The following is a 282,713-nucleotide window of genomic DNA, read 5'->3' as shown; positions in this document are numbered from 1 at the left end:
TTTGCTTTGTTTCTCTTTGGTTGGTCTTTGCCTTTCATGTTGGAAGCTTCTCTCAAATGTATTTTGTTGTCCATCTATAAGTGGAGGGCTCTAGAAAGCCATTGGAAGCTGTGCCTGACAGGGTGTGACGTGTTGATTAACTGGCGTTTCGGTTTGAGGCTTCTATCAGTTTCTATAAGTTTCCCCACAGAAGCTTATTCAGTCTTCTGGTGGGAGGAAAATGGGGCAAAGACATACACTCGTTGCTGCTGGTCTTAGAGCCTAGCAGTGTGGGGGCTATGAGCTTTCACCTAATCCTTTCTTATCCCCGTTCTTCACCTCTTCCCCCGACCTTCACCACATCTGGACTTCACTTGTCTGGAGTCTTTTTGATTCAACTCTTCCACAGAATCAACCCCCAGTCTCCTGCTGGGTGGGGGGAGGGGGGCACCTAGCTGCTTGGGAAGGGAAAGTATGTATTGGGATCCACTGCGGACTCAGCCAATGGTGACAGTCGCTGCCTTCCACAGTACATGGCATCTTCATTTCCTGAGCTTTCCCAGGACTCTGCGGTATGACTCAGCTAGCTTCTCATTGACCGCCCCTCCCCCATCACATTTAGGTTTGCTTTTTTAATTAGCTCTGCTCACTCTTCCAGCCAATTTCCAGCTTCCAAAACTTCTTTACACTCATCTGCTGTGCTCTGCTCACCGTTTTTTTTGCCCTTTGGGTATATTTGATATTCACTTGTTCTAATGTTGGTGGGAGGGAGTAGAGATAAAGTCAAGTGTTCAGCTCTGCGAGTCAAAAGGAGGTACTTCTATAAGCACCACGTAAAGTCTTTGTTCAAACCTCTGCTTAGAGAAGATGGATAAGAAAAGTCTATTGCAAATTGTAATCCGTTTATGACCCACAAAGAACTTTCTACATGTTCTCTATTTGATGGCTTCCTTTAACTTCTCCCTCTCATCCTTGTACAGTCAGTTTGAGGTAAGAAAAGTAGAAGTATTTCTAAGGCAGGCGAACATCCAATATTTGGACTGCAAACCATATTTAACATTAAAAAGTACCTCATTAGGTAGTATAAACTAACAGGGCCAAACTACTTGCCAATAAGTAATCTGAAGTTTTGTAAAATGGGGATAATAATAGTACCTATAGCATAGGTTTGTTGTGAGGATTCAATGAGTTAATATATGCAAAGAGCTTAAAACAGTGTCTAGCAAATAGAGCCTCACTAATTGTTGCTTCTATTATTACCATAAGTACGGTGTTCTGAAGCTGTGTGGTCCAATATAGCAGTCACGAGCTAGCTACATGTGGCTACTGAGCATTTAAAATGTAGCTAATCAAAACCGAGATGAGCTGTGAATGCAAAATACACACCAGATCTCAAAGACTTCGTATGAAAACAAAGAAATGTAAACTATCTCCTTTACTTAAATTGATTATATGTTGAAGTGATAATATTCTGATATATTGGATCTATTCTGATATATCAGATCTATTAAATATATATATATATATATTTAATATATATTAAAATCTATTTTACCTGCTTCTTTTTGCTTTTTTAACGTGGCTATTAGATAATTTACAACTACATACATGGCTTATATTTCCATTGGACAGCACAACAGTCCTCCTCATATGATTTCACTCTAAACTCCACCCTGATATTGCCCCCCACCCCATGGTGGCGCTCATAACACTTCTAAAGTATACACGTTCCATATTTATTACTTAATCTGATACTTTCCTCTTCTCCTATGCAAGAGCTTTCTCCTTTGAATAGTGATTCTCCAATGTACTTTTTTCCCAGTATTGAGCTGCCCAAGCATGGTGAATCACAGTTCTCCCTGGTGCAAACAGTCACAATTTGAGGAGCGAGACACAGATGGGGATATATGTGAAACACCCTGTGATTTCCTGCAGCTGCCTTCGGAGTGCAGTTCTTGGGGGCTGTCTGATCACCAGCCCTGTCCAAGTCAAAGAAACTGATAGGACATAGGACTCTGCCCGCTAGGATGACCCTGGACCTAGTTCTGCCAAAGTTCTTCTTCTTTCACAAGACTATATGCACAAAGCTACTACCATGTACAGACATGTGTGGTGTCAGGATTGGGGAATGCCTTGACTCGATAGGTCCTGAGAGTAATTTAAGTATTCTCATTATGATTTCATCAAGTCAGATCAAAATTAGCTAACAGGTAGCACTAAGCTATATACTTTTGAATGGACTCCTTTTGTATTACTGCTAAAGACTCGTATTGCTAAAATAATTAATAGATTTAAATTCCCCTCAATAGTAATTGTTCAAAAGTCATGTGACCTGCATGCACATGAATAGCAGAACAAGTGGCCATAGATAAACCTGAAATCACATGGCTTGCAAGGTGCTGTTTTGGTCTCTGGACAGATGGTGCTCTGAACAAGTAGTTAAATTAGTGTGAGAATACGTGAGCTTTCCTTCTCCATTTAGAAACACACACTTAAACTGTCAGGGTTGTTTAGAGCCCTTGGACCAGGCCATCTTGCTTTGTATATGAAGATCTTGACCGAGAACGGGCCAATGTCAGCGACAACTGTTAACTGTATGTGTTTATGTGTGTATATCCATACATACACATACAGAGAGAGAAGTCCACACCATAAAATGCACCATTTTAAAGTGTACAATTTAGTGATGTTTAGCGTAACTCACAAGGTTGTTCTAATTCTGGAACAGTTCCATCATCTCAAAAGAAACTTCATACCAGTTACTCACTCCTGATCCTCCTCCTCCCAGCCCCTGACAACCACCAACTTGCTTTCTAGCTCTATGGATTTGCCTATTCTGGACATTTCATATAAATAGAATCATACAATATGGGGTATTTTTGTGTGGTTTCTTCCACTTATCATGTTTTCAAGGTTCATCCATGTTATAGCAGCCTGTATCAGTACTTCATTCTTTTTTTTTTTTTTTAAAGATTTTATTGGGGAAGGGGGACAGGACTTTTTTGGGGAACAGTGTGTACTTCCAGGACTTTTTCCAAGTCAAGTTGTTGTTCTTTCAGTCTTAGTTGTGGAGGGCACAGCTCAGCTTTATGTCCAGTTGCCATTGCTAGTTGCAGGGGGCACAGCCCAACATCCCTTGCGGGACTTGAGGAATTGAACCGGCAACCTTGTGGTTGAGAGGAGGTGCTCCAACCAACTGAGCCATCTGGGAGCTCAGCGGCAGCTCAGCTCAAGGTGCCGTGTTCAATCTTAGTTGCAGGGGGCGGAGCCCACCATCCCTTGAGGGACTTGATGAGTTGAACCGGCAACCTTGTGGTTGAGAGCCCACTGGCCCATGTGGGAATCGAACCAGCAGCCTTTGGAGTTAGGAGCACGGAGCTCCAACTGCCTGAACCACCCGGCAGGCCCCAGTACTTTTTATGACTGAATAATATTCCATAGTATGAAAATGTGACATTTTGTTTATCCATTCATCTGTGGCCATTTGGGTTGTTTCCACTTTTTGGCTATTATGAATAAAGCTGCTATAAGCATTCACATACAAGTTTTGTATGAACATATGTTTTCAGTTCTCTTGGTTATGTATTAGGTTGGTGCAAAAGTGATTGAGATTTTGCAATTATTTTTAACCTTTTAAACCGCAATTACTTTTGCACCAACCTGTTACCTAAGAGTAGAATCACTAGGTCATATGGTTTAATTGTTTAATTGTTTGATGAACTGACAAACTGTTTCCAAAGCAGCTGCACCATTTACATTCCCCTCCAGTGGTGCGTGAAGATTTTGATTTCTCCACATCCTTGCCAACACTTAATGTCTGTCTTTTTAATTACAGACATTCCAGTAGGTATGAAGTGGTAGCTCATTGTGGGTTTGATTTGCATTTGATGTTGAGCATCTTTTCATGTGCTTAATTGGCTATTTTTATATCTTCTTGGGAGAAAAGTCTATTCAAATACTTTGCACATTTAAAAAAAATTGGATCATTTGTCTTTTTATTGTTGATTTGTAAGCTGTTAAGTGTTTTAAGGTGAATCTAATTTAGATAAAGCACTCACTGCTCTAGAAAGACCAGTTTGCAGTTTGACTTTATTTTTAATTCTTTTCAGGTCCTTATAAAGTTTTTGAAAAGAACCCATGTTCACAGACTATCTGTGAACAAGGACCTATTGCCATCACTAATAAGCGTGATCAATCTAATCCTAAGAACCAATGCAGAAAATTTAGAAACCCAAATGAACTCTCTTGGAAATCCTTGCTTCATCCGTGGCAGCAGCTCCACAGACCTCTCTTTGCTGTGCCCGAGTGAGTGACCAAAGCAATCGACTCTGAAAAGAAAGTCGCCCCTTCTAGCATGGTAAGTTATATCCTTTTGTTACAACCACCCAAAGGAGAAAGTGAGACCAGAATTGTAGAGACCTGAAGGAAATGACCAGCCCAGGGTCTAATGTTGCTTTAAAGCTTAGCTTGCTTCCCCCAGTGAAGGCTGCTGACGAGTCAGCCACCAGGACTCCAAGGGGTGGCTGATGCCAGGGGAGAGAGGGCTTGCCAGCAAGACCAGGAAGGAAGGATGCTGCTGATTTCCCTTCTGGCTCTTGGCCTCTGGGATATGTGTTCTGTCTCTCACCTTAAGCTTTGGGCCAGTTGGGACATGGACACTTGATAATTGCTTGCTGATTAAATAATTCCTTTTACACAATCACTTCCATAGGAGGGCCACTTGGTGCCTAGAATGCTGTTTGTATAGACTCTCCCTCATACCTTCCCCATCATGTGCGCAGGGGCATGCGTGCTACTCACTGGGTCCAAGAGACCAAGGGTCCAAGAGGCCATCCTTGGGATGTTACTACCACCCGTGAACGCACAGAACGGAGGAATGACACAGCTGTTCCCCTGAGGTCAGGTCTGCAAAGGCACCCATTCAACAAGCTTCAATATTAGTTTTAAGCCTGGGACTGCTAAGCCTGGTCCTTTCCTCCAAGAGCTCACAATCTGTTCAGTGGGGCATACAGACAAGTAAATGACATTTTACAGTGTAGTAGTAGGTAGAACAGGGAACAATGAACTCTGCCTAGGGATATCAAGGAAGGCTTCACTGAGGAGGTGATACTTGGCTCAGGGATTGCATAACTCAGTATCATGATGGATCCTTTACCAGGGGCATTTACTAATGGGAGAGGGGAGAAAAGAGGAAAACTCAGCATATGCCCAACCATCTATGGGGGTGGGGGGCAACTATGGGATGGGAGCCTGTGCTTCTGGGTCTCCAGGCAGACACCAGCCTGTGCTCCTGGGTCTTGGCCTGACATCAGCTTAGTCTTTGGGCCCATGCTGGTGTGAAAAATCAGGTAGAATCAGGTCAACCCTCTTTATGCAAGAATAGGCAAAAGCCACCAGTCTCCAAATTTTCTTGCCTTGGATTTTGTGTTTGTGAAGGGAGATTTTGCTTTTGTTTTTATAGCAAATGTTTATGACTCTGACCAGGAACTCGCCTGCCTTGTGTTTCTCCTGTACTGCTTTATCCTGTTTCCTGAGTCACTAGTTTTGAGACCGTGTGAGACTTGTTAGGGGGTATCCAGCCACATCAAAGGGCAGGGACTGCATTCCCTCAGCCCCAGGCAGCTGTGGGAGAGCTCCCTTGCCCTCTTGCCTGGTAGTTGCTTCTTCCAAGGAAGGAGTAGCTCTGAACACCCAAATCTGGCTAGACTGTCCTCCTGCCTATCACTGGTGTCCCAATAGTAATCGGTGTCTTGGCTCGCCATGTGAAACTTATTCATTTCAAGCAACAGCAACCAGCTGTGCCTGACTCACTCAAAAAAAGGGAAGGTACTGGAAGGAGGGCTGGTGGCTCATGGAACTGACTAGAAGGCAGGACCAGCCTATGAAAATAGGCAGGAACCAAAGGAGGCTGAGCAGCAAGAGCAGGAGACACGTTCGGACCACCATTGTCACACACTTCTGGACTTGACAGTTTCTCACCTGTCCCTGCATCTCTGTGTCATTCCCATGAGCGTCCCAGGCCCTGATAGGGGCATCAAGCCCAGGTCTCAGGCCTGCACTGTGGCTCAGCTGTCTTTCAAAGTGAGAGGAGGGGTCTGACTCCCCGAGACCTACGCAGTTTGGGAGTCCCCCCGAGAAGGAAGGGCTCAGATGTCCACTGCAGTCCTGTTTGGGGGTGTAGTGAGCTAAGTTTAGGAGAGGAGCTACCAAGAGCATGAGCAACACCCATGGGAGACCCCTGGCGTATGAGGCAATCCTTCGAGATAAAATTGGGCCTGGGACTCGGTTAAGATTGCATTCCTCATGGGGGAAGCTGAAGTGAGGAATAGTAATAACTGATGCCACTTACTGATGGCCTACTGTAAGCCTGTGCTGAATAGATGGCATGAAATCTCATTTCGTCTTTATCTGGCGAATATGTAGTAGTTGCATTCCCCTGCTTTCCTGATGAGGAGATGGGGGTTCAGGAAGGCGGGGCTCTCTCCAGGGCCTCCCAGTTCCCAGCACTCACTCTTAGCCTGCCAGGCATTAGATTCACACTCTCTTTCTCCGTATGCTGGTTTCCCTCTACGCAGCATACACTGTTCCACGGGGAGAAATCAGACATTGGCCAATGAGCCTGTGTGAATGCATCTCTGCCCCTTCCAGGCAATTGCTGCTAGTTACTATTTACCCCAGAATTCCTTCAGTGACACGCAATTAATAGACACACCCCCCACCTCATCTTGTTATGTGATTTGCTAGAGAAGTCAAAAGTAACTTTCTACTTTTTTTGTTTTAACTTCTCTTGATGCTGTCTCTGAAGTACACAGAGCTGCCAACTAGACTTTGTGTCCGTGTGTGTGGTCACGTTCACCGCTGGTAGGGTCCTAAAAGCACACAGACAATGATGGATGCCAGACACGTACACCCACAAGTTGTAGAACGAAGTGTCCTCCATGTGAGTACCTGACCAGATATGTCAGTTAAAAATAACCAAGATTTTCTAAGTGAATGCTAAGGACATGTGTTCTCCATTTCCAGAGCCAACAGCCAAAGTTCAGCCCACATGCATGTGGTATGCTGTCAGCCAACCCTGCCCAAGTCCCGCACACAGCTTCCGTGTGCAGCCCTGGGCCCAGAGCTCTAGAACTGAATTGTACTCATTAAAAATGCTGACCAGAGACCTGGGAGGTTTAGCTCAAACAGAAGGGTACTTTTAGGAGTGGGGCTTTTTACAGACTGTCTCCCCCTTTGTAAGGGCCTGAACACAGAAGGGTAGTCTGATGATTCCTGCACTTGAGCCAGCTGTTGCCCTCTCTGGGCCATGCTGTTGGAGGTCTACTTCAGAACATGAGTTAATTTCTATGCTTGAGAACCAAAATGAAGCATAGTGGATACTTTTCATGTGGGCCCCAGGAGACTAGCCTAGCAAAGCAGTAAAGCTCACCTGGCGTCATCTGTCCTGATTCCACTGGAGTAGGCAGGAGAGAACCTGTATGCATCTATCTCGTTTATCCTCTCTTGTCCAAAGATGTGTGGGTAACATCTGAATGAGGGCAGACCAGGAGGATGGACTAGTCCCAAGGCCTAGGGCTTGGGGCCCGGCTAGAGGAGAAAAGCTGAGTTATTATTAGCAAATCAAACAGAGGCTGGAGAGTTACCCAGTGTCTGTAGGGAAAAGGTGACATATGTGTACTCAGTAGAAATGTGACAACCCAGCATTCCTTTCCAAGAACTGCTAATCTAAAAGGGAACTTTGGTTCAATCCCTGAGACAACCAGTCCCTACCCAGGCTCACCCAGAGGCCCTGCTTGTCAGAAGCCCCCACAGGAAAGAACATGTTCCCTCCTCCCTGCATTATCTTCTTGAGGCTGCCTTCCCATAAAGCCCTGTCTTTGGACGAGTGTGGTAAATTCAGTGCATAATTTAAAAGCAAACAAACTTGCCCCAAGGGAACATTTACAAATTAAATAGACATTTGTGTATAAGCAATGATTCATGTTTTGTTGTATTTCCAAAAATAGACACAATTTTGTTGAAAGATTTCTTGCCTGTAATGTACTTTAACCAATACATAACCGTCTCTGAATAATTAAGACAGCTAAGCAGCTGCTGTCTAGAAGAAAGATACATGTGCTTCAACCTTGGGTTATAGACTCACTGCTACCACAAACAAAGTCAAAAAACATAAATTTGGGAAAATATTTCCCACACAGGAAAAACATATTAATTGGCTTAATATATAAAGAGATCTTACAAACCAATAAGAAAAAGACTAATAATCCATTAGAAAAATGTGCAGAGGAAATGGACAGATCACAGATGTTAATACAAATGGCTTTAAAGTGTACAAAATGATGTGCAATTTCATTTGTTTAAACAAATGTAACTTAAAACAGTGAGACATAATTTTCACCTTTCAAATTTCAGAGATCAAAAGTTTTATAATGTGCTGTGTTAGTGAGGACATAGGAAAATGGGCGTGCTCATATATTGATGGGAATAAATTGTATGACCTATGTGTAACAAATTTGATGGTGTCAACCAAAATGAAAAATGTACATACGCTGCTACAGTTATCTATTACTATATAACAAACTACTTCAAAATTTAGTGTCTTGCATGTTTATAATTATTTTGCTCATGATTTTGAGGGCCAGAACTTTTTTGAGAAAAGGCTAGTTTGGGTGGTTCTTCTCTGATCAATTTGGTGTCAGCTGGTGTGGATGACACTGAAGAATCCACTTTCAATTCATATTTTAGGAATTTATCCTACAAGTAGACTTGAAAATGTGAGCAAATATGTGCCAAGGATATTCATTACAGAATTAGTAATAGCAAAAGACTGGATTAACCTACATGTCCCTCAATAGGGGATTGGGTTAAATAAACCAATTTGTTTATGCCCATGCAATGGATGACTAAACACCTGTTGTAAAGACTGATACAGCTCTATGTGCTGATATTAAATGAGCTTACAAAACTTGAATAGCTTCAAATAACTTAAATAATATATTTTTAAAAACCTTGAATAACTTCAAAAACAAACTCAAGGTGCAGAACACCTTGAAAAGGTACCTATGGAAGGAAATGTTTTTACAAACCCTTTACAACAAACCCCTGGAGACCACATATGACACAGCCCAGGCATATGTCAGCCTGTTGAGGACACACAGGGGTTCCTGATTGGGGTCTTGCACACCTCTCCTCTTGCCCACTCACTTTCTTGTCCTGCTCAGTCTGCAGTACAAATCCTGCTCTCCGACAAAGGCTGCGTGACACCCACATCTTGCAATTCTTTTCACTGGTCATGTGAAAACAGCCTTTGGAACTAGCCATCAAGGGGTTAAATTTTGCCTCTACTGATTATGAGCTACTGGACCTTGACAAGGTATTTAATCTAAGTCTCAGGAATAACAGGGTTAAAAAGGTAAGTAGAGCATTTAACACAGTGCCTGGCAGCAAAGATGTGGTCTTTGGTATTCAAGCCATTGTCACATCATGTCTTCTAAATCCAACAGAGAGAGAGTGGGCACCAAAGCCAGAAACCAGAGACTTGTGAGGTGGGCAGGTGCTTTGGTGTGGTGTCATCAGCTCAGGTTACAAGGGCCAAACCACCTGCAATGGAGACCCACCACCTTCCCACCCATTACATAGGGCCCGGATGGCAACATGGAGGTCTGTGGCTCTCACCCTGGCTAAGCACTGTCACCTACAGAGCTCTTTAAAAGAACTCTCCCAGGCTTGGGAAAGTACTGAGATACAGGGGAGCACAGGTACCTGTCCTTTTATGCAGTGGAAAAATGTGATAAATATGTGCATGCCTCTATCCTCTCCGTGGCCACTAAAGGAGACTCCAGCTTTGCAGCAGTTTCTTCCCCTTTCCTCTCCCCCCAAGATTCTTTGGGGTTTTGTAATAAAGAGCTATGAAATGCCAATGCCCTCCAGGCAAAGACCACCAAGTTGGGTTTATTGCTTGTTGCAATGCAGGTGAACGCACAGCATGGGGAACCAGGGGCCTCTCGGTAAGAAGGTGTTAGAAAGGAGTTACAGGATTTGGGCTTATGTTAGTGGTTTTGGAGAGAATTAAAGGAGCAGGACTTTTCCTGGTGTTGGATGCTGTGAGGAAGCAAGAACGAGTCTATGAATGGGTATATTAATAAATCTTACCTAGAAAGAGGAAAGACTTTAGCGAAGCTAAACGCTGCAATTGGTGAAGAAACAGCATTTACAATGAAACAGGACAGAAAGATGTTTGCTCATTTTGTGACATGGGCAATGTTCATGTTTGTGTGTGTTCAGATCTGAATACAGAATGGTCTTGCTGTTGTCTTGATCCAGCCTGGTCACAGAGGGTCTTGGCTGAGGTTCATGTCCTGTGAAATTGTTTAGATGCAACAGGACAACAGCAAATCCTTGGTTATGCATGTCAGATCAGCTCTTAGTAACACCAAGGTCTAGCTGACAGTACAAGGCCAACTTCCAGACGTCAGGGGCTGCTTTTCTCTTCCTCAGAAGAGACCAGGAGTACGTGGGCAGGATTTCTGTTTTCTGGGAGGTAGGCAGGGAGTTTCTGCAGCATTTGCAAGAGAAGTTAAGGGGGCAGGAAGGTGGTGTGGGGTAATAAAAATTTCGGTGGACACTGTGTCCGCTTCATGGTTGTCAACACATATGTTTTTTAAATATAAATTAAAAACTTGAGCAATTTTGAATTGCCTTTTTGTTTGCTTTTGGTTGTGTTCCCTCTATTGTGAAATTGCTCTGAGACCAACCACATGGATCCGGGTCTTAAAAGGTCTTTCAAAGCCAAGAGCTTCTGAGCCATTGTCTTAGAGCCCAGAGCTCCAGCTCCAGCTGAAGCTGATGGCTGGCTCAGGATGGTGTTTGAAAAAGAAACAGGGCCAGAAGGGCACCAATCAGAATCCAGGCTCGGGTACCTGCTGCCTCCACCTAGAAGACCCAAGAAGACAGAGTTCCCCAGGCTCCCAGTGCCTCCAGAAATCCATAGCCTTGACCCCTGGCATGAGGTCTGGGTCCCAGTTATTCCCACCAATAAACCTTATCAGCTACGGATGCCCTCCCTGCCCCCCAGGCATGCTGATTCCGTGGAAGTGAGGGCAGCCCACACCAATAGCAGAGAGACCCCAGAGCTGAAGGGGCTCAGCAAAAAGCTCACAGTCCCTTCCACGGATGGAGCGTTTCTTGGCAGAAGCAGTCTTCATAGGACAGAGGTGTGGAAAGTAGGGGACGGAGAGGCTGAGGACACAGCAGGGGGGTGGAGCACAGTGGCAAATGAATGCAGAGCATTCTTTGAAGACAGCGATCCCCAAAGGGGAGGACCTTGATAGCCAGACTCCAGCCTGTGAACCCTATCCAGGCCGTAGGGGATCTGCATATGCCCAGCACCTGAGGGGCACACTGAGAGCAATGTTCCCACTGCTGACCACTCAAGTCAGCAGTACCCGGTTTGGTCCAGGTAGCTGGCAAGGAGGGCCTAGCCGATGCGGGGTAGTGGGAGAAATGGAAAGAAAGGGGGGCAAAAATGGGACAAAAGAGCTCACGGTGGGAGTCTAAGAACTGGAAGAGTTTTGGAAATGGGAGTTCTGGAAAGTTGGTCAAGAGGTCTGTTACTATCCGAACTGCACCGTACTCAGAGGGACAGGGACAGAGGCATGAGCCCCGGGCGAGCTTGTTTTCTCAGCCAAGCTTTAAAGGAAAGGGGTGGCCGTCTTGGGCCTTGGGGCCCTTCCTGGGCATCCCCACCGAGGGGCCTGCCCCCCCGGGCCCGAGCAATATGCGCGCTGAGGAGGCTGGCGGGTGGGCAAGCGCCGTAGTCTCCCTTCCTGTCCCTATCCTCCGGCTTCTCCCGCCCGGAGCAAGAGGTCTGTGCCCGGCGGGGAACGAGTGTCCACTCTCTGGGCCCGGGGCTAGACCGGCGAGCGGACACTACCAAGGGGCGGGCGGCCCCCGGAGCAGCGCCGCCGCTCCGCGCTCCCGCCCCCGGTGGCCGGACGTGGCGCCTCCCCCGCGGCAGCCGGAGCCTGGAGGTGGGGTCCGGAGTCGGAGCCCGGGGATCTGATGTCACCGCGCGGCCGCGGGCGCCCATGAGCGCGTCTCGGGCTGGAGCTCAGGTACGCGGCGAGGCCCGGGGCCAGGAGGCAGGGGCCAAGCAGAGGGATTGCGCGGCAAGGGGGTCCGCGGCCGGTTTCCCGGGAGGAGGAAGGGCGAGCCCCACGGAGAGAAGGGGGCGGGGGCGGGGGTGGCGGCAGGGCCGCGCAGCAGCCGACGCGCTGTTGGGTCCGGAGGTGTGGACTCCGCGCCGAGGCTGGGCTGCGCGAGTCTAGGCGAGCCCCTGCGCGCCCCGGCTCTTTGCAGAAGGTTGGGGAGGACGCAGACCCGCTGAGGGGCCGGAGTTGCCGAGGGAGTGCTCGGGTGGCGCAAACTCGCAGGAAGTCTCACTCCACGACCCCCCACCCCCATCCCACTCTCACCCTTCGGCCTCGAAGCCGCTGGAGAATCGGGTCCCTCCCGCTCAAAATCACGCTGCCCCTTCCCCTCCCCCAGCTTGCGTTCTGAGTCCTCCCTCCCCGACGGCGAACCCAACAGGAAAAGTCGAGAAATGCGCGGGCCGGCGGCCATCCGCTCTCCCAGCGTCCCCGAGATCCCGCTCACCCGCCGCACCGCGTGACTCTGCCGCCCCCTGCGGTCGCCAGTCCTGCGCCTCTCTCCTCTAGCTCCTGAACTCGCAGAGCTTGAAGCCCAGGTACGTGCGTGGTCCGACAGCACCGAGATCTCCTACCCCAAGTGCCATCAGCATCCCTCATTTCCTGAGTGGCATAGAGCGAGAGTTTCCGGGAGAATGGGATACCGCTGGGGACTGGGAAAGTCTTGGGACTTCCCCAAATGACTGCCCGGCCAGAGCTGGTCTGGGTTTCAAGACACAGCCCAGGTTCCAGAAACTCAATCTGGCAAGGAGATTGCCACGCAGGAGCGCCCCACAGTGAGCCTAGTACTGAGGGAAGACCATCCGGGAGGGGTGGCCTGGACAACCTCTCCACAGAAAGGTCAGAGGTGAGGTGGCTTTGGAGAGAGGTACCACTTCATTCCCAATAGTTTTTGGTGGTGTGAGGTTGTGCGCCTTTCTGGTCCCCTTAACTGCATGTGCTCCCATTGCCTTGGTGTGGTTTTACCCACTGGAAGCTGTCTTCATCTATTCCCCCAACAACCTCTTAACTAAAAACCTGGGTTTGCCTGCTGGCCTGGTCCAACCTCTCTGCTGAAGTCCAGACCCACGTGCTCACTTCCCAGCAGCCAGCCTTGCCACAAACAGTGCAAAGCCCACAGGCCCCAGACTGAAGGAGCACTGGACCACTTGGCTACTCCCCGTTTCAGCTTCCTCCTTCCTGAGCCTGGCACCTCCACCTCCCAGGCCCCAGCTCTGCATGTGGAAGTCATCTTTCTCTCTTTTTCCTCTTTGGCTCTTTCATTCGGGTAACAAGTATATTGCAAACGTGTATACGCATTTGTATTATCCATTCAAGCTGTTTTTATTTAGTGAACTTAGAGTCTTCTGTCAACACAGTAACTCACAAATAAGATCAAATTTTCAAGGCCTTTTTCGGGGAAACAGCTTTGTATTTGAACAGTCACCAGTGCCTAGACGTGCAGCAGGCCAACATGGGCAGGTATGGGTGGCATGAGCCAGGGTGAACAGTGCTCCCAAGTGGGGCCAGAGGATAGAAAGAGAGGGGCTGGTGTCTGGGCAGTTAGGGTAGGTTTCCTAGAGGAGGTGACTTCTGCCCAGGGACAGGGCTACTGTTCAGTGCAGCTTCTTACCTTCCTGAAGTCCAGAGGGTAGAAACACTTGCAAAGAGGTCCCTAAGCTGGAGTGAGACCCAATCTGCAGTGCTGGCCGTAGTGGGCATAAAGATGCCTCTAGGTGGGTGATGTCAAGATGGTCTGGTCCCAGGTCAGCGGAAAGCCCTTCCTGGGAATGTTGCAGGTACTGCCTCTCCCTTTTAGGAAACACCATAGCCTCCCACTAACCTCCCTACCTGCCCTGACCAGCAATCCGTAGCATCTGTTGCCTCAGGGAAGGAGTGAAGGGTGACCCCTTAGTGTCTAGGAGGCTCAAATGAGCCTGCTTTTCAGTTTCTACCCTAGCTGCAGGCCACCCTCCTCTGCACTCCCCACCAAGCAGCTCAGGGAAGGCCACCCTACCCCAAACGCCCCACAGCCCATAGGATGCCCCAGCTTCCCAAGACTCAAAGCTGCTCTCACCTCGGACCCAGGCACTCCCACCCACCCAACTCCTCGCCTCTCGCTCCCTCTCTATGCTGGGGAGGAATAGATGTCTGCCCCGTCCTGCTCTAAGCTGTGCTTCCCTGCTCTTTTGGTTCCTAATAATGCATGAATAGCCTCGTCAGTGCCCATGGGGGCAACTGCCTCACCCAGTCTGTCCCCTTCCCCGGAAAAGATTACTAGGGAGGGGAGAAGGAGGGGCATTAACAAAGAAGCCCGCTTCTTTCGCCCCTATCTACTCCTTGCAAGTCGACTTCTTTCCTTGCCATTCAACAAATATTTCTTTAACGTCAGCTACATGCTATGCACTAAGGGTCCAGAGATGAGTACGTGCAGGGCCTGTCGTCAGGAAGCTCAGGGTGGGAATGGGAAGAGGGTCACAGGCAAGCCAACAATGACAACGCAGGGTGATGAGCGCTGTGATCAGGGGGCAGCTCAGGACACTGCAGGGATCCCAAAAGGTCAGGAGACCTCTGAGCTGAGCCCTACCAGCAGGCAAGAGTAGCGGGACAAAAGGGGGTGAGCATGTCACTCCTGGACAAAAGGCAGTCTCTGAAGCAGGGACTGTGTTATTCTGGAATCTGCCAGTAATTTGAGGGAAGGTGGGGGTGACTGTTTCCCACAGTAGAGTCTGGGCTGTGTTGGAAGTTTCAGGCATCTAGGGGGTGGGGCAGGGTGGGGAGGACTGGCTTTCAGCAGGGTTTGCTTCTAGGAAATTGACTCTGGCTGCAGTGAGCTTGGAGGCAGGCCCAGATTCCAGGCAGGGCTCTGCCTCTTACCAGCTGTGTGCTCCTGGGCAAATCATTTCCCCCTCAGAACCACGGTGTCCTCATCTATCAAATGCAGATAGCAGTTGGGAGGAGCAAGATAAATATTTATATAAAGCACCTGGAACATACTGGCACAGAGGGAGGGAGTAAGGCTGTGAAGCTGCCCCTGCCACCTGACCTGGGTCTTTCCCCCTCTTTTCTTGGCTCCCTTGTGATCTCAGAACGTTCTTGACCATTGTTTATCAGGGAAAGATCACAAGGAGAAGCTAACAAAACATCAGGAAGTAGCCTGGGTGTGACAGCGTTGGGGAGGGAAGGAGCATGGGTACATTCTCAGCGCTCCAGGAGGTACCAGGATAGTGAGTGTGTGTGTGTGTGGGGGGGGGGGGGGGACTGCCAGCCAGGAGAGCCCCAGTGGAGCATGGGCCAGTCGCCAGTTCCTTTCCCTGAGTTGCTCTCTGGAGCTGGTCCTACTGCCCATGACATCCTTGACCTGGGGGGTAATGCCAGCGCTTGCGACTGGGGACAGGGAGATGTGTAAGTACCTGGCTGTCCGTGATGGTGGGGCCAGCAGGCTGTCCTAACCCTTACCCTGAGCTTCTCACCCACCACCCCATCTTTGTTCTTCCAGGCCCCAACAGAGCTAGCCAGCCCAGCGCTCCTCCAGGCAGCCATGGAGGCCCTGGGTCCTGGGGGCGACCGCGCCTCCCCAGCCTCGTCCACGCGCAGCCTGGACCTGCGGCGGCTGTCCGCGCGCGCCGACTCGGCCTATAGCTCCTTCTCCACGGCCTCGGGCGGTGCTGAGCCGCGCACGCCGTCGCCGGGGAGCGACCTCCTTCCGTACCTAGACTGGGACTATGTGCGTGTGGTGTGGGGCGGTCCGGCCCCCGCCCCGCCCGCCGCGGCCCTTCGCAGCTCCCCGCAGCCGGGGTCGGCGGCCGCCGCACGCAGTGGGCCGCGTCCCCCACAGGTCCAGGGGGCCCCGGGGCCGCTCAGCCGTCAGGCCACCCCGCTGCTGTACGCGCTGGCCGCCGAGGCGGAGGCTGCGGCGCGAGCCACCGAACCGCCCAGCCCACCGGCCTCGCGGGCCGCCTACCGCCAGCGGCTGCAGGGCGCGCAGCGGCGAGTGCTCCGGGAGACGTCCTTCCAGCGCAAGGAGCTCCGCATGAGCCTGCCTGCCCGCCTGCGGCCCGCGGTCCCCGCGCGGCCCCCCGCGGTGCACCCGCGCTCCGCCTCGCTCGGCCACCCGGGCGGGGAAGGGGAGCCAGCGCGCTCCGGGGCCCCCGCGCCGGGAACCGCCGGCCGCGGCCGCCTCGCCAACCAGCAGCAGAAGTGGTGCTTCTCGGAGCCAGGGGAGCTGGATCGCGTGGGTCGGGGCGGTGGGTTGGCCGGCGAATGCTCCGGTCGGGCCTGCTCCAGCTCTGGCCTCCCCAGGCTGGAGCCCAAGGAATTGCAGCATCAGGCGATGTCAGAGTTCGAAGGTCACCAGATCAGATGGCTGCCCCGAGGCACAGAGGACCCAGGACCCTGGTCCTTGAAGCTCAGCACCTACAGGCCTGCTCGCAGGAGTGCTTCAGGAAAAGGCTTGGGTCCCTGGGGAGGTGCAGGAGGGGCCGTGCCCATTGTCCAGGTATGAAAGAGAAGGGCTACAGGCTTGAGGTGGGGGCATCTGGGAGACTGAAAACTGGAGCCACATCTCATCCAACTGTTTGCCTTTCCAGGCTGTTCCCCAAGGAGTAGAACCCCCCAGATCGTTTCAGACCAAAAATTCCAGGTGAGAGACATGGATTACTCTTAGGAGGAGGCAGCATTCATCGCTCTTGCCCAAGAACCAAGAGGGCCTCCCACTTACCCTCATTCTGAGCCTTCTGACTCTGTCTTTTACAGACCACATCCCCTAGCACCCGACCCCCCAACACCTTACTGTTTGTCTGGTGCAGCACTAAGAGCTTCCCTCCTGGTCACTGTGGTTAGTTCGGAGTCTCTGCCCCCAGGTTCCTAACTCAGAAGGAAGCCGCAGTGGTATGTCCTACAGATGGCCCCCAGAGCAGTGCCACTGACTGTGACCAGAGGGTCCCAGAGACCTGCATTGTGTCTTCCCGGCTCCCCTCCCTTCCTGATGATGAAGTTTTCCTGGAAGAAGCCATGCTGGTCAGAATGAGATCACCTCCAGACTCCCATGACCCCCTGGGGCTCCCAACCAGGTGAATTCCCTTTTGCTTCCAAACAGAGTGAGACACCTCTTTGCCACATACAGCTACAAAATTCGGGGGGGGGGGGGTCAGGGAACCCTCTCCTAGCTGGAGCCTGGGAGCCCAGGTGATGGGGTAAGGGTGGGGGCAGGTGGCCCTGAGAGACCAACACTGGTCTTTGGCCAGAGCTTTTTCTGACTCAGTGTCTCTTCCACTTCTAGTGTCCATGCCTCTGACCAGCAGTATGGAGCTGGCTTGGGACAAAGGCCTGACCAGCCTACAGTCCCTCCAGAGCAACCCCTCCATGAGTGCCCAGAGACTACAGGGGCAGATGACTACTGGCAGGGGGTAAACGGTTCTGTGGGTGTCTCTAGGCCCACATGCTGTAGCCCCACTGGGACTGCAAATGGTGACATCCCAACCATTGACTCCACTGGACTGCTGATGACTGACACCCCCGCAGCTGCAGAGAGTGACGCCCTCAAACCTCTCTCAGTTGATGCCCTGGGACCTCAAAGCAGTGATACCCTAGGGCCTCCTGACAACACTGCCCTGGCTTGGGGCTCTGGCCAGCCTGATTCCAGGCCCGCTTGGCCTAGTCCGCGTCTTGAGGAGCTGGTTCAGGAGCTGGCCAGACTGGATCCCTCTCTGAGTGACACTCTCACCTCCTATCCCAGCCCAGAGCCACCCCTTGACCTGCTGGATGGGCTGATTCCTTTAGCTGAGGTTTGGGCTGCAATGAGGCCAGCCTGTGGGGAGGCTGGAGAGCAGGCAGCTGGTACTTCTGAGCCAGGGTGAGTGAGGGGCACCAGGGACTCAGAATTCTAAGCCCCTGCATTCTGGGGCAGAACAACCCAGGGAGCTCTGGCTTTGTCTCCAGGTCCTGTCTAATTAGCTCTACCCAGCTCCTGCCAACTTCTCAGGAGGAAAGAACGCCTGAAAACCTTACCACCCACCCTGTGCCTGACCAGCCATGTGGCCAGGGTCTCCCTGAGCCAAATAGCAGCATGAAAGCTAAGAAAGTGAGTGTGGTGGGGCTGGTGGAGGCTGGATGGAACATGAACTCAGAGTCTTAGCTAAGTCAGCGGCCCCAGACTTAAATACCCACCTCCCTGCAGGTGGAGCTAGCGGACCTCCTCCAAAAGATGCTGCAGGACCTTCAGGCAGAGCAGGAACAGCTACAGGAGGCAGCCCAAGCTTGGGCCAGGCGCGGGGCTGCGCTGGAGGCTGTGGTAGGCCAGGCCTGTGCACCCCGTGAACTAGAGCGGTTCAGCCGGTTCATGGCCGACCTAGAGCGCGTACTTGGCCTCCTGTTGCTGCTGGGCAGTCGCCTGGCCCGCGTGCGCCGCGCCCTGGCCCGGACGACCGCAGACGGCGACCCTGACGAGCAGGTAAAGGGGTTCAGACTGCGGGAGAGCCGGTCGGTGAGGCGTCCTCACCCCGCTTACGGCGCCCTGTCCCTGCGGCTCCAGGCCTCTCTGCTGCAGCGACTCGGGCTCCTGAAGAGGCAGCAGGAGGACGCCAGGGAGCTGAAGGAACACGTAGCTCGGCGCGAGCGGGCCCTGCGGGAGGTGCTGGTGCGGGCACTTCCCGCCCAGGAGCTGCGCACCTACTGTGCCCTGCTGGCCGGCAAGGCCGCCGTCCTGGCCCAGCAGCGCAGCCTGGACGAGCGGGTCCGGCTCCTTCAGGACCAACTGGACATCATCAGGAGTGACCTTGGTCATCGTCCCCCATCTCCCAGTCCTGCCTGGTCCCCAGGCACCCATCCTCCTAATAAACCGACCTTCCCTCCTTCTCTCATTTAATTACAGGCGGTGAAGTTAGGGAGCATTGCCCCTACTTCTCACCCATGCAACTGGGGGTGACCCTGGTTTACCCGGTGCTTTTCCCTTGGGGTGGGGATGACCCGGGCCGGGCCTTCCCAGGATACTTCTCCCAAGTGTTGTCATGTGGTGTCACCCAAGTCTTGTGTATTATTTGGAAATTAATTTATGGATTTTTAAAACTGCAGTATTCCCTCTTTTTGTGATCGGAGAGGGGCTCAGTCAGGATTGGTTGGAGGGAGAGAAGACCAATCAGAGGAGCACGTCAACTTAGCAAAACAGTCTTTTTTCCTCTCAATAAAAATTGATGCAAGAAGTGTGTGTGTCACCTGGAACATAGTTTAGGGGAGGGATCTTGTTTACAGACTGCAGATGCCAACCCTGCCTGACCACCAGAAGAGGCATTTGCTGAACGAGTCACTAAGGAAGACTGGAGAACCAGACTTGAAAACAGGAGGGACCAGGAGGGTGCTGGGCCCTCAACTCCACTGCCACCAGTAATCCCTAGCTGTGCTGGGGACTGCATCAGTACAAACGCTGAGGCCTGATTGGCTAAGTCCAGGTCTCCTTTGCTGATTTTACCCAAGTCCCCAATGTCAGTAGTGGAAGTGGGGGACTGCCTCCCTTCAAGACTCAAGAGGTAGGGAAATTCCCCAAATGGACAATGGGTTCAGTACACTTGGACATTTGGGGACATTCATTCCATGGCCCAGAAAGAACTTTCTTCCTCTTCCAATTGTTATCAAAACATTTTATCCCACTCCCCTTTGGAGACCCCAGTAGGTGGTGAGGCACGGGGGACCTGGGCACCTATCAGGTAGGGGCTGAGGACCTGGAAAGGCTTCTCCCCTGTGTGCTGGAGACACCGATCTGGGGGAGGGCTGGGGTTGGGAGTGGGGAGTTAGGTACTGGAGTCGTATGAAACATAGAGCCTGCAGTACCCTCTGCTCTGCACGGGCCCTGTGTACACAGAATCAATGCTAAATTCTCAAGTACATGTGTGAAAATCTGCTTTGGTCTTTGTAGCTGCAAACGCCAGGGACAAGAACAATTGTCCATGCAAACATTCAGTGTATTTTTGGAAGCTGGGCATATTAAAAGGGCTGTGTATGTGTATTTAAAGCCAACTGACCCCAAAGTGAGAAATCTCTGCTTCTGGGCTTGTTTTCTGATGTGTATTGTCACTAAGTGCAACTGGTTGGGAATTTTAAATAGTCGTATTCATAGCAAAAGCATTAGTTATAACAGTCGTGCTATTGAGCACTGAACAATGTGGACATTGTGCCTTTTTATGAAAAACATATGGGGTTCCTGCTGAGCCAGTTACAGGTTCTAACATTATGCTTGGAGCAGGGCCTCCACTCCGAGGTCCTCAGCCTAGTAGGGCAGCTTTGCTTTCATACGCATTCTGGATGGAATCTACTTATTTCTGCCTTTTGCCCTGCACAGTTCTCATCACATTCTCCCATTGTGATATTCTTAGAAACACACTTCACGGCGTCCATTAGGCAAGTGGAAATTGTGTATTTCAGACAAAGCATTTCTAGGCATGGGCCTAGGGAGCAGCGTCGGCCAATGGCCCGTTAAACTGCACTTTGGTTCTGTGCTGGGATCTTCCACGGGAAAATATGAGGCTTCTGTGCTTGTCCCTACCAGATCGGGGGAGCCACCAAAGTAGGGCCACACCTCCTGCGCCGGCCCTTACATCTTGCCTCTGTCTCCTTCCTGCCTCAGTTTATCTCCCTTCCACATCATTATTCCTTCAGAGGGCAAGAATAGGTGGTTCGGTATTGGCACCACAAACTAAGACCTTTGGAGGGCCCAGAAGCGGGGTCAATTCCACCCTCTACGATGCTGCCAGCAGAGGGCACTGTTCTCCTTATGAACGGTGCTACTTACACTTGACCACCCCGAACCTCTCCAGCTACCAGGCCCTTGGGGTGAGCCACAGGGACTTTCCTGGCCCTGCTGGACCTGAAGACTGTCTGGGTCTTTTTTTTTTTTTTTTTTTTTTTTTGCCGGAAAGCAATCCTATCCAGGCAGCCCTGGGAAGGCTGGCTCGCTTTCCTTTGTTGTTGGTTAATGAGAAGTGGAGGAGGGAAGCGGGGGCCGTTGATCTCGAGTATCAGTAGCAAAACAAGCCTTAAGTTCCCCAGGGTGGATCAGAGACTTTCATGGGTTTCTGTTGGGATTTCTGCCCCCCACCTCCTGAAACAGCCTGCGCCTCCGCCTGTTCGACCCGCCCCCCAGCCCCGCTGCGCGCGGCGGTGCCCACTGGCTCTGCGGACCGCGGGCTGCTGCTGGGGTTGTTGCTGGGCAACGGGCAGGCCCACGGCGGCCTCCCCCGCTCGCTTCATCTCGCTCCCGCTGCTGCTCCTAATATGGATGTAATTAGTGTACTTTTTACCTTCAGACAGCAAATTGAAAACGGAATAGGGAAGCAATGTTCCGCATGCCCCAAACCCGCGCGCCATCTGCCTTGGACAGCCTGCTCCGCACAGCACGTACCTCCGCGAGCGGCTGGCGACCACCTCGGAGACGCTCACAGCGACAAATCGCTAGCTGTTCATTCACATGTAAATCAGAAGCTTAAGAAGGAATTTAGGTCAACAGTGGTTGACGACCGCAGAGCGGAGAGGTGAAAGGGGAGTCTAGGGGGTGGAGACGGCAATTGCTATACAGCACTCCTCCCTTGCAAAGACCCTGTGGTTTTAGTGTCACAGCCGACCTGCACGTCACGTCGAGGTACCTGTTGTCTTTGGAATTCCCATCAGCATCGACTTCCTACGAGGAGGACTTTTTCTTTTTTCTGCTTTTCCTCTGAAGGATAGATCTGCACCTCCCTACCCTTCTCTCTTCCTTCTTTCAATTTCCCTGCAGTCACACCTGAGGCTACCTCTGCTTCAGGGTTCAAGTCCAGAGGTGTGGCAATGCCTGAAGGGTGAGGCCAGGACAGAGGTTCGAGGCCAAAAACTACCTGGGAAGCAATAGAGTCTATGTATGCAAACATTTAACAAGGTCAAGTAATTTCTTCTAGGAAAAGGCCAAACAAAAATGGGGGAGAATTCCTGTCCTGGGTGGGCCTAGCTTTGTAACTGTCTGGTGAGGGGTGAATGACCATTGTTTAGGTCTAGCAGGTCAGAGTAGGGATTCTTGAAGAACGTGAATTAAGAAAGACATTGTTATATCTATTTGAACTAAAGTGATATTACATACAGAATATGGAATAATTTTCCTTTTGTGGGAATATGTTTTCCCTAGCAGAGTCGATTGTTATTTATGTATACAATTATTAACATGGTAAAAGAATGTGATCTTTCTTGTAAAGCAAAGCCGCAAATCAGAGCTATTTGGTTTTGGAATGCAGCCAGATACGCCTACGGGACCAACTTGGCACCTCTGCTAATATTTCAGGTTGGTACTGTGGTCCCTAAAGTGCTCTACCTTCTCATCCCCTGTGCTCCTCTCCCCACAGCCTGTAGGACAGGTCCTGTCAGTCGTGTCCCATAGAAAAGGGAGATGGTGCTTGGAGAATTGGGTGACTTGTCTAAGGTCACTAAATGAGCAAAGGGCTGAGATTGAGACCACCTTGCTTTTCTGCAACAGGACATTGTAATGGGAAGAGCACAGGATGCCATCCAGACTCTGATACTTAGTAGCTGAGAGGCCTGAACAACTTACAACTCCTCCAGGCTCAGTTTAAAAATCAAGATATTAACAGTATATACCTTACAAGTTTATGCTTTATACCTGTGAAGTGTTTAGAATCGTGCCTGGCACTTAATAAACACAGCTCATGTATGCATTACCCACACCCTGGTCTCCATTAGGTGAGATATGTTCAAGAACTACCTCCAACCTCCTCTGAAGGAAATGTAAAACTTTATCTAAAAGCTTGCTCTGCCTATGACTCACACGAATCTACGCCAACAATTAACTTCTCCCCCATTAAAAGGAGTGATTCTCTTCCCTGTGACGATTCTAACCAGCTAAATTGCCTTAACTTATAAACAATTATTTTTTGCGTCAGTTGTTGGAAATACCCTTCCACAGGTGTACCTCCTGCTAGGTGATATATGGCTCTTGAAAACTTCCCATATGCACATCAAACCATAATTTCCTACTAACTTACCTTATAGTTTCAGAAAGTCTTGGCCTGCAAGAAAAAAAACAACAATGGTTTCTAACACCTGAGTTTTAGGCTTATTGATCCTAAACTCTTGCTAAATGTCTTATCTCACTTGGAAGGCATACACACACCCTTTTGAAACACCAAGATTCTCTTCTGACAGTTCAAATAACCCTCCTCTAAGTATGCAATAAACATTAGTTACTGTTATTACTTCCTTGCTGGTTTAGATTTTGATCTTTCTCAAGGTAGGTCATACCTGTTTATGACCTTTGTTACCGTGTCTCAGTCAAGCCTCTCTTTTACCATGGGAAATCTCTAATATTTTATTTGTCTTCTAGATCTTCAGCTACTCAGATTGCTATAATTATTGCCTCCCACAATTTTTCTGCAGAGGCAGAAGATTTAATTTGCATTTAAAAATAATTTATGCAGCTTAACTAGAGTTCCAGGCAAGGAAGGTGGGAAAGGTCAGCTCAGGGCTTAATTGTCTATAGTTTTTGGCTACCTTATCTGTGTCTGGTTGACTCCTGAGTTTGGTTGACTCTTTCAATAATAGAATGCTTGAAAGTGGCAGAAGAAGGATGAGGAGAAAAGAAGAAGTTAAGTAGATAAAAAGAGAAGAAAAGAAAAACACAGTAGCAAGAGCTGTAGAGGGTTTCATGGAAGGACATCCTCATGTAACCAGGAACAAAATGGGAGACTTTATTTCATTGCTTGAATCAAAACATTCCATTAAGGACTGCCTTAAATAATTTCAGAGGCTTCACTGATACCTATATGGGAAGGGAGCCCATATGTTATTTGATATAACTAATGACATGCAAACACAATTTGCAAAAGCAGAGCATTACCACCATATGATATAGAAAAGGTTGTTTGAGCAAATAGATTCCACATCTTTAAAACAGAAAAAGAGTCACTGTAATTACACTGTGTTGAACCTGGGAAATCTTGGCAATACCTACAAACCTTCTCAATTACAGATAGGAGCAAAGGTCTAGAGACGTTAAGTCACCCCTCTAAAGTCAATGAGCAAAGAGATTCTGCATTTGCTGTTTTGGAATAAGTTGTTTGCTTTCCAATAGTTTTTAAAAATGGATATCAGTACTTTCTGTTTGTACAGAACTTCCATATAAAATAGTTGGTCCTTAATTATATTCATTACAATTTAACCAATTATTTTTCTGGTGTAATGTTATGACATTTTTTTGGAATGGCGGCCCAACTTTGCATATTCACCTACTGCACTGAAAGGCTCAGCCAGATTTGAAAACCACAAATTCAGAAACATGGCACAACAATGCAATTCACAAATAAATCACATTTTAAAAAGTTAAATATTCACGCCAAATCAAAATGGCCACCCACCAGTGCCAGAGACACATGTTTACATTTCACCAAAAAGACAACCACGAATTAAAAGTATTTGCCCAAATGTCTCTTCTCTTATTGTTATATCATCTTTACTCCCAAGACGCACTTGTTTCCTAATATCTAGCATTCACAGTACAACTGAAATTACATTCACAACGGTTATATTCTGCCTTCAAGACTCTAGAATCTTGATTGCCTAAAATGAGGTAGATAGACATTTAAGGGTTTTGTTGGTTGGGATTAACTTCCTTTAGATCTTGATCATATTATTTTTTAAAAATAGAATTCCAAAATATTTAGCAAAAGATTGAAAATGTCTGAACATTTTCCCTAAAAATTGAAAAATATAATTTCAAAAGGTTATTATGAACGTTGTTTTACCTCATTTCAATTTAAAAACAGGATAAAAGCATCAAATTATAAAACCACCACTGGTATCTTAAAGCTGACAACCACCCAACATCACACAATTAAAGAGATCCTTGCAACTAGTTCTGGCTTGGGAGTGTATAGACGCAGAGGCACTGGGTTAATTCATTCAGGGACCAGACCAGCTGCCGCCCCTTAACCTTTGATCCTAAATTTCAAGTTTTCTCCAAAGTTCAAGCCTGACTTCTGGAGTTCTTCATAGAAGGCTCTCAGTGAGATCTTGATTCCCATCTCTGGAGACAAGTCAAGCTTCAAAGAGAAGCTGAAGGCCTAGGCCCACCTGGTAAAACAGGCCGCAATGGACAAAGTTGGAAATTGGATGGAGCTGAAGGTGTTGGGCCGCTATCTTGGGTAGGCTTAGACTGTGAGGGGCAGGCCCGGTAGCCTCAACCAAGCCATAGCCTCAGGGACTGTCAGTTTGTAAGGGCAGACTGAGCATTAGACCAGCGAAAGGCCCCAAAGTGGATCGATGAGAGATTTCTGAAAAGGCTGGCAGGCCACTTCGAATCTTCGTCTTTTTACGAGGAACAATGGGCGACACACCCAAGAACCTGCTGAAGGAGCCTGACTTCTTGAAGCCTCGTGCCAGGTCATGGGGCAGCAGGTCGTCGGCCGGAACACCCAGGAACGCGCTGGTGGTGGAACTGAGTATGGTGGCGGCAACCTGCACTGGGCTCCGGGCCGCGTGACTGCCAATACCACCACCAATCGCATCCAGTTCCGTAGAGCTTTGCAGGCGGGGGTCGCCCAGTACACGGCGCATTGCATACGAGGCGCCGGGCGACAGGTACTGGTAGGCGCGCCGCCCACTGTGGTCGCGCACGTGTACATGTGCACCCAGGCCTACCAGCAGCACGGCGACATCCTCGCGGCGGTGCAGAGCGGCCAGGTGCAGTGGCGTATAGCCGCCATGTGAGCGCGCGTTCACGTCGACTGGCGCGCCCCCACGCCGCGCGACTTCCACCAGCTGCACCACCATCTCGCGGTCGCCGCTCTTGGCGGCCCAATGCAGGGCCGTGAAACCAGACATGAAGTCGCACTTGGCCGCCAGGCCGCAGTCGCGCAGCAGCAGCCCGTGCAGCTGGTGGGTCCAGCGGCCACAGGCCGCCCGCACTAGCCACTCGTGCTCGGCCGGCTCCAGGGGCACCGGGGACGGCGGCGGCGCGGGGGGCACCTCCTCGTTGTCGGGGGTCAGCAGGCGCGGGCCGGCGCGCGACAGGCGCCTCAGGTGCGGGGAGGGGCCCAGGCTGAGGCCCAAGGCAGACTCCTCTACCGAGATCAGCCGCGGCAGCAGCGGGGAGACCCGCGGGCTCGGCTCCTCTGACAGCTGCCGGCGCAGGCCCTGCTCCTCGGCCCGGATCCGAAACGCCGGGGGGCCAGGGACGCAGCGCACCGGCAGCATGCAGGGCTTCTGCGGAGGCGCGCGCCTAGGGGGTGGTGGCGGCCCTGTCGTCGCCCCAGGCCCGGATTCCGGGTTTGGCGGCCCTGCGCCGGTCAAGGTGGCCTTCGACGGCGCCCCAGGTGGGGCCACGTCTGCAGAGGGGCCCTCGGTGGGCTGGGCTAGCTCAAAGGCTGGAAGCCTGGAATCGGAGGCGCCCCCTGACTTCTGGGCCGCGCCTATCAACGGCTCCCCAGTCGGCTGAGTGGGCTCAGAGGCCGGAGCCCTGGGGGTGTTCTGTGGCTCTGACGGCTGGGCCGGGTCCTCAGGTGCTTCCACTGCCCACTGCACCGAGGCCAAGGACGGAGCCCCCGAAGCAGCGTTTTCCCCGTGTGAGACTGAAGTGATCTTCGATGGTGAGGATGGTGCCTCAGGGGTGCTGGGGACGCAGGAGGGTAGGGGCTCTGCTCCTTCTTGGGGCCGCGGCTTCTTCCTCAGCACCACGAACTTGACGCCGTCGAGCTCCTTCACCACCGCCACGCTGTTGACGAACTGCTTGAAGCGGTCCCTGCGGGCGGCGCGGCCGCGCGGGTCGCCCGCCTCCAGCAGCGGCTGGAAGCGGCTCACCAGCTCCGACTTGCGCACCTTTCCGCCGTGCTCCTGCAGGAAGCCCAGCACCGCCGCCTGGGTCGCCGCAGCGGCGGCCGCAGCGAGCGCCATGGTCCGTCCCTGCCCGGAGGGGAGCCGGCCGCCCCCTCCCACCCGCCCTCGGTTCCCAGCTGCTGGGGCAGGTGGACGTCGCGGCGCCCGCTGGGACCCACCGGGGCGGAGGTTCCGGGAATCACGTCAGCCTCGGCCAGGCTCACCTGGTAGTTTTCACCGAGGTCGGACGGGCGTATCCCTGAAGCTGGACTTCGGTCGCGCCCGCGCCGCAGGGCCGGGGTGTTTCCCGGAGGAAAGCGCTGGGGGCCGCGGCGCGCGCCCACCGCCGCCGCGCTGCCCGGCCCCCTTTTTTCGGGGTAGGATTCTGTCTTTATATTCTGTCCAATGGGCGCTGGGCTCCATCCCCCGCGTTCGGTGCTCGCCTTACAGGTGACAGCTGCCACCAGGGCCGTTGGGGGGCGGAAATTCACCACCACCACCCCCAACCAGGGAATTAAAGGCGCAGTGCTGCGCTTCAGCTCGGCTCCGGTTGCTAGGTGGATGTGTTCCCCGGGTATGCCGTGGCCGACCCGCGATTTTTATTCCTTTAAGAAATATTTCACCGCCACAAAAATACTGGGCGATTACTTAAAAGCAATTTTCTTTTTTTTAAAGACCATCAATACCTCTCCAACAGTCGATTGCCTTTCATACTGGCTTCATGACATTCGCAGCAAAGACAATTAATTCGCTGTGCGTGGCAATGTATGTTACCCGAGGTTTAGGAGAGACTTTTAAAAAGCAATTTTCTCATGATAAAATAATACATTTTAACTTCGGATTTTGGGAATAAAACCACAGGGAAACAAAGAAGAAAAAATATCACTTGAAATCACCATTAACGTTTTGAAATATTTTTCTTCTACGCCCTCCATACACATGTGTATACATGTTTATGCTTTAACATAAGAACGCGAAATGGGAATCATGCTATGTTTTAAAAACTTAATTTAATTCACAAATATTTGTTGAGCACCTAGTTTGTGCCAGTACCTTTTTAGGTCGTGACACATCAGTTCGTAAGACAGACAAAAACCTCTGACCTAGTGGAGTTCACAATGGTGGATGGGTGGGCAGAAGTAATATGGTGAATCTGAAAATGATATAATATGCTAGATAAATACTATGGAAACCATAAAGGAGAGTAAAACAGAGGAGGGGCAGGTTGCCATTTTCAACCTGGTGCTCAGGGTAGGTAGGATTCATTGTGAATGTCACAAGTAAGGACTTAAAGTGATCAGGGAGTTATGTAGTTAGGTGGGAGAATAAAGGACTGCCAGGGCAAGGTGGGATCAATTTCTTAATTTACAAACACAATGCTACAAATATATGACCACAGGCCCCACGTCGTAAGTAGTGCTGTAGTCAGAGAGAGCAAGACTCTGGAGTCAAAATTCCACACTTGAATCCTAGCTCTACCTTGGGCTAATTGCTTGACCTCTCTCTGTGCCTCAGTTTTCCTATCTGTAAATTGTGTGTGTGGGGGGGTGATATTAATAGTACTTACCTCTTCAGGCTCTTGTGAAGATTAAGTGAGAACATAAGCATAAAACACATAGAACAATGCCTGTCCCACAGTAAACATTCACATTATTTTTAGTTGTACGGATACTACTGTTATTATTACTCATTGAAAAGAGAAAGAGAACAGTAAAATGTGAAAGTTCCTCTTTTTCCCAATTTCATTCACCAGAAGCCAGATCTGTCTTCAGCCCTGTTTCCAGAATGCATATGCTATAATCTTTTTTCCATCACTTTATATTATATTGTGAGCCTTCACTTTATATTATATTGTGAGCCTTTCCTCCAGTGACGATAACTATTCTTTAAAAATATATGATTTTAATGATAGCATCACATAAATGTAGTATCACACTTTGTTTTCTTATAGTTAATAGTCTATAATGTTTCTAGTTTTTCATTCTTATAAATGGTGCTTCTTATATATAAAACTTTGTGTACATTTAAAAATTAATTCCTCAGGATAGAATCCTACAAGTAGAATTACTGGGTCAAAGGGAATTAATTATTTGTAAGACTCTTGAAATTTATTGCAAAGTTGTTTTCCAGAAAAGTTACAGCCCCATGAAAGTACTTTGTTTTTCGTCACTTGCATTGAATAGTGTCATTTGTCGATTTGAAAGGCAAGAAAAATTGTATCTCTAATCTCCATTTATTTTATTACTAATGAAGTTAAGCATTTTTCATTTTATTTATTGTCTATTTGGATTTGTTCTTTTGTGAATTGCCTTTTCCCCCTTTATTAATTTTTTTTGTTGACATGTAGTTATTATCCCTTTATTACATATATTGTAAATATTTCCCCAGTTCGTCATTTGTCTTTTTTTTTAAGGAGGGTGCAGATCACAGTGGCCCATGCAGGGATCGAACTGGCAACCTTGGTGTTTTTAGCACTACTCTCTACCAACTGAGCTAACCGGTCACCCCATTTGTCTTTTAATTTTGTTTTCTGGTGACACTTTTCATTTTTAGGCAACTAGTTTTTGTCAATATTGTATCCTTTTAGCTGAAGAGTGTAAGTGCAAGATGAGAAGGTACATCTCCCATTTAAATGAGAACTTTTAGGATCAATTTACCCTATAGTGCTAAGCAATCTACATTAGAATGGTGGGAAGTCCCTGAAAGTCCTTGTGGTTTTAACATACAATGAAAGCTGTAATCACAAGGAGCACTTGGTTCCCGAATCACTGCCAGACTGTTCTTATTGGACTGACTTTGACTGTACACTAGATGCTGCTGCAGAAATCACCAAGACGTGAAATAGACATCTTGATAAATGCAAACTGCCTTAATGTTTCTGTTAGACGACCTAGTAGTATGGAATTGTTATTAGTGCAGCCATTTGCTGGATATTGCAAAACAAATATTCCAGTACAAATGAAATTTAAAGAAGTATTTCCATTGTTTTTCCAAAGAAGTTAACCCCTCTCCTAACGATATTCAGGAAATATGATTTTTATTCAGTTGAAATGTATTAAAACACCTTCCACTACAAAACAAAACAAAACTTTAATCAGCTATCATTTCTGTCTAATTATTACCCCTTCTTTAAGCCCAGCTCAGTTCCTACCCCTGTACAGTGTTCTGCACCTGCCTCAGGTGTGTCATCCTCTTTACTTCTGTAACTTATTTCAGCAAACATCTATTGATTATCTTTGGGTGAACGACAGTGAGCCAGGTACCCTGGAAAGAAGACACCTGTCTTTGGAGAGCTTACCATTTAGTGAAGGAAGGAAAAACACAATTATGTTATACGTCCAGATGAAATGAATGCTCCCTGCACTTACCAGCAGGTCGATTCTAAGAGAGGACCGTGGGGAAGCCTTCCAGGGACAGGCTGTGAAAACAGGATAGGCAAGGAAGTTGAACTGTGAAGGCTTGAATTCAGGGTAAACGGTGTCTAGTGTGTTTTTGGCTTAGTAGGGTATGTGTTAGAGATACAGAAGATGATGATGGAAAAGTAATCTGGGGTCATGGATGATGAACCTTAAATGCTAGCTTGGACTTTTTTCTGTTTGCTGTATGATGCCATTGAAAGCTTTTTTTCTTCTTTTTAAAAAGTAGCTTTAATTATTTTCTAATTATTAAATTAATAATGATGTTTTCCCAGTTCTCAATAGTTTTTAAACTATGAAAGAATGGATCACATGTTAGAGAACCACTCTTAATGTTTTTGGTTTCTTCTGTGAGGAGCTTTCTATGTATACATAGATATATATACACAGCCATGCATACCTTTCTATACAGACAGAATGAGACCACACATTGTTTCATAAGCCATGCTTTACTTCCTGCTGTAACCAGTGCTGGTGTGGTGAGTGGATGGAGGAGGGGGTTCGGGGAGATGGCAAGGGTCATCAAGTCAGGGCAGTCGGGGCATTAAGACAGGGATGGATGCCAAAGACGGTTCAGAAACAGAACTTGCGTTTTATTACCTGTTTTAATTTTTAAAGTCACATTTCCTTCGTTGCGATTTTCATTTCAATAGCCACTTTTTATATTTGATTTTCTTAGCTTTTTCAGGACAAATTGCTGGGTTCCTTGGAAAAATCTGTGATCTCATGGGCAGTGGAGCCTCAATCAAGTTGCCATTTTGTTACTGCCCGCTCACTCCAAGGGAAGCTGGAGAAGATTTCCCTGTTCAAGATCATTATTGATTTATGTGGTTTCAACTCATTCTGACTGAGATCACTAATTATAGACAAGGGATTAAATACTGATTGAAAAGGAATTGCTGGTACAAGCAAAGTTCATTGACAGTGTGTAACAGGCTCCAGGCTCTGAGCTATATACAAAGATACGTGCCCAAGGTCAGCCCAAAGCTGAGCCCAAACTCAAACCCCAGGCTGTTGCCACAGCTAGTGCTCATTTACCATGTGAAATTAGATCACCAGTTACTTAAAATTGATGTTCTGATGTTTAATACATAAAGGAAATAATAGACAAAGGGAAAAACTCCTCAAATCAAAATGTAGCTTAAACCTTTATACTTGTGCAGCTGAACATACTCAGCTTTAGTATTTTAAGTGATTAGGTTATAGTTTGAGCAAAATTAGGGTGACAATGCCAATGACATTCAGTTCCCCAGGCTGTTTTTAAATTTTGGTGCCCTGCTACCAGTGAGGCCATTGAATCAATTCTTCCAGTGACCAGCAGTTTGCCTGGAAACATTAGGAAAAGAAAATATAAAAGGTATACTTATAGCAAGGGTAAAGTCTATGATGTGTCTTGAACATGGGAGAAAGCAGCTGGAAGGCCATTTGTTCCTAGCTCAGTATCTTAAATTTGGAGGTGGGCAGGGTAGAAGGCACTTTGTATTTTTTTTAAAGCCCCATTATTAAATAAATATGAAAGTAAAATCCCTCCATAATCTGTATTCTCTTACAAGTCTGTTATGTTGCATTATGTTGCATCGCTTGTTCCATTCCACACTACCCTGTGAACCCCACAGAGGGCCATAGTGGATGATTTATGTTGGTGATTGTCTTGTCCCTGTCAGGGCAGTGTGAATAGACTTCTTTCATTAGTCTTAGTTCTCCATAATCGGCCTCCTCTGCCCCCTGTTGTGTTCACCAATGCATTGTCATCAGGAAAGAAGAGTGTCTGGGGTCCCAGTAGACGGAACCGGCGGGGATGGACTGCCCAAAGTGGCTGTAAAGGGACTTTGCCCACATATTAAGTTTTGCAGTCATGACTTCCGGAACGAATTATGTTTTGTTCCTGCTTACCAGGGGAAAAAGAAGGGGAAAAGTCATGCCTGTGACTTTTTAAGCCCAGTTCTTTCCGAGGTCAAAGGCACTTTATTTCTAAATCTTAGCAACATTTGTCAGATCCCGTGCCTCTGTTGTAAACTGAGTTTTTGTATCGGTGATTGACTTTGCAGGCCACTTATCTGCTTCCCCAGACTTGCTGGTTGCTAGGCAGGGAACCATTAGGCCTGGTCCACGGAGACTAGGAGAGCTGTGTCCTGGCTAGGAGCGAATCAGGAGAAGACGTTGCCCTGTGCTACCTACCGTCGGTCATCCCGTACTTGCCTGTTTTATTCTTATAGATAAGTTTTGACTTAAAAGATTCTCCTCTGCACCCCAGGAGGGACATGTTGGGGCTTTATTCTCCTTTCACATGGGTCGGTGTCTAAATTAGGAGAGCTCAGTTTGAGAGGCGTGCAAAGTGCTATTTTAACTGGTTCCTTCATTGTATACTGGAGTCCTTGCTTGGGTCAAGGTGGCTGAATCAGCAACCCAAAGGCCAGACTTCCATTCCGTTATGGAATACCCATTCAGATGGGCTTGGAGATGACTGCACCAAATGTCTGGAAATATGAGATCCACCAGTAGCATCTGGCTTTAAAATAGATAGGTAGAAATAGCGCCACTCTTCCCTAAACTCTTGCTGTGCTAGTCTACCATGTTTAACTTGCCTTCCCGTTAGCAACATGGGTAAAGGTAGAAAGAATCCTTAGACATCAACTTCTCCAGTTTCCTATTCAATAGTTCTAAGAGCTCATTGCCAGAGAGCTCAGAGTAAAATCATTTGAAGTACGTTTTACTAAAAGACTGAAAATTTATGTGTTGATTGAGACCCTCCCTTCTAAAGGGAACGTGTTGGGGGAGGAGTCAAACTGAGGTCTGTGTGGTTGGGGGAATGGCATGAGGTGGGCAGTGAGGTGGGTGTGGTGAGTTCTGGGTTAGTTCCGGGTCATCAGAAGGTCTGTTTGCTTGTTGCTTTGAGACCATCAGCTAAGTAAATATTGAATAGTTTTATTAACGGCCCTCAGAGTAATAATATGTGACATTGAACAATGAGCAAGAAACAGGAAGATGAACTGCCTCTGAGGCTATGGGGTCTGGGGAAGAAGTCCTTAACAGTGCTGGTTTAACGTATCTGACTAAGCACCAGTGAAACACTAACCGGACGAAATGAAAACAAGGATGATATAAGTCTCCGTTCAGCTACCTATCCCCAAGGTGGCTCAAGCTCCCAGGAGCAAGAGGCTGTGTCCTCATTAGTTGAGACATAGTTATAAATGTTCAATAAATATTGATAATGATGAAATAGCAACAATTGCTCACATAATAGTGACTTTCATTGTTTTGATTTTTCATTTTCAGAATGGGGCCACGGGGGGTAACCATCACTGGCGGTTCCTATCCTCTATATTATAAAACAATTCCAGATAGAATGGCTGGAGCCAGAGCAAGGAGCAAAAATACAGAGGTGCTTGGGGCCCTTGGCAGGAGGAAAGGCTCTGCTTCCCCACTAGTCTCTAAAACACAAACTACTGAGGGCTTCTGTCTTAGTGGGAAGAGGCTGGAAGCAGCTGCTTGGCTCTGTATGTGCGGCGCCATGTTCCTTCCTCTCTTCTTCCCTCTGCAGTCTTTCTCTTCTTTGACAATGATGATAGAATTTCCTGGGCAAAATAATCCTTTCTTTTTGAACTGGAAAATTTTGTCAAAATGTCACGATGTTCTAATGTCCTCTGAGCTCAACATAACTGGGCCTTAGAAACTTTCCAGGGAAGAGACAATAAGACCACAGTCTGCACAGAGCTTTCTGTGTGGCTGTGACAGTGAAGACAAAAACAAGCATGCTAATGTTGTTGCTCAGGGTCAGGCTTTTTTGCTGCTGCTGCTGCTTTGTGGTAGTTTTTCACTATCCAGTCTACGTTTTTAAGGAACATTGTTTATGTCTCCATTCAGAGAAATTGTTTATGTCTCAAAATGAGCAAATCCTGTGTCATTTTCCATCCAGAAGGTGTAGTGGTTTGAACGGTGTGCCCCCCCCCGCCCGAAAAGATATGTCATGTCCCAGAACTTGTGAATGTGACTGTATTTGACAAAAGGATCTTTGCAGATGTAATTAAATTAAGGGTCTCAAGATGAACACAGCTTCGGCGCTAAATCCAATGACAAGTGTTCTTAGAAGAGACAGAAGGGGATAAGACACGGAAAAGGAGAAGGCTGTGTAAAGATGGAGTCATAGCTTGGAGTGATGCCACCGAGGAAACCGTGGAACACCTGGAGCCACCAGAAGCTGGATGACGCAGGAAGGATCCTCCCCTAGAGTCTTTGGAGGGAGTGCGGTCTGCTGACACCTTGATCTTTGGCCTTCTGGCCTCCAGAACTGTGAGAGAACACACTTCTGTTGTTTTAAGCCACCCAGTTTGTGGTAACTGGTTAAGACAGCTACAGGAAACTAATACAGAGGATTTGAAGGAACTGGGGGATTTAGCCAAATCTTGCTGGACAAGCAGATTCCATCCTCAGGTCCCTAGGACTCAGATGACCCAGGGCTGTGAAAAGATCTGGTCCAGGCAGGTCTCGACTAAAATCCATGGCACGGCTCCATGGTGGAGAACCCTGACATGTAGACCAAAATTTGGGAGCAAAAATCCCCTGACCACATAAACGAGGCAGGCTCCTCATTCTAGGAGGTATTTTATGTGATGAGATAGCAGGCCAGCAGAGCATTTTTACTCTGCTTGGGAGGGGTGTTTCTTGTTAGTTCAATCACTGAAATGCTAGCCCCTGACTCCTCCTCTACCCAGGACGGACTTTCACTTTCACAGAACTCCACCACCGCCCTACGCTGCCTACATCCCTCTGGAGTCCACAGCAGGGCCTGCTGGGTAGTCATCACCAAGCTGAGAAAGTTGACAGACAAGATGAAACACCTTCGTACTTCTAGTATAAAGAACAACAGGTGACGCTTCCTATCCTCTATGTTATAAAACAATCACCTGGTGAGGAAGACAGACATATCAACAAAGGACTATGGGAGGATTTACTCAGGGCTGGGCAGAGATATGTTGGTGTGCTGTAGGCAGAGGAGGGAGCACGTCTCCTCGGGAGAATCTGGAAACTTTCTGAGAAGACAACCTATCTGAGCTAAGTAATGACCAGGAACTCTGCAGACTGAAGAGGGAGAGGAAAGCCTTCTTGGCAGAAGCATCAGCGTGAGCAAAGACATGTAATATGCTTGTGAGACAACAAGAAGCTCGGGCATAAGAGAACAGGGGTGAGGATTGGGAGGTGAGTGAGTACAGAAACAGGTTGGAGAGGGTGGCTGGTGCCAGGCTATTAAGGGCCTCGCGCATCCTCGATGACTCAAACTGAACGTGTCCAAACTGAACTGGTTATCTTCTTCCCGAACCCTCTTCTTCCTCCCCCAAGGTTTTCCAGCTCATGAAAGGGGTCATCACCCACCCACCCACCCAGGCATGGGTGTGATTCTTTCTCACCTTCTTTAGTACCTCTTGAATCCATCTAGCTCTCTCCATTCCTGTGCCAGGCCATTGTCTGTCATCTCCAGCGTGGATATCTGCAGTGGTCCACCCATCCCACACTGCCCCCTTGCACCCAATCTCCGTGCTCTCAGCGCGTCTTGCCTCTACTCCATTCTTAACTGCAGCCAGAGTGATCCATTTAGAACACAGATCTAATTATATCACTTGTCTGTTTGTGTAAAACTCTATTTTAAATGACTCACAGGACCCTCTATGATACAGTTTCTGATAAAAAAAATATAAGCCCAGAGGAGCTTATAATGGAAAGCAGTAGTGCCCTGACATAGCGTTCCTCATCCCCAGGCTTTCTCCCTATAGAATGGCTATTGGCCAGTTCTGGGTGTTGGTACTTCTGGTGATTGCCTCCATATCCCCAAATATTATGCTTATACTGAAGCTTCTTGATTTATCAATCTTGAATATCCTAGGACAATAAATGAGGGTTTTGTTGATTCCTGTTACCTTTTGTCTCTCTTCTCTATCCCCCAACTGTTCCCAGTTCCTCCTCTGCAGCTTCTACATAGCTATCTGGTGGCCGTGTGGTTGATGAGTGCAGACAGCCATGTCAGGAAGACCGGTTAGGAAGTTACTGCTAGAGTCCACAGGAAATGAAAAAGCTCTGGACTAGGGCAGTTGCAGGAAGGTGGAGAAGAGAGTCCAGTTAAGGAGATGTTTCTGAGGACACAATCAGAATTTGGTGACTCTTAATACAGAGATGAGAGGAAGTAAGTATTCAAAGATGATTCTACAGTTTCTGTCTTGTGAGAAGGGGAAACCAGTGTTGCTGTTTGTCGAGATAGGAAGATTGAAGAAAAGGAACAAGTTGAGTTTGGACAAGTTAAGTTTTCTTTTTGTTTGTTTTTTTGTGTCTTTTTTTTTTTTTTTTTGACAAGTTTTTAAGTTAAGGGGTGGGTCACCCGGGAGGTAGCTACAAATGAGGATCTGGAGCTCAAGAAAAACATCTGAGCTGGAGCTCTGGGAGTCATGAACTTCTAAGTGGTGGATGACATGAGGGTGTGGGTGAGCCCATCTAGAGAGAAGGCATAGAAGAGCAGGAAGGAGCAGGTAGAACCCTGAAGGGGCAGGTGGAGGAATAACTCACGAAGGAGAAGAGGAAGGAATGGACTGAGAAATAAGGCCGTAGGGAAATGGCTAAATGGTGATACGGCCATCCCCTTGAAACATGAATGAAGAAGAGCCATATGTACTGACAAGGAACAAAGTGCATGCATGGTATTTGCTTAATGAACCCAGCAACTTTATTCATTCAATCAGTATTTATTGAGGACCTACTACGTGCCCAGGCACTGGAGATTCATTAGTGAGCAAAACAGCCCCAAATCCCTGTCCTCGTGGGGCTCACAATATAGTGGGGAACTCAAGTGACAAGTAAAGAAAATGAAATGCAGTCTGTGAGAAGGTGGCAAGTGCTAAAGAGAAAACAAAGCCGGGAAGAGAGATAGGAAATGTAGAGAGAGTTGCCATTACACATAGGGTGGCCAGGTGACTTTTGAGAAAAGACTCAAAGAGTGAGGAAGCTAGCCACGTGGATATCTGGGGGAGGACATACCAGGTGGGAAAGGAATGGGCTGGGGGTGCTCAAGGGTAGGCAAGGAGTTCAGAGTGGCCAGAGCAGACAGAGCCAGAGAAGAGGTCAGAGGGCTTAAATTATGAAGAGCCCAGCAGGCTGTGGTGAGGAGGAGGCTTTTACTCTGTGGGAGGTGGGAGCCATTGCAGGCATGTGAACCTGATAAAGACAGGATCTGACTTGTGCTTCAATAGAATCACTGATTGAGCAAGAGAACTGACATCGAAAGTTCGTGCTTTGAAGGCCCAAGGCAATGATAGATAAAGCGTAGAAGGAGAAAATGCAAAAGTCAGAGGTGCACTCGCACAAGATAAATATCTCTGTGGACCAGAAGCAGAACATAAATCCCAAGACTCAAGCCACAGGCCTGATGGGTCCACAGTGGACATATGCAGGAGTTTGGCTCTTGTGAAGTGCCAAGGGCTAAAAATACTCCTCACAAGGTGGTGGGTGGGGGTGGGGGCTAGAGCCAGACCTACTGTGGGAAATCAAGTCCTGGGATGGAGCCTGTAGGATGAGATGTATTTTTTTCATTTTTAAAAAAATCCATACTCTGTGCATGAATTCTACTTTTGTTTGTGACTGGACAAATATTTGGAAATATGTGTCCACTCATGGAATGGGCTGGGAGGCTGGGGCAGGGGTCTCCCACTCTCCTTTTTACATACTTCTGAGGTACGTGGCTCTTTCTCTCAATGACTATATATAATATTACAGAGAAAGTAACAGGAGCCTAGTGCAGTGAGGACAGAGTAGGATCAGAATGGAAAAGAAGCCACCGGGTTGAGCCATTAAGAGGTCATTGGTGGCGTCAACAAAACAGTTTCCTTGGAGTTGTGGAGCGAAGACAGATTGACAGACACAAGACAAACGAGTGACTTAAAAAGCAGTCTGCTCCTTCCAGAGGCTGGGCAGGAAAGGGAAGGGGAGCGAGAAGCAGGGGGCATGAGGGGAAAGGGGGTCAAGACAGGCTTTTTTAGATGGAGGAGACTCAAGGGTGTTGGTCAGTTAAGAGGGTAGGAGAAGGAGGGAGGGAGAGATTTAAGACGTGAGGAAAGGAATGCCTGGGGAAGGGTTGGGGCACTACTTTCTTGGAGCCCAGAGGGATGGTGGTCCAGGTAGCACTGCTGGACACAGGTGTTGGGCTGGGGGAGTGGTGGACGGTGGGGTTGGTGGTGAGGGTTTTAGAAGCTGCTTCAGTGACAGTGGCCTGTTTGTCCCCCATCTGGACTGCCCGTACTTTTCTGACGCTGCATTACACTGTGAGGGCCGGCACCACGCCTGCCCTCCCCAAGGCTCTAGCACACAGTAGAACTTTAGTTCATGTTGGTTGACTGAATGAGTGGATTTCCTTTGTGAAGAAGAGGTGTTGGCATCAGCTGAGAGTGAAGGGGATAGAGTGGGGGAGAGTGACTAATATTTGGAGCAGCTGCCCTAGGGATGGAACAGGATGGTGATGAGGAAAAAGTGCAGGACTTCCAGCGATTCCGGGAGGTCTGCTGAGCAAGGAACCACCAGGAGGTAGTGCTGTCAGGCAGCAGGGCTTGTGATCCCTTTTCCCCTCTGCTGCAAGCCAGGCAGTGCAGGAGCTTGCCGAGAAAGCAGATGGGCTTTTTGTAATGTGAGCTGACCTGCTGTCATTCTCTCAGTGGAGGCCTGGAAGAGTTCATGGAGCTCCCCAAGGCCCTGGCTTCATTCCTAGAGAGTGTTCTTGCCTTGGGTGGGCCTGTCCTTTGTGTTTGTAGCTGCTGTGACCAGAGTAAATTAGTATGGAAGCGTCAGCCCAAATGTCATCATCCCCAGGGAAACCTTCTTCTGGCCTCTCCCTCCTCTGGATCCCGGGCAGGGGGTGCTGTGAGTGCCACTAGGAAGCCTGGGCTGGGGGTACAGTAGCTGCCAGGACAGAGCACACCCTGAGGACGAGAGCCCGCCTGAGCCATCAGCTGTCCACCAGCAGGCCTTCGGGAGGATGGCTGAGCCAAGGCGAGCAGGAACGATGGTGTTAGCCAGGACACAGGGTGCCGCAGGCCTGTGGAAAACCAAAGTACACGCCATACTGGGCAGGCTAGATGAGTTAGATGATATAAGGGGGAGCGGGTGGAGGCTGGCAGCGAGAGGCGGGAACAGGTTGGCTCAGGATTTGGGCTTAATGGCACTGGGGCGTGTGCCCTTTCATTTGACTCCCAACAGATTTTGTTTTGCTGAGGGCAGATTCTTAAAGGGGTGGGTGACCAAGTGCAGCTGTAAGTGATAATAATTCATAATTTTTATGTTTTCCCGTTGAACTCTGACAGGCAGACAGTAAACCATGCCTTATTATCCTCAGGCCCACGGCAGTCAGTGCTCTGCAAACCTTTGTGGCGTAAATGAATAAATGACCTCAGTGTTTAGTCAGTTCAGGAACTTGTATAATCATAATAGCCTGGGCATCGAGACCCTGAGAAGTGAGCTAATCCTTCCCCTCCCCTCCAAGAGGGACTTCACAGATGAGGACACATTCTAAAGGCCCTGTATCCACAAGTTGTCAGAAAAATGGACTCTTTTTATGTCAAATGAACTCAGTGTAGCTGACCTGGAGTCCGAACACCAGACTAAGGGAACTGGTGTGACTTCAGGCATCAACTCATCTCCCTGCCATTCTCCCCCTCTTTCTAACAAGACTCCAATGTTGTTCAGCTAGCAATGCGCCCAGCCCTAGGGAATGAATCATTGTCTGTCGTGTGGGAAATTATCTTGATATTTCCAAGTACTCCATCGGGCAAGCTGTCCGGAAGTCATGAACAGAAGGATTCACTGACCAATTTAAGATGGTCGAATCACCCAGCTTAAGGATTTAATTTAAAGATGCAGTGAGGGGCCGGCCCGGTGGCTCAGGCGGTTGGAGCTCCATGCTCCTGGCTCCAGGGGCTGCCGGTTCGATTCCTACATGGGCCAGTGGGCTCTCAACCACAAGGTTGCCAGTTCGATTCCTCGAGTCCCGCAAGGGATGGTGGGCAGCGCCCCCTGCAACTAAGATTGAACACGGCACCTTGAGCTGAGCTGCCGCTGAGCTCCTGGATGGCTCAGTTGGTTGGAGCGCATCCTCTCAGCCACAGGGTTGCTGGTTCGACTCCTGCAGGGGATGGTGGGCTGTGCCCCCTGTAGTGGCGGCAACTGGACCTGGAGCTGAGCTACGCCCTCCACAACTAAGACTGAAAGGACAACAACTTGAATCTGGGCCGCGCCCTCCACAACTAAGATTGAAAGGACAAAACAACTTGACTTGGGAAAAAAAAGCCCTGGAAGTATACACTGTTCCCCAATAAAGTCCTGTTAAAAAAAAAAAATAGTACTAAAAAAAAAAGCTGCAGTGAGAAACAAGGGGAAAGAACTGGGTTTGGTGAACCCATTAGGGTAACTTGGGAGGAGCACACTGGCTGAATCCTGTGTTCCACAGTGGTCGCATTCTCTCTCCCTCTCTCCCTCCCTTCCTCTACCCCATCATCCTGACAGTGTGGTTATGAGAACCAGAGATGAGACTGAACAAAGGGGCTCAGCAAACAGGAAGTGCCTGGAACCAACACACACTCTATGAAAGAAACATGGGGCAAGTACCCCTGGCTACAGCCATAGCACAAGGATGACCCTGTGGGAAGAGCTAGGGAAGAGCACAGGAGAGGCCAGAAAGGGATCATAATGGGGTCACCAAGGGGGCTGATTTGGGGATGACAGCTGCCAATCTGGAATTAGCATGATCCTTAACTTAACACTTGGTTTTTCCATCGCTTTCTATCTACCAGTAATACTTTATCTTCTTGTATCCTTTTTTATCTATGTTCAACATCCATATGTTTCCTTTATTCTATGTCTAGCACATCTTGCAAGTTACCAATTTACTATCTATACTTAACACATCTTAGGAATTTTGCCCGGTTTTTGTTTTTCTTGCCTTCTATGGTAGATTTAAATATTCTCAATAATACCGCCAACACACATTATATTCGTACGAGCCAACCTTTGGCGATCCTGAAACTTCTGTGGGGTCATGTGACTCATTTCTGGTCAGCAAGACCCCAGGGGGAGTTTTTAGGGGTCATTTAGGAAAGATTTTCTTCCTTGACAAAAGACAAGAAAGAAGTCCCTTGTCCTATATCTTCCCTTTCTACGTTTCCAGCACTGAACTAATGGTTGGCACATAATAGACACTCAGCAAACGGTTGGTTGAATAAGTGAGTGGATGGTGCTGGTGCCAGCCTTAGTAGTATCTGGGACTCTGAAATCATGCTTTGTCTTCTGCTTAAGCTTCATTTGTAAGTCCAGAGTTGGGAGGATGAAAGCCACATGGTGAAAACAAATCTTGCGATGATGGTTTAATAATAGCTACACTACTAACAGCAGCTAACGTTTATTGAAAGTTCACTCTGTGTCAGAAATGGTTCCGAGCATTTTACTTTTAATCTTCACAACAGCCATAGAAGATGGAAGTGATTATTATCCTCATTTTGCACATGAGAAAACTGAGGCACAGACTATAAGGAAACTTACTTGAGGTCCCTCAGCGGGCAAGTGGTATCCCTGGAATTTGAATCTGAACAACTTGAATTCAGCGTGCACACACTTAGACAGAGTGCCATCAGTTAGTTTCCTGCTGGAACAACTTACCGCATACTTTGTAGCTTTAAACGACACAAATGTGTCATCTCACAGTTCTGGACACCAGCAGTCCAACACAGCACTAATGTGAAGGCGTGCTGGGCTATGGGCCTTGTGCGAGCTGTGGGGTAGAACACCCCCTTGCCTTTGCCACTTCGAGAAGCTGTCTGAATCCCTTGCCGTGTACCTGCATCACTCTGATCTCTGCATCCATTGTCACATCTTCTCTCACACTCCTGACTCCCTCTTATGAGGTCTTATGTGATTACTTTGGGCCCATCTGATACTACAGGATAATTTCTCCACCTCAAGATCCTTAACTTGGGCGGAGGGGTGGCTCAGTTGGATAGAGCACGAGCTGTGGGCAATGGGGGCTGCTGGTTTGATTCCCACATGGGCCAGTGAGATGCACCCTCCGCAACTAGAATGAAGTTAATGAGCTGCCACTGAGCTCCCGGATGGCTCAGTTGGTTGGAGCGCATGCTCTCAACCACAAGGTTGCCAGTTCAACTCCCACAGGGGATGGTGGGCTGTGCCCCTGCAACTAACAACGGCGACAGGACCTGGAGCTGAGTTGTGCCCTCCACAACTAAGATTAAAGGACAACAACTTGACTTGGATGGAGCTGATGAGTCCTGAAAAAAAACACGCTACTGTTCTCTAACAAAAAGTCCTGGAAATATACACTGTTCCCCAATAAAATCTTAAAAAAAAAAAAAAAAAAAAAAAAAAAAAAAAAGATCCTTAACTTAATCACATCTGCAAAATCCCCTTAGTTGTGTGAGGAAACCATTCACAGATTCCGGGGATTGGGGCCATGACATCTTGGAGGTCATTATTCTGACTACCACACCGTCCTGCCCATGTAGGCCCAATATCCTGTATGACCCAGGTCCTGGACCAGCAGGGCCCAAGTCCTACAGTAGAAGTTCTGTCACACACCAAGGAACGGAGGAGTGGCGCCTCCAACCTTTGCCTGCTTTTCTAAAAGCTTCTGGCTTGTTCTCCCCTCCCCCAAGTGCAACCACCACCACCACCAAATAGGGAAGAAATACCTAGTAAACCAGTAGTATGGACCAAACATATGAGTTATGGGACGTTGGCTCTTATTCCTCAGTTCATCTAGATTGGGTTCTGTACATTGATCAGGTCCTTAGTTCTATTTTCATTCCTCAGTCAGCTGGCCCCATCCTTGTGTGTGTTTTCTTTATTGCTAATTTACTTTTATTTCTACTTTTAATTTAAGTTAGAGTAATTTTTCTCAGCTCCCTTGAATTTCTCCTTCCAATCTCTCTGGCCCACCCCTTGGTTCCAGGTAAAACTCTACCTCTCTGCTAGCTCTACTCAAACTCAATGATTTCCCTGGATTTCTTCCAGCAGCGGTCTGTTCCAGACCTGTTTTGTCTGTCTGAATACATTTCCCCCAGAGATGTTGCTTTCAGACTTATTTTTAGCTGCAGAAGAACCCTTTGTGGAAACGAAAGCCCAATATATAAAGCAGATGGGATGGAGCTGTCTGGGGAGGAGTGGAGCCCCACCAGCTGAGCTCCTTCTCTGCCCCATTCTTCCCATGGCCCCAGTTTGAAAACTATTGCTCTGCAGTCCCCTCTCACTATAAGTCTGGCCCTGTCGATTTGCTTCTCCTTAGTTAACTGTCTCCTTTCCTGTTGACTTCCTTTAGCACCTTGGCTAACATGAAACATTCTCTCTCCACTTCCCTCTTGCTCTTTGAAGGTCACATTTCCCCCAAAAAGCAAACCATTTTAAGTTCTTTATCTCTGTCTAGGGTGTCACCACGTGGGGCTTTTTTTTTACCTGCTTATATCCCACCTGTTCATGGCTGCGGGGATGGAAGCCATGCTGAAATGGGCTGGCCAGCCAGCTGCATGTCACCTGGCCTCTCCACTTTATATAGATTGTCAATCTCTGATTACTGGATAGTTGGCCTATATTTTCCAGAGAGTTCTTTTTGCTCACAACTACTTTGGAGGAGCAGAAATGCTTCTATCTCAGGGAGCACCAGGTTTTAATGTACCTGTTTCGGGGGTGTGGGCAGGGGCAAATTACATGGGGTGCCTTATAAAGTTGATATCAACCCCTGTCCTCGGGCCCTCCAGGTCAGGTTTAGAATGGGGGTTCTTGCCCCGCAGGCAGCTCTGGACCATGGGGGTTGCTTCAAGAGTCCCTGTAGACTCAGGCACCAAGACCTGTGGGTGTCTCTGTTACCCATTTACACTGAAGGCAACATGGACCTCCTAAAACACATGAAGCTTAAATTTTCAGGCCTCTCACTTTGCATGGGTCCCTTCTAAGTCCTGCTCTCTTCTCATTCTAAATAAATAATGACTTCCATACCTAATCTTGTGTATTCTTTTCTCAAAGAAGGGCTTCCACATTCTATAAGCTCAGGCCCTAGAAAACCTGGATGTGTCCCTGAGAACTTTGGTCTCAGGGCTCTCCCAAGGGACCCAGGGACCCAGGAATCTCTTCTGTGAAAAAAGGCAGAGATTCTCATTTCCAGGGCTTTCCAAAGCATTCCTCGTGCTTTGTGTACAGGGCGTCGATGCCACATGCTCTGGCGGAAGGTAGGGAGGACTGTTCTGACACGCTTCCTGTCCCACCTGCAGCAGGTAGTTTCCACTGTGGGACTCTGAGGCAGGGGACAGCCAGAGACCCATGAGGCCAGAGAATGACTGCTTTCTGCCAGTGGTTCCCCCTGTGCCACAGTTCCTGCATCCAGCCTTGGTGCAGACTCTGCCCAGTCTTCCTGGAAAAAGGAGGCAGAAAATGGTTCCTTCTCTCTGGACAGCTTTTTCCATCAGGCCAGGACTTGTGGTCTAGGCCTCAACCTGACAGTACTGCCATTTGACTGTAATTCCTAAATCTCGCTGTTAAGAGTCATGTTCACAAAATGGGAGAGATGGCCCGCCTGGCTGGGGCATCCTGGGACTTGTGAACTCCATACCTGGGACCCAATAGCCTCCTCGGATCTGCTCTTGCCTTGTATTATTTCACAGGCATTGATATAAGTCAGACCTGAAAGCCAGAGATAGCAAATGCTGCTTTCAAAATGTGTAGGGGCACTTCAGGATATTCAGGATACAGATAGCAGATGACAGCTTCCCCACAGAGGTTCTTTCTCAGTGCCTAACAAAATAAAGTAGATAAGATCCCATGGGAAACTTACTATCAGCAACCAGTACAATAAACTTCAAGTTTGGCTTCCAAGGAAAGATACAGAAGGTTTTGGAGTGGCGAGGAGTGGCACAGCACATCTCTGCTCCCTACCCTGTCCTCACTACCAGAAATTGACAAAATCCTCAACATTCTTCCTGGTAACTCCTGAATCTGAAAGGAAACAGATGTGAGTCGTGCCCTTATATTCTTCCTCTTCTGAATGAGCCGGATTGAAAAATGCGTGGGGAGACATAGGGGAAGCAGGGAACGTGATCCACTGAGCTGACTCAGCTGATGGAAATAAAGGCTCCAGGACAACACTCAACTTGAGAAATTGATCTAAAGCCTGGGTTATCCCCCTTCCTTGGAAAAGCTGCATAGGACTCTCCTCTCCAGCCCCAATCAGGTGACATGAGCCTTGTGTAAGACATTCATTAGAACCTCAGGGCAGGAGCATGCACAGGTCTTCCAGCCACAACTGTACTCTGCCTCTGCTGAGCTCTCCTCTTTCCCTTCTCCCCTCCAGCCTGCCAAAGAGGACTCGGAATCCAAGCACCCAGCCACTTTGCTCAGAGGGAAAAACAGACTGGTCTCAAACAATGGGGAGATGCTAAGTAAGTCACCCTCTCCCGCCATCATGTTACAGCAGCATGAAGAAGGCCTGGACAGAGCCACCAAACCAAGATAATAACACATGGATGCAAACACATGGCAGCAAATTATTAATGATAAGTAGAGGGACAACACTGGGCAAAAGACAAGGGCTTCTCCCCTTTCTCCCAAAGGAAATTCCTTACAACTGCTTCACATATAAAATGACTTAATGAGAACATGAATTTAATAAATTGGAGGCTCAAAGATGGGACGATAAAACAAGGGAACTGATGGAAAGGAAACAAATTGAGAACAAAAATATTATTATAGAAGAAATAAATAAAGTAGAACTAATAAGAAAGAGAACTGACCCCACTGAAACTCAAATTACTGAACTGGGGTATCTAAACAAGGTAAAGAGATTCAGGAAGTCAGAATTAATAGAAATGGAATATAGATGAAGATGAGCCAATACAAAGATTGATAGACCTGAAAAAAGAAACCAAAAATAGAGACAAAAGGGAATGTCTAATGCAGAAAAAACAAGATTAAAACTGCAGATTGAAAGACACATTATGTTCCAGAAAAGCTTAATTCAGAATGTTTAATACTAAGATATGTCTTAGTTGTCATCGAACTAAGAAAAAAAATAGTGACTTCTTTACGAATACAAGCAGGAAAAGAAAGTCACCTATAAGGGGGAAATTCAGGCTGGTCTTAGAGTTCTTCCTAGAAGAAAAAGGAGCAAAACCTGCTACATTCTATGGCAAAGAAGGTGAGACCCAAGAATATTATACCCAGTCAAGACGAGGTTCTAGTGTAATGGCTACAGAGAGACATTCTTACACATTCAAAACGCTTCTTGAAAAAACAGTTTAACAATGAAATTCAGTCTATTAAGAGATGATGAATTGAAATAAAGAACTTACGAATAGAGAAGTCTTGAAAACAGGAACAGTGAGTATTGAATTCATTTAAATCTAGACTGTATACCAGGTGTTAATCAAAAAATTTAGGTTGTAATACAGAATAAAAAACACTTATTTGAGCAAAAAGAATTGTAACCCTGTGTGGACACAGATTCAGGTAGCAACCCAAACTGCTCTGGGAACAGAACAAAGAAGGGCAGGGTTTATAAAAGCAAAAACCACAAAATGGAATTCTTTCATGCAAATGAGTCTTGCTGGCTAGGTGAACAGGGATTGGTTAGTTCTAATATGCAAACAAGGGAGGCAAAAAATACAAGGAGGAGGTCAAGTCCGTATGTGTCCCTGCAGCAGGCGCCATCCCAGGATGTTTGTGACTCAGCCTTGAGCTGAATTTAGCAATGGTTTTAGCAACTGAGGCACAAGCTATGCGTAGGCCCGTAGGCCGAATAGGCCCCACCACCCTAACAGCTTCCTGCCTCTACTTTAAGTGACTCTCTTAGCAATGCTTATTCCATTTATTTTCGTTATCACAAGTACCTATGTAATTATGTTTTTACAGAACATAATATGATTATCATAAACCTCGATAATGTAACAATAATAATATAAGTAACAAAAGTCAGGAGGCAGGGTCAACGGAGATGGAAAGATGGAAAGAATCATGACAGCTGATACACACACATAATTGAAATGTGTACTTTAAAAAAAAAAATGACTTGAACCTCTTAAGGTTTTTCACAATTTTTTGTTTAACCTCAGAGGTGTTTTTTTCAGGAAGTAATATCTCCTGTGGTCAAGAAACATTTGAAGTACAACTCTTCCTTCAGTTTCACTTCAACTTCTTTTAAATTCAAGTAAAATTAAATGTAATACTTTTTATTAAAATACCATGTGTATTACAGTCCAATTCTTATAAAATATCTCTATGATCTTTCCTCTGATCTGTAAATATGCATAGAAAACTTTCTGGAATGATGGAATGGAATGGTCATTTCTATAGCTGATTCTGAAAAGTGGTATATAGCTGATTATTTTCTTGCTTGTCATTTTTTAATAGTTTAATTTTCCAATTTAAACAAAGAAAAGTGTTAAAATATTAGAAAAAGTTTTTTTCAGGCATCTCATTGGAACAGGATACATAGTCCAGAAACAGACTTGGCAGAGATTGCTGCTATTTCCCCATGTCTACTCTCCTAACATTTTATGGAATGTTTAGCTGTACACATGATGGTCAGAATAAAGACCGCATTTCCCAGCTCTGGCCAATAGGATGTAGCAGACATGCCATGTGGCAACTTCTGGAACCATTTGAGACTGTTTGTTTATTTTTTCTTTATCACCTTCATTCCCTCCTGCTGCCTGGGATGCTAAAGTCACCATATGGGACCATGGGGTCAAGACCTTTCAAAGCAAAACAACATAGAAGGTGTGTGGAGAATATCACGTCACCCAGACTGCCTATCTGGATAACATGAGAATGACTTTTATCTTGTTGAAGCAACTGAACATAATCTTAATTGATCCACAGACTGACACGCACACAGAAATTTACTCTGTGATACTCTTTGTATTGTACATTGTTGGGTAAGATGAAACAATCGGTTTGGCACACACATAAACAAATCACTGACGGACATAAATGTGACAAAAATTTTAAAACATTTTGTAAAAAATACAAAGAGAATATCTTTATGAATTTGAGATAGGGAAAGCTTTTTTAAAAGCGGTTTTTTGGTGAAAACCATGAAGGAAATAACAGGTAAACCTCACAACAGCAACATTTTAAACTTTTGTATGACAAAAGAAACTACAAACAAAAGTAAAAGATAAGCAACAGGGAGGTCTACCATGCTCAAGTGCAGTGCGGTGCTGGGTGTGTATGTGGGGTGGGGGCAGAGGGGTGGTCAGCTAACTCTGAGGAGAGCTGCATAGTCCTTTTACCTCTCAGACAGCGACAGCGCACATTCGCTTATCAAAAGCTCTGAGGACTTCTAGAGAAACCTTTTCCCACATGGGACCCAGCATTCCATACATATAGTTATTTAACTGTGGGACCACTCTCTCTGTGTGTGTATCACATCTGTGAACTTCTCCTGAGAGGTACTTGGAAACACTGCCATAAGAAATAACACTTTGCCTCATGTGAGAAATGATTGTTGCATTCACCTTTGTGTCGCCACAGGTCCCCACAGGTAACTCTCACTCCTTCAATAGTTCTGACCAGCAGTAGCACTGGAGAAGGAGACGAGGAAGAAGAAAGGAAATAAAAGGAAGTTTGAGGTTTGGGGAGTAGGTGAAAATTCTCCTAGTAGAGTGAACATATCCCAAGAGAAGCAAGTCAGCTATAATCTGGGCTTTTCCTTCTCTCAGCCACCACCTGGGGCTGCAAGAAGTAGATATTTTGAAATATACCGAACTGGGGGCAGAGGAGACCATTCTAAAGATTGTTTAGGGCAGAACCTAGGGCAGAAAATGGCAGGTAGAACAGATTTCTTGCTAGTTGTAGGAAAAGAAAAGGAAACAGCAGCTATGGCCTAGGATGAGCAATTCAACATCTCTCTCCCTCTCCTCTCTCTCTTCCCCCCACCCCCTGCTTTTGTAGTCTAAAGAGGGAGATTTTATTAAACATTTTATTTCAAGTATAGTTTAAAGCCCTTTACTTATTTCATCTCATTTCATCCTGTGACACAGGTACTATAACTACTCTCATTTTGGGGAGGAGGAAATCGAGGCAGAGTTAAGTAAACTGCCTAAGGTTAAAAAGCCAGCAAGGGATGGAGGCTGGATGGATACCAACCTAGGTGGTTTGCCATAGGTCCAGCTTCCTCACCCACTGCTCTGAGCATTTCTTGTAGATAACTACAATGCAACATGTGAAACATCATGATAGAGAGGAACAGAGTGAAAACACTGAGTCAGAAAGGTCCAGCGTGATGTCAGTTTACCTTCGTGACAAGCTGCGGGTTTGCCTGGGAGGGGAAGGAGGGGAAAGCCAATTCAGGGTAAGATATGACTGAAAGCCAGTGGAAGGCCAGGGAAGAGGGTCCTCTTAAAGCCAGGAGCCAAGTTCAGATACGGTCTTGGGCACAAGTCTCTGAGTAGGAGGGACAGAGCCGTTGTTTCTCAGGAAGATATTGGGGGGCTTGTGGGTGGGAGGGGGGACGGTGTGGAGGGTGGGTCAAGGGCGGATGAGGCCAGCGGAGAAACAAGAGGCAAACTTTGCCGTATTCCTAAAGACAATGCCAGAGGAAGGCAGAGGGAAGGGAAAGAAAAGGAGGATTTCAGTGAATTGGGAGCTGGGTTTTGCATGATAGTCAGTGAAAAGGACCAGAGCCCCCTGATAACTTCGGCTTAAGCAGAAGGGTTAGTTTTCTGAGTTGTATGCACGTTCTGGGTAGTGAGATCAGCAGAGAGAATGTGCCTGCATTAGGAGCAGTGGCCCTCTTTGCACAACGCCCAGACTCCATCAAGACGTTGCCCCAAGCCCTTGGGGCAGGTGGGGTGATGGTCCCTTGCAGTCTGATGCCTTGATTGTCCAGCTCGGCTTTTCTCTTGCACAAATCCCGGCCCTGAACTGCGCATCCTGCGCATTCGTTGCGCAAGGAGCCGAAGGCTGGTCCCTTGCGCAGGAAGGCCGCCTGGCCGGATGCGCGGGTTCCGCCCCGGTCCCTCCTTAGCACCGACCCGAGCATCAGGTGGGGCCCAGGACACCGGCATACGAGGCTGAGGCGGCCTCTCCTGGACCCGACGGGCCGCAGGCCGCCGCCCATCGACATTCTGGCGGGTGTTTCCAGTGCATTTGCAGGCTCCGACGTGGTGGAGGCAGCTTGGTGGCGGAGACCCCTGGGGCACACGCAGTACCCCACTCTCCTACCCCACGGAACGGGCTTCCTAGCGCGCGGGCCCTGACACTCCCACCCGGACTCGGCCCTGGCCTCCCGGGGACACGCGGCAGGCCGGCAGGCACCGGCCCCCGGTCCCCCAGGCACTGCCCTCCCGGGCCCCCCAACTCGCAGACTACAAGTCCCAGCAGCCTCAGCAGCTGGCACCTCCCGCCTCGCCGCGAAGACCCCCGGCCGTCCCAGCGGCGGGGCTCCGGCTGCGCTCGTGGCCGGGCCGGGCGGGGAGGCCGGTCCCGCGGGCGGGGGCGGGGGCGGCTCCGCGGCTTCTCCCGCCGCCGCCGCCAAGGGGAGTTTCCAGGAAGTGGCCATATTGGATCCATTCAGCCGCAGCCGCCCGGGCGGAGCGCGTCCCGCAGCCGGCTTGTCCCCGTCGCGGCCCCGGGTGCTCGCCCCGGCCCGCCCGCCCGGTGCGGAGCTCGCCATGGCGGCCACGGACCTGGAACGCTTCTCGGTGAGGGCCCTGCTGGGCCGCGGCGCGCGCAGGAGGCGCGGGGCGCGGGGAGGGAGGGGGCCGCCCTGCAGCTGGCCGGGGGCGCGAGCCGGGCTGTCAGCGCCGCGCGGCCGGGCCTCGACGCCGGGCCGGCTCGGGGACACCGGGTCGGGCTCTTCGCAGCGCTCGCCGGGGTCCCGGGGCGTCGGGCGTGGGAGCTTTGCCGGGTGGCTGGCGGGGTTGCCCCCCGGGGCGCAGGAGAGGCAGGCCCCCTTCGCGGGAAGGAGCAAATAAATACCCGCCTGGCTCGGGCCAGGTGCGAGGACAGACTGGGGTCCCGGTGGGCGGGAGGGGAGGATCCGACATAATTGGAACCCCCACGTCTCCGGGTATTGCTTTCTGCACTGCTGGGGAGATTCCTGGCCGCGCAGGTGCTGTTGGATGGACACCACCGGTGAGGCTGAAGCTCTAGGGTTCCGGGGGAGTCCCCCGAATGAGTTCAGGGCAGTGGCAGACTGGGCCCTAAGACCCTGGGCCTGCTTTTCCTTCCCCCTCCAGTCCCCACCGCCCACCCAAGCGGCGGGATCCTGGGTGCAATTCCAAGTAGGTCCGGCCTCAGTGGTCGGGTTGGATCTGAGGCAACCATTCCCAAGGAACAGGAGCGATTCCAGATTCAGCCCAGTGGGTGTCTGTCTGGGCCCGTTAGGGTATGCCTTCTGCAGGGCCGAGGGCTCGGTGGTCACTGCAGGGGTCTCTGGGCCTGATCCGGCCGATGGCCAACTTCCTAAGGGTTTTTCTAATTTACCCGGGGGAGAGGGGCCTTTTGGGAGTTGTGTATACTTGTCCTCTGGTGTCTAAGGCTGGATCTGGGTGTGTCTGGGAGGCTGGGCTGTGACAGTGAAGGAAGCTGTGTCCTCCTGCCAGCATGTGAGGCCCTGGTCGGCAGGGAAGGGGGAGGGACAGCCCGGGGCTGTTGGGGGGGAGGGGGGAAAGCTGGATATGTGACCGATAAGGAATTGGTGTGGGGCTAAATAAGGGAGCCAGGGCTTATGTAATTAATGCTATAAATACAGTCATCTGAATTTATGTATGTAAATGTTCCCTTTAATCTGAAAATACATTTGTTGGTCTATTTTGGAAATATGCATAACTAAAGCAGGAGCTCTTGGTTTCATAATTTCTAGCCTGACGTGTTTTGTTTTCATTGGGGAGGGGGCTGTGTGTCAGTTAAGTAAGTTTAGATACAGGAGGAGCAGATTCAGAAGTTGGAGGAATCAGAGATTCACCTCACCCCTGCACTGTAAACCAGAATTTATGTACCCCAGTATGGCAGCGCCAGGATCCTAACAGACCTGCCGATTAGCTGGAGGCCAAGAGACCTGTGAGTGTGTGTGTCTGTGTGCATTTTTCCTGCCCAGCTGACCAGAAAGTTATGTCTGGGGCTTGTCTGTGGTGAGAGGTTGCTCTAACCGTTGGTCTTGCAGGTGGGAGCGGTATGTAGAGCACCCAGATTCAGACCGCCTGACATGAATCCTAGCTGGCCATGTGATTTTGGACAAGTTATTTAACCCCTCGGTGTTGTCGTCTGTAGTGCCCATGTGGGTGTGAAGACTGGCCTGTGTGAGAAGGCAGAGGAGAATGTGTTTGTTCCATTATGCGGCACCCTCCCATCACGGACTGTCCAGAGCTTGTCCTCAGAGACCAAGCTGAGAGGCCCAGCTGCGCTGCCAGGAGGTGGACTGGAAAGGCCCTTCCCCTCAGATTCCCATGCTTGCTCTTTGACCATTTCTGGGAGGATTTTAGGTGTTATCCTCATGGTGAGCTGAGACACAAAGAGGGGACGGACTCAGGTACGGGTGTACAGCCCGAGCTCAGGGGCCTGGATTACTGTGCTAGGTTAAGCTGGATGGATGGATGTGCTCCACACCCTCTAGGCTCTGGGCTGTCAGACTCCTTGGAGGACTTGGACAGAGTTGAATTTGGGTGGAGACTTTGGGTGGGGTTTGGCCTGAATTTAGGAGTCTGGACTCCCTTCTCCTCCCCTGGCTCGTCATCCTGGGAAAATAATTTCTTCCTTTATCTTGCTATAAAATGGACACTACCACACTGATATTCTTCAAAGGGTTCATGGAAGGTTAATTGTAGTCTATGGCATGTTCAGAGATATGCTTAGGTGTCTGGCCAGCCCCAGGCTTGACTTTGGTGTTAAGCCGTGGCCATGAGGCTCTGATCTAATTGAGCTGTGGCAGGTCTACACTGCCTTTCAGGCTGGTTCAGGGGTCGGACCAGCCCTGGAGGGCTGGGAACTGTCCCAACCTGGAGCTCAGATGAACATACAGAGTTGTACTTTGAGGTCGGTGTGTGCAGGGTTCCTGTTCCACATAGTGTGATGTAAACACCACAGGCTCAGCAGCCTTTACATCTTGGCTGGGCTCTGCTCACCCCTAGACCAGCCATGGGATTAGGGTTGACATCTCCTCGGTGAGCCCCCTGGGGAGTTTTCTGTTACCTCTTGACCTCTTTGGGCAGCCAGACTCCTGTCTGTCTACTCTTGCTGCCCCTCTTCCTTACTGGGTCCCAGACTCACGGGCTTACCTTCTGTTGCCCCCAGGACCATCTCCTGTGTTTCTCCGGTCAGGGTCTCATGGGGCAGGGTTCAGACTCCGTGGGCAGGGTTCAGACTCCGTGGTCAGGGAGGCTTCTGGGCCAGGGGAAAGTGACGATATGAGGGGGAGACAGAAGAAGTGTGCAGTGTGGCAGCATGGCAACCTCACGCCTGGCATTCCTCCCAGCCAGTCACTCCCCCCACCCATCTCTGCTTTATCCCCAGCACCATCTGTCACTTCCGTTGTCACCCCTGTAATCTTGACACTTCCCCAAGAAGCAGGCTATACAGGGAGTGCCTGTTCCCTCCCTGAAGCTGGAGATGGTGGGAAGGGATGGTAAGAGGCAGCCCTCTGGCCCACATGGGGCTCTGTCACAGAGTAGCATCTCCCTGTCCTGTAAAAATGGCCAGGAATCTCCTTGCTGAGCTGTCCCAAAGGAGAAATGAGAGCTGAGCAAGAGATGTCTGTGCAGCTCTCAGTGCCTGGTAGTGTTGAGGGTTCAAAGTGAGCCCCATGTTCCCCTGGGAGATGGGTCTGCCCTGCCCTCCTTCTCTCGTGGGCATTGTACCATGTTGTGGGTACTCACCTTAGGAAGGTCTGCCTGGGATCTCGATGGGTCTGAGTAGGGAGACTGGTAGGAGACATTGGTGATCCAAGGGAGCACACGATAAGGGACTAACCAGGGTAGGAACAGTGATCACGCGGTCACTGGATGCGAGAATGGATGGAGGCCGGGACCCAGGGCCTGACTCTTGTCAAAAGCTTTGGGTGGCAGGGAGGGCGCTGGATGCTTTCTGTCCATCACCTTGTTGATGCCCGCAGCCCATGGTTGGGTGAGGTTCACACTCTGGTTATTGGCAAGTTGGGGACTGAGACCCAACCCCAGCGCTCGAGTACCACTTGAAATGGCAGAGAGGGTGGAGCCCTCTGAGTTTTGAGCCCTAAGTTGGGCTCTATGGAGGTGCATATTTGGGCCAGTAACTACTACGAATTTCCCTGTGGCTTGGGTCCAGGTCCCGGACTAAGCAGCTGCAGAATGACAGAGCAAAGGGCCTGAGGGCCGGCTGATCTCTGTGTCCCTTGCAGCCTCTTTAGCCTTCCTGCCTCTACGCTGCCAGTTAGGGTCTCGGGATCCCCAGGCATGGCCCCCAAGACACAAGCTTTGCCAGACAACCAGATGTGCAGCTGTGCAGGCAGGAGGGAGACACATCTGCCTGGGAAAAGGATACCTCCCAAGGTCAGCATGCCTTCATGATAGAGCTGGGGTGTTTTCTGCTAGAGCCATCTGCCTCCTCAGGGTTCATGTGAGGAACCATGGCTGGGAGGGGTGGTGGAAGATGGCAAGGGGCATTTTGGCTGTGACATCAGTTGTCCTAGGTAGTCTTGGGGCAAATTAGATATTCTCCTCCTCAGGTCACATGGCTTCCAGGTGGGTCTCGGCCCCTACCGTAGAGGCCACATCATTGGAACAGACCCAGGGGAGGAGGGAATAAGGGCCTATTTCAGATTGCAGGTGTGGGTTACTCTCTGAGGGGCCTCCTGGGCTTGAGGCACCTGGGGCCTAGGGGTCAGTAGGGGCTGTGGGCATGGATCCAAGTCCACTCATCAGGTCTGGCTGAGGTGCCTGGGTGTGAGTCTGATACTCTGGCAGGTACTGGGGCGAATGGGGCAAACAACAGAGAAGTATAGCAGTGCTGCCCTGAGCCGCCATTGGCCCAAATTGGTGCCCGTGCATTCCTCTGCCCCTTCCCAGCACCAGCATCTATCCTGGGGTTGGAGGGGTCAGGGTCACCTTTGCTGCCCACATTCCCCTTTCCAAGGGTAGGGTCTCATTCACTGTGGAACACAGGCTGACTCCTTCCAGGGATGTCCAGACCACTTACGACTTTCCCTGCTGGGGTGGGGGTGGGGACTGCCACTGGAGTCCCAGAGCTAGGTGGGAAAGTGTGGACGCCTGGAGTTCCAGTACCTTCCGAGGCCCAGAGCGCCTCCCCCATCTGCTCCCTGGTGGGATGGACCACTCCCTTTAGGCTGCACAGCAAAGCCCAAGAATGTGTCTGTGACCTTGGCCTGGGGCTGAGTGGGGGGGGCCCAGAGACCAGTAACCAAGCCCTTGGTTTCTTGGAAACCTGATTTTGACATGAGTGAGCAGCAAGCCATCCCACATTAGTAAGTGCAGCCCTGGTTGTCTGTGTGCAGAAAGGGCAGCGCCCCTTAATGAGAGTGGAAAGCAGAGAGGATGGAGTATTGGGGTCAGGGCTTCAGATGGCTTCAGGCTCTGGGGGTCGTTTTGCTTCCAAAGTTTGGCTTCGGTTCCCAGGATGGGGAGGGGATGACTGGTCTTGTGAGGTGACTGGTGGCCCCCTCCTGGGGCCCAGCTGCCATCTTGCCATCGTTATCTCATCTGCCACCGTGTTGTGGTCATGAAGGTCTATCCTTCTCGTGCCTTCTCCCCAGGTCTCTGTTGCTGTCTTAGAGAGACACTTTGCTTCCCAGGTGTCCTCTTGATTCGGCACAGGTAGATCCTGCCTCTGTTCTTTCCTCCTGGCCCCAGGTAGCAGCATCCCCCCACCAGCTCCCATATGCATCCCTTTGGTTATTTCCCGTAACCTTTGACCTGGGCTTAGAGGCTTACTGTGGAATCCTGGGCCCAGAGCCTAAGCCTTTCCTGGGAAAATTCCTGGGATTCCTATCAGACTCAAGGACAGTTGCACTATGACCACGGGTTCTGGCCAGAGGCCTCTGCTCTGGTTATTTAAGGCCCAGGCTGCTTAGAGTAGCTAGAGTGGGGGTGGGGTGGTTAGTGCCAGAAGCATGGGTGGAGAAGGCTCCCAGTGAGGCAGTGACTCCTGGGTCCACTGCACAACTTTATAGCCCACACCTACCCCCAGGGCTGGAGCTCCCCTGTGGAGTGGGCTTCCTGTATGCCTGGCAGGGTGCTCAGGCCAGTGGGTGCCAGGCATGTGAACCTGGGGTGTGGGGATGGGGAGAAAAGTGCTGGGAGTCCAAGGCACCAGAGAACTCTGAGGAAAGCCTGGGTAGGGGGCTGCTCTTTGTCCAGAATTCAGGCATCAAATGCACTTGTGGTGGGGTCTCACCTCTGCTCCCACCCCAATAACCAACCTAGTTTGGGAGGTTTGATCTCAAGGGTCTTTATTCACCTACAGCTTCCTTGGCTCTGTCGGTTCAGACATTCAGCAGATTTCTAATTCCTTCTGCATAAAAGCCCGTTTTTGTGTGGGCACGCCGTGAGACACGGTTTCTCCCCAAATCCTACCTCTCTTCTTGGTAAAAAGGGCCGCTTCTCTTGGCTGGTGACTAGGCTGCTCCACAAGGCTCAGACAGAGCATTTCCTGGTCAGGAAAAGGACGTCCTCGTTAGTTATCCACTGGGCTGCATAACAAAATGCCATTCTCCACTTTGTTCTGGACGGCCGGGCATGGAGGAATGCAGCTGGCCTGAGCAGTTATTATTTTGGTTGTTGTCTTTGATGTGCCAAAGAAATGATGACATAGAAGCCTGGAGCCCAGCTCAGGAGCCAAAAGCTTGTTAGTGATTAGGGGGGGATAATGGCCCTGTGGCGGTTCCCACTGTGTGTGGAGAGCTCAGAGCTGCCAACTCTGTCCTGGAGCTCTGAGGACAGTAAGCGCCCCCAAGCCAGTGCCCCGGGGGCTGGCTATGTGAAAGGGCCAGAAACAGCTGGATCTGCCTCTTCCCGGGGTCCCGACTCAAGTTGTCCAGCCCTAAGGCTCCTCCCGGCAGAGCGGCTCCTGTGGGTCTCCGTGCCCCAAGGATGGGAGCGGGTATACAGTTCTTCTGGGGCACTCTCCTGCCAGCCCTGCGAGGTGGTAGACGGTCGGGTCATGGGCCGGGTCCAACCCCCAGACGTGTTTGTTGGGTCCTCATGGTAGTTTCAGTCTGTATTAGTCTCCAACCTTTAAAAATTAAGGGGTTTCTTCAAAATCTAGCTGTCTAGATTCTCTTGAAAAATTGGAAGATTTGGCAATACAAGGTCTGTATTCCCACAGTTGGCAGGAGTCGCAGAACCATGGCCATTGTGGACTCAGCACAGGCTCTGCAGTTCCCCACTGCTCCCATTCTCCCCAGGGACCCCACACTCAGTGGCTCTTTCATCTAGCAGGGAGCGGAGGGATGTGGCTGGAAGCATTTGTGTTGCAGTCTTACCGTCTCTGTTCAGATCCTGGCTTCACCCTCCCGAGCAGTGTGGTCTCGGGCAAATTGCTTAGTCTCTTGGGCCTCATTTGTACGGTGGAGATAACGTTCCAGCCTACCTCGTGGGGCTGATGGGTGGACTAAAGAGATTAAACTCGAGTTGTGCACAGTGAAGTGCTTAGTAACTGTGAGCCCTGCTTGTTGTGACTATACTGTTCCCCTTCACCCATCCTCATTACCTGCCTGGCCTCTGCAGGTTTTTGAATTTAGACTGAGTGAGATTGAGCTCCCGAGGCCCAGGATCCGGTTTCCTCATCTTTCCATTGGCAGCCGTCCCAGTGTCTGGCACAGCAGATGTGCCCAGGGAGCACGTGTTGAGTGGCTGAATGAATGAGTGGGGAGCCTTGTAAGAGCAGCAGAGGCAGAATAGCAGAGTGGTTTGGGCAAGGGCTTTGCTGCTCTCGAGTCCCTGCTCGGCCCTCATTAGTTCTCCAGGTGGTGGGCACCTGTTTTCTTACCTGTGCAATGGGGACAATAGTGGTGTCTGCCACACAGGGTGGGGAAGGGACAGCGGAGAAGACTGTCGGTCACTGGGCTCAGACGGCACAGGTGGTCCTCAGCGAGGTGATGGTGTCGTCATTTGACATCTGCTCCTTTGGTTGTAAGCACTGAGGCATTTTCCTTTCCATGCTTTTCCCTTCCCTGTCCTTTTCCTCCCTGATTTCTCCCGGTTTTTCTGCATTCAAAGAGTTTCACTTTGGAGACTAGAGCAGTCAAGATGCTTTCCGTGGCAAGAAATACTAGATAGCCCCGCTCAACTAGCTTAAGCAGGAAAGGGGAGCTATGGCCAGGGGTCAAGGGAAAGGCCCAGAACTAGGGCAGACACTGGCTCTCTCTCCTCTGTGCTTTTCTTGTCTCTGCCATCCTCTGGCCTTCAGCCTTAGGCTAGCTCCCCTAATGGTCACAAGATGGTCACGAAGGCTCATCCTGGGTCATGTGCTTGTATCGGAACCAATTGTGGGATCGTGCCCAGGACTATTAGGACCCACCCCCAGAGCTGAGCTGTGGTCTTACCTGCCAAATTGCAGGGCTGGTAGCCAGGTCGCCAGTGGGAGACAGGAAGGTTCTTTCTGTGTTGTGGTAGCTGATAGGTGTCAGTGATCCTTTGGAGGCTGCGGGCTCCTCCTCGACGGGGACCCGACGCAGGTCAGCAGCAACACCAGGGGTGGGTAACTGGGAGCAGATGTTGTCGATGCCACATGTAGGATCAGGGAGGTTGGCATGAGTGACTCAGGAGAGCGGGGAGGTCAGCTCGGTCTTCTGAGACCAGGGAACAACACTGTCCCCGTGAGGGCCAGTGGCCATTCTTCTGTGTGTGTACGTGGATGTGTGCACGCATACGTGTATGGAGGTGATGGGCACTCCCAGGGTCCCTGAGCCTCCTGAGCAGGCATTGACCCGGCGCTATGGCCCCTGGAGTGACAGTGCAGCCTGGGCAGAAACCTGGGGATAAAGATCTCCCTGTGCTCCACCTACGTCCCCAGAGAGCCACGCTGTGTGAGCGAAGGCAGGCAGGGAGAGGTGGCTCATGTGAGACCCCCCTGCTTTTAGCTTCTGGAGCCTGGTACTGTAAGAAAGTGGGGGGACCTGGGAGCAGGATGGCCCTGAGTCTGCACAGGTCTTCTGCAGCAGAGCGCGCCTGTGGTCCAGACGCAGCTGACGGGGTGGCTTTTGGCGGCAGACTACAGGATGTTGGATTGTATCCTGATTGTGTCACCCTTGGAAGAGGCGGATGAATAAACATATTGCCTTCTCTGCAAGCACAGCACGCCTTCAATTTTGGAGATTTTCAGTCTCGCCTGAAAAGCAAAAAGCTCTAGACTAGCTGTTCTGTCCTCCATTTGATCCTCAGGCTGCCATGAGCAGGTGGAGAGACACTAAATAGTGAAGCTCTGTGTAAGGTGGGCAGATGGCCCTGACGCGGTAGCAGTTAAGGATGGGGTTTGGTAGTTTGTAAATGGCAGTGTTGTCGAGCACGGTGGACATGGTGGTGGGAGGGTGGGAAGAACGGGAAACCTGACCTCCCCCCCTGCAGCCAACTTCGAGGAGCTTGTGGAAGAGATAGAGAACCAGGATACATTAAAAAAGGACAACCAATAGTACAAGGAAGTGGGGTCACTGCCAAGGGAGGGGTCTGGAATGTAAATACTTAGGGGCCAGGTCAAAGCAGGTACCAGGAAAAAGGGAGAGTGAGCGCTGGAGCCCAGGGAAGGGGCTGAGTTTGAAAAGTGAATTCAGACGTAACCAGCGGGGTGGGAATTGAGCGTGTAAGGAAGGCCTCAGACCATGAAGGTCCCAGAATGCCACGCTAGGGGCTTCGCACCCGACTCAGCACATCCTATGAGCCATTTACTGTTTGATGTGGGCACCAGTGAGAGGAAGCTGCCTTTGGGACCTCTTTGTTATGTTTGCAGCCCTGGGGGTACCTGGGCTTGACTGGGGAGGTTGTGACATGATCTCTTGAGTACGGGATAGGGAGAAAGGGCCAGCTACAAGAACAGAGGCTCAACTGAGAGGGTCGTTGGAGAGAGCAGGTTTAGGGGTAACCCTTATTTGTTTGAGGGACAGTACAACTGCCCAGAGGGGCCACATGGGGTCCTGGCTGCCAACACACACCCTTGGGAGTCAGTGATGCAGGGCACAGTGATTGAGCTGGGGGTGGCGTTGGGTGGGGTGGGCATAGTTAATGGAGAAGATTGAGTATGAATGCTGGGGGCTCTGGTTGGAACAAAAGAATGGTTAGGGGGGTTCAGGCTGAGGCAAGAGGCTGTGGCTGCAGAGAGGTCACAGAGCGCTTCGAGCTGTGGAGACCCCTCTGGGAAGGGCAGGGAGCCAGCGCCCTCGTGTCCGCTCCTGAGCCCCTCTACCACTGTGCCTGTACCCACACTGGCATAAGGGCTGCCACTGTCCTAATCAGTAGCTCCTGGGGCTGGCTTCATTGGGCCTGTTTCCTCCCCTCTGGCACTGTGGGCAGGAAGGCAGGATGAGACTCAGACCCACTGCCCTTTCCCGTCTTTGCTCTTTCTAGCTGGCGGTCAGGGCGAGGGGGCTGGGAATGGAGGAGGCGTGTTTCTGCCCAACATGGAGCTGCCCGGGGCCTGTCCTCAAGTGGGGCCAAACCCAGGAAGGCTGAGCCTGGGAACTGTCCCTCAGAGGACATCATTTTACCCCCGTTCCCAGGCAGGCCACATAAATTGGAGTCTGACCGTGACCCTCTGCTTTGGGTGCTGCTGGATTCTTTTTATAAAGCTGTGGGCCAGCTCCAGTGACCCCAGCTCACTTGGGTCCAGCTGCCTGCTTCTCTGCCAAGGCCAGGTCTCCACATTCTCATCCAGAATCCTCCGTCTAAAGAACCAGGGTTGGGATGGGGTTGAGAGGGTGACATGAACCAATGCCTGGGGATCCCCAGGGAAGCCCACTGAGGCAGGAGGGAGGAGGCCTCAGAGTCATGATGCCTCAGAGACTGTCCCTGAGCCCCAGTGCTGGGTCCACGTGAGCTCTGGCTTCTTTAGCAGGGCCCCTGTGTGCATTCCACACGGGGTGCGTGAGGAGCAGGGGGGCACCTGGAGGACTGTGAGCCCGGCCTGATGGGGGAGGTTCCTCGACCGAGCTCAAGTGAGGGGCCAGACCTGACTCTGCTTGAATCCTGCTTCAAAAGGAGGGTCTATGAGGTCTGTGTGTTTGGGGGGACCGGGGGGGGGGAGGGCAGAAACATACATATTCTCTAGCCTTGGCCTCTTGAAATCTTACTTAAGATCCAGGGACCATCTGGGGGCTCCTGGGCTGGAGGATAGGGGAGCCCTCGGGAGTAACAGCCAGGAGATGCCCCCGGCCCTGGCACCCCTCGCCAGCCCAGATGGAGTAGACCACAGGTGACAGGGCCTGTTCCCAGATGGATTCAGGGGCCTTGAGGCCCATTGGGCTCCCTCTGTGGAGACTTGGCCTGGAATTGAAACTCTGGTGTCCTCATGTTGTGTCCTGAGATGTGCCGAGAATTCAGATGGTGGGGGGGAGGTGTTGACTCAGGTATGGCCTCCCCCCAGGTTAGCCCCTCTTCCCAGTGGACTCACCGCCTCGCTCTGTTTCTCTCTCAGCAGAATGCAGAGCCAGAGCCCCGGAGCCTCTCCCTGGGCGGCCACGTGGGCTTCGACAGCCTCCCTGACCAGCTGGTCAGCAAGTCGGTCACTCAGGGCTTCAGCTTCAATATCCTTTGTGTGGGTGAGTGTCACGGCCTGGCCGGGGACAGTCTCAGACAGAGGAAGGACGAGGGCCTTCTGGGAGGTGGGGTGCTGGCCACCTGTCGAGCTGCAAGGGGACCTCCCAGGCACAGTGACACCTTGGGAGGTCAGGATTAAGGTTTGGGTGGTGTCTTTGCCAGGGTGGAGGACAGAGGTGGAGCGCGGGCCTGCCTCCGAGCTGCTGTGAAGAATAAACAGCAACGTGAAAGTGCTTTTTAAACTGACACTGTTTACCACAGAGGTTTAGGTGATTTGTTGATTTAAAACACATTGACTGTTGTTCCTACTACGTGTCTAGGACACTGTGGCAATCACAGTGTCATGTAGTAAGAGCTTCCGCACCCATCTGAACAAATACAGCCGCAAACAGGGGGCTCTGAGAGCTGCCGTGTGCTTCAGGGCGTGGGCTCCTGAGGCACAGAGAATTCGGCCAGACTTTGCACAGATACCCTCGCCTTAGTATGTGCTAGACTGTGGGTCGCCCTCAAGAAGCAGCCTAGCCTAAACCCCGAGTTAAAGCTGTATAGAGCTGGGGCCACCCAGGGCAGCTGGGCCAAGCTACTATGGGGTGCTTGCCCTGCTGGCTCCATGACCACCCTGGGCCCGGGAGGGATGGCATGCAGAGCAGGAGACTAGGTCCCGTGGAGACCAGCAGAGGCCAGTGTCCAGTGGTGTCTCACAGCTGCCTCTTGCCCCCTCACTGAGGAAACATCTTGCATATCCTGCATAGCCACGCTTCATGTCCAAGGCAACCCTTTGTCTCTTTCTTCCACATGTTATTTCTGAGGTCACTGAGAAGGCATGGCTCCTAGGGATAGGGACAGTGAGGGATGAATTGGGAGGCATGTCCCTCTCTCTTCTGTGGAGGCTGAGTATGCCTCAGCCCCATCCAACCCAGCCAACAGCCAGGGACAGCCCCAGTTCCAGCCTCTGATATCCCCTCCTCTCTGTTCCCTGGTCCCCAGGAGAGACTGGCATTGGCAAGTCCACATTGATGAACACGCTCTTCAACACGACCTTCGAGACCGAGGAAGCCAGTCACCACGAGGAGTGTGTGCGCCTGCGGCCCCAGACCTATGACCTCCAAGAGAGCAACGTGCAGCTCAAGCTGACCATCGTGGACGCTGTGGGCTTCGGGGACCAGATCAATAAGGATGAGAGGCAAGAGGCGGGAAAGGCGGCCCCTCCCAGTCTCATCCCCACCCCACCCCACCCGTTGACCTTGGTTTGAACCCTCTGCCTAGCACTCTTCACTCTGAACCGTCCCCATACAAATAACCAAGCCCCACACCCCATGGGGGCCTGCGGAGTCCTGAGGTGCAGCCACCTGGCCCCAGGCAGGCACCGCAGCCTGCTTGTTCCTCCGGGAGCCGAGCCAGGCTGCCCGGCTCCTAGGTGACGGAGCTGTCTGTAGTTACAGGCCCATAGTCGACTACATTGATGCGCAGTTTGAAAGCTATCTGCAGGAGGAGCTGAAGATTCGCCGCTCGCTCTTCGACTACCATGACACTAGGGTCCACGTGTGCCTCTACTTCATCACGCCCACTGGGCACTCCCTCAAGTCCCTGGACCTGGTGACCATGAAGAAACTGGACAGCAAGGTGTGCCCCTCAGCTGGTTCCGTGGGCTCCACAGTCCTCCGCTGGGGTGGGGTGTGTTGGCTGCAGTGTGACTGTCCACTACGGTCCCCAGGGGCTCCGCTGGGTGGGGGCTTGCAGAAAACCCCCTTGGCGTGGTCTTCTCTGTATTCTCTTTGTCCCTGCTGCTCCAGTGGGGCTCCACTGCTCTGGGCTTTTTCTCCAGAGTTCTGTCCCCTGGATCTGGCCCTGAACCCCTTTCTTCCAACTGAAATCTTATTCTCACTTTGCTGGCTCCAGGCCCTCTGACCCTCTCCCCAGTGTCCCAGTTCTCTGCTCATTTTCTCTCTTTCAATTCATAGTTCCTCTGCTCCCTTCACTTTCCCTGTCTTTCCTGCCATGGATTTCCCTTGGGTCCTCCCACACCCACTAGGGAGAGGACAGTTAAAGCCCAGAATTGGGAACGCGAATGAGGCGTAGGGATTGAGAGGGCAGCTTCTTGGGGATGACAGGAAGTGTGTGTGGCCCACAGTCACCTGTCAGCTCTCATATGACTACCCTTCCCATCCCAGGAGTTAATTTTCATTGTGAAAAATGGGGTAACTTTAGCCTGGGAGATTTTGAGGTCTTCCTGCAGCTACTGCTGATGGGTCATCTTACCTGCTTATGTGGGAGCTCAGCCCCCTGCTGCCGCTTATGTTGGCCCCGGATTGCTTAAAACCTTCAGAGTACTCTCAAAGCTGGGTAGGCCCATGGGACTAATTTTGGGGCTGGATGGTGGTTTGGGGGAACCGGGGCTGTAAGACACCCTAAAGCCAATTGTTAACAGCGCATCCTCATAATGGCCCTAGATGGCTGGGTTCAGGCCGGGACACCCCATGGGAGCAGCTCCATCTCACTGGTTTCTTGCCCCTCTGCCCAGGGATGTGGCCTGGGCAGGGCTGTCCACAGTCAGGGAGCCACTAACCTGCTGCCCCCTCTCCTCTGATCCTGGCAGGTGAACATTATTCCCATCATTGCCAAGGCTGACACCATCTCCAAGAGTGAGCTCCACAAGTTCAAGATCAAGATCATGGGCGAACTGGTCAGCAATGGGGTCCAGATCTACCAGTTCCCCACTGATGATGAGGCTGTTGCAGAGATTAACGCAGTCATGAATGTGAGCATGGGACAAGCGCCTTGGGGTCCTGGGGCCAATTGGCATGGAGCCAGCACGGATCTCTGACACAGCCCCGGGAGACTCTTGTTCCCTAGGATTCCAGCCTTAGTTTCTCCAGAAAAGATGGGTGGGCATCTGGGAGCCAGCCAGTCCTGTGTCCTGTGGACAAGGAATGGGAGGAATAGGGTACTGGGCTGGTACTGGGGCTTCCCCAGGTTTGCATTTCGTAAAGTATGGAGTCAGGGCAGGGATCTGAAACGTGTAGAAGGGAGCAGGCAGGATGCCAGGGCTGGGAACTTGGAGGAGAGCCAGGCCCACAGGTTCTTTGAGGGAACTTCCAATGGCCCCTGGGGAGCACAAGGGCTGAAAGAACACAGAGTGTGAGGAAGGAGGTTTGTGGGTTTAGCCCACTCCCTGTTTGGAGGTCCCAGGACACTTCTCCAAAAGAGAGCTGGGAAGTGAGCATCTGACCTGGCCTTGTTCAGCCCTGCGCTCACGCCTCCTTGGTCCCCTTTCCAGGCACACCTGCCCTTTGCCGTGGTGGGCAGCACCGAGGAGGTGAAGGTGGGGAACAAGCTGGTGCGAGCACGGCAGTACCCGTGGGGAGTGGTGCAGGGTGAGTGCGCTGGGGAGGGCACACCCCCAGCAGGCAGCCCGAGCTTAGCCCCCTGTCCTGCCTTGCTGCCTGTGACCCCTGCCCTGTCCTCCCTCTGACCTCTGACCTTTTGTGGCTTGTCCTGCCTCTGGAGTCTGCTGCTAACCCTCTGACCGCTGTCCTGTGCCCTGTCCTCCCGGGCCCCTCTGTGTGCCTGCCTGAAACCCCCCCCCCCCCCCCCGGGTGCCCTGTGCTTGCAGTGGAGAATGAGAATCACTGCGATTTCGTAAAACTCCGGGAGATGCTGATCCGAGTGAACATGGAGGACCTCCGCGAGCAGACCCACAGTCGGCACTATGAGCTCTACCGGCGCTGCAAGTTGGAGGAGATGGGCTTCCAGGACAGCGACGGGGACAGCCAGCCCTTCAGGTGACGGCCTGCGCGTGGAACAGGCCGAGTTGGCATCTGCGTCGGGGGTCTTGTGAGCCAGGGAGCGAGGCTCTCAGGGCCCCGACAGCCTCTTGCCCCCAGTACCCATGTGATTCCTCTTCTCTGCCTACCCCTCGCCCCCACCCCCACCCCACCATAATCCCAGCCTGGGCCTCTCTTCTCTGGGTCTCTACAGCCTGCAGGAGACCTACGAGGCCAAGAGGAAGGAGTTCCTGAGTGAGCTGCAGAGGAAGGAGGAAGAGATGAGGCAGATGTTTGTCAACAAAGTGAAGGAGACAGAACTGGAGCTGAAGGAGAAGGAAAGGGAGGTGAGCGTGAGCTATGGGAGTTGGGGGGGCTGTGGCGCGGCCAGGCCTGGCTGGGTGGCGGGAGGGCCTGGTACCTCCCCGGCCCACACAGAAGCCCGGTGCCGCCTTCTGCTCCCAGCTCCACGAGAAGTTTGAGCACCTCAAGCGGGTCCACCAGGAGGAAAAGCGGAAGGTGGAGGAGAAGCGCCGGGAGCTGGAGGAGGAGACCAACGCCTTCAACCGCAGGAAGGCCGCGGTGGAGGCCCTGCAGTCTCAGGCCTTGCACGCCACCTTGCAGCAGCCTCTGAGGAAGGACAAGGACAAGAAGAAGTAGGTGGTGGGCTCCCCGCCCTGCATTGGCTCTGCTCTCTCCTGGGCACTCTGTCCCTCTCTCGGCTCCTGCAGGTGGACTTTTATTCTCGCTCCCCCTCACTTGTCTACCATTTCTCTCATCTTCACTGGCCCTGTCACCTCATTCTTGCTCACCTTTCTTTTTCTTTCACTAGTGATCTTGAGATTTCAAGATATCAAATCTTCATACATTCTCTCTCTTGCGCAAGTGACACCCCTCTCTCCCTCCTTTTCTCTCTCCCTCCCTTTCTCTCTGTATGTCTCTGTCACTCTCATTCTTCTGCAGCTTCCTCACAGCTGTGGTGGTGAAGGCTGGATCACACAGGCAGGGAGTGGAGCCCGAGGGGTGTAGGGGGTCTCAGGGAAGGTCCTTCAGGCCAGACGAGGGACAGGGTCTGGGAAGGTCAGCATTTTCTGACAGGTTCCAAGGTTCCTGTGGTTTCTGCTTGGACAGCTGTGGTGCATTCCCCCGCTACCCCCACCCCGTCCCAGTCCCTGAAGCAGTGGATGTGGGACCGCTGTTGACTGGCAGGTGGTGACTGAGAACAACTGAACCCAGCCAGCACTCACCCCCGGGACCCTATAATCACCACCTGGCTAAAGGAAGGACAACAGCTCCTGGTTGGGGCTCTGTGAGTCCTGCTAGGGAGAGGGGCTGCTCCTCAGGTAGAGGTTGGAGTTGATCAGAGGAGAGAGAATGGTGGGGGATGGCAAGGAGGCTTTTCTCAGCCTCCAGGAGTCAGTCAACATTTTGGCCAGGTGGGGGCAACGCTGAGTCACTTCTCCCTGGCCGGTTTTTCATAGCCTGGTTCCACGCTCCCAGCCAGATGCTCTGGCTCCTGGGGCTCTCCCTCTCCTATCCCATCTCCTTCAGTGTCCCCATCACATCACATCGCTCTGTGGGGATCTCATCCATCCCTGCGTCTCCCAGCCCCTTGCCTGTGTCAGGTACTTTCCTTCCTTGCCAGCCTAGGAACTGAGCAAGTCTACCCATCTTGGCCCTCATTCTTAGGCTCCATGAAATCCTATTTTCTCCTGGAATATTTGGGAATGTGTGTGCCAGGCCCTTCCTTTCTTGGTGGCAGTGGAGACCCGTGGTTAGGGCCATGCAGTGCATAACTAGCTGTGGCCCTGGGATGCTGCTTCTGGCATCAGCACTCCCCTTGCTCCCCAGTATTGCATTCCCTAACACACACATACACCCATGCACATGCAGACATGGGCATGTACACTGTCTTACTCTCTCTCCTGCCCCGTCACACACGCAGACTCAGGCACATGTCACCAATACACAGTCTCCAGACACATGCACACACATCTAAGGAAAAAAAAACTTAAAGAGCTTCTCCCTGGAGGAGGCCAGGGGGACAAAGCCAGACATGTAGGAACTGGATGCCAGTTCTCATTCCTAAGGCCTGTCCGCTGCTTTGGGACAGACCCTCCTTTCTATAATCTTTCCCATCCGGCTGACCGGTGGCCCCATCCCAACTGCTGGCACTGCTGGACTCTAGCCCACACTCCCCTCAGCCATATGAATGTCCCCTCTGCTTTGCATTTGCTTCCCGCCCTTGTCCCACGTCTTACTTTTAGCTTGGTGAGATCCAATTCTGTAAATATGAACCTGTGTGTATTTCAAGCTAGCAGCTCAGAAATCTGTTTCTTCCTGGAAGAGGGAACCAGGTCTATCCCAGGTGCTGGTACCCAAAGTGACTTTGTCCTGCCCCTGCCAGCTTGGCCTAGGCCATTTCGTTAAAGAAAAGGCAGGCAGAGTACCCTAGGAATGAAGCTATGGAGAAACTCCTCAGAAACAAAAACAAGGACCTGTGGCCAGGTTGAGGTCTGAGGGCAAGTGGGTGGGGTGCAGGCTGGCTGCAAGAGCACCAGCACAGCTCTCAGGGTGGGGGCTCATTGCTTGTGTCAGATCTTTTCTGTTTGCTGAATATGCCAGAAAGTTTCAGTCAGTTTAGTCTCTAGGAGACAGACTTCTCCTCCCAGGTTGGCCAGGAGTGGAATAGGTGGGATGGCTGGGAACACCCCTTCCTACTACCCTGGTCAGGGAATGGGGTGAGTTGCAAGTGCATTTTGGGGTGAGGGGCATATTCTATGACCATTTAGTTGAATGACTTTGATTGGTTGTATTCTTCAAATTTTAATCCATTTTTGCAAAATTACTTCCCAATCAGATCTTGACCCGCAGCCTGGGACGCCACAAACTGAAGCGAATTCTCTGCTTTGCTTGTGACAAATGCCAAACTGAATCCCCTTTCCCAGTGTTCATCTTGCTGTCTTTTGCTTCTGTTTGATTTGGTCGTCTGCGTATCTTTTAATGTGTCTGTTTTTGTTTTGTTTGTTTTATTTTTATTTTTCAGTTAACGCACGCACAGACTTACATGTCAAGAGCGGACTTTAGACTTTCATGTGTTAAGTTGCTTGAGTTACACCTTGTGACCCTTCTCCCATAACATGGTGTGAGGACCGACTGGGAGCCGGTACAGACTCCAGTGTTTACAGCCTTGCTCTGTCACCCGTCCCCTCCCCCAGGCTGCCCTGGGCCTGGTGGGCCACCCCTCTCTATGCAAACACGTCAAAGCCATGAATGCTGGAATCCAAAACTGACGAGGTTTATTTTTTTCAGAGCCAGTGGCTGGTCTTCCATTTACAGTGTCACTATTCCTTGATGGAGCAGTTATGTGCCGCTCTAGCGAAGGCCCCCCGCCGGCGATGATCGGCCTAAGTGTTCAGCGTCAAGATGGCGGCGCCCTAGGGGTGACCGCGTGGTCTGGTATCCGTGCTGCAAAATTTGCGTGATCCCCCTTCGTTTTAATTTTTCTAACCTAGAGCTTCATTTCAATAATAACTTTTTAAAACACTTCTAAATTTTTATTTTGGCACGAGCGTAAAGACGAATAATATCCTCTCTCCCATTATTTTCATAAGTAACACAGATTCCCCGATTTTTAAAAACTAAAAATATCTCTAAGCCTTTCTTATGTATAAAGTATCCCTATAATATATAGGGAGAGGTGGGTAATAAACATCCTGTCATGACAGTGTTTGCAATTTCTTTACTGATGAAAGTGGAGCATGAAAAAGACCACGCCCAGTGTTTTCACTGTGAATGTAAATGGAACAGCAGCCCAAAACCATTGTCTGTGTGCCCCAGAGGTGCTACTTGTAAACAGGGACCAACACCAAGTGTGTGTGTTAAGTATTTGACTCCAACTAAGACCCCCAAACCAATCCCGCATTTGCCAAGTGCACAGAGTGCTCAGCGGGAAAGAGGTTTTTATCTCAAGATCCTTGTTTCCTTTTTCCTGGCTGAGACCCAGGGCAAAAGATGAAGGTGTCTGGTGTGTATGGACAATTTAAGAAAAAACTACCAGCAAAGGAGCTTTTCCCCTTCAGCTGCATTCTTTAGTGGGGAAACATTTTTTAAAACAGCATTGATTCTTCTATGTTACTGTTGGTTTGCAAGCCATTGAGGGGATCGGGGTTGAAAATATGGCCTGATAATATGGGAGACAAAAATGAATAGCTGAAAGGAAGGATTTCCTCTAATGTTGATGAAGCACTGTGCTGGGCACAGGCTCCCAGTAAAGCCGTACCCTGGAGGAGCGCATTCTATAACTGCACTCCGTGGCTGGAGGCCTTCGGAAGCTGCGCTGATTGACTTTGGATTGGTAATTTGTTCTTCATGTCCTCCATCTCCCCTGCCATCGCCTGTTTTATTGATTTGCAGGACCAAGTCCTGACTTCCTCCTGCCCTTCTGAGACGGTGTTCAGTGCAGAGTGGGGTAGCTGGGTGAGCTGCATGTGTCCCCCAAGGCACGGCCAGAAAAAGGCAGCCTTTGCATGTAAGGGGCTCTGCTCGCCAGGAACAGAGCAGGTTTTATTGATGCTCAAAGTGACAGTTCTCCCAGTGTTAACGCCATGACCATGGGTAGATCCAGATTTTGAGGGGTAGAAACTTGAACTATTTGAAAAGCCTTCATCAAGGAAAAGAACATGAATACTCGATTAGGTACGAGGCCTTGGAAGCGGCCTTGAGGATTAAGCTTCCTCAGTTTCCCAGTCAACCCACTTCTGGTTGTGACTGATGACTGGGCCTTGAGTGTGGGTATCCACCCCGGTAAATCAGCACATGTAAGGCAGATGGGGACTGCGAGTGGATTGTCGTTAAGGTAATTAGATGTGAAGTGTATAAAGTTGGGCAGAAGCATGATCTTAAGACAGCCTCTGTCAGCTAATGTGTTTCAGAGGACGAGGCCCCATGACCCAGTGGGTTAACTGGTTATGTAAGAAATGAGGACTGCTGGTTCAGTGCCAATCTGGGGTCTCAAGTGGGCAGATTCTGCCACCCACCCACCGTAGCCTGCAGGCTGCCCGCAGGGCATCCTGGATGGAAGGCCGGAACTGTGCTTGGTTACCTGCCTGCGGGACATCTCTGAGGGGAACTGTCATTGTTGCATTTTCTGGGGTCTGAGCTGCCTCCACAGGTCCCATCAGCTTTAGTGAACCTCGCTGTGCTTCTCTTCCCATGTTGTTTGTTTGGAATTTTGTCATCTTTAGCTGAGACCAAATTAATCCTTGGTGCACAAGGTGAGCTTAAAACTTGCTGTTTAGCAAGCTACCCCTCGGAATGTGACCCCTGCCTGCACCCTGCTTGCAGGGTCTGATTTACCCCTCTTCTTTCTCAGCAGCATCTGTTGGCATTATCAGGGCTGGCAGTGGGAGCATGCTGGCATTTACTATCATGTCTTTCATGAACCAAGTTGGTATTGGGTGGAATCGCCATATAATTTATTGTCCAAACTGAGACTTTTGAAAGTGAAAGGAGATGCTATTGCTTATTCCAGCTCAACAGGCATAAGCCAGAACTGACTCAGGCAAAATGGGAGGTATGGTCACCCCAGTTATGGGTAACCAGAGCCTGGGTGGCTTATAATGGTGCAGACTGACTGCCTATATGTTTGTATGTTTATGTGTGGGTTCCCTGTTAAGTGGGGCTCCTTTACTGAATAAGAGGCCCCTAAGGGAAGCCTGGCTTGCTAGTCTGTTACGTTAATATGCTTTTCTAAAACTGCTTTACTTGTTAATTCATTTACTCCTTCATTCATTGACTGTTTTTGTTCCTTTCCACTCACTTTGTACTTTTTTTTTTCCCATTAAATTTTGCATTTATTTTGAGTTTTTGTGGTGTCTTTTTTGGGCAGTAGCTTTTCGGATTTAACACGTTTCCTAGCCTATTAATATGCTACAACAATGATAAAATATAGCTTATCTTTTCTGTGGACTTTGAAGGGTGTATCAGCTTCTGATAGGACTTATGTTTTAATAGTGAATCCTGCTGTGGGCATTTATGAAAGGGTCTCGAATGAGTGTAGGATGGAGGAAATAGTCATAGGCGAAAGAAGATACAGCCTGTGGTCCAGTGAATCTTTACTGGGCGACTGGGTGCAAGACATGAGAGAAGGCAAACACTGCCCTTGAGTTTACAGCCTTGTGGACAAGACTTGACATGGGACTATTAGAGTTTTTATTGTGCTAGGCATTGCTCTAAAGTACATTACATGCATTAATCCCTCTAATCCTCATAATAATTCTATGATTAGTACCATTTTACCCCATTTTATAGCTAAGGCACAGAGAGGTTAAGTAGTTACCCAAGGTCACACCGCTAGTAACTGGAGGAACTAGGATTTGAATATTGGTAACCTGTACCCTTAATTCCTTAGTTATAGATGCTCTTTGGCAACCAGATGGGATGACGGAAGAACAGTGGCAGTGCAGCCAGTAATAAAGTGTGCAGTCTGACTGTGAGTTGGTGGACCTGAGATGGTTTTATAGAGGTGGGATGCCCTGACAGGTAGGCAGATATTTGGTTGAGGAGGGGCAGACTGGTGGTTGTAGGAAGTGATGACAAGCTCACAGATCCATTTATTAAGGAGCTTCCTCTGGCTCCTCTGGCACCAGGCTAAACTCTGAAGACTAAAATGGGGAACTGGGGACTAAAGCCGGGGAGCCGACAGCCCAGCAGGGAGACTGGTGTGCAGACATCCAAAATGAAGGCACAGCTCAACTGTGCCCTGGGGAGGCAAAGTCTCCACCAAGCTTTGAAGGACAGTCTCCAGGAAGCCAGGAGGAGAAGGGCCTTGTTGGTGGAGGGAACAGCACTGTACAACTCGGCTCCCATTTAGGGGAAGTAATATTTGGACATGTTTAAGAAAGGTGCATGATGCTCACCTGCCCTGCCCTTAGCCCATCTGGGCCTCCTCCCATGTCTGTTTTCTGCTGCCACAGTCCTGCACAATCCCTGCCCTTCTGTAGGTAGGGACGAAGGAAGATGAACTGTGTCCATACTTCTCCCACCACAGTGATCCCTGAGGTGGGATATGAGCTCCTAATCTCAGAAAGAAAAAAAATTAGTAGGATGGGGCTATGTTGTTCAAACGCAAGCTTGAACAACATAAAAACTTTAATTCACAAGTGGTACTTCGGCAATACAGAAGTGTGTGTCCCCAAAGAAAAAGAATATTATTTACAGAAAGAGTGACAAGGCTGGCCTTTATCCCATTATGGAGGCTCACAGGTCTACCTTCTCTTTTCTCCAAGAAACAAAGTTGGATTCGCTCTGGGGACCCAGCTTACATCCAGAGCTACTTGGTTAAGAGGTCCCGATAGGTCCCAGCAGTTCCCTCAGGGTGAGCCTCCACCCCACTCACTATAGTGCCTGCTCCCAGTGGAAGGAAGGAGGCAGAGGGCAGTCAGAGCCAGTGAGAGCTATGACCATGAACTACAGGCTGCCCCTCAGCAGCTCCATCCGTGCTGGACTAGAGGACAGTTATTATAGGATCCAGGAAATGGTATTCCAACTGTATCTGACTTGAGCAATTCTAAAGGCATTGTACCCAATACATGTAAAATAAGATTCAGACAGGGTTGCAAGGAATTCAAGTTTATTTTTGCAAAAGCTCCAACAGGCAAATTTATTTCAAGGAAAGGAAGAGATTGGTACCAACTCCAGGGCAGACACTATTATAGTACATCTGGGCCTTGACCACTTTGCACCTAGCAGCAGATCATACTCCCCATGGCTTAGCACATTTACAAAAGACTGTTCACAGTGGAAAGACTTCACAAATCACCTCTAAATGTGTGGCTCAGTCATTCACTTCCCCAACACTACTTAACACAGCTCCAGCTGGCACCTGCCAGCTGGACTCCACTGCTTAAAGAACGGCTCTGTAGTTTCACAGCTCCAGAGGGGCAGCTGGCTTTCTCCCTCCCGACATGCTAACAACCTCCTCGTCCTGGCAGCACAGTGGCTGGCGCAGGCTCGGTCTTCGGAACCTGCTCATCTTAACAAGACGCTCTCAGAGCCGCGCCTCCCCATCGTGGGTCACACCTCGTAATATTCTTCAGCATAAAAATTCCTCTAGTTGCATGAGAGCAAGAGAGGGAAAATATTCTTAAAATTTGGTCAAGTTACTGCACATTAAACAAAGTGTACTTCATAATGTAGTCCTTGTTACAGAATACATAAGTCATGGCCAAATCAAGGTAAAGGCATCTGGAGAGACTGTCCTGTTTTTGCAGTGGCAGGCAGGGTGGAGGGGACGGCAGCACCGCGCAAGTGCTTGGTACAAGCCTAGGAAGCTGGAGGGCCTCGGCCAGCTCTGCTGAGTGAGCAGCGAGCACTGGTTACTCAGAACCAGCCGGCCCTTCAGCCTGAGCAAGGCCCGCCTCTGGCCTCCTAACTCCAGCTCGGTTGGGGGCCGATATCAGCCCTTGATGGAGAAGGAAGGAAAACCAAGCTGCAGTAAGAGCATTCGTTCTCCCTGGTTCAGACCCAGGGGCAAGAAGGAAGCAGGTCGTGATCAGACTACCCTTACCTCATGATCCCAACCTCCCTTTTCCCCCTTAGTTTCTTCTAAGGACCCAGAACGTTTTCTCTGTTCTTCCAGGGCCTTCTTCCTTTCTTGTTACAGGACCCATAAAGCTTAGTATTTAGAGGAGGCCAAGCTAGGAGAGGTTGCCATTATGTTCTGAAGGACACGGGTGGGGCACAGGCTGGCACGTGGGAGAAGGTTGTCTGTGCAGGAGGAGGACTACAAACTTCCCAGCTGCTGCTTTACCAGTGCCCTGCAGCGGACCAGCTGCTCAATACTGACCTGTAATTAAAACAGAGCGGTCATCCTTGAAGCAGAACCATTTTACAATATAAGGAACGAGCACTTGAGTGCCAAAATGTTAGCATGGGGCAATTTCAGGAAGGTCCAACCACACAGCTTACGCACATTAACCCCACCATCTCAAGGACATCCATTTCCCACCTCAGTAAAACTGTCATGAGTCTAACTACACATTCCATCTTTCCCTGTCTGTCCTGAGGGATTCTGAGCTCCCGGTCCCTGGTACCGTACTCATATAGAGGGTGACGGGTCTGACATTTACACTCTCCAATATTAAGCTCAGGGTTGCTTCTTCCTGAGCTGTACATGTCCCCCATCCTCTCGGCTACAAGGACTGCCCCTGAGATAAAGCTTCTCTCACTGTCAGAGAAACCCACCCTAACTGGTCCCGTGAAGGGCACGTGTGTCCCATACTCAAGTCCAGAGGGCATGCCAAGTGTGGAAAGCCTAGCCCTTAGGTAGACTTTTCACAGTCGTCATGGCCAGAACATCTTCTGGAGTCCACAAGGGCCAAGAAGGGCCATGGGTACCCTTTTGGGGATGGAGTGTGGCAGGCAGCTAAAGGAACAAAGCTGAGAGCTTGGTCTCAGCTTGGCAAAGTTGAGCAAAGTTGGGCAAAGTTGATGTCTACCTGTGCTTTCTTTAGCAGATCAGATATAGGAGCACACCAGTCGGGCATGAGCCTCTCCAACTCTAAGGTGATGATGACCAAGGCCAGTGTGGAGCCCTTGAACTGCAGCAGTTGGTGGCCCGCCATACAGTGCTGCAGCTGCCTGGTCAGGGATGCGACGTGGAGGGAAGGATTCCTCTGAGGCAGCAGCTCCATCATGTGGGGCCAGCCCACGACCACCAGGGCATGGAACTGGAGATTGTGGTTTTTAATGTTAGAACAGAAAACCCCATACTTTTCATATATCAATGACCAAAAGTGCAAACAATTTGAATTTCCATCAGGGAACATCAAATGTTGCCCAGCCCTTTTCATTCCCATTCATGGCCCCTCCAGGGGCTTGAGGCTTAATGCCTATTCTGTGGTCAAGCTGAGCCTCAACTTTGGAGAGAAGACAGTCTGCTTTGTAACATGGCCATAAGGAGCCCAAAGTACCTAGATGACAATGTTTCAATTTTGAAAAATAGAAGCATACTCTTCAAGATTAAGGTAGCAGAAAAGTTACTGTATCCGCTTGACAAGAGAAGAAACTCTGCAAGTTGGCAACAGTGGCCAGTTTTCATACTGAAACAAACAGCCCTTAATGATATAATCTTCATGCTTCATAACAGACCAAAACCCCATGACATTTCCACATTGCATAATTTTGCCTTACTAACAGAATCATATCCTTAAGGATGACCATCATTCCCTAACTAAAACAAATACAGGCTAATATATTTTTTAAGTGCCAGATCAATATGGTCTAAAGCCTCAATAAGGATTGTGTGTAGGTGAATAAAGACAGCTCAGTGAATGTGTGTAAAGTGCAGCAAAAGGAGACAGCTTTTTATGTACAGTATTCATAGAATGGAAAGTTAAATATTTTTGCAGTGTGTATTTAAGAGAAACTCACCATAATAGTGCCGCCTAAAAATCTTTGTAAAGTTAATTTAATGTCCTTTAGAAGTGGGAGTCTGGTGGAACTGTGTTGAATTTAAGATACATTTTTCACTGTTGCGTGTGTCGTGAGCCTTGTGGGTCACCTTACCGTGGTGCATGTGCAAGGACGTGTGCACGCCTGTGCTTGGCCATCCTATGTTGTGAGCAGCTGTTCCAAAGGCACACATGAGTCTAGGGTAGACTCTGAAAACTCCTCGGACTTACTATGGTCAAGAAGTCCAGCGGCGTCCCAATATAGAGGTCCCAGTGCAGTTTGTCCAAAATAGCCAGCTCCATCCTCAGCAACTCATTCGAGGTATAGCCAGAGCCATAGTGCTTTATGAAGTCTTTTATGCGTGGAATTAACTGTAAAAAGAAAATAAAGAGGCCAAAGCCCTATATCATGTCATGGTAGCTTTTGTTTTCTTATCCATGGGGGCTGGGTATCCATGACCCTAGTTGAGTTGTCTTGTAGTGACGAGCCACAGAAAATGCTTCTGAAAGAAAAACCAAACCAACTCTAGGCTATCTGTCAAGTGCCCAGGTGGTTGTGACAATGTGTAGTGAATGTCACATGTTCACCCTCTACAAACAGGTTTTGATCACCAGCTGTACTCCAGTTCATACCCAAAGGTGCTTCGGAGACTGGGGCTGTGCCATCTCCCCCGTTCAGCTGCAGGAACTCAGCCAAAGCTTTCCAGGGGCTGTGGGCTCTACCCATTCCTGTTACCGAGCCCTGCCATGATTACTTGTAGAGAGAAAAGTAGGCCTTTGTGCTTCCCGGTCTGCACCAGACAGGCTCAGTTTTGGCAACACCATAGCTGCAAACACATTCCCTTCAACCTCGATTTAAGACAGTTCAGTTTTGGAAAAACTATGACTTTTTCTCAGAGGGACTAATAAGGCTTATCTCTGAGTAAACATTCAAATACCAAGTGCATTAAAGAATTGGTCCTACTTTTTTAGATAACGTATTACTATAACCTCCAGAAATACTTCTTTAAAAGGTGATTTACTTGGTTTTTAGTTGGGGGCGGGGGCATACATTCTAATAAACAAGGGTTAAAAGCATTTTTACTGAAGGTTTAGAACTGGACAGTAGTGACATTTTCTGCCCCAGCAGACCCTGAGATCAGCTAAGGGAGACCCTGTGGAAATGGTAGTGATTCCACTATCCCCAAAGGGGGATGGATAGAGGGAGGGCGGAAAAGAGGGAGGAGAAAGGCCTGGGAAGGGTGTTGGGAGATGATCGTCTCCTGAACAGAAGACACAGTGAAAATTAGACATTCAAACAAGGCTGAAGCACTTGTGGGGGCTTATCCTTCACCCAGACCCCCTCAGAGAAAGGTTCCAGAGTCCCTGAGGACCAGTTTTGTTGAGATAGCCAAGTCCTATCATCTCAAGCAGTTTTCTTAGGTGTAGTTTCCAGAATGTACATTAGGCCATATGGTTTGGGAGGCCTTTTTCCTTAGCTCAACAGCAGATGCCTCTGCTTAGTGGGAGGTGGCATCTGGCATCAACCCATGAGGCAAGATCTATCTGCCAGGAGGTCAGGCCTCTGGGTTTGCTGGGCCAGAATTCAGCAGTTTGAATTCTCCATTTGCACGGCCCGAGGCCGACAAGCCTCAGGAAGGAATAGCAGAGATCCTGGGAAGTTAATGAGTTTTCTAAAATACCCACCATCCCCAACTGCACAGGAACCTTGAGTGCTCCAGTTACACCCCTGTACCTCAAAAGCAGCCCAGAGGGGATTTCCAGGGGTGCATACCTCCTCTTCTTCATTCACCTTCGCAGCAAGTCTCAAGGAAGTAATTGTGACACAATGGAGTAAACTTTCTTTTACCTGCAGTATGGAACAGTTGAGCAGAATATGACTGCCAGAAACAAACTAAAGCATCTGTGCTTTTTTTATTTAAGAAATTAAGTTTTCCCTTAAAAAAAGACTGATTGTATTCCTCCACAAATAAGTTAGTGCCATTTTTAGATTTGGCCAGTTCAAAGCGCTCCTGATATCAGAACCACAGGTGACTAGTCAGTAGTCCTTTGTTAGAACTGACCAGAGGGGTGAAATGTGACACCTTGTCAGGGAACACTTAGTCCCATCCGGGCTCAGGTTGTGGGACAGGTCCAGACAAGCACACCCTACCTCACCTGACCACACAGGAAGTCCTTTCCTAACTAGGTCCTCTCAGCCTCCCCAAGTCTACCCCTGACCACACAACACTGAGCCACAGGCACGGTGGTGGGCTGTGGAGACGGTCCAATTCCAATTCTACCACTTCTAGCAAGTTACTTAGGTTTGAGCACCTGAGATGTTTCATCTACTCGAGCAGCCACGGGGAGCAGAGGTCAGTCTCCTCTCCCACCATCTGTCACCGGCTTGCAGAGGCCTCCCTACCTTTACTGAAACCAGGAGGCGGTGGAAGATAGTGAGAGCCAGGTTGAAAGTGCTCTGAGAGAAGTGAAAAATGTTCTCCAGCCACAGGAGCTGCAACACGACTTCCCGGAAAGTGTCAACGAACTGCACCTGCTGAAAAGAGGAAGTAGGGAGCGCAGGGAAAATGGTTGGTGGCCGCTCTTGGTCCATCAGTGGCAGAAGCCGCCTGCCTAAAGTGACCAGAGGGGCTGTGAGCAGCCCCTTCACCTTAAATCGCTGGGACCAAGCGCCTCCTGTCGCCCAGCGGCTCAGCAATGTAGCCCCCTCCCCGCGCGCGTTTTCCGTCCAAAGCAGAGTTCCTCGACCCACACAGACCCTCTTCCCAAGCACCTACTCGAAAGGCACCCCCTCAGTGAAAGAACCAGCGAGTCCCGCCTCGTGCCGGGGACGCACCTGGGGAAGGGCCCGGCCTCCAAGGTGCGGCTCACCTGAGCGCGGGTGCAGGTGGGGCCCGGCCGCGACCCGTGCGCACGTGAGGAGGGGGATGCAGGTGCTCCCGGGAGGGCTCCGCCGCGGGGACCGGTACCTGGGGGCGGCCGCCCCGCCACAGGCGCGCCTCGCGGCTCAGGGCCAGTTTCAGGTGGGCGGCCATCCGGCGCTCGTCCAGGAGGCCCTCCAAGTCACACGGCACCAGCCGGCGCTCCGGCCCGAGGGACGGCGGCGGCGGGGCGGGAGTGGCGTCGGCGGCGGGGCCTGCGGCTCGTGGGGTCCGCGCTGCCAGCCGCGGGGATCTTCTCGCGGACGGCTCGGGCAGCCGGGCGGCTCCGGGCTGGCACGCCTCCGGGAACCTTCTCTGGGTGGCCGGGGGGAGAGAGACGTTCCACGGAGGCGGTGGGAGAAGGAGACTCAGGGCCATCTCCTCCGTACGCGCGGCAGGACGCCCGCCCAGACGCGGGTCGGCTCTTACCTCATCCGAGGCCGCCGGCCGCGGCGGGAACTGCGCGCCCGAGGCCATGGCGGGCGCCGGATCCCAGGTCTGGAGCGCGGCTGGGCCCGGCTTTTTATAACCCTGCGCCCGGGCCTCGCGGCTGGTCCGCCCCGGGGCGGGGCGGGCGGCCTCGGCGGGCCCACCCCAGCCTTCCCCGGAGCTACCCTCGGCTCCCGCCCGCCCCACCTTGACACATGCTCCTGGGGGACGCAGCAGGACAGAGCGCGCAGGTGGGTGAGGGACCCCTCTACCTTTCTCCCACCCAGCGCCCGCCAACTGAGCGCCTCTTTCCCGACCGAAGCCCGCGCCGCATGCTCAGAGTCCCCAGCCCTAGATGGGGCAGCTGGTGACTACGCCAGCCGTGGAGGACACTCGGCCACAGACCCTGCTACTTTCCTCAATCAGGCAAGCTGGGGATGGAACTCCTGACTTGCAGTGTGATCTCGTGCATGTGACTTGACCTCCCAGAGTCTCGGTACCTCTTCTCTAAAAAAGGCGATATCTTCCTCACAAAGTTCATTCATGCATATATTTTTCCATTCAGCAGTTATTTCTTGAAGGCCTGCAATGTCTTAGGCGCTGGGACATAACAGTGAATAAAATACGGAACTTACATTCTAGTCGGGAAAGACAGACAATAAACATGAGTAGAATACGTGCAAATCCCACAATTCCACTTCGAAGTAGATGCCTAACAGAAATGCACATGTGTGCACCAAAAGATACTAAAGTTCAGAGCAGCACTACTGGTAATAGCTCGAAACTGAATACAACCCAAATGTCCATCAATAGTTGAATGAGACAAATTGTGTTATATTCACACAATGATAATAGCTATACAATGAAATATTATTCATCCATAAAAAGTAAAGAATTATTGATATACGAGGTCGGACAATTAAGTTCACAAACTCATCCTAGAAAATGTTAACATTGCTGAATATCACTATGGTCACCTTCGAAGTACTCCCCTTGGGAAGCTGTGCACCCATGCCAGTGCCTCGTCCACCCTTCAAAGCAATTTTGGAACTCTTTTTCTGGAATGGCCATCAGAGCTGTTGTCGTATTACCCTTGATGTCCTGAATGTCACCAAAATGTCTTCCTTTCAATATTTTCTTTATCTTCGGGAAAAGAAAGAAGTCATTGGGGGGTCCAGATCAGGTAAATAGAGAGCGAGGGTGTTCCAATACAGTTATTTGTTTGCTGGCTAAAAACTCCTGGTGCATTGTCGTGATGCAAGAGTCATGAATTGTGGGTGAAAAGTTCACATCATCTAACTTTTTCACACCGCCTTTTCAGCACTTCCAAATAGTAAATTTGGTTAACTGTCCAGTTGGTACAAATTCATAATGAATAATCCCTCTGATATCAAAAAAGGTTAGCAACATTGTTGCAACAAGTTCGTGAACTTAATTGTCTGACCGCTTATGCTACAATAGGGATGAAGTGTGAAAACATTCAAAGTGATAGAGTTTATTTATAAAAGGCCTATATCGTATAGAATTCCCTTATATGAAATGTCCAGAATAGGCAAATCTATATATAAAGAAAGCAGATTGGTGGTTGCCTAAGGCTGGGAGGTTGGCAAGGGGACCGGGGCAAGAGGGACAGTCACAGCTATGATTTTGAGTTTCTTTTTTTTTTCTTTTTTTTAAAATTGGGTTTGTTTTTTTTTTGGAGTGGAGTTGAGTGAGTTCTTTTTTTTATTATTGGGGAAGTGGAACAGGACTTTATTGGGGAACAGTGTGTACATCCAGGACTTTTTTCCAAGTCAAGTTGTTGTCCTTTCAGTCTTAGTTGTGGAGGGCGCAGCTCAGCTCCAGGTCCAGTTGCCATTGCTAGTTGCAGGGGGCGCAACCCACCATCCTTTGCGGGAATCGAACCGGCAACCTTGTGGTTGAGAGGACGCGCTCCAAACAACTGAGCGGGAGCTCAGCTGCAGCTCAGCTCAAGGTGCCATGTTCAATTTTAGTTGCAGGGGGTGCTGCCCACCATCCCTTTTGGGAGTCAAGGCATTGAACCGGCAACCTTGTGGTTGAGAGCCCACTGGCCCATGTGGGAATCAAACCGGAAGCCTTCGGAGTTAGGAGCATGGAGCTCTAACCACCTGAGCCACCAGGCCGTCCCCGATTTTGAGTTTCTTTTGTGGGTGATGAAAATGTTTAAAATTGATTGTGGTTATGGTTGCACAACTCTGTATATATAGTAAAAACCATGGAGTTGTAAAATGTATATTGGTGAATTGTATATGTGATTATATCTCAATAAAGTTGGGTATATGGATATGTATAATCTGTATGATGTATATCATATATCAGATAGTGATAAGTACTATGGAGAAATATAAAGTAGGAAGGGGAGATAAGAAGACGGGTTGAAGGTTGGAATTTTAAATAGATCATGGTTGGACTCACTGAGAAGGTGATGTGTAGAACAAAGACTTTCTGAAAGAGGTGAGGGAATAAAGCAGATATCTAGGTGGAGAGTTTTCCAAGGCCTGGGTATGGATCTTGGCTTTGTCACTGCCTATATGTATGACTTTGGACAAGTTATTTAATGGCTTTGTGCCTCAGTTTCTTTATCTGTTAAATAGTCCTATTTTCTATAGGTCGATTTAAGAAATGTCTAAAAATCTAGAGAATTTGTATGTGTTTATTCGAGCCAAACTGATGACAATTGCTGGGAAGCAAAATCTCAACAGATTAAGAAGATGCTCTGGAGAATAGTAGTTTTGCAGCTTATTTTATATATTTAGAATAAAAGGAGGAGATGTAAGGAGGGTTACATGGAGTCCATTGGTAATAGATTATGGGGTGGGAGAAAGCAAAGCAGGGAAATCTCTGAGATTGGATAAAAAGTAAAACAGAGAGACACATACTTCTTTTATATGGAGTAGATGATAGCTAATAATGAACATTTACAGCACATAGAGATGGTATTTGGGGAACACGTTAACAATGAAGGGTTCTGTGGTCTCGTGCTCTGGTGTGGTCAGTTATGCTTTAAGGGGTCCAGAAAAAGGGATTATTCTGACATTGCAAGTGTATGTTATCTTAGATGCAAAAAGACAATAGACAGGCTCACTTAAGGTAAAGATTGACCTTTGTCAAGAAAGCTACAGACCCAGGGTATGACGACCTGCCATGACTCACTTTTAGTTAGGAATTTCTATGTTCAGATGATCCTATGTGGTTAATTTCAGTCTCTGAGTTTGTAAGGCCCTCCTCTGAGCTTGTCAGGTTTAGTATGTGGTCACTTTCTCAACCACACTATGAAAATGACTAATAGTACTTATTTCAAAAAGTTATGTGAAGAGGCGGCCAGTTAGCTCAGTTGTTTAGAGCGTGTGCTTTTTTTGTTTTTCCCCCTCTTCTTCGGCCTTCCCCCACCCCACTCTGGTTCAAGCTAGTTGTTTCGCAGTCTAGTTGTGTAGGACACAGCTCCCTGGCTCATGCTTGTATTATGAGCCTTGAGCTCTCCCTGGCTGAGGCAGTCAGTTGCTAGTCGTCGGTGGGCAGCCCATGGTAGCTCTCGCCAGCTGCAGGCCGCTCATGCTGGCCCCAGCCATTGCTGGAAGCACACCCACATGGCAGCCCATGCCCACTTCTGGCTGCTCACCGCAGCCCAGCTCTAGGGGGAGCTGTTGTTCACAATCTTAGCAGTAGAGGGCGCAGCTCACTGGCCTATGTGGGAATGGAACCAGCGACCTTGGAGACCTAGCCGGCCCTGAGCAGTGCTGTTAATAACAAGGTTGCTTCTTCCATTCCCACATGGGATGGTGGGCTGCGTCCCCCGCAACTAGATTGAAGGACAACTACTTGACTTGGAGCTGATGGGTCCTGGAAAAAGAAGTTACCAAAACAAAACAAAAAAAATTATGTGAATTAAATTAATTTTTAAAGAGTAAAGTACTTAGTTAGAACAGTACACTGGCACTAAGTAAAATGCTTTATAGTTATTTTTATTAATTGTTACCCCAAGCACAAAAGCCCTTGCATGCTAGATAGAAGCATGTCAATTGAATCAAGGAGACTAGATGAGGCAAGAGGGAAGATGGTAGGAAATGGGGAGAGGGCTTGTGACTTTTATTCTATGAGATGGAAAATCATTTGGAAGATTTTAAACAGAGAAAAGACACTGTCTGATTCATGTTTTAACACCGTCACTCTGGCTCCTGTGTTGAAAACACGGAAGACTAAGAGGGGAGAAGGATGCACACAGGGAAAGCAGTTCTGGGCCGCTTCAGGTGAGAGATGATGGTAGTGGTAAGAAGTGGTCAGGTTCTGGGTGTACTTTGAAGATAGAATCACAAGCTCTATTGAAAGGTTAGATATTGAGTATGAGAGAAACAGACCGTGGTATTGAACAGAGAAATTGTCAGAATTCAGGTTACATTTAGTGTGATGAATGAAGTCTGAGAGGGAGCCTTTTTTTTAATATTTGTTGGTGGCAAGGGGGTAGGAGTAGGTGGAGGGGGTGGGACTCAACCTTTCAATTTTGTACATGATAAACTTGAAATGCCTATTACACATCCAAGCCAAGTGGTGTTCAGGAGAGAGGTTCGGATAAGAAAGACAAAAGATCATTCGTTATTTCACAAATATTTATTGCAAACCTATCCAGGTCCTATTCTAGGCCTTATTATATAGGTTCTGAAGATACTCTGTGAGGATACCCACGTAGCTCCTCACGACCTCACCTTCTAGTGGTGAGACAGGTCATAAACAAGTCAGCAATCAAGTGCAGTAATGTATGTAAAGTCTTTAGCTCTCCAGATGAGGCACAATGTGCAATTGCTATTGTTTTTAATACTCGGAGTATTGCAAGCACTGAAAAATGGGGCTTGCGATCTAGGACGCGTCTTCCTCTCAACCAGGGGCAGCCAGGTATGCCGGCCCAGATGCGGGCCTCTTTTAGCGCAGCGGAATGACAGCATTGCGCACGCGCGGCCTCAGCCTGGCGTCCTAGGAGACAGACTCGGAAAGTCTCCGCGCAGGCGTAATTCAAGAGGCAGAAGAAACCGGAGGCCCGGGAAGGGGCGGGGCGAGGTTGGAGTGCGCCTGCGCACAGCGCTCTCTCGCTCTGAGGAACCGCAGTCTCGAGAGCGCCAAGGCGGTGTTTCGGTAATTCCTGGCAAACCTTTCCCGCGAACCCCGCGTCATTGAACTGCACACTGGGAGCGGCCGACCGCCGGGCACAGGAGAGAGCCACGATGCCGGTGAGGAGAGTCGCTCAGCTGCTGTGACTCCTCATCTCGGCACCCTGCTCCGGGGGCGCGGCCGTTGCCATGGAGGCGCGGAGCAGGCGGGCGGCCGGGGTGGGGCGGGGCAGGACCAGGCCCTGCGACGGGTGAGGTTGGGGATCCTGGCGGATAGGCCTGGGGCCCACAGGGGTCCAGACGGCCCTGGGAGGGGCCTGGGATAGGCCCTGCTGTCTTCGTCGCTGCTGCATCCCGCAGGGCCTGCGTTGCATGACATAGAGGCGCTGTGCCAGAGGATGCGCTCTCGCTCCCAGCCCTGCGGGCTGGGTTGGGCGTCTGGGAGTGGCCGCAGAGGGTCGGCTTTGGATGTTCCGCACCCCGTAGGTTCTCCACGCAGGGGAGCCAAGCTCCGGAAGGCAGCAAAGAGAGGGCTGGCCTCTACTCCAGGCCCCTGCCTCGAGCTGTCATTTCTCTTGTGGCACTTTAGCTTACAGTGCAAGAATGTAACCCGTAGGTGTCTTTGTGTGTGAGGGAATGGGTGGTGGTATGTTTGTCTTACAGGATTTCAGATTGTTATCGTGCACCTAGCAAGGGGGCGTCGTAAGTCCAGTATAGGGTCATGGGCAACACTTGAGCCATGGCCAGTTATTTGCTGGTTATGAGGCCTCGGATAATTATTTAATCCTTCCGGGACTTTAGTTCCTACATAATTAAACTTTTCTCATGGGGCTTTTATCAGGATGAAATAAGATACTGCTCAGGAGAACTGAAGGACACTGCTTGACATTTAGCATTAAATGCTCCATATTTGTTCTTTGTCGTTGCTTTCAAGTTATTTATCAATGTGTTCAACAAATACTGGACACCAATCACAAGTTAGGCACTGGAGATAGAAGATTGGGCAAAACCAGCCTGGTTCTTCAATTTGTGAAGAGAGAAGCGTACCTTCTTGGACAGGGGTGAAAACCATACATGTTTATAGAGACAAGACACTTAACATTAATGAAGTGATTGGGTGGCATACGATATATGGAAGTAGATATTCTGATGAATTGTAATGTATTACCATGTAGGGCTGCTGGCCTACGGATGTCACATCATCTGTTGTTTTTTTAAGAGAATCTAGAAATTATTATTTTTGTGAAGTTTTTCAATTTTAGCAAATAATTCAAAAGATTTTTAAATACTACGAACCAAACAAAAGACATTTGTGGGCTGAATTCAGCCCCTTGACTACCTGGTGTAGACAAAGAAAAAGACAGACATTAATCAAATAATGAGTAATCTAAGCGGAATTGTGACCAGATGTAGAAGACGCTTGATAAGAGTGCTCTCAGGGCCCATACAGGCATACCTCATTGTATTGCGCTTCGTTTTTATTGCTCTTCACAGGTGTTTCTTTTTTTTTAACAAATGGAAGGCAAGACCTTCTATCAGCAAAAAGATTACAACTCTCTCTATTGCAGTACTCGCTTTATTGCTGTTGTCTGTAACGGAACCCGCAATATCTCTGAGGTATGCCTGTAGAAGGATTTGACCTACTCAGGGAAGTCTGCCCAGATGAGGTGATAGGTTGAGACCTACAGAATAAATGAAGAGGAGACTGGGGAATGTTCTAGGCAGGTGGAACAGCACATAAAAACTGAAGGAGCATGGTGACAAGAAAAGGCCTAAAAGAAAGCCAGTGTGGCTGTGGCTAAGAAAACCAAGCGGGATAAGTTGTGAAATGAGACTGGAGTAGACATGGGCCAGAGCCAGATCTTACAGGTTATCGTAAGGATTTTGATTTTTATCCTAAGATCTGTGGGAAAACATTGAAGAGTTTTAAGTAGGCGAGTGACATGATTAGATTTATGTTGAAGCTGACTGCCATGTAGAGAACAAACATCTAATTAGATGCAGGAATGTGGTTAGGAGTCTTTCATAATTCAAGGTGAGATAATGGTGACCTAGGAGCAGGGTGATGAAAGTAGAGAGAAGTATATTGATATAATCTATTCCTTGTCAATGACAGTGGCTTGTAGTTGTTTCTCTAATGCTTAGAAGAGTATCTGAAACAGTGGGAATTGAACAAGTATCTGTTCAACTAAACTGTTGGACTTCTTCACTTCAATAATAGGATTGCACTTTAACATAGATTCTTAATCATAAACTTTCAGAAGTTGAAACTTTACATACACAAATATTCATAAGGTTAGAGCCATACTAAAACATTTTTCTCTGTCTGCTATTGGACTTCCTTTTCTGTCTTTCATTTATTGTTGCCTTCTATAAAGAAGATAGACTATATATAGATATATGATAAAAAATGTTTTATTAATTCATTACAGAAAATAAACCTAAAAGTCTCAGAGGAACACAGGACCTACTATTATATTCTTGATTAAAGTTGTTAACCATGTTAACATTTGTTTTCCTACCGATGGGAAACACAGGAAGTCAGGGAGTTCAATGCAGGATGACAGTCTGTGATATACTGGTTCATTTTCTGCTTGACTAGCGTTTACTGTAAATGTAAATTAGATTTTCTCTCCCTTCATTTGTATTATAAAAGAAACATTTCCTTTTTATATTTCCTAACAAGCTTTTTCCATATATCTATAAGATCTTTAATTGCATTTAACAAGTATTTATGGAATGCTTTAATATGTGCAAGGCACTGAGATGGTAAAGTAGCCTTTTTCAAATTTTAAATTTTGTCTGTTGAAGGTATAAGTAAATGTTCTTTTCATTATTTGTAAATATTTTCTCCACCAGATCAATAAATCAGAGAAGCCGGAAAGCTGTGATAATGTGAAGGTGGTTGTTAGGTGTCGGCCCCTCAATGAGAGAGAGAAATCAATGTGCTACAAACAGGCTGTCAGTGTGGATGAGATGAGGGGAACTATCACTGTACATAAGACTGATTCTTCCAATGAACCTCCGAAGACATTTACTTTTGATACTGTTTTTGGACCAGAGAGTAAACAACTTGATGTTTATAACTTAACTGCAAGACCTATTATTGATTCTGTTCTTGAAGGCTACAATGGTGAGTACTTTATATAGTTCACTTTTTTTTTATAGTTCACTTTTTTAAACAACTTTATTGAGGTATTAGTACCCCATAAATTCATCCATCATAATTGCACAGTTTGATGAATTGTAAATACATACAGAGGGTGCCAAAAAGATGTATACACATTTTAAGAAAGGAAAAAGCTGTATAAAAATTGTAATACTCAGTATATACTGATAACAAAAGATAAACACAAGTCATGTGTATACATTTTTTTGGCACCCCTGGCACAGTTGTGAAACCATCATCACAATCCAATTTTATCACCCTCAGAAAGTTCCCTTCTGTCCATTTGCACCTTCAGGCAACCATTGACCTGCTTTCAGTCTATAGTTTTGCCTTCCTTCGAAATTTCAAGTAAATCAAATCATGTACTATTTTGTCTTTTTTAACTGTTTTCTTTTATTCAGCATAATGTTTTTGAGGCTCATCCACGTTGTTGCATGTTTCAGTAGTTTGTTCCTTTTTATTGCTAAGTTGTATTTCATTGTGTACCGCCTTTTGTGATCTTTGATGGAAATCTGAATTGTTCTAGTTTTTTGTCTATCATAAATAATGTTGCTATGAGCATTCTTTTATAAGTCTTTGTGCAGGTACATTTTTAAGTTTCTCTTGGGTAGGTACCTAGGAGTGGAATTACTGGGTCATATGGTTAATATATATTTATCTTTTGAGGAAATGGCCAAAAACTTTTCCAAAGTGGTGACTACTTTTTCTCCCACGAACAAGGTTATGAGGGTTCCAGTGTCTTCACATTCTTTTTTTGGGGGGGAATATTGGGGAACAGTGTGTTTTTCCAGGATGTCAAGTCATTTTTCAATCTAGTTGTGGGGGGCACAGCTCAGCTCCAAGTCAAGTCGTTGTTTTCAAACTAGTTGTGGAGGGCGCAGCTCACTGGCCCATGTGGGACTCGAACCGGCAACCTTGGTGTTAATGAGCACCACGCTCCAACCACTGAGCAAACCAGCCACCCACCAGAGGCTCAGCTCCAAGCTCAATTCATTGTTTTCAATCTAGTTGTGGGGGGTGCAGTTCACTAGCCCATATGGGAATCTAACTGGCAACCTTGCTAAGAGCTGGCGTTCTGTCCAACTGAGCCATCCTCCCGCCCCTTCACATTCTTGCCAACGTTTAGATTACCAGTCTTTTTAATTATAGCCATTCTGGAGGCTCTGTGGTGGTATCTCCTTGTCTTGTATTTTCCCCAATGACTAACAATGTTGAACATCTATTGTGCAATTGACCCTTGAACAATGCAAGGGTGAGGAGCGCTGACCTCCTGCGCAGTCGAAAATCATATAACTACTATTTATTAGCCATTTATTAGCCGTTTTAGATTGGTAAAATATCTCTTAAAATATTTTGCCTGTTTTTAAATTTGGTTTTCTGTCTTATTATTGAGTTGGGCTCTTTATATATTCTGGATTCAAATCCTTCATCAGATATGTGATTTGAAAATATTTTCTCCAGTCTATGGCTTCTCTTTTCATTTTCTAATGTTTTTTTAAGAGAAAAAGTTTCAAATTTTGATTTAAGTCCAGTTTATCAGTTTTTTTTATCATTATGCTTTTGGTGACATAGCTAAGGAATTTTTGCCAAACCCAAGACTACAAAGATTTTCTAAGCTTTTATCTAGAAGTTGTAAACATTTTAGGTCTTATATTTAGATCTGATCCGTTTTGAGTTATTTTTTATATGTGGTATGAGATAAGGGCCTACGTTCTTTCTTTTTTTTTTCCTTCTTGTCTATGGATATCCTGTTGTTCCTGCACCATTTATTGAGAAGACTGTCCTTTCCCTATTGAATAAATTGGCACTTTTGTTAAAAATCAACTGATCACAAATGTGTGGGTTATGTCTGGATTGTCTATTCTATTCTATGTCTGTCCTGTTTTGATTACTGTAGCATTAAATACATTTTGAAATTACATAGTATATATCTTCTATTTGTTATTCTTCAAAATTGTTTTGGCTTTTCTAGGTCCTTTGCATTTTACACATAAATTTTAGGATTTCACCTTGTCAATTTCCACACACACACAAAAAACCCTATTGGGATTATATTATTATTCTGACAACACAGAATCTTCCAATCTTCCAATTGGAAATGTGTTAGTTTCCAAATATTTTGAGATTTTCCAGAAATTTTTGTTACTGATTTCTAATTTAATTCAATTTTAGTGAGAGCACATACTGTGTATGATTTGGGTCTTTTATTTTATTGAGACTTGTATGGCCCTGAATGTGGTTTATTATTATTAAAAATGTGCATATACTTGAAAAGGATGTGTATTTTGCTGTTGTTGGATGGAGTGTTCTATAAATGTCCATTAGGTCAATTTGTTTGATAGTATTCTTCAAATCTTCTATGTACTTAATTATTTTCTACTTGGTCTGTCAGTTATTAAGAGAGGGGTATTGAATTCTCGGACTGTATTTTTATATTTGACTATTCCTTTCAGTTGTATCAGTTTTGGCTTTATGTATTTTGAAATCACGTGAGTAGATACATAAACACTTAGGACTTTTATGTCTTCTTGATGAATTAACCACTTTTTCGTTATGAAATTACCCTTTTTATCCCTGGTGATATTATTTACTGTGAAACCTACTTTGATACTTTGATATTAATATAGACATTCTAGCTTTTTTTTTTTTTTTTTTTGCTTAAATAACAGATATTTATTCTCTTGTGAGACTAGAGGCTGGAAACTAGTCTGAGATCGAGATGTAGGCAGGCTTGGTTCCTGCTGGGGGTTGTGAGGGCGAATCTGTTTCATGCCTCTGTCCTTGCTTCTGGTGGTTTGCTGGCAGTCTTTGGTGTCTCTTGGCTTGAAGACACATCATCCTTATCTCTATCTTCATCTTTGCATAGTGTTCTCCTTGTGTCTAGTTTTCTTTTGATTAGTGTTAACATGGTGTGTCTTGTTCCATTCTCTTACTTTTAACCTGTTTGTGTTTTTATATTGAAAGTGCATTTCTAGTAGGTAGTTGTGCTGGAGGTCACTAAGCTCACCCAAGGTTCGATGATTGCTAGGAGGATTCACGGGACTAAGCATATAGTTGTACTTAGGGCTGTGGTTTATTATACCCAAAAAAAGATACCAAAAAAGGGAGAAAAAAAAACCAGTAAAGGGAAAAGGTGCATGGGGTGAAGTCTGGAGGAAACCAGATATGAGCTAAGAGTCCACTAGTGGGCACACGGCATGCACTTGATTCTTCTAGCGCTGAGTGTGACAACACGTGTGAAAGGTCAGGGAAGCTCTTAGAGACTCAGTGCCTGAGGTTTTTATTGGTGGCTGCTCATGTAGGCACCCTGGGCCTAACACATGCCAAGATCCCAGACTCTCAGAAGAAGGAAAGCATATGTTGAGCATAAACCACCATGTTTATACAAACAGTTTGGGCACAGTGAGCCACTTATCAGTTAGAGATTGGTGGGAACCCTCCCTAAATCCAAATTCCCAGGTGCCAACCAAAGGCCAGCCTTGACAGGTCTGCTGTGTTAGCTCTTTTTTGCATAGCAGCATATATAGTGGGTCATGTTTTTTTAATCCATTATTGCTATCTCTGCTTCTTCATTGGGGGTATTGCGATCATTTACATTTAAAGTGATTATATGGTTAGGTGTAAATCTGTCATTTTGCTATTTATTTTTTCTTTGTTCCATTCTTTATTCTCCTTTTCCTCTTTTTATACCTTCTTTTGGATTAATCGAGTATATTTATTATTCCATTCTATTTTCTCTTGGCTTATTGCAATACATCTTTGTTTTATTTTAGTGGTTGCTTTAAGGTTTATAGTATAATTTTTTAATATTTCACAGTTTACCTTTAAGTGATATAACTTTAAGTATAATATAAACATTTTATACTATACTTCCATTTCTCTCCTCCCAAGCTTTGTGCTATTGTGCTATACATTTTACTTCTACATGTTATAAACGCTAAACTACATTGTTATTATTTTTGTTTAATCTGTTAGTTATCTTTTAAAGAGATTTAAATACTAAGAAAAATATCTTATATACTTATTTACCTGTGTAGTTAACCATTTTTAGTATTCTTTATTCCTTTATGTAGATCCATATTTCCATCTAGTATCATTTTCCTTCTGCATTACAAAACTTCCTTTAACATACTTTAGAGTGTGAGTCTGGTGGTAATGAATTCTTCCAGGTTTTGTAATCTAAAAAAGTATTCATTTTTGCCTTTGTTTTTGAAAGATATTTTCACTGGCTATAGGATTCTAGATTCATAGTTTCTTCTTTTAATACTTTAAAGATATTGCTGTAGTCTTCTCATTTTGTATTTTTTTTTCTGATCAGAAATCTGCTTTCATTGTTATCTTGGTTCTTCTACATGTAACATGTTTTTCTTTTTCTAGTTGCTTTTAAGGTTTTATTCTTTTTCACTGGTTTTGAGCAATTTGATTATGATGTGCCTAGTGTATTTTCTTCACGTTTCCGTGCAGTATTACTGCTCATTAAGCTTCTTGGATCTATGGGTTTATAGTTTTAATCAAATTAGGAAAAATTTCAGCCATTATCTCTTCAAATATTTTTTCTGTCCCCAGTCTCCACTTTTGGGGGACTGCAAAGATGTGTGTATTAAAATGGCTGCTTGAAATTGTCCCATAGCTCATTGATTTTTTTTTCTGTTTTTTCTCTGTTTTATTTTTTGTTTCTGTTGGTATGTTTTCTTTGTAACCTTTTATTTTGCATTGTCTAATCTATTGACCCTGTCTATAATATTTTTCACCTGACACATTGAAGTTTTCATCTCTAGAAGTTTGATTTGAGTCTTTGTTATATCTTCCATCCAAGCTCTTCCAAAACTCCATCAAAAGTTTCCACTGAATGTTTAACATAGAATACAGTTTTTATAACTGTTTTAATGTCCTGTCTTCTAATTCTAATATTTGTGTCAGTTCTGAGTTGATATTGATTGATTGATTTCTTCGTTATTAGTCATATGTTTTTGCTTTTTTGCAAGCTTGACAATTTTTTGTTGGATGCCGGACAATGTGAATTTTACCTTAGATCTTGGATATTTTTTTATTCTTGTAAATATTAATGACTTTGTTCTGTGTTGCAGTTACTTGAAAACAGTTTGATTCTTTCAGATTGTTCTTTGAAGATTTTTTAGTTAGGACTAGAGCAGTGCTCATTCTAAGGTTATTATTCTCCACTACTGAGGCAAGACCCGTTTATATACTGTACCTTAGTCCTGTGAATTACAACGTTTTCCAGTCTGGTTGGTGGCAACAGGTTCTGTTCCTGGCCTGTGTGAATGCCGGGACTCTTTCTTCCAGCCCTGCCAGATGATGCCCACCCCACACCTACCCCCCATTTAGATAGTTTCCTGAGACTCTTGTGCTGACTTGTCCTCAGCCCGATACTTGAGGAGGACCCTCTGCAGATCTCTGGAGCTCGTTCTGTGCAGCTTTTTCCTCCCTGGTACTGTCTCGTCTCCTCCAGATGTTTAGCTGTGTTGGTTTCTGGACTCAGCTCCTTCTCAGCCTGCGGAGTCTTCCATCTGCTGCTTAGATGGAGAATCTGCTCTCTGACCCATGACTTGGCTTCTCTGTCAAGACAGGAAGCCGGGCAGTCATAGCGCCCGCCTCACCTGTTTCCCATCTTTCAGAAACCATTGTGTTTTGTTGTCTGATGTCCATTGTCTTGAAAACTGCTGTTTCAGATATTTTGTCTGCTTTTTAGATTCAGCCAGGAGGGTAAATCTGGTTGTTGTTACTTAACCTTTGTTGGAAGCAGAAATATCACTAGTTTAATTTTGAATGAACAGAATTATGTATTTTAAAACATTTGTACAGAGTAATATGTGAATGTCAAGGGACTTTTCAACTATTTTCCAGTGTACTATGCTGACTGAAAATTGTTGATGGTAACAAATAGAAAAACATTTTGAAAAGGGACTAAAATTAGGAATGCTATAAGAATGTAATGCAGTTTACTCTGCATTATTCGAGTGCGGTTAAGCTATAACTTTTGGATTGTCCATGGCAGATACATAATTCTTCTACCATTTAAATTTTTTTTTTTTTTTTGAGATTAAGACTTCCTTTTTTAAGGGCAGTTTTAGGTTCACAACAAAATTGAGTAGAGTGCAGAGAGTTCCCATATATCCCTTTTCCCCAGGCGTGCACAGCGTCCCCACTCTGGACGTGCCACACCGCAATGGGACACTGGTACAGTCCATGAGCCTACACTGACCCAGCGGCGTCACCCATCCATGGTCACTCCTGGTGGTGCACTCTGTCTCCATAGTTCCACTGTTTCCAGAACGTCACACAGTATGCAGTATTTTCGGATTGGCTTATTTCTCTTAGTGATACGCACTTAAATGTTCTTAATGCCTCTTGATAGCGCGTATCTTTTTAACACTGAATAATAGTCCATTGTCTGGATGTACCACAGTTTACTTTTCTTACTGAAGGACGTCTTACTGAAGGATGGTTGCTTCCAGACTTTGGCAATTGTGAATAAAGCTGCTGTAAACATCCGTGTGCAGGTTTTTTGTGTGGATCTTCTACCATTTTTAATATATAGTTAGGAAATGAGGAGGGAATAAAAAAAACTCAGGTCATTTTTAGTTTTTCAAAAGTAAAGTTTTAAAAGAAGTTCATAGTGAAGGAAATCATAGCATTAGGTTTGTTAAGTTTGACATTTAAAAGCTAGAAATTTGGAATCTCATCTTTGAAAATGAGTTTTTCTTTTATTCTAGGGGATTCCTGGCCCTCCTTTCTCAGCTCTAAAATTATAGGTTAATATCCTTTTTAAATTAGTCATCTTCGTATATTTAATGCATTCATAGGAATTGCATTAACAATTAATTTTGAGTTTGAAAATTTTTTTGGCCTTTACATACTGATTAAAAATATGGGCTCTGGAGCCAAATGTATTGTGTTCAGATCTTGTTTCTACCACTTACTATGACATTGAGTAAGCAACTCAACCTCTCTAAGCTTTTGTTTCCTCAGCTAACCTATGGGAATATACATAGTGCCTAGCTTTTAGGACTGGGATGAAAATTAAATAAGAATGCATGTGGAGTGCGTGGTTTAGCAAATGGTCGGTCAGTGGTAGCTGTTGTGTCTACAATGCAGCCTGTGAATTCATATTTTCAGCTCTTTTGAATGCAATCACTTATTCTGTGTTCTTAATGGAAGAGTTTGAAATATTTAGTTAGAAATATTAAGACTTTTTTATTCCCATGTGCAAAAGATGGCTTCTGTTGTGATTATTTTCACGTAAAGTCTGAAGTTGATGACATTAGAGGTTAGCTGAACAAGTGGTAGTAGTTGAGAAACCTTTTTCATTTACGCTGTCACTTCTGAGGCTATCTTCTCATACTGCACTGCCTCCTGAGGAAATGTCACCCACTCCCTTGGCTTCAGTTGACAAATGAATCTCATCCATCTACCTGCCTGCTTGACACATCCATTTGGGTGCGTCTTAGGCACTTCAAGCTCAGTATGCCCCAAACTGAATTCACGATCGTCCCTTTCAAATCATTATTTCTTCGAGTGGTGTTCACCATCTCAATACATGAGATGCTGTACATCCCCTTGTGTAAGCCCGAAATTTGAAAATCAGCCTCAACTTTTCTTTTCCCTGGTCCTCTTCTGCCTAGTTATTTCCTAGGTCCTGTTGGTTCTAGCTGCTAAATGTCTCTGAAATCTTTCCATCTTTCTCATTCTCTTTTGTTGTCAGCCTCATCTCTGACCTGGTGAAGCTCTCCAGCCCTTCGTTTCTTCACAGCTCTCCTGCTATCTTCCAATTCTTTGTGTACTACAGCCATAGTGACCGCGATGGTAATCCTCTGACTGAAAAATCATTCTGTGGCTTCACTTTGCTCTTAGGATAAGCTCTAAAAGCCTTCACTTGGTCTTCATGGCCCTATGTGATTAGGTCCCTGCCAGTTTCTTCAGCTCTGTCTGCATCCACCTTCCTTTTCTGTTTCTTCCATTCTGGTCTCATTCCATTTCCTCAAAATCTCTATTCTCTTTGTTGCCTCTTGCTGTCCACTCTGTTCCTGTCGAATTCTTACTCATATTTCAGATTGTTTCTTCATCCTTACGTTTTCTGAAAAGCCTCCCCTGGGCTCTCCTTTCCACCTCCATCAGTTCTCCTGCCTGTCTAGATGAGGTCCCTTACTCCCATCTAGCTCTGTGTTTCTCTTTCCCACACTCATCCTGATTAAGATTGCACATACATAAGATTAGGGATTGTGTTTGTCCTGTTTGTCACTGTGTCCCTGGTGCCGGTCACAATGCCAGACTCAGGTGTGTGGTAAATATTTGTTGAACGAATGAATTTAACTACTTAGAAAGTTTAAATTGCGTCTGTTTAAATTGCGTCTGTTTTTACCTGTAATGATTGTTGTCATCTTTTTTGTTATTTTTTTTTGTTTTGTTTTCTTAATTCCCTCATTCCTTACTTTAAAAAAAAAGAAAAAGAAATAATGCACTTACTTTAGAATTAAAAAAGAAAATAACCACTGTTATTTAGAGTACTTGTACTCTACCAGGCATGGCGTTGGTTTGCGTAAAGTAAATTGTTTCATTTGGTTCTTACTGTTAATGTAGGGTAGTTATTCTTATCCACATTTTACCGCTGAGGAGACAATCTTTGGGTAGATACTTGTTGAGTGTCAAGTGGCTAAAAAGTGGCAGATATGTAGATTCACACTGAGGTTTCTGATCTAGAACTTGTATTCTTTTGCTATAAGTATACCACTTCTCCAATTTAATGTTCACATTAAGTTAATATACCCATTACAAGAAATGTTTTAAAATGATCTTCAATGTAAGATTTTATGTTTAGGGTTTGGGATACTTTTTATTAATAATTAGGAATACCTCATTAACTCTGGTGCTTTAACAGTGCTTGGCTCATGTGGCAGAGTACATGTTGTAACTGTTGATAATGAAGGTGAAATTTGTACTAGAATCAATTTTAAATTCAGGGAAGAAATTGCATCACAGTGTCAAAAGAATTAATTTTAATAGCTATTGTTCTGTATCATTAGACTAAAAAGTCATTGATTTTCTTAATCATTTTCAGGGACTATTTTTGCATATGGACAAACTGGAACAGGCAAAACGTTTACCATGGAAGGTGTTCGAGCTGTTCCTGAACTTAGAGGAATCATTCCAAATTCATTTGCTCACATATTTGGTCATATTGCAAAAGCAGAAGGTGACACAAGGTAAAAGATAATTATTTCATTTTCTAATATGGAGAAGTTAAGAAAGGCATATAGGTACAAATTTCATAAACACATTTAAAAACTGTTCTTATAAATATTTCACTGTTTTTTATGTTTTTAAAAATGATGTTTTCTTTATAGATTTTTGGTTCGAGTGTCCTATTTGGAAATATATAATGAAGAAGTTCGTGACCTTTTGGGCAAGGATCAGACACAGAGGTTAGAGGTAAGGGTAATTAGAATTGGAATACTTTCAAAGCAATAGAATGCTTGCTAAATTAAAGTCCGTTTTGTACAAAAGGTACTTTTAATATTTATTTTTTGACCAGGTAATATGATCCCGTAGTTCAAAATAAAAATATTATAAAAATTTGTGCATGGAAAAGTCTTGTGCCTACCCGATCTGCCTCATTTCTTCCCAACCTAAGATAATCACTTTCAGTATTCTTTCAGTGTTTCTTTATGTGAATATAAACATACACAATTTTATTTTTACTCCAAATTTACATACTGTATATACAGAGGATGCTAAAAAAATGTATACACATGTTAAGAAAGGAAAAACTATTAAAATTGTAATACTCAATATATACCAATAACAAAAGATGAATACAAGTCACGTTTGACTTCTGCAATTACAAGAGGTGCTCAAAGTGGTTACCGTCAGCGTCCAGACACTTCTGATTATGGCAAACTACTGCTTGACCAACGTTGACCAAAGTGTCCACTTGTACACATTTTTTTGGCAGCCCTGATGTTGATCTGCATGTGGGTTCACATGCAGTTGTAAGAATAATACAGAGAGAGTACCCTTTTCGCAGAGTACGTTTTACACAGTTTCCAAGTGGTAACATTTTGTAAAGTTACTGTACTGGTATCACAACCATGATACTGATATTGATATAATCTACAGATCTCGTTCAGAGGACCCCAGTTTTTCTTGTACTCTTTTGTGTTCTGTACTATTTTATCATGTGTAGATTGGTATATCCGCTGCCATGTCAAGTACTAAGCAGTTCCATCACAAACATGCCTTATGTTGCCCTTTCATAACCGCATCCAATTCTCCCTCTGTCCCCATCCATAACCCCTGACAACCCCTAATTTGCTTTCCAATTCTAAAATTATGTCATTTCAGAAATGTTATATAAATGTAACCATACAATGTATAACCTTTTGGGGTTCATTTTGTGTCACTTGACATACCTCCCTGGAGATTCATCCAAGTTGTTGCACGTCTTGATAGTTCATTCCTCTTTGTTGCTGAGTGGATTGCATAGTATATGTGTGTGTCATAGTTTGTGTAACCATTCACCTGCTGAAGGACACCTAGTCTAGGCTGTTTACAGTTTTTGCCTATTATGAGTAAAGCAGCTATGAACACTCACACACGGAATTTTTATGCAAATGTGAGATTTCATTCTCTGGTATGAATACCCAAGAGTACTCCAAAATTCAAGTTAGAAAATTTTAAACTGTCAAAAATATAGGTATTAAGACTAATTATGAACATAGTCACGAATGCTAGTGTTTTCGATCTTTCTTTTACCTGAAGAAACTTTCTGATTAAGAAATTCTAGCTTGTACACTTTTGGGTAATAGATTGGCACCAAAGATTACTTTTGCCATGCATTTTAGAAAAGGGAAATGTGAGAGTCTATGCATAAATGTCACCTAATCACTGTGATAAATTTGTGAATTGGTACATTATGCTGTTAACTGGCGAGTATAGCTGATTCACATTCATTATTTTTTTAATTGAGGTATAATTCACATAACATAATATTCACCCTTTTAAAGTATACAGTTTAGTCGTTCTTAGTATAGTCATAGTTATGCAACCATTACTACTATCTAATTCTAGAACATTTTCATTACTCCAAAAAGAAACCCCATTACCCTTTAACTGTCCCCCCCACCCCGTATTCTCCCCAGTCCTAGGCAATGCCTAATCGACTTTTTGTCTCTATAGATTTGCCTGTTTTGGATATGTCTTATAAAGGAATAGTATAGTATGTGGTCCTTTGTGACTAGCTTCTTTCACTTAACATAATCTTTCATGGTTCATCCATGTTATAGCAGGTATCAGTACTACGTTTCTTTTTTTTTTCTTTTTTTTTTTAAAGATTTTTATTGGGGAAGGGGAACAGGACTTTATTGGGGAACAGTGTGTACTTCCAGGACTTTTTTCCAAGTCAAGTTGTTGTCCCTTCAGTGTTAGTTGTGGAGGGCGCCGTTCAGCTTCAAGTTGTTCTTTCAATCTTAGTTGTGGAGGGCGCAGCTCAGCTCCAGGTGCAGTTGCTGTTGCTAGTTGCAGGGGGCGCAACCCACCATGCCTTGCGGGAATCGAACCAGCAACCTTGTGATTGAGAGGACGCGCTCCAACCAACTGAGCCATCTGGGAGCTCAGCCGCAGCTCAGCTCAAGGTGCCATGTTCAATTTTAGTTGCAGGAGGCGCTGCCCACCATCCATTGCGGAACTTGAGGAATTGAACTGGCAACCTTGTGGTTGAGAGCCCGTGCTCCAATCAACTGAGCCATCCGGGAGGCAGCTCAGCTCAAGGTGCCATGTTCAATCTTAGTTGCAGGGGGCAGAGCCCACCATCCCTTGCGGGACTCGAGGAATTGAACTGGCAACTTTGTGGTTGAGAGCCCACTGGCCCATGTGGGAATCGAACCAGCAGCCTTTGGAGTTAGGAGCATGGAGCTCTAACTGCCTGAGCCACCAGGCCGGCCCAGTACTACGTTTCTTTTCGTTACTGAATAATAATGCATTGCACAGATATACCATATTTTACTGATTCCTTCATCAGTTGAACATTTGGGTGGTTTCTGTTTTTTGTCTATGATGAATAATGCTCTTATGAATGTTTTTGTATGAGGTTTTGTGTGAACATATGTTTTCAGTTCTCATGGTTATATACCTATGGGAGCAATTGCTGGATCATGTGGTAACTTTATTTTTAGCCATTTGAGGGACTGCCAGACTTTTTCACAGTGGCTGCACAATTTTACATTCCCACCATCAGTGTATGAGGGTTCCAGTTTCTCCACATTCTCACCAACATTTGTTATTGTCTGTCTTCTATTATTGCCGTTGTAGTTGGTGTAAGGTGGTATCTCATCGTGGGCTTGATTTCCATTTCCCTGATGGCTATTGATGCTGCGCATCTTTCCCATGCTTACTGGCCACTTGTTTACCTTCTTTGGAGAAATGTTTGTTCAGATCCTTTGACCATTTTTAATTGGGTTATTTGTTTTTGTTTTTGAGTTGTAGTAGTTCTTTATATGTTCTAGATACAAGTCCCTTATCGAATGTATGATTTGCAAAAATTTTCTCTCATCTATGGGTTGTCTTTTTACTTTCTTTTGGTATCTTTTGTAGCACAAAAATTTAAAATGTTGATCATGTCTAATTTCTTTGGTGTTATACCTAAGAAACCAGTGCTTCATCCAAGGTCACGAAGATTTATGCCTTTATTTTCTTCTAAGAGTTCTGTAGTCTTAGCTCCAATATTTAGGTTGTTGATCCATTTTGAGTTAATATTTGTATTTGTAACTGGTGTGAGGTAGAGGACCAACTTTATTCCTTTGCATGTGGATATCCAGTTGTCTCAGCACCATTTATTGAAAAGACTAGTTTCCCACATTGCGTTGCTTTTTTCTCTAAACAGTGAATTGTGGCAATCTTTCTGTATCATTACAGGGAAAGCTTCTTCTTTTTCTTTTTTCTTCTGTCCTTTTATAAAGCTGCATAATATCCTTTGTATGGACACAGTTAAAATTTATTAAGCCGGCCCTCTGGTTGTTTCTGATCTTTTGGTGTCACAAATAATTCTGTAGTAAGTAGCCTTCTACAAATCTCATTTCATGTGCAGCCATATCTGAGGACACATTTTTTTAAAAATTTTGTAAAGATTTTATTGGGGAAGGGGAACAGTGTGTATTTCCAGGACTTCATTGGGGAACAGTGTGTTTTTCCCAGGACCATCAGCTCCAAGTCAAGTTGTTGTCCTTCAGTCTAGTTCTGGAGGGCACAGCTCCCCTCCAAGTCCAGTCGCCATTTTCAATCTTAGTTGCAGGGGGCGCAGCCCCCTCCCCCACATCCCATGTGGGAATCGAACCGACAACCTTGTTGTTAAGAGCATGCGCTCCAACCAACTAAGCCATTTGGCCGCCCCTCGGCAGCTCAGCGGCAGCTCAGCTCAAAGTGCCATGTTCAGTCTTAGTTGTGGGGGACACAGCTCACCGGCCCATGTGGGAATTGAATTGGCAACCCTGTTGCTTGGAGCTCGAGCTTTAACCAACTGAGCCATCCGGCCGCCCCTGAGGGTACGTTCTTGAAGCAGGTCTGTTGAGTCAGGTTTTAAATGATTTGTAAATATTGCCAAATATTTTAATATTTTAGGAAATGAGACAAAGAAATGATCAGTCTTTAAAACATTAATATTGGAATTTTGATTGGAATTGCATTGTCAGTAAAATAGAGAATAATGTATGAGGTATGATCAAGCAATACAGTGAATGTTTAAATAAAATAATTTATTACTGTAAAAGACACATTGCCATAATCCCCCTCAAAGTACTCCCCCTCGCTTTGAATACACTTATCCCATCATTCTTGCCATTCTCTTAAACAGTTCTGGAAGTCCTCTTTTGTGAGTGTCTTTAGTTGTGCTGTTGTGGCTTCCTTGATGTCCCGAATCATTTTGACTCTAGGGAAGAGCCAGAAGTCGTACGGTGTGAGATCTGGGGAATAAGGTGGATAAAGATACACCATAATGTTTTTATTTGCCAAAAGTTGCCATACCAGAAGCAATATGTGATACGGAGCGTTGTCATGATGGAGGACACTTTAAAACACACCTTCTCTCCACCGTAGCTCACACTTGACCGATCGCATCGAACAAGTTGAAACTTGTCACACACTGTGACTAAGGTTTAATGTACTGCTTCCCGTATTGAAGATCCCTGCCTTTCTGTTGGATGGCACTCGGCAGCAGCATTCACTGTATATTCTTGGATCACAACGGAAAGGCTCTGTGTCACACATCGCTTCTGGTACGGCAATTTCTGTCAAATGAAAACATCACCGTGTGTCCTCCTTCACCTTATTCACCGGATCTGGCACCATGTGACTTCTGGCTCTTCCCCAAAGTCAAAGTGACCATGAAAGGTAAATGTTTTGAATCGATTCAGCCTGTTGAGGCAGCCACAACAGCGCAACTAAAGATACTCACAAAAGAGCACTTCCAGAACTGCTTCAGAAAGAGGCAAGGACAATGGGATAAGTGTGTTCAAAGCAAGGGGAGAGTATTTTGAGGGGGGTTGATGGCAATGTGTCTTTTACTGTAATAATTTTTTTTTCAATTTAAATACCGTAGTTTCTGATCACACTGGGTTTGTAGAATCACAGTAGCCACAACTCTAGAATGGTGTGGAATATACATAGCGTAGCAGCAGCTGCTATTACGAAGCTCTTACCATGTGGTAGCAGGCATTCAGTGCAGTAAATTGTGGTAGTAGTACATACTTTATTTCATTTACTCTCCCTAGCAGTTCAGTTTTTTTGATGTGAAAACTGAAACCTAGAGGGTTTCCTGACTTGCTCAAGGTCATGTAGCGGGTGAACGGTGGTATCATCTGGGATTAACAGGTGGTTTCTGAGGTTCTACCATTTTAGCTTTAATTCTGGCTCTGATCTCTTGAGCAAGTTACTTCACCTCTATTAGCCTTAGTTCTGCAACATGAAAGTGGAAATAATAATAGTATTTACTTTGTAGGGTTATTGCCAACATAAACAAATTATACAAAGTGTTTAAATCAATGCTTGACACATAATAAAGTATTCAATAAATGTTTTTCTTTTTACGTTTGTATAAACTGAGCTTTTGGAACAATATATTACAGGCTTAATGATTATATGTGTTTGTTGATCCTTAATGAAAGCTTATTCTATAATGATAATGTGTACATAGCAAATGTGAGGTAACTTTCTTTTTTGCTCGTTGTCATCTTTACTTTTGATGGATACTTTGTTAGTTTTGTGCTTTTTCCTTTTAAAAGTATATTGTTTTAGTGCACAAATTATTAGAATAATCATTTAGGGAGCATCTCCATTTTTGTATCAGTAATTATAGATCAGACTTATTCTCAGGAGCAGTCTTTTCAATGGTTCTCAACTGTATTAGACCCAATTTTTTAATAACATAATTTGTAATGCCCCTTTGACTATCCTGAAATAAAGTTCATTGATGATAAAATATACCTACGCATATAACTTTAAAAATATCAATATGCTGCCCAATTGTAAGATAAAAAGGAGAATAAAAGTACTTAAAAATACAATGCTAGTATTTCAACACATAAAATGCTTAGATGTGACCACATTTGATGACAGAATGAAGTAATCAGAGACATAAGCATCATGATTGCAACAGCTACAAATGCAAATTGTTACAAGGATGTTGTATTGCTGACCTAAACACCCTGGTTGGTGTTACTGTCAGTGATATACATGGTCTTTTAAATCCTTGACTAGCTCTTCGTAGAGTTCTGAGCAAAATAAAGTAGTTCTTTTCTCAGTTTTCCTGCATTCCTATATCATTATTATCCTCATGGAAAAGCACTTTCTCTTTATCTGTAAAATAGAGTTAGGGTCTAGACTCAGGTAATTATAGTTTTTCACCCGTGTGAATATTTGATAGGATATTATTTCATGGGTCAGTTCTTCATTGATTGACACCGTCCCACCCATTATAAGAGGCTTAGTATCCCTGGCCCCTGCCTATGAATATTAATAGTATCCTCAAGTGAAGCAGAAACTCCCCCACAGATTTCTAAAACATTCTGAGCGGGGGAGTGACTGCCGCCATTGAGATTCATTGTTTTAGTGTTATCCACTGTATTTGTTATAGAAATTTAATTTCTGGTTTTATGAGAAAAGTTCTTTGATGGCATTACCACCCAATTTTTTAAAAGACTTTCATAAATTTGGAATGATATTTGATTTCTTCATTTTTCATATCTAATCAGTTTATCTATACTTAGTTGAATTTTGGATTAAGATCATATTGTGATTGAAAACAACCTTAGATTTTGCAAACTGATGTTGTTTTGAAGATTGTTTCTAGTCTGCAATAAGATGAGCACAGAAGGTGAGAATAAATGCTTAAAAACTTTCATAGCAATCGGATGTTGCCATGCTATCCAAGTTCATGAGTTTTGTATTTTTCAGAAATATCAGTTTGCTACAGTAGAAATATACAAATCGTTCTTTACCATACATTTTCTTTACCATACATTTTACCATACATTTCCATGCATACAAGTGTCGAAAGAGATCAGTAATTTTCATCAAACCAAACCTTATGTGGAAGCACAATGTGTAAAATATTAATACATGAAAGTGAAGCTCTCTTTAGAACTTGTCTGGGCCTGAAGACCCCAGACTCCCACAGTGGCCCCTCAGTGCCACCACGAGCCCTCTACAGCTTTCAAAACACAGTTTGAAACCCACTGGTTTATAGAGACCAACATACCTTTACTACTAATGACACTGGGGCTTCATTTATATCCCATTAAAGAAAAGGGGTAATTTTTCCTCGTGTATATCTTATGAATTGTTATAAAAGAGACCAAAAAACCTCCAAATCTCCAACTAGAGCTAAAATCTGCACCTGGAATTTGGAGTGTCTGCACTCGTGACTTTTGTCTTTGGGATTGTTTTTTAAACTGTTGTTGTCTTTATCTATGAGATCTTACTACCTGTGGGATGGCTCTCCCCACTGAGAGCCACAGACCTCTGCCTCAGTTTCACTTTATTGTGCTGACTGGTGGAGGTGACCTCTAGGGCCTTCCAAAGTGAATTATGTATTTCTAACACTCTGTATTTTATATAGGCCTATCCTAAATAAAGCCTTCAAATTTGGTAAAACTTCTCATAAGGTTACTCACGGAAAGGTAGTATTTTTACCCGGATGCTATATACCTGAGTATTATACTCAGATGTTTGATATCCTCTCGTGACTTCAAATTGCGGTGAAGACCGACAACAGCTGAGTCTTACCTCTGCCTATCTCTGTAGCCAGACACCCTACTTGTTTTCCCCCTGCTTCTTACTCTTCCCAGCTACTGTGGCTTTGTTTGTTTATTTTTCTAAGTGCCTAGTGTTTTCCCATTTCAGGATCTTTGCATGTACTCTTTTCCTACCACTCCAACCCAGATTGGCTACCTCCTGTTTCTTCAAATCTTAGCTGAAATGTCATCTTGGGAAAATCCGTTCTCTGCTACACTGGCTGAAGTATCCCTATAATGTATTCTCATACTGTCCTGTATTTTTTTACTTTATGGCATTATAACAAATTAAAATAATTTTTGTTTGTAATTATTTGTATGTTCCCCCTGTAAATTTTTACCTCCACAAGTGTAGAGACTCTGTGTACTTGTTCAGCGCTGTGTATCCACTACCAAGCAGTGTCACATCGATGTTCAATAAATAACACAGTTATTTATACGTTATTTATATACAGAAGATGTTTAATAAATAACATAGTAGATGTTCAATAAATAGCTGTGGAAGAATTATGGATATATGTGTAAACTTTTGTGATCTTTCTTTTTTTTCAGGTTAAAGAAAGACCTGATGTGGGAGTTTATATCAAAGATTTATCAGCTTACGTGGTAAATAATGCCGATGATATGGATAGAATTATGACACTAGGCCATAAAAATCGTAAGTGTAGTGCATAATTGTGATTAAACATATATGTGTTGAGTAGGCTTATTTAGAAGCAAAACTGGTGTAGCCCTTTGTCCCATAAAGACTAAATTTTTTTTAGGTTTCTTGAAAACCCTTCCTCTTTGATAATTTACTAGGTAGAGAACATTTATGATGAATGAAAGATATCACAGATTGCTTTCCGTGCTGACCAAAATTTTGTTTCTTAGTAATAGTGCTTGATCTTTGAAACTCTTATATAGCTGTCTCTTGTTAGCTATACTATTTGGTAACATTTGTTGAACACTTACTATGTGGTGAGTGCTTGTGCCGAGTGCTTCATAATAATGATGTCTTTTAATCCTCAGAGTGGTCTATAACCCTATTAAATTCCTATTTTATGATTGAGGAAACAAGTCTTATATAACTTGTCCGCCATTATATACCATTTAATATGTGGCAGAGTAAATATTTTAACCTAGGTCATGAGCCAGCGTAACCTAACCAGGCATTATATTGCTTCCCTTTTGTTGACAAGAGAAGCAAAACAAAAATGAAATAAAATGGTATTCTTTTTATAATTGTTTCAAGTTTTTTTTTAAAGAGTAAAGAACTTCAGCAATATTTAATACACAGAGATGCCCCAGGCCTAGTATTGATGATATTACTAACAGCAGTTAGAGATTAGGGGTGAAAGATAAGAACATAGCAAGTAAACATTTTTTAAGGAAGTTTTTATGACTAGACTATAAATCACGCAAACTCAAGGAAATTAAACAGTTTTTAAAAGTCAGTTGTATTCTTATAAGCCAAGTAGAAGAAAGAAAAAGACCAAATTTTAACAGGAAAATGAGAAAAAATATGTATGAATGTATTATTCCCAGGAGAACTATACATAACAGTAAGCACACGAAAGGATGTTCAACTTCAGAAATACGTATTCAGGATAGTGCACATTAAAACAACAGTGGGAGAGACTTTACCCATCGGTTTGGGTGAAAGGATATTCACGTTGGTGAGGCTCTGAAGAAATGGGCACTGATGATGGGAATGTAAAGTGGTACAGACTTTTTTGAAGGGCAGTGTAACAGTATCTGTTGAAAGTTTTAAAATGCATTCCTTTAGATGCAGTGTTTTGAATTCTAGAAAAATATTATTTTTAAGTATAAACAAAAAAAATGCCTATTGAAACATTATTTGTAGTAGTAAAAAATTTCATACAACCTAAATAACTAAAAACAAAATATTGGTTATATAAATTATGGTACAGAAATACTAGGGACTATATGAAGCTCTGAAATAAACAATGAATTAAGTCTACATGTAGAGACCCGAAAGATTTTCAACATATATCGGTAAATGAATAGAAAGCAAATTATAGAACAGTATATACTGTATCATTTCATTTATATATGTGTAAAAAAGCCAAAATATTAAACCATGTTTTTGGGCATTGTGTGTTTGTGTACGTGTGTATGTGTATGTGAAATACAAAAAGAAAGGACATTTAATAGTGGTTACCTTTAGGGAAGGGGAAGTAAGACTGGGGAAAAGGGATGTAGGGAGCTTTTACTTTTTTTTTTTTTTAATGTATTAAAAAAAATTTTATACCAGGAATACATTTATGTATTGCTTATTTAATTAAAAACATTTTTTAGCATAAGATCCCATTCACAGTAGTGACCAAAACCTCCCATTAACTACCTACCTGAGAATTAATTTAACTTGGTTTGTGACATTTGTTCAAGGAAAACTAAAAAATCCGAATGAGAAAAATAAAACGAAACGAAGGTAAAGGGATTTGAAAACTGAAGCTAGCAGAGAGGAAAATACTCTTAATTAATAAGCAGATTGAGTCCAAGAATTAAACATTTAGTACAAATATCCAAGTAGAAAAGTTCCAGCATAAAAATACAAACTTTATCATATTGAAATATAGTAAAATAGCTATCAAGAGGAAAATAGCAAGAGAGGGGAAATGTGACAATAAAAACTGCTGTTCTAAATAGATGAAAAATTGATACAAATATAAAATTAGTACCCATTTTGTACAGGTGATCATAGTATAGAAATAGCTAATTTTCCACTTAAGAAAATAAGTCAGCCATCTCATGAATAAATACATAGGCTTTCTAGCAACTAAAATACACATTTAAACTAGTCAAGTATATTTACATTGTGGGCATCATTGTAAATTGGTCAGTATTTATGTAGACAAGGGTTTTTCAGCCTTTAAACCATAATCCTTTTTTAAAAAAGTATTTTTTTGGATAGGCAATCCATACACATGATATAAAATTCAAAAGACACAAAGTATACTTGAAAAAGCAAGTCTTTTTCCTGCCCTTGTGTCTCACCTGGTTCTCAACCCTGGAGGCAATCTGTTAGTTTCTAAAATGCCCTTTCTGATACAGTCTGTACTCATGCATGGTTGTTTTAGAGAGAATGCTTGTCCCCTTTCGAGGCAGATAATAGTATACTTTATTCACTTAATGATATTATCTTAGCAATAATTCCACATTAACACATACTAGTCATATATAAGTATTTTAAAATAATTATACAGTATTTCATTGGATGGATCTATGTAACTTACCCAATCTTTTTTTGATGGACTTTGGGTTATTTTCAATCTTGCTATATGAGCAATACTGTAATAAGTTTTCTTATATATACATGAATTTATACACATGCAGGTATATGTATAGGATGAATTTTTTCATACCCTTTTGGAAAACATAAAATTTAATTTTTTTCTTATTCCAAAATAAATATTTGACAAAAATTAAAGCTACGGATGTTTTATTTCCATTATGTGATATGTCAGTAGGTTAGAGCATTGAGTCTGCTTGATTGCTGTAAGCTGTTCTCTTCTAGGGATTGTAAAGTTCAGTGTAGGTCAGTTTTAATAGCAGGTCTGTTGCATTTCTTTGTTTTTATTACCAAAAATACAGAAAAATCACAATCATGAATAGTATGCTTTACTTATATTACAAAAGCAATGAGTATTAAATTATTTAATATGATTTTTTTTTTTCAAATTACATGTTCTCGCTTCCTCCAAATTGAAAAACACTGCTAGTGTGATTTGATAATCACGTAGGTATAAAATGATTCCTACCTTTGACCTAGTAATTCCATTTAGGAAATACATCCCATGGAAACAATCCCAAAGAGAAAGAAAGGTGTCTGCTCAAAGATGCTCATATTAGTGTTCCTTATGAGGACCCAAGATGGGAAACAATCCCAGATACCTCTCAGTGAGGGAATAGTAAAATCAAGGCTTAATAGTTTTTTGGAAATTTTTCATAAATTCATAATTTGATTTTAAAGAAAATAGAGAAATATCATATGATGTTAAAATCCTTGCATTTTCTTTCAATAATTTTTCATTTCATCAGGCTTTACGTTTCTTTGTTAGTGCAATTTACGTTCTTTTTATCTGACTTATAGTATAGCCATATGCTAATAAAGAATACCTTGTAATGTTTACATTGTACAATCAAAGCTCTTGTGGACAAGTTCTGCATGAATATATAGCAGGAAGATAATTTTGGCTTGGTTAAAATTAATGTAATGCTTTTAAAGTATTCTGGAATTTAAGGAAAAAAACCCACATATGCCTATTGTAAAAAACAAAACAGACCTTTTTCTGTTTCCACAACATAGAGGGTGCCAAAAAAAATGTATACACATTTTAAAAAAGGAAAACTGTATTAAAATTGTAATACTCAATATATACTGATAACAAAAGATGAATACAAGTCACTTTTGATTTCTGCAATTACAAGAGGTGCTCAAAGTGGTTACCATCAGCGTCCAGACACTTCTGATTACAGCAAACTACTGCTTGACCAATGTTGACCAAAGTGTCCACTTGTATACATTTTTTTTAGCACTGACAGTATATTCATGTAAAATATTTATATACGTAAATACTTAGTATATTTTGAATGGATGCTTTTGTTTTATAGAAATGGGATTTTACTATATATTCTTCTCTAAACTTTAATTTTCAGCCAGATGTTATGGGTATTTTTCCATGTCATACAGATCTACCTTATTTTTTTTTAGATTTTATTGGGGCAGGGGAACAGGACTTTATTGGGGAACAATGGTCAAATTGTTGTCCTTTCAATCTTAGTTGTGGAGGGTTCTGTTCAGCTTCAAGTTGTTCTTTCAGTCTTAGTTGTGGAGGGCGCAGCTCAGCTCCAGGTCCAGTTGCCGTTGCTAGTTGCAGGGGGCACAGCCCACCATCCCTTGCGGGAGTCGAACCGGCAACCTTGTGGTTGAGAGGACGCGCTCCAACCAACAACTGAGCCATCCGGGAGGCAGCTCAGCTCAAGGTGCCGTGTTCAATCTTAGTTGCAGGGGGCGGAGCCCACCATCCCCCGCGGGACTCGAGGAATTGAACTGGCAACCTTGTGGTTGAGAGCCCACTGGCCCATGTGGGAATTGAACCAGCAGCCCTCGGAGTTAGGAGCACGGAGCTCTAACCGCCTGAGCCACCAGGCCGCCCTACCTTATTTTTTTTTAAAGGACTGTTTCGTAACCCATGGTATGACTAGTCTTATAATTGATTAACCATGATCCAGTCGGTTGTTTCTGATCTCTTGTTTTTGCGAACAATGCTGCACTAAATTAAATATCCTTCATCATCTGATGCATATATGCAAGTATTTCTGTGGTTTAGATTTCCAGATCATAATACTTTTTAGAGAGCTGAAACAGCAATAATTTTTCAAATTATTTAACATCTATTTTTTATGTAAATTACTTATTTTATTTTAGGCGGTAATATTGGGATTAAAATTAAGTACTTTGTCCTAAAATACTTGTTCTCTTTAACATGGGAAACATTTTAAATTCTTTTGTTATCAACATAAATTGTCAAGAGAAATTTCTAATAATGGCTAAACACACGTGTGCTTTTTTGGTTTAACCATGCTCTCTGGCTTTTGGCTGTGATGAAATTAAGTATTTTAAACAATTCTGGATATTTAATCATTTTTAAAGGTACTCCCTGTTATTATACTTTTTAAAAATTTCCTTCCTTTATTCAAGGTTCTGTTGGCGCAACTAATATGAACGAACATAGTTCCCGTTCGCACGCCATCTTTACAATTACTATAGAATGCAGTGAGAAGGGTGTTGATGGTAACATGCACGTCCGGATGGGGAAGCTCCATCTTGTAGATCTTGCTGTAAGTAATAGGATACTACTATGGAGTAACTCTTGTGTTTTTTATTTTATTTTATAAATGACTAAAAATTCAAGTGAAAAGGTTGATTTACATATGGTTTTTAAGTTGTTAACTTGTTTATGTGTTTAATTTATGGAATATTTCAAACCTATACAAAAGTAGATAGAATAGTGTAATGATCGCCCATGTAACCATCATCCAACTTCAACAGTTATCGGTTCATGGCCAGTCCTACCCTCATCTCCTTCCCTTCCTGTGTTATTTTGAAGTGAATTCTAGATATTATGTCCAATATTTTACTGTTAAATTACTTTTTTGTCAGCTTTGGAAAGAATATTCCGTATTTTAAATTCCAATTTATCTCTTGCTTTATTGCCAGGGTTCAGAAAGACAAGCAAAAACTGGAGCTACTGGACAGCGCCTGAAGGAAGCTACAAAAATCAACCTTTCGCTTTCTACCCTTGGCAATGTGATTTCTGCCTTGGTTGATGGAAAAAGCACTCATGTGCCTTATCGTAACTCTAAATTGACTCGTCTTCTTCAGGACTCCTTAGGAGGAAATTCAAAAACCATGATGGTAAGACGTAATTGATGGTATAGCTATCATCAGGCAAATTTAAGATTCCTGTTTATCCCAATAATTGATATGCATAACATTTTAAAAACTATGGATTATTTTGTTTTGTTTGATTTGTGGTTATTCTTATTCTAGTACACCATGTGTACTAACCCATGTGGTGGTGTTTGGAAACCCACGTGGTTATGCTCTCTTTTTCAAGAAGGCCAGAGTGGAAGTTTGCTTCAAAAATTCTTCTTGATATCTTGGTAATGGTAGTATTAATTTCAACTGTATCAGGTGTTAAAATGTTTTGCTTTGTATTCCTTACTCAACAGTGTGCAAATATTGGGCCAGCAGATTACAATTATGATGAAACTATCAGTACATTACGGTATGCTAACCGTGCTAAGAACATTAAAAATAAAGCCAGAATTAATGAAGATCCAAAGGATGCTTTACTTCGTCAATTTCAGAAAGAAATAGAAGAATTGAAAAAAAAGCTTGAAGAAGGTAACGTTTTTCAAAGTATTGATTTTAATGTTGGCTAAAAATATGTTGCTTAATCACTAAGTGTTCTAATAAAAACCACCTATTAAAAATTCCTCCAGCCTCTAACACTGATATTTAAAGGAATATTGCTACGTGGTAACTTGATACTTACATACTTGAGCATTTTCATATTAAGCTCAAGTAAAATTACACGTTTGTGTATGCAGTTTTAAAAATTCATTTAATTTAAACATCATCTTAAGCCCCATGACCTTGTGTAGAATTTGTATGACCACATATTAAATAATGAAGTTTTATTTGTCTTTGTGTAAAGAGTGTGTTCTACCATATATGTATTTTGGTAACTGTGACCAGAGTTCTCTCTGTGATAGATATCAGTCACTATTGTTTGATGTAAAGAAAACCATCACAGTCACGGGTACACCAAGTTTAAGTCAAAATTCATTGTATGGCCTTGAAAATATGCGTTCATACTTCAATTTGAACATGAGATTCTCTTTTGGAAGTTCTTTTCTAACAAGATAATGTTAGAAGGTTAGAAAGTTTGAAGACGTTGTTCATGAGAGTGAAAAACTTACCAACCATCATTAAGTACCCAGTGACCCCCTGTACCTCGTGCTAAGAACTGATTGGCACAGGGTTCCTTTGCATGCCAGGTAAACAGCAGGCTTTGGTACTACTGGCTCTTTTCAGTCTGTGGGGGAACTTGTTAGATCAGATGTGAAATCCAGAGATACCAACATCATAAACTTTTGGAGAAAGCAATAAAGTAAGGTTACTGAGGAGAAGCAGTAATAATTGAGCTGTCTCTTAGATAATGAAATTTGGTGTTTTAAATGTGACCACTAGGTGGTATTTATAGTCAGTATGTTTTAAAGATTTAAAATTCCTTAGATTTATTAATGTTGAATTTTTACCTTTATCTTGCTGACTTAAATTTTTTTACATTTTTTGTGATAAAATACACATAACATAAAATTGACCATGTTAACTATTTTTAAGTGTACAGTTCTGTGACAGTAAGTATGTTCACATTGGTGTGCAACCATCGCCATCATCCATCACCAGAATTTTTTCATCTTCCCCAAATGAAACTCTGTGCCCACTGAACACTGACTCCCCATCCCCCATTCTCCCAAGGCCCTGGTAACCACTATTCTACCTTCTCTGTCAATGAATTTGGCTATTCTAGGTACCTCGTATAAGTAAAATCATATAATATGTGTCCGTTTATGTCTCTCTTATTTCACTTAGCACTTGAGGTTCATCTGTATTTCAGCATGTGTCAGAATTTCCTCCCTCTTAAAAGGCTGAATAATATTCTGTTATGTGTATATACCATATTTTGTTTATCTATTCATCCATCAATGAACACTTGGCTTGCTTCTCCCTTTTGACTGTTGTGAATAGTGCTGCTGTGAACACGGGGGTACAAATACCTGTCTGAGTCCTTGCTTTCAATTCTTTTGGGTATATACCCAGAAGTGGAATTGCTGGATCAGATGGTAATACTGATTTTATTTTTAACACATTTTATTTATGCTCTCATGGCATTTGTTTTGTAATCCAGTTAACAGAATTTTATAATCTGGTTAATGGAGTTGATCATATAAACATAAAAAAATAGGCAAAAACAATAAAAGAATATTTTTTTAATTTTTTTATTTTGAAATAATTTTAGACTTACAGAAAACTTGCAAAGATAGTAAGGAGAGTTCCTATGCATACGCATCACCCAGCTTCCCCCAATGTTAAAATCTTATATAATCATAATACAATTATTGAAACCAAGAAATTTGCATTAATAGAAATTTGTTCACTGATCTACAGATCTTATTTAAATTTTGATAGTTTTCTCACTAATGACCTTTTCCTCTCGTCCAGGATTCAGTCTAGGATCACATACTGCATTTAGTTGTCATGTCTTTTTAGTCTCCTTCATTCTCCAGTTCCTCAGTGGGGTTTTTTTTTGGTCTTTCATGATCCTGGCACTTTTGAAGAGTACTGGTCATATATTTGTAGAATGTTCCTCAATTAGGATTTGTCTGTAGTTCTGTCATAATTATTCTGCAAGGTTTCTCCACTATAAATTTACTAGTTTATTTTTTCCTTTATAATTAATACCGTGTTTCCCCAAAAATAAGACCTAGCAGGACCATCAACTCTAATGTGTCTTTTGGAGCAAAAATTAATATAAGACCCCATCTTATTTTACTATAATAAAATAAGTAAAATAAGATGGGGTCTTATATGATATAATATAATATATAACACGCGGTATAATATATAATATAATACCAGGTCTTATATAAGACTGGGTCTTATATTAATTTTTGCTCCAAAAGATGCATTAGAGCTGATGGTCTGGCTAGGTCTTATTTTTGGGGAAACAAGCTATGTATCTTGTGGGGAGATATTTTGAGACTATACAAAGGTCTTGTGTCTCATCATACTTTCTCCCACTAATTTTGGCATTCATCAAGTGTTCTTGCCTACAACAGTAATTCTGTGGCATTTGCTGAATGGTGACTTTCTCTTCCCATCATTCTTCCTGATGTTTAGTGTTTGGCATTCTGTTGTGTGGAAGAGCAATCCCTTCTCCCATACTTATTAATTCAGTTTTGTTTTGTTTTTTTGTGTTTTTTTTTAAGATTTTATTGGGGAAGGGGAACAGGACTTTATTGGGGAACAGTGTGTACTTCCAGGACTTTTTTTTTTTTCCAAGTCAAGTTGTTTTCCTTTCAATCCTAGTTGTGGAGGGTGCCATTCAGCTTCAAGTTGTCCGTTCAGTCTTAGTTGTAGAGGGCGCAGCTCAGCTCCAGGTCCAGTTGCTGTTGTTAGTTGCAGGGGGCGCAGCCCACCATCCCTTGCGGGAGTTGAACCGGCTACCTTGTGGTTGAGAGGACGCGCTCCAAACAACTGAGCCATCTGGGAGCTCAGCGGCAGCTCAGCTCAAGGTGCTGTGTTCAATCTTAGTTGCAGGGGGCGCTGCCCACCATCCCTTGCGGGACTCGAGGAATCGAACTGGCAACCTTGTGGTTGAGAGCCCGCTCTCCAACCACCTGAGCCATCCAGGAGGCAGCTCAGCTCAAGGTGCCATGTTCAATCTTAGTTGCAGGGGGTGGAGCCCACCATCCCTTGTGGGACTCAAGGAATTGAACTGGCAACCTTGTGGTTGAGAGCCCACTGGCCCATGTGGAAATTGAACCAGCAGCCTTCGGAGTTAGGAGCACAGAGCTCTAACCGCCTGAGCCACTGGGCCAGCCCAATTCAGTTATTTTTATGTCATTATGGACTCATGGATGTTTATTTTAGTCTGTGGGTTATAATACAGTAATATCATTATTTCGTTTATTGCTCAAGTTGTTCCAGCTCGGGCCATTAGGAGCTCGTTCGTTGTTGTTCCTGTGTTGTTTCAGCATGCCCCCGTATGTTTTTATTTATTTATTTGTTTTTGAGCACTTTCTTAATTTTCTGGTACCAAGATGTTTTAGGCTCATTTTGTATTTTTTCTACCCTGGCCTTAAAATCATCTATTTCTCCCTGATTCCTTTCATTGGAGAATGGTATTTAGAAACCAAGGTTTGGGCAATAGATGTGCTCACTGCTACTGAGGTGTTTAAACATTTTTAATGAATTCCTTTTTCCAAAATTTAAGTTCACAGAATCTTTGTACAAATAAGCCCTTCTTCTTTTGAATTATTTCTTATGGTATAGTCCTTTTTACTGTATTAGATGAGTTTTATTGCTCTTAAAAAATATGCAGGTTCAATGAATTATTTAAAATCTTAAACAGAAAACTGAGGAGAAAATGCTCCCCAAAAGTGATCACATGTTTAAGAGACTGAAGTCTTTAACTCTTAGAGTAAGTTACTCTAACATGTAATTTACACACACACACACACACACACACACACACACACTGTACTTAAACTGTTATTTGACATTTTAAATGGATCAGAATTTAATTTCTCTTTAGGAACTTTAAAAATAAAACCTCTGTGTACGTTGTATCATGTCTGTTTCTGAGATTAGCGTATCTAATATACTGTCTAGGAATATTAATATAAAATTTGCTTAGGGCAACAAAAACTTAATGAAGAAAGTTGATATAGGCATTTCCTGAATAGCCAGTGACCTGGTACAGATTAATAATCATTGTATTAAATTTCTGTTCAAGGGGAAGAAATATCAGGCTCTGATATCAGTGGGTCAGAGGAGGATGACGACGAAGAGGGTGAAGTTGGAGAAGATGGAGAGAAAAGGAAAAAAAGGAGGGGTAAGTTCTGTTTCAGTTCTAGAAATTAACCGGAATTGCTATCTACTGATGGTTTAACATTCCCAAGGCTGTTGAGTACATGCCTATTATTTTGCCATATTTAGTATCGGTAGCAATTGGAACAGAGGAAGTATGCCATGTACCTGGTTAACTGCATTAGTTTTTCCTCCTATATTGATCTATTTATAGTTGAATTAGAATACCATATGTTCTGGGTTTTTTAGAATTTAGAATTGTAAAAATCTGTTCTAGTGGATGTACCATTTAAAATTTTCATGTAGGGTTTTAATTTTATGTGGGGACTTTCATCTGTGTTAGGAACATAACTCTAGGAAATCAGGATAATGTGAAGTTTTTCTAAAGCAGGATTAGGCTTTAGAAGTCACTGAATTTTTAAATAATAAATTTATATAAGGATTCTATTTTTTAATTTAATTTTTTCTTTATGAAATGTGCTTTCATTCTCACCCTGTTATAGAGCATTTGTAGCCAAGTGTGGATTAAGATTGTGTTTGTTGTGAGCAAGGTATAGATAACATGCAAAAGAGAGAGACATATTATAATCACCTACATTTCAAATCTTTTTACCCTAAATGTATATTTATTTCAGAATTCTCTTCCATTAGTGTGGATCATTGTTTCCAAGCTGGTACATATTTTGCTTCTCTTATTAAAATGATCTTGCTGAAAATAAACCCATCACTGCTTGATCAGGAGTCCCAAATTTAAAAACTATGAAGATTTTATAACTTCAAAAGACAGGAAAAGCATGATTTAGAGCAAGAGTTGGCAAAATATAGTCTGCTGGCCAAATTCAGCCTACCACCTGTTTTTGTAAATAAAATTTTATTACACAGCCGTGCTCATTTGTTTATGTATGGTCTATGGTTGGCTGTTTTCACATGAGACTGTATGGCCCGCAAAACCTAAGCACTTATTAGAAAAATGGTTTTGTGTTTATACCTATTTTTTCACAAAGGAAAACTATTCAAAGCTAAAACAGATAATAGATTTGTTAAAAATAAAATTTTGAATAGAAAAAAATGCCACTGTGTCATATGTTCAAACATTTAATAGAAAAATACCTCCCTTTCAGGCTTAGAAATTTTTAAATGTTCAGTGAGCTCTTCAAAGTTTTGCCATGAAACTTTGAAACATACATAATTATATCTGATAATTTGATGTTTTAGAGGGAAACGAGTGAAATTAGAGACACACCAACCTGTCTATAATGAAGGACAGTTTATCATTTCTGTGATTTTAATTGTGCAAGAGCTTAAATTTTAAAACTCAGTTCCTTTAACTTATCAACCTAAATAATTTAAATAAACAGACATGTCACCAAATGGTTTACTGATTTTTCATTCTTGTCATTCCAAGCCTCTGAATTACTATGTTTTAGGTGAATAGTGGCGTTTGCCCACTATTTTTGTACACGCTTAAAGGAATACAGTTTCTAATTCCCCTGCATGGCTTTCTTTATTAGAGAATATTGGCTAGACTACCAAGACTGGTTTTAAGGGAAAGTAAGTTTTGGTTCTTTAATACAAAGCTTGATTGTCCTTTAAAATTCTCTCTGGAATTGAATTTTTCTCTGTGTATGTGTCCTTTCCTTGTTTCCTTTTTCTGTGGTTCCCGTTGGGCTCATGTCTTTGTCTTCCAGGCAGTAGCAGCAGCAGTAGCTCAGACTCCACATGTTCTGTCATAGAGAAACCTCTGGATAAGTTCTTGCCTAGTGAGTGGCAGCTCTTAAATCCTCTTAACAGAGCTTTGGCTTTTCCATAACCCATGGGCTTCATTTGAGAAATGTTGCATCGCTCCCTGTCATTACTTACAGAATACGTGTTGGACTTCTCAGGAGAACAGAGCATGTGGTGATTTCCACCCCCCTTCATCGCTTCCAGTTATCCATAATTGTTAAAACATACGCTTAAGCTTATGTTTGAGACAATGGAAGAGAGATTCATGCTTTTGCAATCGAGATAATGTAAAGAGAGCTAGTAAGCTGTATAAAAGAATAATTTTTATCATTCTTTTTCATATTTCATGACAGATTTCTAATCCTATTCAGTATAAGGGATGTGTAATAACAGATCCTGAATTTCTAAAAGTCCAAATTACATTCGGAAGTACACCAGTGCCCATTATAACGTTATCTTACAGTTGTAAATGTTTTATGCTTTGGTGTATTCTTAGGGTAGCTTAAGATTGAAAGCTCCCAAATAAATAAGTAAAGTTTGAAGCAAGGAAAGATAAATTGAATAGTATTTCATATCAAATAGCCATTTATCTCTATTTCAAAATTACCTGATTGATTTTAAGAGATTTTCTAGTGTATGATTAGCAAATTCAGATCCACAAAATACTGTTTATGTAGGATCTATCAACTTATTTCAAACCTCTAGTGTTTTTCTTAAACTTTAATTAATTAAATTGAAAAGTGTTATTAATTGTATCTATATTTTATTTTCAGAAGGAAAGAGAAGTGATGCTTTCTTGTAATAGCTTGCAGCTTACTGCCTTTTAAAGCATTATCGACATACTTACCTTTCAAAACTAATAGCGAAAACATGTGGTTATTGTTCTTATGCTTTTAGCTTTCTAGAGGAAGAATTCCAAGAATATTAAGAATTGTTTTCTCTATTGACAATTCTTAAATCTTACCAAAACAATTAATTTCAGAGGATAACATAAAATACATGAAATTGCTTTAGAAACCATATAGAGGTATTATTTTGTATTTAAACTACAAAATACAAGAAAATATCTGAGTGGGAGGCATTTTAATTTAATTTTCTGTTTTAAAACTTACCTTAATCCTTAAAGACTAGTTATATGAAAGTATGTTACGAAATGAGTTGTGCTTTCTTCAATTTAAGCAGTTTTAGTTACTATTTGTGTACCTAGCACGTAACATTAAGTTTCTTGTTGTGATGTGTGTTAGTGAAGTAGAGATAAGGTGGTCCCAGCATGTGGTTGCTGTGTGTAACGTGTATGTACTTTCCCCTTTAAAAATATGAATGGCCTTATTTAAGATGTCTTTTGCTTGAATCATCAATTGATCATTTACTTCTATAGCAACATTATTATAATTATCCTTAATGATCTACTAATAGATTGAATGCAAGTTTATTATACAGGTGTACTTCACTTTGTGCACAAGAGTTTTTTTCTGAAAAAATATTGCATATAAATCAAGTTGGAAAATCAAATGTATTGGGAGAGCTTGCTGCCTTTAAAACTTCTTCATTAAATAAATCCTTTTGTTAATCATATAATCACTACAAACTACTCTAATCTAATTTGGGATTGAGGGTTTGGGGTTGGATTTTCTTAAAGAGAGGCACACCTGTAACAGATCCTTATATTGGAAGAACATTGAATTGGGAAATTTTGAAAATGGGCAACGTGACTTTTGCTACTTTTAATTTATTAATTGTTTTGAAATTGGTGTAATTATCTGTTTTGCTCTTTTAGAATACTTCCCAGGTCTTAGCAGGTTCCCAATTCTATGTCCACTGTTATTATACCCACTTGGTGCTGAACTGTTTGTTATATTGCAGGAGTTTGGGAGTCAGTATAAGCCCTATAGGTTGAATTGTAACCTTAGACTAAATTAATCTTATTATCTGCTTAAATTACATTGTATTTAATATGCTTTACTGTTTACATAAAACTGCTCAGTTTCAGTTTTGATAATGATTTATTTCTATACTTAAACTATAAATGAATGCTAATATACATTTTTCTTTGTTTTACATAAGAAATAATGTTTTTCTTTTTTTCCTCCTCATCTCTGTGCATATGCTTCCTGTCTACGATTTGCTTACTACTTCTTATTGAAAGATCAAGCAGGTTGGTGTGATTGATTTGCACTCCACGTGGTACAATTATTTAAACTTAAAAGAATTTTATCACTTAACATTTTTAAAATTTAATATTTTTTACAAGGTAAGTATCCATATTTTGTATTTAAAAAATACAGCTTTAGTGTGTTTTTTTTAAAAAAAAACTTCCTTTTTTCCTAAATTTTTAAAAATTTTATTTTGATTTTTATTGAGGAAGATATTAGGAACATTCTTGTTTCCAAATTATGTTTTTAAGGGAACAATTCAGAAGTATTAGGTGGGTAGTGACAAGCACACAGGATGTGCTAGACCTAATTAACAAAACAGATAAAAATAAATATATCACCAGAACCAGATGGCATTGTCTTTTTTCCTAAATTTCTAAAGACTCATTAAGCCAAATTTTGGAAATACAAATATAAATGATTTAAGCATTTTCCCTCCTTTTTTAAAAATAGAGGAATCAAATGCCTGGTTCCTTATGCCCATGGGTGCTTATGAAATGGGTGCTTAACTCAGTTAACACTTTTCTGAGATTCTTCCCTTTAAGTTCACCTTGCCAAAGTTCATTTTCATAGTTTTGGGTAGAGCACATGGCATAGGGCAGTTTCAAATATTACTACTCCTGTTTGGCTTAATTACTCTATGACATTAACTTTTTTTTTTTATCTGAAATTTGTGCTGAATTTTATCATGCAGTATTAGAAGAAGAAGCATTTTTGTTTGGTTGGTTGGTTTGGTTAAGATTTTTCTTAAAATCAATGTAAAAGTGACTTTTAGTGATGTCACGTTTTTAAGTGCCTGGTTGGGAGAATTGGTACATATTTACATTTAGATTAAAATATTATTTGGGGAGAAATGTAATGATTTATCAGAGTAATTCTGGTAATAATAATGTTACTGAAATATTAGACTTTTGAAACTGAACCTAGCTATATATGCATGGTCATCTTTATGAAAGTGTTACCAGAACACAATAGGATCTTTGTTGCTAAAGCATCAGTTTGGAAATATTACTTGAATGGTTTTGAATAGCTAATGCAATTTAGGCATAGCAGTAATTTATCAGTAAGCATATGCTTTTGTATTTCTACATATAAAATCTTTTTATTTTACTGCCTCTTAATGGGTTTGGAAACTGTTTTTAATAGTTAACAAAACAGTTAGAATCCTAGAAGCCTAAAAAAATTAATGTACATGTGTTCATCACATCATTTCCTGTATATCATTAGTATCTATGTCTTCATAATATATAGGTTTTGTTGGGTTTTTTTTGTCTTAACATATTTGCCATTTTTTTTTAAATATTTTATAATTCTGAAGTGGAAAGGAAGTCACAATTTATTATGCATGTACTTACTTTGTACCTGAACTTATACTTTCCTCCTCAAATTTCTAAGAAATAGTATTACTGATGGGAAATTCTTTCTAGGAATTCATTGGGAATAGGGATTAAATTATTTTTCTAAATTATTTTTTAACAGTGTATGTAATTCAGAACATTCAATACAGGTGACTGTGCCAAAAAAGCCCACTGAATCAGGTCTACATCCTGACTTTTGGAATGCAATGAATCACACCACACCAAAGCATGAATTTGGATCAGTGCTTTTATTTACTATTTTATTTAACTTATTTGTCTCGTGGCTTAAGTTTGCTTTGGACTTAATGTTTCTGTAGACTCAAATGGTAATATATTTGAAACCCTTGGGGGTTTTTTATATAATTTTATCCTATGATAAATTAAAGCCTATGAATGATTCTTTGTCTCATGGTTCCTGAAAGAATATATTCAGATATATATCTCCATCATCGTTATTTTTCAGTTCTCTTTCCTCGCTAGCAGAAGAGGTTAGTTAGCTTTTGGGTGGAGACATTAACAATTTATAAAGTCTTCTGGTTTACACATTTCTGTGGTCCTTTGGGAAGGAAGTTAAGAATGACAGAAAGCTTTCAGAAGAGCCTCAGATCAATTCTACGAAAAGTTTGTTTGTTTTTTCTGAAGGAAAAGTATGCTTCAAAGAAATTGTATTACCAGAAATGAATTATCTTTGATTCAGTTTCATAACCAGTTTAATATGCTAGTTTTATTTTCTTTTTGATTTTTCATTTTAACTTCATGATTTTGAAATTCATTCAGTAAGCTTTTAATTCAATACTATTGTAACAAATTTAACACTTTGTACTATTATTTGTATGTAAAACACTCTACTAGACATTATAATCAAAACAATCAATTGGAAACTGTATTTCCAGCTTTATTATTTTGTAGTATTTCTATTTATATTTGACACATCACGTTCTTTCTCACTTAGGGAGATTTAGGATCCTGTGTTTGACATATGAGTTATTTTAGTTATTCATTTAAGGTATGATATATCATGACAGCTCAGCAACTATGAAATGCCTGGTTAATTACTATATAACTGTTATATAATCAGTATGGAATTTTTTTTCGTTTAAAAATATACTATTAAATAAAATCAAGAACTTTTATTGAACAAAAACTTTAAAAAAATTTAAATTAAAATTTATTGGGGTGACAATGGTTAACAAAACTACATAAGTTTCAGGTGTAGAATTCTATAATACATCATCTATGTATTGCATTGTGCGTTCACCACCCAGAGTCAGTTCTCCTTCCATCACCGTATAGTTGACCCCTTGTACCCTCTTCTACCATCCCCCCTCTCCCTTTACCCTCAGGTAACCACAAAAATGTTATAAACACTAAAGATATATATTAAAAACTACTTGCTGTAAGTTCTACCTGATATTTTTATGTGTTCATTTTATACCTATGTGTGACTTTTGCTTATTTATTGTAATAAGTTTTGGGGAGGTGTTTTTAGAGCCACTTAATTTTGTACCTGGTTATCAGACAAAAGTAACTAAAAAACCATATTGCTTTTTTGACCATATATGTTATTTGGGGACACACAGATCTTTGCTTTATTTATTTGGCTTTCTTGTTAATCTCTCTTTTTTCCCCTGCTCATCTGTTTTGCTTCTCTTTCACTTATTTTTGTTCTTAGTTATTGTGGCACAATTGGCAGCAGTTTGAATTTAGCAATTAGTTAAAAAGTTCTTCTAGGAACATAAAACATATTATTGATTTGAATTCCTTAAAATGTTGATATTTGATTTTATGTTATTGAGGAATGCATCTTTTATAAAAATGAAGATACTTTGTTCAAGTCTGAAGCATTAACTCTAAAGTGATTGTTACAATTAAATGACTCAAATAGGTAAAAAGAAAGTTTCCCCTGATAAGATGGTTGAAATGCAAGCAAAAATTGATGAGGAGAGAAAAGCACTTGAAACAAAGCTCGATATGGAAGAAGAAGAAAGAAACAAGGCTAGAGCTGAATTGGAGAAACGGGAAAAAGATCTTCTTAAGGCCCAGTGAGTACTACTGAATTGAGACGGATTTGTGATTTAAATTCTTGCTATTTTTCATAGGATGTATAAGCAAGAAAATTGAATAGTAATTAAAAACTTGATTTTTGTCTCCAGAGTAGCTGTTTTTGGATAGAAGGTTTTATTGACTATATTGTATTTCTAAAAGTTACACCTGTTTTGCTTATTTCCTCTCTATGTGGGAGGAAAAAATACCAGTGAATTTGAATTAATTATAGATTAAATCATGAATTAATACTACCCAATGGTATAATTTGATAGAGATGTTACATAATTATATTCCTGTTTTGAAAATTTGCATCCAAATTCTTGTTAAATTTTGGGAAACGGTATTGATAGATTAGTAGATAATCGATGATGTAGAGTGTTCTCATTTTAATCAACAGACAAGAGCATCAGTCTTTGCTAGAGAAATTATCTGCACTGGAGAAGAAAGTGATTGTTGGGGGTGTTGATTTGTTGGCGAAAGCTGAGGAACAAGAGAAACTGCTTGAAGAATCTAATATGGAACTGGAAGAAAGGAGGAAGAGAGCCGAGCAACTTCGCAGAGAACTTGAGGAAAAAGAGGTAATGTGATTTTTTGGTTTTGGTTGACACTTTGCCTAAGGTATTTAATTTTTCTACTGAAAAGCTAAATACCTGTGCTCTTAATAAATTGTTAAAGCAGATCTGTGGGTTGCTTTGAAGATAATAATTGCTAAACATTTATATTATTTGTTAAATAATTAAATTTGTGATTTAATGAAGAAAATTATTTTGAAGTTTATCAATTTTTGTCATAGCAAGAACGCTTGGATATTGAAGAAAAATATACCAGTTTGCAAGAAGAAGCACAGGGAAAGACCAAGAAATTAAAGAAAGTTTGGACTATGCTGATGGCTGCAAAGTCAGAGGTTGGTCTCTTAGAAATTCCCTACTAATGTCGTTCTGAACTTTTAAAAAAAAGAATTCCTTGGATTAAGGATGGTTAAGAATCCTAAAGGAATCATAATCTGTGCTTACAATTTTAAAGGAATAAAATTTTCTCCTTATATGAAATTTTTAATTTTAGCTATTAAGCTAACGTGTTTAGTGGAACAGACGGTGATAGTGTTGTTCTGTCCACTGTTTTTGTGAAAGAACTGGATAAGCACTTCCAGGGCCTCTTAGGCCAGTGCCCTATGTCAGACGGAACTGTTTTGTATTTAAAATCTTGTTTGTCCTTAGTATTTTCACTGATTTTCTCGTAGATGGCTGATCTCCAACAGGAACACCAGAGGGAAATTGAAGGCCTGCTGGAGAACATTCGACAACTTAGCAGGGAGCTTCGACTCCAGATGCTCATTATCGATAACTTTATACCTCAGGATTATCAGGTAAGAGGGACGTTGTCCTACCTAGATATTAGGTCGCTTGGCTGGGGTTAAGGAGTAAGGAAAGACGATTTGTCACTTAATTGGTGCTAAATATTTACACTTCAGTTGTTGATGATAAAATTTTCTTGAACTAATGTTACCACATTTCACTTCAGCTGTTATCTTAATGCATAATTCTCTGTTTCTGTACCTAAGTATCTAAATAAGAATTTCTCAGCCCTTTGGAGGAATCCAGATTCATGTATAGCAGATCATTTCGTTCAGTGTCATTTTGTTACAACATTGATCAGAAAAACAGTTGCTTCCCAGCTGGGACCACTGTCTGTGTGGAGTTTGCATGTCTCCCCATGTCTGCGTGGGTTTTTTCCAAGTCCTCCTGTTTCCTCCCACACCTCAAAGATGTGCACATGAGGTGAATTGGTGTGTCTAAATTGTCCCAGACTGAGTGACTTGGTGTGTGTGACGTGCCCTCTGAGGGAAGGGTGCCCTGTCCAGGGTGGGTTCCCTCCTTTTACCCTGAACTTCTAAGACAGGCTCCAGCCACCTGCAAATATATTTCCCTGAACTAGGGTGAGCAGTTTGAAAAATAATTATCTTACTTATTTTTATCAATCTTTCTTAAATATATGTATACCTCACATTTATTTCAATGTTTAATATGAGGGTTTGGGGTCTTTATTTAGAAATTTGGTGAATTCTTTTGTGACCAGAAATGTTCCGTAGAAACTTAACTCTTATTTATATCAATTAGCTGGTTTCTTTATACGCCATTTTGCTTAAAGTTTCATTTTCCAAGAACCTATTGACGATGTTAAGTGAAGACTTACTGTAATTACAATCAGAATCAAGGTATAGGCCCTGTTTATTCATTCAGTGTCCTTCATCCTATAAATAGAATAAGCAGATCTCCTGTGCTAACTTTTTCTTTCTGCTTATGGATGCTAAGTCTGTTTGTGGTGTGTGATAAAATATACGTAACATGAAACTGATCATTCTAACTTTTTTATTTTATTTTATTTTATTTTTTTCTTGGGGAACTGTGTTTCTCCAGGGCCCATTAGCTCCAAGTTGTCCTTCAATCTAGTTGTGGAGGGCGCAGCTCAGCTCCAAGTCCAGTCGCCATTTTCAGTCTTAGTTGCAGGAGGTGCAGCCCATCTTCCCATGTGGGAATTGAACCGGCGACCTTGTTGTTAAAAGCTTGCGCCATCCGGCCGCCCCTCCAGAAGCTCAGCGGCAGCTTGGTGCCTTCAGTCTAGTTGTGGAGGGCGCAGCTCACTGGTCCATGTGGGAATTGAACCAGCAACCCTGTTGTTCAGAGCTCACGCTCTAACCAACTGAGCCATTTGGCCACCCCAATTTTAACTATTTTTTAAGAGTACAAGTTGGTGACATTAAGTATATTCACAATGTTGTACAATCATCACCATTATCTATCTCCAGATGGATGCTAAATCTCAATAATAGTATAATTTAGAAATCTCAGCCTCTATTTTTCTTTACTCAGAATTTTCCTCTTTCCAGTACATTTTAGTAAACTTAAAATATTGATTTTTTAAAAAATTTAGTTTGAATCTGTAGCTTTAAGAAATTTGTCTGAAAAGAAGCCTCAGTGTACCTTTCCTTCGGACGTCAGGTGTACAGAATTAATCTCTGGTTCTTGGTACACTCTCCTTGTTGGTCCTTGGATGGCCTGCTTTCATTTAGTTAATTATTTTGTAGTAAACACATCACCCCAAACAAAAGCTATGCCCATGGCAGTAACCTACTTCCAGTCAAATAGTTCCCTCTCCCTTCTTCCATCCGTTTGCCTCTTTCCAACTCAGGGTATCCATCTTCCTGAGTCCCATGGTCTCCATTTCCTTGCTTGTTATTTTTATATGGCTTAATTGCATCTACATATATATATATATATTTTTTTCATATATCTCTTAAAAGCAGGTATTTTTAAATGTATAAAAAGTGTATCATGTAGTATATAATGTTTTGAGACAACTTTTTCTCCCTAATATGTTAAGATTTTAGTTTCTTGAATATTTTTCAGTATTTTAAATGTTATTAAATATTAAAATTAGACTATCTTTGACTCTTTTAAAAGGAAATGATTGAAAACTATGTCCATTGGAATGAAGACATAGGAGAATGGCAGCTGGTGAGTATTACCTTCATCCTTTCATGAAATACTTGTGGAGTACTTCCTGTAGACTATAAATTTTGCTGGCTTTCCTGGGGAGAAAGGTGGTCCAGAGGACGAATCAGTTGAGAATCCGGTAGGGTGGATAAGAGGTTTCTCTGATTAGCTATATGATAACACACAGACTATTCAGTGGGAATTGTGTAGGTCAGGACTGCATAGGACTGAACGACCTCTGGGTCCCTTTCTGTTCCAGCATTTAGATCATGTTTAATACGTGTAACATCAGCATGTCTCATAGTAATTTGCTTATTCACAGTGTCAATTGCTAATTAAGACAATTGTCCTCTGTTTTTTTCCCTTTTTTGAGAAATGTGTTGCCTACACAGGAAATAACATGAGGAAGCAGACTCCAGTTCCTGATAAAAAAGAGAAAGATGTAAGAGTGCTTTTTTTTGTTTTGTTTTTTATTACAGTTGTTTCTTCATAGGAATGTGGGTCACTGTGTTATCAACATGATATCTGTTAATCAGCTGTGCGGAAAAGTCGGCCAGTCTCTAGGATGGGGTGATTACTAAGACAGTTCTGCTCCTTCAGTCCGGAGCAGGCTTATTTCTGCACAGGAGTGGCATGGAATCACTGTCAGTCACCCTTCACCGCCTTCTGCGTCATGGGCATATGCTCAGAGATTAGAATCTCCTTTTCAATGCTAGTCCTTTTTAGAGCTGTGAGAAATACAGCTTTAGGGAAAACAGCAGCAGTTTTTCTTTACTATTAAGGACTTTGTAGTGTGGCAGGTCTTATTCACCAACCCTTGGTGAATATTGCGATAAATGACATTAGAAGAAGGTATCTTTAGACATTTATTTGGTCTGGTCTTCTGTGGCTTTTTTCAAGGAGTTTATTTAGTATTTTAAATCTTTCCCCAAATCTGATGTAAATTCCTCCTCTGAGTATCTGGTATGTGTTTCCTTTTCTTAGCCCTTTGAAGTGGACCTTTCCCACGTGTATCTTGCCTATACTGAGGAGAGCCTGCGGCAGTCCTTGATGAAATTGGAGAGGCCACGGACCTCAAAGGGAAAAGCAAGGCCAAAGACAGGGAGAAGGTAAGGACTGTCTTTGCATACCGTGAAATAAGGCAATGAGATACAGTTAAAGAAAATTTAGTTAATGTGGTAAATGTTTTGGCTGATATATTTAAATATACATCAAAGTTCTTAGGTAGTTATGATTTGAGTAAATACAATCTTGCTAAAGAATCAGTTTCTTTAGCCCTCCTAAGTAATAGAATTTATTATTAATGTATTTTGTTCTTTCCAAATGTGTCAGTCACCTACTATCTTAATTCCTTAATTCTTACACTGATTCTTCTAGAAGATGCTAATTAATTTGCCTGGTTAGAGTCCCAAGTTATTGTACTCAGCTGATTCATTTTTCTATCATAAAAATTGTCCCAAGAACCTTGATTTCCTCAGTTGTTGGTTAAAGAAAGCTTCCCTGACCATCTTTTCCTCTCTTTTGGGTACTGGTTTTGACTGTTGAGTCATCTGTATGTGTCATAACACGAGCCCAGGGAAACCAGAATGTGAGTGCCTTGGGCTGGGTTTATTTCTTCTCTCCCTACCCTGCATCAAGTACTGTTCAACTTGCTTAACTGGATGTAAGACTTTGGGGCTCCTGAAATGAGAGGAAATAAGCTTATTTTTCCCTGCTTTGAGGACATAGATTTTTGAGTAGGGGGAAGTTGTATTTTTGTGTGGCATAATCTCATAGACAACCTAACAGTAATAAATTTGGGATAGTTGAACTTGGGGGGAAGAATCAATAGCATATTAAAAGTATACAAATTTTTACAATCTTTAGTATTTAGGTGTCAAGAGGTTAAAAACTTTTCATATTCCAGCAGAAGCCATGCATGTAATATTTATGAATGGAGCATAGCAGTTCAAAAAACACACAAATCCCTCTACTTGTTTCACTTTTCCACATTTAATAGGGATGTGTTCCTCTTAACTCTGAAGTTAGTAAGAAAAATAACAATGCAAGTGTGATGATAAATACTAAGAGAGTTGGCCTCATTGTAGGCAAAAAATAGGCTGTGGTGGGGACTGGGGCAAACTGGAGAGTGGTGGGCCTAACGTGAGTGGCTGCTGCCCTGCTCTTGCTTAGTTTTGGGACTAGAGAGCCCCTGATTTCTGAATCCTATTGTTTCAAAGGAGAAGCCAGATATTGAATTATTTGCATGAGATCTCTCAGTCTTTAGTCACTTTTGTAAAACTATGTGGACCTAAAACAAACAGAGAAATAATTTAATATAGTGTTTGGATATAGTTTTCAGAATGCTCATTTTAAAATATATACCTTTTTGATTTAACCAAAAAAAAAAAAAGAAAATAAAAAGCATGTGAGCCAAAAACATTAGATGAGCCAAACCCAGCGTCTCTGTACACCAGAATTAGCCTGCTGTATTGTGAAAATGATAGATGACCATGAACATAGATAAATACACACAATCAATGGTTTATTGATATTACATTACATGATAATTCAGTGTAGTGTTCCTCATGAGACATGCACAGTTCAATGTGCTAAGCAAAATTGCAGTAAACATGGTACATTTATGTGGTGATTTCCATCAGCCCCTACACGTGCATCTGTGCGGTGTTGCCTCAGATGATGTGTGTCTCTGATTTTTATGGAATACACCTGTGCCTGTAGCATGCCGCAGAGCGGTAGTCAGGGGGGTTTGGTGTGGCAAGCATGCAGCCCACTTGGCCTGGCCACGTAGTCTAGTCCAGTTTTGGAAATTATCATCCACTTAGGCCCGCACCACTCTGGGTGGGTGGGGGGGCGGCCTGCCATGCTCTCGCACCTGCTCTAGCTGACCTTTCCCTGGCCTGAGACAGTGCGCATGAGCTGATCTCGTAATGATCAGACTTGTCAGGCCGTGGCCTATTTCTAGACGTTGTGGTCGCCCAGTGTTTTCTACTACATAAAGGAAAGTGTTTGCATTTCAGTCTTTGAGGAAAGCGTTCATGTTTTCTTTTTTTCTTCTCCAAACAGAAAGCGTTCTGCAAAGCCTGAAACGGTAATTGACTCTTTACTTCAGTGAATGTTACAGACTGAAAATCTCAATAAAAATTAGTGATATTCTCATGCCTGGACAAAATCTTTAATTAAAACACTGAAGACTTTTGTGTAATTTCAAATAATGGACGCTGTAAATCATGGAGTGAGACTGGAATAATTTGTCTAATAACTGTTAGTCTATATATATTAAGTTAACATAGCATATTAAAATTGCACAACTGGTAGTTTAGATTGTTGTATTACTCTTCAGTTTATACTATGCAGGGAAGTTGGGGGAGCAGCTCATACTATAGAGTCGCAGTTTAAATGTATACATAAGCCTGCTAGTAATTTACTCAACTACTGTTTGTTTAGATAACCAGATATTCAAAATAGAAAGAAATGTATATCCTATTTTGCAGACAGACAGTAGCAGCTCTAATTGTCCGATGTTGGGCTGTTATATACGCATGTATGGGCCACAAAACGAAGAAATGATTCAATCATAACCCCGCCCAGCCTGTTTAAATATGTTCTAATTTTTATACTATCAGTCATTGCATTTTAAGTATTAGATGACTGATCTTACTGATCTGTAGAAAATTTATAATTTGGCAGTCATACTTTAGAAGGGTACATGTTTAACAAACAAACTTGAAAATGTGTTTAATCTGCATCTCTCTTGACCTTTTTTGCCACTTTGAGTTCAAGTCAAATATACTTTTTTGTTCTGGTTTCATGTTCTCCTGAAACATTGAATTTGTACCTAAACATAAAGGAGTCACAGTGGCAGAAAATTGAGAAGCTAAACAGTGGTCACTAATCTTTACCCATATGTGTATATTTTTAAAATTGACTTTGAAGTGTGTTAGTGGATGCTTTCCTTTGAGTTCTAAATTTTGATGGAAATTGCTTTGTATCTCCCAATTGAGAAAGGTCTCTATTTTCCAAAAGATACAGCCAAAGTAAGACAAATATCTTTTAATTCTTTGCTTTTAAAACACTTGTTTTTCTTCATATTTTATTTAAAAAATATTCTTCCCTGAATTTCTTCCATTGACAAACCCAGTTAGACCATATTCCTCTAAAAATAAAGAATATTTTTATTTTATAGTAAAATAAGTTGTAATAGGATTGTATTTTCTTTTGTTGGCTGCTTACAAAATTTGTATATTTTTGAACATTATGCTACAGCTACACCACTTACTGTATCTTTTATGAATTTTAAAATTATGTAATCAGCCCTGAAACATTGGTTGCAAGTTTTGAGACTTCATAAATTAGTATTTATGAAATTAACATTGTTTTAAGGAGTTTGGTTAAATATTGGTTTATAATTACAAAGCTGTGTATGGGGGGGGGGTGAATGAAGGTGGTGTACTTGTGCAGTGGTCGTAAAAATGTGTCCATAAACTTAAAGTACATTCTGAAGGGGTGTGCTAAATGTCCTGTGTATGGTGCGTATTTTCTAGGTAATAAGAATTGCATTTCACTGGCAGCATTTTCTTTGTAATGTGTAAGATAGTTAGAAGTTTATAACTTTACTCTGTGGGGCATTGTTTACGTACTGTGAAGACTTGAGGTGAATTTATGTTTGTAAAAGCTTTGTGTCAGCAAAATATCTCAGCAATTACAGATGCATATTAACTCTGTTAGTAATTACTCTAGAGAAATCTTAATTTTACCAGTAGAAAGAAAAGATGAATACTTCTTTTTATAAGTCCATATTTCTAGTCTTTAACCATGCAGTTAATAAGAAAGGAATAACTTTTACATTAAGCTCTAAAACAATATAGAAAATTTAAGCCAGTATGTTAGATTTTTTCTATTCCACTCCACTGCAGTAACAAAAAACAACCTGTGGAAAAAAATCAAAGCATTGAGAAATTGAAAAAAAAACAACAGGCTGCTTTAGCACAGTTTTTTGTGTTTTTTTTTAAACATTTACGTTAGAACTGTTTATATCAGATGGACAATGAATATTCATCTTGTGAAATACCAAAATTAGATATTTGAGGCAGGCCTGATAATCCAGGTGAAAATATGGACACTGACTTCAGAGCTATTCATTTAGCTCCAGTCAGAGCCGTTTCTGCACATTTATTGTGTTTTTGTGCACAAATGAAATATTTTGTAACTTCAATATTTATTTTATGAAAGGATATAGATGAACAAACTTGCTCATTATATGAAATAGGAAGATTTATAATGAGTGTCACATATAAATAGGGTTGTTTTGTTTTTTAAAATAAGTTTTGAATGGGTATTTTTCTCTTTAATTTAAAGTAGTAATATTTATTTATTAAAAGGACCTTAGTAGAATGTTGGTTGTGGTATGTTCTTTAATAAACCCTGTAATTATATATACTAATAATTAGGATGTTAAAATGTAGTATTCCCCATTTTTGTTTAGTTTCTCATAAAGTGTAAGTTTAATCGGGGTGGGGGGAGGGTCTGTCTCTATGTGTTTATCGCGCAAGTAGAATCCGTTGACAAGCTGTGTCATCTACTTTTCTAGGAAAAGGGGACCTATTTTTGCAGCAAGAAATTTAAGGTTACTTTGGGGGTGGTGCCACTTTATCTGTAACATGTTTTTTAAGTTATGATTATGGTTTTGGGGTTGTGTTTTTTGTGTTTCTTTTTAGTCTGTTAAAGATACCTTTCTCCTTAACTAAGGAAGGTCCCTCTCTTCCCTACAGGGCTGTGAATTAAGGAATGGGTAGGGTTTACACTTAATGCCAGTGTCTGCCCCATTTCTTAATGTATACATTTGTCTTCCTTTTTAGTTATTCTTTGTTCTAAAAATGCTAGAAAATATAGACCTTCCTAGTGCCTTTGAACTTACACTGTAGTCTAATTTAGATCATTAACAACTTCAGCAGCATTACTACAATACTGGATGCTGGCCAAAATTACAAATTGTACAATGAGTTTGTTGCATTAATTTCAAAAGTCACACTTCCATTGTATTTTATGTATAAATTGTATTTGTTCAAGTTGTACATATTGGTATTGTATATATACGTGCAGCATGGTTAAGTAAGAAATAAAAGTGTTTGCCTAATGTTTGTAGTAGTGATCTGACTCTTTAAATTATTATTTTGGTGTTTACATCCATCCTGATACAAATAGATGGGTTCTTCATGCCTGGCCATCTCAGTTTCATGTGATTACGAGAGGCCTGTGTAATTTCACACCCAGAAACCAGTGGTGTGAGTCTTTAAACAGAAACCATCATGAAACAGTAACCAGGGAGAGTTGTTTTTAAATGTGCTTCCTCTCATCGATAAAATTTATTTTCACCAAAAATATTTTTTATCCAGGTTTTGTTATCCTTTCCATTAGGTTTGAGAACAGAAACTTGTACTGTGTATGCACAGCGTATCTCACTAAAAGGTAGAAGGAGACATTTCTGAGTGGTAGCGATAGGATCTCTTTCAAAACATTTCAATGAGCTTATGGTATCTCTAAACCAATAGCATTGCTTGGGTTAGTGTTAATCGTGGATTCTTTTGACAAACATTTACCAGGCGCCGTGCTAGGAGGCCTTCACAGAGGACACTGAGAGGGTTTGATTTGTAGGCAAGTTTCAAAGGACTTAAATGTGCTTTTCACATGGGAGACTCTAATGGCCACTTTAGGGCTCGCTCTCTTCCTTTCCCCACCTGCTAGCTTATGTTGTAAACTGCATGTGTGTGGGATGTGAAGATAAAATGACAGGCCTGCCATGGCAGAAACAAGATAGTAACCGCTGCCTTCTTCGCAACCTCTACCCCTTTTCCCCAGCTGAGTTGGAGCTGTGATACTCACTTTCATCAGGCAACGCGCATTGTCCATTCTCCTGAAGACCCTCCAGAAATCTCTTTTAAAACCAAGTACGAACAAAATCAAAACCAAACAAATCCCCAAGTGTCAGTCTGAGGGACCATGGTTCGCCTGTGCCTAGGTGAACAGTAAGCACAGCTCTGAAGCCGCAGCTCTGAGCGAGCTGGAGGAGCCTTCCAAACCATTTGTCATGACATTATCTGAATGTCTCATTCTTAAGCTGTTGCATTTGCAAAGCAAATCAGATATTCAGTCCTCCTTCGGAAGTTGAACAAATGTGTGGGAAAATGATTATGAAGAGGCTACTTCAAAAAAGACCTGTTTCCTCTGAGCGTTTATCTTAGGCTTCCTGTGACCCAACCTTCAAGCTGCTTTTATCAACGTTATCAGAACATCACTTTGTCTTACTCAAACAGGCTCAGGGCTCTGACTGAAGAATATGACAGATCAGACGCCCTTCCACACCTGCTCCCCTCCCCCATCCCTGTTTAGAGGGCTGGGGAAATTTTAGTTTTTAATCAAAGGCTTTATTTCTCCAGTTGTACTGGGACTTTACAACCGAATACAATATTTCTCAGAGTTGATACCAATCTTAGCAAGAGGATATTGCCTAACCCAGCCCCAAAGTTCCCGAGTCATTACAGAAATACTCCGTTGACCTTGATTTCTACTCCATCATGAGTTCTGCTGCTCAGTCATCAGGTGTCTTCTGGATTTACTGTGTACCTATCCTGTGCTGAGCAGAAGAACCTTGCAAAGCTCACAGCCTCCCCCAAAGGGATAGGTGTCTGCGTAAATGGGGAAGGACAGTGCAGCAGTAGTGAGGAGTGCGAATGGCGAACTGCCAGGCGGCCCCGTCTTTCCTAGCAGCTAACAGTGCCTGGCACATGTCTACCTGACCAAGCGGTCAGAAACGCCGTAGTAGGGGAAGTGTTGTCTGGGCTGTTAAAGCAGTCTAACACGTGGATGAAGGCACTTCAGGCAGGAGGGACGTGATCTAGATGCTGTGTGCATTGATGGTATGTTTGGAAGTAGGGCAAAGGGGTGGGGATAGCTGAGCCTGAAACGGAAAGAGAGGCCAGGATTCTATTGTGAGTTTTCTGTAAGCAATGGGAAGCCGCGGAAGGATTTTAGGTGGGTCACTCACATGGTGTTTTAGAGAAACACTGCTGGAAAGCCCGAAGCATTAGGTAGGAGGGCGCTGGGAGAGCAGATGTGCACACCTGTGTGAGGCAGAGCAGCTGGCCCTCGTCTGTCCTCAGCCGGCTCTCTCTCTCATGACCGGTGCCTCTACTGACGGGACACACGGCTCTCTGCTTCTCTCTACTCCCATTGCCTAGCAGGTAGCCAGGTGTGCAGTCGGCACACAAAACATCAAAACATGCTTGTGTTTGGTTTAACACTATCGGAAACAAGACAGGAACAGATCGCTTGGAGACTGAAAGCTGAACTAGGAAGAAGCTGACGGGAAGGATAGATTAGAAGAGAAACATGCTTTTTTTAAATTAAATTTATGGGGGTGACATTGGTTAGTAATAATGATATAGGTTTCAAGTGTACAATTCTGTAATACATCATCTATATATCGCATTGTGTGCTCACCACCTGTCAGTTCTTCCATCACCATATATTTGACCCCCTTTACCCTTATCTCCCACTCCCCTCCCCCCTTTCCCTCCGGTAACCGCCAAACTGTTGTCTGTGTCTGAGTTTTTGTTTGTTGCTTTCAGTTTTATATCCCATATATGAGTGAAATCATATGGTTCTCAACTTTTTGTTTGACTTATTTAACTTAGCATGATATTCTCAAGATCCAGCCATGTTGTCGCAAATGGCCGTGTTTCAGAGAGCCGAAGAGAGAGTGTCTGAGAGCACAGGGCACAGACCAGCTCAGGAAATGTGAGGCCTGGCGACTAACTCGGAAGTGTAATGCTCTACCTGAGAATGGAACTTGGACTTGCGCCCACAAGTTGAACCAAGGCATCAGCCCTGCGACGAGCGACAGTCCCTGCCCTGGCCTCTGTGGGAGCTGGGAGGAGCTGAGAGCTAACCTTGCTTGTGCGCTGGCAGACCCGTGTGCCTTGCTCCCGGGAAAGCTGTGCGCTGTGCTCTGCCCTAAAACCCTCCTTTCTCAGATGACTTGGGCACCCTGAAAGACTGGCAGAGATGACATGTGCAGGACAGTGGGAATAAAGACAGCAGGGCTCCTGGTAGGGACACACCAGTAGCAGCAGGAGAGCCCCAGATGTATTTTGATCAGAGGCCAGTATTTCTAACTGTGGCCCAAGGATGTTTCAATAGAAAACAGTCAGCCGTAGATTTAAGCAAAATGTTTTTTCTTCATGCGTTTACTGAATAAATATTTATTACCTGCTAATGCCACTTAAAGATACAATGTATTCATAGGTAACAGGCAGAGGTAGCTGACAGCAGGCAGGGAGGGGTTCAGCCTCTGCTGTCGATGTCACCCATTCCATGCACAGGCGAGACGCATGGCATGTCCCACGAAGCAGGTATGGGCTGTGGCTGAGTTTCCTCAGTGAATGTGTGCAAATGACAGGCATCTCAACTTTCACTCAATCCTCAAGTTTCTTCCCTCATTCTTTGTATGTGTGTCTTCGATTCATGTCCTCTCACTCCGTTGGTAAACGTAAGGGCTTACTGTTGGGTGTTTCTACCCAGAGCCCTGTCTGGCAGTAATTAGAAATGTTAGTTGCGTCTTAACCATTGAAACTCACCTTATGACAGGCCTGCCTGGAGCCCGCACATGTCCATCCTTTCTGTGGCCCATGCTAAATATTCTTCCAACAGCCGTTCTTTTACCATCCTGGCCTCATACACAGACTCTAACCCACAACTCATATCCTGTGGTGGGCTACAGCTCACATTAGCCATTGAATGCAAATGAGCCTCAATCAAAGAAGAAAGGAAACTAGAATTTTCAGTGTGGCCTTAGAAGGCTCCATGACTCTCTTCGGTACTTGTTGTCCTTGGCAAGCTGGTATTTCATGTGGGCAGGGTGAAACTGGCTGTGGTCAGGGCGAGACTTGAAGCTTTTGATTTTTTTTCCCCTTATTTTGAAAGGGTTAAAAAGATGTTACATGTTTTGGTATAATTTTAGTACTAGTATTAATTTTTGCCGCATGTGTAAGCGAGGATGAAAAGAATGCGCATTCACTGTTACTAGATCCATATTCTTGCAGCGCACGTCTTTAAAAGGCAAGTTTCAATGACTAGACACTCGGGTTTTTTTCCCCTTTAATTTTTTTAAATAACAGCTTTATTGAGATATAACTCATATGCTATAACATTCATCCTTTTACAGGGTACAAGTCAGTGGATTTTAGTCTATTCACAGACTCATGCAACCATCACCACTATCTAATATAAGAACATTTCCATCACCCAAAAGAAGCCCTGTACCCATTAGCATCACTCCCATACCTGCGTCCGCCCAGCCGCTGGCAACCAGTATTCTGCTTCTTGCCTCAATGGATTTGCCTCATCTGGACATTTCATGTAAATGCAATCATAAATACCACATGTGGCCTTTTTGTGTCTGACTTCTTCCACTTAGCATAATGTTTCCAGGGTTCAGCCGTATTGTAGCCTGTGTGTCAGTACTTCATTTCTTTTTATTGCCAAATAATATTTTGTGGTATGGACATACTACGTTGTGTTTATCCATTCGGCAGTTGATTGACACTTGGGTTGTTTCTAGTTTTTTGCTATTAATGAATAATGCTTCTGTGAACATTTGTGTAGAGGTTTTTGTGTGGACGTAACATTTTCAGTTCTCTTTCAGTTCTCTCCTCTACCTAGGAGTGGAATTGCCAGGTTGTCTAATAACTCTGTTTAGCCTTTTGAGGAACTGCCACACTGTTTTCCAAAGTGGCTGTACCATTTTCTTTTCTTTTCTTTTCTTTTTTTTTTTAATAGGGAATAGCTGGACAAAGTGACTTGGATTCAATTGCATCAAACTGAGAGAAAAAAATAAAATAAAATAAAGTTTCAGATCAAATATATGGTGATGGAAGGAGAACTGACTCTGGGTGATGAACACACAATGGGATTTATAGATGATGTAACACAGAATTGTACACCTGAAATCTATGTAATTTTACTAACAATTGTCACCCCAATAAATTTAATAAAACAAAATTTTAAAAAAATAAAAAAATAAAGTTTCAGCAAATCAGCAGTTTAACACTAGGGACATATAGGAAATCTAATGTTATTGGGAGGTGTGACCTAGGCAGCTGTTTCGTTCCATTAAGGGATATAGAATCACCCAGAGCAATTTTTCAAGAATCCAGAAATATAAACTTTATGTAAATACTATGTAAATATTCTGGTATTAAATATTGGTTTAAAAACAGTACAGCATCTCCTCTCACCAAAGTCTACAGGCCAAACAGACCACCAGTTTATAACCTCTGCTTTGCAGTATTCTCTAACACCAGTGGTATTCTAAAAGTAACCAAACTGGGATTACAATATTCAGTAGCTACTTTTTCCTCACCCTAATACAAAGCCTTAGAAATTAAGTAATTACACTTGATGCGGCAAGCAGCATTTCACTACTCATGTAAATTTGATTCAACGATACTGAGAGCCATTTTTTACCTCATTTCTACTAGTCAAAGCTCCAGAATAAATTAGTAATATTTCCTATGTTCTATCTTACGTGCTATTATGTTCCATTTCAAATACCATACTTCTAGTCGTGTAAACACGACTAATATTGGTCAGCAGCACATTTATCAAGGCAAAGATTTGTTTTAGGGTATAGGTCTGGAGGTGAAAAACGAAGCTCTTGAACTTTAATCTGTCATCACTATTTGGTTTCCCTCATGATTATCATTCATGGAGAAAAACCAATTTACTTCTTCAAAGTAAAGACTGAAAGTAAATCTTTACTCTCCCTTTAAACTATAAAATCTGAGAATTTAAGACGAAGAAACAAGCTAAATTATACATATTTTGGTCAAAAAACTAAGAGATATTACCCAAATAAAAAAGTATGCACATGCTCATTATCACATTTTGTATTTCAGAGAGGAGGCATTAAGGATTCATGCCATAAGTTTATTTACAAACATTTCTAGTATGTTGAGTTCAACAGTTTGATCCATTTTTCAAAGTGACTGCACCTCTTAAAATGCTCCTCTTCATGTCTGTTTCATGGATTAAGTAAAACATCCTTATTTTTTAAGCAGCTGGTGTCTTACTATAAAGAAAGGTGCGGCAAATCCAGATCCAAAGTACAGAGTCACCATAACTAGCAACTGCCACTTGTTTTCCACTGAAAATGGCAAATTCTTCCCTGGGCCCTCCTCATAGTGGCTTCTATGGACCACAGAGGTTGTGAACCTCCAGATGCTCTGTCCCAACATAGCGCTGTTGGAGGCCTGCAAAAGGCGCAGAGACCGAAAGCGGAGGAAATGGCGGTTCCTCCTTTTCTCACAACCTAGTTCCTCTGAGTCAGCTGTACCATTTTCCAATCAACCCCAGCAATGTCTGAGGGTTCCAGTTTTTCCATATCTTTGCCAACATTTGTGACTGTGTGTCTTTTTAGTTTTAGGGTTTTTTTTTAATTTTTAAAAATATTTTATCTTTGTGTGCATGGTCACATAGAGACTTAAAATGAAAGGCCAACAGTCTCCTGCCTTGCTTCCACCCATCCCTATTCCAAATCCTGTTCCCAACAAACCACCGTCCCTTTTTTGTTTTTCGTTTTTCTGGTGTCTACCACTGTAATTCCAAAGACCTCTTTATTTACTCACTATTGGATTTTTTCACCTTTTATTTTGAAAACTTTCAAACATGTATAAAAGCCAAGTAGTACAATCACCCCCCATGTACCCATCCCCAGCTGCAATAATCAACTCATGACCACTCTTGTCAACTATTTTTTTATTTATCAACTTCAGATATTGTATGTTGATTTCCGTAATAAAAAGTGAGGTTTACCTCAATCTATCCCTTCCAAGTGTTTTATAGTAAATTGTTTTTAGATCTTCTATTTCTTCTGCAATTTTGAATAAATACTTAAATCTCTTGTTCATCAACCTTAGGCATCATTGCTTACCTGACCCCCTCACCCAGTGAGTTGGGGCTATTAGTGTTCTACCTCTCTTCCCTTTCCTTCTGCTTTTACCTCTCAACTGTTTTCAGCTATACCTTTTATGTTGTCAGGTGGGTAGTGTTTACAGTCTGTTCTGTAATCACAATTATGTCTTCTGTGCTTTGTTTGTTGGTTCTAAGACTTGAGAATCAAGAGAATTTACATTATTAGTACTTTAAATATTCACAGCAGAGCCATGTAGTGTGTTAGAATTACATTCCCCCCCCCCTATAGATTCAGTACAACAACCCTTGTGCCGATGGGAGAAGAATGTTCTAAACATCCAGTTAATACCTTTTCAATCCTAAATTATTTGGTAGTGAGTAGGACTCACGAACCCACTCTGCAAGCTCTCTTTTTACTTATCATTTGCATCCTGTGTGGCCTTGTATTCTTTAATCATTGTGTGCATTATGTCCCCAGTTAGAGGGGGGGAACCCCTTGAGAGCGAAGCGATCTTTCCTTTTTTACTTGCACACTAGTTTCTCAGTAAATTAAATTGGTTTCCCCAAAAGTTGTCAAGTAAACAGCCAATGCTATTAAAGTGAAATCATGCTGTGAGGTTCTACATATACTTTATTTTATGATGAGTTATAAATATATAAATATTTTTAAAATAAGGCTATTAAAAACTCATAAATTAAAATATTCAGCTTCAACCCTTTGCGTATTTCTTTTTCATGGTCTGCTTTAGCCTTTCCAAGAGTTCTTTCAAGGTGATCTTCTTGTCTTCATTCACAGGGCAGGAGTTCTGCAGAAGAAACGTTTCATTAATTTGCATTGCTAAACATTTGAGTCTTGCTGTCATTCCTGGTTCCTGAGTCAAGCTAGTGGCACTTGCCACTTGAACAGTTATCAGAGCAGGGCCTCCCGTGTAGCTCGCCTCGGAGTCTGACTCTGTCACTAGCTAGGGCAGTAGGGTTTGCCTGTTTTCGGTGCGTTCTTACTCTCTCAGAAATGGTTACTGTACCATCACTATGGGTCTGCCTTCGGGGATGCCACAGTCTCTGGAGAGGCGTGTCACTCACAGCCAGGTGCTGCTCAGGAGCGTAACATGAAGGTGGAGGCTCAGACCTGGCCACTACTCCCCTGGGCCTTCTACGGGGCCACCTGGACTGCGGAGACGGGGTCTAGCAGTCCCTCTGCCCTCCTGCCCATTAAACAGCAACACCACAGCTTGGCCGCATGTCAGGTGGAAAAGAGTCCAGGTTCCTGGCACCAGGCCACTGCTTCCGTTTGAATCTTAGCCCTGCCAGTTTATTAATTTGCATCGCTTTAGGACAAACTGCTTCATTTATAAAAGCTTCAGTTTGCACCTTTGTAAAATGGGAACCGTAGTGCCCACTTCGTATGATAATTAAGAGGATTAAAAGAGAATGAGTGTAATGTCAGCTCCCTATTCCATCACCTTATCTTACAAATAAGGTGACAGGCCCAGGGAGGGGATGAGTGGCCTTAGATAGCATCCACTGTGGCTCTCCTTCCCTACAGTGTCAGTTCTGCCCTCTGTATTAGACTATTCCCATTGGAACATTAACAGGCTGAATATACCCCCACCTTACAAGAACTTCCCTCACTCGACACCGCCCTTCAGCTGTCAGTCCAGTCCAGTTCTCTGCAACCTTAGAGCAAAACACCGCAGAAGATTTTTCTCTGTTCATTGCTCCTTCCTTTTCACTCCTCCCACCCCATTGTCACTGGAAGCCACTTCATTCAGCCTTTCATTCCCACGTCCCACTTATATCGGCATCACCAGTGCCCCCCTCGTGCCAAATCCAACGACCATTCTCGCTCTTCATCTTACTTGACCTTTTGGTACATTTGACACAGGTGCTCACGTCTCGCTTCTTAAAAGAGTTTCTTCACTTGCCTTCCAGGGCACCGCACACTTCCATTTCCTCCTACTTCACTGGCTACTTCTCAGTGTCCCGCTGGCCCCTCTTCTTCCTGCCCTCTCTATGTGGGTGCCTCTGGGCTCAGTCCTTGGATCTCTTCCTTTCTCTGTGTCATTCAGGTCTAGGTCTTTAAGTAACATCTTTCTGAGAACTCTTCATTTTATATCACAAGGTCTAACCTCTCCCCTAAGCTTCAGACTTTTAGAACAATCTCAACATCTCCACTTGGCCATCCAAGAGATACCTCACAGTTACCATGACCAAAATTGAACTTCCGATCTCCTGCTCAGCCTCTAGCCCTGCTTCGCCCCCACTCTTCCATATCTGTAAACAGCAGCAACCATCCCACAAGGGCCTCAGGCCCGGAACCAAGAGGTCCCCTTTTCCTCTTTCCCTCACCCCTCACAATGGATCCGTCAGCTATATTTTTAGTTAATCCCAAATCTAAACCTCCACTGTGCTCACCCTTTCGAAACCACCATTGCCTTCAGCCTGGATTGCTGCGGTAACCCCCAGCAGGCCGTCTTGCTTCTACGCTTACCCTTATTCAGTCTGTTTACCACACAGTAGCCAGAGGGATCATTTTAAATCAGAAAAATCAGATCGCAGCCTCTGCCCTGCTCCAGACCCGGTGGCTATTCCCCCCTTACTTGTGGTGGAATCCAAATGCTCTGCGTGAGCTGGTTTCCTACTCTCGCTCACTCTGATCCAGCCACACTGGCCTCTCTACTGATCTGAACACGTGAAGCTCATTTCTAGTGAGGGCCTTTGCACAGCCAGGTGTCCCCTCTGCCTGGAATTTTCTTTCCCCAGTTAGTTATGTGGCCTGTTGTCTCACTGAATTTAAATATCTGCTCAGATGACATCACCAACTACTAAATCAGCCCTCTCCCCACTTATGTTCTCAATTCCCATATTTTCCTTCGAAGCATGTATCACTGCTGGACATCATGGCATGTTTGTTTGCTTTTCTAAGTCCCCTACTAGAACATTCTGTGAGAGCAGGGACTCTGCCTTGTCTTTACGACGGTGTCCCAGTGCCTAGAGCAGCACGTGGCACCCACGGAGCCTCAGCAGTACTTGCTGACGAACGAACGGGTTGATTGATGAAGGGCACTGTCACCCGGGAGGAACTCTCAGAAGGGAGGCTGCCGCGCGCCGGGAGCCCCGCTGTCGGCACCCCAGCGTACTTACCATGTTGGCCATGCTGCTGAGATTCCTGTGAAGTCTGCTCAGGTGTTTCGTGGTCTTGCACTGGTGTGTGTGGTACATCTGCCGAAGCTCTATTGCGGCCCTGCAGAAGGCTCCCTTCTCAGTTGTGTTCTAGAAAGAGAAATACCACAGCCATGTACCGGCTCTATTTTGAACATGGTGCAGAGATTTTTCCTTCTGCTTTCTTTTTTGCAGGAGGACACGTGGAGAAGGAAAGTTTGCTCCACTGTGGGTCAGGGATTCAAGGATTCCTGCCGTGGGGATGACAGGCTGCTTGCCACAGCCATAAACCTCTGTAAACAACCTCTCCCAGTTTCCTGCAGATGCAGCTGCCTTTCCTCAGAAGCTCCCAATTTCTTTTCCCTTCAAAGGTTTTGCTGAAAGGGTGCCTGAATAAAGTCACCCAGCTAAGCAAATGACAGAGTGGGCATTTGAATGAAGAACCACCCGTCTGTGGCCCAGGTCCGTTCACATGGTGCAAGATGCCTGCATGACTCATAGTCAGATTCTGCTTTTACTCATTCCTATAAGCTTTTCCTGGAAAGCCTACAGGCTTGTTGAATAAATGGATGCCCGTCCTTCGACTTGGCCAGTGCTGCTGTGGCCATACTTTCCACTTAGCCCGCCCCATGGGAGATGCGGAGTGTGTAGAAACTCAGGGTCCAGGTGAGGAGAGCAGACATTTCTGCATAGCTAGAGGTGAGTACCAGGGTCAGAGTGAGATGCCCCAGGAGTCTGGCCTTGGGAGATCAGGGAAGCTTCTGAGAGAGGGTGCCATCGAGCTGGGCCTGGGACAGGGCTTCTGTCAGGGGACTTCGACCTTGACATGCATGGTCAGACCCTCCTTGGAATGCCGGCAGCTCTGCTGTGGGTCTGGCCACGTGGCTCTCCCTGGGGACGTTTGGGCCTTAGAAGAGGGCATGAACAAGCGGGGAAGCAGATCTTGTGAACCTGGGAGAAGGCTGTGTCTCAGTGTGAACCAGGCCTGGCGTGTCCTCTCATTTCCACTGAAGAACAAAGTCACAAAGCCTGGAGAATGGTCTTAAGCTTCAGTCTGCTCCAGCTCGGACAAAGCTATCTCTACCCTCTGCCAGGACATGTTCTAGTCCCTTGCCACTCAGAGTATGGTTCATGGGCATCACCTGGGAGCCAGGTAGCAATGAAAAGTCTCAGGCCTCATCTCAGACCCACTGAATCACAAATGTGCATTAACAAGATCTCCAGGGGATTCGTATGAGAAGAACTGTCCAAGCAGCTTTTTAAGTTCTTAGCAGTCTCATATTTTTTTCTGGTTATCAAGGTGATGCATGTTTACTATAAAAATAATATATTCAACAAAAATGAATTCACTCATTATCCCACCAGCCAGGGATAACTACTGGTAACTCTCTTCCCAGGTTTTTTAAATACCTTTTTTTTTTTTCAAAATAGGGACCAGCTGTTGGTACTGCTTTGTAGCCTTTTCACACTTAACATATAGTACAAGCATTTCTTAAGTTGTTCATTGGTATTTGGAACATAGGATTGAGAGCTCTGTAGGAACCCATGGCATATGTGGACCCTAACAGATCAACCCCCTATTATTGCAGTTTTTCCTTCTGTAAATAATGTTGCAGTGAATCATCTGTGTAAATCTTGGTGTTTATCTCTTGTTTCTCTAGGCTGAATTCTACAAGCACCAGAATCCCAGACTACAAAAGCTTCCCCTTTCCCCTGTGGGGCCCATGGGGAAGGCCTTTGGAAGGACAGACATATTTAATGAGCTGGCTGAGAGGCCTCCTGGACCCTGGAGTCTAGTTGGAAATTTAAGAGCAGCACCAGTATCTCTGGGCTCAGGGAGTCAGGAATCCTCCCATAAATATGGTGCCCCTGGGGGTAAGCAGAGGTGGTGAGACCAAGTAGAAGGCAGCCACTACCACAGGTGCAAATGTAGGAGACCCCCGTGTGGTTGGAGGGAGAAAGTGAGGTTTAAGAGGACAGGAGACAAGAGCCCCTGTGCTTAGCTTCCATCAAAACCTAAAGAGACTTTTCTGACACTGGCTTGGAGCCTGGAAATTAAACTGCCTCTTAGTTTTGCGTATACAGCCATATAATATAGGGAAAAACCCTGTAAAGATACTTGTGAAAGGACTTCCTAAAGGTAATTAGGATACAATAGGAACTGAAAAGAGTTTGAATCAAATGGAAAAACTTTACAAAAAAATCCCCCAAAAACTAATTCTAAAGGCCTTTTTAGCTAAGGGCCTTAACATTTTAGTTCCATTCATATTGAAGCAACAGGATGACACCCCATCTAGACTGCTTTCAGCTGCTTGTCCCGCTCTCTACTTGTGTGTCTGTCATAGCTCAGGGGCACACTTTGATGACAGCCTAGCAGACCTGCAGTTCAGAACTGCTCAGGAAAAGAGACTCAAAAGGGAGGCCCAGGCACAAGCCATAGGAAGCCCACCCCTCAGGGGAATGTCAAAACGGCCGCTTCCTTCTGTGGCAGTAACTCCGTTAGAGTTCTAACTTGGTTCTTGACTAGCTTAATTCAGGGCCATAAAAATCCAGTCCTATTTGTGCTGTATCCCTTATCTCCACTTTTAGTCAGCCAGTACTGTTTATGGAAAATCCTCTACTTTCACTCAAAAAATATATATATTTGAGGGTTGGCATAGAGCTCTCTGAAAAATTATGAACTTTAGCTCTCTTTGGTAGGAAATACCTCCAATTAATGGCACACCCAAGAAATCCTCCATAGACCAGCCTGCTTTTGCTTGCTTTCCACTTTGCTGTTCCTCAGACCACCTTTATTTCATAGACACCCGGTAGGCATTGCCCATGAAGCGCAGGATTTAGATCCGCACGTTCTTGCCAGCAACTGCCGAGAGCAGGATGCTACCCAACGTGGAGATACAGGAATTCTTGATCCCCCAAAGAAAGTTAATACAATGGATGCGGGAAAGATGTTCCTCTTTGGGAACACAAAGAAGTAACTTTCCTTCCCACATACCACCTTTGTGGGTTTTGAAAAGCACAACCTTTCCTTGTTCTGAAATATCCTGATAGATTAGTAAGCAGCGCCGAGTCTTTGAGGAAAAGAAAAGGATGGAAAAATGCGATTGTTAGTCTGGGAGGAACAGAAGCAGGTCGGGGGAAGGCACCTGAGGCAGGTCAGAGTGAAGGAAGGCAGCGGGGATTTGTTTTAGGAGATGTCTACCTGTGTGGTGAGGGAAGTATGTGAGAACCCAATGAAGAGGCGGGCCAGGAGTGGGAGGAAATGGCGTGGGCAGGGCTGCAGGGTGGCTGCGTCTTCTAGAGACAGCCCGGGTGGGGTGGCCCGGGCTTGGAGTCTTGGGGGGTTTTGATCATCTCCAACCGCTGGCCCCTCCCTCTTAGAATTATTGCTTCTCTACAACCAGTTTTTGCCTTTAATCAAGAGTTATATCATCTTACAATAACACTTTCCACTAACTCAGGAGTTGGATAGCAACCAACTTTCAAAATCACTTTCATTTCTTCAGATGTGGAAACTGAGGCAAAAAGAGGTGTGCAAATTGACCAAAGGCTACACAGCTAGTTAATAGCAGGACCGGGGCTGACACCACAGGCTGTGTCACTTTCAGACCCTCAGCACGTTCTTCTTGGAGCCCTGCCCTTGGCTTTGGTAGAACCCACTCAGCAGTGTAGGCGCCCCCTGGAGAGCCTAGAGCACAATGCAATGGACTCCTGGCTATTTTATATACATATATAAAATATTAACATCACATAAATGTATAAAATTATACATTCATATATAATTTTATATGTATGTAAAATTTCCAAGTCCTTACTTACAACCTATTTGATGGACAGAGTCTGATCCATGATAAGATTCTGAAGGACAAAATTATATATGTTCTTATATAATATATTATACATAATATTATACATAATTACATTATGCTAGTATATATTAGTGTAGATCAGACTCCTGGAATACTCTTAAATGAAAGGAGATATTCAGGTAAAGACCTGAAAAACAGTTTTCTCACGAAGCAGGATGGGCCTGTTTCATGGCCTGGTCCTGGGCTATGGCCCTGCCCAACCCACAGGGCTGCACTGCTGGCCAGGCTGCCCCCTCGGGTACACACGGAAAGCAGGTGGTTAGGAGACCCTGGTAAATTGAAGCTTTGGGTTTTTCATTCTCAGTCGTGTGTTTCCATGAAAACAGGAACTGGAGTGCACAAAGCTATTGATAGGCTGTAGTCAAGTGTTTGTCAGAGAAAACGCACTATCAGCTGTCAAATCTATCTCCTCCCACTGCAGATAGAGGGGCGGGGGTGAGGCGGTGCAGGAGGTGGAAAGGCAAGATGCCCGAGCAGCCTGAAGCAGGGATGGTTGGACCCCACCTGGTAGGATGGTCCGGACCAGGCTGGAGGGCAGCCCGCAGGCCAGAGCAAGGAGCCGGTGGACTGCAGAGCAGGAGGGCTCGGCAATACCTTCTCTGTTGCCATAGGAAGTCTCTTAGACAAAATGAAAGCTCCCTCAACCTGTAATCTCAATATCTGCTTTTGTGAGCGTATTTTCGGAAATGTACGGGCCAGAAAATTCTCTCTTCCAACAAGCGCTTATCGAATGCCTCCTATATGTCAGGTACTAGGCTGGGGCTGGGTGAAACCCTAAAGAGCTCTGCCTTGACCAGGACCTTTGGATTACAAGATCCAAGCTATCTCTTACACGTCTTCTAAATCAAGTGAAACCAGAAACACCAAAACGTATTTTGAGAGTAAAGATCAGAATTCTCATTATAGTTAATTTGGGCCCGTTCGCTTTCTGTTAAAAAAAAAAAAGTTTCCTGTCCAAACACTTATGGATGGCTGTCCTCTCCCAAGTCACCCATCTGCCGAAGCCGACCTGGGGCAGTTCTTACCTTTGGGGCAGGCAAGACTTCTGCTACAGTCAGCTCCATGCACCCGTCCTTGGTCTAGGCAGGAAAAAGAGAGCAAGAGACAGTTACCTCCAACTGTACAGACTACGTCCAACCAAGCATCTCTCCCTCCCTCGAACTGAGAGCACGTCCTACAATCCCTCAGAGAGGAAAAGTGCCAAGCGAGAAGTCTCTGCTCTCCCATCCTGCCACCAACCACCAACTACCAACTTCTCTAGAAGCTGCTATGCTCCTCTCACAGTCGAAGAAATACCCACGGCATCACCCAACATCTGGAGAGATGGTGCCAGATAGCTTACTCACCTTTGCCTCTGTGAGGCGGTTCAGTGTTTCGATGATCTCCCGCAGGAGAATGCGCTCGCGCCCCTGGATGCAGTTGCCGGTACATGCTAGCAGGCAGAGCAGAGCTGGGACCAGGGGGGAGGCGAGATGCATTAATAGGTCTCTATTTGTAATGACGGTGTGAGACAATTAGTTTACCAGGTGAAGCTAACAATGCAATTCTGACAGAGATATCTCTATATATAGATTTAAAATTGCTGAAACTGAGGGAAAATGAGTTTACATTGGAAATTTTCATTACACCAGGTTGGGGCCAATCAGCGCCTCTCTTCCAGGAGAAAAAAATGCCTCACAGAAACAGGTAAAATGTTCCTGTGAAATCAGACCAATAGGAAAATGAAACTTTTTTAAAAAATTAACTACAAAGTATCAGCATAGGAAATTACACCATAATTTGCTCTTTAGATTAATCTTATCAGCTTGGGGTTATGCTGGCTTTTTGCTTTGAAGGAAGAGGCCACAGGTGTCCGAATTTGTTGTAGTGCAATCCTCCTGGGGAAACACAGAGTAATATCAAGAAAGCTTGACTTGAATGGTATTTCAACCTGGCTTTTTCCAAGTATGGGTGGCATCTTGGAAACTTTCCTTTTGTGGAAGAGCTGACCTGGGGTTCTTTCTCTGGGTAGAACGGAGGTAATGACACAGATCCTCTCCACTCCTGGCGCTCAGACAAGCCGCTCTTCCAGGTCTAGGTCTTTGCCAAAGGACGGGTCACACCAGGTGGGGCTTCGTTTGGGTCCCAGCAGGTCCTTAGGTCTTTCACAGTAAGGGGGTCCTACGCAAGTTAGGACCATCCCAAAGTTTCAGGAGTGGCCACTGTTGAAATGGAACTTAACTACACGTTCAGCTCGTTAGGAAAAAGAGCCGCAGCCTGACTGATCTACAAATCAGCTGTCTGTCCATGCCCCACCGTCCACCCTGCTGCCTGAGCCTGATTTCCGGGACCTGGTGAGGTGCTGAGTATCTGCTCTGTTCACTCGGGTGCTGCAGGATTCCTGTACCCAAACACGGCACGCTGCTTTCTCCTGGAACCTTCCCTTCCCTTTCCTCTCCACTTCCGTCTCTTGGTTTCTGACCTTCCCCTCTGGGAGATCACACAGAAAAGAATCCTGCTAAGGTCGTTCCTGCATTTTGGATCTTACGACAGTGCCTTGTGCTCTTTGAAGGAGAAGACCTGTCTTATTGTATCAAGAAGGTCCTTCCATCATTTTTAGGACGTGTCCATGGAATGCGCCACAAGTTTGCCAAACTCACACAATGACTCCTGACGCCAACTACGGGGAGTTGGGTCAAACTTCACAGGTGAAGGGCACAGCCTCTACAAGACCGCCTGCACTTCACACACCAGCTGCAAATTTGGGGGTTTCAGTCCTTGCATATATTGTGACATGATTACCTTAAGAGAACATCTGCCATCTCATACAGATGCAATGAAAAAAGGAGAAGACAAAAAGTTCTTTTCCTTGTGATGAGAACTCTAAGCTGTACTCTCTTAACAACTGTCCTCATACACACCATAGAGCAGTGTTAACTGTAGTTGTCATGTTGTAATGACATCCCAGGGCTTTATCTTAGAACCGAAAGGTTGTGGTTTTTAACCACCTTCATCCACCTCTGGTAAGCACAAATCTAATTTTTTTCCTATGACTTTGTTTACTCGTTTTTAGATTCCACCTATAAGTGAGATACAGTATTTGTCTCTCTGTCTGACTTACTTAACTTAGCATAACGTCCTCCGGGTCCACCCATGTTGTCACAAATGGCAGGATTTCCTTCCTTTTTATGGCTGAGTAATATTCCAGTGTGTGCGCGTGTGTGTCACATTTTCTTTATCCATTCATCCATCAGTGGACATTTAGGTTGTTTCCATGTCTTGGTTATGGTAAATAATGCTGCATTGAATATGGGGGTGCAGATATTTTTTCACGTTAGTCTTTTTGTTTCCTTTTGTTAGTGTATGTGTATCCAGAAGTGGAATTGCTGGGTCATATGGTGGTTCTATTTTTAATATTATGAGGAAACTCCATGTTGTTTCTCATAGTAGCTGCACCAATTTACCATCCCACCAACAATGCACAAGGGTTCCCTTTGTCATCACTGGTTTTTGTCATCTCCTGTCTTTTCAGTGATCATTCTAACAGTATGAGGTTTTGATTTGCGTTTCCCTGATGACCAGTGATGCTGAGAACCTGTTCATGTGCCTGTTGGCCATTTGTTTATCTTCTATGGAAAAATGTCTATTTAGGTCCTGCATCCATTTTTTAAATTGGATTATTTGGGTTTTTGCTAGGATAAGTAAATCCTTCACTATACAGATGGGTGGAGTTTATGAGAAGGGTAAACAGTTCCTTTCAGGACAGGTGGGGACTTCAAATTCAGGTTAACTTTTATTTGGAGTAAAAGGGTACATACATATTCCTTTCTTGAGGAAAGGTTCAAGTGAAAACAGCTGTGAACTTGGGAGTGCAGACACACTGGAGGAGTGTCCGGGTGTAGAGTACACCTCTGCACACCCTGGGGTTTGAGGGCAGCTGGAGAGGAGGGAGGTCAGCAGGCTCCTCCTGCGGAGGAGTTGTGAGAGGTGATAGAAAAGCCATGCACATATTCTGCAGTGATTTTTGTGAGCGCCTGCCTTCGCTGAGGACCAGACCCCCGGCTGGGGGCTCTGGGGGCACACGTGTGAGTCAGAAAAGGAATGTAATATGGGAACCAGTAGCTCAGAAGCAGAATACAGCTGCTTCTTTCCTTTTTTCAATGGTCAGATGAGACCAGGGGGAAAAGGACTAACTTTCCAGAACATCGAGGAGTGGCCAGAATGTCCCCTCAAAGGGAATAAGGAGAAAATGGACCATACTTTGCAGTGTGGCACCATGGCAGCTGTGCGTGTGGCTGGCTGGGCAGAGGCCAGGAAGGAGGGGGTCAGGGAATGCTGCTCCCAGCCTGCAGGAGTCATGGGCGCTAACGGTCCATGGCAGGCGGGTGGGCATCAAGGCTCAGAGAGAAACTGAAGACTCTGTTGGGTATGTCCTGTGTCAGCCATACACCCGCTCCCCTTTACCCTGCGTGAGAGCTGACAACCAGCATGGCCCCGTGGGGCTGCAGAGCTTTCCTCTCAGGCTCTGGAATGTACCAGTTATAAGCGCTGGGCTTTGACGTTTAGCTAACAAGCCTCTTGTCAACAATGCGATCATGGGCAGATCACTAACTCTCTCTGGGTCTCAGTTTCCTCACCTGTGAAATGAGAATAATGTAACTCCTCCTCACGGGATTCCTGTGAGGAATGAGTGAGCTATTCCGTGAAAAGTGCTAGGCACACGTCACTCCATGAAGGGTGCCTGTTCCTGGACGCCTCCATGGCACACAGTGGGCCCAGGCAGCCCAGAAGTGCTGGCCGCTCTGCTTTGTCACCGTGACCTTGGCCACGCCACTCAGCTCCCGCCTTAAAGTGGGGGTGACAGTAATACCTGCCTTGTGAGGTGGTTCTGAGGAATAAACACGTTAATGTTTTTAAAGCAGTGAGAACGGTGCCTGGCACATAGTGAGTACTCTGTAAATGACAGTTCTGTTGCTATTATTCTTCCCATCTTTGGTTGGTCAGATGACTATGGTACTTAATCTATTAGGCAAATCCGAGTCTGCACAGGACCAGGGGGAGTTTGGCCAGTGATCACGTCCCCACACATGTCCTCCCTGGATGTGTCCCCTTTATAGTTTTTGAGGTCCTATCCTTGTTTCAGGGAGTCACCTTTAGTTGCTACACTGCAGCCCTCACTTATGTATCTGGATTCAATGCTTTCAGGCAGAAAGCATTTAATGGAGGAAAGTAGGTACTTTTAAAATGTTGGGGGTGTGGGTGGAGGAGCAGGCTCCAGGCTGGGCTTAAAACTTTGAAGAAACGACCCACAGGAAGGACCACTACCCTGGAGGCTGCCACTGCAGGTCTGAAGTTCAAGGACACATGCCTGAAGCTGCAATCCAGGGATCCCCGAGCTGCTGCCTCAGCTGCTTCCAGGCACCCACAAAATGGCTCCAGGCACCCAGCTGGGGGGAGCAGGAAGATGGCATCTGCCTCCCGCCTGCCTTCCTTCCACAGCTCCCTGGAGAACAATTCACACCCAGATTCTAACTTCAAGGGGGCCTGAGAACTGAAGTTGCCAGCATTGAGGGGGAAAGGTATGGAGGCTGAGCAGGGCAGCCCGGTGAGGATTCTTGCCCCACCCTGAGCCTTGCGGAGCTCAAAGCTCCTCTTCCCTCCTCTTCTGTCAGCTGTCAGGACAACATGCAGAAGGAACCCTTTCAATGCCTCCTGGGCTTATTCACGAAAACCACTCAGAGGCCTCCAAGAGTGTGACGTTAGCAGAGACTGGAGTGAGTGAGCCCTGGCAAGGAGCAGGGGGACCGCACGTGGACGATCCTGGAGGCCCTGAAGAAAACCAGGGGGACGCCACTCAGAACACTGCCCCGTCCGTGCACAGGGCAGGGCAGCGGGAAGGAGCGCGGTGGGTCTGAGGTCCTCAGCAGGGCAGAGCGTGGGTGAGGGCCGTGGGCCCTGGAGTCAGGGGGACCTGGTCGTTCTGAGTCCCAGCTCTGCCGCCTACTCTCTGGGGGATAATAGGGCTGTGGGAAGGTTACATGAGGTAATAAACATAAGGTGCTTGGCGTGATGCCTGGCACACAGGAAGCCCTCGGTAAATGCCAACTATCATCGTCATTATTGCTGTAGTTTATGCTTATGATTATCATTGGCTGCATATGGAGGTAAGGAGAGTGAGAAGTCACAAGGGACCACAGTTTTCTGGCTTGGGGACCCACTGTTCACGGAGATGGCAGGTTAACTCCGGACACAGAGAAGGGTCTGGGTTGTTGACACAGAGGGTGAGGAAACCAAGGGGACGAGGGAAGGGAGGAAACCAAGGCCCACAGCTCTCCAGCGACAGGGCAAGGAGAGAAGACAGGCTGACGAGAAGCCTGAGACAGTCTCCGGGAGAAGTGAGAAGTCAGCAGGGGCAGATGGTTCACAGGGCAGGTGGAATAAGGGCACATGTGCTTCCGCTGGATTTGGTGATAGGAGGTTATCAGTGACATCACAGATACAGTATCTGGAGTGCAGACAGGGCACATAGATGCCTGGCGGGGGTGGGACTCACGCAGTGGAAACAGCAGTGGGGATGCTGCGGATGTTTTCGAGAAGGGGTGCTGGCTGCGAGGGGTAGGCGATCCATCACCCATGATCAGTAGTTATTTTATAAATGGCACTCGCTTGAGCACAGACTTCCCCAGCTCAGTAAATGGCAACCCCACCCTTCACGGGGCTCACACCACCATAAAAACCTCCTGTGCTCCATATCTAGTGGGTCACCCAAGCCTCTGCCTTCCTACTGTCTTCAGAAGTGAATGGAAAGCCCATTTGCATTGGGGTGAGGGAGGGGCCACGAGCTGATAGCTGGTGAAGCTGGGCGATGGAGAACCAGGATTTACTTTTGTATGTGTTTAAAGTTTCCCATAATAGAAGATTTTTAAAACTTATATGGATAGAAAAATTAAATATATATTTAACATTCATGTTACATAAAATACATATGTTTATAATTTTACATGGCCTATGTTCATGTAAGTGATCCAGACATAAGTGTATGTTACACAGACAACGCGCGCACACATACATATCTCCGAATCTGACCACACCCCACCCCTCCACTGCCACGTCCACCGTCATTTCCCACCTGGGTTTCCACAGGAGCCTCCTAACAGTCATCCTGCTCCCGCCCTTGTGCCCACTTTCCGCTCTTCACGCCGCAGCCAGAGGTGCCACTCCGCCTCCTCCAGCAAAGCCAGACCCCGCAGCCTGGCCTCCTGCTGCTCCAGTTCTGGCCACACAGATGCTGCTGGAAGGAGAATCCCAGCTCCCTCTGGCTCAAGACCCTGCTGTCCCCTCCCCCTGCATGTTTCCCTCTGTTATGCAGAACGCCTTTCCCCTCCCTCCACCCACACCTCCTGTGCATTAGCTCAGCCGGGAGGACTTCCCTGACCTGCCCTCGAGACAGGCAGCCCCTCACGGCCCTTGCAGCCCCTGCCGCCTCATTGCCCTCGGAGCACCCAACACCACCTGGACGCTCTGTGTTCTCGTGTTTGTGGGCTCTGTTTTGTTCCCCGGGTCCCTGGCGCCTAGAAGAGGGTCTGGCCCCCTGTGAAGCCTCGTGGGTCCTTGTGGAAGGGATGGAGGGGGCTCCACTCCACGATGGGCAGCTGAGACTGGGCCTTCGTCACACCAAGGGACCTCAGGGGCACAGCAGGGACTGGGAGCCAGGGCTGTTTGGACCCTGAAGTCCTGTCCCAATCCCCTCCAAAGGGACAAGGGACCAAGGGGAATCTGGATCCAAGACAGGCAAGGCCTTGGACTCGAGCTTTGCTGAGTGGATGGTGAAGGAGTCTGTAGACCATTGGCTTCTGTTTTCTTTGAGAAGCAGATGGACAGTCGTTCTCCTGAGAGAGAAGGAAGCTGGCTGAGGAGACGGCAGGACCTCTCCATCTGTCCCCAGAGGATTGATGTCACATCAGCCTCAGATCTGGACTGGCATCCCAGCCTTTCCCATGTCATCCCCGGGTCCCCCTGCCCCAGCCTGGTGGGCCCGGGCTGGATGAAGACCCCCAAGAATGGATGCCTTTCCCACTCTTTGGCAACACGGGGTCTGATTGGCCCGAGGGTCCAGCCCAGAGGAACAGGGTTGCTGGACCTCCTGGCACCCAGGCCTCTGCAAATGTCCCTCTTCTCCTGAGACAGCCGGCTACGAGGGAGGGGCTGGGACTGCACGAGGGGGTGCTGCTGGCCCCTTCCCCCCAGTTGTGATCAGGTCCCTCATGACCAGACATCAATTTCATCTTCTTGTTGTTTTCAATTAAATTTGCCTTTGTCCCCCAGTGGGAAATGAATGTATGCTCATTATAGAAAATGTGGGGAATAGAGATTAGAAGAAAGAAGAGACAATACATGAGAATTTGCCTTCCTAATGTATCACTGTGGCTCCTGGCCAGAGCCCTGGGCTGGGCAGGGGGCATGGACCCTCTGGCTGGTGTGGTCAGCAGGCCATCAGGTACCGCAGGGGACTCCCCTCTGGGTTTCAGGAAGAGCCATTGGGCCCCAGGCTTTTGCAAGTGACGCAGAAAGAGGAGCTGAGGAGAGCGGCTCTATTTAATTTTGGCATCTACGTCACGGGTGACCACACCGCAGTGTTTGCCCAGCCAGTGCACGGGCGGGGACCGCCCTGAAGGTCGCTTTGAGACTCACTTTCCACAAGAGAAGGCACCGTGGAGGGGAAGGGGGAGAGCGCAACAGAAAGTGAGGTTGTAAGTAGAAAACTGCTTCTGGGATCTCTCTGGCTTCGTCATGGGCCCCCCCCCCCCCACCCGGCTGCCGGGAAATCAGTCGATCTGGGAAAGTTTGTTGCAAACTCTTTGCTCTGCTGCTTTGGGTGGAGCCGAGAAATGAAGATAATGAGGCTTTATGAGTTTTCTTTTTCAGAGTAGGAGTGGGCCTCGTGTGTGGGAGTGGGGCGTGACCGTGGATACAGCCACCAGTTCTGACACTGGCTTGGCCCTCTAGAAAGACTAGATAACTGGTCAGCGTGTCCCAGGCCAGGCCGCGCCCCAGACGTATGGTCGGCCTGGACCAGGCTGGGCCTTCTTAGACGGGCGTCAGCTGAAGGGAGAAGGGGTTTTTGAGTTTGCTTTAACTGACCAGCTGGATTAAGATCGTAAGCAGAAGGAACTTCCCTGTTGATCATAATGAAAAAGTCATCAGCTGATGGACTTGATAAACCCATCACAATATGCAGGCCCCTGTCCTCCTGGGTCCTGAGCAGTTCAGAGGGCCAGCCTCAGACAACCCCCAAGGTGACTCGAGTACTTCTGACACCTCATCTGAGCAGCAAACAGAGGTGTTTGGTGCCAAGTTCACCGGAAGCTCATGTGTGTCTCATTTCTCACCTGAGCCCCCACCCCTCTTTCAGTGAAACCTCTCAGGCCTGGGGTTCCTGGGGTGTCAAGGGGCTCCCCACCTTGGGCCCCACGACCAACATCTCCCTCCCACTCACCAAGCACCCTGTCTCTTCCCAACCCCTCGCCCACCTTGTCTCTTTGCTCAGGGGTCACCTCCTCCATGAGAGAAGCAAGAAGACATAGGCAGAGAAAACTCCCAGCAAACACCCCGGGGGTCAGTCCCTAGGGGCGGACACTCCCAGTCACAATGGCTGACTCAGACCTTTTGGTTCTCTTTCTATTTTTCCTTTCTCACTCCTGTCTGGGCCCACCTCCCTCTTGCCCCCAGCAGTGGTTTAGCTGTGTGGCTCTGTGAGGTGTCTGTCTTCTGTGGAAGGCCCTGAGCCCCTCCAGCTCACTGCACAGCACCCGCCTGTGACCACAGGTCCCCAGCCGGGGGTGGGGACAGTCTCAGAGAGCGGGCAGAGAGCTGCCGGTAGCTGAGGATGTGGCACGCCGCGGACCCCTAGTGGTGGAGCCCGGCGGCTCTGCCGGCCCTGTGTACCCAGCCGCGGGGACCTCAGGATGGGCTGGCTTGGAATATAGCCTGGGGACCCGCCCCCATGCCAGCCTCAATTCCAGTCTCTGTTCTTGGGAGAGTCACATGGAATTTCACCAGAAGACTTTCCATCTCCCTTTTGGACAGACAGGCCAATGCTCTGGTTGGACAGAGGACATGGGTCAAAAGTGATGCTGCTGGCAGACGGATAGCTAAGTTTTGTATTTAAATAAATAAATCTTCTATAAATATCCTCTGGCCTTAAAATCCTCGAATCTCTGGATGGAGAGGGATAGGGGAGATCTTGCCTCCTATCCCCACCCCTGACTTTGGAAGCTCCCACCCTCCCAGGATCCAGCCCCCTCTCCAGACGCTCCTTTGCTTAAAGACGCCTTTCAGGGGCTTCGCCTTGAGCTCATGTAGTGTCTTAGTCTTCGCTGGCCCGGGAGGCTGGTACACCACAGGCCACAGGCAGTCTCAGCAAACGTAGTGTGAACCCCGTGGGACCACAGAGACCAGTCCGGTCCCTGCTCTGGACAGCCCGTGGGACACTCAGCTCCTGTGCCCCCTCCCCAGGCCGAGCATCCCTGGCATCCTGCACTGTCACTTCTGGCTTCTCCCGTCACCTCCGCCTGGGTGCAAGTGAGGAGTCCACCCCACGGCTGTCTGTCCTGGTCCTGCACCCCCTGGACAGGTCTGGCCATGGCCTCTGTTGCCTGCGGCAGCCGTTGCTGCTCCTGGCTGGCTGCTTCCACTGACTTCTCACTGGAGCTTTGCTATGCTGTCCCCGTGTGGCTCTGGGGACAGAGAGAACACCTTGCTGCCACTCAGTGTTGGAGGTTGGTCTCTGATGGCCACCACCCACCACAAAGGCCTTCCGTCCTGGGGTAGCGCTCTGCTCTGGGCTCCTCCCAGAGAGGCCTAGTAGGAACCACTGCTGACGGTCATGACCATTCGCTGGGCTTGCGGAGCCCGCTGCTCCTGGCACTCCCGCTGCTGGCCTGGGCCAAAGAAGAAGCAAAACGCCATTTGACCAGGGCCCCTGACCCTGGGTCTCTGCTTCAGCTGCTCCACAGTCCAGAGGCCACAAGTCAACTGGTGTGTCTTCCTTCACAGAGGTGGTGAGTGCATTCTCTAATGATGAGAAGTGGTTACATTGAATAGGCTGTCCCTGGAAAGTAGGTAGTGAGCTCCCCATCAGAGGAGGTGCCCAAACAGGTTGATGACAAGATCATAAAGGTCATGCATTCAGGCCAAATGACGCTTGGACAGAGGGAGGCAAGAGTTGGAGTGAATTTTAGAGTTGGAGTGAATTTTGAGTTTAAAGTCCTGACGTTACTCCTTGTGTGACCTTGGGCAAGCCACCTTCTCTGCTCTGAGCCTCAGAGAGGTTATGAGGGAGACTCCAGAGGGTGTGTAACTCACTGAGAGCTGTGAACGAGACACCAGAGGCTGGCCATTCCTAAAGAGCTGTGATCATGAGATGACTTCTGAGGTCCCTGTCTGCTCCAGACGCCCTCCTTGGACCTTGAGAGCCTGGCCCAAGCTCCCTCTCCCTCCCTGCAGGTGGTAGGTGGGGGCGCTGCCTCCAGGCCAAGGCCTCCCTCCCAAGGGGCTGGCTTGCTTTCAGCACAGCTCCTGTCACTCACTCCCCCTCCTCCAACAACTGGCTTGCCTCCCCAAGAGCTCCAGAGTCGTAAGAACGCAGGCCAGCATTCAAAGGCCAAAATAAAAGGCAAACACCATCGGCCCTCTTGCCACCATCTTTATTTTTGGCTTCCAGCGTGACAAAGTCAATGAAAGAACTTATTCAACGACCCATCTACACAATCCACACATACCATGTACAGTGTTCTAGGCTGCTCATCTATATATTATTATCTCTGATAACATATTTTAATACTTAACTTTAAATACAGGAAAAACAATAAATTACTCCTTGGCTGAGGGCTGACTGCCCTGCTGGCTGGCAGGACCCCAGTGAGGTAGCAGGATTTTGCACACGGTACTTATTCCCAGGGATTCCTTACACCCACTGCTTTAGTGCTAGAGCCCCTCCCTAGCCCCGGTTCAGACAAACACACTTGTTTAAATAACACACAGTAATAAATAAGACCAAGAGGAAATATGCCTGAGCCACTCTGCCTCAGCTGCCCCTGTGGCAAGCAGATCCCGCTCCCACGGTGTGTCTGGCAAGGGTGGCACCCACTGTAATGCTACAATTTGCTCTAAGGAAGGGGAAGTTGTGTGGGGCAACTTTTTTACCCTTGTCCACCGAGCTTGGAGCCCCGGATGGAGGAGGCCCCACCAGGCTGAGCCCCAGGCACCAAGCCAAGGGGCCGCTGGATTGGCAGGGCTGAAGGCAGGCAGCATGGGCTGAGGTCTAAACTAAGGCGATCTTACCCCCCTCCCTCCCCCTCTTCCCTATCTCCCCAAGAAATTTCTGACATCTGAAAGGAAAAAGACTCAACAACTTAAACAGTCAGGGTTGGCTTCTGCCGATAATACTGCTAGCGTTTCATGCTTCAGTTGAACTTTCCGTGGCGAACGACTTTCCTTGCGTGTCGGAGCAGGTCTTTGGCAAATCGGGAAACCTCGATTTTGGTGTGTCTGATGGGCTGGCTGGAAACCTGCTGTGGGGCAGAGGCCGGTGCGTTAATGGGACAACGCCAGAGGAAGGACGACCGACACCCGCCAGGGGCTTTCCGGGGACAGGCTTGTTGGATCCTCACAGAAGCCCCCATAGGTGTGTACTGTCATTACCCGCATTTTACAGATGTGGCTACTGAAGCACAGGGAGGAGTCAGGAATCCTCAAGCCCAGGTCTGGAAATCCCAAAGACCATGTCCCTGCTGCCACAGTGGTCCCCCTCCCCGCGGTAGACCCTCAGCAGGTTCCCCTGGAGCTCCCTGGTGAGCCCAGGGCTGGCAGGAGGCAGATGCAGGTGGGGGCAGGGGCCTTACCCCGGCTGAGGGCTTGTGGGAGCACAGTGTTTTCAGTATCCTCTGTGTCTTTTGGATGGCACGGCAGTCAGAGACGTTGATCAGAGATTCCAGGGCTGCACAGGACTGCAGGGAGGACAGTGTGGCCTGTTAGGCTCTGCTGGGCACCCCCAGCCTATAGCTTGGGTGACACCTTCAGTGGGTTTACAGGAGGAGGGGGACTGAGAAACCTGGCAGAGCTGGGTCTGGGTGGGGGGAGGGGCCCGGATTATGAGGGGAGAGAGAATAGGTCTTGCAGCTTGCTTGGAATCCCCAGCCCTAAGAGCAAGGCTCAGAAAAAACAAGCCCAAGCCTTCAGCCACCTCCCTCCCAGCTTCTGAGGGGTCCTTACCCAGTTAGCCGTCAGGTTGACGTGCCACACCATGCTGCCATTGCAGAGGGATGCCTGGGGGAGCAAAAAGACAGTGAACTGAATGCTGGCAGGGGTCCCAGGCCTGCCCCAACCAGCCCAGGCCAGGCGTCCATGGGGATCAGGCCCCACAAGCATCCGAGGTGTAGCACTGAGGCAGGCCTGGTCCCCCTCACTGTCCCTGAGCCCCATTTCCTGCTCTGCACAGTGGGGGAGACCCATCGTCCAGGGTGTTTGAGCCGAGAGAGGAAGATGGAATGACACAACCAGTGAGGGACACGCCTGTGTGAAGCTTGCCATAGGCAGGGCATGAGGACATAAGATACCAGGCAGGTCAAAAGGGGGCCTGTAGGAAGAGCCAGGCCAAGCAGATGGGAGGCGGCGGGATCCAGTGTATAAACATCCCGGCTTCCGAACTGGGAGGCAGTGCAATTTGGAGCATGTCGGCCAGGCCTGGTTTGAATTAGGCTTTTGTGAATTAACCTCACGGAGGCTTAGTAGTGAAACAGGGTCATCATACCTGCCTCTTGAGGTGGTTGGCAGTGATGAATAAGATATAAAGCACCCAGTACCAGGCCTGGCATGTAATCAGTGCCCAGAAAATGTGAGCTGTCACCACCGGGGACAGGAGCTGACTCAAGGAACCATTCCTTAAGAATGGGTTTAACTGAGATGCTGTGAAAATGGCTGTACCATTGCATTCAAATCCCGTTGGCAAAAGCGAAATGGTTCTGAGAGGGTGCTGGCCTGTCTGCTTTCCTCTGTTCAGAAATGGCTAAGTAGGAGCTGGCAAGGCCAGGCCAGGGGAACAGGTGGTCCGTCCATATCGCTGCACCCTCCAGCCTGGGTCCTCTCTCTCCCTCATGGCCCAGCTTGTCCCCTGGTCCATGGCGCTTCTTTCTGACCCACAGGCATCTTAGCACCAGGCCCAGCCTTCCTGGCCCAGACCGTAACCTGTTCTCTTCTGAGAGTCACCCACCCAGCATCCTCAGAGCTGGGGCCCTGGCCAGCAGGCACTCACCTTCTGGGTGATGTTGTCCAGCTCCTCAATCAGCTCCCTGAGGACCGTGAAGGTAGGCACAGGGCCCGGGGAGGCGAGACCACCAAAGCAGGTGAGAGCAATGACCAAGGTCATCCAGAGCGCCATGGAGCCCAGAGCCAACACAGGAGTAACGAGGAGCAGACGTGTAGGTGGGCTGAGCTGACTGACTTGTGGCCTTGGTCTCTTGTGGCAGCTTTTATAGCAAGTGTGATGTTTCATACCCTGGTCTCCGCTTTGTCAAGCACTATCTATAAACCACATCTTTACTTATCTTGATTTTACTTTGTGGAAAATCCAGCATCGCATAAAGGAAAGAGTTTGATTTCTTGTGGACGTAATTATGAGAGGGGCTTGGGGCAGTTTCCAAGACCTGGACGGGTTCGCTCCGGGAGTAGGTGAGAGGGCCTTGAGGGGGCCTGGAGCTCCGGCCGTCTTGCTTGGTGACCAACCCTGAGTGCTTGCCCAGCTGCTGTCCTCAGACCCCTTTGAGTCACCACTGTGCTTGGGCAGACAGAGCTATGACCACCAGACACGGGAATTTGGGGGTTTTATTTTTCAATGAAATGATCTCTTGCGTTACCAAAGTAATACCTGCTTTAGATACAAAATGCAAATGGAAAAAGGAGCAGAGTGAAGTTCAGTTCTTTTGGCTCCCGTGGCTTCCCACTGGCTCCATAATGGGAAGGATTATAACAGTTCAGATTCCCAGGTCTCTACTGAAAGAGCCAGTCAGATTCAAGGATCTTCCTGGGAACTTTCCTTCATTCCAGGGCTTTGATGATGACCGAGTAAAGGCGCCCCTCCCAGACCCTCAGTGTGGGCCCATCCTGCTGGGAACCGCTTCATGTGCTAGGTTGGTGGGAGGTGGACCCAGCCTTAGTCCAGGTCAGAGTGTAAACGTTCAGTGCCTCTGAGACCTGGAGCGACACCTTTGCCCATCAGTCTCTGTGGTACCAACCTCTAGCCTCTGGGGGCCTCAATTTCCCTTCTGAACAATGAAGGCCAGCTTCTGGGTCCCTTGCGAGCAGTCCGGCCCATGCAGGGCCTCTGCCAGGAGCCCTTCTCCTGCTCATCCCACGTGTCTCTAGAAGTTCTCCAGAAACCCCCACAACAGAGGCTGCAGCATCTGCCTATTGGGTGCTGATGCCAAGCTCTCTCCCTCACTCACTTCCTCCCCTAAGCCAGTGCCTCCCTCTCCAGGCCCCCTCCTTCTGCCTGCTAGCTCAAGGAGCCTCTGTCATGCCCCCAGGGGGGACTCAACCTCCTCAAAAGGGTCTTCCAAGAGATGCTGGAACTGTATCTCTTTCTCAGAAGTTTCCGAGCCTTGCAGACCCTCTCCTGCCACTAGTAACATGATGCCCACCCTCTCTTGTCCAAACCCCAAGCTGCCCACCCAATTGCAGGCCCTGACTATGGAAGCCAGCCCTGGACCCGCGTGGCCCTCCAGTGCCCGGAGTGCTGCCACCTGTCTGTGTGAGCCTTCTGTGGGCCTCAGTTTCCTCATCTGTAGAATAAGGCCAGTGGCATCGCGCATGGGGTCTCTGTGATGGGGAAAGAAGTGGGGAACCACCGTGGGCTGTGCAAGTCCCAGAGCCCTGCATTAGGATGAGTCAACGCCTCCCCACTCGCCAGGACCAGCAAAACCCAGGCGGGGAGCGGTGGGAGGTGCGCCCCCGCGCGTGGGAGAAGGCGCGCTGGCCCGGCGGCCGCGGTGATGCCCTGTGGAGATAGGGGCGCGGCCTTATGTAATTGCGAGATGGGGCCGATACGCCGGCTCCGTGCAGCCCAGCCCTCCTCGGCGGCCTCGGGCGGGGGCCGGTGCGGGAGGGAGGGGTGAGGGCGCAGACCCGCTTCTTGGCGAAGCTGCGCTGCGCCGGACCCTGCCTCTGGTCCACGAAGGTCGAAGGCCAGGTAGAACCCGCCGGGCTGGACGCGCGGGCCCCACGGCGCCCAGAGCGCACTGGCGAGGCGGTGGCGAGTACGTCCCGCTGCCGGCACCTGGCCCAGGATCCCCTTGGGGCCGAGGACCCTGCGGAGGGACGCGGCCCAGCTGCCCGCCCCTCCTCCTGCCCTGCCACCGAGGGCGTCCGGGCCGCGCCATCGGCCGCGGCTCCGGAGACCCTTCTGGTCCTCAGCCGTGGGACGAGACTGGCTGTCCATGTCAACTGGTCTATGTTGCTATTTCTTGATTTTCTGCGGGGCGCCATTCACACCCGATAATTGTAATCAACACAAACCACAGAAGGGCTGCTCCGGGCACTTGACACCCGTGGCTCGCACCCCCCGACAGCCCGCGGCGTGGGCTCCCGGGTCGGGTCTGGCAAGTGTACACCCGGCGCTCAGGGTCCAGGAGGAGCCCGGCTCGCGCCGCCGCGCCGTCCCAGGGAGGGGTCTCTGGGGCTGAGACCGCCCTTCCTTCCAACGAGCCCGCCCTGCGCAAAGTTTCGGAAACCTTCCTTCTCCAATTTTTTCCGACCTTGGGTCTGGGTTGGAAAGAAAAAATGTCCAGTCAGTAGGAGTGAAGGCTGGGCGAGTTGTTTTTAATAATGTTAAACATCTAACTTATTACAGTTTTAGTTTTATGGAAGTTATACATGCATGTAAAAATTTTAAATCAAATAATTCAGGCGGTTAATGAAAAACAGCAGTTTTGAAAATCAGTTCTCCCTGGTCTGTTGCATTTCTGCACGTCTTGTGGGTGAGGCACACTGGCTGCCATACTTTGTTCCCTACCGTCTTTTTAAGGATGTTTGTGTAACAAATGGCCTGGGAAGAGAACGTCTTCCTCTGAAGCAAAAGGCAGGCTGATTTACTGACCATTAGTAAACATTCAGGTTCCCTGAGCTCGGGCTTCTGCTCCTGCAAGGCAGTCAGTCCACTGCGTGTGCAGGTTCCATCTGGCTCTCTTGGCATCACTCTGTGAGAAGTGGGGTTCGGGGAACAAAATTAAAAATGCCACTACTGTGCGTAATAAACTGTTCTTTGTCTCTTCTGCCAACAACCATGAAACTGACGGACTAACTTGTGAGTAGGGTAAAATCTCACATTTCAGTTGTTGACAAGCAACGCCCCCCAACCTCTTCTCCAGAGGAATCATGATTTTAACTGTTTCTTTTGATGTTTATCTCCTCCACGTTTCAAAATTTCTTGACTTTTCAGGTGTAGCCATTACCTGTGGTCTTCGATGAATATGTACGTCTCCTGAGTCTTCGCCGTTCTCCTTCCATCTGCATCCTTCTTTATACCATCCTAACAATATACGTAGATCATAATTTGGGTTAAATGCCCTGTTTACCATTTATATAATTATATGAATATACTCACAGCTGAAATATGGTTAACTACGATAATTTTTCTTTTCCATCAAAACTATTTTCCTCTGGATTTAATAATTGTCTTGTTTTTCCATTTGCTTAGTTTTTGTGTTCATCTCAGTGATTTAACCCTAAATTCTACACCACTTATATAAATTTCCTCTCAAGAGATTTGGGTAAATCAGTTATTCTCACAATTTCATCTTCCCAACAAAGTCTTCCCTGGAGCCTGCTGACATGCTCTGAATGGACAGCTGCCCCTGAGCCTTCTACACAGCTGTCACCCTGAAGTCTCCTGCCACCATTGCCCTGGAATTCCCTTTGCCTCTGTCCTGTGTGATTCTTCTATTACTTGCATCCCAGGTCTTCGTGTTTCTTGGGGGGACACATCCTAATAAACACAGAATTTCAGGCAGGAAATAATTTCCTTTCAGAATCTTGACTGCCTGCTATGGCCTCCTGTCTTCCAGTACTGCTGTGTGAATGTCCAAATGCTTTTTTGAATCCAGATCTTTTCTAACTCTCTCTAGAAATTTGTAGGAAATTTTCCTAGTCCCAATGTTCCAAATTTTACAGTGATGTACCTTACTATAGTTCTGTTTTCATCTATGATGACACAAACACAGTGGGACCTTTTAAACTGAAAACATGTTATATTCTGGGAAACTGTTTTTTGAAAAATAAAAATTTCTGTTACCATTTATTAAATTTTGTAAGCCATTGCTTTTTTTAAAACTAGGTTTTATTTATTTATTTATAGCAGTTTTGGATTCACGCCAAAATTGAGGAAAAATTACAGAGAGTTCCCATATGCTCCAGGCCCGCATGTACGCACAGCCTCCCCCATTATCAGCGTCCCCCACCAGAGTGGTCCATTTGTTACAACTGATGAACCTACACTGACACATCATTATCACCCAGAGTCCATAGTTCCCATTAGGGTTCACTCTTGGTGTTGTAGCCTATGGGTTTTAACAAACGCCATAGCCACTGTTCTGTTATCATACAGAGTAGTCTCACTGCCCTAAAAACCCTCTGTGCTCCACCTTTTCATTGCTCCCTCCTCCCCAATCCCAGACAACCTCTGATCTGTTTACTGTCTCCATCTGTTTACTGTCTGCCTTTTCCAGAATGTCATATAGTTGGAATCATACAGTATGTAGCCTTTTCAGATTGGCTTTTTCTACTTAGTAATATGCATTTAATTTTCTTCTATGTCTTTTCATGGCTTGATAGCTCATTTCTTTTTAGCACTGAATAATATTTCATTGTCTGGACGTATCACGATATTTATTCATTCACCTACTGAAGGACATCTTGATTGCTTCCATCTATTGACAATTGTGAATAAAGTACTATAAACATCCATATGCAGATTTTGTGTGGACAGAAGTATTCAGTTCATTTTCATAAACACCAAGCAGTATGATTACTGGATCATATGGTAAGAGTATGTTTAGTTTTGTAAGAAACTGTCAAACTGTCTTCCAACGTGGCTGTCCCAATTTTGCATTCCTACCAGCAGTGGATGAGACTTCCTGTTGCTCTACATTCTCATGAGCATTTAGTGTTGTCACTGTTTTGGATTTGAGTGGATTTTGACCACTCAAATAGGTATTTCATTCTTGTTTTAATTTCCATTTCTGAGCAGCTTTTCATGTGCTTACTTGCCATCTGTATATCTTTTTTGGTGAGGTGTCTGTTAAGGTCTTTGGCCCTTTGTAAATGTGGGCTGTTTTCTTGTTGAGTTTTAAGTGTTATTTGTGTATTTCGGAAAACAGTCCTTTATCTGATAATGTCTTTTCCAAGTATTTTTCCCAGTCTGTGGCTTATCTTTATTCTCTTGACAGTGTCTTTTGAAGAGAATTTTAAAAATTTTAATGAAATCCAACTTGTTATTTCATGGATCGTGCTCCTGGTGTTGCATGTAAAAAGTCATTGCCAAACCCAAAGTCACCTACATTTTCCTATGTTATCTTCTAGGAGTTTTATAGTTTTGTATTTTACACTTAGGTCTGTGATTCGAGTTACTTTTCTTGAAGGGTGTAAGGTCTGTGTCTAGATTATTTTTTGCACGTGGATGTCCAGTTGTTCCAGTACTATTCGTTGAAAAGATTATCTTTGCTCCATTGTGTTGTCTTTGCTGCTCTGTTAAAGATCAGTTGACTCTATTTACGTAGGTCTCTTTCTGAGCTCTCTATTCTGTTCCATTGATCTATTTGTCTATTCATTTTTCAGTACCACACTATCTGATTACTGTAGCTTTATAGTAAGTCTTGATGTAAGGTAGTGTCAGACCTCCAACTTTGTGCTTCTTTAATATTGTGTTGGCTGTTCTTTTGCCTGTCCATATAAACTTTAGAATCAGTTTGTTGATATCCATAAAATAACTTGCTGGGAATTTGACTGGAATTGCATTGAATCATATATCAAGTTAGGAACAACTGATATGTCGACAATAGTAAGTCTTCCTATCCATGAACAATGGACTATCTGTCCATTTATTTAGCTCTTGGATTTCTATGAGAGTTTTGTAGTTTTCCTCATATGGACCTTATACATATCTTGTTAGATTTATACCTAAGTATTTAATTTTTGGGGGTGCTAATGTAAATAGTATTGTTTTTAATTTCAAATTTCACTTATTCATTGTTGGTATATGGGAAAGTGATTGACTTTTGTGTATTAACCTTATATTCTGCAACCCTGCTATAATAGCTTATTAATTCTAGGAATGTTTTATTGATTCTTTTGGATTTTCAACTTAAATAACCATGTTATCTGTGAACAAAGACAGTTTTATTTCTTCATTCCTAATCTGAATACCTTTTCTTTTCTTTTCTTTTCTTATCACATTAGCTAAGACTTTCAGTACAATGTTGAAAAGCAGTGGTAAGAGTGCCTTGTTCTGATATTTGTGGGAAAGCTTTGAATTTCTCACCATGAAGTGTGATGTTAGCTGTACGTTGTTGTTTTTTTAAGAAAAAAAAATTTTTTTAAATTTTATTGGGGAACAGTGTGTTTCTCCAGGGCCCATCAGTTCCAAGTCGTTCTTCAATCTAGTTGTAGAGGGCGCAGCTCAGCTCTAAGTCCAGTTGCCGTTCTTAATTTTTAGTTGCAGGGGGTGCAGCCCACCATCCCATGCAGGAATTGAACCAGCAACCTTGTTGTCGAGAGCTCATGCTCTAACCAACTGAGCCACCTGGCTGCCCCTCTGGAAGCTCAGCTGCAGCTCATTGTCTTCAATCTAGTTGTGGAGGGTGCAGCTCATTGACCCATGCGGGAATCGAACCAGCAACCTTGTTGTTGAGAGCTCACGCTCTAATCAACTGAGCCATCTAGCCGCCCCTAGCTGTAGGCTTTTTTAAAATATTCTTTATCAAGTTAAGGAAGCTCCCCTATATTTTTAGTTTACTGAGAGTTTTTTTTTGTTTTGTTTTGTTTTTATCATGAAGGGGAGATAGATTTTATCAATCTCCACATATTTGGGGATTTTCCAGCTATCTTTCTTTTACTGGTCTCTAGTTTAATTCCACTGTTGTCTGAAAGCAGACATTGTGTGATTTCTATTCTTCTAAATGTGTTAAGGTATGTTTTATGGCCCAAAATGGTGATCCATCTTGGTGAACTTTCTGTGTGAGCTTGAGAAGAATGTGTGTATTTCTGCCTTTTTCGGTTGTTGGATGAAATAAGTCAATAGATGTTCACTGTATCCAGTTGATTGATGGTGCTGTTAAATTCAACTACATCCACACTGATTTTCTGCCTGCTGGATGTATCCATTTCTGATAGAGGGATGTTGAAGTCTCCAACTATAATAATGGATTCATCAACTATAATAATGGATTCATCTATTTCTCTTTGCAATTCTATCCGTTTTTGCCTCATTCAAACTGACACTGTGTTGTTAGAGGCATACATGTTAAGGATTGTTCTTTTTGGAAAACTAACTCCTTTATCATTATATAATGCCCCTTTTTATCCCTGATAACTTCCATTTGTCTGAAAGTATGTTGTCTAAACTTAACATCATTATTAATATAGCTACTCCTGCTTTCTTTTGATTAGTGTTATCATGGTAGATCTTCCTCCACCATTTACTTTTATTGTATATGTCTTTATATTTAAGGTGGGTTTATAGTTGGGTCTCATTTTTTGACCCACTGTGACAATCTGTAATTAATTGGTGCATTTAGGCCATGATGTTCAAAGTGATTATTGATATAATCAATACCTACCATAATTGTCACTGTTTTCTATTTGTTGCCCTGGTTCTTTGTTCCTATTTTTGTCTTCCACTTTTTTCTGCCTTTTTTGGTTTTAATTGAGCACTTTGTATGATTTAATTTTCTTTCCTTGATTAGTATATTAATTATACTTCTTACTTTTTTGGGGGGTTACCCTAGAGTTGGCAATATACATTTGCAACTAATCCAAGTTCATTTTAAAATAAACTTCATGGGTAGTATATAATAACAAAGTAATCCTAATTCCTCCCTTCCAAATCTGTTCCTTATTGTCATTCATACATATATAAAAATAAGCATGTATGCTAATATATGTTATGTGTATATGTATATATATTTATATAAAAGCATACACAATCAGATACATTGTTGCTACCATGTTTCCCCGAAAATAAGACCTAGCTTTAATGTGTCTTTTGGAGCAAAAATTAATGTAAGACCCGATACTATATTATATTATACTATATTATATATTATAAGACCCGGTCTTATATTATAGTAAAATAAGACCGGGTCTAATATTAATTTTTACTCCAAAAGACACATTACAGCTGATGGTTCGGCTAGGTCTTATTTTCAGGGAAACACAGTATCACTATTTTTTTTTTTTTTTAGATTTTACTGGGGAAGGGGAACAGGACTTTATTGGAGAACAGTGTGCACTTCCAGGACTTTTCTCCAAGTCAAGTTGTTGTCCTTTCAATCTTAGTTGTGGAGGGTTCTGTTCAGCTTCAAGTTGTTGTTCTTTCAGTCTTAGTTGTGGAGGGTGCAGCTCAGCTCCAGGTCCAGTTGCCATTGCTAGTTGCAGGGGGCACAGCCCACCATCCCTTGCGGGAGTTGAACCGGCAACCTTGTAGTTGAGAGGACACGCTCCAACCAACTGAGCCATCCAGGAGCTCAGCGGCAGCTCAGCTCAAGGTGTCGTGTTCAATTTTAGTTGCAGGGGGCAGAGCCCACCATCCCTTGTGGGACTCGAGGGATTGAACTGGCAGCCTTGTGGTTGAGAGCCCACTGGCCCATGTGGGAATCGAACCGGCAGCCTTCGGAGTTAGGAGCATGGAGCTCTCACCGCCTGAGCCACCGGCCGGCCCCACAGTATTACTATTTTAAACAAATTGTTATGTTAGCTCAATTAAGAATATGAAAAATGTTTTTATTTTACCTTCACTTATTCCTTCTCTGATGCTCTTCCTTTCTTTATGTAGATCTAAGTTTCATAATTTTTCTTCTCTCTAAAGAATTTCTTATACCATTTCTTGCAAGGCAAGTCTATTAGCACAGATCCCCTCAAGTTTTGTTTGTCTGAGAAGTCTATTTCTCCTTCAGTTTTGAAGGGTAATTTCAAAATTACATTGGGGGCCCTCCCATGGCAGCTTCTTTAGGTCATTTTTGGCAGCCAGAGCAGCTTCCCTAGAAAAGATTCTCCCTCTCTTCAGCCTGGCTGCCAGCACTTTGGCAGCCAAGGGCAGGTAGAAAGCTGAGCATGGGGATCTTAGCATCTGTTGTTCACTTAGCACCCTGATTTCAGCACAGCTAGGCCACTCTCAACTGCCTAGTGTTTCTTGGTCCAGATACACTCTCCTGAGAAAAAATGCTTCCATCTTCTGCTGGAGTCGGGTCACTCAACTTTAAAAAGTAGAAATTGGGATCTAACTGCTTTTTAAACCAAGTTTTGACTTATTTTCACCATTCCCCATCCAGAGGTACTTGATCTTCTGCCAATTCCTGAGCATTTGGGGGAATATGTGCATCAGAGCAGGTCTTCTCTGTAGCTAGTTTAGGATTCGGTTTTCTTGGTGCAGCCAAGTAGTCTGCCTGCTGTCAATCTGCTTTCCACCTTTCAATATGTTGTTGATATTGCCCCTTTTGGTGGCATTTTGGTGGGTTTATACCTTTAAAAAATTCTGTTACTGTCATTTTAGATTATCAGGTGGAATTTTGTGTTCACTCCACTGTTTTGGCTTGGAATATATTTTTAGTGTAGAGAATTTAAGAAAGACACAAGCAATGAAAAGCAAACACTAATCTCACACCCCTTTTACTTGGCACTGATAAACCCCAGTATCTCCTAATAGCTCTCTTTCTATGCACATTCATATTCTGTTACAAAACTGGGATAATATATTATATAAATTTACTGTCTTTTTCACTTAACATATAGAGGGGCATTCTCCAATGTTAATATACTGTATTAAAAATTATACAAAAATGTTATTGTGTAAAGTTCAGATATGCAAAGAAAGAAAAATCCCCCCAAAATCCCAGCTACCAGAGAGATAATAATCCCTGTAATATCTGTCATTCTACTTGGGGGATATGTATATGATAAGGAGTTTACTCCCAAACTAAAAGGGAAATCTTTGCCTTTGCAAATATTCAGCCTACTGTGGGAGACATGTTTTAAAGAAATGATTACAAAGAATTCACAGAACAATTACAAGTTCATTCATTCATTCAGTAAATATATTTATTAAGTGCTTCCTGTGTGCCAGACACTACACAAAACGGCACAGTCCTCACCTCTTAAAGATACATTCTAGTGAGTGGAGGCAGATAACTATATAATTAAGTATAGATAGATATAGATCTGTTCCCCTCATTTGTACTGCTGTCATATAAGTTATATCTTTATACATTATAAACCCGTCAATAGTGTTTAAATTACTTCTTAATGCAGTTATGTTTTAAATCAGATAGAACAGAATTAAAAACCAAAATGCATTTATACTTTTATTTTACCTATGTATTTACCTTTACTGGAGCGCTTTATTTCTTCATGTGGACTAAGGCTAGTTTCATTTCAGCTTAAAGGATTCTCTTTTTAGTATTGTAGGACTAGTTTGCTGGATACAAATCATGTCAGTTTTTATCTGCAAATGTCTTAATTTCTTCTGTTTGAGGATAGTTTTACTGCATATAGAATTCTCTTAGTCCTTTTCATTCAGCATTTTTGTATGCCAGCCCCTGCCTTCTGGTGTCAATTGTTTCTAAGGAGAAGTACCTGTTAATTTTATTGAGGTTTCTTCACTTCTTTCTCTTGCCACTTCCAAGATTATCTTTGTCCTTGTTTTTGAGTTTGACTGTGACGCATATAAGTGCAAATTTCTTTGAGTTTATCCTACTTGGAGTTTGCTCAGTTTCTATGAAAATTAGTATTTTTTCATAAAGTTTGAAAAACAAATTTTGGCCACTAGTATTTCAAATGCATTTTCTACCGTTTCTCTCTGCTCCTCTGTGATTCTTATTGCGCTTGGTACAAGTGGGTATGTTGATATGCTTGACAGTGTCTCACAGGTCTCTAAAACTCTGTTCACTTTTGTTCATTCTTTTTTCTTTCACACTGGATCATCTCAATTGAGCTGTTTTCAAGTTCATTTTTTTTTCTTCTGTCAGTTCAAATTCACTGTTGAGCTCCTCCAGTGAATTTTTATTTCAGTTATTGTATTCAACTCCCTAATTTCTATTTGGTTCTCTTTTTAAAAATGTAATTTCTATCTCCTTAAAGATAGTCTCTGTTTGGTAAGACATCATTCTCATACTTCCATTTAGTTCTTTAGACATGGTTTCCTTTAGTTCCTTGAACATATTTATACTGACTTAAGTCTATGAGGGCTTCCTCAGGGACAGTTTCTATTGACTGCTTTTTTAGACTGTGTATGGGCCATATAGTTCAGTTTCTTTGCATATCTTATTTTTTGTTGAAAACTGGACATAATGTGTCAACTCTGAAAATCAGATTATCCCCCTCCCCAGGGTTTGTACTTGTTGCTGTTTGTTGTTATTGCTATTTGGTGACTTTCTGGACTAATTATGTAAAGCAGTATTCTTTGTCATGTGTGGTCACTGAAGTCTCTACCTAGTTAGCTCAGTGGTAAGTTAATGATTGGACAGAGATTTCTTTTGATGCCTTGAACTAATAAGTTTTTAAGCCTTTGTTGAAGAGCTGTGTGTATGAGAATGTGTGTGTGTGTGTCTGTGTGTATGTGTGAGAGAGAGAGAGAGAGACAGAAAGAGAGAGAGAGAGAGACAGAAAGAGAGAGAGAGAGAGAGAGAGAGACAGAAAGAGAGAGAGAGAGATTGAGATTGTTTTTTGGTCATGTTTTCAATGCTTCAGCAATTTACAACTGTGCCTTAGCCTTCACTTCTTGCATGAGTCAAATTTCAAGGTCAGCCAGAGGTCAAAGTGTTGGGCCTTCTCAGGTCTTTCCTGAAAATACACAAAGCTCTGACACACACATGAACTTCTGGATTCCCAGGAATATGTTCAAGCTTGTCAAAGCCCCCATGGACATCTCATTCCTTATTTTTCCTTTTTTTTCTTACTCTCTTGTTGGCCCCAACTAGTAATGCTGCCTCTGGCAGTTGCAGCATTAACCAATTACCATTGATTGCCTATAGCAGGTAGGGCTGTTGGTGGAGTGAGCTTGCGTCAGCTCTAATAAAGACAGGCACTAAGGATGAAGAGTTTCAGTGAGCTGCCAGACGCATCGAAGAGCAGCAGTTCTCTTGGGCTGAAGATCTGGGGGCACTCCAAATCCATTCTACTTCCTCCAGTGGCTGCTGGCTTTTCATAGGTACTGTAATTATGTTGGTTTTTAAAGCTGGCAGAGACACAGGGAGAGGGGAATGTGGTTATGGCAAGTTAAAATGCACTGGCTTTTCTCACCTTGATTCATCCGTTTTCCTTGAATAAACACTTTTTGGCTTGTTGCAAGCCTTTAGTTAATTTCCAAAGTTCTAAAAAAAATTTGTTTGCCAGGGTTCATTGCTTTTATGGAGCCGATTATTGGCAGTCCTTACTCTTCCCTTATGGCAGTAGAAATCTTTTATATACCAAAACCATAAATTCACACTGATACTTTGGATTTAATCTAACACTACAGGGTTCTTTTTATAGTCTTTTCCCATTCTAGATATGCAAACATCTTTGAGAAATTCAGTTCTTATTATCTATATGCTTGTTTGATTTTGGTATATAAAGTGGTTTCATAATTGCTAACCCGCACACCTGTGAGAAATATTTACTTTCAAAAAGATGATAGCTGCTGTGTTGAGAACTGTGGGGGGCAGAACCAAATCAGTTAGAGTCATTTGGTGGTTACTCCGGTTATTTGGGTTACAGATGATGGTGGTTTGGGCCAGAGCAGTCAGATTCTGGATTTATTTTGAAACTTGAACCCACAGCATTAAACTATGGATTGGATGTGGGATATGAGATAAATGGAAGAATGATGCCAAGATTTTTGCCTGAGCAACTGAAAGAATGGAGTTGCCATGAATTGAAAGCCTATGGGAGGTGCAAGTTCTGGGGGAAAGCCTGGTTTTGGTTATTTTAAGTTTCGGATGTCTATTAGTAATTCAAGTGGAAGTAAATGTTGGGTATGCAGCTCAATGTGAGTCAGGAGTTTAGAAGAGATCTGGACTAGAAACTTACTTGTGGAGTAGCATCTAGGCGATTATTAAAGTTGCTGTCAGGTAGCTAATACACCTTGCATAGCCGTTAGTGACCGCTGAGAGTATGTACACAAACCCCTTCTCTTGCCTTAGGTGGGATAATTCTGAGGCATGTATTTTACCAAATTTTGCAGAGTCTCCCTGTGGGATTAAGTCCCAATTACCTACTATGGTAGCTGGCTAAAGAACACTCTTCATTGGCTGTCTCCTTATATAATTTCCAGTCTCCTACTGTGCTCTGAGAATTGGTCTGTTTTTTCTCGTGGTACCTTTATCAAGATCTTTCGCTTGAATCATTATTTCAGGTTCTGCTCTGGGAGAACCCAAACTAAGATAATAATTTTAAGGCTAGGAGTCTGGATGAGACCACCAAACAAGGGAATGTGGAGAAGCAGAGGTGCAGACTCAAACTGAGCACTAAAGCACCGCAACCTCAGAAATTTAGGGAGATGGGGAACCAGCATAGGGAACTGCATGTGCAGGGAGAAGGCTGGGGGTTGTCAGGGCGGTGTGAGGACAGAAGAGGGGCCAGACAGGAGAGGGTCTATGCACGATGGTGATGTCCTGATGGGCCATGGAGTCTAAGGTGTACAAGGAGAGAAGGCAAGAGGGAAGTGAAGAACTGAAAAAAGTGGTAGAATCAGTGCACCGACATTCTGGTGGGCTCAAAGAATTGCTGGGGTTGGAGGCCCCAGGAGTGAACTGTAAAGTACCAGGGCGTTGTTGGAGCATGAGATGCTTCAAATCGAGGTTGTGGAGGTTGCTGTTGTTATTAAAAGGACTGGGGTCTGGAGTAAGACTATGGAGTGAGAGTCTTCTCATTGGAGGAAGGAAGGAGGAGCTGAGGCCAGGGAGTTGTATCATCATTTGGATACTGAAATCACCAATGACTATGAAATTAGTATTGGAGATGACAGTGAACTGGGAGCTGAAACTGTCAATGAGTAAGAAAGGGCAGTGAAGCAAACTGCAACAAGAAAGTAAACTGAAGGTGAAATTTTTCCTGAACACATGGTACTTACTATGTGCCACACAGTTCTTAGTTTATAGTCTTTTAATCCTTGTAACCCTACAAGATAGGTACCGACTTTACCTACTTTTACAGATAAGGAAACAGAAGCAAAAGAGGATGAATGACTTGCCTAATCCCAAACCTAGTGAGTGGTGGTGCTAAGATTTGAGTCCAAGTAGTCTGGCTCATATTCTTAACCTCCATCCTGTAATACCTATTCATTCCAAGTGTGAAGGACAGGGCTTAAATGGGAAAGGGGGAGAAGAATGATCTAGAAGTAGCAATGAAAAGTAAGGGCACCTGCCCCACCTCCAAGCCCAGTGATACAAGGAGACCAGGAGAGAGAGCAGTGCTCTCAGGAGGGCTGCAAAGGTAACTGCATGCTTAGGAGAACACCAGACTCGAAATTGGCAAGTCCATTTTGGTTTACAACTATTTCATTGCCTATTATATTTATCTTGTATTGCCTTTTTTCATCATTCCTTATTGCAATGGCTTTCAGAACCTGTTGATAGAAGCTATCTGGTTTTATTATTTAATGGGAATGTTTCATCTTTTGCTATTTACAGTTGAATTTTGATTTGATGGCAAATAACATTAAGAAAATATTCTTTGAAATATCTTAAGTTTGCTAAAGCTAGATGTTGATATTAAATAATGGCCAGTATTAGGCATCTATCAGAATTTTTCCCCTTTGGCTTTATGATGTTGATGATTTATGAACAAATTTCTCATTTTCTGAAATATTCTTGCACTCTTGGTGTGTTTAATATGACTGGAATTGATTTGTACTTAAATTTATGAATTCCTGGATCTGAGCTCTGAGAACTGTTTTTTCTTGTGGTACCTTTGTCAAGATCATGCTAGATCAGTAAATAATGGGTAATTTTACTTTTTAAAAGTGAATTAGGATGACTGAACACTGTCATGAGAAGGAGCCTTGGGCAAGCAGTTGGTTGGAGTGGTGGCTATGCTGCTTGGCCCTTTCATCCAGGGATGGGGTAAGGGTTTTTCAACCAGCCTTTTTCATGTGAACCACAGAACACAGGGAATGATTTGAGTAACTCTTTTTTTCAATTCACTCAAGGACAGTATGTAACTAGTGTTTTAGAAGTATAGAAATGGATTACATAATGAGGATACTATATTAGTTTCTTACTGCTGCTGTACAGATTACCACAAACTCAGCAGCTTAAAACAACACAAATTTATTCTCTTATAGTTATAGAGGCCCAAAGTCCAAAGTCAGTTTTACTGGGTTAAAAGTCAAGGTGTCAGCAGGGCTGGTTCCCTTTAGAGGCTCTGAGGGGAGAACTGGTTTCTTTCCCTTTTTTAGCTTCTAGTGGTCGCTTATAGCCCTTTCTCCATCTTCAAAGTACATCACTCCAGTCTCTGCATCTGTCAACACAGTGCCTTCTCCTCTTCTGTAGTCGTTTCTCTTTGTGTCCTCCTTATAAAGATACTAGTGATTCTATTTAGGGCCCATCAGGATGTCATATTAAGATTCTTTTAATTACATCTGCAAAGCCCCTTTTGCCATATAAGGTAACATTCACAGGTTCCAGGGATTAGGACCTTGGTATCTTCGGAAGCCATTATTCGGCCTGCCACAGATACGTGAGGACTTAGAGCTTAACTCTCTTCTAGACCCTGGCTGAGAAGGGCTGTCTAGACCATATCCTCACTACGTCTGCTGATGGCACAAAACTGTACCACATGACTGACAGATAAAACTCCACAAAGTCTAATCCAAAAATGTGTTACTTGGTAGCATTCTGTGTGCAATGCTTGTAAAAGGCTTCAAGATGTCAGCTGGCAATTCTAAGAAAACGTGTGATTGGGCTTTTGCTAGAAGTGACATCTGGAGTGAAAATGAGAGGCCTACACTTCCAGATCTGGCTGGACACCACTGGGAGGAGGTCATGACTTTGTGAAGGAGTCTTGCTTGCCTTCCCCCCTAGAACGCACATTTGGAGAGCAATCAGGGTTGACGGTGAGCCTGAGACAATGCACAGGATAGACTTAAGAGTTAAAGACTTCTTCATGACAGCAGATCAGGCCCCAAGTGAAGGGAGGCCTTGCTCGTGGTCAGTTTTCCAAAGGTGCATGTGTGCAGTGGGGAACGTCCTCTCACTAGAGAGAGCCCTCAGTCTGGATGACTACCTACAGAGATATGGGGAGAGGGAAACAGTGGAGATGGACCCAGCTTACTTAAGGTTCCTGTCAAATCCTGAGCCCCATTCAACTACTTAAATATTAGTTGGGGAAACAGGCCCAGAGAAGGAGGTTACTTGGTTGGATTTATAAAGTTAAGAGCAGAGCCATATATTAACATCTCATTTACGGTCATCTCCAGATATTAATACTCACTGGTAACTCAGTTTCTTAAAACCGTATCCAAAGAAACAAATTAGGTGGTAACACTTAACCCTGCTTTTTCATTTTTATGCCCAACCCATGAATTGTCAAGGCAGCAAGCACCTCTTCTCAACAGCGCTTTGAGAAGTGCAAGGCAGTCGCTGCAGGGCCCAGGGAATCATACATGATGCTGGGGAGGGAAGGGGAGAAGCAAAGCCAAGTGTGCTGCTGAGGGCCTGTGCGAGGCTTCCGAGGGGAGGGAGTTCGGAATCCATCCAAATTTCATGTGAAACAACTTTAATCATTTTAGAACCTCTCAGACATTCAAAACCTAGATACAAAGCTCCTTTTAAAGAACATATTTTCTTACTGACTAGTTGATACCAGAAATAAGCAGTTGCTTGACGACTTGTGTTTCTAAGGCGTTTAAGTACTGACTATTTTTAATGAACATAAGATCCCAGGGAGCTAACACTGCATTTCACAATCTCTGAGCACTGATCAATGTTCTTCTTAATCCTGTAGAATTTCTCCATATATTCAGATCGCCCTAAGAGCTCCACAAAATCTTCATCGTGAGTGATTACCAGGAGCTGGAAGTTACGTTGTTGTGAGCGACTTTTTATTATCCTGAAACAATATATTTAGAACAATTAATTACTAAAGAGCATAAAGAACTTTCTTTAATTTGAATAAACCACTGAGAACCTTGTCAGACACATGACCGTGTGTGTGTGGGACGACCAGGCCTTTCCTGTGCCGTGTGTCAGGGCTTCTGACAGCCCTGCAGGAAGTGGGGGATGGGCAGGGTCGACCCAGGCCCCCGCCCAGGCAGGTCGGATGGAGCCCCACCTCCTCTCCAGACAGTGGGGATGCATGCCTTGATTCTTCACCTAGGTCTGGCTTACGGACTTGTAAGAATATGTGATCTAGTTTGTTCCAGAACACAGTTTTTCTTACTACAGCAGGTGGAAATGTTTTACTGAGTTTTTCTTAACACCTATGCTGTTCAACTTTAGGAGTCTTTAGTCCTTTGCCTGGGGTTTTCTTGACCTGTGACTAGTTTTCTCTGGAAGAAAATAAAAATGTTGTTAAAAGACAGACTACAGGCAAGGGGAATAACATATGCTGCCTTCTTAGGATCTGGCTCTACTGAGAATTCTGCCACCACCAGTCACTAGATGCATCATTAGTATGACACACAGGGGGCCCGAGTGGGTGTACTGAGAATATTTGTGCTTATTACCTATATGCTGAGGTAACTAGCTATGAAACTGAGACCTGAAAGACTTTTTCTTTTAATTAACCACTTCTTTACCCCTTACCTGAAGGTGGATGCACTTGGGTTTCAAAAGCACTAGCGCGTACTTGCTGGTTACTGGGCGATGGCTGGAGAAAGTTGGCTCTGTGGCCGCTCAATTCTCCTACTGGCCCAATCCGGGCTGTCAGACAGGAAACATTGTGTCTGCCAGAAGGAGTCTACCTGGAGTTAGGAGTACCCGGAATAGCTTCTCTACTTCTGGGGAAGTGCCTTTCCTTCCCAGCACAGTCCTTAAGAAGGGCTGCCCATCCCTAGAGCCCGCCCCCACCACAGGTGAATGTGGTAAGAGGTGTGTACTCTTTCTGGAGCCTACTTAACCACTAATACACTTTTTGAGTAAGAGCTGTCTGTCATTCCTCACAGATGCTTGATGCATGTGAAAAGCTGGGGAGACAGTCCAAAACCACTGTCACCACTTAGCAGTGGCTTAGCAGGTCACGCAAACTCCTGTACATGACATGTGGGTTCCTCTGGTAGGTTTACAGGAAAGCCAAACCCAGCCAGAAAATGATCACCATGAGTTTCCTATGAACACACTTGGGGAGACAGATGCAGCTGTGTCTGGAGTTGCTTTTCACCATCTCGTTCTTTTTAAAAATCTGACAAATTACTATCAAAATGTAAAGCCTAAGGTCTGGCACCAACCAGCCTTTCCCAAGGAAAACACATTTAGAGAGGGGTTTCATCACAGAACTCTCTTAATCTTACTTTAAAAGCTATCATAACCTATCCCCACATTTGAGAAACTTACTCAACCAGAGCATGTGCAAGAGATTCAATGTTTTCTCGATCGAGATTTGTTGTTGGCTCATCCAAAGCAAGGATTCCACAGTTCAAGCAGAACGTCTCAGCCAGAGCCAGGCGAATAATGAGCGAGGCTAATACCTGGAAAAAAGCACCGAAGCTGAGCGGCACTGCACAGACCTTTTTCTCACTCACCTTAGCAAAGCACAGAGACCTGGCTTAATCTCTTTAGATGGGAAAGGTCACAGGGTCACTGACCTTAGGTAAATCACTGCTCTTTTGCTTAGAAGAGGCTGGCACTGTGCCCAGGCTCTGATGCCCTTCCAGAAGGTGAACTATCAGGTGCATAATCTCAGCCTATCATTTGCAATAAAGTGAAATGCTAAAGGCAATGCTGACTGCCCCCCTCGGCGCCCCCCCCCCACAAATCACAGGAGCTATAACAAAACTTGAAATCACACATGTGAATCAGAAATGCATTACCATTTATCTGTAACTAATAATTTTAATAATGGCATAAGATTAACAATCTTACAAATTCACGACCTGGCTATTTTCTTGGTAATAGGATTTGTTAGAAAACTTGGACACATTACATTTTTCAGAGCCTCAGAGACCTTTTCTCTCTTAGAGACTTCCTTAAATCTCTACGTTCTGTGGTCCAAACGAGGCACCTAACCCACATCATGCTCTAACCCACAAATGTTGGTGTATATAATTTTGAGAGAGAGGATGAATTCCTGGGTCAAGTATCAAGAGCACATAATTATGACTTTATTTAAGCTCACCTGTAGTAAATCCAAGTAACTGAAACTGAGGCACTTCCATGGTTAATAGAAATCTAATACTAAACCCCTCTGACCCAACTGAAACCATCTGAGGGTACGAGAGACACAGAATTAAGAGAGAAGAACTATTCTAGGAAGTCTAAACTACCTTTGTGTGAGCTGTAAATTCCCCCTCCCCCTGAATTGTGACTGAAGGAGCATCAGTGAGTGAGTTAGTGGTTTTAGAGCAGTTTACAGCTTCTTTTGATGCCTGGGGCAGGCTGGCAGGTTGCAAAAGCCAGGACCATCCCTTAGCCCTACAGACAGCCCTTCCTTCCTGTATTTGAACCCCACTGCTGCCACCCCCACCCCCACACACTCAGAAGGGAGTCTAATGGCGCTCCTGGCCCACTTCTACCAAACTATTTGTCTGCCTGCTCCCCCAACACCAAAGAAGCATTTACTGCAAATTAATTTTTATAATTTAGAGTAGCTACAGGAAATCTTTTGTTCAGAAGTTATTTTTGAAAGTATTTTTAATACAAAGAGATGTTTCAAACTATATTTTCTCATTCACAATTACCACTAAAAATCACCAAAGCAAGTAGGAGATACTGGTTATAGGTCAAAAATTTGTCATTTTTTGCAGACTGATTTAAGATAATAATCTGCAGATGCCTTAAATTGGTATCAGCTGTCTAGGCTGACAACAAAATACACACTGCATGCATGGACAAAATGCATGGACTATCTTTGGGTAAAAATAGTAAATTATGAAAAGACCTCAGATAAAGTGAACATCCATTTCTAGAATTTTAAAATTTTAAGAAAATCAAAGGTCCAGAGATGTCAAGTATAATCTGCTTCTAATTTGAAAGGAGGAAGCTCAAGAACCTGTGACATCCTGAGTACAAACCTGTGCACAGTGAAAGGACTCAGCCTTGTTCCCCAAGGATGGCAGGCCCCTTTCCGGACTCTACAACTTCCTGATTTGCTTTGTGCTCCATCAGCAGCCTGTGCTCTCTTCCCAGAGCCTCACGTAGAGCCAGGTGGCCTGGCCCAGCAGCTGAGGCTCTGTGTGAGGGGGGGAGAGGCAGGGGCTTCTGTGGGTATCACAGCTTCTGGCTCTAATAGACTCTTCTTTTAGATGGTCTGCAGGCCCAAAGGCTAGGCTGGGGGCGGGGGGGCTCTCAGTCTTATAACGGGGCTGCTTTCTCAGTGAGACTCTCTCATGCACTGTGATGCCTCATCTGGCTCAACCTAGGATCTGGTTTGCTAATACTGTATGCCACTGATTCTGACCCTCCCCCATCCCCGACTTCTCTGAAATCAGGACACATCTTATAATCACAATTGCGCTTTTTCTTTCTTGCTGGCATATAAAATAGTGGTGTGTCTACCAATAACATAGTAACCTTATTCTCATAAGGAGTGCTGTGAAACAATGGTCTTCATTGAGCCTACCCTGTGAGAATGTTTCAGGCCCTTCTCCTAAGAGCCTACTTTACATAATGTTGCAGGCAGTTAGAAATGCGGGAGTGTAATGAGGGTAGCCGAGCCTGGTTTACTTTACATGGCAGCCAGGAGCGCTGTAAGGAGCTTCCCGCCATTCAAGGGCAGCTTCGGGTGCCTCCACCACCCTGACATTTGTGTCTCTGTCCATTCTCCGGGGAAAGGCGACTCCCTAGGTTCCTGTGATACCTGCCTTTTGTCCGGCACTGCATCGTCCTCGCATATCCAATGCTGTGTCTCCCTTCAGCATCACCACTCGGTAGTTGTAATTCCGCCTTTTATCAGAAGCTGATACGTTCTCATCGGCATCAGACCGAATTTCTATATATTCGATATCTGACATGAAAGAAGATTTCAGACAAATTTACACTCTGTAGCCTTTTGTCACTTGCAAACATCAAATAAGCCTGGGAGCGACGTGTGAGCGACGTGACATTACAGGGGAAACCCTGGCTGTTTGGAACCTTTCTCTCTGGCTGAGGAGTCACAAGGTTCCTGGGCCAGAAGCAACCCAGATGCCCCAGCCATCAGTCCCAGCTCTGCTTCTCTGACTTAGTTCCTCTATTAAGAGTTTCCTCTTGATGGTTTTCTTCTTATCGCATTTCGGCTTATCCCTATCTACCCTTCAGCAGAACCTATTATGTCACCAGCTAAATATAATGTACACTGTAGCCAAATATGTAAGTCCTGTCAAGGCTCTAGAATAGAAACTTTTGCATTTTTTCTTGCTATAAGATATTGTCAAGATAAGAATTCTTAGAAAACCTCAAAGAGATGTTCCGTAAGGGGTCCTAGAGGTAATCCTGGCATGATGAGAAGACGGGGCAAGAGCTGGAGACAGGGCTATGGAAGAGCACTTGTGATACACCTATTTATTAGTTAATCACCTTGTCCGCGATAGGTACTGCGCCAAAGGTCACGAATGATTTTATTGATTTCTTCCATTTTCATACTGTGAAATTTCATTATTGCTCTGGAAAAAAAGCCATGGGTACTTTAATGGAATAATATGATAATGTATTATTATGTATAATAGGAATATATTTACAATATATGAAGTATATAATAATGTATATAATAATAATGCAAGTAACACCATAACAATTTCATGAAATAACTTCCCCAATATTTTCAGTGATAAAAGTAGGCTATAGTAAGAGCTAGAAAAAAATAAGACCCAAACCTTGCTTCTTGGCTAGTACTGAAAACTGCCAGGCATGTTTCCAGTGCTCCAGGGTCCCCCGCCTTCTCTATGTTTACTATGATATGACAAACACTCCCTTAAATACATACTTAAACAGAGTGAAATTTTCAGAAAGCAGTTTTATAGACTTTTTCTTAGCCTTATTGGAAGGACTGTTTCCAGTGATGACCACAGGTCACACAGGAAGACCTGCTGCTGGACGGGAGTGAGTTAAAGGAGTAAGGGAGGTGTACAGGGTCCCTTAGTCTACGGGGAGATAGGAGAGTCTTTGCAACTGCCCTTTTCCGCTCCTGTTACTGTCAAGGTTTACCAAAGCCAGCCTCTCAGGCTGCTTTCAGTTCTCAGATCTGCGAGGTTTTTATCCACTAGAAGCTTTCATTCAGAGAGGGTGATTTAGAGGCTTAAGCTGAACTGAAACTCAGAACTTTTATTTTCCCTTCCTAGAAGATGGAGAAATCGTAACTCCAAATATGTGTACCCCTCCCTGCCCCCCTGCAACACTGTTGAAAAAACAGTAGTTTCTGAACACTAAAAAGAAATGTTTGTAAAAAACAAAAGTAGCCTGTCAAAATCTGACACTGTTCTTACTACAGTCACCTTTCATCAAAAAGCCCTTAGGTTCTTTGGAAGTGGGTTTATGAACTAATAAATGTTGCACCAGTGACAAAGAGGAAAACATCACTGCCACTACCATACAAAGGATGTGAGGAGGCCTTACTTCCATTTGCAAGCTCTTATCTGATATATACAAAAAAAGAAACTGAACGTAATGCTACTGCCTCTTCATAATCATTTCGTGATCTTCTGGTTCACCAGCAAAAGAGAAAGAAATGACTCAACATAAATACACTTTAAATATCAGATGAAGGATTCTGAAGTAATAAAGACTGGGAAAAACCATATTTTGCTTGTTGATGAGAATGCAACAAGTCTCCATTTTCTACTTTATACATCTACCTCAGCCTAACATTTTATACTCCCTTTAAAGGGTGGAGACAAAACTTCTAAGTATTTGCTAAAAAAAGAAAGAAGAAAACCTCAGAATGTTCATGTAATCCATAGCTTTATACATTATAATCCTGATTTTGGAAATGACTTTTTTAAATAGTCATCTTTCCATTCCAGTTAAAAATCTTCCATAAATAACATAAACACTTCCAACAAGCTCCAGGTGGAGTGCGGGCATCCAGGCTGCAAACACACTCTGCCATGGCTCCCTGTACAACAGAGGGGTTGCATCCTAGCCCATGGGTAGGGCTGCTGAGACAGCACTGCAGGAAAAAGCTTTAGTCCTGAGAAAGATCTACAGTCAGCAAGGGGTGTATCAGATAGTTGACAATGCCTAGCACTGTTGGCTGAACCGTTAGCTTTTGTATCCTCTCTGTCTAGTTTGAGTTTACAGCCCCACAGTGCAACAGCAGGGGATGGTTAGGGTAACTCCATTGATCCACTTGAGGGAATAACAATAATAATAGTTGTTACTATTGAGGAGATTACTTTATGTGAGGCACAATTATGCTAAACAATCATATTATCTCCTTTAATCCTTACGACAATACTGGGAGTTAGGTCTGGTTATCTTCATTTTACCATTAAGAAAAGTGAGATTTGACGAAGTTGGCAAGTTGTTCTAGATCAGAGAAAAGTGGTGAGGATATTAATAGCCCTTGAATATGAGAATTAAAAAAAGGCAGTCAGAATGCCATCTTTAAAGCCACCAAGCTCAGATAGTTTTATGAGTAAATGTTATCAAATCTTCAAGTTACACTTAGCTCTCCAGTACATAAAGTATTACATAGCAAGGAGAAAACAAGGAGAAAAAAGTATAAGCCTATTTTGCTTATGAATATAGATACAAACATCCTAAATAAAGTCAAATTTAGTGAGGGTATGAAAAACAATATATCATGGCCAAGTAGTGTTTATCCCAAGAAAGCAAGAATAATACAACAGGAAAAAAAGTTGAAGATGATTTGTTGCGTTAATGGATTAAAAGAAAAAAACTGATTTTCTCAATAGCTGTCAAAAAGTATTTATTATAACACTAAGTTTTGATTAAAATCCTCAAAGAAAATAGAGGAAAATTTTCTTAATATGACAAAATCACTCTATCTGATATCCACAGCAGCTTCAAATTTAGTATTAAAATACACAGAAGTGTTCCTCTGAAAGCTAAGAATAAGAGAGAGAGGCTTCTTATTACAGCTATGCTAAAATAATGTCCTGGAGAGCCCTAACAATTCAGTAACATAATAAAAAGAACTGAAGAATAAATGAGGAGAAAAAAATCCCAAAACTTTCTGCAGGTGATATAATTGTACACTTAGAAACCCTAAGAAATCAACTGAAAAACTATTAAGATTAATAAGGTGGTCAGAAATAAACATACAAAATTAATAGTTTTACTATCGAGTAGCAAAATCCAATAGGAAACATGATAGAAAAAAGGACCCTATTGACAATGGCAAAAAAAACTATGAAACACCTAGGAATCTAATAGGTACAGGATCTAGAGGAAAACGCTACAAAGCTTGACAATAGCACAAAAAGAGCTGATTAAATGGGAGAGACATACTGTAGGGTCTAAATTGGGAGATACAATATTGCAAAGATGTCCATCTTCCTCAGTAATCCATAAAGTAAATGCAATCCAAACAAAACTCCCAACAAGATTAAAAACATTTTTTTAAATGAAATTCATAAGGTGACTCTAAAGTTTGTATTTCAGAAGAATAAAATCACAGTACTGGGACAGGAATAAAACAAAATAAAACCAAATACATACAGAACTTCAGTTTATAAATGACATTTTAAATCAATAGGAAAGGTTTTAACAGTGTTGGAGAGACGAAAAAAATAAATTTATATCACTATCCTTTATCGAACCTCAAACTCCAAATGAAGGATTAAAAGTTAAATAAAACTATCAGAAGAAAACATTTTATAATCTTAGGACTGGGAAGGCCCTTCTAATCAAGAAGCCATAAATAAAAAGACTAAAGATTTGCCTACCTAAAAATTAAGTCACAAATAATACAATAGAGAAAGTTAAAGGACAAATGACTAACTAGGAATAACTACTTGCAATGTACATGAATAGGATTAATATCCAGAATATAAAAAAAAGTGGTACAAATCACTAAGAAAAAGACAATCTAATTGGCAGAGAAATATGAATAGGCAATTCTCAGAGAAGAAATACAAATAGCCAATGTATGAAAAGATCTTTAACCTCACTAGTAAACAGAAAAATGCAAAATAAAGTGAGAGGATTTTTTTATGTAAGCAGACTGGCAAAAATTAAAGAGTGATAATATGAAATGCAGACATTGAGAAAGGGATACTTACATATATGAACGTAAAAGATTTTCATCGCATGTGAAGTGAATGAAAAAGACAACAGAAAAATAACTACAGTGTGATACTATTCACATACAAACAAAAAAGATGTATTTGTGTGAACATACATGCAAAAGCACTCTGAGGGAAATAAAAATGTCACCAATGTAACAATATTTAAGTGCTGAATAAATGTTAGACAGTGTCATGGAAATGAACCATGCTGTCATTTGCATAGTAATGGAATACAGGGAAGCATAAATATCGGTGATACAAGGCTGAATGGGTTAAGTGGTGGAAGTCCTACAAAATATTATGGAGCACAAAGGAAGGAAAAATCACATGTTTGGGAAGGGCTTCATCAAGGTAACATTCCAAGGAGAGATCACATGGGAAACTGTGAAGAGTCTTAAGGGAATCAAATTGTTCAGTTTGCTTAGAACACAGTGAGTACTGAGAGAAGAAATGGGAAAGGCCAGCTATGGGACTCTGTCCTAAAATTAGCAGGAACAGAGACCACCACCTTTAGGAAAATTAACCTGGTAGAAGTATAATAACCTGAAAGGAGGGGTAAGAGGTGGGGGAAGCTACCCCAATAATACAGGTAAGAACGAGGAGGGTCTGACTTAGGAGGGGCTGTGGGAAACAAGCAGCTCTGCGCAGAAACCCTGTGAGAGCAGATTGTTTGTTGATTGACAGATACCGGCCCACAAATTAACCCCTTTTAGCACCTGGACTTTACAGGTAATTAACATTTAAGAATGACCTTGAAGGACCATGACCTCTAGTAAACAATCATTCTACTGAGGCAAAGATATGAATTTCATGGGCTGGAAACTGTGTGGGTAAGTGGTCATCAGCCCCCACACTGTGCCTGGGATGCAATCGCCCAGCTGCATGCATATACAAACTCACATGAAGTGGTATGTTTTGTGAAAACTGAGTCCCAAAAGAAAGTGTAAAGGTCTAAGATCTAAGAATATAGTGGTTTATAAATTATTTGGTCTTATATTTAAATACTCTTAAGAATCTGAAAGATTTCCTTAATAATTTCAGTAACAATAGATGGCATTTTATGAGGACAAATGATGGCTTTATTAGTATTGATAATTTTGGTGATTCATGTAAGCCTTAGATGTGATCCTCACAAATGACAAGGGCCTACCAATTTCCTGCTTGAAAGAGGGTACCTTGAGGCCAGAAAGACAAAAAGACATGTGCCAGTGAAACTATTCTGTATACTATAATGGTACATACACATCATTGTACATTTGTCAAAACTTAGGTATGCAATGTACACCACCAAGAGTGAACCCTAATGAAAACTACAGACTTGGGGTGATTATGACATGTCAATGTAGGTTCACCAAATGTGCCGCTCTGGTGAAGCATGCTGATAATAAGGTAGCTTTGGTTGTTGGGTGGGGGAGGAATATGGGAAATCTCTGTACTTTCTGCTCAGTTTTGCTGTGAACCTAAAACTGCTCTAAAAAGCCTATTAAAAAGAGAGAGAGATAGAAAAAGATACACGCCAGTGTAATGTGTGGAGCTGTCTGCATCCATGTCCCTCTCCCTTCTTTATACAGACACCTCCTTTAAATGTTAGGATGACTGTACTGTCCTTTAGCACCTTTATACCATGGCTGCTGTCCCAGCAATGAGATGATTTTCCTTTTGGTTCTAAGCTGTCCAACTGCATCCCACACTTGGACATTTAATGAAAAGCTTCTGAGTTATCTTCTTCCTAAGCATACATGTGTTCTAGGTTGACATCACAAATGAAACAGGTTAGGCCTCCACAGGACAATAATTCAGGGTTTTTGCTGCTGCTCTGAGGCCACTTTTTAAATCATCTTAGGACTTAGTCGTTAGCAGAGAACTGAATGCCTGAAATGCAATCATTACAGAGCAGTATCTAAGGGGTTGGAAAAATATCATCTACACAGACCAAAAACCTCAGCTGCCAGGAGAAGACCTTTCCAGGCCTGGCTTCTTTCATTATTTAAACCAGGGGTGTCCAAACTGTGGCCCGCGGGCCAACTGCGGCCGCAATCCATTTTTAATTGGCCCACAGCAAATTCCAAAAATATATTTAGTTTACTTAAATAAACCAGGTGAGGCAATACGTACTTCACCTCGAGTGAGTGGCCCGGCTGTTTGTGTATTTTACCACATATGGCCCTTGGTGAAAAACGTTGAAAAAAGTTTGGACATCCCTGATTTAAACCATCTCCAGCACTCAAGGTACTGAGTAAGGTTAGCTACCATTTTGCAAAATTTGAACTGATGCTCAAAATGAGAAGTACACATAAAATGGCAAACCTTGTGGATTTCCAGTCTCAAGCTATTTTCTTGAATAAAATATTGATTAAGAGGGCCAAATACAAACATGCCTTTGTAATAAAAAATACTAGTTCAGAAATATGAAGATATAGTAAGTTAATAAAAATTAACCAAGGTGGAAAAAAGTACAAAAGATTATACTTTTATAAAGGACATTTCCCAACATTATTCTCATCCTTGTATTTAAAATTGTATCAAACTTTGAGTTGCTAAAAAATTGGCTATGACCGTTATTCATTATTACATTGGATACTCTTCCCGACTGCCCTGGTACTTACTATTGTGAAAAATTCCTTTCTCAAAATTTCAGAGGAAGCCCTCTCATATCAGGGAAATGGTATCATGAGTATCACATTCTGAGTTTCATGTTCCAAATTAATAAAGATTTTCATTATCTAGCAAAACTAAAAATCCCTGATTTGCCACATTTAAGTTGCACATTTAAAAGAAAAATGACTCTTTTTCAAGATAAAACCCTTAAGACTATTAAACTAAATACTTAAAACCCTTAAAACTATTGAATTAATTTCCTTTAGCCAGACTCCCCAAAAAATCAGCTTTTAAAATTCAGGCAATAGTTCAACCACAAGTGTAAGATAAATATTTGGTTAAAAAAACTGCAGTGAGTGTAAAAAGCGACTGCCTATCTTTTGGTTTTGCAATCAACCTGCTCGCTGCTTCAGGGGCTGCTGATGTGAAACTGCACACCCATGGTGAGGAGGAGAACGATGGCTGTGAGAAGTGGGCCCAGCCACGGCCTCCACGCACGTGCCAGGAGCTAGGCTCTGAACAGACTCACAGGTTTGGCTGCCTTGGATGCAAAACTGTAAAAGTTACATGTCGGCACTTATCAGTCTCAGAAGAAGTGTGGCTTTCTATGCAACATTCCATGTTTGGAGAAGAATGACAGTGGAACACTGGGCATAGGGTAGAACAGTATATTTTGAGTGATATATTCTACAATCATTTAATTTTAATCGACGTATTCTATTAAGGGGAAAAGAAGTAATACATTCTAAATGATGGATAACTTCCCCCTTCTCATCTAGTGTGTCTCTGACCACTGGCAATACTTATAATCAGTGATGTTTTTAGATGATTACTAATAACAGATGGCAATCTGCTTTTCTTGAAAATGCATTGCTAATTTCCTGTGTTACCTTGAATAGACAGTTGAATGCAACAACTGCACTGACTGAATGCTTCATTCTAAGAGGTGAAACAACGAGGGAAATTTTTACCTCACTTTATTCTAGGTGAGAGGGCAGAGTTAAGGCTCACAGTATAAACCTTAAGAAGGCCACAGTTGGCAGGCACAAGCCCACAAAGACTCAATTTGGAGGAAATCTGTACCACTTCTTTTCTTCCGATTACCAGATAACAGAACTTGGTAAACAGCTTAGCTTTACCCCTTAAGTAAGCCTAATTGCTGGAAAGTACCCCTGTACCTCCCTGCCTCCGCAAGCCCCTCACATACCCTCACTCTATTCAGTGTGATGCCTCTGTGATGGAGGCACTTTTCTCTACTGAAATGCCCTTCCTTCATTATTCAAGGCCCAGGTCAAACACAGACTATGGTCTCCCCTATTGGGCTGTTAGCAGTTTGCAGGATGGATGGCATGATATCTCTATCTTCCCAGAGCCTGACAAGAGAGAACAGAACAGGGATTTATGAATGAACGGGTGCCTTACTGAAGGTGTTCCTCTTCTTCCTGCTGTCACTGGCCCTCAGGGTCTGTAAAGATATCTGGGGGGCTCCTAGGTGTAGTTTCCTATTCAGTTACTGCATATGAAACCCAGGTCAGCAGTCAATGTACTAAGTAAGTGGAAGAGCTACCTTGAAGCAGAATATGTGCAAGTAAAATTGAAAACAAAACCCATCAAACTTACCTAACTGGGCCCCTCATTCCCCTTTAGCCATGACCCCATTTTACTGCTCCCCTTTACAGAAGAACTTGTTGCAAGAATTATCTATACTCATTGTCTCCATTTCTTACAACCCATCCTTTCCTCATCCAACTCCAAGGCTTCAATTCCAATCAGGCCACTGAGATTGTTCTGGAAGTGATTAACAATATCTATTTTGCCCAATTCAAGGGTTGGGTCACTTTTTTTTTTTTTAATTTCAGTGAGTTTCTGATTTTTAAAAAAATTATTGAAAATTATAGTTGACATACAATATTACATTAGTTTCGGATACACAACATAGTGATAAGACATTTAGATACCATACAAAGTGATCATCTAATAAGTCCCATACCCATCTCGCAACAATTATGACAGCATTATTGACTATATTGCCTATGCGGTACTTTACATCCCATGACTACTTTTATAATGGCAATTTGTGCTTAATCCCCTTCACCTTTTCACCCATTCCCTCACCCCCTCCTATTAGATGACCATCAGTTTTGTTCTCTGTATCTATGAGTTAGTTCTTGTTTTGTTTAATTCATTTTTTAGATTCCACATATACGAGGTGTAATAAAAAAATATGAATATTAAAAAAAAATTATTGTAGTAAAAGACAGATTGCTATTAATCCCCCTCAAAATACTCCCCCTCTCTTTGAACACACTTATCCCATTGTTCTTACCACTTTCTGAAGCAGTTCTGGAACTCTTCTTTCATGAGTGTCTTTAGTCGAGCTGTCACACCTTCTTTGATGTCCTGAATCATTTTGACTTTGGGGAAGAGCCAGAAGTCGCACGGTGCCAGATCCGGTGAATAAAGTAGATGAGGACACACCGTAATGTTTTTATTTGACAGAAATTGCCGTATACCAGAAGTGATGTGTGACACGGAGCATTGTCATGATGGAAGATAATTTACAGCACACTTTAAAACACACCTTTTCTCAACTGTAGCTCACATCCAACTGACTGCACCGAACAAGCTGAAACTTGTCACACACTGTTACTAAGGGTCGACGCACCACTTCCCGTATTGAAGATCCCTGCCTTTCCGTTGGATGGGACTCAGCAGCAGCATTCACCATAGTTTTTGATCACAACGGAAAGGCTCTGTGTCACACATCACTTTTGGTAAGGCAATTTCTGTCAAATAAAAACATCATGGTGTGTCCTCCTCCACCTTATTCACCAGATCTGGTACCATGCAACTTCTGGCTCTTCCCCAAAGTCAAAATGACCATGAAAAGTAAATGTTTTGAATTGATTCAGGACATTGAGGCAGCCACAACAGTGCAACGAAAGATACTCACAAAACAGCACTTCCAGAACTGCTTCAGAAAGTGGCAAGAACGATGGGATAAGTGTGTTTGAAGTGAGGGGGAGTACTTTGAGGGGGATTAATGGTAATGTGTCTTTTACTGTAATACATTTTTAAACATTCGCTATAGTTTTTGATCACATCTTGTAAGTGAAATCATACGGTATTTGTCTTTCTGTCTGACTTATTTCACGTAGCATAACACCTTCTAGATCCATCCATGTTGTTGGAAATGGAAAATTTTCATTTTTTTTTAATGGCTGGGTAATATTACATTGTCTATACCTATCACATCCTCTTTATCCATTAATCTACTGATGGACACCTAAATGGCTTCCATATCTTGGCTACTGTAAATAATGCTGCAATACACATAAAGGTGCATTTATTTTTCTGAATTAGTGTTTTTGATTTCTTGGGATAAATACCCAGTAATGGGATTGCTCAGTCATATGGTAGTTCTAATTTTTTAAGGAACCTGCATACTGTTTTCCATAGTGGCTGTACCAGTTTACAATCCCACCAATAATAGTGCACGAGGGTACCTTTTTCTCCACATCCTCATATCTGCTACTACAACTTCTTCTTTTGGATAATAGCCATTCTGACAGGTGTGAGGTGATCTCACTGTGGTTTTGATTTGCATTTCTCTAATGATGAGTGATATTGAACATCTTTTCATGGGTCTGTTGGCCATCTGTATGTCCACGTTGGAGAAATGTCTATTCAGGTCCTCTGCCCGTTTTTAATGGGATTTTTTTGATGTTCAGTTGTATGAGTTCTTTATATATTTTGGACATTAACCCCTTATTGGATAAATCATTTGTGAATACCTTCTCCCACTCAGTAGGTTATCTTTTTGTTTTGTTCATGGCTTCCTTTGTGGTACAAAAGTTTTTGTTTGATATAATTCCATTTATTTTTTTTTTCTTTTGTTTCCCTTGCCTGAGGAGACACATGTGAAAAAATACTGCTAAGAGCAATGTGAAAGAGTTTACTGCCTGTTTCCTTCTAGGAGTTTTATGGTTTCAGGCCTTACATTTAAGTCTAATCCATTTTGAGTTTATTCTTGTATATGGTGCAAAAAGGTCATCTAGTTTCATTTTTTTGAATGTATCTGCCTAGTTTTCCCAGCACCGTTTATTGAATAGACTGTCTTTATCCCATTGTATATTCTTGCTTCCTCTGTCATAGATTAACAGACCATATAGGCATGGGTTTATTTCTGAGCTCTCTATATTCTGTTCCATTGCTCTACGTGTCTGTTTCTATGCCAGTACCATGCTGTTTTGATTACTATAGCTCTGTAGTGTAGTTTGAAATCAGGTAGCCTCCAATTATGTTCTTCTTTCTCAAGATTGCTCTGGCTATTCGTTGTTGTTTTTTTTTTTTTGTGGTTCCACAAAGTTTTTAGGATTATTTGTTCTGGTTCTGTGAAAAATGCCATTGGTATTTTGATAAAGATTGCACTGAATCTGAAGATTGCTTCAGGTAATATGGACATTTTAACAATATTAATTCTTCCAATCTCTGAGCATGGTATATCCTTCCATTTAGTGGTGTCTTTTTCAATTTTTTTTCATTAATGTCAGATAGTTTTAAGAGTACAGATCTTTTTGATGCAACTGTAAATAGGATTGTTTTCTTAACTTCTCTTTCTTATAGTTCGTTATTAGTGTATAAAAACACAATCAATTTCTGAATATTAATTTTGTATACTGCAACGTTACTGAATTCATTATTAGTTCAAATAGTTTTTTGATAGAATCTTTAGGGTTTTCTATACATAGTATCATGTCTTCTGCAAATAGTGACAGTTTTACTTCTTCCTTTCCAATCTGGATGCCTTTTATTACTTTTTCCTGTCTGACTGCTGTAGCTAGGACTTTCAATACTATGTTGAATAAAAGTGGTGAAAGTGGACATCCTTGTATTGTTAAAAAGCTTTCAGGTTCTCACCACTGATTATGTCAACTGTGGGTTTGCTATATGTGGGCTTTATTATGTTGAAGTATGTTCCCTCTGTACCCACTTTGCTAAGAGTTCTTTTTATTAAATCATAAATGGGTGCTGAATTTTGTCAAAAGCTTTTTCTGCATCTATTGATATATTATTTTTATCATTTAGTTTGTTTATGTGGTGTATCACGTTAATTGATTTGTGGATAATGAACAACCTTACATACCTGGGATAAATCCCACTTGACCATGGTGTATGAGCTTTTTAATGTATTGCTGAATTCAGTTTGCTAATATTTTGTTGAGGATTTCCGCATTTATGTTCATCAGGAATATTGGCCTATAATTTTCTGTTTCTTTTGCTGGCTTTGTTATCAGATAATGCTAGCATCAAAAAATGAGTTTGGGAGCTATCCCTCCTTTTCAAGTTTTGGAATAGTTTGAGAAGGGGAGGTATTAATGCTTCTTTGAATGTTTGACAGAATTCACCTGTGAAGCCATCTGGTCTAAGATTTGTTTGTTGGGAGTTTTTTGTTTTGTTTTTGGTTTTTTAATATTTTATTGGGGGAGGGGAACAGGATTTTATTGGGGAACAGTGTGTACTTCCAGGCCTTTTTTCCAAGTCAAGTTGTCCTTTCAATCTTAGTTGTGGAGGGTGCCGTTCAGCTTCAAGTTGTCCTTTCAGTCTTTGTTGTGGAGGGCGCAGCTCATCTCCAGGTTCACTTCCCGTTTCTAATTGCAGGGGGCACAGCCCACCATCCCTGAGGGACTCCAACCTGCAACCTTGTGGTTGAGAGGACGCACTCCAACCAACTGAGCCATCCTGGAGCTCAGCGGCAGCTCAGCTCAAGGTGCCGTGTTCAATCTTAGTTGCAGGGGGTGGAGCCCACCATCCCTTGCGGGACTCGAGGAGTTGAACCGGCAACCTTGTGGTTGAGAGCCCACTGACCCATGTGGGAATCAAACCGGCAGCCTTTGGAGTTAGGAGCATGGAGCTCTAACCGCCTGAGCCACCAGGGCCGGCCCCTGTTGGGAATTTTTAGATTAATGATTCGATTTTGTTACTAGTAATGGATTGTTCAGAATTTCTATTTCTTCCTGATTCAGTCTTGGAAGATTTTATGTTTCTAGGAATTTATCCATTTCTTCTAGGTTGTCCAATTTGTTGGCATAAAAATGTTTGTAGTATTCCTTTATAATACTTTGTATTTCTGTGGTGTCGGTTGTCACTTTTCTACTTTCATTTCTGATTTTATTTATTTTGGCGCTGTTTTCCTTGATGAGTCTAGCTAAAGGTTTATGAATTTTCTTTACCTTTTTAAAGAACCAGCTCTTAGTTCCATTGATATTTTCTATTGTTTTTAAATTTTCTATTTCGTTCATTTCTGCTCTGATCTTTTACTATTTCCTTCCTTCTACTCACTTTGGGCTTTGTTTGTTCTTTTCCTAGTTCTTTTAGGTATAAGGTTGAGATTGTTTGAAAAATTTTTTGTTCCCTAAGGAGGTAGGCTTGTATTGCTATAAATTCCCCCCTAGAACTGCTTTTACTGTATCCCATAGATTTGGGGTTGTTGTATTCCCATTTTCATTTGTCTCAAAGTATCTTCTGATTTCCCCCCTAATTTCTTCCTTAACCCATCGATTATTTAGTGGCATGTTGTCTACTCCATGTTTGTGTTTTTTTCCCAGTTTTCTTCTTGTAATTGATTTCTAGTTTCATACTATTATGATGGGAGAAATTGTCTGATATAATTTCAATTTTCTTAAATTTACCGAGACTTGTTTTATAGCCTAACATGTGGTCTATAAAGGAAACTATTTCGTGTGCACTTGAAAAAAAATGTGCATTGTTTTGGGTGGGATGTTCTGTAAATGTCTATTAACTTCACCTGCTCTGTGTCATTTATGGCCACTGTTTCCTTATTGATTTTCAATCTGGACAATTTATCCATTGATGTAAGTGGGGTGTTAAAGTCCCTTACCATTATTGTATTACTGTTGATCTCGCCCTTTATGTCTGTTAATATTTGCTTTATGTATTTAGGTGATATTATGTTGTGTGAGTAGACGTTCACAAGAGTTATATCCTTTTATTGGATTTATCCCTTTATCATTATGTAATTCCCTTCTTTGTCTCTTGTTACAGCTTTTGTTTTAAAGTCTATTTTGTCTAACATAAGTACTGCTACCCCATCTTTTTTCCATGTCCATTAAATATCTTTCTCCATTACTCCACTTTCATCCTGTATGCATCTTTTGATCTCCAGCAAGTTTCTTGTAGGCAGCATATGCTTTGGTCTTTTTCTTTTTAATCCATTCAGCCACTCTATGTCTTTTGATTGAAGCATTTAGTCCATTTACATTTAAAGTAATTATTGATAGGTATGTAGTTATTGCCATTTTATTGTTTTCTGGTTATTTCTGTTCCTTTCTTCTATCTCTCCTCTTGTACATTGATGACTGTCTATAGTGGTTTGTATTCCTCTTTATTTTTTGTGCACCCATTATATATTATAGATTTTTGGTTTTTTGGTTACCATGGGATTCATATACAAGTTTTGTTTATAGCAGTCTATTTTAAGTTGATGGTCACTTATAAAAGTTCAAATGCATTCTAAAATCACATTACATTTTTTACTCAACCCCTCATATTTTTTTTGTCATATTTTACATCTTTTGTACATATTTTACATACTTTTGTGTATGTATCCCTTAATTTATTATTGCATTTACACATTGTATTATTACTTTTGTCTTTTAACCCTCATATTATTAGGTTGGTGCAAAAGTAATTGCAGCTTACAAGGTTAAAAATACGGGCCGGCCCAGTGGCTTAGGCGGTTAGAGCTCCATGCTCCTAACTCCGAAAGCTGCCGGTTCGATTCCCACATGGGCCAGTGGGCTCTCAACCACAAGGTTGCCAGTTCGATTCCTCGACTCCTGCAAGGGATGGTGGGCAGCATCCCTACAACTAAAATTGAACACGGCACCTTGAGCTGAGCTGCCGCTGAGCTCCCGGATGGCTCAGTTGGTTGGAATGCGTCCTCTCAACCACAAGGTTGCCCGTTCGACTCTCGCAAAGGATGGTGGGTTGTGCCCCCTGCAACTAGAAAATGGCAACTGGACCTGGAGCTGAGCTGCACCCTCCACAACTAAGACTGAAAGGACAACGACTTGACTTGGAAAAAAGGCCTGGAAGTACACACTGTTCCCCAATAAAAGTCCTGTTAAAAAAAAAACAACAAAAAAAAACTGTCTTTAAAAAAATAAATAAAAATAAAATAAAAGGTTAAAAATAATTGCAAAAACCGCAATTACTTTTGCACAACCTAATAATTTTGTAATTCATTGACCCACAACTTTTAGTAAGTATTTGCCTTTACCGGTGAGATTTTTTTCTTTCCTTTCCTATATTTTATTTTCAGTTTTGGCCTTTTGTTTTCCACTTCAAGAAAGTCCTTTAACATGTCTTGTGATGCTAGTTTAATGGTGATGAACTCCTTTAGTTTTTGCTTGTCTGAGAAACTTTTTATCTTTCCTTTAATTATGAGTAATAATTGTGCTGGGGAGTATTACTGGTTGTAGGTCCCCCCCCCCTTTCATCATGTTGATTATATCTATCATGCCATTCCCTTCTGCCTACAAAATTACTGTTGAAAATCAGCTGCTGGTCTTATGGGGGCTCCCTGGTACATAACTGCTCTTCTCTTGTTACTTTTAAGAGTCTCTCTTTATCGCTAACTTTGGGCATTTTAATTATGATGGTCTTGGAGTGGGCCTCTTTGGCTTCATCTTGTTTGGGACTCTCAGTACTTCCTGAGCTTGTATGTCTATTTCCTTCACCAGGTCAGGAACGTTTTCAGTCATTATTTCTTCAAATAGGTTTTCTATCCCTTTCTCTCTTCTTCTTGGACTCCTATGATGAGAATGTTGGTACACTTGATGTTGTCCCAGAGGTCCCTTAAACTATCTCATTAAATTTTTTCTTTTTGCTGTTCCAATTCGGTGATTTACATTACCTTGTCTTCCAGATCACTGATTTGTTTTTTTTGCATCATCTAACCTGCTGGTTACTTCCTCTAGTGTATTTTTCATTTTAGTTATGGTATTTTTTAGTTCTGATTGGTTCTTTTTAATATTTTCTGCCTCTTCGTTGAAGTTTTCACTGAGTTCATCCATTCTTCTCTTGCATTTGAGAATCTTTATAACCATTGTTTTGAACTCTTTATTTGGTAGATTGCGTGTCTGTTTCATTTAGTTATTTTTCTGGAGTTTTGTCCTATTCTTTCATTTGGAATATAGTTCTCTGTTTCCTTATTTTGGCTGTTTCTCTGTGTGTTTCTATGTATTAGGTAGATCTGCTAAGTCTCCCAGTCTTGAAAGAGTGGCCTTATGTAGGCGTCCTCTTTGGCCCAGTGGCACAGTCTCCCCCTGTCACCATAACCAGATGCTCCAGGGGTGTCCTGTGTGGGTTGTGTGTGCCCTCCTGTTGTAGTTGGGCTGTGACTGCTGCGGCATGTCGGTGGGTGGGCTTGTTCCTTAGGCCTCCTGGCTGTGAGGACTGGCTGACTATAGTGGAAGAGCTATTGTGTGGGGGCTGGTCCCATGGAGCAGGAATCCCTCCAGCAGGACTCTGATGCCAGGTGAGGTTGCCCATTGGGTGTGTCACTTGTGGAGCTGCTTGGGTGAGGCTCTGGTGCAGTTGTGGCTGGCCACCAGGTATGTCAGGTCTGGAGCCTCTTGGGAAGAGCTCTGGTGTGGGTTGTGGCCAGCTGCTGCCACTTGTGCCAAGTTTGGGGCCACTTGGTAGGAACTATGATAATGTGAACTGTGGCTGATCCCTCTTGTGCTGGGCTTGGAGGCGCTTGGGAAAGATTATAATTGAGCTGAGGAAAGCTGCCACTTGTGCCAGGCATGGGACTGTTGGGTGGGAGCTATGATGTGAGCTGAGACTAGCCGCTGCTGTGTTGAGTGTGAGGGTGCTTGGGAGAGACTGCAGTGCAAGCCGAGGCTAGTCACCACTTGTGTGGAACTTGGGGGTGTTTAGGAGAGACTGTGGTATGGGCTGAGGCTGGCTACTGATTGTGTGGAGGGTCTGGAGTTGCTGGAAGAGGCTCAGACCAGGTGAGCAAGTTGGCTGGGATAAGGCAAACAGTGTTAGCCAGGTTAGTGGAGGGTGACAGATTTTGTGCCCACCGATGTGAGGCCTGCTAGGGGAGAAGAGCTCAACCAAGGAACAATGACATCTGCCAATGCTTCCATCCCCTGAGAGAATTCCAACTGATGCCTGGCCTTCCATCCTCATCCTAAAGTTGGTCAATTTAATTCCCTCCGTATGATCCAGGCACTTCTTGAACTGCTGCCTCTGTGATAGAGCTTTGTGCGAGTTTTTGTGCAAACTCTTTAAGAATAGCATTTCAGTCTCCCACTGTCCTTCAACTCTCCTGGATATCCCTGCTGATGTTCAAAGCCAGATGTTATGGAGACTCCTCTTCCAGCACCAGTGCCCTGGGATGTGGAGCCTGGTGTGGGGCTGAGACCCCTTGCTCCTCAGGGGGAACCTCTGAAGTTGAGCTGTGTTTATTAATCTCCACACTGTGGGTGTGGGACTGCATCTCTGCCCGTCTTACCTATCTAACAAGTTCCAAGGTGACACTGATAATGCTGCTCCAGAGCTACTCTGAGAGTCAATGCATTTGATTTTAAAATATGCATGTTAAAAATTTAAAGGTAAACACCTAAATAACTAAAGTAGAATATAATTATTTACAATCCAAAGGGAAAAAAGAGGAATAAAGAAAAATAATTCAACCCCACAAAAGGAAGAGAATAGGAAAAAAGACAGAAATTAATACAACTCTGTTAAGTAATCATCACAATTAATTGAAAGGACTAAATTCACCAGTTAAAAGACCAAGATGGTCAGACTGAATAAAAAACAAAATTCAGTTATATGCTGAATATATTAAAGTTGTAGTAAGTAAAACAGTCTCAGCAATGGCACAGAAATATACAAAATTACCAGTGAAATAGAATGGAAAACCCAGAACTGATATATGAAATTCTGATATGTGACATACGTGACACTGCAGATCATTAAGAAAAGGATACTCATAAACAGAGCCAGGATAGTTATCCATAAGGGAAAAATGAAATTGGATTTCTACCTCATATTGTACATAAAATTCAACTTAAGATTAAATACTTAAATGTGAAAAGCAAAACTAAAACGTTTTGAACACAACATAGTAGTAGGGAAGGATTTCATAAAGACATAAAAAAAAGCTAACCAGAAAAGACTGGTAAATTCAACTACCTTAAAATCAAAAATGTTCATTAAAAGACACTATAAGAAAGTGAAAAGATAAACACAAAAAGCTTGAGAAAATATTTATAATACATATAACTGAAAAAGAATTAAATGTAGAAGAGATAAAGAATGCCAGCAAATCAATAAGATGACCAATGATACATTAGAAATGGGTAAAAGACACAAATATTTCAAAGAGGAAACAAAATGATCAAACATGAAAATATGTTCAACGATATTAGAAATCAAGAACTGCGAATGAAGACCACAATGATTTACTATTTTAAACCTCTTAGATTAACAAAAATTAAGACAAAATCAATGTCAGAGGATGTGTCAAAAAATCCTATACTTTGCTAGTGGTGAAAACTAGTAAAATTATTTTGGCAAAAAAATTAACATTATTTTGTAAAATTGAGCATATCCTGCAACCCATAAATTTTACACCACACATGTATTCTATGGAATCTCTTACACCTTTGTTCCAGCAGACATGACAAGAATGTTCCTAGCAGCAAGGGTAAAGACCCAGAAACAACTGAATGTCCATCTACAGGAAATGGATACATAGTGGTATATTCCCACAATAGAATTCTGTACGTCAGTGAAGATGAAAGAACTACAGCTACAAGCAACATACATATATAAAAACAAAAGAAAATTTAAAAAAGCAAATCCTAGAAGAATACACAGAATATGATATTTTTAAAAAGCTCGAAAAAACAACATACATAGAAAAAATTATTTTTTTTAAAAAGCATAGAAAGCAAAAATCTGTGCCAGTGGTTACAGGGAGTGGGAATGTCAGAAGGTAGAGATAAGGAGGAACATTTAAGTGGATGCCAGTTAGTGATAATGGTAGAATTCTTGGGTTGGGTGTGTGTGTGGGGGGTGGTATCATGAACACGCCTTAGTATTAATATGCATTATAACTTACCTTCATAATTTCAGCATGTGTGTGTATCCCATACATATACATAGTTTTTCATTCTTTGGTATGAATGAAATATAATTAAAAAGTAAGAAAGGAAAAAAATATGACTAAAATATACTAGTTGATATTCATTGCAATGGGAATCAAATCCCCAGCCCAATACTTACTGGTCAAGGGTCTTATAATAAATGTCCAGATCCTTATTCACAAGCTCTGTTGTTCTCATAACAATCATCATTTCTCTATACTTTTCCTCAGCATCTCGAAATTGAGGTTCTCGAAGCTCTTTCTTAAAACGAATAATTTCTTCCTCATAACCTGTCTGTCGCCCTGTTGCCACACTGTGATTTCTTTTTATGCTATCTATTTTTGATTCCAATTCCTGATGTTCACTATAAAAGGGAAAAATGACAAATGAGGACTATTTTTAGGTTTTAGCAGCCTGAAGTGGAAAAGCCAGATCTCATTAGAGAGATACATATCATTTATCATTCTCTTTATCAGCATATAACAGAATCTCTCCTTGCTTTTTAAGGCTTCAGTATGAAAGAAAATTTTCTTCCTTCCAAATCCCTGAAACATCCCGTTTTCTAAACAACTGATTTTTGTGTGCTGAATAAAGAACTCTCATAACATGTGAGCAGTGAGAAAGTTCCTGCCTTTTAGACACTGACTAACCTAAGTAAAGCACTGTTGGTGATTAATATTACAAATTCACAAACTTCTCAATGTGAATAGAGAAAATGCAAATACAAATACTGACAAGTTATTGAATAATAGGTGTCATAATTTTTTCACAATGTCAAAACAAATATAACTTTATCTCAATTAAACTAATTTCTACAGTAATGATTATTAAAAGTTTGTACTCCTTTATGAAAACAAACTCTCTAACACAAGTATACAAAAAAGACATAACCCTGACCCAAAATAGTAAAATATCCAAACTTTTCTGATAACTTAATAGATAATACAGATTTTAATATATCCTTTAAAAATCTTCATTCACTTAACAATTACCCTTTTACATGCCAACCACTGTTCTCAAGTTCATGAACATCGTTATAGAATTGGCTTGATTATCTGTTTTGTTGACATTTTTGTTGTGTCCTGGTTGAAGAAAGGTTTGGAAAAGAGCAGTTGTACTTAGTAGTTTTAATGGATGCAAAAAGCATTGTTATGTACCAATCACAGAAGGAATTATAAAAATATCTGGTTTTGGTCTTTGGTAGCAAAGAATAAATTGTTTCACTTAAAACTTTCTTCTAAAAGCTTTACTTTTTCCAACTTGCCACTGAGAGCACTAACATTACAGCGTTAAAGAGCTGAGGGCTGGGAGTTGGGAAATCTGGGTCACATTCCTGGCTTTCCTCATCATTTCCTGTGATACTTTCTGGGTCTCAGTGTCCTAAAGCATAAAAAAATGAAGAAGCTGAAGAGCGCTTCCAGTTATGAAGTCTAATTTCCTCGTTATATGAAAGAGATTTTAAATAGCCAAACCAAGTTTTTACAATAACAGGATTAACCATTTGTTAGGTTTTATAAATTAAATTAAAATTACAATTTACTATATTCTTTAGAAAAACTTAAGCATTCTTTGATTCAGATTTTGGTGTAAAGTCAAGAAGACAAATGAAAAATCTACAAGGAATGGCTGAGTGAATGAGAGACCTATATTTAACCAGCTAAGGTGGTTCAAAAGTATTTGGCGAGCACAATTTTTTGTACCAGTCTAGTGCCTTAGCATCAGTCGGGTTCTTACAGAATTCTTAAGGCAACTCTAAGGCAGAGAAGGCAAGAATAAAATCTTTTCTGCTGCACTAGGAAGGTAGCAACTACCAATAAGACCAGATTAAAGAAGAACCACGTGAATCTTAAAACAAACAAACAAACAAAACAACCCCACCCTGCCCTAGTTGGCACACAATCACAACTGGGACCAGATAGAAGGGTCTCCAACAACAAATCACTTTGGCAATAACTCCACTAGCAATATTACAGATTGCACAAGCTCGGTCGCAGGCAGGATCCACAGGGTCCATATATTCTTTTTGCTCAATACCATGATCTTGTGAGGCAGGCTAGCAGAAATCTGTAGATGTGGCATTTTTAATCCTGCCCATCTTTGCAGTATCACTATAAAGTCTATATCACTTCTTCATTAATTTAATTTGTAAGGCCATGAAATATATTTGCATAAAAATACTGTCCACCTTCCTGTAAGTCTCAAGGGACACTTATGCTAAAGGCTTAATCCTTTTTTAAAAACATGTATTGAATAGTCTTCACAATTCAATAATAAAGGCCTGTATGTAAACAAAAGACTTTTTAAAAACATACTTTTTCATTTGTAAAACTTGCATTTGACCCATTTCCTTCAAATGTTGTTTTCTTTCTTCTTCAACTTCTTTCAGTTCTTCATTTCTTTTTCTTAATGTAAGGTTATCCTGCAGCCATCTTTCTTGTATCTAAATGTAAGTATTAAACCAGTTAACAAAAATAATCAAGTAACCAACATGTGATTCATAACAGGCAACTGCTGACAGGTAGTGATAATTCTGCCTTACTTAGAATCACGTTAAAACTCCAAAGAGGGAGAATAAGCCAGTGTGAAGGAATCTTCAGGCCTGGACTAATCTGGAAGGCACACATATACACAAAACAGAGATTTAAATAATTAAACAAAAATATTAACTAGATGTTTAAATATTTTATACCTATATCCCACTGGATCATCTTGCATAGGAACCCTATAATGGAGCCTACTGAGCTAAAAGATCACAAGAGACCAATACTACTATCAAAGTTTCCCCCTAATTTTTTTGCCTACTTCTATGTCTCCTAATGTATGCAAATACTTAGATATTGTTTTAAGTATGTGAGATAAGGTCTTTACATTCAAGCTGACAAATAATAATCATACAAGGCAGTAAAAAGTGCCACAAAATAGTATATACTTATGTATTTGATGACACTTTTCTGGCCATTGAATTTAAAATTTTAGGAGTTGGCTGCTTATTTTGAGTAGTTTTGTCCTTAAAAACAGACCTAATCACTTAGTAGCAGCAGCAGCAACACAAACACAATTATTTCAGTAGTTTGGCTGCTGATTATAATAATAGACTATGTTGTCAAGAAACAAACATTAGTAAAAAAATTTGTAAGTTGACTCTGAAATTTAGAGAAAAAATAATGTTGGGTTGGTCCATAAAAGCAGCCTGATTATAGAAAACTCATCACAAGTTCAAAGTCAGGACTTCTCAAAGATGGAGCTAGGAGTAACTCTTGTCCAGGAGGTAAACTCAGTCATGTGGGAAGTGGAGGGAGAGGCAGATCTTTGGCAATATCTTGTTGTCAACAGTAATGCCAGAGTCACCAGGAAAATAGGATTTGGGACGTGAGAGAGAAGAAATGGAAGCCAAGACATGTGCTTAGTGTTCTTATCCAACCCTGCCCATCTATGAATCACTATTTTGAGGTTGTTTTGTTATTAACTGGCATTAAGGCTACCTTCAGTTTTACTGGAAATAACATAAACATAGACCTATCTATTAAAGGCATCATTATAAGCAGTTAAAGGTGATTAAATAATACCGTTTCCCCGAAAATAAGACCTAGCCGGACAATCAGTTCTAATGTGTCTTTTGGAGCAAAAATATAAGACCCAGTTATTGTATATTATATATATTAGAAAGACCCGGTCTTACAGTAAAATAAGACCAGATCTTATATTAATTTTTGCTCCAGCTGATTGTCTGGCTAGGTCTTATTTTCAGGGAAACACGGTATGGTTGTAAATATCCTTTTGTTGTCAAAGCAACCTGATGTACCACTTCAGATGCTGTGACTCTAAAATTCTTCCATGAGGGACTATCCTTGTACTTTTTCTTTATTAGGAAGAAGAGAATGTGTTATTGCTTGCTTTTATCTATTATGTAACACTAGAATTTGCTTTCATGATTGCAAGAAATAACTCCTTTCATAAATTATTTTTCAATTACAGTTGACATACAATATTATATTACCGTACTTTCAGGTGTCTAACATAGTGAACAGACATTTCTGTGCTTACAAAGTGATCACTCTGATAAGTCTAGGACCCATCAGATACCATACAGATTTACTACAATATTATTCTCTATATTCCCTATGCTGTACTGTACATCCCTGTGACTTATTTCCTAAGTGCCAATTTAATCCTTTCACCTTTTCCACCCACCTCTCCAACCCCCCTCCGATCTGGCAACCATCAATTTATTCTCCGTATTTATGAGTTCTGTTTTGTTTGTTCATTTATTTTGCTTTTAGGATTCCACATATAAGTGAAGTCATATGGTCTTTGTCTTTCTCTGTCTGCTATATTTCACATAGCATAATACCCTCTAGGTCCATCCATGATGTCACAAATGGCAAGATTTCATTCTATGTTATGGCCAAGTAATATTCCATTGTGTGTGTATATATATATATATATATATATATATATATATATAGCTCACATCTTCTTTATCCTTTTTTTTTTTAAGATTTTATTGGGGAAGGGGAACAGGACTTTATTGGGGAACAGTGTGTACTTCCAGGCTTTTTTTCCAAGTCAAGTTGTTGTCCTTTCAATCTCAGTTGTGGAGGGCACAGCTCAGCTCCAGGTCCAGTTGTTGTTGCTAGTTGCAGGGGTGCCCACCATCCCTTGAGGGAGTCGAACCGGCAACCTTGTGGTTGAGAGGATGTGCTCCAACCAACTGAGCCAGCTGGGAGCTCAGCGGCAGCTCAGCTCAAGGTGTTGTGTTCCACCTTAGTTGCAGGGGGCGGAGCCCACCATCCCTTGCAGGACTCGAGGAGTTGAACTGGCAACCTTGTGGTTGAGAGCCCATTGGCCCATGTGGGAATCGAACTGGCAGCCTTCGGAGTTAGGAGCATGGAGCTCTAACTGCCTGAGCCACCGGGCCGGCCCCTTCTTTATACATTTTTTAATTGATGGACACTTAGGTTGATTCCATATCTCGATTATTTTAAATAATGCTGCAATGAATATAGGGGTGCATGTATCTTTTAGATTTCTTTGGGTAAATATCCAAAGTGGAAGTGCTAGATCTTATAATAGTTCTATTTTTTTATTTTTTCAGGACCCTCCATACTGATTTCCATAGTGGCTGTACCAATTTGCAATCCCACCAACAGTGCATGAGGATTCCCTTTTCTCCACATCCTCACCAACACTTGTTTGTTAATTTATTGATGATAGCCATTCTGACAAGTGTGAGGTGGTATCTCATTGTGGTTTTAATTTGTATTTCCCAGATGATTAATGATGTTGAGCATCTTTTCATGTTTATTGGTCATCTGTATGTCCGCTTTGCAGAAACGTCTCTTCAGTTCCTCTATCCATTTTTTTAACTGGATTGTTTATTTGGTAATAAGTTGTATGAGTTCATTATATTTCTTGGATATTAACCCTTTATTGGATGTTATCATTGGCAAATATCTTCTACCATTCAGTAAGCTGTCTTTTCGTTTTGTTCATGGTTTCCTTTGCTGTGCAAAAACCTTTTTAGTATAATGTAATCCCACTTGCTAAATTTTGCTTTTGTTTCCTTTCCCAGAGGAGACATATCCAAAAAAATATTGCTAAGAGTGATAGCAAAGAGTTTATTGCCTATGTTTTCTGGTTTTGAAACTTATACATATAAGTCTTTAATCCATTTTGAGTTTATTCTTGTATATGGTGTGAGAAAGTGGTCTAGTTACAAGTTTTTTGGGGTTTTTTTTGCATGTTATCTGTCCAGTTTTCCCAACACCATTTACTGAATAGATTGCCTTACCTCATTGTATATTCTTGCCTCCTTTGTCATAGATTAATTGACAATACGGGCATGGGTTTATTTCTGGGCTCTCTATTCTGTTCCATTGATCTATGTGTCTGTTTTTATGCCAGTATCATGCTGTTTTGATTACTACAGCCTTGTAGTATAGTTTGCTATCAGGCAGCATGATATCTCCAACTTCTTTCTCCAAATTGCTTTGGCTATTTGGGGTCTTTTATGGTTTCATATAAATTTTAGAATTATTTGTTCTAGTTCTGTGAAAAATGCCATTGGTATTTTGACAGGGATTGCATTGAATCTGTAGATTCCTTTGGGTAATATGGACAGTTTCACAATATTAATTCCTCCAACACGAGTGTGGTATATGTTTCCATTTATTTGTATCATCTTCAATGTCTTACAGTTTTCAGAGTACAGGTCTTTTACTTCTTTGGTTAAATTTATTCCTGTTTTTTTTTGTTGTTGTTTTTTTACACAATTATAAATGGGATTATTTTCTTTCTGATAGTTCATTATTGGTATATAAAAATAAAACTGGTTATTGAATATTAATTTTGTATCCTGCCACATTTATCAATTCTAATAGTTTTTTGGTGGAATCTTTAGCATTCTCTACAAAGTATCATTTCATCTGCAAATAATGACAGTTTACTTCTTTCCAATTTGGATGCCTTTTATATCTTTTTCTTGTATGAATGCTGTGGCTAGGACTTCCCATATTATATTGAATAAGAGTGGTGAAGAGTGGACATCCTTGTCTTGTTCCTGATCTTAAAGAAAAAGCTTTCAGCTTTTCACAGTTCAGTGTGATGGTAGCTGTGGGTGTGTCGTATCTGGCCTTTATTATATTGAGAGTTTTTAATCATAAATGGATGTTGGATTTTTGTCAAATGCTTTTTCTGCATCTCTTGATATCATCACATGGTTTTTAACCTTCATTTTCTTTATGTGGTGGATTGTGTTGATTTGTGGATATTGAACCAGCCTTGCAACCCGGGAATAAATCCCACTTAATCATGGTGTGTGATCTTTTTAATGTGTTACTGAATTTGGTTTGCTAATATTTGTTGAGGATTTTTGTATCTATGTTTATCAGGGATATTGGCCTATAATTTTCTTTTTTTGTAGTGTCCTTGTCAGGTTCTGTTATCGGTAATGCTGGCCTCATAAAATGAGTTTGGGAGCCTTCCCTCCTCTTCAATTTTTTGGAATAGTTTGAGGATAGGTATTAATTCTTCTTTAAAAATTTGGTACAATTCACCTATGAAACTATTCAGTTCAGGACTTTTGATTGTTGGGAGTATTTAGATTACTGATTCAGTATCTTTAGTAGTATTCGATCTGTTCAGTTTCTTTCTTCCTGATTTAGCCATGGAAAATTGTACGTATCTAGCAATTTATCTATTTCTTCCAGGTTGTCCAATTTGTTGGTATATAATTGTTCATAGTATTTCGTTATAATCCTTTATATTTCTGTGGTGTTGGTTATCACTTCTGATTTATTCACCTTTTTTTGGTGAGTCTGGCTAAAGATGTTATCACATTCTTTTCTTAAATCTTGTCAAAGAACCAGCTATTGTTGAACTTTTCTATTGTTCAAGACTCTATTTCATTTATTTTCACTCAGATCTTTATTATTTCCTCCCTTGCACTCTGTTTAGGCTTTGTTCTTTTTCTATTTCCATTAGGTGTAGGTTAAATTGTTTATTGGACATTTATCCTGTATCTTGAGGAAGGCCTGTATTACTATAAATTTCCCACTTAGAACTTCTTTGCTTATGTCTCATAGATTTGGGGTCATTGTGTTTTCATTTTCATTTCTCTCAAGGTATCTTTTGATTTCCCCCTTGATATCATTGTTAACCCATTCATTGTTTATAGCATGTTATTTAGCCTCCATGTGTTTGTTTTTGTTTTATTCTTGTATTTTGATTACTGGTTTTGTCTTACTGGGATCAAAGAAACATGCTTCATATGATTGCAACTTCTTAAATTATTGAGACTTGTTTTGTGGGCTAATGTGGTCTATCCTGGAAAATGTTTCATGTGTACTTGAAAAGAATGTATATTCTGCTCCTTGTGGGTGACATGTTCTAAAAATATCAATTAAATCCATTTAGACTCATGTGTCATTTAAAGCTACTGTTTCCTTGTTGATTTTCTGTCTGGATGATCTATCCATTGATGTCAATGGGCTGTTAAAGTCCCCTACTATTCCTATCGATCTCTCCCTTTAAGTCTGTCAATATTTGCTTTATATATTAAGGTGCTGCTATGTTGGGTGCATAAATGTTTACAAGAGATATAACCTCTTGTTGGATTGATCCCTTTATCATTATGCAATGTCTTTGTCTATTGTTACAGTCTTTGTTCTAAAGTCTATTTTGTCTGATATAAGCATTGCTACTCCAACTTTTCATTTTCATTTGTATGAAATACTCTTTTCCATCCCTTTACTATTAGCCTGTGTTTTTCAATCTGAAGTGAGTCTTTCGTAGGCAGCATAGGTACAAGTCTTATTTTATATCCATTAAGCCACCCTATGTCTTTTGTTTGGAGCATTTAATCCATTTACATTCAAAATAAGTATTGGTAGGTATGTAGTTGACATTTTGTTTTCTGATTGTTTTTGTAGTTTTTCTCTATTCCTTATTCTCGTTCTCTTGTGTGTTGATGACTTTCTATAGTGTTGTGTTTGGCTTCTTTTCTCTTTATTTCTAATATGTCTCTTGTAATTTTTGGTTTATGGTTACGATGTGCATCATATATACCAAACTATGTTTATAGCAATCTCTTTTAAGTTGATGGTTGCTTAAGTTCAAACACATTCTAAAGTCACAATTTTTACTCACCCCCTCCATTTTTGTTTTTGTCATTTTTTACTCCTTGTGTGTGTGTATGTATGTGTATCCCTTAATTTATTGTTGTAGTTACACATGACCTTCCTACTTTTGCCTTTTAACTTTTGTACCAGATTTATAGTTGATCTACTGCTTTTACTGTGTTTGCCTTTGTCAGTGAGAATTTTTTCCTTTCTTATATTTTCTAATTCATATACTTTATCTTTTCTTCTTAAAGAAGTCCCTTTAACATTTTTTGTAATACTAGTTTAGCGGTGATGAACTCTTTCATCTTTTTTTGTCTGGGAAGTTCTTTATCTCTCCTTTGATTCTAAATGACAGCTGGCTGGGTAGAGCAACCTTGGTTGTAGGTCCTTCCTCTTCATTACTTTTTGACTATTTTATCCCAATCCCTTCAGATCTACAAAGTGTCTGTTGAGAATCAGCTGACAGTCTTATGGGAGCTCCCTTGTAGGTAATTACGTTTCTCTTGCTATTTTTAAAGGCAAAGATTCTCTTTGTCTTTAACTTTTCACATTTTAATTATGATTTATGTCTTGGTGTGGGCCTCTTTGGGTTTGTTTGGGACTCTCTGCACTTCCTAGACTTGTATGCCTATTTTCTTCTCCAGGTTAGGGAAATTGTCAGTTATTATTTCTTCAATGTTTTCTATCCCTTGCTCTCTCTTCTCCTTCCGGTACCCTTATCATGTGAATGCTGGTACACGTGATGTTGTCCAGAGGTCCCTCAAACTATTCTAATTTTTAAAATTACTTTTGCTGTTCTGATTGGGTGTTTTTTGCTACCTTGTCTACTAGATCACTAATTTGATCCTCTGCTTCATTTGATCTGTGGTTGATTCCCTCTAATGTAGTCTTCATTTCAGTTATTGTGTTCTTCATTTCTGACAATTCTTTTTTGTTTTCTATCTCTTTGTTCAATTTCTCACTGAGTTAATCTATTCTTCCCCTAAGTTTATTGAGCATCCTTATAACCAGTGTTTTGAATTCTGTATCTGGTAACTTGCTTGTCTCCATTTCATTTAGTTCTTTTTCTGGAGTTTTGTCCTGTTCTTTCATCTGAGACATGTTTGTCTTCTTAATTTTGGCTGACTCCCTGTGTTTGTTTCAATGTATTAGGTAGATCTGCTATGTCTCCCAGTTTTGGTAGGGTGGCCCTATGTAGTAGGTGTCCTGTGCGGCTCAGTGTGGCACAGTCTCCCTGGTCACTTGAGTAGGGTACTCCAGGGGGTGTCCCTTGTGTGGGTTGTGTGTGCCCTCCTGTTATAGTTGAGCCTTGATTGCTCCTGGCATGTCAGTGGGTGAAACTGACTCTCAAGCTGACTGGTTGTGACAACAGTGGACGAGCTGTTGTGTGAGCGCTGACCCCTTGGAGCGGGATTCACTGCAGCAGGTCTCAGGTGCCTGCCAGTCAGTTCTTCGGGTATGTCATGTGTAGAGCTGGTTTGATGGTGCTCTAGGGTGGTCTGAAGCTGGTCACTGGGTGTGTTGGTTCTAGAGGCTCTTGGGAGAGGCTCCAGTGCAGGCCAAGGTCAGTTGCTGCATGTGCCCAGCCTGGTCAGTTCATAAAGTGATCTGCAGTTGGCTGCCACCTGTGCAGGGTTTGGAGGCACCTGGGAGAGGCAATGTTGCAAACTGAGGTCAGCTGCCACTAATGCCGGGCTTGGGTCCACTTAGCAAGAGGTACAGGACATTCTGAGGACAGCTGTTGCTTATCTAAAGTTTGTGGACCTTTGAGAGATTTCAGGAAAGTCTGCAGCATGATCCAAGGCAGTCTGCTTATGTGGAAAAGTCACTGAAAGAGGTTTGGGTGGGCTGCAGGAATTGGGTGGGGTGAGATCTCAGGTAATCACCAGGGTGGGGTGAATGGTATTAGCCATGTTAATGGAGAGCTCACACTGGGCACCTACCTGTGCCTGCTGGCTGGGTGGTGGTGGCAGTGGTGGAGTTCAATAAAGGAAAAATAGTACTCTGTGCCCGGAGTGAGCTGCCCTGACTCCTGCCCCTCCAGCCCTTGTCCTGAAGCTAGTCAATAGTTCTTCCGTGTAGGTCCCTGGTACTGTTGGAACTACTGCACCTTTGCTGAATCTCAGAGTGAGTGAGTTTATACGCGAGTTAAGTCTGTGCCTGGACCCTTTAAGACCTCCATCGCCTAATTCTCTAGCAGCCAGTTGTCTTTCTCCGATACAATCCCCACTGGTTTTCACAGCCAGATGTTATGGGGACTTCTCTTCCTGGTATTGGTGCCCCAGGACAGGCGGCCCAGTGTGGGGTTGGGGAGACCACTGTGAGGCTGGGACCTGTCACTCCTCAGGAGGTACCTCTGCAGCTGAGATATCCCTCCCGATTCTAATCATTACACCATTGGTATGGGACTGCCCGTTCTGAGTTTCCGCACCTCTTGCCAGTCTTGATGTTAGTTCTTTACATCTTTAGTTATAGGAATTCTGTTCATCTAGTCTTCAGGTGGTTCTCAATGATGGTTGTGTTGTAATTCAATGTGGTCATGGGAGTAGGCAAGCAGTGTTTACCCTATGCCACTATCTTGACTGGCAGTCACCATGAAAGAACTCTAAAGGGACATCACATTTTTGGGCGCAATTGACTTTTGGCATGAAATAGTGTTCCTGGTGTGTTTACATGCATAGTCACCAAAAAGGTAGGCATTTCTTTCTTTTAGGTTAGCAGCTATTGCTCTTGCTTTCATATTGAAAGACAGTACACAGCACATTAAAGATCACAGGCTTCGAAGTCAAGTACCCCTAGGCTCAAATCTCAGGGTTACAACTTTCAAACTGGATGACTTTGGACAAACTAAATTCTCTGAACCTCAGTTTAAGTGTAACATGGTGATAATAATACCACCTATCATATATAAGATTGAGTTAATGTGTGTAAAGTAATCAGCACAGTGCCTAGCTCAGTAATTGCTAATGAAAGACTTTTGGGTCATATCTGTCCTTATATTTTAAGAAGTGAGAATTCCAGTTACCAGGTCGTACAATTAAGTTCACGGATTCATCCTAGAAAAAGTGCTACATACCTCATTGCTAAATATCACTACAGTCACCTTCGAAGTACTCCCCTTGGGAAGCTACGCACCCATGCCAGCACCTAGTCTATCCTTCAAAGCAATTTTGGAATTGTTTTTTTGGAATGGCTATCAGAGCTGTCATCATATTACCCTTGATGTCCTGAATGTCATCCAAATGTCTTCCTTTCAATAATTCCTTTCTCTTCTGGTAAAGGTCATTGGGAGCCAGATCAGGTGAGTAGGGAGGGTGTTCCAATATGGTGATTTGTTTACTGGCCAAAAACTCCCTCACAAACAGTGTTATATGCATTATCGTGATGCATGAACCATGAATTGTTGGCAAAAAGTTCAGGTCATCTAACTTTTTCACACAGCCTTTTCAGCATTTCCAAATAGTAAACTTGGTTAACTATTTGTCCAGTTGGTACAAATTCATAATGAATAATCCCTCTGATATAAAAAAAGGAATTATCCCTCTGATATTATTGCAGTAAGTTCATGAACTTAATTGTCAGACCTTGTATATTCTATAAACTATAAAGTATCAGAAAAAGGCAGGAACAAAAACCAGCTGCAGTTATAGTACACCAGAATTGTTTTTCTATTATACTAGCATTTGACAATGTAGGGTCAAGTTCTACCTCTGTTACTATTTTCTTTTTTTTTTACTTTGGGTAGTAAGTTAGGTCACCTCCAGTTCTCTTCATCTGAAAAATGAGGGAGGCAGATTATTAAACTTCCAAAATTTTTTTCTGTGGACTAAATTTGGTAGGGTGTCATCATGTACATAAGCTACTACTAGGCTCCTCAATTCTTAAATATTAATCCCTATCATCCAGCTCAGATGACAGTTAATGCATGCAGCTGGCCACCTAAAGGAAACATAAAAATGAGCTGTATTCTAGGTACCTATGATGGAGCAATACACTGAATAGACTACAGTCCAATATCCACCAAACGTCTGGTTGGGAAAAATGCCTTTTATAGAGGATTGTCTGAAAGCTATGCAGCACTCTAGCTCAGTTATTAATAGTTATAGATATACATCAAAACCCTTGAAGGTATTAATGCCTCTGCCCATGCCCCAGAGATCCTGATTTACTGGTCTGGAATAGAGACATAAACGTGTATTTTTAATAATCCAGGTGATTTTTTAAAAAAATTGAGATGTAATTCATATACCATAAAATTCACCATTTAAAAGTATACAATTCAGTGGTTTTAGTATATTCATAAGGTTGAATAGCCATCACCACTAATTCCAGAACATTTTATCACCCCCAAAAGAAACACCATACCCATTAGCAGTCACGCTCTAATCTCTTCTCTCTCCTTCCCTCCAGTTCCTGGCAACACTAATCTGCTTTCTGATTTGCCTATTCTGTACATTTCATATAAAGAGAATCATACAGATGTGGTCTTTTGTGATTGGCTTCTTTCACTTAGCATAATATTTTCAAGGTTTGTCCATGTTATAGTATATATCAATATTTTCTTTTTATGGGTGAATAAATTTTATAGGTCAGTTTGACTGGGCCATGGGATGCCTAGACATTTGGTCAAACATTATTCTGAGTGTGTCTTTGAGGGTGTTTCTGGATAAGATTAACATTTGAACTTAGGACTGAGTAAAGCAGTTTGCCCTCCCTAATGTGGGTGGGCCTCATCCAAACAATTGAAAACCTGACTATTAGGTCTCAGAGACCTTGACTTACAGACAGAGCTATGTCTGCAAGAAAACAACAAAATGTCTGTTGGCCTGCACCTACAGACAGAGCCAAATCTGCGATAACAGAAAACGCCACAAAACAGCTACTGGCTTGCAGGCAAGTCAGCATTTTCTGTCCAAACAGTGCTCCCCTGTCAGCACAGCCCCTTATAAAAACCCTCCTCACCCCCTCCCTCGGGGCTGCACGTCTCCTTTAGGTGTGCAGCCCGGACTGTAGCGGTCTTTGCTCAGTCTGATACACTTTTCTGTCTTACAATAAAAACTTTCTTAACTTGCCTGACCATGCATGTTCTTTTACTGGCCGACCTATCACTGACTATCATAAAAAAGTTGAGTAAGAGGTAACTCCTGCCTGACTGTGTGAACTGGGACAGTGGTCTCTGCCTGCCTTTGGACTCAAATTGAAACCTCAGCTGTTCTTTGGCCTACTGGCTCTCCTGCTTCTCAGGCCTTCAGATTCGGACAGGAACTGTAACATCAGCTGTCTCCTGAGTCTTCAGCTTTCCAACTACAGATCTTAGGACTTCTCAGCCTTCACAATCATGTGAGCCAATTCCTTACAAGTTTATATGTGTGTGTGTGTGTGTCTGTGTGTATGTGTGTGTGTATACACACACACACATTCATTCATCCACCCATATCCTGTTGTTTGTTTCTCTTGAAAACCCTAATACATATGATATACCACACTTTGTTTATCCATTCATCAGTTGATAACCATTTGGGTTATTTACATATTTTGACTATTATGAATAATGTTGCTATGAACATTCTTATACGAGTTTTTATGAGAACGTATGTTTTAAATTTTCTTGGTTAAGTTCTTAGTAGTGGGAAAAAACAGATATTTGTGATGAGTGCCCCTCTCTAACCTTTGCTCTCTAAATATTCTAACATTTATTGTAGACTCCAGTTACACCACCCTCTATGGAACCTCATCAACGGATGATAAAGATCCTAAAACACACTTTAAAAAAATAGCCCCATGAAGTTTGCTGAAGACATAGTTTTTATCAATCTATAGTGTCTTCCTTCTGTGACTGCCTATGAAGACATTTTTCTCTGCTCTCAGTACAGGGAACTGGTTTCCTTTTAGCTTTGAGACAATGTGAACCTTAACTAATTGTAACTTCCTTTCTTCATATGACTACTAGAATCTTTAGCAAGCATATCAGATTTCACGGCCTACATTTTATCTACAATAAGTTTTCACTTGTCATCAATAGGTTCTGCAACTTTAAGTCAAATGATATATAACAAAACCAATTTTACTACATAGCTTAAATGATATATCACTGGTTAAGTTCCTAGGTATCTCATCAACATTACAATGAAACAATGTTATTCAAGGATTTGTTGTACTTAACGGCTCTCCTTGTCTCATTTTCCCATTAATTTAAAATGTTATTTGGCATTGCTCTATGTATATAACTTAGTAAATGATTTCTGGAACAAAGTAGGTTATAGAAGTAAACTAATACAGTCAGAACCTCTAAGTTTAGAACATCAACATGAAAAGGACCACAGATTGGTAAATCTTACTCATCTTAGTATACGTATATGGAGAGATATTACTGATTTATAGATAGTGATTTTAAATAGGGAACCCACATATAAGCTAGTACTAAGTATTTTGTTATATATGCATCATAAATTTATATATTCAGCATATATTAGACGGCAGAGATTTAATTTACCTCTGACTCATATTCATATATTTGAAATTCCTGGCACTACAGTCAGAGATCCTCTAAAAAGCTGATGTGGCTAATCTTCAGAGAATTTAACAACCACTTATAACCAAGTGATTAAAGCATTCAAATAGCAAATTTTGTTTAAAACAGCAGGAACAGAGAAATTGTATACAGTTGACCTTTGAACAACACAGATTTGAACCGCACACTTATATGCAGATTTTCCCCAAAAAATACCTGTACTTTTTTCAATGACGGTTGGGAGCGGATGCAGAGGGTCAACTGTATGCACTGATCTATACCATTTTATACAGGAGATTTGAACATCCTCAGGTTCTGGTGTCTGTGTGGAGGAGGAGGGAGAGGGTTTCTGGACCAATCCTCCACAGATACTGAGGGTCAACTAAGTTTTGGGGGAGTCAAAAGTTATACACGAATTTTTCACTGTGTAGGGCATTGGTACCAACCCCTGCATTGATCAAGGATGAATCGTAGTTTTTAAAGGTATATTAACTATCAGGCTTGCATAAGGCATGTTGAAGATAGTTTCTCAATATGATTTTAATTATATTATGGAAATCAATTTAATACAGAAAAATAAATGCTAGAGGAATCAACTAAAAGATGATTTAATATATATTTTACCTACAGACAACTTTTAAAAATATATTATTATACCTCAATCCCTGTTTTGTGTGATTTATCCTATATAAAAATATGTAAGAAAAAATAGATATATGTAGGATATTTACTGCCACAGTTTGCAATAAGGAAAAAAGTAATCAAGTAAGTTATGGTACATATAACTAAGTTATATGGTACATACAAGTAAGTTACATATAAGTAAGTTCTGGAATATTTTATAATCATTAAAAAGAATATTATGAATCTGTGAATTGAGTTGATAGGTAAACTCAAATTGCAAGTGAAAAAAGCAAGGTGCAGAATATGTGTGGTATGAGCTCAACTGTAGAAGTAAACATACCTACACACACACATATATTATCTATCTATCTGCTGGTATATGAATAAGAAACTCTTTAATAACAAACAAAAAGCTGTAACAGTAATGACGTCTAGAAGTGAGATTGAAATTAGCAGAAAGGGAGGGATACTTTTAATTGTAGGCTTTTATGTTTAAATTTTTACCAATAGATTTTTTTATTGAAAATAAAATAAAAAAGAATATGTTATTAGAATTGATTTTATCTATTATTTGAATTTCTACTTAATGGACCTATTGAAAATAAAAGTACAAAATGAAGAATATTATTGGTCTAAGTGATACCAAAAGCCATAAACCAAAAAGACCTACCTTCTGTGTATCGATATCTTGCCTCATGATTCCCATTTCCTTATTTATCTTTTCTTTGTGTTGCTCACAGTCACTTAGTTGAAGTATTACTTTATTAAGTTCAGTTTCTTTTTGCTACAAAGAAGAAAATTCTTTAAGCACAAGAAATAAAAATATAAACAAATAAAGTTTTAAGTTCTTAATTACCTTCTTATAGTCGTCTTTCCCATCTTGAATGTAATTCTCAATGTTTTTCACATAAACATGAATATTTTTAACGTTCTCTTTAATGTCATTCATCTGTAGAAAAATATTTATTAAATATAGACTGGTTGAGGACCAGGGCATTTAAGATTTATTTCCAAGGAAATATATTTAAGTAACAAAAACTTAATTAGGAGAGCACAGTAAAGCACTGGCTTGGAAGTTAGGAGCCTTGGGTTCTAGTTTTCATCACCAGCAAATTTTATGATCTCAGACAATTCCCTTTATAACCTATGGGATTGGATTAAACAGTCTCAACTTCTATTTTAGGTCAAGAAGCAAACTAAGTTTAATCCTTATTTTAACAAGAATTTTTAAGGTCAAGATTATATCACAAATCTAAGAGTACTGTATCTTATCATGTTAATTTCATGTGACATAATGGTGTCCAACATGGTGCTGTGAACACAATGTTAGTATATATATTTGGTGAGAAACATATAAATGATCTTACTTTATCCTGTGTTACTTTGTTGCTTGTATTTTTTTTGTAGATTAATTCTTCTTTTTCCTGCTGGAACTTTTCCAATGTTGTTTCCAACGGGCCTACCTGCTCTTTAGCATCCTAAAAATATAAAAAACAAAGGCTTATATATATTCCATTATCTTATTTCGGATATCAAGATTTTACAGTCATAAAAGCACTTTCCTATGTGCCAGGGTTTAAAAATCAACTCATTTGCTTCTTCCAACAACCCTACGAGGAAGGTACCATTACTTTCATCCCACAGTTCAGATGAGCAAACAGGCATAAAATATCTGTCCAGAGTCACAACAGCCAGTAAATAAAGGAGCCAGGATTCAAATCCCATCCAGCTCCCAAGTCTCTCTCTGAGCCACCGCGATATACTGCCTCAGCCACTGTCTCAATTCTTAATCTACATCATGTACTCCCAATTATATGAGCATGTGGCTTCAGGTTTAAGTTTTTATGAGTTTGCAGGGGCCCAGCCTGTGTGACCAAAGAACAAGGAAGCTCATTCACTCCATACCTCTCTTTTATAGGGGGGAATATGACTGTAAAGGACACTGTTGTCCTTAAGCTTAGTTTGCTAAGACCAACTAGTATTTTACGGTAAGAAAAATGTACTAGTACACAACTATATTAATGTGTACACACCAATGTTGGAAGGAAAGGGGCTTTTAAGTGACAAACTAGTTTACTAATCAGAAATCTGCATTATTTAGCCTTGTAATATCTCTACAGCATATTATATGATAACCATTCAAAACAATAATGCTCGGGCCGGCCCGGTGGCTCAGGCGGTTAGAGCTCCATGCTCCTAACTCCGAAGGCTGCCGGTTCGATTCCCACATGGGCCAGTGGGCTCTCAACCACAGGGTTGCCGGTTGAACTCCTCGAGTCCCACAAGGGATGGTGGGCTCTGCCCCCTGCAACTAAGGTTGAACACGGCACCTTGAGCTGAGCTGCCTCCCAGATGGCTCAGTTGGTTGGAGCATGGGCTCTCAACCACAAGGTTGCCAGTTCAATTCCTCGAGTCCCGCAAGGGATGGTGGGCTCTGCCCCCTGCAACTAAGGTTGAACATGGCACCTTGAGCTGAGCTGCCTCCCAGATGGCTCAGTTGGTTGGAGCGCATCCTCTCAACCACAAGGTTACCGGTTTGACTCCCGCAAGGGATGGTGGGCTGTGCCCCTTGCAACTAGCAATGGCAACTGGACATGGAGCTGAGCTGTGCCCTCCACAACTAAGACTGAAAGAACAACAACTTGACTTGGAAAAAAAGGCCTGGAAGTACACAGTGTTCCCCAATAAAGTCCTGTTCCCCTTCCCCAATAAAATCTTAAAAAAAAAAAAAAAAAAAAAAAGAAAGAAAAAAAAAAAAAAAAAAAAAAAAAAAAAAAAAAAAAAAAAAAAAAAAAAAAACAATAATGCTCAAACATTTTAAGAACCTGAAATATCTAATGAATCCACAAAGGTAGAAAAGAATATTTAGTATTACCTCAATGCAGGTGTATTTTATCGTATTGGGAAGTGAATGGGGTAGTGTGAAGTCAAATGTAGTCGATGTCGGAAGACCTAGTATCTGAAATTAACCCTGCTATTCTTACTTAGCTGTGTGAACTTGAGGAAGTCACGGGACATCTAAAAGTCTCAATTTCATTTTCTGTAAAAGGGGATTTAGTCACATATCTAAAGAGGGTTACTGAGACACTAAGTGGCTTATTGTCAAAGTGTTTTATAAACACTAAAAATTATACAAATGTAAGGTAGTACTATTTTATATCATACTCTAAGCCTCTGATACTTTGTAATCTAAAAATACTTAAGAACATTTATAGTAACTGCAGATTCAGTAATATATTTAGTGCTTACTAAATGTATATAATTATGAAAACCTACGTAAGATTGTTATTTCTAAAACTGTTCAAAAATGTAATTGGTTGGGTCTTAGATTTGATTAATCAAGATGAGGGATTCCAAACGGGTTCCACTCCATGTAGCAACTAAGTGCCTGTTCACTGTTTTGGGAAGGATTCCAAGACTACATCTGAAATCAAATAGGAAAGGTGCTATGACTGAGAGGCAGTGTCTGACGTGTATATAGAATCTGTAAATAAGACAAAGCTCCCATACAAGCAGAAATCCTTATACAGAGTTAGCCACCACCTCCAATAACAGGAAGTTCACTAAATTAACCAGGCAGCCAATGCTTCCTTATTATGACCGAAATCCTTCTCCCAGAAATCTTTACCTGTTAGTACAAGCTCTGTCACCCAGGAGCCACACAAAGAATTACTATACCATTTTCATTTTATCCTTACAGTAACTATAATTCTAATTACTACAATACTAAGAACATTTCATACATTTGAACTAATTTTAAAAACAAACATGTACGAATATTCTTACCTTTATCTCTCTGTGTAAGGACTGAACTTCAGTGGATAATTCCACAGACTGCTCCTCCAGTTGCTGACGACGTTGTAAATTAGTGGATATCTGAAGTTTCTCTGATTTGAGTTCATTTGTGACACTTTTTAGGTGCTGAATCTGTTCCTGCTGGTCCTGTATAAGCTTACGATTCAATTCAATCTTACTGGAAACTACAGAAAAATGTATTGACACAGTGATTAATGTGAGGGTACAGAAAATGCTATGAGCAGCATCCTTCCAGTTTTATAGGTCTATTGAATCCACAAAGGCTGGTTTCTATGGGTCCCACCTACTGCAACAAAAGTGCCACAAGAACCCTGCAGCCCCCAAACCAGCTCTCTGTCCTCTCCTGGATGATGAGTATCAAATGAGCTGTCCTCTTTCTCAGTCATACCTGCCCTGTGGGTATGACTGAGAAAGAGGACAGCTCATTTGATACTCGTCATTCAAAATGTGTTGTGCAAAGAGAGGAAACTGAGGAGTAGTGATGCTTCTGAGAAAAGAGAGTGCATACACTGCAGGCTGGAAGGAAGAAAGGCAAGTTCCTTGTCTATATAACAGGTGTAACATTTATGGTAACAAGCATATGCTGGAAGTGTTGACGTCTTTAATGGGAAAGGGAGGAAATAGACTGTATTACCTGTATCTAATTTGTGTTGTTTTTCTTGTTTTTCCTGGTTTACTTGTTGAACAGTTCTATCCAAGTCTAATCCTTGTAGCTTAGCTGCTTGTTGTGCAATTTTTCTTTCAACGTCTTTAAGTTCCATCTTAAGAATAAAACAGTATTTCCTTTAAGAAACTTACTACATTGTCATTACTCAAAAATCTTTAAAAATTAATTGCTATTATTTTTTAATCTAAATTTACAACTACTTTGAGATCAATTTGAACAAAGTTTAATAGGATGAAAATGAAGTTAATTTTTAATAATTTCAATGATGTAAGCAAAAGCAAGCAGACTGAAAATGAAAATAAACAAGACTACTAATTCCTCATAATCTATGAATAATTTAGGATGGGGAACTCTAAACACAATCTGTGCCTGAATAGTGGCTACTGTTCTTAACACTCTCACACTTCACACTCAAACCACCATGAAACAAGTTTTATTCTACCTCAAACTACAGTAAACTTACCTGGAACCTCTCCATAATTGTAACATCTGTCAGACACACTTTAGCACTTTCTTCTTCAGGCATTATTGTACCCAAGAGTGTTTCCTGTTCTTCTATGTCATTCTTTAGGCGCTGTATGTCTCTATTGACATTCTGCAGTTTGTTTCTTAATTCTGGTATTTCCTTCTCTTTCAAATCAATTATGCTTTGCCTAAATAGAAAACACAGTTAAAAATTAAGTTATCTATTGTTTTCTCAAGAGACGGAGGTTATGTATTTTTGGCAATAATATCACAGAAGCGATACTATACCCTTCTCAGGGCATCATATCAATGGGTACATGATGTCAGTATGACTTATTACTGGAGATGTTAAACTCACTCACTTGGTTAAGATGGTGTCAACCAGATTTATCCATTATAAAGTTACTATTTTTCTTTTTGTAATTAACAAATATCTTAAGAGATACATCGATTGAAACTATGTAATTATCCTGTTTCTCCTCAAACTTTTGCCCATTGATTTTAGTATCCACTGGTACTTGTTGCTCATAACAATTATTACTATGTTGTTTTCCAAACAGCTATATTCTACAAATTAACTGACAACACTCATCAAAAGTGTCAAGATGATGAAAAACAAAGACTGAAGAACTGTTACAGACTGCAGGAGCCTAAGGAGAGATAATAACTAGATGCAGTGTGGGATTCTGGATTGAGTCCTGAAACAAAAAAAAGACATTTATGAACAGACTGCTGAAATTCAAATACGGTCTGTAGTTTAGTTAATAGCATTCTACCAATGTTAATTTCTTGATAATTGTATTACAGTTACATAAATTGTGATCATCAGAAGTTAGGTGAAAGGTTATGCGTGAATTCTCTGTACTATTTTTGTAATTTTTCTGTAAGTCTAAAATTTTTTTCAAAATAAAAAGTAAAAAAAGTGATGGAAAGAAGGAAGGAAACCGTATAGCCAAATGCTACATTGGGGTTTACGGCACAAAAACTGTTAACTCAGTTTACTGCTGCTATTCTAGCTAATATGACAGTTACTATATATATGTTTGTTCTCATTATTTTATTAAACAACCCTTTTATGGTTAAGTAGAGAAATAATAAGAGTAGACAAAATTCACACTAAAAACATTTGTCTTAAATCTTGGCAGCCCAGTAGCGCTAACTAGGGAGAATTTTTTCCATTTTGCCTTCTAAATTCAAGATGTCTGAGATGACCTGGGCCTATGGAACAGAGCTATTCCCTGATACTGGAACACAGTGCCTTCCCGGAAGCTTATCAAATCCCACCCAATCTTCAAGGCAGTCTAGTCTCTCTTCCTAGAAGTCTCCTCTCAGAACCAGCTTTTACTTGTCTCTTCCTTCTCTGACTGTGTACACTCACTTCATTACCACCCAGCTTAGCACTTGAGCATTGTCTTTCTCATATAGTTTCTTCTTTTCCTGGTTTAGTGTCCTTTAAAATTTTTTTTCAATTATAGGTCACATAAAATATTAGTTTCAGGTGCACAACACAGTGATTAGACATTTACATAATTGAAGAAGCTGCTGACACCTCTAAAACAATAAAACTTGTATTTTATCTTTTAAAAAAGCTATCAAGTTTATTTCAGAAAAATTCCAAATTCTTAATTAAAGTTAAATTAGTACAATAAATTGAATTGGTTTCTAATGGGAGTCTTATAATAAACTAAGGGAAAAACTAGAAACTCAGGGGTTAGCTCTTGCCTACTGCTATTGAGTTAATGTTTTTTAAAAAGTCTATACTATGACTAAAAAATGCCAACCTGAATTGATTTGTGACAACAGAAGACCTATAATTTTTTACACCACAGAAATGAAAAAAATTCCAAGTAAATCTGAAGGCATGCGATTATGAGTAACTCCATGCTCTCGTCACTTCCTAAATGCTGTGATCACAGACCACAAGTTAGCCTTAAATTATGTGCGCAGTACCTAAAAAGTGACACAGCTATGATAGCCAAATGACAGTCAAGCATTAACTTCACTGGGGACATCTTTGTGGAGAACTACAGACATCCATTCCCAGTTTGAACCTTAGTTTTACATTTTCACACGCGCACACACACAAAAACCCTTATCGATGTGGTCCAGGTTTTGGTGCTTTCTTTTTTGGTCATTACCTAAGATGTTAAAAATTAAGTATTCTAAGAAAAAGTAAAGATATATCCCGAGAATGGGCTATTGAGACCTATTAGAGTCTCTATTTTTTCAAAATTTTCAGAAAACTCAATTCACCTATTTTTGTGACAGCATTTCTTTTCCAGGGGGATTTTAGTAAAAGAGACCAACACAGATATAGTACTGAAAAAACCTTTGGGAGAAATGGAGAAAAACATTAGTTGAGTTTTTATTTAAATGAGGTGTTACAATAAATGAACCTGAGTTAGTACTAAGTAAAATATAAACAGGTATAGTTTTATCTGACATTTTACTCATGACGGTGGTCTTACACGTATATTAAGTGTTGGTAAGTTTGGGGCTTTAAATGAAAGTATTAGTTTCCTCAAAGAGGATAAGCAAAATTTGTCTCCTTACTACCCCTCTGAGCTCATCTTCAACCATTTTCTCCTTTGGCCGTCAGGTCCAACACGCCTGAGGGATTTTGCACCACCTGGAATGCTCTTCTCCTGGAAGCTGCATGGCTGGCTCCCTCACTTCTTAGATCTCTGCTCAAATGCCACCTTCATCAGTTAACTCCCCTCCTACCACCCCTCAGGTACTATTACCTTACGCTGTATTTTTCCCCACGGCACTGATCATCACCTGACAGACTATATATTTAATTTAGCTTCAGGTCATCTTATTTTATGTGTGGTGACCAGAACGGTACACAGGAGCCACTCCAGATATTGGGGTACTATGTGGATTAAAGTTAGCTACAAATTCTTTGCCACGCCTCCCATCAAGAGGTGAAGTCTGTCCTCCCATTGAATCTTGGCAGGCTCTGTGACTACTCTGACCAACAGAAAACAGCGGAAGTAACAATGTGCCAGTCTCTGCGCCCAAGCCTTAAGAGCCTTGCAGCTTCTCTTTACTGTGTCTTAGAATATTTGATCGTAGGATACGTCCTTTGGTAACACAGCCACTATGCTGCCCAAAGCCCATGACACATGTGGAGGCCATGTGAAGACATTCTGTTTGACAGCTCCAGCTGGGCTCTCAGCATCAACAGTCAGCATCACCGCCAGCTACGTGAGCAAGCCATCATGAATGTCCAGCCCAGGAGAGCCTGGAGAGGACTGCAGCCAACATCTAACTGCCACCACGTGAAAGACCCCAAGTGAGAACCACCTAGCTAAGCCCAATCATTCCACAAAATCCTGAAAAATCATAATAAATCGTTGTTGGGAGGCACTAAGTTTTAAGGAGGTTTGATACACAGCAATAACTAACTGAACCAGATATTACAGTTCTTGTTCATTCAGCAAATAGACACCAAAGTTAAAAACCACAAAGAATTATGGAGGTACAACAATGAATAAACAAGGGGAGCTGCGACAGCAAGTGTCCCAAAATATAAGTGTTGATTTCTGCTATTTAAAATATATCACTATTACAGAACTAAGCTCACATTTCCTCGACATGCACTTTCTACCAACTTTAAATTTTATCTTTTATTTTATCTTTTACTTTTTAAGATATTGCCTTACTCCTCTCCTTCCTTTTCATTTTCATACTACTGCTTTTGTCTCCTTATCATCTCTCTATAGCCCCAATTATTTGGTTTTCACCCTTGATGACATTAGTTATCTACTGCTGCAGAACAAAATAGCCTACAACTTAGCAGCTTAAAACAACAGCACTTATTTCTCACAGATGTGAGAATCAGGAGAGGTATCTGGGTACTTTTGACTCAGGTGTCTTGTTGAAGCTGCAGTCACTTCAAGGTCTGAGTGCTGCAGAATCTGCTTCCAGACGGCACACTCCCTCACATGGCTGTTCCAAGGCCTCAGGTCCTCACCAACTGGGGCCCTCCACAGGGCTGCTCACATGGCAGCTGGCTTCCCCCAGATCCAAAAGAAGAGAAGAGCAGAGCAGGAAGCCTTAGTGCCTTATGTAACCTAATCCCAGAGGGACATGCTATCACTTCTGTTGTATTTTATTGGTTACACAGACCAATCCTGGAACATGAAGACTATAGAAAACTATGAATACCAGGAAGTAGGGATCAGTGGGGCCCATCTTGGAGGCTGGCTACCACAAAGCACACCTTAGACCTGTCCTACATTACCTGAAACTCCTCTTTGGTTTCTAGGATAACATACCTTCTTGGTTTTTCTGCTTCTAGAGTTTTTCTCAGTCTTATCCATTTGATACATTAACATTAATTTTCCTAAAATACACCTCTGATTAAATCCCTCAGAATGGCTACTCATCACCTATCAGTCAGAGTGGTAACTAAGCCTGAATATAGTACAATCCTGTCTTCCCAATTTACGGGAATCAATCCCTACAAATAACTCCCCAAACTCCAGATACTACCTCTATTGTTGTATAGGTCATACTCTCCTTCCCTTTATATTCATTGCTCTCATTTCCTTCTCCCCTTTCCTTCTCTCAACTGGGTTGAACCAACTTCCCTATGGTTTACATTCCCCTTCCTACCTTCTTCTCAAAATCCTATTTTTTTTTTTAAATTCATTGGGGTGACAATTGTTAGTAAAATTACATAGATTTCAGATGTACAATTCTGTATTACATCATCTATAAATCCCATTGTGTGTTCACCACCCAGAGTCAGTTCTCCTTCCATCACCATATATTTGATCCCCCTTACCCTCATCTCCCACGCCCCACCCAAAATCCTATTCTTTATTCCATAGTCCACTGGCTTCTCTGTTCTTAATAAAGTACTTAATTGGTTCCAACAAATGCATTATTTAAGTACTTTATTTAGCCCAGCTTTCTAAATGTCTAATTCTGAGAGCTTGTCTCCTTTCTTAGACTGTCAGCTCCTTGAGGGTCATGTCTTACTGGTCTGTCTCTGTGACCAGCTCTGTGCTTTGTTCTTGGGAGGCACCAAGGCAATCATCACACACTTTCTGATTCTATTTTATTTATATATAGACCATTGTCTGAATTTCTTATAAATGCAAGGGAAAAATAAACAACAGAAATACTCTGATTCATTCTTTTTGAAAGTGCAAAAGACATAATATAGTTTAAAATTTGTCTCCTGGTGAGCTTTTCAGTCTAATTCTTTTGCTGGGTTTAAAAAGTTACATCAGCAAAAAGTTCTAAATCTGTCAAAATTTTTGCCCTAGCCAAGACTCAGAAATTAAACATACACACACACACAGATTGTATCTGCCCTATGACTAGAATCAGAGGTAAACTTGCCTTTAAACAAAAGAATTATTTCTTATCATGTAAGTAACATGAGATGGGGCATACTGGCTCAGAATCCTGACTTGAACTTTTATTCATTCAAGACGTATTTACTGGTCCCCGCCATATGCCAGCCATCAGATGGGCATCTCTGCAGTGCTGTGGCTGTTGCTGCTATGTGTGCGGTAATAAGCCCCTATTCTCACCTCATGGGCACAAGCCCCAGCATTTCATCACGCCGTTTTTCTTTTTTCTTTAGATCTGATTCTGTTGACTTGAGTTTATCTGGAGCAAGCCTCAGCTTAGATTGCAAATCACTGATGACTTCTTGTAATTCAGCTTCTGTCTGAAATACTCTCTGACAGACGGGGCAACAGGACTGATTGTCATCCGTTAGCTGAGTAATGAATTGGGAGTAAACTGCTGTGGCTCCAGCCAGCATGGCTATTTTAAGAAAATAAATATATATTTCCAGTGAGAAGAATATAAAATGTAATTTTGTCAGTATGGTTACATCATCTTCTGTAAATATATGACATTCTTCTTGCTTTATAAATACATTATGAAAGAAATTGAAATTCTCTGATATGTAAATATTTTTCCAAAGGGCATAATACATTCAGACTTTGTACAAATTATTTTCTGGTAACACAAAATGCATAACACAATGTTAGAGCTGTGCCAAAAACTGCTCTAAGAGCTTTACTTCCATAATCTCATTTACTCCTCCCTGACAGCCAAGGTGGTAGGTAATTACATCTTCAGCTGATGAATCTTAAGTATAGGAAGGTTTCTATAATTTGCACAAAGTTACACAACAAGTAAGTTGTGGAACCGGGACTACAACTTAAGCCATCTGGCTCCAAAACCAAGTTTTTAAATCTCCCATTCTTACTAGGTACCTGTCCATGAAAATTCAAAAGTGTCACAGTGCCTTGATAATATAAAGCAGGTAACTTACCTCGTTGTTTTGAGGACTTTTCAATTTCTTCTTTAAGTCTGTCTAAATCACTTTCAAAATCCTGGCTACCACAAACATCAAACAGCTTATCTTCATAACTGGACAACTGCTCTTCCTTCCTTTTTAGCTCATTGTTTATATGATTTTTATTTTGCTCAGCTGAAGCTAGTTCCTTGCTAAAATAAGAATAAACATGGATTACAATGTTAAAACATGAGAAATGAGTTTGAAAAGTTTGAGTAGGTAGATATACGACAAATTCGGCCAAGAAACATTACAAAGGTGTGTTGCAACCAAGTACTTTTTTTTAGAAGTCACGGCAGTAATCACTTCCACATACATGAACTATCTCCCCAGGACACTCACTTGCCAACAGTGGTCATGGACCTGCTCCCAGAGAAATGGGTAGAGTAGGTGAAATTCTGCCTGGTTTCTAGGGGTTCACAGTCTTAGATCTTGAGTTAAAAGCCTCAGCAAGGAGAATATACTTGCTGGATCTATTGGCTGTATCTATTGGAGGGGAATATTCTCCTACTTCCCTTTGGACCCTTTCACCATATTACTTCCCTCCCATAAAAACGTTTCCTTTGTCACCTCCTTCTTGTTGTCAACTACTTACATCCTGATCATTTAATCCCTCTCATTCATCAAAGACTTTGATCACGAGTACAATTTATCTCCAATCCAACTCTTAAATATCATCCTAGCCAGCCTTCAATGCCGACATATTAGGTTGGTGCAAAAATAATTGCAGTTTAAAAGGTTAAAAATAACTGCAAAAACTTCAATTACTTTTGCACCAACCTAATAGATCAGGGTTTTTCAATTTGCAGGTTAAGATGCACTAGGAAAGTCATGTGATCAATTGAATGCTTCAAACTCAGCGTATTTTTTTAAAAATGAAACAGAACAGAATATATTGCGGTAGATTGTGCATAGTTATGACAAAACTATTTTGAGAAATCTGTTTCAGATAAATGTGTGTGAGGGCACATGTGCTTCATATTGACACTTCCCATTGTTTGAGTCATAGTAAAAATTTGGAAGACATCCTGACCACTGAACACTGCTCACCAAGGTTACCATCTTAGCAGCACCAAAAACTGCTGACCTCCCCCCCGCCCCCGTGAAGGACTATTTCCTCAAGGCACCCCACACACCCCACACAGCTGGCTCTCACCCCGGCTGCCTGGGCATGTCCCAGTTTCCTTTACTTGCTCCTTTGCCTGCCAACAGTTTACATGTTGGCGTTTCCCAGGAGCCTGACTATAACCCTTTCTCTTCTCTTTGCATAACTCCTTCAAGGTGGCATGACTCCAGTTATCACTTACAAAGCAACAACTTCCAATCTTCTGAACTTCAAACTGCAATATTCTATTCCCTAACAAGCATTTCCACAATAAATACAAATTTAACACAGCCCAAGCCAAATCCACTATCTTCCGCAAAAATGTGTGTGGAATTTTTAACTTTCTACCACCACTCAAGGTGACATTTAAAAAAAGCAATCACTTTTTTTTTTATTGTGGTAAAAAACAACAACACGTAACATAAAACTTACCATCTTAACCATTTTTAAGTGTGCAAGTACAGTAGTGTTGACTATATGCATATTATTGTGCAACAGCTTGAATAGATGAGTTTTGTCTTGCAAAACTGAAACTCAACACCCAGTGAACAGTAACTCCCCTCTCCCCCTTTCCCCAGCTCCTGGCAACCACCATTCTACTTTGTTTCTAAGAGTTTGACTACTGTGGGTACCTCATATAAGTGGAATCACATATTGTCTTTTTGTGACTAGTTTATTTCACTTAGCATAATATCCTTAAGCTTCATCCAAGTTGTAACATATGAAAGGATTTCCTTTTTTAAAGTTGAATTAATATTCATTGTGCGTGTGCACACGTGCACACACACACCAAATTTTCTTTATTCATTTGTCTATCAATGGACATTTAGGTTACTTCCACCACTTTATTATGAATAATGCTGCAATAAACATGAATTTGCAAATACCTCTTCAAGATTAGGTTTTCAATTCTTTTGACTATATACTCAGAAGTAGAATTGCTGGATCATCGGGTAGTTCTATTTTTAATTTTTTGAGGAACCTCTATACTGTTTTCTATAGGGACTGCACCATTTTATATTCCCACTAACAGTGCCACAAGGGTCCCAATTTCTCAATATTCTCACCAACACTTGGTATTTTCTGTGTTTTTGAGGCCATCCTAACCAGTGTAAAGTGATAGCTCACTGTGGTGTTGATTTGCATTTCCTTGATAATTAGTGATGCTGAGCATCTTTTCATATGTTCATTAGCCACTTGTATTTCTTCTTTGGAGAAATGTCTATTCAAGTCTTTTGCCCATTTTTTAATCCAGTTGTATTTTTTTTTAATTTTTGAGTTGTAGGAGTTCTTTATATATTCTGGATATTGCCCCCTTATCAGATACATGACTTGCAAATATTTTCTCCCATTCTGTAGGCTGCCTTTTCCCTGTTTACTGTTTCTTTTGCTGCGTAGACGTTTTTAAGTTCAATGTAGTTCCATTTGTTGAGTTTTGCTTTTGTTGCCTATGCTTTTGGCGTCATAGCCAAGATATTATCACCAATTACAATATAACAAAGCTTTTCCCCCTACGTTTTCTTCTAGGAGTTTTATAGTTTCAGATCGCGTTTTAATAAAGAAGAATTTTAATCTTCTCACTTAATTCTGCAAACTTTCAAAGAACAAGAGGCCCAAAATCACTATCTGTTACCATTTTACTTAATTTATAAAATATAGGAAAACCAAAGTCAATTAACAAGACATACCATTTCATGACAATACATAATTTTAAAACAATTAAAAATGGAAGCATGAAATAAGAGATTTCTATTACACCTCCAAATGTTGCAACTACTTACTTCAATTTGGCAAGTCTGTCCCTGGTCTGATTAATTTCTTTTGATTTACTATGAAGCCAGTCTTCAAGCTGTTTTTTGTTGGGAAAATACCCTAATAATGAATTTAATTCATCACTGTGCCTAGATTTTATTTTTCTGATTTGTTCATCTTTGTCAGTCTATAGAAAAAAAGAAAATCTTTTAAAAATAAAGCTCAATATTTCCACATAATATCAAGACCAAAAATAAATTCTAGATTGATTAAAGTTCTAGGTTTAAAAAGTAAAACTATAAAAATGCAAGAAGTATAAAATTTCTTAAAGTCTTATAGTGGGGAGAACCTTGCTAAGCCATAAGAGAAAAGACTAACAAGTCTGATGATATAAAAATTAGAACTGCCATATATTAGGTTGGTGCAAAAGTAACTGCAGTTTTTGCAATTATTTTTAATCTTTTAAACCGCAATTACTTTTGCACCAATCTAATATATGATAAAAATTAACAGCAATGTGCGCTATACTTCTGTATTATTTTTTTTGTAATTAGAAAATAGTTTTTAAGCTTGAAAGTCTATTTTATAGAAAATTAAGCTCACTTGTACTCTAAAATATAAACACTGACTAAATATATCATTAGTGTATTAATTATGAATGTGAGCTAAGCTATTTTAAATATCAGAAATTAGAAGAAGAAGAAAGGTCGTACTTTGTCTTTGGTCAGCATCTCCAGCTGGGTGCGTGTTGTTGTATGATGGTTTAACTGCTCCATCTCCTGGTCCAATTTACGCAGGGTCCTATCCAGATCTGCTTTCTCATATTGAAGGCTTATTACTTCTGTTTTTAGAGTTTCTACATTGTTGTTTTTCTCAGCCTTGCTTAGCTCACGTTCCTTATCAATAATTCAAACAAATACACAGGTTTATGTAGTTTGTGTTAAAATAATGACAAAGTGCATTAGAAACCAACTATTCACTCAGAATGATCAAAATATAACCGGTTGCTTTTATTCAACAGAGAAAAAAACATAAGGAATAAGCATTTTAAGGAAAATATTATAAATCTTATACTATGTTATAATGCTAGAGAATCAGTGAATAAATCTGGAAGGGTCAAACAAGGGGGTGGAAACGAGAATTAGTGCAAAATTAAGAAAAATGTGGCCAAGTATATACAGTTCAGTGACTCTTAGTCAACACTCACGTATTTATCAAGTACCCATGTAACTCACTGCATTGCTGGGCATTTAGAAACTATAAAAATAGTATAATAGGGCCGGCCTGGTGGCTCAGGCGGTTAGAGCTCCATGCTCCTTACTCCGAAGGCTGCCGGTTCGATTCCCACATGGGCCAGTGGGCTCCCAACCACAAGGTTGCCAGTTCAATACCTCGAGTCCTGCAAGGGATGGTGGGCTCCGCCCCCTGCAACTAAAAAATTGAACACGGCACCTTGAGCTGAGCTGCCTCCCGGATGGCTCAGTTGGTTGGAGCACGGGCTCTCAACCACAAGGTTGCCAGTTCGACTCCCACAAGGGATGGTGGGCTATGCCCCCTGCAACTAGAAACGGCAACTGGACCTGGAGCTGAGCTGCACCCTCCACAACTAAGATTGAAAAGACAACAACTTGACTTGGAAAAAAGTCCTGGAAGTACACACTGTTCCCCAATAAAGTCTTATTCCCCTTCCCCAATAAAATCTTTAAAAAAAAAATAGTATGATATGGTCCCTCCCCATTATTATGATAAAGTGCTCAACTGACAAAAATGTACAATAGATGTTAAGTTAGGGAGCAAAAAGAAATGTTTAAATTATCAATATGGGATCTGAGAGGGGGATTTACCAAGCTTTCGGATACTCACTTTGGTGGTGGAGATATGAAGGAAGGTGACAGATTAGAAACAAGGATGAAAATTTAGAAATTCATGAAAAGAATAGTTGGGCTAAGAAAATTTCCACCAGAGAAAGTGATAACATGGCAATAATCTTATGAAATCTACAGTGTGTAGAACCCAGAGGGAAAATATTTGTGTTTTTTTTTAACTTAGGTAAGTGGTTCTTAACCAAGGTACTCATAAGAATCACCTAGTTTTGTTTTAAACACACACTTCCATGCTCTACTCTTAGAAACTGATTTGGGAGGTCTGAAGTAAGGTTTAAGCGTAAGTATTAATAAAAAGCTTCCTAGGTGATTCTAATTCTTAATCCACCAGGTTCCAGAACCAAAGAGTTGAATGATTAAGATATCAGGTGAATTTGTTTTACATGAGATTGCTAGACAAGGTTGATATTTTTATTAACATGCCATAACCTTAGGATTAACAACAGATAAAATACTTCAGAACGCAAGATTCTAATTACACCTTAAAATTATTAGATTACTCAAATAATATCTTACAGCTTTTGTGAGCTCCTGGTCCAGTTCAAGAATCCTGTCTGAAGATCCTTCCAACTGCTGTAATTCATACTTCACATTTTTCAGCTCATTCTGCTTCTTACTTAGGATTTCTGATTTTAGCTCAATTATTCTTCCCAGTCCAATTTTCTTATCCCTTATCTCATCTATCTGTTTTTGTTTCAGAGTTTCTTTTTCTGCAAAATCATTCTAAATACACAGAAGAATGAGTATTAACAATTTTTTCACTAAACAATTCATTAAGCAACAGTTTCTTCATTGTCAAAGTGAATATGCACACTGAAGAAAATATTGAAAAGTATAAATATACGGAATGGACTTCACTGAGAGATAATCATTATTAACTCTAAGCAAACTTTTTCTTTACCATTAGTTTTGAAAAGAAATTTTACTTAAAATCAAATTTAAAAATGTAGATCTGCATTTTCTTCATATTTTTATCCTTATACACATTAGAAAATGTGCTTCCATAAAGGGTTTTTCTATCTTGTAGCAGAGTCTATCCTAACATTAACCCAAAAATATGACAAAACAAGGTCCATCCAAAAATTGAAACAATTCAACTAGAGAATCTGACACAAACAAAAGAAAATAATTTTTACCATCAGTTGGCTGAGAGTTTCTGCTTCCCTTTCTTGTCTCTCTCTCACAAGTTTGTGAAAATTTTTAATCTGTCTTTCATTGAATGGTCCACGCTCAAAGCCATCCAATTCTAGATGTGTTGCCAAAGATTGGATTAATGAATCTCTAGCTCGGATATTTTCTTGATGGCGATCTGCTTGCAGCTGAAGACGACCTTTGAAAAACCATAATTCTTTTGTTTACCTGACTTTTTAAAAATCGAGATAATTGTGCATTCACATGTAGTTGTAAAAAATAATACAGCAAGATCTCTTGCATGCTTTGACCAGTTTCCACAAATGGTAACTGTGATATTGTGATTTATAAGAAATACATATTTGGTCTTTGTCCTTGGTTCCTGGCACAGAGCTCTAAAACTCTTAGAATTTCATGAGTGGTAAGAGTGAGAGGAGTGTCTTGTTATTCACAAATCCCTTTCAACCATTCCTGAATTTATTTCTAATGAGGTGATTCTTGGAGGATGGGAGCTGGTTATCAGAGGAACCAACTGTGTGATTACTGTGTTTCCCCGAAAATAAGACCTAGCCAGACAATCAGCTCTAATGCGACTTTTGGAGCAAAAATTAATACAAGACCCAGTCTTATTTTACTGTAATACAAGACCGAGTTTAATATAATCATAATATAATATAATGTAATGTAATGTAATGTAATATAATATAATATAATATAATACTGAATCTTATATTAATTTTTGCTCCAAAAGACGCATTAGAGCTGATTGTCCGGCTAGGTCTTATTTTCGGGCAAACATGATAGTGAGCAGGAATTTTTAGTATCTTCCTCTCCAACTCTGAGGAGGGGCTGAAGATTGAGTTCATCACCAATGACCAACAATTTAATCAATCATGCCTATACAATGGAACTTCCATAAAACCCCTACACGAGGTTCTGAGAGCTTCCAGGTTGGTGAACACATGGAGGTGCTGGGAGGGTGCCACACCCCTTCCCCACACCTGGCCCTATGCATCTCTTCCATTTAGCTATTCCTGAGCTGACTCCTTTATAATAAACTGGTACTGGTGGTTCCGAGTTCCATGAGCAGTTATAGCAAATTATTTAACCTGAGGAAGGGGTTGTGGGACCGCCTGATTTATATAGCCAGGTGGTCAGAGTACAGGTGACAAACAACCTGGCCCTTTCAATTGGCATTGGACATAGGAGGCAATCATGTGAGATTGAGCCCTTAATCTATGGGGTCTGTGCTAATTCTGGACGGTTAGTGAAAGAACTGAATTACAGGACATGCAGTTGCCGAGAACTGGATATTTGCTTGGTGTGGAAAAACCCACAGATCCAGTATCAGAATTATTGTGAGTAGAAAAACTGTTTTCTTTTAGTAACATTTTGCAAAACTATACATTTTACAAAACTATACTCACTTAACGTCATGGATAGGTTCAGCTTTAAGTAAAATGACATACAATGAAACCAAGTTTACCACAGGCTAATTGATATAAACAAGAGTTAAGTTCCTACGCATCTCAAAAACGTTATAACGAAATGCTATTATATATTACATACTACCTATTGTAGTATAATATCAGTAATAGCACTGGTACAATCTATCAATCTTATTCAGATTTCCCCAGTTTTACTTGTACCCATTTGTGTGTGCATTAAGTTCTACATAATTTTATCACCGCACTGGCTCATATATCTACCACAACGGCCAACATACCAAATAGTTCCAATACCACAAGAATCCCTCTTGTTGCTTTTATAACCATAACCACACTAACCTTTTTCCTGTCCATCCTCCTACTAAGTAACCCTAGCAAACACTAATCTGTCCTCCACTTCTAAAATTTCAGCATTTCAAAACTGTGACATAAATGGAAACACTGTATATAATCTTTAGAGACTGGCTTTTTTCACTCAGCATAATTCCCTGGAGATTCATCATTCACGCAGAAAATACATAATATTACAATAAAAAAATAGATCATGTAGACACTTTGTCCTACCCTGTTCAACAAGTAGTTCTGATTTTTCTTGATTGAGAAGCCTAGATTCTTTATTTAATTTTTCCAGTTCACGCTGACAGTCTACCAGTCTCCTTTCTTTCTCCCTTACTGTTCTCTGGTGATTGTGATATAAGTCATTTAGTTGCTCATCGCTCCCTTGAAAAACCTATGTAGAACCAAAATGAAGAGCTTCAGTGAATAAGCATAAGAAACTATCACTCTGAGATACAAAATATAAACCAAAGCTTATTCAATATCCTTTCTTTTAACATATACATGGAAGTAAGGCAAACATCACAGTTTGTACATTTCTTTCAAAATATGGGTGGCAAAATGGATTCAAATGAGGTTCACTACAATAATCTCAAAATTTTGAAGTAGAACAAAATTCTACCATCACAAACCTTTTCCATTTTCTGTTCCAGTTCACTATTATCTTTCTCCATTTGCTTCTTTCGGCTTTCCAAGGCTTTAATTTCATTGTCAAGTTTCATTACTTTAGAGAGATTGTGTTCAATTTCTTTTAGACGATTCTGAAAATAAACAAACACTCTACATAAATAAAATTACCTATAGTTTACACTACAGATGGATGAAGAGAAATAATACGTGTGAGGGCCAGGCACTTAGAAATGATTTCATTTAATGCTAACGATGCTGTAAAGGGGGCACAGAGAATCTGACAGTTAAGTAACTTGCCCAACTTCTCAGAGCTATTATAGCAAAGAAAAGCAGGAATTAAACTCCAGTTCTAACTCCAAGTACATGCCCTGTCTTCAACACCTCCCATAAGTCATTCATTCATTTGGTACTTAGAGCTACATTATGTAAAGTTCCACATTTTAAGAATTTAATCCTCAAAAGGCTATTTATTTTTTAAAAATTAGAACTACTGAGTGGGCTAGAAACTCATGGTGAGTCACCAGTGCATTCTGAGCCTGTGGGTAAATTTACAAGGAAGATCAAACTTTAATTCAAAGTTTGCTCAAGCACAGCGGACTCTGAACAAGCGACGTGTGACAAATCATCTCAGTGGCCTGCTTCTAGGGAGAGCTGGCTGCCCCATCTCCTAGGAATGTGTGTGCCCTGGCTCACAGTGTTCTCTCTTTGATGATGCTGGGTATACTCTTCCACTGTTTGCTACTACAATTCCAAGACCGACCAATTCCTCTTCTAAGACATCTACAGAACCTAATTTTTAAACTAACACATTACTAGTGTTTAGATATGAACTATAAGCTTTTAAAGCTGCACCAAAACACATCCTCAACTTTAATGCCATTTAATAAAATTATACTAATACCAAATCTTGTGATTAGTATATTAATCAGTATGTAATCACCATAAAAACAAGAACTTTGTTTACTGTGCTCACTGATGTGTCACCAGCACATGTAATAGGTGTTCAGTATGTTAACTAAATGAAAGAATGGGAGATTTGAAAAAAGTAATTTTACAGTAACAGTAAGAGCTATCATTGATCACCTACTATATTGCAGGTATTGTACTAGGTGCTGCTATACATTCTCTTTATCCCTTATGAGGCTGTATGTGCTAAGAGACTCGGACAACTTATATGAAGCTACACACTTAGCAATAAGAGATTAAGATTGGGAGGCAGGGTGATATAATGGTTAAGTGTGTGCTGGAACAACTGGACATCTGTATGCAAAAAAAGTAAACCTCAACCTTACTTTGCACCATATTAAAAAATTAACCTGAAAAGGAGCACATACTTAAGTGTAGGAACTCAAACTACGTATAAAACTTCAAGAAGAAAACACAGAAGACAATCTTTGTGACCTTGGGTCAAAGATTTCCTAGATAGAAAACAAAAAGCACAAACTATAAGAGAGAAAATTGATAAAATGGACTTCATCAACATTAAAAACTCTTCCCCTTTGAAAAGCACAAAATATTTGCAAAATACATCTGATAAGTGCTTGTATCCAGATTATATGAAGAACTCTTAATATTCAGCTCAGTAAGGCAAAAAAATCACATTGAAAATAGGAAAAAGTTGAACAGATATTTTATCAAACATTCAGATGGCAAATAAACACATAAAAAGGATGCTCAACATCCACAGACATTAGAAAAATGCAAATTAAAACCACAATGAAGAAAAAAATGCTCAGAGATACAACCACGTGTGTATTATGATGGCTAAAATAAAAAAGACTAACAATACTAAGTGCTGACAAGGATGCAGAGCAACTGTACTCTTAGACATTGTTGGCAGGACGATGAAATGGTACAGTCACTTTGAAAGATAGTTTGGCAGCTCATAAGGTTAAACATACACTTACCACACAACCTAGCAACCCCATTCCTAGGGACTTACTCAAAAGAGATGAAACATATTCCAAACAAAGACCTGCACACAAAAGTTTACAGCTTTTTTATTTGTAATAGCTAAAAGCTGGAACCTAGTGTCCATCACCCAGGGAATGGATGAACATACTTCAATATATGCATACAGTAAAATACCTTCAGCAATATAAAGGAATGAACTACCCATATATGCAACAACATAGGTTAATTAAAAAGCAACGTGTTAAGAAGCCAGACCAAAAAAGATTACTTATCATTCAATTTATGTGACATTCTAGAAAAAGCAGAACGATAATGACAGAAAACCAATCAGTGGACACGAAAGACTGGGAGGGGAGGAAGGGGCTAACTACAAAAAGACTTAAAAGAACTTTTTGGGGTAATGGAAATTTTCTGTATCTTGATTTAGTGGTGGTTATGCTACTACATTCATTTGCCCAAACTCATTGGACTATATACTTTTAAAAGGGTAGATTTCACTATATGTAAATTACACTTCCACAAATCTGACTTTACAAAGTATGAGCTTAGGAATCAAAGAGGCCTGGACTCAAATCCTGGCTTTAGCCCTTCCAGTGTACACACTTGAGTCTCAGTTTTCTTGCCTATAAAACCTCATAGGGTTAGTGTGGGGCTTACATTTTAAAGCACTTTGATCAGTGACTGCCATACAGTTGGCCTTCAACAAATGGGACCATTCACGTCACTTGTGAAAAAAATTCTGTGTTTCAAAAATATCTTTTGAACAGTCTAACAAAGAGTACTGGATTGATTCTCTGGAGCACTGAATACAGGCATACCACATTTTATTGCGCTTTGCTTTATTGTGCTTCAAAGATGTTGCATTTTTAAAATTGAAGAAAAGACCCTCCACCATCAAAAAGATTACAACTCGCTGTATTGCAGTGGTCTAGAATCAAACCTGTAATATCTCCAAGGTATGGCTGTATTAACACCTCTGCTTTGGTACTCTACTTCTCAGAAACTTCTTGGCTTCTCTCTAGCAATGTTTTCACTGCCTCTTGGTGGCAGTAACCTCTGGGCTTGAATCTGCTGTGACATCTACATGTTTCATTTTCTAAATCCAGCCAGTCATCAGATCCTATGGATTCCTTCTTTCTCATCTGTGTTTTGGCTCTATCCCCAGAGTACACAACCTAATAAAAGGGGCTAAGATAAATTTGCAAACAACAAAAAATATAGCAGAGTGTTTCAAGCTTAGTCATTAGTGTGAAATGAGACAAATGAATGGGGAGGTTGGGCTACCAGGTATACCAAGACCATGAACTTGAGGGTGGAAAAAATAAACAAGAGGGCCAAAGGGTGTTTTTGAACTTGAAAACAAGTTTCTCAAGCAGTTTGCACTGAAGTCAAAAGAAAAACAGCTAAATGGGCCACAGTCAGGGTAGGATGGTGTGGGATGGAAATAAAGTAGTTTAAGAGAGGCTTCCTAAAGATGGAGGGAATCTATAAAAATGGGAAAGCACAAATTATAGTGCAGCAGTGAAATGAAGCTGTCTCTGGATGGCTGCTAGGAAGGTGATTTGACCCAAACTTTATGTTGAGTTCTACGAAGGGGAGAATTCTCATATATCAGAGCTAAAAAAGGACTTTGAAAATTATCCACTTAATAAATACCTATTGAACCACCAGAGAATAAAATTAAACCCTTGGAGAACTAGTCAATATTAAACATAAGTAAAGAAATTTGCAAACACCTCAATTTCCTACAGCCTCAGAATCCTGGCACCACTCAATAAATATGAGGTATTACCACAGACCTCTCTTGACATTAATTCCTATACAAGGGCTCCATTTCAACTATGTGGACTTCCTTGGTAGTGTTCAATGACAGCTTGCATTTTACTGTCCCTATGTCTCTCTGATTAAATATCCATTTATGGTCAACAAAATCATACCCCAAATTCAGTCCCATAAAATCCTCTCTGACCAACTCAGAGCTCTTACAACTTTTGTCTTTTTCTGACTTATGTGTGCTTGTCATCTTTCTAACCAGGCTGCTCCTGAAGAAAATGAAATGTGTTCAAGTATCTTGGTAATTACTACAGTACCTACACACAGTTATCAAGGCAACTCATCCTGAGATATAGCATACTTTGTCATTCTTTTGTCTACTGCACTAAATTCTAAAGCCATTAGCTCTTCATAATTTGACTGCAATTCTTATCGTTCACCCTTTTACCTGATTTATTTAACCCAGGCTCCTCCTCACACAATCCTGTTCTGATAAGCTTGTATGTATAAATATATTCATATATACATATGAATGCATACACATATGTATTACATATATGCAAAAAAAGCTGCTGGTAGGATATATCTGGGAGGTCAGAAACAAGGAATGGGAAGAACATCTCTTACTCTTTAATATTCTTTCATATTTTTTTCATTGTGAGCATATATTACTTTTAAAAGAAAAAAATGCAAAATAATAAAAAAATATATAAAATGCCTTCCAGTCACTTTGATTTTTCCCCATTCTGTAAGGTGCAGCTCAGCTATGCCTCCTTCATGAAGGCCTTGTAGATTTCTATTCAAGGCCATCACTTTTTTGAACAGCATTACTAAGATATAATTCACATACCATACAATTCATCCATTTAAAGTGTACAGTTCAATGTCTTTTAGTATAGTCACAGAGCTGTATAACCATCACCATAATCTAATTTTAGGACATTTTCAACTTCCAAAAATAAACCCTGTACCCATTAGCTGTCACTATTCAATTCTCTCTACCACCTACCCTAGGCAATTGCAAATCTATTTTGTCTCCAGATAAATTTGCCTATTCCTCACATTTCAGATAAATGGAATCATACAGTATGTGGTCTTTTGTGATTGGCTTCTTTTCCTTAACATGTTTTTTAGGTTCTTGCATGTTGTAGCATGTACCAGAACTTCATTCCTTTTAAGGCTTAATAATATTCCAATATGTGGATGTCACATTTTATTGATCAGTTATTGATAGGTTAGTGGACATTTGAGTTGTTTTCATTTTTTGGCTATTATGAATAATGCTGCTCTGAACATTCATACACAAGTTTTTGTGCAGATGTACGTTTTAATTTCGCTTGGGTATAAGATACTTCAGAGTAAACTGCTGGGTCATATTGTAAGTCTATGTTTAACATTTTGAGGAGATTGCTGAACTATTTCCCAAAGTGGTTGTACCATTTTACATTCCCACCAGCATGTATGAGGGTTCCAATTTCTCTACATCCTCACCAACACTTATTATACTATCTTTTTTATTTGTAGACATTTAAGTGGGTGTGAAGTGACATCTCACTGTGCTTTTGATTTGCATTTTCCTGATGAACAATGTCCTCAAACATCTTTTTATACACTCATTGGATACACACACACACACTTTGCAGAAGTATCTATTCAGATCCTTTGCCCATTTTCAAATTGTTATTCATTTTTTTATTATTGCGTTATACTTGTTCTTTATATGTTCCAGATACAAGTCCCTTATCAGATATAAGACTTGCAAACATTTTCCCCATTTTGTGGGTTGTCTTTTTGCTTTCTTGATGGTATAGTTTGTAGAACAGAAGTTTTTTATTCTGATGACATCCACTTTTATCTTTTTGTTTCTTTTCTCACTTGTGCTGTAGTCACCATCTTTAACTCCTAGACAACCTATGTTCTCTATGTTCTCTAGGTGACAGGCACACTGTATCATTCGTGTGCCTCTTCAATTTACTTCTTTGTAACCCTATTTTCTAAAAGTTAGTTTCTCCAACTAGATTTTAAATCCTTTAACACTTTGTAAGTGGGCATTTTCCCGCCAAATCGCATCGTAACGCGGTGTTTTGATATTTTCTCGCCAAAATTAGACTTTCCGTAAAATATTCATATCTTTCGATCTATTTGATATTTTTCTATGAAACTTTCAGTGTTTTAGTTTAAAAAGAGGTCTCTATTTATTTACTTTGCAAAATTTTTGCCGGTTCCAACTAGAGGCGATATGATGAGTTTACTCGTTTCCCACAAAAAATGTGTTAAAAGCAAGGTCTCAGTCTTCGGCTTCCTTATCCCAAAGAGCACCTAGCACAGTGCTATACACAAAACAATAAATATTTCCTGAGGCATGCATTAATGTCAATCAGCATTGGGACACAAACAAAACCAAAGCTTTTATAGTTTATAATTCAAAGATCTACACCAGTATTTATAGGTGAGTTTAAAAAAAATTCAGTAATTTTTAAATTTTTTTTTCAAAAAAGAAAAAATCTTCTACTGTCTAAAACCTAGAAAACAGCCATTTTCAGGAATACTCTGATTTACTTACATCAGGAATACCTTAAGAGCAAGGATGCTATCTTGTCCTCGTAGTACCTGTGGCCTCAAGCATAGTCTACCCATGCACACAGGACACTCAGCAAATGCTTGTGAAATGAATGGGATTTGCTTAAGGTGTTTGTATAAACCAAAGAGTTTAGAAAGCCATACATCTGCAAATACAGCCAGGCATTGGTTCATGACAGGGATGTCCTGAGAATGCACTGTTAAGCGATGTGTCATTGTGCAAACATCAGAGCACACTTACGCAAACCTAGATGGCACAGCCTACCACACAGCTAGGCTGTACGGCAGAGCCTACTGCTCGTAGGCTACAAACCTATACAGCGTGTTACTGTACTGAAAACTGTAGGCAACTGTCACACAGCGGTATTTGTGTATCTAAATGTAGAAAAGCTGCAGTACGATTGACCCTTGAACAACACAGGTTTGAACTGCATAGGTCCGCTTATACATACTTAGCATGAATGGAGCTGGCAGGACTGGAAGTTGCTCTGGGTGAGTCAGTGAGTGAGTGGGGGTGAATGAGAAGGCCGATGACACTACTGTAAACTACTGTAAACTTCATAAACACTGTACATTTAGGCTACACTAAATTTATAAAAATATTTTTCTTCAATAATAAATTAACCTTAACTTACTGTAACTTTTTTACTTTGTAAACTTTAAATTTCCCATTCTTTTGTAATAACACAGCTTAAAATACGAACGCATTATACAGCTGTACAATATTCTTTCTTTATATCCTTATTCTATAATCTTTTTTCCATTTTTAACTTTTTAAACTTTTTTTTGTTGAAACCTAGAACACAAACATACACATTAGCCTACGCCCACAGAGGGTCAGGACCATAACACCACTGTCTTCCATTGCCACATCTCATCCCACTGGAAGGTCTGCAGTGGCGGGAACACGCCTGGAGCTGCAATTGCCGAAGACAGCAATGCCTTCTTCTGGAAGACGTCCTGAAGGACCTGCCTGGGGATCTTCTTAAGTGGGTGTCACTCTTCAGAAATAGTCCGTGGTGGTTTCTTTTTCTCAACATAGGTTTGCTTGTAAGCAGAAAATATACCATGAACATTCCTCTATTAATGAAAACCTTTCAGTGTTGGGATCCATGTTATCAAACTTCTTAAGGAGTTTGTTGAGTTCTGCAAAAACTTCTGCTAAAGCCTTCACTATGAATTTTCTTGGGGGTTCTTCTTTTTCTTCTCTTGCAGTTTTCTTTTCTCCTGCCTCTTCTCCAGTTATGTGTTCCTGCTCCAGTTCTAACAACTTCTCATTAGTCAATTCCTCAGGAAGCCCTCTAGGAGCTCCTCCATGTTGTCCTCATCAACACCCAGGTTCAAGTTGTTTGCCCTCTCAACCACAGCCGAGGGGATTTCTGCAACCTCCTCATCCTGGCAAGTCCTGGGAAGTCATGGTCAACTTCTTAAATGTCTTCTTCCAGATGCCATTCATACACTTCTTGGTGATATCACCCCAAGCTCAAGCAAAGTTCTTGATGCAGTCATAGAGGTTATAATTCCTCCAGAATTGCATCAGTGTCTTCTTAGAGTCTTCTTCAGTTGTAGCAATAGCCTGGGCAAAGGTCCTCCTCAGGCAGGAGGCCTTAAAAGCTGCCATCACTCTTTGATCCATTGGTTGGATCAAAGAGGTGGTGACCGGAGGCAGAAGCACCACTTTGATATTGCAATGAAGATCACCAATGAAAGGAGGACATCCGGGAGCATTATCAACAATAAGCAAAATCTTGATAGGTATGTTATTCTCCAAACAATACTTCTCCATTTCACGGGCACAGCAATTCAGGGGGACATCTTGGAAGAGGAGCTGGGTCATCCATGACTTCTTACTGCTCTTCTGGTACTGGCAGTGTGTGCTTACTGATATGCTTGAAGGCCCTGGGGTTCTCACTATGCCAGATCACAAAGGGTTTCAATTTGCAGCCTGCAAGATGGTCCCCAAGTAAGACTATTATTCTGTCCTTAAAAGCCTTGAACCTGGCATTGACTTGGCCTCCTTATGGATGAAAGTCCTTTCAGGCATCCATTTCCAGAATAGGAAGGTTTCACTCATATTGAATATTTGCTCTGGCAAGTAATTTCCCTCTGAATAAGCTTTTCTAGCATTTCCAAAACTTCCTCAATTGCTTCACACCAGCACTCACAGACTCACCACTCACTTTCACATTACGTAATGAATAACTATTCTTGAATAGCTTAAACCACCCACAGCTAGCAGTAAATTCACACAGTAGTAGGGTCCAGCCTTTTCTTTCAACATTGCAAACAAACTTTTTGCTTTGGCCGTGATCGTCATGGTGCTGAAAGGGATACACTTCTGTGTTTGGTCTTCAATCCAGATCATTAGAAGTTTCTCCATGTCTGGTACAGGTCCTTCTTGAATTTTCGTCAGTCTTTTTTACTTCAGTGGAGCAGATCCTTTACTGTGTTTCTCCGAAAATAAGACCTAACTGGACCATCAACTCTACTGCATCTTTTGGAGCAAAAATTATGACTGGGTATTATGTTATGCTATGTTATGTTATATTATATTATATTAGACCTGGTATTATATTATATATTATATTATATAAGACCAGGTCTTATATTAATTTTTGCTCCAAAAGACGCACTGGAGCTGATGGTCCGGCTAGGTCTTATGTTTGGGGAAACACGGTAATAGTTTCCATCACTTTGCTCTTGTTCTTCAAGATTGTAGCCATGGTAAAATGGGACATGCCTGATGGGCAAGTAGTAACCATCACTGATTTTCCACCTTTGTAGTCTTTAATCACTTTTTTTTTTAAGGAGGACGCAGCTCACAGTGGCCCATGCGGGGATCGAACCGCAACCTTGGTGTTATTAGCACCACGCTCTAACCAACTGAGCTAACCGGCCACTCCCTTAATCACTTTTAATTTAGTTTCCAGGTCAATCCCTCAATGGGGCCTCTTACTAGCAACATTAGCAGTGGATTTTGTACACTTAGGGGCCATGATGAACAAAATAACACAAGATTAAATCAAGCACAAGAGAAAATGATGCAATGAAGAGACACGGTACACATGAGATGAGGCTACTGTCAGCATAGTGGAGCACACTGTTTTACAGCAAACACGTTTTATAAGTAAAAAGAATACAGTATAAAAGAATGATAAAAGTACAGTACAGTAGATAGTCAGTAACACAGTCATTTATTATCATTGTCAAGTATTATGTATGTGCTATACTTTTATACAACTGGTAGCACAGGTTTCTTTATACCAGTATCACCACAAACCCAAGAGTACCGCACTGCCCTATAACGTTAGGATGGCTACAGAGTCACTAGGTGATAGGAATTTTTCAGCTCTATTATAATCTTAGGTGACCACATCATATATGTGATCCGTTGTTGGCCAAAACATCATTACATGGTGCATGATTGTATATCAATATGCTATGCATCAATTCCAAAATTTGTCAACAACATCCTGCAAATTATAAAAATTCCCTAGAAATATCTCAGTTAAAAAAAATATATATTAAGAATACAGAACAGTACAGTTGGGCCATTACACTGATATTTAACAACTAGTGATCTGCATTACTAATCTCTCAAATCCAAGGTCTTTGGGCAATTTTAAGACTAACCATCTAATGCAGACCTAAGACATTAAACCATAACATTCTATAGTCTCTGATAATTTTTTTAAGCAACATGTACACAACTCAAATTCATATAAAAATAAAGTGCTTAAGGGCGAGTGCTACCATAGTAAAAGGTGACTTTCTCCTTAACATACAAGAAATCAAATTACCTTCAATGGATCAAGTTCGTTCTCATAGGACTTGACAATTTCCTTTGAAGATCTTAACTGAGCTTCCTTACTAGTAATCTGATCGCGAATCTCACAAGCTTTTTCCTTATTTTGCTTCAGGTATTTTAGTTCTGTTTGACATTCTTTTACTTTCTGACCTTGTGTCTGACGTACCTGCCGAAGTGTTTCCAAGGCTTTAATGTACCTTGAAGATATTAAATAAAAATTAAATTTCTGGGTAAGAAAATGATAGTATATTCAAACAGAGTATTACATAGTCATTAAAAGAGTTTTTAATAACTTAGAAAACACTTATGACATAACGGTAAATGAAAAAGTTACATATACACTGTCAACCAGGTAAGTAATCATGCATAGAAAATAAACTGAAAAGAAATACGCCCACTGGTTGCTACTGAGCAAGAGTTAGTAACTGATGACTTATTTGCTTTTAAAATTTTATCAAAAAGAAGAATCCAATTGCAACCATGGCTCAATAACTTAATGGGATACAAAGTCTAATTAAAGGTTACAAACCTTGTTGCTGAAAAAATGTCATCAAATTTTTGCTTCAAAGCCTTTCCTTCACTTAAAGGCCAATTAGAATCTTCTTGATGACAGAAAATGACATTATTCAGCACAGACTTGGAAACCCCAAGAGAACTTATCATCTCTCGGTCAATTTCTGCACACTTAGAGCTGAGACTGACCTTTTCGCCATGCCTATAGAAAACGAAAATCAAGAATTCACGTAAAATAACCTCCAGTTGAACCTATTCTATTGCTTAACCAATCCTTTATGGTATACTTGTACAAAACAAAGTTCCCTCATTCATCCTGTGTTGCAATAGCTTTCTCACACTAAAAAGTATTCTGAAATGATTCAGCAGCTCACTGATGAAAAAGTATGTAAAACAGGGTGGTAGAGAAAAAGATGCCAGAATTTATTTGTCCTATTTGGACTTTTAAATGTAATAATTTAAAATATTTATAGACAACACAGAGAGGAAAATAAACTATCGCCCACCCCTAAAACCTAAAAATAAGGAAAACAAGAGACTTAAAAGAATAGAACAAAACACGATGATCCACAGCAGACAGGCAAAGGGGATTTAAACAAAAACACCAAAAGACTGTGTAGTTTAGATAAAGATTTGTTCAGTAACAGACACATGGTAAAGGAGAGTAAAGGTAACCCTTTGTGGTACCCATCTAAGCAAATCCAGGGAGGATTCTTAATCAGTAGGCCTCAAGTTCTAGGGTCACACTGACAAAGCAATCCAATAGAGAGAACTCCCTCAGGGTCCTTTAAATGATTTTCCTACATCATTAAACCCAGGGCCAGGAACACCCCTACCCCTGGGTTCCAAGAGATCTCTCAGTATCTTTCAGCAGAACGACAAATCCACTATTTTCTTTCACATCTTCTGTCCAGTATCTGTTAACTAGATTAGGTGGACAGAAGCAGTGGCTGTCTTTACTGTCGTTTATATATTTCAATACGTATGTTACACTGAATGAATTGAGAATGTTTTGTAAGGAGATGACACAGATAGATCAAGAGGTTGTCACATTAAACCAGGAAAAGATGATGGTACGTAGCTTAAACTATAATGGCCATTGTAGAAATTGAGAGAAACACACTCAAAAGACATTTATGTTACATCCATACGAGTTGGTACCATGTTTCCCCAAAAATAAGACCTAGCCGCCAGACCATCAGCTCTAATGTGTCTTTTGGAGCATAAATTAATGTAAGACCCGGTCTTATTTTACTATAAGACCTGACCTGGTATTATCTAACATAATATAATGCAAGACCTGGTCTTATATTAATTTTTGTTCCAAAAGACACATTAGAGCTGATGGTCCGGCTAGGTCTTATTTTCAGGGAAACAGGGTAATGGACTGAATATGGAGAGCAAGGAAGGTGTCAGGATAGACTTAGGTTCTTGGCTTGTGTCACTGGATGGATAGTGGTGTCATACACTGGGAGGCAGAGCACTGCAAGAGGACCAGGTTGTAGGAGATTTTTAAGGTGAGTCAAGTGTGAAGGATCATGAACTTGGTATGGTTGAATCTGAGGTGTCTTTGAAACAACTGGTAGAAAATGAGAGAGGCAGTTAGGCACATGGGTCTGGAAACAAGTCTGGAATGGAGAGATACATTTGTGAGTCACCTATGAATACACAGTAATTTTAGTGATATGAATGAGATTATCTAGGAAGAGAATACAGAGCACAAACAAAAGAGGATCTAGGGGTAAGCCTATAGAACTCCAACCTTTCCTGATGGGTAGAATGTGGGTATAAGGTAAAGAAAGAGGGATCAGTGTTGTGACATATCATGGAAGTCTAAAAAGACTGTTTATGTAAGAAGTGATTAACAACTACCATTTACTGAGTTGTAGTACACAGAACAATGGCCCTCCAAAGATATCTATATTCTAATCCCTGGAATTTGTGAATGTGTTAGGTTATGTGGCAAAGAGGAATTAAGATTACAGATGAAATTAAGGTTGCCCATCACCTGACTTTAGATTATCCTGGATTATCTGGGTGGGGCCAAGGTAGTCACAAGGGTCCTTAAATGTGGGAGAGGGAGGTAGAAGAGGTGAAAACTGTCCACCATTGCTGGCTTTGAAGATGGAGGAAAAGGGCCATGAGCCAAGGAATGTGGGTGGCCTCTAAAAGATGGAAAGAGCAAGGAAATAGATTTTTGCTTACAGCCTCCAAATAGGAACATAGCCCTAACAACACCCTGACTTTAGGCCAGTGAGACCCAACTCAAGCTTCTAAATTACAGAACTGTAAGATAATAAATTTGTGTTGTACTAAGCCACTGGTTTGTGGTTTGTTACAGCAGTCACAGAAAATAAATGAGCTCTTACTATATTCGAGGTCTGACAACTAAGTTCGCGAACTCATCCTAGAAAAAGTGCTACATACCTCACTGCTGAATATCACTACAAGTCACCTTCAAAGTACTCCCCCTGGGAAGCTATGCACCCACACCAGCGCCTAGTCCACCCTTCAAAGCAATTTTGGAATTCTTTCTGGAATGGCCATCAGAGCTGTCATTGTATTACCCTTGATGTCCAGAATGTGATAAAAATGCCTGCCTTTCAATATTTCCTTTACCTTTGGGTAAAGAAAGAAGTCGTTGGGGGCCAGATCAGGTGAGTAGGGAGGGTGTTCCAACACAGTTATTTGTTTACTGGCTAAAAACTCCCTCACAGACAGTGCTGTGTGAGTTGGTGCATTGTCGTGATGGAACAGCCATGAATTGTTGGCAAAAAGTTCAAGTCATCTAATTTTTTTCTTGCAGCCTTTTCAGCACTTCCAAGTAGTAAACTTGGTTAACTGTTTGCCAGTTGGCACAAATTCATAATAAATAATCCCTCTGATATCAAAAAAGGTTTAGCAACATCGTTCTGACTCTTGATTTGGACTGACGGAACTTTTTTGGTCATGGAGAATTGGCTGACTTCCATTGTGTGCTTTGACGCTTTGTTTCAGGGTCGCATATGTACACCCATGTTTCATCACCAGTGATAACACGGCCCAAAACATCATCTTGCCTCTATAAAAGGTCTTGGCAAACTTCGATTCTCCTTTGCTTTTGTTCATTGGTGAGCTCCTTCAGGACCATTTTTGCACACACCTTTCTCATGCCAAGATTTTCAGTTAAGATTTTCCCGACTGTTTCTCTATCGATGTTTACTTGGTCTGCTATGCTTCTCAGTCAACTGACGAATTTCACACACAATTCGATGAATTTTTGCAATGTTTTTGTCAGTTCTGCTCATTAATGGCTGCCCTGACTTCTCTTCATTAGTGACGTGTTCTCTCCCCTCAGAAAAACATTTAATCCATTTGTACACTGCCATTTTCTTCATGGGATTAGCCCCATAAACTTGGACAAACATGTCCCTGATTTCACTTCCACTCTTGCCACGTTTAATGAGAAATTTAATGTTTGTTCGTGAATCTAATTCAAGCTCAGACATTCTCGCTACGGCACACAAAAACACGCAACAACAGCGAACGCCACTCAGCCACATGTCAATACGAACACAGCTGTGAGATACTGATATACCAAGGTTATGAAACCTTACTGAGCTGTTTGTGCAGTGCTGCCAACGTAAGTGCACAGTGGCAAGTTCGTGAACTTAATTGTCACACCTCGTATTAGGCATTTTATATGCAATAGCTCAGTCCTTGTAACATCTTTCTTGACATATACAGTGATAATGAACCCTATTTACAAATGAAAAAATAGAGGCTCACTCACTATGAGGTCTATTTTATACAGCAACAGCATTATCTTCTTCATTAACACAGAGGTTATTAGTGATCTTAGTTGGAGCTATTTCAATAGAATAGGGCTAGAGGAGAAGTGAGGAGGAAGTAAAGAAATGGAAACAGTAAGTATCAACAACTCTTTGGGAAGATTAGCTGTAAATGGGGAAGATGGACACAGTAACTGGAATAAAATGAAATCCGAGGGTATGGGAGAGACCTGAGTGTGTTTAAAAGTCAATGAAAACAACCCGCCTGAGAAGCCTGTGGCTACTGTAAGTGTCTCTAGCACAGAACAGGTACTAAACATTCTTGATTAAATAAAGGAATTATTTAATTAGTTTAACAAACAAATGAGTGAAAAGCAGGCTTAAGGTGATCCTTAAGTAATCTGTTCAACAAAGATAAAGCCTTGAAGCCAGGGCAGCCTAATTTCAAAATCCATATTCACTATAAGAGGACACCTGCTCTAACAGAATGCTAACAGTTGAAAGAGACAAATTATTACTCTTTCCTACTTGTCTACTTCTAATCTCACCCATCCCTACACATGACACAGCAGTACCTCCGTTTTCGAACGTAATCCGTTCCAGAAAACCGTTCGAGTCCTGAAACTTTCGAAAACAGCCGACAGCTAGGCCTCAGGATCTTGCACTCAGCGGACGCCGCATGACATGTTTGACTTCCGAGGTGTGTTCGAAAACTGAGGCACTTACTTCCGGGTTTACGGCGTTCGTAAACCGAAATGTTCATCAATGGAGACGTTCAAAAACCGAGGTACTACTGTACCAGCATTTTTCATTCATTCAATCTGTATTTGAGTGATTATGCACCTTCAATTCAGCAACTGTTCATAAATTACTCAAAGGAATAGAGCATTGTCATAAATCTTCAATGGAATCATTCTGTTTGACTGATAAATATCAGGTTGGTACAAAAGTAATTGCAGTTTTTGCATTATTTTTTACCCTTTTAAACCAATTACTTTTGCACCAATCTAAGAGTAATCAAAATTAAAAATTTAATGGTGATAGTGGGTGAGGCTGTGCATATGTGTGAGCAGGGAATATACACGAACTTTACTTTCTGCTCAATTTTACTGAGAACCTAAAATTGCTGTAAAAAAACAGTCTGTTAAAAAAATTAACATGCTCCCTAAAATAAGCTAAAATAGTAGGGAAAAAAACATAAAGAAACTGAAAGGCAGAAAAATGAAGATATTCAAATATAAAATATACACCTACTTTGTTCTAGTAATGACTCCTTCCAGGGTTTTAAATTCGGTCTTTTTGCTTTTCTGAGTACACACCATGGATCTCTGCACAGCTATGAGCTCTCCATTGACATCACGAAACTGCAGACGAATCTGGGCTCTAACGTCTGTTTCTTGAGCAATCTTTGAAGGTAGAATAGAAAAGAATTATGCTACTTTCATAAGTATTAGAACGTTAGTTCTAAAAGAATATATAAGCAATCTTACGGAAAATGAGAGGACAAAAAAAGAATTTAATTTTACTATGTAATTGACTTACTAAAATTGTATTATATACCTCTTTCTGTTATTCAGCATCATTAAGAGATCATGCATGTGATTTTTCCAATAAATTTTATATTTTTAACTACCAAAAGTATTTTTAAAATATTTAAAATAATCACAAGGTTACAGAAAAGTAGAAATACAGTATACATAACTTTTTCCGCCTGAACCACTTGACAGTAAGTTGCTGACCTGCTGTCCCATTACCAATAATTCCTACAACACAAGGATACTTCCAACCATAAAAATCAGGAAATTGATACTGATATATTACTACCATATAGTCTTCAGATACCATTCAAGTGTTGGCAATTGTACCAAAATATCTTTAACAACAAAAAAATCCAGCTCAGAATTACGCATTGTATTACACCCTGTTCCAAATTACACATTGTTGTCATGTCTCTTTAGTTTCTTTTAGTCTGGAACAGTTCCTCAGATTTTCTTTGACTTCATGAGTGATAATTTTGAAAATTACAGAATGTCTCCCAAAATTTGGGTTTGTCTAATATTTCTTTACGACTATAATCAGATTATGCATCTTTGGTGGAATATTACAAAAGTGATGTGTTCGTTCATTGCATCTTATCAGATGGAACATGATTTCAATTTATCTCATTACTGAGAATGTTAATGGCAACCACTTGATAAACATAGTATCTGCCAGGCTTCTTCACCATAAAGTTGTTTTTTATACTTTGCTATTAATAAATATTTGGGAGAGAGATATATTAAGGCCATGTCAATATCTCGTACCTTATCAAGCTATTCTCCACTAGTTTTAGCATCAAGTAACGTTTCTTACATGAATGATTACTATACTTGTCAAATAGTAACTTTGTAGTTCTATTATTCCTCCTACACTTATTAAGATTCTATGAACTTCCAGTCAAGATGGCATAGTACATAAATGCTGTGCTCACCTCCTCCCACAACCACAGAAAAATTACAACTAAACTACAGAACAACTATAATTGGGAACCACCTGAGGTCTAGCTGAACAGAAGCCCTATAACTGAGAATATAAAGCAGCAGCCAGGTCATACTGGTAGGAGAGGCGGAGACATGGAACAGGCAGGTCCCACACCCACATGTGGTGGTTAAGAATCGGGAAGGATATCTTGGCTGCAGAGGTCCCCCCTGAGGCGTGAAGGGTCCCAGCTCCACACAGGACTCCCCAGCCGGGAGCACCACTGCCAGGAAGAGGAATCCCCGTTAACACCTGGCTGTGAAAATCAGCAGGGATTACATCCATGTGAAACAGAGCGCTGCAGGAGATCAAGCTGTCCTCTTAAATGGCCCGCGGATGGACTTGCTCACTCACAAACTCACTCGTCTAGGCTCCAGGGCAGGGGCAGCAGCTTGAAAAGTACCAGAGATATACAAAGAAGAACTAAATTGACTAGCTTCAGGACAAGGGATGGACGGGCAGGGGCCCCCCCCAGGCAGCTGTCCCTGGGGACGGAAGTGTTGGCAGGCGCCACTGTTCTTTTGTTGAACTCCCCTCCCACTCAGCCAGCAGGCACAGGTGGACACCCAATCTGACTCTCCATTAACCTGGCTAACACTGTTTACCCTGCGCTGCTAACTCTCTGATACCCCATCATACTCAAGTTGTGAGCACGGCCCGAACCTCTTCCAGTGCCTGCTCCACACAAATGCCCTGCCTCAGCTCATGCTGTGGACTTTCCTAAAATCTTTCCAAGGTCCACAACCCCAAACCAGCAGCATCTGGCTTCAGTGTACCCTGTACTTCTTGCTAAGCACCCCTAAGCCCAGCATAACCAGTCTCAACTTGCATTGTAACTCCCATCAGGTGGCCCCAGGCCTGGCATAAGTGGTAGCCAGTCTTGGCTTGAAACATAGCTTTAACTAAGTAGCCACAGGCCCAGCACAAGTTGGCACTGGCTTCGGTTCACAAAATGACATCTCCCAAGTGCCTCCAAGCACAGCACAAGCATCAGCCAACAGGAGATCAGTTTATATCTCTTACCAGGCAACCTCAAGCCCAGCACAAGCAGCGGCTAACCTTGGCTTTCACCAAAGTCCCTCCCAAGAGGCTCTAGAACCAACACACCCAGTAGCCAGCTTCAGACCACAGCAAAGTACCACCCAACCAGCTACACAGATGACACACCCAAAGGGCAGACTCAGCGGGCACCAGAGCCTCGCTAAAGCGATTCCTGCTCCATGCGGTCAGCCCATACACAAAAGCTCATCCACTGTAGTCATGGCAAGCACTCACAGCCGGTCAGCCTGAGGGTCAAACACACCCACTGATGTGCTAACAGCAATCAAGACTCAACTACTACAGGAGGGCACACACAATCCACACAAGGGACACCCCTGGCACACCTGGCTCAGGTGACCAGAGAGACTATGCCACTGGGCCCCACAGAAAATGTACTACATAAGGCCATTCTGCCAAGACCAGGAGATACAGCAGCTCTACCTAATACATAGAAACAAACACAGGGAGTCAGCTAAAATGAGGAGACAAAGAAACATGTCTCAGATGAAAGAACAGGACAAAGCTCCAGGAAAAGGCTAAATGAAATGGAGACAAGCAACCTACCAGATACAGAGTTCAAAACAGGGTTATATGCTCAATGAACTTAAAGAAAACAACGGATGGATTCAGTGAGAACTTCAACAATGAGATAGAAAACATAAAAAAGAAACAGTCAGAAATGAAGATCACAGTAACAGAAATGAAGAATACACTAGAGGAAATCAACAGAAATTACATGAAGCACAGGATCGAATCAGCAATCTGGAAGATAAGTTAGCAGAAAACACCCAATTGGAACAGCAAAAAGAAAAAAAGTTTTTAAAATGAGGACAGTTTAAGGGACCTCTGCGACAACATCAAGTGCACCAACAGTCACCTCATAGAGTTACCAGAAGGAGGAGAGAGAAAGAGATTGAAAATCTACTTGAAGAAATGACGAAAACTTTCCTGGCGAAAGAAATAGACATATGTGTCCAGGAAGTGCAGAGGTTTCCAAACAATATGAACCCAAAGAGGCCCACACCAAGACACATCGTAATTAAAATGCCAAAGGTTAAAGACAAAGAGTCTTTAAAGTAGCAAGAGGAAAGCAGTTAGTTATGTACAAGGCACCTCAGATAAGACAATCAGCTTATTTTGCAACAGAAACTTTGCAGCCACAAGGGACTGGCATGAAATATTTGAAGCGATGAAAAGCAAAGACCTATAACCAAGATTACTCTACCCAGAAAGGTTACCATTTAGAATCAAAGGCGAGATAAAGAGTTTTCCAGACAAGAAAAACATAAAGGAGTTCATCAGCACTAAATCAGTATTACAAAAAATGTTAAAGGAACATCTTTTAAGAAAAAAACTATAAAAAATATGAATAAGAAAATATAGAAAAAGAATTCTCACCGACAAAGGCAAACACAATAAAAGCAGTGGATCAACCAATTATAAAGCTGGTACAAAGGTTAAAAGGCAAAAGCAGGAAGATCATGTGTAGCTACAACAACAAATTACGGGATATACAAACGCACACACACATACACATACACACACACACACACAAATTACGGGATATACAAACGCACACACACATACACATACACACACACACACACACACACAAAAGAAGTAAAAAATGACAAAAACATAAACATGAAGGCATTGAGTAAAAATTGTAGTGATTTTAGAATGTGTTCAAAATCAAGTGGCCATCAACTTAAAAGAGACTGCTATGCACACAGCTTGAATATATGTGAAGCACATAGTAACTACAAACCAAGTCTACAAGATTTTTGAAATAAAACTAAAAGAAAGCAATCCAAACATAACACTATAGAAAGTCATCAATATACCGGAGAGCAAGAAAATAAGGAACAAAGAAGAACTAAAAAACATTCATAAAGCAGTAAAATGATAACGACATACCTATCAATAATTACTTTAAATGTAAATGGACTAAACGCTCCAATCAAAAGACAGGGTAGGGTGGATGAATGGATATAAAACAAGCCCCATACACACATATACTGCCTAAGAGACCCATTTTAGGTCAATAGACACACAGGGCATGAAAGGAAAGAGATGGAAAAAGATGTTTTGTGCAAACGGAAATGAAAAATAAACTGGAGTAGCAATACTTATATCACACAAAATAGACTTTAAAAATAGACTTTAAAAAGCTGTAACAACAGTCAAAGGACACTTCGTAATGATAAAGAATCAATCCAACAAGAGGATATAACTCCTACGAACATTTAGACACCCAATGCAGAAGCACCTAAATATATAAAGCAAATATTGACGGACATAAAGGAAGAGAGCTTCAGTAATACAATAATAGTAGGGAAATTTAACACCCCCCACTGACATCAATGGATAGTCATCCAGACAGAAAAAAAATCAACAAGGAGACAGTGGCTTTAAATGACACACTAGACCAGATGAATTTGACATTTCATAACATTTCACCCATAAGCAGAAGAATATACATTCTTTTCAAGTGCACATGGAACATTTTTCAGGATAGACCACATGTTATGCCATGAAACAAGTCTCAGGAAATTTAAGAAGACTGAAATCATATCAGGCATCTTCTCTGATCACAATGCTATAAAACTAGAAATCAATTACAAGGAGAAAACTAAACATATGGAGGCTAAATAACATGCTATAAACAATGAATGGGTTAACAACGAGATCAAGATAAAGATCAAAAGGTACCTTGACACAAATGAAAATGAAAACACAAAGACCCAAAATCTATGGGACACAACCCTTAGAAAGCAGTTCTAAGACGAAAGTTCATAGTAATACAGGCCTACCTCAAGAAATATGAAAAATCTTAAATAAACAATCTAATCTTATACCTAAAGGAACTAGCAAAAGAAGGATAAACAAAGCCCAAAGTGAGTAGAAGGAAGAAAACAATAGAGATCAGAGCAGAAATAAACAGTCTATTTAAATGTAAAACCCAAAACCATAAAACTTCCAGAAGAAAACATGTACACTGCCTATATTTCACAGCACTCTTAGCTGTAGTTTTTTGGATATGTCTCTTTGGGCAAGGGAAACAAAAGATAAAAATAAACAAATGGGACTACATCAAACTAAAGAGTTTTTGCATAGTGAAGGAAACCAATAAAATGAAAAGACAACCTAATGAATGGGAGAAGTTATTTGCCAATGATACATCCAATAAATGGTTAATATCCAAAATATACTTGCATTTTCCTGACTGGGGATTTTTGGTGTTAAGATGTATTAGATTCTTATCTTTATCAATTTTCCTCCTTTTGCTTATTTTGAGTTTAATTAGCTCTTCTTTTTCAAGTTTCTTAAGATGAAAGCTCAGGTCATTAATTTTAAACTTTTTTACTTTTCTAATATAAACATTTGATTCTACAAATTTTTAACCATTATTCAGCTATATCCCTCAACTTTTTATATGCTACACTTTAAAGTATTTTCTAATTTCCTTTGTGATTTCTTCTTTAATCCCTGGGTTATTTAGAAGTGCTGTTTCATTTTCAAATACTTGGGGATTTTCCAGTTATTTTTCAGTTTATTGATTTCTATTTATTGATTTAATTTTTGTGCGGTCAGAGAACACACTCTGAATGACTTCAATCCTTCTAAATGTATTTCCCTTTTTTATGGTCCAAAATATTTGTGAATGTTCCATATGCTCTTGAAAATAATGTGTATTCTGTTGTTCATCAAAATGTCCTATAAATGTCAATTAGGTTAATTTGGTCAACAGTGTTCAAGTTTTCCATATCCTTACTGATATTTGTTCTTACTTTTCTGTTTCTCTATTGAGAGGGGTGTTGAAATCTCCAACCATAATTATAGATTTATCTACTTTTCCTTCAGTTCCATAGATTTTGCCTCTTCTGTATTAAAGTTCTACATTTAGAATTGTTGTATCCTTTTGGTGAAATGACCATCATCATAAAATGTCTCTTTTTACACCAGTAACATTCCTGGTTCTGAAGTATACTGTCTGATACTAATTAAAACTTCAGTTTTCTTTTTATTAGTTGGCATATTTTTGTATATGTTTTCCATCCATTTACTTTTAACCTATTATTTTTTAAAACATTTTTATTCCTTTTGCTTTATTTGGGTCTTTTTATTCTATCTTCCATTTCTCTTGATATGCTTGTTTTCCTTTACATCTTTCTAGATATTTGTAAGATTTATGTTTTAAGGTTGTCTGCTAATTCTATTATCCCTTTCATCTTGGACCTGTTTTTATGATTGAGTTATCTCCTGGTTGTTTTCCCTTTGCATGCCTGGTAATTTTTGATTGTGAACTTTATTGTTGAGTGAAGACTATTTTTACTCCTTTATTGAGTGTTGAACTTGGCTCAGCATGCAAAGTTTCTTGAGATTTGATCCTTTTGAACCTTGTTATTAAGGACTGTAAGTGGGAGAGGCCTACAGCAACCTGTACTCTAGGAGTAATTTAGGATCATTTTCCCTCAGTCTCAATAACCTCCTTTAACATTTCTTATAGTGTAAATCTGCTAGTGACAAAAACTTCTGCCTTTAAAAAAAAAATCTGAAAATGTTCTCCATTTCATCCTCAATTTTTGAAGGATATTTTTGCTGGATACAGAATTTTAGGGTGACTTTAATTCTCCAGCCCTTTAAAGATGTCATCTCACTATCTCCTGGCTTGGACAATTTTTGATGAGATGTCAGCAATCATTATTTTTCCCCTCTGCATAATGTGCTACTTTTTCCTCAGTCTGCTTTTAAGAGTTTCTTTAAGTCTTTGGTTTTCAGCAATTTGAAAATGATGTGCAACATAAGTGTGTTTATGCTGCTTGTGATGTGTTGAGCTTCTTGGATCTTTTACAGTTTTATTTCTTCACTGAGATCTTTTCCCACACATCATGGCCATTTTTCCTTTAAATTCTTGAATTTATGTGTCATAGCTTTTATAATCCTTTGTCTGCTAATTCCAAAAATCTATCATCTCTGCATCTGTTTCTATTCACTTTTTTCCTTCCAGTTATGAATCACACTTGTTTCTTGATATGTCCACTAATTTTTATTATATCCTGGTATTAGAGATGCTACATTCAGAGTTTGGACTGTGTTGACTTCCTTTAAAAAATGTTGAGTTTTGTTCTGGCAGGCAATTAATTTATTGGAGAGTCAGCTTGGTTCTGTCAAAATTTGTAGGATTTGTTAGGATAGCCCTTCTGAGGTTTCCAAAGCGCACTAGGGAGTTCCACAAGCTCTCCCTCCTCCAGCATATCAGGACACAAATGCCCCCCACCTCCCAGCATTGTGTAACCTCTACAATCTCCAGCTCACAGTGCCACCCCTTTACCCCAATCATTGTTCTCTGCTAGCCCTCACTCAATCTCATCTTGGACACGTGTAACTCAGTATTTGGCCAAAGACTCAAGGGTTCCTTACACACATTTCTGGTGGCCATCTCTGCACAGCAACCTCATTCTTGTACCCTGTCCATTATTTACAGCCACCCAAGCAAACCCAAACTTCTATCTTTGTTTCACCTGCCTAGTGATACCACTGTTCTCTGTTGGGTTCTAATTCCATGTGCCAAAGCTTACAAAATATCCCTAGCTAGGAAGCTGAACTGCATGTGTAGTATAACCTCCTATATTTATCTTTCCTGAAAGATCACAGCTCTATACCATCTGTTGTCCAATGCCTGAGAACAGTTGCTTAAAATATTTTTTCCATTTTGTAATTCTTCATCTTGGGAGCACATGTTTAAGACAAGGTAAACAGTATTAGGTGTAGAGACAAATTAAAACAGGTAAAAGGAAAGACAAGAGAAGCTGAAGATATAAGAGGGTGAGAGGAACTGAAATGATGAGAAGAACATAGCAGGTTAGGAAAACTGAAAGGATGCAGGCAATTCAGGTGAAGGGAATGGCTCCACCCACAGAAGTAGGTGTGAGGACTCAGGTGGGAAGAGTTGATGAACAAAACAGTGTGGGTGGGAGCTCAGAACTGGGAAATAACAGCAGCTGAAAAGTGGGTAGCAGGTGAAAAGAGCTAAACCACCAAGGCCAAAAGAACCACAGGGAGGACATGAGCAGACAGCTGAGAAAAACAGCTCTAGAAAGATGAAAGCATTTGGAAAGGGGAGTGGGTGATAAATTGAAATTGGTAGATGTTTTCAACATGGAAACATCAGAATGAATGAATGAGTGAGTTAATTTAAAAAAACAACAGGGCCGGCCGGTGGTTCAGGCGGTTAGAGCTCCATGCTCGTAACTCCGAAGGCTGCCGGTTCAATTCCCACATGGGCCAGTGGGGTCTCAACCACAAGGTTGCCGGTTCAACTCCTCAAGTCCCACAAGGGATGGTGGGCAGCGCCCCTGCAACTAAGATTGAACACGGCACCTTGAGCTGAACTGCCGCTGAGCTCCCGGATAGCTCAGTTGGTTGGAATGCATCCTCTCAACCACAAGGTTGCCAGTTCAATTCCTCGACTCCTGCAAGGGATTGTGGGCAGCGCCCCCTGCAACTAAGATTGAACACGGCACCTTGAGCTGAACTGCCGCTGAGCTCCCGGATAGCTCAGTTGGTTGGAATGCATCCTCTCAACCACAAGGTTGCCGGTTCAACTCCAGCAAGGGATGGTGGGCTGTGCCCCCTGCAACTAGAAACCAGCAACTGGACCTGGAGCTGAGCTGCGCCCTCCACATCTAAGATTGAAAGGACAACAACTTGACTTGGGGGAAAAAAAGGCCTGGAAGTACACACTGTTCCCCAATAAAGTCCTGTTCCCCTTCCCCAATTAAAAAAAAACAACAACAAAAGAACAACAAAAATAGACAAAACTCCCCTTGATCCTGCAAACCTTTTCAGCTACTGCCCTATCTCATTTCCACTTACAGCAAAACTCATAAAACAATTCTGTGTATTTCACTTCCTTACCTCGTTTTCTCAGATTACTGAAACTGGTTTTGTCAAGATCACCAGTGGCCACTACGTAGCCAAACCTTCCTCTTATTTCGGCTATCAATATATTTGACACAGTTGATGACTCCTTCCTTCTTGAAACACTTTATTCTCTTATCTTCCAACACATGACTCTCCCAGTTTTCCTTTCTTTACTACTTGTTCTTTTAGCATCTTTTGCTGGCTCCTCCTCCTCTAAATGCTAATGTGCTCTAGGTTCAGGTCTTGGATCTCTGCTCTATATTCACTTTCTATGTGACACCATCAGGCTTTAACACTAACTATATATAAATAATTGTACATATCAATGATTCCTAATTTTCTTTCTCTAGTCCAAACCTCTTCCCTGGACATACTTCTATTTGCCTAATGGACATGTCCTTTGAATATCTAACAGACACCCCAAATTTACATGTTTAAACCACAGCCACCCAAATCTCTTTTTGCAGAGTTTCCCCATTACAATAAATGGCAACATTATTTTATCTAGTTGTTCACGTCAAAAAACTTGGAGTTAAATGCTTGATGATCCTACTTCTTTCATATACCATCATTTAAACCATTAGCTGATCTGTTGGTCCTACCTGTAAACTACATCCCCAATCCAAGCATTTCTCACCATTCTACCACCACCATCTTAATCAAACCACTAATATTTATTATCACATAATCCCCTTTATTAGTCTCTGAACTTCCACCCTTGCCATTTACAGAGTCTTCTCTCAGCAGCAAGACCAATTACTGTAAAATGCCCCTTCCCTGCTTAAAAATCTTCCAATAGATTCCAATTTAAATAAAGTCCTATAGGATCTATTCGCTTCTGTCGCTCTGACTTAATTTTCTACCAGTCTTTCCCTCACCATTTTTCTACTGTGATTCCTTGAACACACCAAGCACGGTCCTACCTCAGGGACTTTGCACTCAGTATTAACACTCACTGTTCTTCCTCCGGATTTTGGATAACTCACTACCTCTTGAATGAAAATATGTAAAAGATAACTCGGGTTGCTGTGTGAAAAAAAGAACTTCAAGAATGAGGGCAGACAGAAATAAACCCATGCCTATATGGTCAATTAATCTACAACAAATGAGGCAAGAATATACAATGGGGTAAAGAGTCTCTTCAATAAATAGTGTTGGCAAAACTGGACAGATACATGCCAAAAAATGAAACCAGGCCACTTTCTTACTCCGTATACAGTAATAAACTCAAAATGGATGAAAGACTTAAATTTAAGTCCCAAACCCATAAAACTTCTAGAAGAAGACATGGGCAATAAAGTCTTTGACATTGGCCTTAGCAATATTTTTTGGTATGTCTCCTAGGGCAAAGACAACAAAAGCAAAAAGAAACAAATATGACTACATCAAATTAAAAAGCTTTTGCACCGAAAAAGAAACCTTCAATAAAATAAATGGCAACCTGAGAAAATATTTGCAAACGATATATCCGATAAGGGGTTAACACTCAAAATATGTAAGAACTCATACACCTCAACATAAAAAAAAAAAATCCTATTAAAAAACGGGCGGAGGACATGAATAGACATTTCTCCAGAGAGGACATACAGATGGCCAACACACAAGAAAAGATGCTCAGCATCACTTATTACAGGAAAATGCAAATCAAAACCACAATGAGATACCACCTCACACCTGTCAGAATGGCTATTATCAATAAATCAACAAACAAGTGTTAGCGAGGCTATGGAAAAAAAAGGAACCCTTGTGTATTATTGGTGGAATTGTAAATTGGTATACCTACTATAGAAAACAGTATGGAGGTTCCTCAAAAATTAAAAATAAAACTACCATATGACCCAGAAATTCCACTTCTGGGTATTTATCTGAAGAAACCCAAAATACTAATTCAAAAAGATATATATGCCCCCATCTTCACTGGAGCATCACTTACAATAGCCAAGATATGGAAGCAACCCAAATGTCCATCGATAGAAAAACAAATAAAGATGTGGTACATGTATACAATAAAGTAATACTTGGCCATAAAAGAGAAAGAAAACTTGCCATTTGCGACAACATGGATGGACCTACAGGGTATTATGCTAGGTAAAATAAGTCAGACAGAGAAAGACAAATACTATATGACTTCACTTATATGTGGAATCAAAAAAGAAAATAAATGAACAAACAAAACAGAAACAAATTCATAGATACAGAGAACAAATTGATGGTTGCCAGATTGGAGGGGGGTTGGGAAGATGGGCAAAGAAAGACAGGGATTAAGTACAAATCGCCAATTATAAAAATAGTCACACAGATGTAAAGTACAGCATAGGGAATATAGTCAATAGTATTGCAGTAACTATCTATGGTGCCAGATGGGTACTATTTATCAGGGTAATCACATCATAGGAGTACATAAATGTCTAATCACTATGCTGTACACCTGAAACTAATATAATATTGTCAAGTAACTAAAAAATGAATTTTAAAAAAATGTGGGCAGGAAAACAAGTTTGGAGTCTATTAGAATACCGTATTTTGCTGTGTATAATGTGCACTTTTTTTGCCCAAATTTGTGAGGGAAAAATAAGAATGTACATTATACATGGGTAGTAATTCTGTATCTATATAAATGTTTTTAATTTTTTATTTATGCTTATGAGTTAAAGTGTAACTCTAGAAGTGAATAACAATATCCGTATGCAAAATAATACCCTGGAATATGATAATCAGTTTTACTGAACTTACGACAAACTTGCAACAACAAACAGTTCTTGACCTTCCATGATGCCTAAATATCATAAATTTGTTACTGGTACATAAAATTTCTTGTACCTTGTATCTGTTCTTGTGTTTTGTAATTATTTGTTACATTAAAATTTCTTGTACCATAATATGTTAAAAAATAAATGCTAAAACTCCTTTATAAAACAAAAAACAAGTACCTAAATGTAATCAAATAAAAATTTGAATTAAAACATTAAAATGAAAGATCTTTTTCCCTGAAAGTTTGGGCCAGAAACATGGGTGTACATTATACACAGGAGCGCATTATACATGGCAAAAATACAGTAGTTCAAAGGAAAGATGGTGGCTTAGACCAGGAAAAGAGCAACAGAGATGGAATGAAAGGGCAAATTCTAAACATATTTTAGAAGAGTAGCTAAGAACTGCTTATGAATTTGAAACAAGGTGAGATGAAGGAATCAAAGAATGACACACAGGTTTTGGTATGGGCAAATGTGTGGATGATGACATCATTTATTAAACTGGAGAGTACTGAGTTTGAGAACGTAACAGGGAATGAGAGTATTGGGAACGAAGAGTTCTGTTTTGAACATGTTAAATTTGAGATGCCCATTAAATACCCAAACAAACAGCTGGACATATATGTCTAGAGTTTAGGAAAGAAGTTAGGGCTAAATATATAAATTTGGGAGTCATCAGCATATAGCCAGAACTTAAAGCGATGAGACTGAGTGAGATCATCTAAGAAGAGTCAAGCAAAAGAAGGCTCAGCAAAGGAGAGTACGGTGTGGCCAGTGAAAAAGGAGTTATGATATTATAATGTCATGGAAGCCAAGAGAGCAATGTTTTTTAAGGGAATAACCAACTATATCAAAGCTGCTGAGAAGTTACTTACAATTAGAAAATGACCACTTTATCTGGCAACATGGAGATTACTGGTGACAAGACCAGTTTTTGTGAGGGGGAGAAAAAAATCTGAACAGAGTAGGCTGAGGAGAAAATGAGAATGAAGACAAAAAAAAAAAAAAAAAGAAGAAAAAAGAAATGAAGACAATGAGTACATACAACTCCTATGAATTTTGCTATAAACTGGAACAGAGAAGAGGTAGTGGCCAGAGGATGGTTTGGAGTAAAGGGAGTTTTTTGTGTTTGTAGATTGGAGCTACTAGAGCATGTTTACATGTTGATATGAATGATCCTATACAAAGGGGAAAACTGCTGATAAAGGCGCAAGAAGGAACTGAAAAGCAAAATGCTTGACTTGACAAAAGGGATTGGATCCAGTCTCCAGGAGGGGTTGGTTGACCTTTACATAAAACAATAAACAATTTACCTTTAATAAAGAAGAGAAAATAGACAGTATGGGGTACATAAGCAAAGTAGTTTGATAGATTTTATGATTGGAAAATGAGGGACTTTTCATGATTCCTCCTATTTTCTCAATAAAGTACAAGGCAAGATCATCAATGGAGAAGAGCAGATTGTAGGCTTAAAGAGAGAGAAGGTGTGAACAGTGACTGTAAAGAGGGCTCAGTAAATGCACTAAATGATATTTCTATTTCTACGAGGAAAATTAATAAATATTTTCATTATTACAGTTATCTATAGTCATAAAAGTAGAAACAACTTAAATGACCATCAACAGGGGGTCAGTTAAATAAACTATAGAATATAAACTCAATGGAATACTATTTAGTGAAACAATGAAATAAAAGTGTGTGTATATATACAGACGGGGCCAAAAAAATGTATACACATTTTAAGAAAGGAAAAACTGTATTAAAATAGTAATACTCAATATATACTGATAACAAAAGATGAATACAAGTCATGTGTATACATTTTTTTGGCACCCCTGGTGTGTGTGTGTGTAAACACATATGCAGTATGTCACTAAACAAATGTTTGATTTATACAGTGGTATAATAAAATGTATTTAAATGTATTAAATAATTTAAATGTATTAAAATACATATGTGAGTATATTTATATACGCACACAGATGTTTTCATAAACACAGAAAAAAGCCTGGAATAAATATACAATGAACTCTTGTGGGGGGGAGATACTGAGAGAAGCACATGACTCCACTATAGTATATGAAACAAGAAAAACCTATAGGTCAAAATATGTATAGAAAATTCTATGTCCTTTACACACATTAATATAAACACCATAATTCAAACAAAGATTCATACACAAAGAGTTTCATCACAGTACATTTTAATGAAAAGCTAAAAGCAATTAAATGTAAGAAAATTATTCAGTTATTAAAAATGTTCAAGATTACATATCTTAAGGAAGAACTATTTCACACATACAAAACGTATAAAGATTTTAAAAAGCACCCATGTTCAAAACACCAAGATTACGATTTTAATATAGGTTTTTAACGACATGAGACTTTATGAAGTTAAGCGGGGGAAAAACCCCTCAGAATACAAGATTCGAGTATGACTTCAGCGATGTAAAATAATATATAAAGCAGAAAAGAATGCAAGAAAGTGTCAACAATGGTTTTCACTGGGTGCTAAGACTTGTGTGTGGGTGACTTTCATATCTCTTTATACTTTTCCACTGCCAAGTTTTCTACAATAAGCTGTTACCACTTTCATAATTATAAAAATTTTATTTTAAAAGTACAAAATTTTACTAGCACCATTACCTTGGGATCGTGAACAAATGTATTCCCTTTGGTTCCAGGAGGGAAATCTCCAGTACAAATATATTTTAGACATTCAATGATGGTCTAAAGAAAGAGAAAATTATATTATTTAGTGAAAAGAGCATCAATCACATAAGTTTATCATAAAAATATTCTTTATAAATAAAAATATTCATTATAAAAATATTCTTTACCATTGAGACTATGAAGGATACAAGCAGATAAAACTGACATAAAACCTGTAATACAGATATGATTAAGTGTTAAAGAATAATTGCTATGAATTGACAGAAAAGCCATATAACTAAGAAAGTATACTAAAATAAAATAAACAATTACTATTTGGAAAAAATTTTTTCTATTTCCAATTAAAACCCTTTAAGCTAATTTAGGTTAATAACAACAATGGCTAACATAAAACATGGTTATCATAGTTGATAACACTGTATTGTATAATTGATATTTGCTGAGAGTAGAACTTAAATGTTCTCACAAAAAAAAAAAAGATAAATATGTGAAGTAATGGATGTGTTAATTAGATAGGGGGAAGGAATCCTTTCACAATATATAGATATACCAAATTACCAGACGTATACTTTAAATATCTTACAGTCAATTATACTTCAATAAAGCTGAAATTCTTGAAAAAGTTAAAGAAAAAACCCACCCAAAACCAATGACCAAGTTACATAGACCTTACTATATGCCAGTTATTGTACTAACCACATTTACATAATCATTTAATTCTAGACATTAATCTAGACTGTAGAAACTATTTTTATCTTAATTTTATAAATGAGAAAACTGGGGCACAGAGCATTTAGGTCACTCTTGTCCACATTCACACAGCTAATGACGAAGCAAAAAATTTGTGTTCAGGCAGCCAGTGCTCATAAATACTAGTCTCCTTTACAGTATCTCCTTAATATAATGCTACGTACATAACAGGCATTCAAAATGATATTTTTACATAAACAAAAGTAGACAAGTCAGGCTTTCAACTCTCAACACTAAACCTTTCCTTTTTCTATGCTTTTCACAAAACTGCATTTACTCTTCTCCCTGTTACACTGTCATCACTTTGCTTTTTCTCAAGCCACCCTTCCAAACAGACTCTTGGCTATACTTTTTCCGTAATTGCTTGCCATTCCAGGGCCCAACTCAAATTTCTAAATATTTCCAGTGCCTTAAAAAGTCACAGTAAATAAGTTGTGCTCAAATTTTTTACACATCTTAACAACAAAATACAGGCACAGCTTCAGACATATTGCTGGTTGGTTCCAGCCCACCACAATAAAGAGAGTCCTAATCTTTTTGCTGGGTGGAGGGGCTAGCCTTCAGTAAAAAACATAACACCTGTGAAGCGCAATAAAAGCCCTGAGCAATAAAACGAGGTACGCCTGATGTTTTCCATTTTAACTAAGCCCCACCGCATCAGTTTCATTTTAAAACTAAGCCATGTTTCCCATTTATTATGCTTAGACAGTTGGCATACGTGGAAACTCACATATTTATATTTTATAACTTTTATACAAATCCCTATATTGGGACAGTGGGTGCTATGCTTTGCGGGCAAGGCGAGTATTAAAAAACATCAATGCAGACAAAAAAGCTCATTGTAGGACTGTGAACTCTTAAGAGTGCGAAGCGGTAGCTCCGGCTCTCGTGGCATTCTCAAGAGAAACCTTGTCCACCAGACAGGCCTGGTCCGGCTTAGGACGCTGGGTCTGGTTGACTCAAGTGGCTGTAGCTAAAGACCACACCAGGCCACGCCCCAGGGCCGGGGAGTCACCCGGAGGAACAGGCACTTCTTGGGGCCCCAAGAACGCAGCCGCTGAGCCGTAGGGACGCCTCTCGTCCTAACCAGCGTTCCGAACTCTCCAGATATTTTATTCTCCAGATTCATAAGATGTGGTGACACGAAAAACTGAAGGCGGCTATTTATGACTTACCGTCTTCCCCGCCCCATTGGGTCCAACCAAAATTGTGAGAGGACTGAAGAAAGTGATAATTTGCTTATCTTTGTCCTCTATTCCAAAACTCCGCACGCCAAGAATACTCATCTTTTCGATCCGGGACATGTTTGTGAATGTTTCTTATCTCAACACCAGGGGCCTAGAGACCAGCAAGGTTTAGCAGGGAGGCCGCAGCAGAGCAAGGGCCGTGAGGCTCCGGGGGAGCGAAGGCTCTACTGGAACCCTTCCTCTCACACCGGCTTCCTTCCCGGCTGGCGGGCGAGAGCGGGTGGGTGCCGGCCAGGGGATGCCCACGGGAGACGGAACACAAGCCCAGGGACACCCCAAACGTGCCCACTCACAGATTCCCGCCTCGGCTGCCCGGCGGGTCACGTGAGTCGCGTCGGCCTGCGTGCATTTACGCCACAGTCCCGGGGTACGCCGGGAAGTGGAAGGCGGGCGGTGCGCGCGCAGCTCTGGCTTCCAGGAGCAGTTCCGCCCACGGGGGTTGGGTGCTGGGACGGCTTAAGAGTGGCGGTATATTCAGGTTCCTTGCTGGCGACCTGGACAACACTGAAAGCCACTAACTCTAAGGGGCCACAAAGGCTTATGACGGACAGCGGTTCTCAACGTGTGATCCTGGGACTCTGGAATGGAGGGGTGGAGGGGTGTGGAATCCGCTTATGTCTAAACTGTTTTTCTAATAATACTCAGACGTTATTTGCTCTTTTCACTCATTCGCTCCCTAATATATTTTCCAGTGAGCACATGATATGTGGTGACGCCATCGCAATGGTGACTCTTGGAACGTGTGCTTGTACATTCTTGTGCTTAAAAAATGTCAATTTTAATTTCTACTTGAGTAAACACTGACAGTTTTAACACATACTATCTCTTTGGAAATGTAGTGTACAGCACTGGGAATATAGTCAATAATACTGTAATAACCTTACAGTGACAGATGGTTACTAGACTTAGTGTGATGATCACATCATAAGGTATATAAATGTCAAATCACTATGTTGTACACTTGCACCTGACATTGTATGCCAACTATAATTTCAAAAAGATTTTTCAAAAGCTCTTTGGGGCCCTCAGTACTTTTTAAGAATGTAGAGAGGTGTTTAAGACAAAAAGCTAAGTGCTGTTATAAAACTAAAATATCAAATATGATGTGAAAGAAATCCACTCCTATAAGTACTGACACAAGATAGGAATAGACACCGTTCAAATAGACAGTTTTGGTTATGCAAGATGAATAATAAGAGATCTACTGTATACCATAGTGTCTACAGTTAGCAATATTGTATATTTAAGAATTTGCTAAGAGGGTAGATCTTAAGTGTTCTTAACAAAAAAATAAAGAAGATGGGAGGAAATATTTGGAGGTTATGGATATGCTAATGGTATTGATTGTAGTAATGGTTACACTACAGTATATTCATCTTCAAAGCATCATGTTGTATACATTATGTACACCTTTTTGTATGTCAAATAAAATTACTGTTCTCAAAAATGAGAATAGTGCATTTTGGAAACCAACTTAATGGAGGGACATATAGTGGAAGACATTACAAAAACAATAGTGGAAGACATTAAAATCAAAACAAACAAAAATTTTGGATTACTGAGATAGAAAAATGTAGGAAACAATCTCAAATTACACACTCCCAAGACAATCATTTATAGAACTTAATACCTAAACTAAAAAAATGCACATGTTATGATCAATTTATATGATCTTGTTTCCTATTTCGCTGAGAAAACCAGAAGACATTTAAAAAAAATTTTTTTAAATAAATAAATAAAAATTAAAATTTAAAAAAAAAATTCACATGTTAAAGGATGCAAGTGGGGAAGGCCAGAGAATTGTGTCTTAATTTACCAAGTAAGAAAATACGAAAATGTCAGTTATTATAGTAAATATTTTAAATTATCCATGGAACAAAACAGATTGCAATTTTACAGTAATAGCTTATGTGACTAACCAAATGTAATAGAACAATGATGAAAGATTAAAGACCTTTTTTTTTATTAAAAAAAGTTGGGGGTTTTTGTTGTTGTAGTTTTTCACGCAATACCGGAAATTTACTAGGAGAAGCTAAAGGAATGAATGTTTAGCGTCTCTGTTTGGCTGTACTTCTCACGTACAATTTTTCTCATTGGGGCTTTTACAAGGTTTCCATAGAAGACGATTCAAAATTGACTTTACTGGTAAGTTCATTATTTTCACATCTATTCTGTATGGCTGATTGAAAGGAGATTCTCATACTAGGACTCCAGACGTGTAAACAGTGAGGAAACTAGGACGTCTGATTTAGGCTTTTGCCCAGTAGTAGGGCCTTAACATAGTGAAAGCCCATTTTTCTAAAGTCAGGTTTACTGAAGCATAATTTACATACAGTAAAAATTCACCCTTTCCAGTGTATAGTTCCATGAGTTTTGACAAATGTAAATAGGTATGTAACCACCATGACCATTTCCCGCCCCCCACCATTTAAATAAATATTTGGATACATACTTGGATGTCAAATAAAAAGAAAAAAGCAAATCTATACCTTATTGTATTTACCATCATCAAGATGGATGAATCTAGATATTTCTGAAAGCAATAAAAGAAATGCTCAGAAATGTAATTAATTACCCTCTTTCAAAGCAGAATTTTATGACTCAGAGTAACACAAGAAATTAGCAATGACTGGGACAACCAGATATTATATCTCCTCCTGTGAGCTTAACATGAAGTATCCAACCAACATCACCTCTTATGCAGTTTTGTTTTCTTTAATCAAGTTAAACTTGAAATCTAATCACACGTTTAAATCGAACTTCTAGTTCACAGGAATTAAGGATTATGCTAATAACACTATAAGAATGGAAAAGGCAAATTTGAAAGGTGGATGTGTTACAAGACACTAGCCCAGGCTCTCCTTGTCATTAAAACAGGAACTATTGTAGATTATAAAAGGCTTAAAAAAAAAAAAGACTTGCAAATCAAAAGAGATTTGAGTTACATGTCACCCAGATACAACACATGGTACCAGATTTGATCCTGGTTTGGACATACTGATGTGAAGGGAATTACAGGGATATATGGGGAAACTTTTTCTGAATGTAGACAGGAAATTAAATGTTAAAATAGAATTATTGTTAATTTCATTATATTAGATGTGATGATATTTTGCTGTGTAAGAAAATGATCATTTTTGAGGTGTATATGGAAGTGTTAATAATAGTGTCATGCTTTCTGTAATTTAAAATACTTCCGAAAATAAATTACAAGTTGAAGGAAAGAAATGGACATGACAAGGTAGCCAGATTCCATTACAAAAGTTTTCAACTTTGTAACAATAGGAAACTATAAAACTAAGATAACTCTAGGAGGAAGGTGGAAAAGATTTGCAATAAAAATGATTAATCCCGAAAAATAAAAAGAACTAAAAAGGTAAATCGGTCAAGTTCCCAGTTCTCAGTAAACTACTACTGGAAAATGTTTGGTTTCGCTTATATCTGACTTAACAGAATGGAAAATAAAACTACCATGAGACACCATCTTATACCTGTTAGTGAATGTCTTTATCTTTGTAATACTTTCTCACATGAATTCTTTTTCTGATATTGGTATTAGTATAATACATCAGCTTTCTTTTGGTTAGTATTTGTCCAGTCTTTGATTTTCAACCTTTTAATGTTGTTTCTCATGGAGCGTATCTCTTGAAAATGGATGAGATTATTTTTGATACAATTTGTAGTGTTTTCCTTTTAGTAGGTGAGTTTAATTTGTTTTCAATTACTGTGATTCCTGATAAATTTGGATGTATTTCTCATGTATTTTCTGTGCTTTTTCTTTGCTTCTTTTTCGCCTTTCCTGGTTTCTTCATTGATTGAGCTTCCTTTTCCCCATGTTTTATTCTACTGGTTTTGGGAGTTATGCATTCTATTTCTGTTATTTTAGTGGTTACTCTAAAATTTTTTACATGCCTATTTTGAAGTCTAAAGTTAATATCTTTAGCATCCTTCCAAACAGTACAAGAACCTTAAAGTGCTCCAACTCTGATCACTCCTTCCATCTCCTGCATTATCATTGTTTAGTATTTTTGTTCCTCATTGTCTTGAAATCCCCTAAATAGGTCATTTTTAAAAACAGCATTATTTATTTAGGTTTACCAATACATTTATCAATCTCTTTAATTACCACTGCTTCTCGCATCATACCTTCCTTCAGGGTTCATTTCACTTATTATATTATATTAGTAAAATTATTGATTTCTCGTGCTAAAGAATCTTCAAGGAAAGAAACCTATCCCACAGTAAAAATATGAGATTTTGCTTTGAATATTTTCAGAGGAGTGATCTGGTAAAAATGTAACAAAAGCTATAAAAATGATCACATGCTAGGGAACTATACTTTTTTTTTTGAGTAGAGTTCTCTGAAGTGTCAACATAAGGAACGTCCAAACCTGTACATAATTTTTATAAGAGTTTATTTGAGTTAAACTGATGACATATGCTGAGGAGCAAAATCTCAAATGGTCCCAAGGAAATATATATTTTTTAATTATACATAGAGCTTTCTAGTAGCATTGTTTACACTTATGGAATACTAGAAACAAACCAAATGTGAAGTAAATCATGGTACATCAATTTCATCTAATAGCAGTTAACCTTTAAAATAACAAGCAGATACATAAAAGAGAAGTATTAATAAGCAAAAAAGATAAACACAGATTGTATATATTCATTGATTACAATTCTGTAAAGCTATCTATGTGTTAGTAAAGATTGGAAGAAGTCATCAAAAAACTGATAGTTGCAAAGCCAAGAGGAAGAAGTTCTGTGTTTATTTTTCTATAATGTTATTTATTCAATAAAAAATTATTTTAAAGATGCTTGGGGATTGAAAGGATAGAGGTTAGAATAGGGGCAAGGAAAGAAAAAGATATTATCACTTTACATTTAGTCACTGTGTGGCATCATGCCCACTTGATTGATTAGAATCAGTTCATAGAAAAGTCATTTGACCTTAAATGACTACACAGTTAGTAAAAACCACAGTTAACAGTCTCTACAATCAGGTAGCAAATTTGGGAACCACTAATAGAAATACAGGTTTTAGGGCAAAAGAATGGGTGTTACTCACTAAATACAACTTTTCGCCACTATTCAAATTCCTTTTTCTAATGTGTGTAATTACTAATACTTCTTTAAAATTCTGAATACTGGTTGCTAATTTTTTTGTTCTCCTAAAATAATGTGGGTTTTTTAAAATGCCATGGTAGTTTACATTGTCTTGCTCTGTATAGCTTAGCCTCCTTAAAGCTTCGTTCTATCTTTTTTTTTTTTTAAGGAGTCCTATTAAAGTTGCGGTATTCCTTCAGCCTCCTTGAGTTTCTACAGTAGTCATATTAATTTGTTCAACTAATACAACCAAATGCCTGCTTATTCATTCAATTATGTATTCAACAAACATGAATTGAATGCCTACAATAGGCTGGTCCTTGAGAATGAAGAGATCAATTAAATAAAATCCTTATTCTCAAGGAGCTCACAGCCTAGTGGTGAAGGAAAAAAGTCTCAAGTGCATGACATTGATGGGATACAAAGTCTCTTTAATAATAATAGTAAAAACAATCATTAACTTTTTTCAACCTGCAACGTTATTTTTAATAAACTTTTTATTTTAAATAATTTTAGATTTGCAGAAAAGTTGCAAGAATATTCTAGAGAGTTACCTGGCAACCAGTTTCGTCTGTTGTTCACATTAGTAGGGCACATTTGTCACAACTAAGGAACCCACATTGGCACATTACTAGACTCCACTGGTTTTTTGGGGGGGAATTTCTACTGTTTGGGGGGAATTTCTATTTTTGGGGGGGAGTTTTACCTACTGTCCTTTTTCTGTTCGTGGATCTCATGCAGGGTACCACATTACATTTAGTCATCACGTCATCACGTCTCCTTAGGCTCCTCTGGGTTATTACAGTTTCTAAGACTTTGCTCATTTTTGATGACCTTGACAGGTTTAAGAAGTATTGGTCAGGTATTTTGTCCTTCGATTTGGGTATGTGTAATGTTTTTCTTATGACTCGACAGAGCTTATGGGTTTTTGGTGGGAAGACCACAGAGATAAAATGCCATTCTTATCATATCATATTAAAGGCACATGCTACTAACATGACATCACCGTTGATGTTGAACTTGATCACCTGGCTGAGGTTTGACAGATTTCTCCACTACAAAGTTACTCCTCTTATAATCCCTTTTCCATGCTGTACTCTTTAAAATGAAGTCACTGTAACCCTCACTTAAGGGGGCGGGGGGGTTTACACTCTACTTCCTTGGAATATTTACAGAAGTTACTTGGGATTCTTCTGCACAGGAAATTAAAACTATTAACTTCTGTTTGGAATTTCGTAATGAAAAATTTCTTTCAAACACATTATTTTATGATGCTTGCTCTGAGAGAGTCTGCAATCAAGTTGGGGGATCAGACTCATAGAGGAAAAGTTAGTGACTCTGACAGCATTATACGAAATATGATTTTGCACACCTATGTTCATGGCAGCATTATGTACAATAGTCAAAAGATGGAAGCAACCCAGTGTCCACTGATGGATGAATAAATAAACAACGTGGTATATTTATACAATCAAATATTACTCCACGTTAAAAAACGAAGGACATTCTGTCACATGCTACAACATGGGTGAACCTTAAAAACATTATTCTAAGTGAAGTAAGCCAGTAACAAAAAGACAAATACTGTACAAAAGTTACCTAAAGTAGTCCAATTCATAGAGGCAGTAAGTAAAAGCATGGTTACCAAAGGCAAGGGAAGGGGACAATGCGGCATTGTTTAATGGGTACATAGTTTCAGTTTTGCAAGATGAAAAGAATTCTGGAGATGGATTACACAACATGGCGAATGTACTTAACACCCCTGGACAGTACACATAAAATGGTTAAGACGTTAAATTTTATGTTATATGTGTTTTGCCACAATTTTTTAAAAATGTAAAAATAAATGTAATTTTGAATAGGAGTTTTTAAATAACTAGCCCTTCAATAGAGACTCACAGTTATACTGTAAATCGAGGCTACAAAATGGCACCCTGTACACTTTTTTAAAAATATGAATTGCCAATATTTAAAAATCAGGAGATTATAAATAATAATCAAAATTGCTGGCTTCTTCAAAAAATTGGCAACATGAGCCCAGGGTATCATATGGCAATAATCAGGTGGAACTGAGTAGCACCTTTAGACAGGTCATACTTGCTGTAGTTTACTGTTGCCCCGCCACCTGTGTCGTGTTATACCTTGCTCATTTCACTTATTTTCATAGCCAGCCAGTATGACTTTCCTGAAAACAGTGTGTTTGATGAGTTTTCTCCTGCTTAGTGAAGGCTGGTCTAGTAGTGTCTCAGTTATCCACCACATAGATTGCCCAAGCGGCCCTATAATAGAGAGGAGTTAAAAACTCAGAACTTTGCATATTTAAAGTACTAAAATAACAAGTCACCTGGCAGTTCCTCTGAAACCTTCCTCTAAGCCCGCACTTCCTCAGTGTAACTCAAAGGAGCCAGAAGAGAACCAGAGCAACGAACACTTTCACAGGAAATCCTCTGGGGAGGGAAGGCTCCAACCAGAACTCAGCTTTAGTTCTGAGAGCACCATTTTAAGGACACCTTGTTCCAAGTCTACTGGGATTCCTACCTGACTCCTGAAGTGAACCAGTATCTCTCCTGCAATCTCAAGGAAAAGGGCTTTCCAGTGTTCAAATAAGACGTGTCTAACCAGGAGTCCAAACCTTCGGGAAAACAAAACCAGACATGGTACAGGAAAGCCACCATCGAAGTCCTACACTACCTTTATCCTGCCTGTGCAAAGCGGTGATTACATGCACGTAGGAAGCATGTCTGTCTCCCAGCTGCCTCTACTTTTCCTACAGAACTCTGTCTAGCTTTGGAAAAGGGTTCTAGGTAGTAATTTGTGTTTGGTATCATCTGCCCTGGATATTCAAGATAGTCCTAAAGTCAGGCTTCCACCAACACGGAATCACTTCGGGATGCTCACTGAAACCCTCCGTTCAAAGCAAATGGCTTATAGCTCCATTATGTGCGCTCTGGCCCAAGAAGAAGAAAGCGTGTAAGTTAGAAAGGGGCCTCATTTGCTCCTTTCTGGGATTACAGGTCTGAGCCTAAGGAACACAAAGGTTGAATCCCCTGATCACACATATTTATACGTGACCCACCCAGGGTGCGAATGGACGCCCCAACCCTGTCAGACGTGAAGGAGAGGCCATGTCCATATGTTACGTGGCTGTGATGGATGCTGATTGGTCACTGTCCCAGCAACCATATCTCTCTTACTACCACCTAGGACCTCAAATTACGCAGGTATGTCATTTGGGTGAGAAGAAGCCCACCTCCAGATCCGGGGAGAGCCAATCAGTATACCCCTATCTCCCGGCCACTGTTCAAGGGTGAACATGTAACCGCTTGGCACAACGAGGCTGAATTCTAAGACTTTTGATTGAGCAATCAGAAAAGCACAGTTTGCTGTTTCCTGCTGTTCGTCAACAGGATACACGTAGATCCAGGGGTTTTGACGTCATCTTGGGACCACAGTGGGAGAGATGCCTGACAATGGAGCTGAGAAAGAGTCACTGAGCCGAGCAAAATATAAAGGAGCTTCCATGTGGGACCATTTGGTTATAAGAGCTAATAAAGTCCGTGCTGGGTTCAACCAGTTTGGGTTTGGTTTTTGGTCACTGGCAACAGAAAGGATCCGAATCGAGACCACAGTGAACACAACTTGACCCCTCTAAGTTTTGATGGACTCTGCTCTACTCACCATCTTCCCACCAGTATTTTCAATTCCTTTTAAGGCAGATCAATCTAGCTACAACCGTGATAGAATTTAGTAGACCTGAAAAACCAAAAGTTCCCTAAATTTATGTATTTTAGCACAAAATTCTATTTATTAGTTTACATTATACTTCTGTTTTTTATGTACATCTTTTACAAGGAAGTTCAATCTTCTGATTTTAAGAAATGCAAATGTGGGGCAATGATGTGTCAACCCAAAGATTTTCTTTTTCAGTAGAAAATGCTTTTAAAGGGGGAAAAAATAGGGATTTTTATTATTAAAAGATAAAAGTAAAATTATTTTTTTAAGATACTAGGCATTGGAAACATTTAGTTTCACAACATGCCATTATTAGACATTCTCTATCTGATTGTTGAAAATTATTCATTTCCTCAGAGAGAGAGAATAAATTGGTTGGGGACATAAGCTAGTACAATGCATTTTCTCTGCCCAAGGCAAAGGCTGAACCTATCAGAGCCATGAGAATGCTTCTGAGTTTTCTAGCTCTTGGAGCTGCCTACGTTTGTGCCATTGCTGTAGAAAGTCCTATGAATAGACTGGTGGCAGAGACCTTGACACTGCTCTCCACTCATCGGACTTGGCTGCTAGGCGATGGGGTAATTTTCTTTTTTGAGTCCTACAGTCATCGGTAGTCATTCATGGTGGTTAATTGTTAAAGAGCTTTTACTAATAATGAAATTGTAAGAGTTAGTAATAGATAATTGATAACCATGTTACAATCATTTTATTAAAAGGTATGAATACTAGAGTGCTTTAAAAATGAATGTATGTCCTTTCCTTTTCAGAACCTGATGATTCCTACTCCTGAACATAAAAATGTAAGTTGAATTATGATTCGATAAAATTATTGCATGAATAAGTAAATTGCATATTTTAAGCTATAAAGCGTTAGTTATCATTGGAACTCTTTAACGTTCTGTATTTTTTTTGTGAGTGTGTGGATGTGAATGTATGTACTTATAAATATTAGGAATGACTTTACAAGTAGAATCCATTAAACAAGTGGATAAGGCCGTTTGGGGATATTATCAGTTTCCCATCTCAAAGAGCCTGTGTCAGGCATTCTTTCCTGAAAATTCCACACACTGGGTGAGAGGTGCCTCCTAGTCTCCTTTCAGCTCTGACTACTGCTTTCCTTACTGTAGAGTATTTTTGAAAGTATTAGCAACTTAGAATTATATTTTTAGAATCATGGTCAGTAGACCTTAAAATATACAACAAATGCCCTATATTAATAGTCATTTCCACGTATTTAAATGACCATGACGTATAATAGAAATGTATACATGTGGAGTATGTCATAGTCATATTAAAATGTAAAATATATGATTTCATTAGTCTAAATAGTATTAAATTCCAGCTAGAACTATAAAAAGAAACTGATATGAGGTCAATCAGTAATGCAGTTACATTAGACATCCTAAACATTTTATTTTTACGTAAGTACCTAATTTATGTAACTTGTAAAATTTCTCAGGAATTATATAAACCTCATCTACTTTGGGAAATTATATCTCAATAGGAGTTGATTTGCCACCTAGAAAAAGAACAAATAAAAAACTCTTTGGAGAAGGGAACTTATGTAAATACCACAAAACAAGAGTCTAACTTTTCAGACCAAATTTTAATACCTGGATTTGATTACTTATATTATTTAAATCTTCCTCATTTAGCACCAACTATGCATTGAAGAAGTTTTTCAGGGGATAGACACACTGAAGAATCAAACTGCACAAGGGGATGCCGTGGAAAAACTATTCCAAAACTTGTCTTTAATAAAAGAACACATAGACCGCCAAAAAGTAAGTTAAAAACATGTAGTGGAAACTCCCATGTATTTGTCTGGCTGTGCCTGTTTTTTATAGGAATTGACAGTTCCCTACAATACTTATTGTCTGTTCTTTTTCACAGAAAAAGTGTGGAGGGGAACGTCGGAGAGTAAAAAAATTCCTGGACTACCTGCAAGTATTTCTTGGTGTAATATACACTGAGTGGAAAACTGAAAGTTTAGACTAAACTGGCTCATTGTAGCCAACGATTTTGGAAGAGGAGAAGGCTGTTTTGTTGCAATGAGAGTGAGAGCTAACCAAGGGTAGAGCCTTCACGTTCAGTGTAATTAATCACCGGAGGCAAAGTAGCAATTATTTCAGGCGTACTGCTACTTTACTACCTCATAGGGGCAGAAAGCCTAAAAATAAAATATTTGTGATACATTTCAGATAGCAGAATCACTGAAAATTTTTCCTCCAGTTTTCTCCAGGCAAAGTAGATGTAAACTTTTATCTTATTTAACATAGCATTCTGTAAGATGTCTGTTAACTTAATATTATTTATGAAATGGTTAAGAACTTGGAAAATTAATATTTATTTCATGTTAGGCTATGTTCCAATAAAACAAAAATCGAAAACTCCGGTTCAATTTGTTGCTGACATTTATCTAACACTTGAAGTGAGCACAGTCTGTGTGAGAACAGGCTGAGTTTGGAGGGAGGGTCTGTATGTGTGCCGGCTGAGCTCTGCCATCTCCCTGATGGCAGAAGTCACAAGATTGCTAGGCATACGACCAGTGGAACTGACCCAGCAGGCCTGAGTGGGGATGTGGGCAGCAGGGACATGGGCAGGGGCTGAGACTGGTTTCCTCTAGAGTATATCAAAAACATAGGATGGTGCAGGTTAAATGGTAGGTGGTGAATGAATGAATGCATGAATGAATGAATGGGCCTTCCAGGACTGGCGATAGAATTAAAATGAGTTTCAAGGCTCCCTCTGGGAAGAGAAACGTGTAGGAATCTGTAACTAGGTCTCATCCCAGCCTATGAGAAGAATTTGGCTTGCTGAGGCCCTCACCCCCAGGTTGGGGAGGACTTGGAGCTCTCGCCCTGCGGAGGGGGTACAGATTGTGAGGCTCACAGCCCTGGCTGAGTCCAGGAAGTCTGGCTGTGCCCAGAGAGAGTGGCATTGCCCTGAGAGCCCTGGCTGAGTCCAGGAAGTCTGGCTGTCCCCAGAGAGAGTGGCAGTGCCCTGAGAGCCCTGGTTGTGCCTGGGGAGACTGGTGGTACCCTAAGAAGCCCAGGAAGTCTGGCTGTGCCCAGAAGGACTGGTGGTGCCCTGAGAAACCCTGGCTGTGCCCAGAGAGCTTGGCTGTGTCCAGGATATTGCATTCACCTCCAGGTTCCACGCACAGGGCCCCTTGTGGAAGATGCTTGTCGAGTAAATTGTGAGGCAAGACCCTGTAGGGGTGGAGTGTGGGGACAGACCCAGGAGTGCAGTTTCCAGGCTTTCGGCCTCACGTGGAAAGGTGCTGGCTCAGGTAGTAAATGGCCATCAACTGTGATTGGATGGCCATCAGCTGTAACCAGTGAGCCATTGGCCACTAATATAACTGCTGTGGCTACGCTAGCAGCAAATGGGGGCTAGCAAGAAGATGGTGGCTGAGCTAGCAAGAGCGGATTGCAGTTAGCACGGCGGGTTGCAGACAGTGTGTGTCGTGCAGGAGACCCTGCTCGCTGCGCCATTTGTCGGGCGGGGCAGCCTGCGGGGTCTCTGCTCCCGCTCCCCACACAAGAACGCAGGATATGGTGAGGCCAAAAAGGAACACCCATGGAGCCACAGGTAGGGGAGTCATACCACTATGGTCTCACTGGAGGCTGGGCCCACCAGACGCGAGACCTGCCGTCCGCCTTTCCGCCAACCGACTGACGACTCTCCTCCACTCTCCCCCACTCTGTTCCTCTCCTCTCTTCCGCTCTCCTCGGCTCTGTTCCTCTATTCTCTTCCGCTCTCCTCCGCTCTCCTCAGCTCCGCGGCAATCCTCGGCAGTCCTCGGCAGTCCTCGGCAGTCCTCGGCTCTCCTCGGTAGCCACAGCAGTTATACCAGCAGACAATCGGCTAACCGGCCACAGCCGACGGCCAATCAGCCACAGCGACGGCCATCCACCACCCGAGCCAGCACCTTTCCACGTGAGGCCGAGAGCCTATAAACTACTCTCTGGGGCTCTGTCCCCACAGTGTGGCTCCTGCTTCCTGTGTCTCCAACCCAGCAGCCAGCGAGAATATAGTGGGGTGACTCCCCTACATATGGCTCCGTGGGTGTTCCTTTTTGGCCTCACCATATCCTGCGTTCTTATGTGGGGAACGGGACCTGAGACCCTGCATGACTCCCCACGTGACACCTAGACTCAGCCACGACCAGCTTCTCACTTCAGGCTCTCCCCATGCCTGTAAGTCATGGCTGCTGATAAAATACACTCGTGGGCCATAGGTCACTACTAGGCTTACTGCTATCTCAGGTCCAAGTTCCTTCACAGGTCATACCTCTGCCCCAGGCATCTCTCACTTAACATTGTTTGCAAGAAAATGCTAACCAGGAGCCTTATTCCCATTATTTTAAATTTGTAGTCCATTACTACTCAATGGAAAAGCCTCAACCAATTTTCCAAAACATAAAACACAGTAAAATAACTGTATATAAGCAACAAGCTAACACGTTGGGTTATAAAATATTTTGAATTAATTTTTTCTATTTATTTATTTAATCAACTAGTAAAATAAGGTTGTATAATCTGTAAAACAGTACTCCCTGATCACTAAACCATTAATTCAGCTGCTTTGTCTGTGTAACAGGGTACATGTCCCCTTAGCTG

The 282,713-nt window shown here is 42.4% G+C and overlaps 10 protein-coding genes and 1 pseudogene across 30 annotated transcripts; 4 read left to right on the top strand and 7 right to left on the bottom strand.

Annotated features, from left to right (window-relative positions):
• Positions 1 to 10,943: 10,943 nt before the first annotated feature.
• SHROOM1 (shroom family member 1) lies at positions 10,944 to 19,363 on the top strand. Of its 3 annotated transcripts, none has more exons than XM_074313501.2 (9): positions 10,944 to 12,092; positions 12,568 to 12,724; positions 15,664 to 16,662; positions 16,754 to 16,806; positions 17,027 to 17,236; positions 17,446 to 18,018; positions 18,105 to 18,246; positions 18,343 to 18,615; positions 18,697 to 19,363. In XM_074313501.2, the coding sequence occupies exons 3-9, from the start codon at positions 15,706 to 15,708 to the stop codon at positions 19,027 to 19,029; spliced, it is 2,541 nt and encodes an 846-aa protein (XP_074169602.2). In that variant the 5' UTR covers positions 10,944 to 12,092; positions 12,568 to 12,724; positions 15,664 to 15,705; the 3' UTR covers positions 19,030 to 19,363. The 3 variants fall into 3 exon arrangements, with proteins under 3 accessions (XP_074169602.2, XP_074169601.2, XP_074169603.2); XM_074313500.2 differs by having other exon boundaries at positions 12,526 to 12,724; XM_074313502.2 differs by lacking the exons at positions 10,944 to 12,092; positions 12,568 to 12,724 and adding an exon at positions 14,980 to 15,569.
• A 5,880-nt stretch (positions 19,364 to 25,243) lies between these two features.
• SOWAHA (sosondowah ankyrin repeat domain family member A) lies at positions 25,244 to 27,216 on the bottom strand. Its single transcript, XM_019756142.3, has one exon. It carries the CDS (start codon positions 27,078 to 27,080, stop codon positions 25,386 to 25,388), a length of 1,695 nt encoding a protein of 564 aa, XP_019611701.2. The 5' UTR covers positions 27,081 to 27,216; the 3' UTR covers positions 25,244 to 25,385.
• A 23,669-nt stretch (positions 27,217 to 50,885) lies between these two features.
• SEPTIN8 (septin 8) lies at positions 50,886 to 76,798 on the top strand. Of its 10 annotated transcripts, none has more exons than XM_074313493.2 (11): positions 50,918 to 51,141; positions 61,475 to 61,630; positions 62,057 to 62,177; positions 63,163 to 63,358; positions 63,618 to 63,798; positions 64,772 to 64,933; positions 65,453 to 65,549; positions 65,789 to 65,957; positions 66,154 to 66,286; positions 66,405 to 66,595; positions 75,455 to 76,798. In XM_074313493.2, the coding sequence occupies exons 2-11, from the start codon at positions 61,547 to 61,549 to the stop codon at positions 75,618 to 75,620; spliced, it is 1,500 nt and encodes a 499-aa protein (XP_074169594.1). In that variant the 5' UTR covers positions 50,918 to 51,141; positions 61,475 to 61,546; the 3' UTR covers positions 75,621 to 76,798. The 10 variants fall into 10 exon arrangements, with proteins under 10 accessions (XP_074169595.1, XP_074169596.1, XP_074169594.1 ...); XM_088798602.1 differs by having other exon boundaries at positions 63,612 to 63,798; XM_074313494.2 differs by lacking the exon at positions 61,475 to 61,630 and having other exon boundaries at positions 50,886 to 51,141; positions 63,612 to 63,798.
• Positions 51,158 to 54,286, bottom strand: LOC141567265 (uncharacterized). The gene is made up of 2 exons (XM_088798606.1): positions 53,716 to 54,286; positions 51,158 to 51,554 (listed from the first exon to the last, which is right to left on the bottom strand). The coding sequence occupies exons 1-2, from the start codon at positions 53,735 to 53,737 to the stop codon at positions 51,238 to 51,240; spliced, it is 339 nt and encodes a 112-aa protein (XP_088654732.1). The 5' UTR covers positions 53,738 to 54,286; the 3' UTR covers positions 51,158 to 51,237.
• On the bottom strand, positions 73,556 to 79,825 carry CCNI2 (cyclin I family member 2). Of its 3 annotated transcripts, XR_016021342.1 has the most exons (6): positions 79,265 to 79,825; positions 78,798 to 78,929; positions 78,168 to 78,242; positions 76,625 to 76,765; positions 75,440 to 75,670; positions 73,556 to 74,787 (listed from the first exon to the last, which is right to left on the bottom strand). XR_016021342.1 is itself a non-coding variant. In XM_074313498.2 (4 exons), the coding sequence occupies exons 1-4, from the start codon at positions 79,789 to 79,791 to the stop codon at positions 76,592 to 76,594; spliced, it is 810 nt and encodes a 269-aa protein (XP_074169599.1). In that variant the 5' UTR covers positions 79,792 to 79,825. The 3 variants fall into 3 exon arrangements, 1 of the variants encoding a protein (XP_074169599.1); XM_074313498.2 differs by lacking the exons at positions 73,556 to 74,787; positions 75,440 to 75,670 and having other exon boundaries at positions 76,592 to 76,765; positions 79,363 to 79,825; XR_012489779.2 differs by lacking the exons at positions 73,556 to 74,787; positions 75,440 to 75,670 and having other exon boundaries at positions 76,703 to 76,765; positions 78,798 to 78,926.
• Positions 79,826 to 79,846: 21 nt separating this feature from the next.
• Positions 79,847 to 222,963, top strand: KIF3A (kinesin family member 3A). 7 transcript variants are annotated; one of them, XM_088798598.1, is made up of 18 exons: positions 79,847 to 79,994; positions 87,723 to 87,996; positions 97,109 to 97,253; positions 97,395 to 97,479; positions 105,882 to 105,987; positions 111,037 to 111,176; positions 111,556 to 111,753; positions 112,071 to 112,245; positions 116,426 to 116,524; positions 118,188 to 118,259; positions 123,621 to 123,777; positions 124,179 to 124,359; positions 124,575 to 124,685; positions 125,022 to 125,147; positions 127,243 to 127,296; positions 127,649 to 127,717; positions 128,260 to 128,384; positions 222,927 to 222,963. In XM_088798598.1, the coding sequence occupies exons 1-18, from the start codon at positions 79,959 to 79,961 to the stop codon at positions 222,946 to 222,948; spliced, it is 2,175 nt and encodes a 724-aa protein (XP_088654724.1). In that variant the 5' UTR covers positions 79,847 to 79,958; the 3' UTR covers positions 222,949 to 222,963. The 7 variants fall into 7 exon arrangements, with proteins under 7 accessions (XP_088654724.1, XP_088654726.1, XP_019611604.1 ...); XM_088798600.1 differs by lacking the exons at positions 118,188 to 118,259; positions 222,927 to 222,963 and adding exons at positions 120,371 to 120,379; positions 130,342 to 133,414 and having other exon boundaries at positions 79,848 to 79,994; XM_019756045.3 differs by lacking the exon at positions 222,927 to 222,963 and adding an exon at positions 130,342 to 133,414 and having other exon boundaries at positions 79,848 to 79,994.
• Positions 139,205 to 139,659, bottom strand: LOC109460540 (cytochrome c oxidase subunit 7C, mitochondrial pseudogene; annotated as a pseudogene).
• On the bottom strand, positions 140,784 to 150,083 carry IL4 (interleukin 4). The gene is made up of 4 exons (XM_019756017.3): positions 148,622 to 150,083; positions 148,301 to 148,354; positions 143,389 to 143,517; positions 140,784 to 141,050 (listed from the first exon to the last, which is right to left on the bottom strand). The coding sequence occupies exons 1-4, from the start codon at positions 148,751 to 148,753 to the stop codon at positions 140,955 to 140,957; spliced, it is 411 nt and encodes a 136-aa protein (XP_019611576.2). The 5' UTR covers positions 148,754 to 150,083; the 3' UTR covers positions 140,784 to 140,954.
• On the bottom strand, positions 159,622 to 163,227 carry IL13 (interleukin 13). The gene is made up of 4 exons (XM_019756024.3): positions 161,560 to 163,227; positions 160,527 to 160,580; positions 160,157 to 160,261; positions 159,622 to 159,826 (listed from the first exon to the last, which is right to left on the bottom strand). The coding sequence occupies exons 1-4, from the start codon at positions 161,803 to 161,805 to the stop codon at positions 159,719 to 159,721; spliced, it is 513 nt and encodes a 170-aa protein (XP_019611583.3). The 5' UTR covers positions 161,806 to 163,227; the 3' UTR covers positions 159,622 to 159,718.
• RAD50 (RAD50 double strand break repair protein) lies at positions 176,806 to 269,584 on the bottom strand. 2 transcript variants are annotated; one of them, XM_019756106.3, is made up of 25 exons: positions 269,176 to 269,584; positions 267,224 to 267,307; positions 252,595 to 252,746; positions 247,587 to 247,772; positions 247,050 to 247,254; positions 236,985 to 237,113; positions 236,581 to 236,746; positions 234,574 to 234,767; positions 233,954 to 234,160; positions 232,268 to 232,450; positions 231,584 to 231,741; positions 228,674 to 228,849; positions 227,919 to 228,156; positions 222,365 to 222,554; positions 221,869 to 221,995; positions 221,205 to 221,398; positions 218,786 to 218,896; positions 218,275 to 218,367; positions 218,089 to 218,202; positions 203,975 to 204,102; positions 201,802 to 202,026; positions 183,203 to 183,288; positions 182,509 to 182,651; positions 180,044 to 180,177; positions 176,806 to 178,601 (listed from the first exon to the last, which is right to left on the bottom strand). In XM_019756106.3, exons 1-25 carry the CDS (start codon positions 269,302 to 269,304, stop codon positions 178,415 to 178,417), a joined length of 3,939 nt encoding a protein of 1,312 aa, XP_019611665.1. In that variant the 5' UTR covers positions 269,305 to 269,584; the 3' UTR covers positions 176,806 to 178,414. The 2 variants fall into 2 exon arrangements, 1 of the variants encoding a protein (XP_019611665.1); XR_012489778.2 differs by lacking the exons at positions 176,806 to 178,601; positions 183,203 to 183,288 and having other exon boundaries at positions 180,043 to 180,177.
• An 8,944-nt stretch (positions 269,585 to 278,528) lies between these two features.
• On the top strand, positions 278,529 to 280,352 carry IL5 (interleukin 5). The gene is made up of 4 exons (XM_019756016.3): positions 278,529 to 278,666; positions 278,856 to 278,888; positions 279,744 to 279,872; positions 279,982 to 280,352. The coding sequence occupies exons 1-4, from the start codon at positions 278,529 to 278,531 to the stop codon at positions 280,084 to 280,086; spliced, it is 405 nt and encodes a 134-aa protein (XP_019611575.2). The 3' UTR covers positions 280,087 to 280,352.
• Positions 280,353 to 282,713: the final 2,361 nt, after the last annotated feature.

The sequence above is a fragment of the Rhinolophus sinicus genome, chromosome 5 (assembly GCF_057876585.1).
Source record: "Rhinolophus sinicus isolate RSI-liver-muscle chromosome 5, RSI-T2T, whole genome shotgun sequence".
NCBI lineage: Eukaryota > Metazoa > Chordata > Mammalia > Chiroptera > Rhinolophidae > Rhinolophus > Rhinolophus sinicus.
Note: the sequence above shows the minus strand (reverse complement) of the source record. Positions and strands in the feature narration are given on the sequence as shown.

Bases quoted from the DNA above. Each gene is read 5' to 3' on its own strand.
- SHROOM1 (XM_074313501.2), top strand. From the start codon at position 15,706: ATGGAGGCCCTGGGTCCTGGGGGCGACCGCGCCTCCCCAGCCTCGTCC. The intron at 16,807-17,026 runs GTGAGAGACATG...CTCTGCCCCCAG, and splicing joins TTTCAGACCAAAAATTCCAG to GTTCCTAACTCAGAAGGAAG. The intron at 18,247-18,342 runs GTGAGTGTGGTG...ACCTCCCTGCAG, and splicing joins GCAGCATGAAAGCTAAGAAA to GTGGAGCTAGCGGACCTCCT.
- SOWAHA (XM_019756142.3), bottom strand. From the start codon at position 27,080: ATGGCGCTCGCTGCGGCCGCCGCTGCGGCGACCCAGGCGGCGGTGCTG.
- LOC141567265 (XM_088798606.1), bottom strand. From the start codon at position 53,737: ATGGTCCTGGGGGCAACAGAAG. The intron at 51,555-53,715 runs GTAAGCCCGTGA...TCCATCCAACAG, and splicing joins GGTCCTGGGGGCAACAGAAG to CACCTGCGCGGCCAGGAATC.
- SEPTIN8 (XM_088798602.1), top strand. From the start codon at position 61,547: ATGGGGGAGGTTCCTCGACCGAGCTCAAGTGAGGGGCCAGACCTGACT. The intron at 64,934-65,452 runs GTGAGCATGGGA...TCCCCTTTCCAG, and splicing joins AGATTAACGCAGTCATGAAT to GCACACCTGCCCTTTGCCGT. The intron at 66,596-75,454 runs GTAGGTGGTGGG...TGCTTTCTTTAG, and splicing joins AAGGACAAGGACAAGAAGAA to CAGATCAGATATAGGAGCAC.
- CCNI2 (XM_074313498.2), bottom strand. From the start codon at position 79,791: ATGGCCTCGGGCGCGCAGTTCCCGCCGCGGCCGGCGGCCTCGGATGAG. The intron at 78,930-79,362 runs GTACCGGTCCCC...TCCTCTTTTCAG, and splicing joins GGCGGGGCGGCCGCCCCCAG to CAGGTGCAGTTCGTTGACAC. The intron at 78,243-78,797 runs GTAGGGAGGCCT...TCCATACTGCAG, and splicing joins GCCTCCTGGTTTCAGTAAAG to GTAAAAGAAAGTTTACTCCA.
- KIF3A (XM_019756045.3), top strand. From the start codon at position 79,959: ATGCTCCTGGGGGACGCAGCAGGACAGAGCGCGCAG. The intron at 111,754-112,070 runs GTAAGACGTAAT...CTTACTCAACAG, and splicing joins GAAATTCAAAAACCATGATG to TGTGCAAATATTGGGCCAGC. The intron at 125,148-127,242 runs GTAAGAGGGACG...CTCTTTTAAAAG, and splicing joins TTATACCTCAGGATTATCAG to GAAATGATTGAAAACTATGT.
- IL4 (XM_019756017.3), bottom strand. From the start codon at position 148,753: ATGCATCTCGCCTCCCCCCTGGTCCCAGCTCTGCTCTGCCTGCTAGCA. The intron at 143,518-148,300 runs GTAAGAACTGCC...TTCTCTTTCTAG, and splicing joins AAGTCTTGCCTGCCCCAAAG to AACACAACTGAGAAGGGAGC. The intron at 141,051-143,388 runs GTAAGTACGCTG...TTTCTTCTGCAG, and splicing joins TCAGCAGCATGGCCAACATG to AACTCCTGCCCTGTGAATGA.
- IL13 (XM_019756024.3), bottom strand. From the start codon at position 161,805: ATGAAACATCACACTTGCTATAAAAGCTGCCACAAGAGACCAAGGCCA. The intron at 160,581-161,559 runs GCCTGCTGGCCA...TTGCTCCCCCAG, and splicing joins ACATCACCCAGAAGGTGAGT to GCATCCCTCTGCAATGGCAG. The intron at 159,827-160,156 runs GTAAGGCCCCTG...TCTGCCCCACAG, and splicing joins CCCACAAGCCCTCAGCCGGG to CAGGTTTCCAGCCAGCCCAT.
- RAD50 (XM_019756106.3), bottom strand. From the start codon at position 269,304: ATGTCCCGGATCGAAAAGATGAGTATTCTTGGCGTGCGGAGTTTTGGA. The intron at 232,451-233,953 runs GTAAGATATTAT...ATTATTGATAAG, and splicing joins ACCAGGAGCTCACAAAAGCT to GAACGTGAGCTAAGCAAGGC. The intron at 182,652-183,202 runs GTGATTAACTAA...CTTTCATGTCAG, and splicing joins CAGTACCTATCGCGGACAAG to ATATCGAATATATAGAAATT.
- IL5 (XM_019756016.3), top strand. From the start codon at position 278,529: ATGAGAATGCTTCTGAGTTTTCTAGCTCTTGGAGCTGCCTACGTTTGT. The intron at 278,889-279,743 runs GTAAGTTGAATT...TTCCTCATTTAG, and splicing joins CTACTCCTGAACATAAAAAT to CACCAACTATGCATTGAAGA. The intron at 279,873-279,981 runs GTAAGTTAAAAA...TCTTTTTCACAG, and splicing joins AACACATAGACCGCCAAAAA to AAAAAGTGTGGAGGGGAACG.